The sequence below is a fragment of the Lathamus discolor genome, chromosome 13 (genome assembly GCF_037157495.1).
Source record: "Lathamus discolor isolate bLatDis1 chromosome 13, bLatDis1.hap1, whole genome shotgun sequence".
In the NCBI taxonomy this organism is placed as follows: Eukaryota; Metazoa; Chordata; class Aves; order Psittaciformes; family Psittacidae; genus Lathamus; species Lathamus discolor.
This window is the reverse complement of record NC_088896.1, coordinates 6,319,339-6,563,131: the sequence shown is the minus strand read 5'-3', so window position 1 is coordinate 6,563,131 and position 243,793 is coordinate 6,319,339. Positions and strand designations below refer to the sequence as shown.

General features: G+C 54.2%; 21 protein-coding genes, 1 long non-coding RNA gene and 1 other non-coding gene across 40 annotated transcripts in view; 8 read left to right on the top strand and 15 right to left on the bottom strand.

The window, feature by feature from the left end:
- Positions 1-2,007: 2,007 nt before the first annotated feature.
- SPATA20 (spermatogenesis associated 20) lies at positions 2,008-10,504 on the bottom strand. 2 transcript variants are annotated; one of them, XM_065693888.1, is made up of 16 exons: positions 10,429-10,504; positions 9,435-9,572; positions 9,106-9,170; positions 8,696-8,850; positions 8,297-8,440; positions 7,871-8,072; positions 7,648-7,778; positions 7,464-7,568; positions 6,933-7,007; positions 6,527-6,739; positions 6,238-6,430; positions 5,372-5,540; positions 4,795-5,003; positions 4,472-4,671; positions 4,290-4,370; positions 2,008-2,233 (listed from the first exon to the last, which is right to left on the bottom strand). In XM_065693888.1, the coding sequence occupies exons 1-16, from the start codon at positions 10,458-10,460 to the stop codon at positions 2,063-2,065; spliced, it is 2,283 nt and encodes a 760-aa protein (XP_065549960.1). In that variant the 5' UTR covers positions 10,461-10,504; the 3' UTR covers positions 2,008-2,062. The 2 variants fall into 2 exon arrangements, with proteins under 2 accessions (XP_065549960.1, XP_065549961.1); XM_065693889.1 differs by lacking the exon at positions 2,008-2,233 and adding an exon at positions 3,296-3,407.
- Positions 10,505-10,607: 103 nt separating this feature from the next.
- Positions 10,608-20,102, bottom strand: EPN3 (epsin 3). Of its 3 annotated transcripts, XM_065693890.1 has the most exons (10): positions 19,813-20,102; positions 16,653-17,298; positions 16,199-16,317; positions 14,825-14,905; positions 14,449-14,556; positions 14,247-14,331; positions 13,707-14,015; positions 12,810-12,920; positions 12,311-12,532; positions 10,608-11,497 (listed from the first exon to the last, which is right to left on the bottom strand). In XM_065693890.1, the coding sequence occupies exons 2-10, from the start codon at positions 17,221-17,223 to the stop codon at positions 11,178-11,180; spliced, it is 1,926 nt and encodes a 641-aa protein (XP_065549962.1). In that variant the 5' UTR covers positions 17,224-17,298; positions 19,813-20,102; the 3' UTR covers positions 10,608-11,177. The 3 variants fall into 3 exon arrangements, with proteins under 3 accessions (XP_065549962.1, XP_065549963.1, XP_065549964.1); XM_065693891.1 differs by lacking the exon at positions 12,810-12,920; XM_065693892.1 differs by lacking the exon at positions 13,707-14,015.
- On the top strand, positions 19,065-24,954 carry LOC136021559 (uncharacterized). The gene is made up of 3 exons (XR_010615819.1): positions 19,065-19,322; positions 20,225-20,327; positions 22,652-24,954. It is a non-coding gene; the product is annotated as an uncharacterized LOC136021559 (long non-coding RNA).
- Positions 23,573-34,886, bottom strand: MYCBPAP (MYCBP associated protein). 2 transcript variants are annotated; one of them, XM_065693885.1, is made up of 19 exons: positions 34,787-34,886; positions 33,729-33,853; positions 33,034-33,190; positions 32,831-32,934; positions 32,210-32,381; positions 31,774-31,889; positions 30,947-31,097; positions 30,588-30,703; positions 29,758-29,870; positions 29,020-29,128; positions 28,516-28,705; positions 27,801-27,988; positions 27,291-27,437; positions 26,852-27,118; positions 25,898-26,019; positions 25,110-25,222; positions 24,515-24,627; positions 24,194-24,364; positions 23,573-23,714 (listed from the first exon to the last, which is right to left on the bottom strand). In XM_065693885.1, exons 1-19 carry the CDS (start codon positions 34,884-34,886, stop codon positions 23,610-23,612), a joined length of 2,679 nt encoding a protein of 892 aa, XP_065549957.1. In that variant the 3' UTR covers positions 23,573-23,609. The 2 variants fall into 2 exon arrangements, with proteins under 2 accessions (XP_065549957.1, XP_065549958.1); XM_065693886.1 differs by having other exon boundaries at positions 29,020-29,125.
- A 54-nt stretch (positions 34,887-34,940) lies between these two features.
- On the bottom strand, positions 34,941-37,257 carry RSAD1 (radical S-adenosyl methionine domain containing 1). 2 transcript variants are annotated; one of them, XM_065693894.1, is made up of 9 exons: positions 37,117-37,257; positions 36,596-36,729; positions 36,313-36,517; positions 35,874-36,239; positions 35,719-35,782; positions 35,494-35,641; positions 35,361-35,415; positions 35,176-35,282; positions 34,941-35,088 (listed from the first exon to the last, which is right to left on the bottom strand). In XM_065693894.1, the coding sequence occupies exons 1-9, from the start codon at positions 37,252-37,254 to the stop codon at positions 34,941-34,943; spliced, it is 1,365 nt and encodes a 454-aa protein (XP_065549966.1). In that variant the 5' UTR covers positions 37,255-37,257. The 2 variants fall into 2 exon arrangements, with proteins under 2 accessions (XP_065549966.1, XP_065549965.1); XM_065693893.1 differs by lacking the exon at positions 37,117-37,257 and having other exon boundaries at positions 36,313-36,541; positions 36,596-37,075.
- A 1,927-nt stretch (positions 37,258-39,184) lies between these two features.
- On the top strand, positions 39,185-39,266 carry TRNAS-GCU (transfer RNA serine (anticodon GCU)). Its single transcript has one exon. It is a non-coding gene; the product is annotated as a tRNA-Ser (tRNA).
- A 7,268-nt stretch (positions 39,267-46,534) lies between these two features.
- Positions 46,535-84,346, bottom strand: ACSF2 (acyl-CoA synthetase family member 2). Of its 2 annotated transcripts, none has more exons than XM_065693369.1 (16): positions 83,420-84,346; positions 77,352-77,547; positions 75,957-76,085; positions 74,914-74,967; positions 71,089-71,207; positions 70,712-70,874; positions 70,233-70,328; positions 69,160-69,308; positions 68,738-68,829; positions 67,563-67,639; positions 49,758-49,865; positions 49,474-49,625; positions 48,936-49,077; positions 47,050-47,160; positions 46,835-46,903; positions 46,535-46,743 (listed from the first exon to the last, which is right to left on the bottom strand). In XM_065693369.1, exons 1-16 carry the CDS (start codon positions 83,461-83,463, stop codon positions 46,693-46,695), a joined length of 1,752 nt encoding a protein of 583 aa, XP_065549441.1. In that variant the 5' UTR covers positions 83,464-84,346; the 3' UTR covers positions 46,535-46,692. The 2 variants fall into 2 exon arrangements, with proteins under 2 accessions (XP_065549441.1, XP_065549440.1); XM_065693368.1 differs by lacking the exon at positions 83,420-84,346 and adding an exon at positions 81,973-82,284.
- Positions 58,592-66,355, top strand: CHAD (chondroadherin). 2 transcript variants are annotated; one of them, XM_065693509.1, is made up of 4 exons: positions 58,592-59,440; positions 62,882-63,045; positions 63,213-63,358; positions 65,379-66,355. In XM_065693509.1, the coding sequence occupies exons 1-3, from the start codon at positions 58,667-58,669 to the stop codon at positions 63,352-63,354; spliced, it is 1,080 nt and encodes a 359-aa protein (XP_065549581.1). In that variant the 5' UTR covers positions 58,592-58,666; the 3' UTR covers positions 63,355-63,358; positions 65,379-66,355. The 2 variants fall into 2 exon arrangements, with proteins under 2 accessions (XP_065549581.1, XP_065549582.1); XM_065693510.1 differs by having other exon boundaries at positions 65,376-66,355.
- A 434-nt stretch (positions 84,347-84,780) lies between the features above and the next one.
- Positions 84,781-88,710, top strand: LRRC59 (leucine rich repeat containing 59). The gene is made up of 7 exons (XM_065693371.1): positions 84,781-84,994; positions 85,278-85,337; positions 85,636-85,794; positions 86,114-86,218; positions 86,776-86,848; positions 87,279-87,452; positions 87,913-88,710. The coding sequence occupies exons 1-7, from the start codon at positions 84,890-84,892 to the stop codon at positions 88,155-88,157; spliced, it is 921 nt and encodes a 306-aa protein (XP_065549443.1). The 5' UTR covers positions 84,781-84,889; the 3' UTR covers positions 88,158-88,710.
- A 1,829-nt stretch (positions 88,711-90,539) lies between these two features.
- On the bottom strand, positions 90,540-94,821 carry EME1 (essential meiotic structure-specific endonuclease 1). Its single transcript, XM_065693374.1, has 8 exons — positions 94,209-94,821; positions 93,998-94,125; positions 93,723-93,815; positions 93,239-93,360; positions 92,888-93,014; positions 92,268-92,383; positions 91,259-91,448; positions 90,540-91,001 (listed from the first exon to the last, which is right to left on the bottom strand). Exons 1-8 carry the CDS (start codon positions 94,774-94,776, stop codon positions 90,825-90,827), a joined length of 1,521 nt encoding a protein of 506 aa, XP_065549446.1. The 5' UTR covers positions 94,777-94,821; the 3' UTR covers positions 90,540-90,824.
- Positions 94,822-94,876: 55 nt separating this feature from the next.
- On the top strand, positions 94,877-99,104 carry MRPL27 (mitochondrial ribosomal protein L27). Its single transcript, XM_065693652.1, has 4 exons — positions 94,877-94,954; positions 97,381-97,503; positions 98,161-98,228; positions 98,675-99,104. The coding sequence occupies exons 1-4, from the start codon at positions 94,933-94,935 to the stop codon at positions 98,879-98,881; spliced, it is 420 nt and encodes a 139-aa protein (XP_065549724.1). The 5' UTR covers positions 94,877-94,932; the 3' UTR covers positions 98,882-99,104.
- On the bottom strand, positions 97,367-104,643 carry LOC136021438 (uncharacterized). The gene is made up of 6 exons (XM_065693651.1): positions 104,510-104,643; positions 103,924-104,045; positions 102,535-102,636; positions 101,976-102,140; positions 100,505-100,647; positions 97,367-100,430 (listed from the first exon to the last, which is right to left on the bottom strand). Exons 1-6 carry the CDS (start codon positions 104,595-104,597, stop codon positions 100,385-100,387), a joined length of 666 nt encoding a protein of 221 aa, XP_065549723.1. The 5' UTR covers positions 104,598-104,643; the 3' UTR covers positions 97,367-100,384.
- Positions 104,644-105,194: 551 nt separating this feature from the next.
- XYLT2 (xylosyltransferase 2) lies at positions 105,195-118,453 on the bottom strand. The gene is made up of 11 exons (XM_065693633.1): positions 118,281-118,453; positions 113,151-113,622; positions 112,126-112,301; positions 111,659-111,861; positions 111,200-111,280; positions 110,833-111,049; positions 110,269-110,445; positions 108,913-109,175; positions 108,604-108,799; positions 107,847-108,180; positions 105,195-107,199 (listed from the first exon to the last, which is right to left on the bottom strand). The coding sequence occupies exons 1-11, from the start codon at positions 118,413-118,415 to the stop codon at positions 106,877-106,879; spliced, it is 2,577 nt and encodes an 858-aa protein (XP_065549705.1). The 5' UTR covers positions 118,416-118,453; the 3' UTR covers positions 105,195-106,876.
- A 1,432-nt stretch (positions 118,454-119,885) lies between these two features.
- LOC136021487 (CMRF35-like molecule 2) lies at positions 119,886-124,252 on the bottom strand. The gene is made up of 7 exons (XM_065693769.1): positions 124,133-124,252; positions 123,698-124,036; positions 122,892-123,048; positions 122,010-122,116; positions 121,415-121,467; positions 121,028-121,165; positions 119,886-120,793 (listed from the first exon to the last, which is right to left on the bottom strand). Exons 1-7 carry the CDS (start codon positions 124,170-124,172, stop codon positions 120,659-120,661), a joined length of 969 nt encoding a protein of 322 aa, XP_065549841.1. The 5' UTR covers positions 124,173-124,252; the 3' UTR covers positions 119,886-120,658.
- Positions 124,253-124,337: 85 nt separating this feature from the next.
- Positions 124,338-125,404, bottom strand: LOC136021488 (protein CD300H-like). Its single transcript, XM_065693770.1, has 3 exons — positions 125,256-125,404; positions 124,808-125,146; positions 124,338-124,639 (listed from the first exon to the last, which is right to left on the bottom strand). The coding sequence occupies exons 1-3, from the start codon at positions 125,317-125,319 to the stop codon at positions 124,455-124,457; spliced, it is 588 nt and encodes a 195-aa protein (XP_065549842.1). The 5' UTR covers positions 125,320-125,404; the 3' UTR covers positions 124,338-124,454.
- Positions 125,405-127,217: 1,813 nt separating this feature from the next.
- On the bottom strand, positions 127,218-128,914 carry LOC136021611 (CMRF35-like molecule 7). Its single transcript, XM_065694031.1, has 4 exons — positions 128,801-128,914; positions 127,990-128,414; positions 127,595-127,737; positions 127,218-127,408 (listed from the first exon to the last, which is right to left on the bottom strand). Exons 1-4 carry the CDS (start codon positions 128,832-128,834, stop codon positions 127,276-127,278), a joined length of 735 nt encoding a protein of 244 aa, XP_065550103.1. The 5' UTR covers positions 128,835-128,914; the 3' UTR covers positions 127,218-127,275.
- Positions 128,915-140,114: 11,200 nt separating this feature from the next.
- On the top strand, positions 140,115-146,815 carry RAB37 (RAB37, member RAS oncogene family). Of its 4 annotated transcripts, none has more exons than XM_065693872.1 (9): positions 140,115-140,301; positions 141,683-141,793; positions 143,311-143,352; positions 143,500-143,566; positions 143,653-143,705; positions 144,115-144,180; positions 144,935-144,991; positions 145,239-145,315; positions 145,410-146,815. In XM_065693872.1, the coding sequence occupies exons 1-9, from the start codon at positions 140,185-140,187 to the stop codon at positions 145,513-145,515; spliced, it is 696 nt and encodes a 231-aa protein (XP_065549944.1). In that variant the 5' UTR covers positions 140,115-140,184; the 3' UTR covers positions 145,516-146,815. The 4 variants fall into 4 exon arrangements, with proteins under 4 accessions (XP_065549944.1, XP_065549943.1, XP_065549945.1 ...); XM_065693871.1 differs by having other exon boundaries at positions 143,497-143,566; XM_065693873.1 differs by having other exon boundaries at positions 143,497-143,566; positions 145,396-145,482.
- A 1,964-nt stretch (positions 146,816-148,779) lies between these two features.
- On the top strand, positions 148,780-157,809 carry NHERF1 (NHERF family PDZ scaffold protein 1). The gene is made up of 6 exons (XM_065694142.1): positions 148,780-149,239; positions 154,577-154,738; positions 155,362-155,515; positions 156,002-156,042; positions 156,543-156,641; positions 156,739-157,809. Exons 1-6 carry the CDS (start codon positions 148,847-148,849, stop codon positions 156,901-156,903), a joined length of 1,014 nt encoding a protein of 337 aa, XP_065550214.1. The 5' UTR covers positions 148,780-148,846; the 3' UTR covers positions 156,904-157,809.
- A 1,587-nt stretch (positions 157,810-159,396) lies between these two features.
- NAT9 (N-acetyltransferase 9 (putative)) lies at positions 159,397-164,067 on the bottom strand. Its single transcript, XM_065694143.1, has 7 exons — positions 163,981-164,067; positions 163,359-163,533; positions 162,469-162,578; positions 161,467-161,601; positions 161,187-161,246; positions 160,919-161,013; positions 159,397-160,833 (listed from the first exon to the last, which is right to left on the bottom strand). The coding sequence occupies exons 2-7, from the start codon at positions 163,433-163,435 to the stop codon at positions 160,687-160,689; spliced, it is 624 nt and encodes a 207-aa protein (XP_065550215.1). The 5' UTR covers positions 163,436-163,533; positions 163,981-164,067; the 3' UTR covers positions 159,397-160,686.
- Positions 164,068-164,097: 30 nt separating this feature from the next.
- On the top strand, positions 164,098-208,557 carry TMEM104 (transmembrane protein 104). 3 transcript variants are annotated; one of them, XM_065694141.1, is made up of 10 exons: positions 164,098-164,166; positions 165,385-165,509; positions 167,404-167,525; positions 169,237-169,318; positions 170,016-170,118; positions 170,524-170,604; positions 175,105-175,204; positions 175,952-176,057; positions 192,468-192,561; positions 205,081-208,557. In XM_065694141.1, exons 2-10 carry the CDS (start codon positions 165,465-165,467, stop codon positions 205,839-205,841), a joined length of 1,494 nt encoding a protein of 497 aa, XP_065550213.1. In that variant the 5' UTR covers positions 164,098-164,166; positions 165,385-165,464; the 3' UTR covers positions 205,842-208,557. The 3 variants fall into 3 exon arrangements, with proteins under 3 accessions (XP_065550213.1, XP_065550211.1, XP_065550212.1); XM_065694139.1 differs by having other exon boundaries at positions 175,949-176,057; XM_065694140.1 differs by lacking the exon at positions 164,098-164,166 and adding an exon at positions 164,184-164,344 and having other exon boundaries at positions 175,949-176,057.
- Positions 208,558-212,098: 3,541 nt separating this feature from the next.
- On the bottom strand, positions 212,099-222,021 carry GRIN2C (glutamate ionotropic receptor NMDA type subunit 2C). The gene is made up of 12 exons (XM_065693483.1): positions 221,614-222,021; positions 219,380-219,975; positions 218,853-218,967; positions 217,968-218,179; positions 217,708-217,876; positions 217,219-217,372; positions 215,900-216,025; positions 215,593-215,822; positions 215,256-215,416; positions 214,515-214,702; positions 213,770-214,002; positions 212,099-213,412 (listed from the first exon to the last, which is right to left on the bottom strand). The coding sequence occupies exons 1-12, from the start codon at positions 222,019-222,021 to the stop codon at positions 212,099-212,101; spliced, it is 3,906 nt and encodes a 1,301-aa protein (XP_065549555.1).
- A 10,969-nt stretch (positions 222,022-232,990) lies between these two features.
- Positions 232,991-241,668, bottom strand: FDXR (ferredoxin reductase). 3 transcript variants are annotated; one of them, XM_065693457.1, is made up of 12 exons: positions 241,596-241,668; positions 240,954-241,051; positions 239,848-239,943; positions 239,029-239,151; positions 238,398-238,511; positions 237,813-237,914; positions 236,453-236,560; positions 236,148-236,232; positions 235,316-235,509; positions 234,869-235,040; positions 234,287-234,460; positions 232,991-233,595 (listed from the first exon to the last, which is right to left on the bottom strand). In XM_065693457.1, exons 1-12 carry the CDS (start codon positions 241,642-241,644, stop codon positions 233,465-233,467), a joined length of 1,446 nt encoding a protein of 481 aa, XP_065549529.1. In that variant the 5' UTR covers positions 241,645-241,668; the 3' UTR covers positions 232,991-233,464. The 3 variants fall into 3 exon arrangements, with proteins under 3 accessions (XP_065549529.1, XP_065549531.1, XP_065549530.1); XM_065693459.1 differs by having other exon boundaries at positions 241,632-241,662; XM_065693458.1 differs by lacking the exon at positions 241,596-241,668 and adding an exon at positions 241,140-241,225.
- Positions 241,669-243,584: 1,916 nt separating this feature from the next.
- Positions 243,585-243,793, bottom strand: part of FADS6 (fatty acid desaturase 6) — a 6,601-nt gene continuing 6,392 nt past the window's right edge. For all 4 annotated transcript variants that reach the window (XM_065693455.1, XM_065693453.1, XM_065693454.1 and 1 more), the window contains one exon: positions 243,585-243,793. This exon is cut by the window's right edge and continues 460 nt beyond it. The gene's annotated coding sequence lies outside the window, so the exon portion shown is untranslated.

The window sequence follows — 243,793 nt, the reverse complement described above, 5'->3', positions numbered from 1 at the left end:
GCCTGGCTTCTGCAGCCAGGCCCTCCTTTGGCAGCACCTCCCAAAGAGAAGCATCACCCACGGGTGCCCTGGTGCACAGCCTGGCCGGGGGACACTGAGGGGATCAGTGAGGGGGGTGCTGCAACTGAACTCAAACCACCCATTGCCATGGCCATAAAGCCAAAGGAGCAGCCAGGTGGCTCCAGGGATGGGGCAGAGAACGCGGGGCTGCACTGGATGGGGCCATGGTACCCAGGCAGCAGTGAGGCAGCAGCACCAGGACCGCGGTGCCACCACATCAGTTGTTTATTACAGAGCTCTTCCTTTTCTGTTGTGTTTTTCCTAAGAGGTGAGCCCGATTCATCCTGACATCGGTTCTCAGCACATATTTGCCCAGCGGCTGCTTACAGGGACATGCTGACAAGCAACATGGTGCAGGAGAAAGGCACCCTGTGCCTGTGCCACAAGGGGCTGGCAGGCACCAAAACAAGCTCAGCACATCATTCCCAGCCCCGTGCCACCTCCGGGACGGCTGCTGCACGCGGACCTGGCTGGCCATGGGGTCCAAGGCATCTGGGCTTCCCCATGGGTGCTCAGCACCAGCCCTGCTCTCTGAGGATGCTCTCCCAGTCCCAAGTCAGTCCCAGCGCTCGTGCTGATGGCTGTCAAATCAATCCCTGCAGCACGGATTCCAAGCTAAAGTGATAAACCCAGAGGAGAGCAGCCACCCATCTGCCACAACTGCAACTTTCAGCTGGATCTCCAGAAACACTTCAGCTCTGAAAACCAAGAGAGGAGAGAAAAGAAAACCCCCTCCTCTTCCACAGGCATAGAAAGCATTCACAAGATGAGGTGCAAAATTCCTCTTTGACTTCAAATGCGTTTCTCCTGGCTGGTTACACCAGATCTTGGCACAACCCATCGGAAAGCCAACAGGAGCACAGCTCAGAGCCGCACTGCTTCCAAGTGACAGCATCCCGCTGCCTGGGGTGCAGGATGCTGTGCTGGGGAGCCCTTGGGTGCCAGAGGGATGCTGAAAATGTGGTACTCACCCCTCTGGAAGCAGGGAGGAGGGATGGGGAGGGAGGAAGGGAAGGATAATGCTTATGCTGCAGCAAAGGGAGACTGTGTGGTTGGCAACAGCATCCCGCTTGCAAAAGGGAGGGTTACATCCCTCTGCCAAGATCCCACAGTGCCATCCCCACGGCCAGCATCAGCAGGATGCAGCTAAGCTCCCAGTGTGGCTGGGTGAGACCCTCGGTCCAGCCTAGGTTTTGCTTGGAAAGCTCAGGGCAAACCCTCCCTCCTCAAACACTGTTCAAAAGGTGGTTTTAGGGGTTATTTCTTGTGCTGTTACTGAAACTTTATGCAAGCAAAGGCAGCCCCAAGCACCTCAGCATCAGCACCCCCCCCCCCCCCCCAGAACAGTGCATTCCTCAAACCCCATCCTGGTGCGGACACAGGCACCGGCCTGTTACAAACAAAACAAGACTTAGAAATGTGCTTTCTCAAGCTGAGCTGGGTTTCTGCACCCTTGGCAAAGCCAGGACAAGCTGTTTAGCTCTTTAGAAGTGCTCAGGCTGAGTCGTGTGGCTCGTTTTCATCAGCTGTGGTGACCAGCAGGGGTTCTGCACGCACTATATATTAACTTAACGTACGTTACAATCCACCCTGTAATGGAAAAACACCGTGGCTGCTGTAGCTGGTAACACTTTCAGAAGCACTTGACTCCCAAGTCATCCAGGTGCTTTTGACAGTGTTATCCTGGGTTGCTATGGGAACTCTAATAGTTTTCCCATCTGACTTTTCCATTAACGCTGGGATTTATAGTTAATTTGTTTTCCTTTTCCTTGGTGAGAAGAGGCGAGGAGCAAACGTGTGTGTGCAGGGGGAGGAGATGCTGCTCAGTGGGTACCTTGGCCACCCCAAAGCCAGCACTGGGGAGCAGAGCTGGTTCTGCTGAGATGCTGCCAGAGCCATGGTGCAAGCAGGGCCCAACCATGCTGCCAGGGACCAGCCAGGATGCAGTTGATGCTGAGGGTGGGTTTATTATGGGTGTCTCAGTCCCTCAGGGGCAGAGGGCTCATGGGCAGAGCAACCCACGCAGCTCCTGGGGCGAGGTGACGGGCAGGGAGCAGGCAAAGTTGCTGCAGACATAGGCGGTGGCTTTCCCATCCTTCCTCTCCAGGGATGCAAGGAAAGGCAACTGGCGGTAGAGGAACCCAGCGCTGTCTCCATCTGCCAGCATCAGCACCTGCCCGAGAAGGAGTTGTGAGAGCTGGAAAGCACAGGCAGCACCCCCATGCACTCATCCATTGAAGGGATAGGGACAGGGAGCCGAGGGGACACAGCCAGCGCTCTGCCAGGGTCCCACAGTGGCAACATCCCCATCACACCTGCACTGCAAGGAGTGCATGGTCCATACCATGCCCAGCAGCTTTGCCTCCCTTTTCTGGCAGGGACCAACACCCAGTGTCCCAGAGCCAGCCAGCTCCCTGGGGATGCCCACCCAACCCAGGGGCAGCTCCAATGCCAGTATCAGCATCACCCCATCCCACCCTGCAGCCCTTCAGCTGCTTCCCAAGAAGCTCAGACACAGGCGAGCAATGGGCCGGGGGCTCTCCCAGCTGACAGAGCAGCACCAGCAGGGTGATGACAGGGCTGCTGGGATTAATTAGCTTTTCTGAAAGGGAAAATGTTTGTTAAAGCCTCAGGGCCTGTGGGCTCATCAGGGAAAGGCCAGGAGCCAGCCGGGAGCCTGATGCCCACACAAATGCAAAGGGTGAGCAAAACGCCAGCCATTCCCAAAGTCCAAGGCATAGCGGCAGCATCCCACTGTTGGAGTATATGGCTCTCTCTCATCTGCCCCAGCCCTACCATATGCACCCACTGCGGTGCCCACTGAGCACTGACACACTTGCCACATGCTCATGCTGCTGCCACCAAGGGATGCTGACACTAAGCACTGCCACCCACAGCACACACATCTCCCACCCCGGCATGCAGCATCCTCTGCCGCTGGACCAGGAGCAAACACAAAGCCAGGAAGGACACCCAGCAGGGATGACACCCAGCAGGAACACCGTGCAGCCTCACCCGGGCCTGGCAGGGGCTGCTCCATGGGGTCACCATGTCCCCAAGTCCTTGTCCTGGATAACAGCTGCTGCAGCCCCATCCTGTCCCCCATCACCCCTCATCACTGCTCAGCCCCTGCCTTGACGCAGCGCTGGCTCAGCCTGTCTCCCTGCCTGCCCCTCCTGTTCTTCCTGCAGCCTCCTCCCCGCTCTCCTTTGTCTGGAATTAATTCCAGGAGTGATTAATTACCAATTCATGTCCAATCTGAAATTCATTATTCATTTTTCTCACAAGCTCCCTAAGGTCCTCTTGCAGGGCCAGGATGAAGGCGAGCACAGGCTAGCGCTCTGCAGCTGAGGAGATAATGGGATCCTCCATAATTACCCTAAAGACCATTAACAGGGCAGGCATCTATACCAGGAGCAGGGATCCAATCCTCTCTGCTCCCAGCACCAGGATCCCCAGGGAAGCAACCACTGGCATCACCCTGGAGCATTAACAGCCCCATGGCAGTTGCCTGTGGCAAAGGGCTGCTCCGGTCCCAGGGTCCATTGAAACCCGTGACCTCAATGTCATTTTATCATTACAGCAAGAATCTCAATGTGAGGTTTATAATGAATTAAATACTGGAACGACCTAATTAATTGTGTTCCTGCAGACGAGTTTAGCCCCCAGCGCCCTGCCAACACCGAGGGAGCACTGGTGGCAGGGGACACGGCCGTGATGTTTTCCCGGTGCCTTGGCAAAGTTGATTCCCAAAGCGGCTGTGTCCCTGGAATGGACCCAGGGCTGCCCAGCCTCAGGCAGCTCCTTGGGGTGGTGAAGGAGAGATGAGGGAAGGCTGAAGGTGGGTAGGAAAAGGAGTGGCTGCATCTCCATACGATGCAGCATGGAAAGAGGGATGGCTGTCGGGAAGCGGCAGGATGGGGATGCTGGGCTCAGGCTGAGCTGTGTAAACAGCCAGCAGTGACAGCAGCCACTGCTGCGGCCGCTCCCTGGGCTGTGCTGCCAGTGCTTTGTGGCAGGGAGAGAAGTGCAGGAGCTCAGCCATGGCTCTGCGGGCTGTGCTTATGGGTATGGAAAGGATAGGATGCTTCCCAAAAGGGAGGCAGGACAGAGGAGGATGAGGATGGGTGCTATCGCATTGGGAGAAAGGATGCAGGCAGCAGCAGGGAATGCGATGACAGCCAATGGGAAGTGGCTATGCAGGGAGCAGGGAGGGCTGACACCTCTACCTTGGTTGGGCTGAAGACAGAGTAGACACAGCGCAGCATCTCTTTGGTGTCTTCTCCTTGTGGGTCCCCACAGATAACGACCTGTCCAGGGAGAGCATGGATGGCAGGAGGGAGAAATCAGAGCTGTGACTGCACCCACACCACCCAGGTCACGTAAGGGACACTGAAGCCCCAGCCTGTACCTGTTTGACGGTGTGATGGAAGACAGCGGTGGCCCGGGCCATCTCTGGCAGGATTATTGGGATCTTCTGCAGCCTCTCTGAGTAGGCAGCCAAGATCTGCCTGGCTTTTTCCACCCAGTCTGTCTGGCCAGAGTAACAAGCTGCTCGGAGCAGGTTTGTGACAGTGACAGAGTTGGGAGTGGGCTCTGCTCCATCTTGGTCTGCAGGGGACAATATCTCCTCCATCAGCCCAATGCCTCAGCACCCCATGGCTTAGTCCTCCAGCCAGGCATCACCCCTGCCCCACAGCATAACCCACAGCATGGCCATGTCCCCGAGCTCACCATCCTTCAGGCGCAGGAGCAGGGAGGGATCACCAGCCTCACTGGAGAAATATGCAAAGCCTTTGGGGTCCCAGAAGAGCTTGTCTTGCATGTGCTGGAGCTGCAGGGCCCACTCCAGCCAGCCCTGATCCAGTGAGGCTTCATACAGGTCAAAGAGAGCCTGGATGACGAAGACATAATCCTCCAGGAAGCCCTGGATGGGCACAGCACTGCAATGGCAGGGGAGGAGCATGAGGGTCTCTACACTGGCCAAGTGGGAACTGCTCTCCAACCCAGCGAAGCCCTATATACTGGTCTCTGCTGGCCAAGCACAGCTCAGTCCAAGATAAGTGGTGGCTGTGCCATTACACAGCTGAGCCTGGGGTTTCTATACAGTCAGGGGAAGGTTCGTGCCAAGATGAGGAATGGGAAAGGATTTGACCTTCATTCCTCTGCACCGGGTGAAGGGCACTAATCCATCCCAAACCGCACTGGAGACCAAACCGCCTCCCTCCCTCCACGTTCAGCCCTGCCTGCAGGAGAGGAGGATGTGGCCTTCAGAGGGCAGGGTCTGCAGACACCCTGTACCACCGCTCACCTCTGCTCCACCGCGTGCTCCTTGCCCCGGTAGCAGCTCCGCAGCAGCCTCCCGCTGCTGGGGTCGAAAAGGTGCCTCCGCAGGAAGGCGGCTGCCTGCGCGGCCTGGCTCACGTACTCCTGCCTGCCCAGGGCTGCCCCGGCCTGGGCGAAGCCCGAGATCATCAGCCCTGCACAGGCACAGGGACAGGCTCAGGGTGGGCACAAGGAACCGGTGCGGATGTCACTGTCTCTAAAGGATGCTCAGCGTGAAGCTCACCCTCCCCGATGTTCAAGGCAGGTCAGGGCTCAGCCATCAGCTCTTTCCTCTAAGTCACCTATTGTGCCCTAAGAGCAGGGCAGAGCGCTGCACAGCCAGCAAGAGCTAAACCTTCGCTTGTAGGCAGAAATGGGGCTCAAGAGAGTCTCTGCAGGACACGGTCTAACTCACACCAGCTCCACATTCTTCTATCCGGGCATTCATATCCATGGGAACGCTGCCTGGGGCACTGCATTATTACCTGCTGCAGGACACCCGGACACAGAGGTATGGTCCCCCTGCTAAAGCAGCAGTGAGATGGGCTCTGCGCCCTGCTAGGGTCCTGAATCCCCACCTCCAGATCCCTTTCCCCAGATCCACACCGCGAAGCTGAGCCATGGGAAGAGTTTTGCTGCTCTCTGCTGGCAACAGGGGAAGAAAATAAAGCCAGAGCAGCACCCTGACACTCGGCAGCCCCATGGCTTTCAGGTGAGGATCTGCTTCCCCCCAGCGCTCTCGCACTCCGGATCCCAGCCCATCCATCACCTCCGTGTCCCATGCCCATCAGGACTCGTTGCTACAAGCCCCCAGTAACGTGCTGGCCCCTGCAGCCCGGAGCCACCTCTCACCGTTCCACGCCGCCAGCATCTTGGAGTCCAAGTGCGGCCGCGGGCGCTGTGCCCGGGCAGCAGCCAGCCTCTGCCGGCCCTCCTGCAGCACCGCACCCAGCCGCGGCGGCTGCAGCCCGAACCGGGACGCCGTCAGCTCCGGGGAGCCCCGCACAATGAGGACGTTCTTGCCCTTCAGCTCCTGGTGGGGGTCCTGGAAGGAGAGCCCCGTTCTATAAACACCGCCGGGGTGAGGGGGGTTGGACCCTGCGCGCACTGGGGATGCTTTGCCATCCCCCCGTGCCCTCACCTTCATGGGGTCCACGTTGCCGGACTCTTTCACTCCATAGTGGTGCATGAAGACATCGCCCAGGGTTGTCCCCTCTGTGGCTCCCTCGACAGGGTCAGGAAGGAGAGCCCGGATTTCCTCAGCTGCCCACACACAGAAAGCTCCTTCTCGCTTCTCTCTGGATTCGGTGGTCGGGTGGGAATCTGCATCTTCTGCGCTGTAGAAACCTCCTGACTGGGAAAAGAGTGAGAGAAACCTTTCAGTTACAGCCAGGTCTTCAACACTGCTGGGCTGGCAGCCCACAGCGAGACACAGCAGTGCCCCAGACCGAGCTCAGCTGGGGAGGGAGGCAGGGAAAAGCAGCCCCAAGCCACATCCCAGGGCAAGGAAAGCAGCTCCCTTTGGCCCAGGTCGGGGAACAACTTACCTGGTCACTCAGGTCCCGTGAGACATAGAGCAGAATGTCCTGGGCAACATCAGCGAAGAATTCATCACCAGAGATCTGCAGGGTGGACATCAGTGTTACAAGGACAAGGGGGCAGGCAAGAGACACAGCAAGAGTGGAGATTGAGATTCAAAGGAGAGGAAACACATTTGAAAGTCCAGGGATTTTAAATGTGGGATGGATTCAGAGTAAGATCTCTGATGGGAATCTATGGGCACTGGAGAGCAACCCTGAGTTACACCAAAGAGGCAGCAGCACGTGTCTCCTGACTTGCAGGCCAGCCAGAAGGCTGTTGCCTCCCATCACACTCAAAACCCTGGGGCTGTACTGTCACAGGTTTGAGCTCCATCTCTGGATGAACAGCAGAAGATGAACGGGAGTATGGGCCTGCTCCAAGCCCATGGGATGAGCATCATCTTGGGGAACAGGCTTTGAAGCTGCTCCTCAAACCAAGCCAGCCTTCCCAGGCAGCATTCAAGTGAGATCCACAGCAGAGGGATGCCACGGCCATACCTGAAATGCTCTGCTATACATAGCTGCCAACTGCCCCTGGTCGTACAGCATCTTCTCAAAGTGAGGGACGTGCCAGTGCTGGTCAGTGGAGTAGCGATGAAAGCCCTGCAAAGGCCAAGAGGACACGTCCCATCCCACACCTCCTGGGCATGCCAAGGCTTTACCCCCACGGCTTTCCTCCTACCTGACCGATGTGGTCATGGATGCCCCCATGGGCCATCATCTTGAGAGTATGCAGAGCCATCTGCAGAGCACGGGCACCTTGTGGGGTTGTTCGGTGCAGGGCCCAGTACGTGAAGAGGAAATTCAAATTCACTGAAATACAGGGAGAAAGTGGGAGGCTGTGGGGTGGGCTCTGCCCCACAGCGCTGCCTGCCCCACAGCGGGGCTCAGCACCAGAGACTGACCTGGGGTGGGGAACTTGGGGGATTCAGAAAAGCCGCCGTACTCCTCATCATAGGAGTTGGAGAGCTGCTGGAAACAAGTGGCCATCACCATTTCGGATGGTGGGGGTGACTCCTGGCCCCGCACACGGATCTCAGTAGTGTGTAGCAATGCTTCCAGGATCCTCTGGCTGTTCTGCAACAGGGCATCTTTGTTCTCCTTCCACTAAGATGCAGAGTGAGAAAGTCAGCTCTTCCGTACCTTGTCTGCTTCCTGCCTTGCATCAATCCAAACTGCACCTTCAGTTCAAATCCACCTCTAAGCCAGGCAAAGCTCTGACACGGGCCACTGCTTCTCCTGACTGTATCTCAACAGTCACCCATCAAGCCACAGTTTCCCTGTGGTCCCTTTGGTTGAGCACCGCCTGCTCCACCACTCCTGCTCCATACCTGCTCTGCGATTCGGAGCAGCACAGTCCGAAAGCCAATGCGATGAACTCCATCCTCAGGGGGAAAGTACGTCCCCCCTACGAAGGGCTTGAGGTCCGGAGTCAGCCAGACACTCATCGGCCAGCCACCCCCACCACTGGTTGCCTGAGAGACAAATCACGGGGGCACCAAGGTCATACAAGAGGCACCTTCTGCTCTTTAACATCAAGGTGTCTCACTTGAGGACAGACACGCACTTCTCTCCACCCTTGTGGTCATGCGTGGCTCCATAGAGACCACCCCATATATCAGACCCTTATATCAGACCACCAGAACCATACTGGTTCTTCTTGCCTGAGGAACATGACTATGAACCTCAACTTGAGAGAGCTAGTCCAATCCCTGTCCATGTTTCCACACCTGCACGAAGGTCATGTACACTTTGTCCACATCTGGACGCTCCTCACGATCCACTTTGATGCACACAAAGTTCTTGTTCATAATCTCCCCGATCTCCTCGTTCTTGAAGGACTCCTCCTCCATCACATGGCACCAGTGGCAGGTGGAGTAACCGACTGAAAGCAAGCTCAGGTGAGTGAGGAAAGGCCCTTGGCAGGGAGCAGGACACACGTTATGGGGAGATCTCGCAGCTGTGGGGAGCCCTGCTATGGGCAACATCTGCTGCCCCCCTAGAGAAGAGATGGAGGAGAAGGGCCATGGACACCTGCAGGGCCTCCTAGGCTCTCCATCTCTTGCTCCTACAACCTGGCCAACAACTCTGGTCCTAACAACATGCATGGGAACATGAAATATGCTTCATTTCCAGTTACCTGACAGGAATATCAGCTTGTTTTCCTGCTTTGCTTTATCAAAGGCTTCCTGACCCCAAGGGTACCTGTGGAGGAAAGACAAGAATGGAGCTTCAGGGGTTATGGCTGCCAGGACCTGGGCCCCTCTAAAGCTCCCCAAGAAGCTGCTGCCTGGTGGAGAGCAGTCAGGACAGCCAGAGCACGAATGGCTCAGGAGCACGGACACGGAGCCCATCGGGAGCTGCACAGGAGGCCAGGCTGCTTCGCCTGCCCATCGCTTCCACAGCACTGAGGCCCTCAGCCCCATGGATGCAAGGAGAAGAGGGAGAAAGGCACGAGCCTGCTCTTACCAGTCCACGGGGTTGTGAGCGTGCTGCAGGAGGTACGGGGACTTCTCGTTAATGAGGCGGTTGGTGTGACGAGGGATGCTGGGGGGGGGCGTTGTCCCCCCCGTGGCCATGGTCACGCTCCCCTTTAGAAACGTGAACCTGTGACACCAAATGGGGTCATTCCCTTGCTCGCAGCAAAGCACAGCCCTGCAGAGAGCTGGGATGCCCCAGAGCAGCACCGCCTCCAGTCGGCTCCATGCTATTCACTCCCTGTGCCAGCGGAGCCACTCTCAACCCCAGGTCTGGGTGGCTCTGCTGGGGTTCAGCCCATCTCCAGCACCCTGCAGAGTCTTCCTTACTTATGTGATGCTCAGGTGAGGTTGTTCTCCAGCCCTGGGGCTGCCATCTCTTGGGCTCCCTCCCTTCCAGCCCCCTGCCAGCGCCCTTTGGGGACCACCCTACAGCCATGGGTACAGGCACAGCATCTGCAGGATTTGACCTGTGCGTCCTCAGTGAGGAAAATCCCCTCCCGTGGCTGCAGGGGTAGGGGCAGGGCAGCACCAGCTCCCCGTGGCAAAGGGATCGAGCGACAGGAGGGGACCGGGGAGATTCTCCTGCTGCTGGGCAGGATGCAGGGCTGTGTGCGGGGAGGAAGCAAATGCATGGTCACGCAGGGGACAGGGGATGCAGGGAGGTTTGCTGAGTCCCAGGGAAGATTTCAGGGAATACCGGAGGGGCGCAGGGATGATTTCGGGAGCACGCAGAGGGACGCTGGGAGGATGCTGGGGAACACCGGAGGGGTGCGAGTGCGCGGAAAGGATTTAGGAGGGAGTCCGGAGGGCGCAGCGGGGTTCAGGGGAGCTGCTGGAGGGGCGCGGGGCCGCAGGAGCACTGAGGGGGATGAGGATTTCGGGGGCGGCGCAGACGCGGGGGGGCTCCCGGTGCCCCGCGCCGCCCCCGGGGCCGGCCCCGCAGTTCCTACCGCCCCCTGCCCGCCCCCCCCCCCCCCCGGTACCTGCGGGCCAGGCGCAGCCGCGCCGCGATCATGGCGGCGGGGCGGAGCTGCCGCCGCCACCGTCACCGGCCCGCCCCGGTCCGTCCCCTCCGGTCCCCGCCCACCCCGGGTCCTGCATCCCTCGTCCCGCTCGCCGCATCCCGCACGTCGGATCCCGCACACCGCATCCCGCACACCGCATCGTTCCGAGCGTTTTATTGTCTCACAGGCAGCCCCGAGCCGCCGCTCTCAGTAGCGCCGAGCCACCGGCGCTCCCACAGATCCAGCCCCGTCCCGGAGCAGGGCCCAGCAACGTGCGGGAGGCGGCTGCCCTCCCCGCAGCTCCTTCTGTGGGGGCATCGAGAGGGAAAGGGGCAAGGAGCGGGGATAACGGCCAGGGAGTGCGAACCGGCCGGGGACCGCGGGGAGCGGAGCATGGAGGGGGGCCCGCAGCTCCCTCCGGTCCCCCGCAGGCACCCCCCTCCGAGGGTCCATCCAGCAGCGAGACCCCCATACACCGAGCCCCCATCCTCAGCCGTTTCGGACGCCCCCCCCCCCCCCCCCCCCCGGGCAGCGGAAGGGGGTCCCCTGTCGTCGGTGAAGCGCGGGGCTCATGCTGCTGCTCCCCCGACGGCAGGCAGGGGGCTGGCATGGGTGGCACTGTCCCTTGCAGGGAGCGCACCGCCGGACCTCCGAGGTCTTGGAGGGAGGAAAGGCCGGGGGGGGTTGTAACAGCGGGGAAGGGGCGAGAGTCTGTACGTCCATAGGGTTCAGAGGAAGGGGTTGAGCCCCCCTGGAGCGGGCGGCGCGGCCGGGGCTCCGCTCAGCGGCAGTAACGGCTGCGGCAGGTTGCCGGGGAGTTCGGGGAAGGTGCCAGCCTGCGGGAAGGCACTGGCGGATGCGGGGAGAGCAGCGGAGGTGGTGGGGATGCTGCTGAGGGGCAGCGGGAGGGATGCGCTGTAGGTCATGGAGTTGCTGGGGAGGCCGGCGGGCAGGCTGGGCACCGGGGAGCTGGTCCGCATCTGGTTCAGCGTCGGCTTGGGCTGCTCAGCGAGGCTGAAGGGGTTGGTGGGGGACGGCGTGCTCAGACCTGGCAAAGAGAGGATGGGACACGTCAGGGCGGTCAGAAGCGATCCAGAGCAGCCCGGTGGAGAAGAACTTGGGGGTGGTGGTCAATGGGAAACTGAACATGTGTTCAATGTGCACTCGCAGCCTGGAAACCCCACATCTCTTGGGCTGCATTGAAAGAAGCATGACCAGCAGGTCAAAGGAGGTGATCCTGCCCCTCTGCTCTCGTGGGACCTCACTTGGAGCATTGTGTGCAGTTCTGGTGTCCTCAGCATAAAAAGGACACGGAACTGCTGGAACAAGTCCAGAGGAGGCCACAAGGATGATCAGGGGCTGGAGCACCTCCTGTATGGAGACAGGCTGAGGAAGTTGGGGCTGTTCAGCCTGGAGAAGAGAAGGCTGCGTGGAGACCTAATAGCAGCCTTCCAGTACCTGAAGGGGGCCTATAGGGATGCTGGGGAGGGACTCTTCATCAGGGACTGTAGTGACAGGACAAGGGGTAACGGGTTCAAACTGAAACAGGGGAAGTTCAGGCTGGATCTAAGGAGGAAGTTCTTCACTGTGAGGGTGCTGAGGCACTGGAATGGGTTGCCCAGAGAAGTGGTGAATGCTCCATCCCTTGCAGTGTTCAAGGCCAGGCTGGACAGAGCCTTGGGTGCCCTGGTTTAGTGTGAGGTGTCCCTGCCCGTGGCAGGGGGTTGGAACTGGATGATCTTGAGGTCCTTTCCAACCCAAACCATTCTGTGATCCTGTGCCATCCCCAAACCTCCTCTTCCTCCCCCAAACACCCCTTTTCCCAGCCCAGGGAAGCTCCCACCACAGCACCAGCACCTACCCGAGAGAAAGGGGTTGCGCGTCTTGGAGGCTGGGGTAGGTGCGACCAGGGAGTCCAGGTTGACCAGGGAGGAGGCGGCGGGGCCGAGGAAGGCCTCGGGGGTTTTACAGTCCTTCCGCTCCTTGCCGGCCTCGGGCAGGGAGTCGGCCAGGTTGGCGAGGTCGAAGCTCTTCGCCCCATCCTGCCTGGTGCTGGGGAACAGGTCACCGAAGGGGTCCAGCTCTAGGGCAGGGGGGAGATGAGCCACATGAGACGGCCAGGAGACACCGAGGGCGATGATGTCCCCGCGTCACCGCACCGGGTGGGTAACAGACCTAACCCCTCGGCTATGGGGCAGCCCGAGCCCATGGCACGCAGATGGGAACAAGCTTTGGCCACACCAGCAAGCAGCCACGCGCAGCCCGGCCGGCCCTGGAGCTGCCTCTGTTGCAGTGGGCAGGGGCAGGTCACTGTGCCCAGCCTGCCCCAAGTGAGCCCCTGCTGCTCCCCTGGCTCTTACCAGCGGGGCTGTTGGACTTGGCCGAGGAGGGCGGCTGTGAGGGGTCCTGCTCCGGCGGCTCGGCGGGCTCGGGCGGCTTTGCAAAGAGGTCGAAAGCGTCCCCCCCTGGAGCTGGGGGGAAGAGGTGAGACTCAAGGAGGGGAGCAAGCGGGGAGGTGAGAGGCAGGAGATGGACGGGCACGAGAGAGGCAGGGGCGGCTGCCTGCAAGGAGACAGAGAAGAGGGCGTGCGGTGGGGGGCATGGGGCTGGGGGTCAGGAATGTGCGTTGGTCTGGGGAGGGGGCTAAGATGAACCAGACCATTGGGGTTCATTGCAGACCAAGGCCACAGTGCTCACAGCCACTCCTGCAGCAGCAGGCAGGTCCCCTTCCCAGCCCCAATGAGGTCTGCAGCAATGTGTTAACAACCAGGACTGGCCCCAGACCGGGTTCCATCTCCTCCCCAGCACTGGGGCACACACAAGGAGCTATATGGGGCCAGAGGAAGCACCAAAAGGAAGCACCAAGGAGGAACTGAGAGTGGGTTTGAGCTCTGAAACACAGGCTGGTCCTGCAACCGCTCCCCCATCTGCAGTGCAGCAACCACCCTGTCCCAGTGGGGCACATGGTGCTGCTTTGGGGTGACCAGGTATCACCAGGGGACACACACACACACCACCACCCCACTGCTGCTATCCTCTCCGTTAACTGTGCCATGTTAATTAAAGCAGCCTATTCTGTGCAGAGAGAAAGCCTTGAGGTCTTCAAGGTGGCAAGGGGTGAGCGGGGGTCCTGCTGCAGGGCAGGGAGGCTGTCTGCAAAGCTGGCTATGGGAGCAATGGGAAAGCACCCTGGGATTGCAGGAGGGCAAAGCTGCCCACAGTCCCCAGCAAAGCCAAAAGCCAATCAAGCCTCTTACCAGGGTTAGGAGGTTGCTCGGCCACCGGGGCCCAAGGGTCGGGAGCTGGTGTAGGAGCAGGGCCCTGGGCAGGGGGGGACGCCGTCACCCAGGGGTCTGCAGCAGGGAAGCCAGAAGACAAGGGCGCCTTCCCCCAGGGGTCGGAGGCCGCCGTGGGGCCGGGGGGGAAGTCCCAGGGCCCGGCAGAGGTTTGCTGGGATGAGGCGCTCGCCTGGGACAGGGGCTCCCCACCAGCGGCTGGGACCGGTACCCATGGGTCAGGAGCACCGGCCCAGGCAGAGGCTGCCGGCTCCGCTTTGGGTTTCATATCTGAAAGAAGAAGGGAAGCTGTGGAACAACGCAGGGTACAGAGGGATGCTGAGAGTGGGGATGTGCCTGGGGGACCACGGCTTCCAGCAGCACCACCTGGGCATGAAACAGATGAGGCAGCAGAGAGAGAAGCAGTAAAAGGTCCTTTCTGCTGAGCTCCTGAGGATTGGGAAGGGACAGGGGCAAAGGAGAGGTTTCTGCTGCTGCCCCAAGCCTGCGAGTTGCCCCTACCTGGCATATCCCATGGGTCAGCAGACGTGTGGCTGGAAGGGGCCGGGGCCGGCCCGAATATATCCGCCAGCTCCAGGATAGAGGACTGCAAACAGAAAGGGAATAAAGAGGTGAGGGCAGAGCTGTGGGATCAACCCCCCTCCCCGCCTCCCCCCAGCCCCCAGGCTGGCTGCGTTGCCATCCAAACCCCCCAGTGCTGTACCTGGCTTTTCTTCATCTTATCTTCCTCCTCCTCTTCCTCCCTGCCCTGGGCAGTCTCCTCCGCACCTCTCTGCAGCAGGGAGTTCTCCCCCTGCCAAGCCCTCACCTCCTGTGGGAAACAAGGGACAGGCCCATGAGCTCCAGCCCTGCACCCGGCACCTTCTCCAGGAGACAGACCAGCGCAGGAGCTGCCACCGCATCCCGAAAGGTCCCAGCATCCGAGCAGAGGCTCCTCCGGGAGCGAGCTCAGCAGGCAGCCCACAGCAGCGAAAGCGAAGCAGGCAGCGGAGTGAGGCAGCGTTTTGGGCTCCAGCACCCCAGAGAGAAGCCCAAAGAGCAAGGAGAGAGGAGCGCCCGGGGCTGCGGGGCACAGGTACCTTCTCGTGCTCCTGTTTGCTCAGCGCGAGCGCGAGCTGCAATTGCCTTTCTTCATCTGTGCTGGAAATTGGAAGTGGCTTCTGCCAACAGAGGAAATGGGGTGACATTTCAGCTTGCCCTCAGCGCCGAGGTGCCTGCCCTCACCACTGCCGCTCCTGCCTGCACACCATCTCTGTGCTTGTGAACCAGCTCCTAACCAGGCTCCCCTGCGGCCACTGCCCCATCTCCTTCCCCTACCCCTGCATCTAGGCTGGGATGACCCTAAAGCAGGCAGGGAGGTTTTCATGGACTCAATGCAGGCAGCAGAGAAGGGATTGATGAGGCATCCCCTCACCCTGGCAGCCTGATGGGGAGGAGGGCTTGTGCTGCCTTAACCTGGGAATCCTGCCCAGCCGCAGTCTGCTGGGGAATAAGCACCCAGCCCTGAGGCAGGTTTGGGGAAGGGGCTGTCCCCTTCCTGCCATGGCAGCCCTGATCACTGCGTGTGGTGCTTGTCCAGCATGGGACCGGCTGGGAATGGTGCTCCTGGTGGGGCTGTGCAAGTCTGTGTGAGCGTGCACACGTGTGCGCAGCCCAGATGGACTCCAACAGGCAGAGCTTTCAAGAGCGTGTTCCTACAGTGCTCATCGCAGCAGCATGTGGAAGCTATAAATACTCCGATTCCAGGACAAAAATAGGGATATACGCTCTGCTCCATCTCCAAAAAAGCCTCCATCGGGCAGGGAAGACGGGCAGCAGCAAGAGCTGTCTCCAAAGCATGTCCCCTGCGTGGCAGGACCAGGCTGATGATGTTCAGTGCCAGCCTGGGCTGGGGAGGACACACGCAACAGCTCACTTGGTGCCTGCATCCCTGCTTGGCTTCTCCTGGTGCTGTTTTCTAGGGCTGGTTTGAAAGGACTCAGCCCCATTGAGCTTCCAGCCCACTCCACAGCCATGGGGACTCTGCTGTCCCACCACACAAACAAGGGCAAGACATCACCTAAATCCTCTGTGGGAAGGTGAGAGAAATGGGGGAGCTCAAACCAGAAGCCCTCAGCAGAAGAGGGCAGCCAGGTTTGGGGAGTTTCAGGATGAATCCAGACCCTCAAGCTCACCCTGGGGTATGGGATGATGGACTGGTCTCAGCCTGGTGCTGTCCCAGGCAGCATGAGGACAGGGAGCAGGGACAGCCATTGCTTCCATCTGCCTGCTGGCCATTCTGGACGCCGGGCACAGTGCGAGCAGCCTGGTGCAGTTGCAGGTGCATGCACCGGCCTCGGGCAGCCCCCCAAATCCTCCGTCCTCCCGGGGAATGACCCACGATGCCCACAGACAAGGCAAGGTGCTGGGAAATGCCCATCCTCCGTGTCCCAGGGCAGGCAGAGCCATCCTACCTTCTCTGCCTCCTCCCGGCTCATGGCCAGGGCAAGCTGTAGCTGCAGCTCCTCCTCACCCGTTGTCTGGGGCCTCGCTTGCTCCAGGTCAGAGGCAAACCGTGGGGATGAGGATGATGCTGGAAGATAAAGGGGGAAAAGGGGAAGGAGCGGCATCAGGACTGGGGTGTATCAGGGAGCACATCAGCAGCCTCCTCCTGGGCCCCATCCCAGCACACCAGGGGATGTAGCCCCGCATTAGAGCTCCCTACCATGAACAAGCCATGGGTTTAAGACTCAAGGCACAACCAGCTGCCAACACTGCTGGGTTCACCACTGGCACAGCCAAACCGCTGCCCACAGCACAGGATGGAGATGGGCTTCACCACCACCAACCCAGAAGGTGAAGGGGAGCGATGGGCACCAGGCTGGTGCAACCCAAATGCACTGATACACCCACCCCAGCAACACTCACAGTTAAAGGAGGAGGGTGAGCCCCGTGCCCGGCCATAGTCTTCGCCATAGGGAGATGCACGGCGGCCATAGGTGACCTGGTGGCTGCTGCTGCCCATGCCCTCGAGGGCCATGCGCTCCTTGGTCTGCAGCGCGTGCGCCCGCTCCTGCTTCAGCCGCTCCTCGTCCTTCAGCAGCGCCATCACCTGCTTCACCTTCTCCCGGATGTTGATGCCCTGGTCCTTGCCGTCACGATCCACGTACTGGAAGTCCTTCAGCGTCTGGATGGTGTAGAGGTTCTCCCGGCACTGGTGGGTCACCTTCTCGGAGCCGGTTTTGATGAGGTAGTCCAGGAGCGTGAGGGCTTTGTAGACGTGACGCCAGTTCTTGCCGCTGTCGTTCAGCCGCCGCCAGATCATGCCCATGACCTCGGCGAAGGCCACGGTGTTGAAGGTGAGGTCGGCGATCTCTGACATCAGAGAGCTGGGGGGTCCCCAGGGATCATTGGAGGTGGCCTCCCGCACCTTGATCTCTGCCTCCGAGTAGTTGTGCACGATGTTCTTCACCTGCCGGCGCAGTGCCGAGGTCGTCATGGCTGCGCAGTGCCCGGCGGCGGGCAGGGATGATGGAGAAGGGATAAGCACTCACAGGCACAGCCTCACCGGTGCCTGCAGCAGGGAACAAGGACACACAGACCTCAGCATCACCCCAACCCATCCCTAGAGCCCTTGGCTGGCATCTGGGACACTTCTCAAGGTGGAAGTGCCCACCATCGGGCTATTAGGTGCCACGCAGGATGCAGGATGCTCAAGGGGAAATAAAGCCCTTACAGCAAGCTGATCCCCAGCACCGCAGAGCTGCCAAGAGATTTGGCTCCAGATTCAGCAACATTTGGAGGAGATTTTACCCTGCACTTCTGCTTCTAAAAGTAACCACCTGAAAATGGCAGCTCCCTCCTCCAGATCCCAGCTGCCTCAGCACCACCATCCCAGCAAAGCTGGTTGCAGGCCCCCAGCCCTCGCACCAGCCAAGGGCTCCCCTGATGCTCCATCTGCAGCTCCGTGTGGCCCTGCTCACCCTGGCCATCACCCCAAGGCTCTCAGTGCCACCAAGGATGCATCGTGGTAAACCTAAACCCTGCTGTGAGTCAGAGCCTGCCACGCCTGACCAGCCTGGCAGCTGCTCGAGTGGGTTTTCCCCGCAAACTCAGCGATCCTGCTTCCATGCGAGGCTGCGGGTACAGAAGCATGTGCTGCGGCGGGGTGGTGAATTCAGGGTGCAAACCTCCTGTGCCAGGATGGATAACGCAATCCCCGCTCCCAAAATCCCTGAGCTGCCTCAGGGCCTTCTCTGCACCCAGATCCATGGTCAGGGCAGCAAGCGCTGGTGTAGCCAGGAGCTTTCCTGCTTCCTCCCCAGGAGGCAATGCCTGTCCTTGGGGTGCGCTGCACCCAACCTGATTCAGAATGACATGGGTCAGTCTGCACCCATCTTCCCATGAGCCCACCGCAGCGGTGTCCCCTGTGCTGTGCTAGTCCTAATCCTCACCTTCTCCCTGCACAGTGAGAAGACAGGGCCAAGCAAAGCCGGGAGGCAGAGACTGCCCGGAGCTGCCCTGCCCTCAGCAGGGCCGCACTGCAGGGCCAGGGAGCCAGGCTGCTCCCAGAGCTCCCACTGCATCTGCTACAAAACTCACTGGCAATGTACTCCCCATCCAAGATAACACTTGCAGGCAGAGCGGTATCTCCCCTGTGCAGCAGTGCCTGCGGGCAGAGATAGAGCATCCATCCCACCACCCACCTCGGTGCCGGTACCTCCCTGGACCGCAGCCGCTGTGCCGTGTCCAGCCCTCTCCCGGCTCAGGACACCATAGCGGGGCCGGGACTGTGCTGACGTGCCCACGAGCCACGCACGGCACCCGCCACGCTCCCGCACAACCCGTGCGACCGGTCCAGCACCTCCTGCTGCCGTGGGCCGGCGGCCAGGAGCCCCATGGCTGCGCCGGCAATGTCTCCTGTGAGTCAGAGAGGAGCCTGGCACAGCCACACCGAAGTTTGTCTCCAGACACTTCCCTGCATCGATTCCCTTTCGCAATGCAGCCCGTCACCGTGGCCTTTGGATCCTGCTGGGACAACCCGCGCTGCAGATGGCCACGCTATTGCCAGCCTGGCGCAGGAATGCCTTCAGGACAAGGGCAACAACACAGCAAAGTCCTCCGGGACTTGGCTCCATGCTCTGCTTTCCACCAACACCCAGGTGGGACATAAAGTCATGTTTTCCAAAGGTGCCACTGGCCCAGCAAACACCATCACTCCTCCTGTGGGGCAGGATGATCCCTCCTGCCTCCAACAGGTTTCCTGGCAGGATAAACCCCAGGGCCAGCATGATGGGCTCCAGCACTGCTTGTATTGGCCAGAGACCTGATCCCAGCTGGACTTTGCCCGCCATGAATGATGTGGGCCAGGAAGTCTGAATGGGAAGAGATGGGAAGCAGGAGCGGGGGGGAAAGCAGCGGGGCCCTGGCTGAGTGCTGCCAGTGGCGTTAAGAGCAGCAGGGATTATCAAACACAATATCTCCCCCCCCAACCCGGAATATAAAGGCAGTGAAACAGAAGCCGTGCGGGAGATAAGGCGGCAGCACCCGGCAGCTCATATGGAATTACTGCAGTGACCTTGAGCGAGAGGCTGCCAGGTGGGAGAAGGACACAGGGGTGCGGGGACAGGTCCCCATCGCCCCGCGGCCCGGCCGGGGGACTGCGGACCCGCACCGGGGGGGGGGGGGGGGGGGACGGACAGGAGCAACACGGAGAGGAACAGGAGGGGATGGGGGGGAGGAGAGCGCAGAGGGGGAGACGGGGGGAGCCCGGCGGGGGATTACAGCCTCCTCCATCCCCGGTGAGGTGCGGGGCTGGGAGGAGCAGCGCCCGCCATGCAGGGAGCAGCGGGGGAAGGCTCCCGGCAGAGCCCTCGGCCAGGCTCCCGGGGCCGCATCGCACCCGCATCCCCCGCGGGGCCCCGAGCCCGGCCCGGGGGGCACCGCAACCAGCGGGGCCCAGCATCCCCCGGCCAAACGCAGCCTGCGATGCTCCGGCGTCCAGAACCTTCCTCTTCCTCCTCCTCCTCTTCTTCCCCTCCTCCCCCCGACCCCGCAGCCCGGTGCCGAGGGGCGCAGCCCCGCTTACCTGCGCGGCGCGGAGCGCGGCTCCGCCGAGCCGGTGGCGGAGCCTGTGGCGGAGCCGGTGTGAGCGGGCTGGAGGCGGCCGCAGCCCGCCCGCTGCCTGCTGCGAGCTGCCGGGCTGGCTGGGCAGGTCCCGGCGGCAGGTCCCGGCTTAACCCCTTCGGGGCCGCCCCAGCCCCGGCCCGGCTCCCTCCCGGGCACCGGCAGAGGCGCTCAGCCCGCCCCGGCGCAGCGCGGTGCGGAACCGGCCGCGGGGGATGCGGCGCCGAGCCCCTGCCCCGCCGCATGCGGGAGGCGGGGATGCTGTTAAGTGCTCAGTCACTGCCCCTCGCTGGCAGCCGCCCAGGCGCCGCTCGCTGCTGCTTGCTTTGCTTTATTTTAATGATTTTTGCCCTCCCCATCCCCCTTATTTTTAGACAGAAATCAACGGTCCCGGGCTCGGAAGCGGCTCCGGGGGATGCCGACCCTCCCCGCGGCGCAGCTCCCGCGCTGGTACCCGAGGCCACGGCTGCAATTTGGGTTTGTTGCATTTTTAATTTACACGGGTTTGGGTTTTTTTTTCCCTTTCCTGGGATCTAAATCTGGAGCGGATTCTTCCCCTGCTCTGAGCAGCTCCCGGAGCCCGGCTGGGGGAAGAGAGGGAGGCATCAGATGACATGACAAAGTAAGTCATGTCTCTCAATCGTTTCAATGCCACCCCCTCTCTCCCGGCCTCTGCCTTCCATTTTAATCACTGACAGGCCTTCAAGTATTATGGATATATATAATCTTTTTAATATCACTGACATTTTCCATAATGGAAAGCATCTCCTGAGTGCTGAGACATTCTGGAGGGGGAGCGTGGCTTCCAGCGATGCTCCTGCCACGCAGAGCTGGGACTCGTCTTGCCCTCGGCACTGAAGGTCCTGCCTTGGGCAGCGGCGGGGGGGGGGGGGGCACTGACTCCGAGAGCTGTGTGAATCACATCACAGTGTGCGTGTAGTCCCATTCTCAGCTGCAGCATCCAAACCACCCTCCAGGTCACCCTGGAGCACACTGCAGCTCAGGCAGTGGGAGGCATTCTCAGATCCAGGCATTCCTCCATTCCCAGTACTCCCAGTTCAGCTGTGTCAGGCGCCAAAGCAGCCAGCTTGCCCCTCTTCAAGCATTGATCTTATATGAGCAAAGGGGGATCAACACTCTATGAGCTGCAGTGGAGCTGTACAGACACAGGTTTTGCTTTGATAGACATCCCATGATGCCACCATAGCCACAGAGCCCCATCCAGGCTCTAAAATGATTTCCCTCAGCCCTGGCCCAAGCCAACTGCTCACCCAGACCCCCTTTGCCATAGAGACGCCTCTGCAAATGTGCCACCACCTTCTGCTTGCAACATTTTCCTGCAATCCCCCTTCCCGGCCTGACAGTTATGGTGTCTTCAGGCCCTGCCTCACGTGATGGGGTTGGTATGTTAACTCCCAAGGCCAGGAAGGTTGCTCACCTTGGTTATTTAGCAAACACAACACAAATTATTAACACTAATACAAATAATGCCTACGTTTGGCAGAGGAGAAGGAATACTCTGTGTGCCTGGTTGATAGGAATTGGCATTATTGGGGCTGGAGCATCCATATGTCCTTCGGAGCGTGGGGTCTAACGCTCTAAAGGCTCCTGCTCTAAAGGCAGGACTCAGATCTCACACTAGGCGTTTCTAAAGGTGCTGTGTGGCCGGCAGCTCTAATTCCACTGCAGTTCCCGTCATGTAACTTCACAAATCAATGCAAAAGGAGGGGAAAAAAAGGCTATCTGGCTCAGAGAAAGCCACAGAAGCAGCCAGAGAGCAGCGCAATGCTGACCCTGCATGTCCCTTCCTGTGTGCTGCTTGTCCCTTGAGGACACCCTTGCCAAAGGCTGTAAGAGACACAGGCAATATTTACGACCATAAAATAAGGCTATTCACAGCATTTGGGTTTGTTCTCCTTGCAGAAGTTCTTATGCCACTCACTTGCCCTGTGCCACCAGGCTCCTCCCTTGGAAGGGAAGGGGATACCAGCACATTCTTCCATGGTACGCGACTGACGTGGAACTCCCATCTACCTGATTCCGTATTAACAAATACCCCTGAGGACAGAGGTACACATGGAGCCTGGTTTCTACCGGCTGCACTGGAGGCACGGCTCTTGTGAAGGGGCTTTGCCATCTTTTAAGGCAAAGCTACCACATTAAAGTATTCCTGCCTTTGAGACAATCACGTTGCCTCTGTAACGTGCAGACTCCCTCTTGCCTAGAAACAGATGGCTTGAGCTGCTTGAGCTGGGCATATTCACAAGCTGATAATCATCTCCAGGGAGGCAGGAGCTATTGTCAGAGCCTGTGAGACACACCCCAACTCCAGGCCTTTTCCCTTCTCATGCTCAAGACGTTGCTGAAATTCTCACTACAGGAATGCTGAGCAGAGGCATTCCCGTCGTGGGTCTGTGCCCGCTAAAGCCAGAGGAGGCTCCAGGCTTCCACAGAAGCCAAAGTGCTTCCCTGCTAAAGGAAAGCATCCCAAAGCATGAGGAGCCCCACCTGACCAGCAAAACCAAATAAGCTGTGCTTTGTCAGCAGGAAGAACATCTCCTCTCCCCAGAGACAGCACACGAGCTGAAATGAGAAAGCAAAAGAGAACAGTTCTGCAGAAGGAACAGTTATTTCATGCGTGTCAGGGTAGAGGAGCACGTGCCTGAGGCTCACACGCCGGGTGCAGTGACGTGTGGTTTGTAACAGCGATGCTCAGCACGGATACACATCTGCTGCCTCAGAACCACCAAGGTATCACAAACCTCAATTAATAAACTAACACTGATGTCATCTCTCTGCAGGGCCAAAGCCTTTCCGGGGAATGCTGTCCAGCTGCTTCAGCAGGAAGACGGCACTTTACTGGCATACACCAGGTCGCTCATGATGCCAGGTCAAGAGAGACCCTGCACCCAGTTCATCTGCCTTGGAAACCTGCTCTGAGCCAGGCCCAGCTGCAGTGTGAGTGACAGTCCAACCTGGAATGCCGCTACATAAAGTTCCATTCCAGCTGTGATGCACAAGGAAACCTGGACAGGAAGCAGTGCTAAGCCCAGACACACACACAGACTGATGGAAGCAGGAGGGGTGGCTCTAACTCAAGGCTTTACCATGCTCACACTACCTACACTGTGGGTTTCACCCATTTTAATTCAAGAGGGATTAGTCTTGGAAGGAAGCAAGCAAGAGCTGACTCAGAATGAGGCACGGGTACCATGAACTGGATGGGAAGAGATGGCAAAATCAGCACAAGAAGTAAACTCATGGGTGCCAAACCAGGCAGGGTGGCACACCCCTTGGGATAGTGTGTTTTCCAAGGGATCCAGGATGCCTCAGAGAAGCCTGGACAAGCAGCCAGGAATATGATCCAAAATGGAATGGGTTTTTCTATGCCACTGTCCTGGCACTTGGGCTCATGAACACAAGGGACACCTTCTGCTCACTCACCCACTAACCAAGCGAGACCAAGAAACAAAGCGTAAGACACATCTCATGTTGACTGGCGCTTTTAAAGCCTTCCTCTTTAGCAGAAATGTCAGTATTTGCTAGTCCTAACGGCTTCTGAGCTGTGATATTTCTTGCCTTATCTCTCCCTGGCAAGTGCTCATCTGCAGAAGTAACAGATGATCTAGCAATCGTCTCGCATCACAGCATGTCAGAAAGGAAGCAGCCCACTATCTGTAATCACTGCATCACCTCACAAAGAAGAATCCCCGCTTGATGTGTGTAAATGTGGTTATTTATTGGTTTAAAAGTCTCTTTCTAGTTACGAAGGGCTTCACTCTCCCACTTGAGAGCACCTTGTTTCTTTAGTTCCTCAAAGAAAGAAACCATTTTGCTCACCATTGAATCCAGCAGCCCATAAACCTGCAGCAGAAATTAACAGCAAGTTAATTGCAGTGAAAACACAGGGAGAAAGCCTGGTGATGAGACTGACAGACACAGTGCTCTCTCACTGGAGCACATTAACGTATGGGCACACACCCATAGAAGAGGCAGCCTGCTAACAGAGCTTAGCTCTAGTAATAACTTTTCTGGCTATGAAGTGTGTTTAACATTATCCGAGGTACAATTAATTCTGTTCATCCCTCAAGAGTCCACAAGCATGCTAAAGACATCCCAGATAGAAATCCCGCATGTGGCTATGGGATGGCTGGGTTTACGCTAGCAGGTTCCAGGCTGGAATAAAGGACATCTTACTCCATGTTTCACACTCACCTTGCTCCAGAATTACGGACATATGTTTGGTAGCTTTCCGAGTTGATGCTTACCCCTCCCCCTAAGCTTCAGTGTAAGCTGACAAGCAGAGAACAAAACCAAGACGCAAGCTTTGGACACAGACTTACTTCAATATAAAGTTTTTCCTGGTATATCCCAAACAAAACAGGGTCCAACTGCTCCCGAGGAGGTTCAGCTCCCTCCACGGGCTGTGCTTCCCCTTTCATGTCCAGCAATGAAATGGAAGATTTAATCTTTTTATCATCTTTTCCTCTTAACTTTCTGCTGCTTGGGCGTTCCTATCGAGGAAGAGACACAAAACACCCCAAGTGACACAGGTCAGAACACTTCAGCTTGTTGCAAGGTGCACCTCCTCAGAGCAGCACCTCATCTGCTGGGTTGATCACAGTCCCCAGCACTTAGGTTTCAACAGGCATCCCCACACACACCTCTTTCCCTGTCTTTGTTCTTCTTTTGCCTTCTCTGTCCTTCCCACCAAATAACCTCCTGTCCTCTCTCCTGCTGGTTACTCTGTCTCCTTTCGCAGGTACCTTTATTTCCACTATAAAACAAAGAATTTCAATTACTCAAAACCAACATTTGCACACCCAGAAGCCAAGCCCACAGCATCCATGCAGTGGAATTGTATCACTTTTACAATCTGTTTTCCTCTTTTTATTAATCTGACCTGTGTACAGCACTGAAAAACAACCCTTTCAAGAGTACTTTGTTTAAATAACAACTTGTATTAGACTTGTATCAGAACAAGCCTGTAAGGCAGCCTGGGGGTTTTCTGGGTTAGTCTGTGTGAAAACCATCTACATCTAGCTAAATTAAAAGGCTTTATTTGTGTGGTGGGTTTTTAATGGCACCAAACCACAGATCACAACTGGCATCACACAAATGTCTTTTTTAATGATGGATTTTCTCATAGAAGCTTTGAGGGGAAACTGCTGAAATTGTCATTTCAGTTGAACTTCAGCACGTGTTCTGGATTTGCAACAGTCCACAGACACAGGATGCTGTGCTACAACCACCATTTACCTAGTTCCTCTGGACCTCCTATATAGGTGTCCTTCTCAGGCAAGCCAAGCAGGGATCTCAGCTTCATAGAGGCACCCACCAGAGCATCAATTGCTTCACGCCACAGCTGGAGACTGAGGGAGGTATCAGAATCAGAGACAGCACAGCAATTGCCAGGGGTGAAGGCACCTTCCAGAGCCAGTAAGCCAGTAAAACATCACCCACTGTCTGGAAATCCATCCAGAGGGATGCTCAATTACCTTCTTCATGTTAGAGCCCTCTGAGGCTTGCAAATCAATGGGCTCAAATGGACCCATACGTATTACTGTGAAACTAGATCTGCGCATTCGCTAGGCACATGTAAATCAGCATCAACCTGCTCTGTGTTCACTAAGAGGAACCTGCATCCTTCTCATTTAGAAAGAAACAGAAGCTTGTTGGTATCTTTACAGTCTGAAAGCCTGAGCAAAGAGCAGAGACTCAATATAGTTATCTGAGTAAAAGGGTAAAGAAAATTACCCATAGGTTTTATAAATACAGACTGGAACAACCTTGCCAGAAATAATCCTGTATACTCCCCAAAATTACATGAATTTCATATGCTAAACTTATCTCCAGGGAATAAAAAAAAACCCCATTTGGGTCCTAGACAGCTGCTAAAATTCAGCTATAAAAAACCAGAGTGTAAAGACAACTTCTAGACCTTGTATCATTATCTGCACTCTGAATCACAACGCTTGCAACACAGCTTGCTAAGGCTGTTGATCACACAGTGCATTGACAAGCTTTATCTTGCAAAGGTAACGCACCAGATTTGATGCAAAAGGTCTGACTGAGTTGGCCTCTGTTGAACACACAGGTCCAGTGCTGCCTTATTGAGCTGGGCCAGCGCTGCTTCCCGCTGCTCTTCCATGGGGATTGACTTTATAGCCTAACGTGAAAGAAAACACAGGGTGTGTGGAATGCTTCTCCTCAGCCTTCATTCCCAGCCTGTGGACCATGGGCTCAATACCGTAGCTCTCTTCTTGGACACCAGTCTGAAACCAGGCTGCACTGGGCACTTACGCACCCAGATCTGGCTTCCCCTGTGGCTGGGGTTTGGCCAAGGTGCACACATGACTCTAGACCTGGGGAGCATTCCCAGACCCCCAGTTAGGTTGCAGTAAGTCCCTCTGCAACTTCATAGGTGTGCTGGAGAACAGCGACTGTGGTCAGCCAGAAGACCCTGAAGTAAGGGTTAGTTAGGAAAGCAGCAGAGAGATTTCCAAGCGACCGCTCTACATAAAACCAGTGCTGACGGAACCCAAACCATTCCTGCTTTCATCTAGGGAGGTCTGTACTTTATCCACAGCCTGTTATGAGTGCTCCCTTAGTGCTCTGATGAATAGGAAGGACTCTCCAAGGAGATGAGCCCTTGGGGAAGCCACAGGAGGCTGTAGGATTAGCCTACCCCCCGCATTCAGTCCTGGGATGACAGAAAGCTAATGGCAGAAGAGCTCAAAATATCTATTACATTGTCTGGTTCTCTTTAATTCTTCACACAACAGCCCTCAAAGCCTCTCTTGGGAATGTCTTTACAAGAGCACTGAGGGTGTGGGGAGCAGAGCTGAAGTGCTTTTCTGCGACACACATCGTAAATCACCCCTAACTCAGGGCGCGCTGGAGGCAGAGCTTTGGGTGGGCTCACACTGCAGCGTGCCTGGCTGTAGGGGAATGAAAACACCACCACTGTTCACTGCAATAGAGGGAACAGAGGCCACCACCTGCTTAAAGTCCTCTAAGGAAAGGTTCCATCCTGAATGGGCTGGTTCTTTCTCCTCCACATTCAACGTTTGACTCGGAGCTCCCTGGAGTGAATTCCTCCAACCCAGGATCTCTACGATGCTGCTCTGAGCAGAGGGACCCTCTGCAATACTCTCCTGGTACCGCACGTCCTCCACACTCGTCTGGCCCAAGGGCACTTTCTCCTCAGTCATGTGCTGTCTCCACAGTTCATGCAGCTGCTTTACCACTTCGTGCTGATAATGCAACTGTGATAAAGGGGAAAAGGGTAAATAGTGAAATGAGCTATGCCTTTCCTCTACAAACCTGATTGTTAAAGCCGCCACAGCAGACTGTGCCAGCCTCCAAGGATGCAGCAGCCCCACTGGTCTTCCCTCCCCGCTAGTTCAGTTGTGTATCCCAGCAAACAGCAAACATCACCTCGGGATTCTTCCGGTGGAACAACTCTTCCTCGGTGACATAGGCATCCACAGGAGATGGGGTGCGCTCTGGGGTCCGAATTCGGCCAAGAAGTTCCTTTATGCTCTCTTCTACTATAGCAGCACCTTCTCGAGCAGCCAGGTCACTCTGAGGCACCACAACCAGAACAACACATGAGAGTCCCTGGTATCACAGTGTACAACACACAATCCCATCCCCACTAAGTAACTAACAAACACATTACCAACAGAGCTTTAATTCTTTAAAGGACCAATGTGACCAGTTTGGGAGACACAATCATGTCTTTATTAACAGTATCAGGCTGCAGAGTTCTTCCTTCTTTCCCTTTTCAGCAAACCTGTCCAAGTATGTGCAGGTGCTCTGTAAATCAGCTCATTCTCAGCCCGAATTGCATAGCAATAAAAATACCATGTCATCCACTCCCACCTTTATCTTCTATTTGCATATTAAGTTCAAAGCTCACAGTCACCCAGTTACATGCTTGGTTACCTCCAGTTTCTCTCTGAGGTCAGCCAGTTTATCCTCGGACACAGCAATTCCCCAAAGGGTCACCTGCAGCACTGCTCCTGCTAATAACAGGGGATGTGTCCTGAATTCCCAGGCCTCACTGAAAATGCCTACTCTCTCTGACTTGAAAATAAAGGAGAACTTCCTCGTTTCTCCAGGCAAAATTACACCTGAAAGAAGAGAGAAAAATGCACTGGGCTGCAAGAAGCCATCTGGTTAATTTGACCCTTTTCCAACCCCACCCTGCGTGTCCTTATCTCAGTACGAGACTCTTTCCCCATAGCTTAGCTGGTTATCACATTTCATCCAGCTATTTTTCTCCTTCCAGATTTACTTCCAGTCACCACATTAATGAACTGGTGTTATCTCCACTGCATGCTGCTTGTACAGCGAGCTCATTGCTCTCTCCAGCAGATTATGCCCAGTTTTTCATCAGAAAATGATTTGCTTCTCAGTATTCCACCCATTTACATTCAGAGCAGGGGCAACCTCCTTTCCTTTAAGGGATCCCACGAAAGGGATCTGCCTCACACACCTCTTTAAGTGTGAGTCAGCTCTGACACGCAGGGTGGCTTCCTAAGGAGAATCATCCGACAGGCTTGCTCTGCCATTAGTCAGACTCCACATCTCAGATAACTCCCGCATACGTGCTCTCTGGTCTCTGTACAAAGGTCTCCGAGATCAGCAGCTCCCATACCTGGTCTGGTATCAAAGTAAAAACACTGCATCCTCTTCCCCTTGCGTTCTCTGGAAGGAATCTTGTGGGGAAGCCTCATCCAGTTATACCAGACGGCAGCTGTGCCATTATTGCTCACTGTCAGGGGGCTTTCAGCTTTCTCACCAGCCAAAGTCTCAAAGGTGAGCCGGGCAGCAATGCCAGTTAGATCCTACAACAAAGAGGAAAAGGGCAAAGATAAGTTCTCCTCTTGCCTGAAGTCACACCACAACTAAGGGGGTGAGCCTTGAACTTGTAAGGCAGGCCCAATGAAGTGGCCATTATATAGAGAGAGCCTGAGAATCTGAGCTTCACACCACAGACAGAGCAACCCCTTCTGCTTCTCCAGAGCAAACATAGGGATGCTCTATTCTGCTCAGCATAAATCCCCTATTCTCTGGCCCGGGGGTGACACTCATTGTACAGCTGTGAGTTAGGAACTCGAGCAGGCTTAGCTTGACTAAGCAGTAAGAAGTGCACAATTACCCTGCAAGTGCTCCAGTTGATCCAACGAGCAGGCTGGCCACAGAAAACTAAAGAGGGACCCAGTATGTCTTCTGGAGCTGCAAAGGGGTGGTCACTTAAGGAGTCACTGCTAAAGAAAACAAGAGCCACTGTTTTCATGGGGTGAAATCCACTTTCAGTGAGGGGAGAACCAGGGGTGATTCACAAGACCCCATAGGAAATCATTCCAACCACTGCTTTTCCACATCTCTTTAGGCACAGAGCCCTGCAGATGGGGTAAACTCCAGCTACTTGTCACCATCAAGGAGGATCAGGCAGCCAGTATATTAAAGGATGATACCTGCCTAAGGAAGCCTGAGGGTATCTGACTAAGGAGAGGCCATTGGGTTGTGATAACACATGGAGAGGACAGGGGAAAAAAGGGCAAATTAATGATGGAAGTGGAAAGCTGGAAAAAGACAAGCAGATGGAGGTAATTTAGAACTGAATCCCCACCCTGCCTGATGTAAGCTCTGGAGCCACACAGAGGGAAGGCTGGAGGAAGGGACTAAAAACCCCTTCTGATTCTTGCTCCTTAAGCCCCAAAGCACAAAGAAACAGCTTGATTCCTCAATCTGGTGATTATAATATCAGAATACGTCTTTTATAGTGCCCCAGTAGAGACTCCTCTCCATTTCAGGTAAGAACAGCCAAGGATACCCTCATAGGCTGCTGGTGCCTACCTGGAATTCTCTATTTCTGCCATGAAGGAAAACTTACCTTAGGCTCTCAAATGTCTCAGACTCTTCAGAAGTGATGAGAGATGGAAGAGGCTCTGTTGAGACAGATGTGAAAGGCTGCCCTTTACCGATCACCTCCAGCCCATCCAGATCCTGGACATACAGACAAATGACCAACTCCTGACTTCTCTCTTTATATAGGAAGGAAGTTAAAATACCAGACAAATGTACCATCTGAGCCAAGTAAAGTGAAGAGGAGATATCTTGCTCCTATGATGGTTTTTAGAGCTATCCAACATATGTTCCAAAGACACAGGAAGGAACCAGTTCTGGCTCCCCCAAGAATCCTAGATGACTGCATTCCTCACTACAAATGATGCATGGATGGGAAAGTCTCCTTCACACACATTCCTCATCCCCAGAGCCAGGTTTCAGAAAGGACAAGGTGAGGTTTGCCCAGCTTTTAAGAGGAGGGGCTACCTGCCTGCAGGAGATGATTTCAGATGTGTCTTTCACATGGGTACCTTTCCATGGGTAAAGGTGTCTTCCCTCTGCCCTAAGGCACTAAATCAAACCCCTACATCACTGTTTGGCAGGTTTCTTCATTGCCCAGGTCTTGGCAGCTGCATGCTGCTGGTTCAGGGTCCTATTCTGAGGCTCCTAGACCATTCCATGCAACACTTAGGCAAGGTCAACAACCCCTTCATGGCCCTTTGGAAATGTGGGAACTTCCAAGAAAACTTCTGTGGGGATTATGGTTTAGATTCCTGATGCTGTTTTCAGATCCAGCTCTTGGCAATTTTATGTTACTTTATAGCATCTGAGAAGAGAAGAGAGATGCAAAGAATGTGCTTGCTCCTCCAGTCTTACCGGCTTATAGAAATCTAGCTCCTCTAGGACGGATTTTAGTTCCTGCCGCCGATGCTTCAGGAAAAGACTCTTATCCCAGGTTAGATGGAAGGGGATCCTCTTTAGAGGTTTCAGGCCTGTGGAAACACCCATATAGGAGCTCACTGTCTACATAACCACACGCCTGTTCATTTCCCCTTCTGCCAAACTTTGGTGTCATGGCGTTTTAAAGAGGAGAACCAACAGATGACTGGGAAGCAGCTTGTGCTGCACCTATCAGAAGGGACACCTCCAATGTGAGCCTCGGGACTCCCGTGAGTCACTGTTTCTGCTGATCCCTCCACACTTGTACCCCATTGCTATGAAACCACCTCTCTTACCCGTCTCCATCCGGACAGTGTGGGGTTTCCCCACGTGAGTGACTGGCTCTGGGTACCCACGTTCGCTCTGAGTCAGGGTCATCGTCAGGCCCGTGAGTTCACTTCCAATACGCTCGGGCTGGCTCCAGAACTCGCTTCCTTTTCGGTAGCCCTAGGGAGGAAATCAAGGCTCCCACTGACACTTTGAGCTATTCTCACAGAGACCAGAAGCTAAGAAGGGGTCCAATTCTGCTTATGGGAACACTTAAAGTCTGTAAGTTATCGCTTTCTGCAGAGCAAGCCAAAATTTCTATCAGGCTGCTGTCAAAGACAAAAGCACTTTCTTCTACCCAGGGCTATACGAAGGTTGAATGATATTAAAATAAAGCCTCACACAAATGCAAATTCTTTGATAGTGCTATAAATGTCAAATAAAACATTTTAACACAGGATACTCCCATAATCCTCCTGACTTACCCATACCCCTTTCTCCATGGCAACTCTTTAAAACTCAAGCTTTCTGTGGCTGGAACAGCATTTGTGGCACTTCCCCATTGCTGCTCCCCGTGCACGACAGCCTTTGGTGAGAATCGTGAAATGGCACTTGCCCACATACAGCAGCTGATAAGCAAGGAGCCAAGCACATCACCACTCTCCTCTGACCAGTATGGAGAGCAATGTTCACGGCTTCAGTTTTAAAGTCTCTGCTTGCACACTGGGCTAAAGGACTTGGAGTGGCTTTGATGAAGACCTAATGACAGGTCTTGAGGGATGTTACTCATAACACCGTGTCTCAGCTCTGTCACAAGAGCAGAGCAGTCAGGATGCAGACGAAGCAGGGCTCTCACCTTTCCAGGAAGCAGGGCAGGGAGAGTCCTGTCAATGAGGTCACGCTCTTCCTGGATTTGCCTGTAACCTTCTGAGATGCTCATCAACAATTCATTCTCTGGCCTCTGAAGGACTTCTATAAAGAGGAAATACCAAATCACTGGTGCTGCACTTCTGGTCACAGCCTTTACCACTGCTGTGACTCAAGTGTAACCCCCTTACACTCTCCCCCACCAAATCCACTGTCCTTTTCCCAACTAGAACCACCAGCTCACCTCCCCACAGCACCCATGGCCGCCAGTACTAGCACTGTAGGGAGCCCTGAGAACATGGAATTAGACTGCAATGGCAACAGGATTAAACCCGGTTGGCTATGACCATTACACTTTGCTGTGGTGCCATCAAACTCCTCCATCTGCACACAGTGTCACAGAATGAGGCCTCAGCTTTTCTCACCTCCTATGTATTTCTCCTGCTTCTTCCTGATTGCCATATTATGATACCAGTTTTGGAGAGCTTTGTGTTCTTCTAGTGAGGTCTGATGAACCTTCTTCTTCTCTCCTCCATGTTTCTCTTTTAAAGCTGCTGCAGTAACATCTGGATGAGAAACCTCAATAAGATCTGCTAACTGAAGAGAAGGGAAACACCAAATTAACCTCTGCACGCACACGGGGACACCACAATGAGAATGGGAGAGGCAAGAAGAAAAGAACTCTTCAGATTGACAGTACTTTTACCTTATCACCCTGAGAGGAACAAAACCAGGGCACTGGGAACACACTCAGAAACAATGGAAGGACTTATCTGAGTCATTCAACTCGAGCAATGGTATTGCTGCAATAGCAGAAGCACATACGGAAGAGGAAGCCACCGTAACTCTTCCCTCCATGACCTCCTCCTGCACACAGGGCTTCAAAACCTGCTGGTGCGGTTTGTCTGAAGGCAAAGGCCTCCCTGCAGAGCGTGACAAGGCTGGGAAAACCACACCTCAGGCCTGACCTGTTCCTGAGAGGTGCTGGAGAACATCGGAGGGTACAAGTGCCCCAGAGCAGCACTTCCGTAGCTTTACGAACTAACCCGAGTGTTTCCTCTGACCAAGGCTTCCATCTTGAACTCCTGGAGACTTCCCAAAATGTGATGAGGGAGAATCTTTCCAGAGCCATCACCAAACCGTCCTGCTCCTACAACACACACAAACCCACCAACCCCAGAGCCAGGTCACCAGAGCTGGGCTCAGCAAATCCAACCCCCAAAAGGTAAGATGTGAAGTTTGGCCCTACCAGCAGATGTCCGCGGTGCTGGGGGCACCGCTGGGGAAGCAGGACTCGCCACGAGGAGCTGCGTCTCCTTTGTCTCTTGGGGTCGGTGCTTTCGAACAAAGTATTTCTTCCTGACTGAAGCTTTCCCAGCATCTTGGGGAGGGCGCGGAGCATGAAGCTTCAGGAAAGAAACAGCCACAGTGCAATCAGGTACATGCTACTCACCGCCATTCCTTCTGATCCTTCTAGGATACAGTCATTCCGCGCAGGCTGTTCCTCCCCTGAGAGGCACACTAAACAACTGTGGAGATACCAGCTTAATTATTGGCTCATTCTTATAACTGGGGCAGGGAAGAGAGGCTTAAATCACTTTCCCAATAGTTTTCTGCTGTGTCACCTGGTGTCAAGCGCTTCCACTCACACAGGTTGACCCCAGTTTTGGAAGGGATGCCATGACGGCTACTGAACAACTTCCGTATCTTTTTAGACAGCAAAGTTGGAACCATACTCGTGAAGATGCAAATGACACACAAACCTGTGTAAGGATCAATAATCCTCCACTTTTAGCGACTGAACTGACAAGTCATAAAAAGCAGGACAAATGGAATGAGAACTGAACTCCAAGAGCGAGTTCTGCTTGAAGTAAATGGACTCCTGTTGAACACACAGAATCAGTGTCAGCTAAGGGAGCTCTTTCTACCAGTACCAATACATACTTTCTCCAGGTCCTCCACCTTAATGGCAAGCGCCTGGATGTCATCTCCTTGCAGAACACATGGAACAGGCTCCGGCTCTTCTGCAATTGTTGAGGGGGGCGATTCCTGTGTCTTTTCCTTCTTCTCTGAAAAACAGATGAAGAAACCTCCTCTTCAGCCCCCCGAGGAAACACCACCTTCCTCTCTCAGCCTGGCCGTGCATTGCCGAACTCTGTTTAGTTCAGTATATTTAGGGCTGGGGCTTTTTAGGTTGCACACTATCAAATTTAGCATCGATTCTAACCGGAAAAACCGAACTCTGAGAAGCCACAAGGACCAAAGTGAGCCACCAGGAGTCGAGTGCCTCACGCTTTATTCTACACATTACACACATAGAATCATAGAATCATAGAATAGTTAGGGTTGGAAAGGACCTCAAGATCATCCAGTTCCAACCCCCCTGCCATGGGCAGGGACACCTCACACTAAACCATCCCACACAAGGCTGCATCCAACCTGGCCTTGAACACTGCCAGGGATGGAGCACTCACAGCCTCCCTGGGCATCCCATTCCAGTGCCTCACCACCCTCACAGGAAAGAATTTAGGGCTGGGGTTTTTTAGGTTGCACACTATCAAATTCAGCATCGATTCCAACCGGAAAAACCGAACTCTGAGAAGCCACAAGGACCAAGGTGAGCCACCAGCAGTCGAGTGCCCCACGCTTTATTCCACACATTACACACATACAGCCCGCGCCTGCCGCACGGAGAACAAATTCCTGCCGTTTCCCACCCCAGCTCCGGAGCAGAATTCCAACAGCAACACGCGGGTTTTCACAAGCTCTTAACCAGCAAAACAGCCCTTAAACACCAACTCCGGGCGACCCCAGGCAGATCCCCAGCTGAGACAAGCCCACCGCGGGGTTACCGGCCCCCTTCTCCTCCTCCTGCGTCCGCTGCAGCTGGGGCCGGGGGGAAAAACACGAGGATGAGGAGGCCGGGAGGGGAAGGCGCTGCTGCCGTGGCTCAGCAGCACCGCGGGTGCTGGGCCCGGTGCCTGCCGCGGGTCGTGCCGTACCCTGCGAGGAGCAGGCCCGGCTCTCCCTGCGGGTCAGCCCAGGCCGGGCTCCCCCATGCCCGGCCGCAGCGCCGCGCCTTGCTCCGCGCCCGGCCGCCATGGCAACAGCGCCGCTCCCCGCGGGCGCTGCGCAGGCGCAGGCAGCCACCGCCGGTTACGCTCCTGCCCCTCCGCTTACAGCACCGGGATCCTTCCGCCCGGGTCCCGGTGCGGCCGGGCCCCAGCCCCGCTGCAGCTGGCAGAGCAGGTCGGGCAGCAGCGAGTCCAGCACGGCCAGGCCCCGCTCCGTGCACCGCAGGCCGCTGCGGGGAAGCGTTGGTTGAGCCGCGGTACCGGGACCGCGCCCTCCGTGCCGGTACCCCCCCCCCCCCCCCCGCCCCGGTGCTCACCCGCCGTCCAGCACCATCCATCCCTGCTGCTGCTGCTGCTGCAGCGCCTGCCCCGGCGCCCCGAACACGGCCTCCAGGCTGAGGTCGGGGGAGAAGCGGCCCCAGCGCTGCACGACCCGGAGCAGGCGTTAGCACCGGGGCCGGCGCTGCGGGGAGCCCCCCACCCCGGGCAGCTCCTCACTCACCTCGGGGGGGATGCCCTCGTCTGTCCGCAGCCCCAGGGCGAGCACCTCCTCCAGCCTGCGGGCACATGGGGAGATGCAGAGAGCGCAGCATGAGGGGGGTATGGGGGGGGGGACACCATGGTCCTGTACTCACTGCTCCAGCGGGCTCAGCATCGCCCGCTTCCCGGTGCCGTGCCCCCGGCTCTGCACCGCCCGCATCCAGGCAATGGGCTCCAGCACCTGGACACGGGCCTCCCGGCTGCAGCCACCCTCGCCCCGCGGTACAAACCGCCCGTGCGCCCCTGCAGCGGCAGAGAGGGGGCAGTGGAGCTTGGGGAGGCACACACAGCCATGTACGGCCCCAGTCACCCCTGCTTACCAGGCCCCACACCGATGTACTGCTCAGCCCGCCAGTAGGACAGGTTGTGGGTGCTGAGGGCGCCCTGTGGGGGAGCGTTGTATGGGGTGATGGGGCTGAGCCTGCTGCAGGGGTGGCACGGCACGGGGGCGAGGGCAGCGCGGCGGGCACCCCACCTTCCTCGCAAAGTTGGAGACCTCGTAGTGCCGGAAGCCAGCAGCCACCAGCGCGGTGCGTGCCGCCTGGTACATGTCCGCCAGGAGGTCCGGGGGGGGCACAGGCAGGGCTCCCCCCCACACCTGTGCTGCCAGCGCTGTGCCCCGCTCCAGCGTCAGCTGGTACAGGGAGACGTGGTCATCGCAGAGCCCCAGCGCTGCCTCCAGCCTCTGGGTCCAAGCATCCAGGCTCTGCCGCGGCAGCCCAAAGATCAGGTCGATGGAGGTCCGGCCGGGGAAGAGCCCCCGTGCTGCCTCCACGGCCGCCTGTGCCTCCGCTGCCGTGTGCTCCCGGCCCAGCAGCCGCAGCTCAGCATCGTCCAGTGACTGCAGAGAGAGCACAGTGCAGTGGGGAGCACAGTGGGGCTGCAGGGGATGGGATGGGGAGAGCCGCTCTCACCTGTACGCCGATGGAGAGGCGGTTGACGCCGGCCGCCTTGAAGCCAGCCAGGCGCTGTGTGGTGGTGGAGCTGGGGTTGGCTTCCAGCGTGACCTCGGCACCAGCAGGGAGATGGGCAGCCCCTGCCACAGCCTCCAGCACCGCTGCGATGGTGCCAGGGCTGGCCAGGCTGGGGGTGCCGCCACCGAAGAACACAGAGGTGATGCTGTAGGGCAGATAATGGGGGGGGCTGTGGGTGGGCAATGAGGGGCGCTGTGTCCCCCCATTGTCCCCATGCACCCACCTCTTCACCTGGCTGAGCCGGAGCAGGGTGCGTGCCTCCTGCACCAGGCAGGCGCGCACGGCCGCCTCATCCACCGCCGGCACCACGTACGTGTTGAAGCTGCAGTAGGAGCAGCGCTTGCGGCAGTAGGGCCACTGCGGGCATGGGTGCCGTGGGGTGCCATGGGCAATGGCCGCACTCTCACCCCAGGGCACCCCACTTCGAGCACACAACTCATGGGGGCCACCCCATGGTGCACAGCTCAGGGACCCACACAGCATCGCCACCACTCCATGGCGACGGAGCCCCATGTGTGCACCATGACACCTACAAGGACAGAGCGCCCTCCCACGTGTGCACCCACATACATACAAGCCCCAAGGCCCCACTTTCACCCCCCCAACACGTGCAAGCATTGGAGTCCCATGTGGACCCCCACATGGGCAAGCTCCTGGGTCCCACATGCACCAACCCACAAGTGCCAGCCCCGGGGTCCCCCCCCCGCCCCAACCCCCGTGTGCAGTCCCGGCTCCCCCGCTCACATGCACGTAGACCGAGGCTGCGGCGGGGGCGGCCGCTGCTGGGACCGGTTCCGAGGCAGGACCCGCTCCCGGTGCCCGTCCAGGGCCGGGCCGGGCCGCAGCGACGGCCGCCGCCCGCCGCCAGCCCCGCGCCGCCATGGGCCCCGCAGCCCCGCCCCGGGGCGGGCCCGGCGCTCGGCCGCCCCTCGGTGGGGACGGGAAGGGAACGGGGCAGAGCCGGGGCCGGGGCCGGGGGCGGTCCTTGCCCCGCACGGTGCCAGCGGGGCCCCGGGCGCTGCCCCCGTCCGGCGCTGGCGGAGCGTGTTCCGCCTTTGTGTGCCTCCCCGGAGCCAGCACCGACCGTCCCAGCCGTTATTTGCTCTGTTAATAGCCGTGGAGGAGCGAGAGCTGCCTGCGGCACAAGTCACGGCACCAGTTCCTGTTAACAGGCCACGAGTGGGTAGTTCGGGGTATCCCACGCTTGATGTAACCCTCTCTGCCCGCAAGAGCCCCCGGCTCTTTCTGAGCTGGGAGGAACGGGTACAGGGAAGGGCAGGAGCCCTGGAGCCTGCTGCCAGCCATGGCGATCATCCCTTCCCGTCCTGAGCGTGTTTGCAACCGGGATTGCTTTGTCCTGGTGGGCCGGGGTGGATGAGGGACTTCTCAAGAGGCGGCCTGGCTGGTGGGAGCCGAGCTCCTGCGGCTCTGCCTGCAGGAAGGGGCCCGCGCTGCCCTTCTCTCTCTGCCCAGGAAACCTCTGTCTTCCCTTCCCTTGCTCTGCTTTCCCCTCAGTTGCCACCTCTTACCCGAGCTTTACTCGGCCTCCAAAATGCATTGCTGAAGTTCTCCTCTGTTCCATTTTCCCTTGATTATCTCAACAAAGACATCGGGCATCAGCTCCGCAAAGAGAGTCATCTTTCTTTCCTCCTTCCCTCTCCTCCAATCCCAGCCAGCAGAGTATCCAGAACCGGCCCTCCCTCGGTAAAACTATGGCTTTCCCCATGGTTTCCAGGCTTGAGAGAGCCTCCTCTTTTGCCCTTGACATCCCATGGCAATGGAGATTGCCTTTCCACAAGTGCAACGAGCTGGATGCCTGGGCGCTCCATGGCTGTAGCGAGAACCGTTGTTGCCTGGCAGAGTGCTGCACTCAGAGATCTGGATGGTTGGGAACGCCCCGGCTGTACCCGGAGCACTTCTGGGCTGAGCAGGCATTTCCTGACAACCCGGAACAGCACTTGTGGAGCACACACGCACCCGAGGTCAGGATGGAACTGATGGCTAAAGCCGATCATCTTACGACCCTGTAAGTAACTGTCCCAGGAGAGAGACACTTGGGGCTCTCCTGGATGCAGTGAGCTGCAACCAGGTCGCTCCCTCTGAGTGGGGCACCCCTCGGAGTTCATAAACTCTCAAGGTTACCTTCCACTACACGCACCGCTGGCCAGGTCTGAGACTAAGATAGGAGCCAGGCGCTCCCAGGCTCCGTTAGGAGTTTAGAAAGCAATAGGGGTCTGTTCGGAATGTTGTCACTTAAGGGGAGGGTCCCCCTAACCTTTGTCACCTTCAGTCTCGATACAAATCACTTTAGCTTGGCTCTACCTTGATTTTCCTTTATGCATTCCATTAGACACAAACTGCTGACCAAGTCTGAGACTAAGACAAGATCCAGCCACATCCAGGCTCTGTCAGGAGTTTTGGAGGCAGGGGGGATCTCTTCTGAACCTCACGACTCAGCAGCAGCATCTCCCTTACATCTTTATGCCTTCAGGCCCTACATCAATCCCGTTTAGCTCGGTTTCACCTCAATTTTCCTCTGTACACTTCATCTATGTAACAAGTGGTGGAGTGAGCCTTGCCGTCAAATTCTGTTCTATCATGCCTTATTTATAAACTGCTCTTGCTAATACCTTTGATGGTCATTTTTTGAAGCAGCAGCAGCAGCAGCAGCAGCATCAGTAGCAGCATCATCAGTAGCAGCAGCATCAGGAGCAGCAGCATCAGTAGCAGCAGCATTAGGAGCAGCAGCATTAGGAGCAGCAGTAAGAGCAGCATTAGGGCTCGGAGCAGCAGCAGCAGCAGGACTGACACTGACGAGGTGGCCGAGTGGTGAAGGCGATGGACTGCTAATCCATTGTGCTCTGCACGCGTGGGTTCGAATCCCATCCTCGTCGATGAGCTCAGTGTGTGCCCCAGATAAGACTTTGTTTTGAGATGACAGTGGCCGAAGAGACCTTGCAAGGTTTTCAAGTGGCTCAGCACACACCTCAACCTCTTCAGTTTGCACCTAGGGAAGCAAGGGAAACAAGGGAGATAGATCCATAAACTCACAGATCCCTGTTTCCTTGATCCCTGCAATGATGAGAGAGCAAAACGCTTGGAAGTGTTTTACAAGAACAGGTAGCACAGGAAGGTGCTTGGAATTCGGAAGCATGGGTTTATGAAGGAGAGAAGTCTTCCTTACCAAGCTGGTAGCCTTCTACAGGGAGGTGACCAGCCTGATGGAGAAGGCAAGAGCAGTGGATGTTGTTCACCTTGCCTTCAGGAAAGCTCAACAGGCGATAGGATCGAAAAAGACCATACAAGTAAAGCGCTTTCTGTCACACAACATTTGAAGTAAGATTTTGATGGGAGATATTACTCTTACCTGTTCACAGAGTCTCAGAATCACTGGGGGTGGAAGGGACCTCCAGAGATCCTCCAGTGCCAGCCAACTGCTCCAGCAGGGTCAGCTTGAGCTGCTTGCTTAGCACATAGTCTAGTTGGGGTTTCAGCATCTCTAAGGATGGAGCCTCCACAGCCTCTCAGGGCAACCTGGTCCACTCTTTGGCCCGCCTCACGCTAAGACAGTGCTTTCCTGCCTTGAATTTCACGTGTTTAATTTGTGCCCTTTACCTCTTGCACTGCCGGTTGGTGCTGCTGGGGAGCGTCTGGCCCCCTCTTCATCCTCTCCCATCAGGCATGTGAAGAATCCCAGCTCCCACAGCACTCACAGCCCCCCCTCATACTTGAGACACGCAGAGCCCTAACCAGTTGTGTGACAAAGCAGGGATGTGCAGAGGAGGCCCGTGTGGACGCAGGAGGAGGCAGCAGCCAGCCGTGCTACCAAGGGCTCTGCTGTCCCGGGTGGTCAGGAGCGACTTGGCAGAGGTCCGAGGGCCAGGAATGGTCCAGGGTGGGTCTGAAAGGCTCAGAGGCAGCTGGAGCTTCTTCCTGCCAACACCACCTCCCCTCTCTTACAACACATTGGCACTCCTGCCTCTCTGAGCACCTGCCTCCCTCTCCTAATCCCTGCACATTCCCTCGGGATAGCTCTTACCACAGCCGTGAGTGGGCCTTTTGCTCTGCCCACCCTGCCCCACTCTGGACACACTTCCCAAGAGCTGACACTGCCAAGGATGCCTCGTGGCCATCGGTACCTGTGACCGGCACGCAAAGAAGGTGCATGGAGGAGAAGGGACTGGGGTTTGGCCAAAGGGCTCAGAGTGCTGCTGATCCCCATCCCACACCGCCTCCCCCTGCAGCCTCCCCCAGCTAAATGGGACCACTGCCCCACTGCCCCGGCTCTGAGGGACAGTGCTGGGAGATGAGATGCTTCATCGGCACCTTCGTCTCACTGGCCAGGCTCAGGGAGGAGCAGAAGAGCAGAACTCAGAGACGAGCTGGCTGGTTGGGGAGCCCTGGAAGATCCCTCTCTGCTGGGTGCTCCTGCACCCAGAGCCCAGCAGAGCTCCGGCTGCCCCAGCTCCAGCCTGTCGTGGTTCAAACCCAGCCGGTACCTCAGCACCACGCACCCTGCTCCCAGCCCAGGCTGCATGGGGAGAGTCAAAGGGATGGAAAAGCCACGGGGTGTGATAACAGCGGTTTAGTGACTAAAATAAAGTACGATATTGTAATAATAACAATATTATACTACTAATAAATAACAACAATAACTACTAAAGTACAATTAATTATAACAACAATAAGTATGATACAAATATTATGATAATAAAATACAATTATGATAACAAATATAATAATGATAATCATGATTGTAATAATGGTGACGATGATGATGACAGTAATGAAAATAATAATGATAATAAAAGTAATAGTAAATATGAGGATGATGATGATGATAGTAATGAGACTAATGATAATAAAAGTAATAACAAATATGAGGATGATGATGATAGTAATGAGAATAATAATGATAATAAAAGCAATAATAAATATGAGGATGCTGATAATAATGAGGATTGTCATGGTTTAAGCCCAGCCACAAACCAAGAACCACACAGCCGCTCGCTCATTCCCCCTTCTTCCTCCCCCAGCTCCTGCAGGGATGGGGAGGAGAATGGAAAGACTAACTCCCACGGGCTGAGATAAGAACAGTCCAGTAACTAAGGTATAACACAAACCACTGCTGCTACCAAGGAACCAAGGACCTTGGTCAGCTGAGTTCTGCTCTCAGATACTGGCTTCACCATTCCAGGTCAAATGTGCAGTTTCTAGCACCCCATGTAGTTCTTCACATCAAATCTCCATTGAGTAACATATGTAAAGTGCTTTGAGATAGTGCCATGAAAACACTAAGTTAGAGGAAGGGCAAAATATCTCTTAGCAGCACCTATCTGCTTACTACTACTACATGTTTCTTTTTTCGCCTCAGAGCAGCATCGCTATATTCTCCTTTGCCTTCACACTAAGGGTCTGGTGCCAGCGATGGAGAAGGCACACAGCAAAAGTTGTTGCCGCAGGGCAGTGAAAGGATGCACTGGAAAACATGAGGATGTTTTCAGGAAGGATGAAGGAAGCAGAGCTCCAGAGGAGGACGGGTATCTGCTTCCCAGAAGGATGAGTATTTCCTTCCCAGCTACATCAGGAAAGGAGTGCCCGTGCAGACTGATGTGCACAAAGCGTTGCAGGAGGCCTTAGGGGGCAGAAATATTTGCCATTATTTGCTAATCTTACAAATAAAATCAAAATCAAGACATTGATGCTTTCTGGGGGGGAGGACATAACTGCTGTTTAGAAGCCATGGCCTGAGGGCCGTTAACTACCTAGTAGTGAAATCCTGCTGCCTTTCCAGTTGTCAGCAACTCGTCTCCAGTTAGCAGCTTCACAAAAGCAGTCCTTGTGTGGATAGATGAAGCTTTCCCGGATTTCTAAAAGGTTAATCTTACCATTAGAATTGCACTTTAAAAACAGGCATCGATCCCTATGCACTCTCCCCAAACACCTCCTCGACTTAGGAAAGTGGAAAGAAAGGCTACAGTTATTCATAGAATAGAATCACAGAATGGTTTGGGTTGGAAAGGACCTTAAGATCATCCAGTTCCAACCCCTGCCATGGACAGGGACACCTCACACTAAACCAGGGCACCCAAGGCTTCATCCAACCTGGCCTTGAACACTGCCAGGGATGGAGCACTCACAACCTCCCTGGGCAACCCATTCCAGTGCCTCACCACCCTAACAGGAAAGAATTTCCTCCTTAGATCCAATCAGTGTCCTACAGCTACCAGGGTTTGACAGCTTTGATTTAGGTGCCTGAAGGAAGCACACAGCTTTCAGCTCAGGAAAAAACCCAGCAGGTTTCACAGCTTGGCTTGCATCGGCTTCAGGTGTTTGTGGAAAGAATCATGAGCCTGTAAGAGGAGGCAGTGCTTACAAGCACATCAGGCCTCATCTTTAAAGCATTTTAGCTCTTCTCATCTTGCAGTGGGGTTTTTTACTAAGGAAATCCGAATCAGAGGCGCTCTGGAGGTGTAGGATCAGCCAGCTAACTCCTGTATCTGAGTGTCTGTGTGACACAAAGCACGAGAATATAAAGACCCTCCCCAAGAAAAGAGCCTCCCCCCTACCTTTCTTGTAAGAAAAGCATGCAAGGTATCTCACATCCATACACACCATGGGGCATTTGAATCAAAACCCAAATAGGAGAGGTCTCTTAGGGGGACTGTTGAAGCTCCTAAGCCCCACTGGCTTCAGGAACTCAATAAAATGGAGCGAGTTCTGCTGGGATTCAACTACAGCTGCAGTCTCTGGCAGCCCATCTTAGGATGCTTCACCATTCTTCTGCTGAAGATAACCTCACAAGAGGGGATTTCCACTGAACGTGACCAATCAGCCTGATACCAAGGCAAAGAAACCAACGCAGGCTGAGAAACAACACTCAACAAAGCAAGAACGATTGAAAGCAAGTGGAAAAAACAGAAGGAAGAGCTTGGTTAGTCAGAAACAAAGTTTAAATGACCATCCCCTTTGGAGAATAGGCAGCCCAATAGTTAAGTGTCCTGGTTTCGGCTGGGATAGAGTTCTTGTGCTTCCTAATAACTGAGAGGAAGCAGAGGCAGGACACCTGATCCCAACTAGCCAAAGGGGCATTCCATACCACAGCACGTCATGCCACTATAGAAACTGGGGGGAGTCACCCAGAAGGGACCAATCACTGCTCGGTTCAGGCTGGGTATCTGTTGGTGGGTGCTGAGCAATTGTGTTGTGCAGCACCGCTGGGTTTTGTCTGTTCCCTTTTCAGTTTCAGATTCTCTCCCCTTGTTATATCCATTAGTATCATTATTATTATTAATTATCATTACCATCATTATTGCCATTCGCCTGGGTCATCTGTGGAAGGGCTGAGGCTGAGCACCACAGGTCCCGCAGGGCCACGGAGGGGCTCTGTAACCAGCCAAGCCCCGGCTGGATGCCTTTCTGGACACCTTTCTGGACGAGGGACACAGAAAGAAGGGAACTCAGATCCCCAGAGGTGGTCGGAATTTGAAGGCCGAAGAAGGACCCTTTGTGGGATGGAGAGAAGCACCGTTGTGTGAATGAGGGGGGCACTGGGAGCGTTCCTAGAGGTGGCCTCAATACCAGGATAGAAAGGTTGAAGGGGGAAAGGCCTTGCTGCAGGGCAATGTGTCATTTCTCAATCCCAAAATTCTCATTCCCAAAGTGAGTCGTCAGCCCCAAGGGTGCCAGCTCAAGGTGGCAGAGGAGCAAACCCATGGGCATTTAGCTGTGGGTGCTTTCCCCTTTGGGTGTCCTTGCCCGGCCTGGGAAGGACGTGTCCTTTGGTGCCTGCAGTTCAAAGCAGAAGGCTTCCCGGGGAGCAAGTGTGGGCCTGTGGTGTGCGCTTCCTGGCCTCGGATGCTGAGGCAGGTGGATGCGAGTGCTCCGGAAACACCTCTGAGTGGGAGCATCAGGGCACGTCTGCACTGTCCTCCTGTGGCTGCTGCTTCACCCAGGAGCACAAAAGGGTTGCAAGGAGTCCCCAGGTGTTTGGGGAAGATGCTGGCAGTTACAGAATCACAGAATGGTTTGGGTTGGAAAGGACCTTAAGATCATCCAGTTCCAACCCCTGCCATGGGCAGGGACACCTCGCACTAAACCAGGGCACCCAAGGCTCTGTCCAACCTGGCCTTGAACACTGCCAGGGATGGAGCATTCACAGCTTCCCTGGGCAACCCATTCCAGTGCCTCACCACCCTGACAGTAAAGAATTTCCTCCTTAGATCCAATCTAAACTTCCCCTGTTTCAGTTTGAACCCGTTACCCCTTGTCCTGTCACTACAGTCCCTAATGAAGAGTCCCTCCCCAGCACCCCTGGAGCCCCCCTTCAGATACTGGCACACTGTACAAAAAGCTGCATGTCTGCAGGCATGCGGATGTGAAGCTGCACCTCTGCACACCTGAAGCCATTTGCCCCAGAGCCCCTGATGCCAGGGCATGGGTGATTCACCCCGAGGTGGAGCTGAGGTCTCTCAGGGTGGCTCAGCACTTCCTGGTGACTGCGGCTGCCACCTTGCAATTAAAGGGCCCTGAAGGTGCCCATCTGTCCCTGAGCTGGGCAGAACAAGCTGGACCCTCTGGGTCAAGTGACCTGAACAAGCCACCCTCCAATGATGCAAAGAGGAACGATGTTGCCGAAGCCAACAGGTCCGCTTGGTGATGGCTCACGTGCAGGCATGGGTCAACAGCTTCTTCATCACTCTCCAGGCCATCTTGAGAAGCTGCTTCTACTCAGGAGAGGCGCTGGAAGGGGAAGGGGAAGCTTCCCAAGCTCTGCTGAGACTTAGCCCCATGGACCTATGATGCGAGTAAGGCTCAGGAAGCAGGCATGGGGTGACAGGGGTCTGTACCCATGTGCTGGCTGTGACCAGTGCTTGCTGTGTTTCTCAGCAGTGTGTCTCACCCCACATGCCAGAATCGACTTCACTTCTTGCCAGTAGCTCCCCAGCTGTGGTGAGCACATGGGGCAGCACTGGGGGTGGGTAAAGGGTGGTGTTATCAGACAGGAACCAGAGGAGAAGCTCCTCTCACTGCAGGCCTGGCAGGGGGAAAGCAAAGGAAGGTAAAAATTCCTCCCTAGACACCAGACCTAGAGGTCCACGCGTCCCCAAGGTCCCTGGCTGCAGTAACAGCTCCTCTTTGGGGAAGGATGGTCGACAAGGGTCCGAAAACCAGGGCAGGGAGGAGGCCTGGGTTTTGCTTGTGCACATCCCACTTATTCCAGGGTGGGCAGACGTGAAGTGACGAAACACCGACACCAGCCCCACAAGCAGTTTGGGAATGGTGAAAGAGCTTGCTGCAAAGACAGACAGGAAGGATGCAATGCAAAGCACCCCATCCCCTCTTTGTTCCCTCTTTCAGAAAGCAGATAGGAACAGTGCGCCTGTGTGCCACTGGGTCTGCTTCCATGGGTACAGCTGCCAGTCCAGCTGGATTTGAGCCCTCGCTGCCTCTCCCTGTAGCATCATTTCCCCTGGAGGCAGCTCCAATATGGAAGTGGAGGCCCAGCCGCCAGCCCTGCTTGGGAAGGAAGCAGGAGGGAGACAGCATGGATGTTGGTACCAACGTTATCCGGTTCCCAGCTGGGGTGGGACACTGCTGCAGGCAAGGAGGAGGAGCTCGGCTCTTCCCCTTCTCCCGTAGTGTTTCATGGCTGCGAGGTACCAAATAACTGCCGTAAAACGCCGTCCCGGGGCTGCTCCGCTTCACAGTGCCGCTGGGACAGGAGCTTTGGTATTCCTGCAACACCCTCACTGCCTGCCTTGTCCAAAACACCAAAGGAACTATGCCAAGTCTGCCTTGGAGATGTTTCTTTGGGGGGCAGAAGGCGTGGGGACAGGGTGAGCATCTCCAGGCAGCTTTAGGGAGCCCCTTCCCATCCAAAGTCTCACTTCTAAAGCCCCTGTCCCTCATTTCAAGCTCATCCACTGTGTTACATGACCCGGGAGACTCAGCAGAGAGGGCATCCCCCTCCCTTGGGGAGCCAGGCTTTAAACACCAGTAAACCAGCTCCCAGCATCCATCCAAGTGCTCTGAAACGGCTGCAGCCAAATGTCTCAGAGAGACACGAAGCTTGGAAACCCCTGTAAGGTCTTTCAGTAACCCCAGGAATAAGCATCCCTCCTCACACCACAGTGTTTGATGGCAGAGAAACAAACCCAAGTGGGGACGAAGGCACTCTGTTTTATTCACTAACCCTGCCACCGGCCTGATGGCGGCGGAGAAGGTCTCCACCGCACAGCACAAGGCACAGGGGAAACAGACCCAAAGCTGGTTGAAGTGGGGCTGATTCGTGCCATGCTTTGCTCTGCCTTCCCCAGCTCAGAGCTGAAGGTGCTTCTCCATCTGCTCCCTCAGCTTGTACTTCTGAACCTGGAATGAAGTGCGGAGAGGAGGAGGAAGAGAGGCTCAGGAGATGGAACAGGAAGCCAGGGTACCCACCCTGCCCCAGCCCATCTCTTACCTTGCCCGAGACGGTGAGCGGGTACTGATCCACAAACACGATGTACTGCGGGATCTTGAAATGGGAGATCTGGGAAGAGAAAACAGCTCCGAAGGAACCTGCTGGCACTGCTCAAGCTGGGAATGCCAGGGCTGCATCCCCAGTTCCTCCAAATCCATGGCTCTGCCCAGCGGGGTATACTGGTCTGGTGGGGAACCAAAGACTGTGAGACCCACCTTCCCTTTGCAGAAGGCTTTAATCTCTTCCTTGGTGCATTCCTGCCCAGTCTTCACTCGGATGCAGGCGCAGATCTCTTCTCCCATCCGTGAATCCTTCACACCAACCACCTGGTTGGGACAGATGATCAGTGTGATCCATGGGAACATCCCTTTCCTCCCACAGGGTATGTGTGCTGGCCATGGCACAAGCCCTGACCTGTATAAAGGGATGCTGGAACCATGGCATGGGGTCTGTAAAGGCAGTCTGAACTGCCTGACCACCCCAGCAGTGTGTTCTACACGGCATCGAGCCTCCCTGGAAACGCTTCCCAACCATTTGCCAGAGGAAAGCTGGCAGAGCAGGCTGGGTGCCAGGACACCAACCCCCTCCTTTGGCTTTGCAAAGTCACTGGAGCGAGGGATGGGTCAGACCAGGCAGGCAGCAGCTCACTGTGGGTGCAACAGGGACTGCCATCCCTCTGCGTGCCTCTGCTTCCCTGGAAAAGGGGGCAACGGGTTTCACAACCAATAGGGAGATGGGAATCTCCAGACGGAACAGCAGGAGAGGGATGGAGTGAAGTTAAAGGATTAATGGCCTGGATACCAGAAGATGGACTTCTCACGCCTGATCTCTCTCCAAAGCTTGCTCATGCTATTCCACAAGATTCCTACTGTCATTCCCTGCCTTGAACCAGCGTCTGCAAATCCTAGAGACACGTCGATGCTTTTGAGTCCAGAGCAGTGACATAAAGCCCTAGAAACTACATAAACAGGGCTGATTTGCAACCCATCTGCACTGAGCCTGTTCCAGGGAGAGATGCTAGCCTGGCACAGGCACAACGCTGACTAAATAGCTGGTTTATTTATGGGGAAACTTGTCTGGCACAAAACCTGGAGCAGAACAATCCCAGCAGACTGGGAGCAGCTGCTCCGTGCTGCAAATCAGCGCTGCCTTGTGAAGGGGTGAAACCAACTCTCACTCCTCGTCGCCAGGGACTCGTTGGAGGAGGCTTCTTGGCTTTAGGAGTTTAGTAATGATCCGTAAATTCAGTAAAACCTGTCCTTGCAGGCGGCTTTCCAAGCAGGAATGTCAGAGGGAGCTATGGAAGTGAACAGGCAATTTAAAACCTGAAGAAGGATGACAGTCACTGCTTTGAAGACATGAAGCTGGTGCACAAGAGGAACTGACGTGCTCTGTGCCAGGAGTTCTGCCTGCTTCTTTGTCCCGGTTCCTGCTGGAACGGAGTTAATTTTCTTCCTAGTAGCGGGTGCAGTGCAGTGATTTTGGATTTACTGATAGGATAATGTTGGTAACACACTGATGGCTTAGTTGGTGCTCAGTAGCGCTGACCCTAAGTTAAGGCCTCAGTTTTTCATGCTGTGTCAGCAAGGAGGGGCACAAGAACCCAGGAGAGAGCAGAGCCAAACTGGCCAAAGGGCTATTCCATACCACAGCACATCACACCCAGTATAGAAACTGGGGGGAGTTGACTGGGAGCCACTGATCACTGCTTGGGATTGGCTGGGCATCAGTCAGTGGGTGGTGAGCAATTGTGTTGTGCATCACTTGTGTTTATTGGGGTTTGTTCCCCTCTCTCTCCCCTTTCCATTGCAATTACTGCATTTTGCTTTGTTTCAGTAATTAAACTGTTCTTAACTGATGGGTTTTACCTTTTTCTGATTCTCTTCCCATCCCATCAGTGGGGGGGGGGGCAGTGAGCAAGCATTGCCGTCTGGCACTAAACCACAACACCCCCTCCATGCCGTGAGCCTCTCCCTCTGGCTCGCCAACCAACGTTACACACAAACTGATGCTGAAAACAGGGGAAGACAACCCCAAGCAGCAGTCCCAGCAGCTTTGTATACAGGTTTCCCACCACAGGAACCATCTCCCTCCCGCTCACCTGGGCCTCGTCAACCTTGGGATGGGTGTGCAGAAACTGCTCAAGCTCTGCTGGGTAGATGTTCTCTCCTCCCCGAATAATCATGTCCTTGCATCGGCCTATGATCCTGCAGTAGCCGTGCTCATCCAGGCTCGCAAGGTCCCTGTAACAACACCACACCTAGTCCTGGCCTAACTAGGGTGAAGAATGGCTGATGCTCCCATCCAGCCTGGTCTGGAGGCTGAGATGCCCCCTGAATACATGGAAGGGATCAAAGAGCTCCTGCTATTGCCATCAGCAGTGTCCACACAAAAAGCAGGGCTTAGGGGAAGGCAATTCCTGTCCCTGCTGTGTACCCCACAGCCCCTCCATCGCTCCAGTAGCCAAGTGATGATTCCCTTCTCCACATGCACTTGGCACAGGGGGCTCTGTGCTAAGAGCTGCTCTGAAGTTTCCTGGGCACCGAAATCACAGCCAAGGCACTTCTGTTCACATCCATCCCCCTCCAGCATCACCCTGCAGGACAGACCAGCAGGAGCAGGGCCGTTTCCAGACTCACCCTGTCTTGTACCACTTCTCATCAGTGACCACTTCACTTGTCTTGGCAGGTTCACCCCAGTAGCCCAGCATCACACAGTAGCCACGGATCTGAAGCTCCCCAGGAGTGTTCAGAGGCATGGACTGGCCTGTTTCGGGATCCTCAATTTTTGCCTACAATGGAAGAGAAGGGCTCAGTAGATGTCCAAGCCAAATGCGATAGTGTTCCCCAGCATCAGACAAGGGAGCACACTGAGGTCTGCTGCAGGCAGAGGACCTGCAGCAGGCAGGGAGGGTCACTATCACCTCTGTGTGGGGTAAGATGCATCCCACTGTCTCGGTTTTCCTGGTGATGCTGTCATTGGGGAATCCCATGAAGGTGACAGGGCTGTTTTCCGTTGTCCCATAGGCAACCTGCAAACACAAGAGGAGAAACATGCCAAAGGGGACCACACATCCAGGCACGGGGAGACAAAGCTAGCAATGACCACATAGGAGAGTGGGGTGGGAAGGGGTTGTTCTCACTCCGGTCACAAGCAAGCACTGCTCTCCTGGCCCATGGATGGACACTTTGGCTATCAGGTACTTTTGATGCCCCAGTTAGTTTTCCTGGAGGATCCCAGGGTTCACCATCCTCCTTTTAACCTATGTCTCTCCAAGCTCTGCCCCATTGACTCCTGACCAGACACTGATTTGGCCTTGGTGCCCTTGCAGTCATCTGCTCAGGGTGCAGAGTTCACCTCGCATCTTCTACAGCTCCAGGCACATCAGACATTGCTTTGGATCAGCAGTGGGCTCCTGTTGGACACAGCATGTCCCACAGCACGGCTGCTGGCTCCAGATGCTTCAGCGCAGACCTCAGCTCCTGTAACCCTCACAAAGGCATCACGAGGCTGCACAGCGCTCGGCGCAGCTGCATTTACAGACCGAAAGCCTCACAGCGGGACAAAAGCTGCTTGCTGCTAACCCTCCCTCAGCGCTAATCCCAGCGGCAGGCTCCCAGTCACCTCGGCTCGAGGTCACTTCTCCTCGGAGGAAAATTCCAGCTCTTTACGGCAGCAGGAGCCGGGCAGGAGGAGCTCCGGGCAGCTCTGACCTGCACCCACAGTGGATCTTTGCCACAGGAGAATGGCTGGGACATGGGAAGCGTTTGCTCCTTTCTCCTCCTCATCTTCAGGCTGACGCACGAGCAGCTCTGACCCACTGAATTGCAAACATCTTCCTACAGCTTTGGCACCCACATCTGGGTCCTGCCTTTAGAGCCAGTGCCCAGCTCCACCACTGCACGGTGCTCACCAACCTCCAGGCACCGAGCCCAAAAGTTAACAAGGGGCTTTGCAAAGGAGCGTGATGAGGCCTCCCGGACAGGCACACCTATATCCTGAGCTATGCATCATCCTGGGGCAGCACGTGGTGCTTCCTGCCGCTCGGGGCTGCTGAAGAATCTCACCTGGGACACAGTCTAAGGGCTGATGTCCTTTGCTTGACTGCACTGGGGTCAGCGTGAATCCAAGCTGGAGATCCGCAGGAGCCTGCTCTTAGGAGTCTGGAGGAGATCATCTCCAGGATGCTGCAGGGACCATCTAGTGCAAACTGCTCTGCTAGGAGCCTGGCAACCCACGGGGAGCGACTGTAAATAGGCTTCTCCTACCAGACGCAATGATAGCTTCCCAGCCGGGGTGGAAACCTACAGCGCCTAATGCTCAGACAGGATTTCTCTCCCACCCGCTAATACGAGTCCTGTGGCTGGATCAAATGACTGACGAGACACGGATCCAAGATCCTAAACACTCATTAAGAATCCCAGCGCCTTTGTTGTTCTGTTTCACTCTGCTGGATGAATCGCAGCGCCCAGGATCCCAGCCAAGCCCTGACTCAACCCCTTCTGCCTCCCCGGGCCGCTCCAGCACTTTAATTGGATGCAGGAGCAGGCAGCTCCCTGGCAGGGCGATGCTGTGGTTCACCAGGCTCCTCCAGATGCCTGGCACCGCTCCGGGTACCCCAAGCACTGCCTGTCCGTGCCTTGGCCTGCGGCTTGTCCCCATAAACACCCTCACACCATCAGCAATGGGCTTCCCAGACAGCAACGCGGGTCTGAACCTCCAACCTGCTGCCCGATCGCTGCCTTCCCCTGCCCGCCTGCACCAGCGTCGCTCTCTGCAGCCAAACACCAGGATGTTGCTCCTGACTTTCCCAGTATTTCTCCCTTGGGATAGTGTTTTCCCCAGCTGCATTCCCAAGATCAAGCCAGGGGCTGCAGCAAGCCCTCACACGAATGCCATGTCCTTCCCTGTCCTCATTTGACACGTGGAGCATCCTCCAACAGCTCCATCGTCAGCAGGAGATGAAACAATGCTTCCACAAAACCCCATCTAGCAATTTAAGCTTGGAGATATCCACAAAGATTCCCATCTCTCAAGGCCCAAAGGGACACTTAGCATTATCTATCCACGCAGATTCATAGCTTTCAAGACCCAAAGGGACACTTAGCATCCTCTAGCCTTGTCATCTGGTGTAATTCAGTCCAGAAAACCTCACCCAATCATTTCTGCATCAGCTCCATAATTTCCACTGGAGCTGTATCTGGTGTCAAAGCAAAGCTTTGCAGAGGCAGAGTCCAGCTCAGACCCTCGGCTCTGGGAGAAGCTGCAAGAGTACAGAATATAACTGACTGTAAAGCTTAGTTTATTGCGAGGACCACAAGTGACCCTCAGTGCCCAGCACCCGGATCAATCCTGCCTTTAGCAACAACAGCTCCAAAACAAACTGCTGCCCAGCTCCTACCGACAGGAGAATCATTCTTTGTGCCTCCCGAGCCTCTGTCTAAACCAGGAATAAAAAGAACATCTTAGAAGTGTGTTTTTCAAAGCACATTTCACAAACATTTCCTGCTCGCGCTGTTTAAATATCGGCCACTGCGGAACAGGCAAAACAGCCTGGAGAAGGAAGCATCTAAAAAGGCAAACTAAAGTGCAAACAATGAGACTCCAGTCTCCTCAGTAAGCAGTGGGGAGGCAGATTGAGCTGGTGGGGAGAGAGCGAACTGTGAGGATCCTGGCTTTTCCCCAGCCGTGCCACTTCTTGATTGCATAACTCGGACCGCATCACATCAGCGCTCTGCTCCTCGGTTCTCCCCAGTGCTCAATGGCAATAAAACACCCACCCGTGTTCAACTGCTGCTGAGAGGCTGTGATGAAAAGGCCGGTTTCAGTCCCACCACTGGGGTTATACTGGGTGAGACTGGAGCAGAAGGGCAGAGCTGCAGGAGGTACTTAGAGGAAAACCCCCTGGGCCTGAATGATGCTCAGAGAGGCTCTTTGTGGCCCTTGTCACCACCCTCTGGTTATGCCACGCTGGAGGATGATGGCAGGGCTGGAACCACCAAACTAAACCCTACAGAAACTGGGCTTTGCTGAAGACAATGCTGGCCTTGGAAAAAAGCAGCAAATTGACCGTGAAATAATAGGGATTTTAAGAGTTCAGAGAGGGCATAATGAGCAACAGAAAGCAGACTGGTAACCCAAGAGATGTGCTAAGAGACCTCTAAGAGGCCTTTTGGACATCTCTCAGTGTAACATGCCCGATGGATCTCATTATCCCTAAACCCATGCTCAGCATGTTGTCTATCTTGGGTATCTCCATCAAAGTTAAACCCAGCCTATCCCTTCACAGCCAGCTCTGAATCATCCTCAGCAGAGCATCTTCCCTCACTACCAAGATCACCCTGAACTTCGCTGTCCTCTGAGGACTTGTGTCCCTTTGCTTTGGAGCTCTCCCACTATCCCAAATTGCATTGGAATATTCCAAGTCAACTTGAGCACTGCAAAAAACAACTTCTGACCATGTCCAGCCTATGTCACAGCGAGGTTTAATCTCCTTCCCCAGCAACAGTACCAGCTTTGTGTCAAAAAGGACACAAACAAGCAGGTCTTGTAGGACAAACCAAGCGTGGCCACCCTGCTGGCGTTTCTCCCCACCCAGGCTGATCCCAAACAGTCCCAGTTTGGATGGGGCTTAAAAAGCTGCCATAAATACCAGGTGCCCAAAGCACCGTCTTTGTGCTGTGGCACGCAATGGCTTTGCCGCGGGAGGAGACCACCGCAAAAATGGGCAACCCAGAAGGCTGCTGCTGCTGCAGATTAACCTCCTGTTATGGTACCGTCAGGACAAGCTGCTCCTCGTGGTCTGGAGTTAAAGCTGCCTCTCTTCTATGCAGGCTGAGCTGAAGTCTTAAGGCTTGCAAGTATTTTCCCAGCCCTGCCAGCACTACAGAAGCAAGCAGCAAAAACCATGTGAAGTTACTTACTGGCTTATCCACAGCTTGGTTAAAGGTCCTTGCTGTGTAATTAACTCCATCCTCCCTGGTGCTGGGTGCCAAGGCAATTAGGAAAAGTGGAATTGAAAGGAAAAAGTGAGAGGAGATGTGTCTTGTAAAGGTAGAAAACCACCGGGTTGGGGGTACCTGAATGCTGCTGGGGAAGGAAAGTTGGCAAAACCCAAGGGGCAAAGGTAACATCCTTATGGATTTGGAGAGCTCAGCTCCCACTGAAGACATGGTTAGAAGTCCAGGATCTGTTTGCTTTCGTGCTGCACTGGAAATGTTCTCACAACACATTCCTATCGCTTCTGAAACCACCTCATTGAGAGGTCCTCCCCAGCAATGAGCTGGGATGGGATGGGGAGGCCTCACTTCGGCCAAGGCCAAGACAGTCACCACGTGGAGTCAATTTCCCATCTTGAGAACAGAGGGGACTCATTGCTGGGGAGCATTTGGAAAAGTCCCTGGTCCTGCACGGGTCTGATGTGTTCCACAAGTGAAGAAAGCCCCTTCTTGTTCAGAGCCTGCAAGAGCAATGGGCTGCTGGGGGATGCCCAGTGCCTTGCAAGGGTGGGGAGAGGCAGTAAGGGCAGGAGAGGCCAAGAGCATCATGCAGCAGCTGCTGGGATCAGAAGGGAAGGGTGGACAACAACAAGGAGCCAAACTGGAAGCCTGTCAATGGGTGGAGGCCATGCTACAATGGAAGAAAACCATCTGGTTTGGGAATGGCTGCACCCACCATCACCTCTTCCAGCTCGACAAGCAGCTTGGCCCCCTTACCACAAAGAGCAGCATCCTTCAACATGTCAAATAGAAGCAGTAGCTCAGGTGTGAGCTCAGAGCCCCACGTGCCATTGTCACTGGTGGGGATATTGCACATCACCCAAAGCCAGGGATTTCTCAGGTACTGCCTGGAATAGGAGGAAGGACCCAGAAGACCCTCTGGGGCTCCCCATTTGCCCACCCACTGGGGCTCCTCAGACACTGCAACCCCCCAGGACACTGCAGAGATTGCACCTTCTCCCACCTAGTGCTGGGCATTGTCAGGGGCTCAGCTCCACAAGGGCTGATGCTGTGCAGGCTGCAAGTGGGGGCCGCCTGTGCATCCCAGGCACCCCCAAAGCTGCCTGAGCCCTCACCTCCAGCCAGCAAAAGGAGACCACTTCAAGAAGGTGATTGCCGGTGTGCGCTGTCATGCAAAACCAGACCTGGAGCCCCTTAAAAGCCCCAGGATCAGGCTTAAGCGAGCAACAGAATATTTTAACATGGAGCTATCTTGATAGGCCAGAACTGTTAATACTAACAAAAATACAGATTAAACATGGAAAAGACCATGTCGTATCAAAGACCATGGAAAAGACCATGTCGTATCCCCAGTGTCGTATCAAAACAGCTCTGGCCTGCAGCACCAAAGAAACACCCCACATCTATATTTATAGTGTTTCCAAAGCTGTATTTATTTGCTTATCCCTCTGAGGAGGCGAAGAGGGAGCCCAGCATCTGCAGCTTACCCAGCACCAGGAATGTTTGCACAACCGTTAATCAATTAAGAAGGAGAGGATGGCAGGAGGATAATCCTGCCTCTTCTGCCGTGTCCCAGCAGCGCCGGCCCCAGGGGACCAGTGGGGTAGGGGCTGGACCAGCCCCAGCTCACTGCGGTATCCCACTGGTGCAGAGGGAACGCTGACACTGCTGCCATTGTCACCTCCAGACTGCCAGCCACCCACGAGCGGGACCCGGGAGAGCTTTTGAGGATCACTGGATGTTTGCTGGCCGGTCGAGGGCTGAGGAACCCGGGGTGGGAAGAACAGAAGCAGCCGGGAGCCCAGGGCGAGGAGCCAGCCCAGGCAGATGCCAACCAGGTCCAGGCGCAGGAACGCGTGCACCAGGGCACAGCAGCCAAACAGCATTAGAGGAAAGAACTTCCCTTTATCCAGCATTTGTGCCTGGAGAAATGGAGCTGAGAAGCAGACACCTTTGCCCTGGTAGCACTGCCCTGCTGCATCCCACCGTGGGACTGAACGTAACCCCGCATCCACTGATCTCTGCTGCAGGCACTGGGGAGCCCTTAGGGACAGCTTCCACCTTGCACCAGCATTGTGGCATCTTCACGAGGAAGTTACAGGTTCTATTTGTGTCCATAGCCACAGCACGGGCATCTCTGCAAGGACACAGTGCCCCTGTCCCCCAGAATCTTCAGTCTCAGACAACAAAGAGATAAAGGGTGGGAGAAAGGGAAATTTATCCTCAAAAGAAGAAAGAAGAGAAGGTTGTTTGAGGTTTGGGCCGTTTAACCTCTGAAAAGGGCCTGGTTCCAGAAATACACATGGGTGGGATGCATTTATGGCCCTCACCTTTTCTGCTCCAATCTGACTCTTCCTGCAGAAGCAGCAAGCTGTTAGGCTGGTATTTTTTGTAAGGGGATGGGAAAACCAAGCATCAGCCATCAGCTGCGCACAGGGAAGGGGCATGGATGGATACATGACCTAGCATCAGTGTCCAGCAGAAACAGACTGGGGTTTAAATCTCACCCATCAGTTACTCTCACACAGAGCAACAGCTGGTATGTAACTGCAGGAACTGGGCATCAAATGATTATAAGACTGAAGGTGGTTGGATCTGCTCAAAGAAAAGAAGCAGCTATCAATCAGTGGATAGAAGATGATGCTTTAGAGGTGAATTTTCTCTTTCCCCATCATCCACCCAGCTGAGCTTTAAAAGCAGCACCCACTTATGGGGCATCTCAGTCCTGTTCAACCTGGAGAGGCAAAGGAGGAAAACACAGGGGATTCTTCTGTCTGCCTCCTCTTTCCCTGTCTCAAAGGTCCTGACCAAGACATTCAAAGAGCTACTCCAGAGGTTAAAGCATGCACATGACCATTGTGATGCCCACTGAATCAGGCATAAGCAAAGATACCACTGTTTTGGCCAAAGAGTTTTAAGTTCTACAGAAACTAAGGTCTATCAGGAGGTCCCACTGGCAGGAGCCTGGAGCTCCTATGGTCAGAGCATCCCTCTGGAGATGAGGCAGTAGAACTGCTGAGCATCATAAAGGGAAAGACCTTTAAGATCAAGCCCAGCCTTTACCTCAGCAGTGCCAAGGCCACCACTAACCCATGGCACTAGGGCCTTGTCTACTCGGTGTGTGAACACTTGGGCAGCCTGTTCCAATACCTGAGCACCATCACCGTGGTGCCGAGGCGAGTGGCGAGGCCGCGGCTGCTCCACAGCAGGGCTGGCAAACACTGGGAGCCTGACACGGACCAGTTTGCACTGAGATCCCACATTACATCATCATTCCCTCTGCACCGCAGGCTCACCAGAACCAACAGTCACACCCCAGACACCCTTTTTCTCCCCCAAACTGGTCATGCAATGAAAACAAGGTTCATACTGACAGCTGCTGAGCAGAGGCCGGGCTGGCAGGCAGCTTGCATAGCACCACAGGAGCACGCTCAGCGGTGCTGGCTGATTCCTCACAGCAACAATGGAAAAACCCAGGAATCTCGGTGAATAGCCAGTCTGTGTCCTAAGTCAGCCCTTGGATTTCCTCCCTTTCTTGAGCCTGTCTCGCCTCTGCAAAAGCTCCGCTGGGGCTCTGCAGCCAGGCTCGGGAGCGCAGCTCTCAACAAGCTCACAGTTATGTGCTGGGCCCTCAAGTGTGCGCTGCAGCCAGGACCTGGCTGGAAATCAGTTCAAAATGTTCCAGTTCCAAACCCCACCCCGCAACCCCTGGATCTCTCCCTTCACACTCACAGAAGCAGGCGCTGGGGCTTTTAACCACTTTGCTTTAGCCTGCTCCATTGGGAGAGCAAGGGGCATCCCTTGGGTTAACTCACCTTTGCCATTGCCACCCTGAGAGAGGAGCCAGGGCAAACCCTAGTCCCAGCTCCAGCTGTGATTTCCTTGCTCTGCCACCATCCCTTTACCAATGCTTACACCTTTCCCTGGCCTGGGAGCCACAGGCATTGCCACCCACCCAACCTACACACAGCAGGGCATCACTGTCTAGCATACCATATCCCATACCCCACAGGCGCTTCCACTGCTCCATCCCTTGCTGGAAGGCAACAGCCACTGCCCACAGTGCCACATGCTAAGATAAACCCCCTCACACAGGTCTCCTGACCACGACCATGCATGTGGCACACTCAACTGCTCATAGGAAAAGACGCAGCAGAAATGAAGACCTGTCTTTGTTCTCCCTTTCTTGGCCAGCTCCTAGGCGCAGCCTAGATCTGCAGGTCTCCAACCTTGTGGCTGCAGGAGCAGCTACAGCACTGTTGGCCTCTGGCATGACCCTGTATCGCTCCCATCATTTCCCATCCCTTCTCAGGCAAATTCCTTTGAAAACAACAAGATGAGATCCCCCAAAATCCTTCCTCTGTGGTAACAGGACACGATGCTTCTCCCCAAGCCAGCTGAGGCTAAATACATCCCAGGAGCTTCAGCACGAGGTGTCTGTGGAGCACAGCAGTGCTCCCTGCTATGCTGTTCAACCAAAATAGGTTGTTTCTCCCCCCCAGCTGATAAATCTGGGCCCTGCTCAGCTCAGCAAACCAAAGGGGTTCCCCACAGAGCAGGTCTCTGCTTGTTCTCTCTGTTGCAGAGAGGAAAACTACCTCTGCTCAGTCTCTTCAGCAGCAGGGCCTGGCAGGACCATGGATACTGCTCTGCCTGGTGCCAAGGGGTTAAGCTCACAGTAAGTTCCCAAAGCCAGTTGCTTCCAACTGGCTGCTGCCTGCGGTTTGTGGGAAGGGATTTTGCTTTTTAATAACATTATAAATAGGGCTGTGTTCAGCATGCTGCAAACACAGTTCCTCTCTTCTCTCCCACCCATCTCCCTCCTCCTCCTCCTCCTGCTTCTCTTCCCACCACACCAATTCCACATCTGACCATGTACCGGCCAGGCTTCTTCCTCAGTGTCCTCCTGGCATGTCTCGCCTCCATCGTGCAGGCATGTCCCCCGAGCTGCCACTGCCACGGTGGGGACCTGCAGCACGTCATCTGCGACAACGCGGGGCTGAAGAAGATCCCCAAGGTGCCCGAGCAAACGCGGCTTCTCAACCTGCAGAAGAACAACTTCCCCGTCCTGCCGACCAACGGCTTCCGCGACATGAAGAAGCTGGTGTCCCTGCACCTCCAGAGTTCACGGATCAAGGAGATCTCAACCGGAGCATTCCGGGGGCTCAAGAGCCTGGTCTACCTCTACCTCACTGACAACCAGATCAGTGTCATTAAGCCAGGAGCCTTCGATGACCTCTCTGAGCTCACCTACCTGTACCTGGACCAGAACAAGATCCCAGACCTACCCAAAGGGGTCCTCTCCCCTCTTGTCAACCTCTTCATCCTGCACTTAGGCAGCAATAAGATCCAGGAGCTGAAACCAGGGGTCTTCAGTGGGGCTAAAGACCTGCGCTGGCTCTACCTCTCTGACAACTCCCTCACCAACCTCCTACCTGGGGCCCTGGAGGACGTGGAAAACCTCGCTGTCCTCCACCTGGACAAGAACCAGCTGAGCAGCTACCCTGTGAACGCAATGAGTAAGCTGAGAGTGCTGGAGGAACTGAAGCTTTCTCATAACCCAATTGAGGTCATCCCTGACAATGCCTTCCAGTCCTTCGGGCGATACCTGCAGACGCTCCACCTGGACAACATGAAACTGAAGAAGGTGAGTCCTTTCTCTTCCATTTGCTCCGGATAAGAAACGTGGGGCTTGATTTTCTTCTCCTTCACAAAGCCCTCTGTTTGCTGTCCCTCCCTTGCAGAGGAGAGGGGAGATGCAGGTCTGCAGGCTCTGCAGGCATCAAGGCATCGGCCAGGCAACAGCAGCTCAAGTGAGGGATGAGAGCACTCCACCCTTCTGTTATTTTATGCAAACCCAAATCATCCGGTGTTGTTCAAACTCCCTGGAAAGGCAGCATATTCCCTCCCAAGCTGGAGGTGACACCAGACATTGACAAAGGCATTTGGGATGCTCCAAGACAAATAGCAACCTTCCATCATGCCAGATACAAGGTGTGGGATGAGAGGCGGGTGCCTGCCTCCTACTCAAGGGATTGAGGAGCACTGCCACCTTGCAGAGCTCAACTGCTCTGCCTCCTTCCTTCAGCCTGGGTACCTGTTGTAGGTTGGGAGGGGAGAGGGACTGTGAATAGCAGTGATTTCTCACCCACGCCTTGCAGACAGGTAGGCATAAGGACCTTCACCTCCCCCCATGCCTCCCAACTTTACACGTTACAAAGAAAGGTTTGTTTATTGATGCTGTCTCAAAAGGAACTCACGCTGCATCTTACAAAGGGGCCCTGTTCCCACTGGAAAGGAGGAGGAGGAGGAGGAGGGACATTCAGGTATCCCAAATAGCAAAACAAGCCCCTTCTTTTCCTGTGAGAAAAGGCAGGAGCATCACACTCAGGGAATCACTTGCATTTGGACCTCTGAAATACCAGAACAGAAACAAGCAGCAGCATCCTGATGCCCTAGGTGCACCCCACATAGCTGGAAAGTGAGGGGGCTGCAGGTGAGCAGAACAGTTCTCCCTGGGATGATGCTTTGCCAGGAAGCCCATAGACAAAGGGAATCCAGGTGAGGCAGGTGAGGACTTCACAGCTGAGCAATACCCACCACGTGCAGGAAGATGCAATGAAAAAGAGAATTTCTTAGCAACAAAGAGCAACTTGTAGAGCCTCATAGGGATGAAATCACCTGAAAGCTACCAGGAATAGAGAACACCAGGGTTTTCAAGGGGATATAGCACCCAAAATGCTCAAAAACTGGATTAGAGCTTGTCCAGGTGAAGAACAACACTACCTGTAACAGCTCAGTAGCACTCGGTCAGTATTTAAGCCCTTGTCCACTCTCAGCACTAACATCTCCAGGATGGGAACAAGCAAGCTCAACACTGAAAACAACCCAGCGACCTCTCTAGGCAAGCCCTCAGACATGCTGTCACAGCACTTCTGTAGACTCGGGTTTAATGCAGTTTCATCATGTGCAAGTCACAAATCACAGCTTAAATGATGTACCAGCTGTAGAGACATCAGTGTCCCAGGTTACACATTAGACTAACTCATGATGCTGGGGTGCTGCAGGGAATTAAATGTCCTTGGATTGGCTAGAAAGCAAGGATTAACAGTGCCGGCCAGTAAAGCCCACTTTCTTCTGTTCAGTGATGCCCTGTGGACAGGACCTTTAAAGATTCTTCTGCAGCCAGATGCCTCCTTTTCTCCCCAGCTGCCCAATAGGACACCAGTCCAGGGGATCAGCACTGCAGCTTTAGGGCTCACATTCTTGGTCAGGAACACAGCTCAGAGCTTTCTCTTCAAATCCTCCAAGGCCTCATATCCAAACAGCCCACGCATGAGCTGTGCACTGCTAGGAGACATCTCATCACAGAGGTCTCACGACCTAGGAAATCACCACCAAATACTTCAAGTGCCGCTGGCATCCTGATTGCAGCTCTTCCTCGTACACAAAACCGCTGTCCTCAGCTGTCCCCTGCAGGAGTTTCGAGCTGATTAAGTGCAGAACCCTTCCACTCAAAGCTATCCCAGCCTATATTACATTGAGCAGAACGAGGAGAGCCCTCAGGCTACTCCACAGCTCCAGCATGGAGCTCCCACCAGCATCATGGACCCCCATCGGTCACGGGCCAGGACCCACCACATACATCAACATGAAGCCAGGCAATGGAAGCTTTACATACACCCTTCTCTGTGTATTTATTGCCAAATAACTTAGAGCAGCAATCACTCCTCCATCTAAATAAGGGAAGAAATAACCCATTTCTTCACAAACGTGTGCTCTGGCAGGCAGAGCAGCGACTGTAACCAGCAGATGTGAGCTCTCCTCATGGGGCTGGGAGAGGAATGAGCAGCTGAGACAGTACACCACTGTCCAAAGCAGAACACAGCCAGGCTGCCGCCCCACTGCACGGCGTGCCAGCATCTCTGAGCAGCTCCACTATCAGCACAGTGAAACCTACCGAGGTCAGCGCAGTGCTGGACCACAGGGACCAGCCCCACTGACTGTCCAACAGCTCCGGGAGTCTCTTAGCTAAGCTCTAATCCTATCCAGCATTGCTTAATTTGGAAGATGACACAAGTTCACAGCTTAAAATAGTGGGTTTCCCCTGTCAGGCTTTTTAGCTTAGAGAGCTTGAACGCACCCTGATGGTGCCATCTGAAGTGCAAGGTTCTGGGCAGTAATGGGAGCAGAGGTCCTTGACTAGGGGGGTTTGGCAGACCTAGTGAGCCTCCTCTCCACCCTTTAGAGAAATCTTTCCCCCCCAGCTTTGGGAAGTGGGAGAAATGCTCTGTCATAGCCAGGAGGAGCTTTGTGCTTTGTCAATTACCCCCCTCCAAAGCAACACCACCAGGAAAGTTTGTGTTGAAGGAGTTGCTTTCAAGAAGAAACTTTACAACCTGAGTAACCATGGGGTGAAAAAAGGCAGGATGAGGTCTCAGGGAAGATTGGAGCCAGATCTGCAGCCTCTCTCCTCTCTTTGGCAGCTTTTTTAAGGGAGGCTCTCCCTTAAAGCCTTCCCATTAATCAAGAAAAGATAAATCCTCCAGCATCCCCTGCAAACAACTCATTGGAGATGAGGAAAAACAGAGGAGGTTGAGGTGCTGGAAACCCGCCTCTATTCCTGCACTGCTCAGATGCCAAGTGTAACTTTCCACTCGGAGCCCCCGGGCACTGCCAAAGTCTACAGCCCCTTCAGGCGCCACAAACACTCCCTCCTTCAGCCATTCCAGGCACTGGGAGGGTTTCCAGCCTTGGAAAGGAATACACCCAGAAAATATCTTCATTTAGAATGGAGAAGTATGGCTCAAAAATAGAGAAGGCTGCCAGCCTCCTCTTTATTTAGGGATGTAGCACAAAGTCAATCCCTCATGGGTATGGGACAGAGCTTTCTGCAGGCAGGGAACTCCATCACCCATAAGCCCACTAGCTTGATACCTCTGTTAGGTGTCCAAAGCTTCCAGTGAGCCAGGACACCGTCCCACTGCTTTTTCCATGCTTATACCACTAAGTCTTGAACAGAGACCCTCAGGTTTGAATTCTCCCTTCTCTAACTCAATGTTCCTCATCAGAAACCCCTGTACTTCAGTTTGCAGACAACGCATTCACCGGCGTGACGGTGCTGAAGACGGCTCACGTGGAGAACAACCGGCTCACCCAGCTGCCCCGCAACTTCCCCTTCGACAAACTGGAGACGCTGACGCTGTCCCGCAACGCCTGGCACTGCAACTGCCAGCTCGCACATCTGCGCAAGTACGGCATGACGCATCCCTTCCCTGGCTCTCCCTGGGCATCCTCACAAGAGGGGGATGCTAAAGGATGCATCCGTCCTCAGCAGCTCGCTCCCCATCCTCCCCTTTCCACTTACGGTGGTTTGTGCCTCTCCTAAGCTCCTGGTCTTCTTCCTCCCCATGTCCCAGGTGGCTGAAGGGCAATCGCACCCGCACCGAGGATACCTGCTCTACACCCGCACAGTACCGGGGACAGTCCATCAGAGACACCCCAGCTCTCCGCACCTGCAAGCTCCCCACCAAGAGGTCCAAGAAGGGAAGCCGCCATTAAACACGTAAGATGGTTCACTTTTGGTCAGATCTACCAGGCCTTGGTAGGGTTCTAGCACTGATTTCTGTTTCTGACTATTAAACACTGTTTCTGTTATTAAACACTAGGGTTTGGCTCTGAGCAGCTCATCCATTCACCCATGGATACCTCTGCTCAGGGCTGTTCCATCTCCTGGCAATGTCGGGCTCCATGAGCTCCCCAGGACAAAGAATCTGCCTGGAGCATCAGGGATGGAGTCAGCCCTGCAAAACAAACATGGGGCTAAAGGCAGGCCTGGGGCAGCACGTAAGGGTGAAATGTGTAATTAAGTGTCAAAACAAGCGTGGGTTTAGCCCACTCTTTCTCTGAGCTGGGATCACAGATGCTTTTGTAACTGATTGGAGGTGCTCAGCCTTTTGCCCTAGTAAAGGTCCTCTGGAATCCAGGGCAGGACATTGCTGGGAAATCTGGCCCCAGGCTGTCCAGCCCATGTGAAAATAGATGTCTTCCATAAGGAGCAGCTCTCGGTCCAGCGCCTGCCTTTCAGCAACTACAATTCCCATCCAAGACACTCATGTATTTAAAAACAAGGGCAGATGCCTTCAAATGAGTGTCTCAGAATGAAATTCGAGACAGCAAATACTCTTTGAATGGAGTGTTGAGGGCCAGGAAGTGATTCAGAGACAGGGCTGACTTTCCTTTGAGCAATGAGCTTGCTGACATCCAAACACCAACTGTGAAAACCTATCACACAAACACCTTCCACAACTGGATGCTATCAACAGTATTGAAAACTCAGCACACAGAGTAGCTAAAAAGCCACAACTGTCATCACTCCATCCCAAGTATTTCACTTTTCCCCATCCCAGGAATACATCTGGAGATTGTACAGATTCCAAAGGACTCTGGATGAGCCTGAAAGTTTATAAGCTCTTGGGAAAGGGAGCTTTGCTCACCTGTTAAGTGGAGTGTAGTGACTCGGCACTGCACTGTACAAACAAGGGTTGTCACTGTGCCTTATGGTAACAGAAAGGACAAGGCAGAAGCCTGAAACCCAGTTTGGTCCCCACTTCGCTAAGGATATGCATAACAGGATGGAGAAAGTAAATTTATGACCAAACTGTCAGGGATGATGCCAGCCTTCCCAAAGTGGTTATTTCTCTGGCAGCGCCAGAGGTTTTATGGATTAGACATGGAAATACCAGTCATTCCATATGGGGTGGATAAAGTTCCGCTCTGAGGATGGAAGAACTTCAGTTTTCTAAACCACAATACTCAGATGTATTTTATTTACAGGTCTGCCCCTTCTTAACCTTCTTTCTCCCTGCCTAAACTCAATTCCAGTTCACCCCTCCATGATGAAAGTAAAAAACACAGGGCAATTATACCCGGTTTTTATTATAGCACCTTCTATCCAGCACTCTCAAACTCTCAAACAGGTTTACAGTGTTAATAAAAGGAAACTACTTATTTCAGGCTTGCAGAAGACAAAGCTTGGTACCTTTGGGTGTCAGTGCCAAAATATAGATACAGAAACCCACTCAGTGTGGTGAGCATGATTCTAAAGAATATGAAGTATCTTTGACTTCACCATGCACCTCTTGAGAGCCAGGCAGCTTTCTCAGGTGCCAGCTATGGGGATCTGTATTCATAACTTGTGTCATTGACCGTGTTTCAGATGCAAAGCTGCTTGGCAGTTCCCAAAATCTACCTGCCCTGGATAATCTGAACTGGGGCACCAAAGTAATTCCCTGTTCTTGAAAACCTCACCCTTGGGTTCCTCCCTTTACAAAGGAAGTGCTCATTGACCATCGCTGGTGCTTTGGGTAAGGTACTCAAGAGTCATGTAGTGATTTAGCAGAAGAGGTCAGAGATGGCACTAACCCATCTTCTCTGTAGGAACTCACAATGGCTCCTTGACTCCTAACCCTTCACTTTCAAGTATGGGTTCCACTCACTCACTATAAAAGCAAACAGACAAGTTTACTGATTGCTTGGAAAACCCCTTTAAACATGTGGCTTTCTCTCTTCTTTCCCCCTAGCAGGCCCCAGTACGGCCTGTCCTGGTGACCGGTCACTTCAACCACCAGAAAACTACTGACTTCTGAGTCCTTCCTTTAAGCTTCTCCTACCTATCAGGAAACACTTCTGATATATCCAAACACCTCCAGCCTCCTCCGAATCCCCGCTTCTCTGCTCATCGCAGGATGGAATCCACCTTTTCAATCTCTTCCGACATCTATGTATTTTTAAAGAGGCATTTTTATGCATGACCATACTAAGACAAAGCTAACTTAGATCCTGCCGGTAAAACACAGTCATCTTTCCCAGAGGCAACGTAACCCGCATCCCCAGTCAAACAGTTGGTCGCTGTCTCTCCCTTTCCAGTGCAGTGGAAGCAAGAGGGAAGGTTGGAGCATCCTTCCCCAGCTGCTTGATCAGGAAAATTGGTCTCAACCCATACAAAGCAACTCCTCTGCCTTCCCACGGAGGGGATCCCTGCAGGCCAGGGCTGAGGGGGATAGGTGAAGCAACGACCAAGAACCGATGGCCTTGAGACCGAGCTGCCCTTTTGTGCCAAAGGGCAGACATCTCTTTAGGTTGGCCAGAAATCCTTTAAGCAAAGCAGCACTGGGAAACCCCAAAAGTGGAGCTATCTGAAGACTGGATTCCCTCCCACTCTGTGGGGTCTACCAAGACACATGTACATCCAAGAGGAGAAGGTGTGCACTGCGCAGCCTGGCTTGGGCACCCCTCCTCTTCTCCCTGCCCATACCCCAGAGGATCTAGCAGGACACCAGGATGACTGTGGTTTATTGTCACGGCTATTACAATACCACAGTTGCAACCTAACTGTGTTTTTTAATCTGAAAGAGTTATATAAATATATGTATATTTATTCCTCTGTAATTGAGTGTAAATGACCTTTAAGGGGATGTCCTCCTCTGTCTCCTATGTAGAAATCGAATTGTATATTTTCTTATGTACATCTTCTGTATAAAGCTCTTGCTGCAAAGATGAATTCAACAAGTCTGCCTGTGTCTGTCTGAGGGCCGGAGGATCAGAAGTAACACGAGACCAGTGGTACAAATATAGACTTAATCCTCTTTATCCTATGGGCAGAGCAACTGGTTGGGAGGGTTTTAATATTTCTCTCTCTACAGAACAGGAACATGTGGCACCCAGTGAGTCCCGGGCACTTGCAGTAATGCCTGAAAGTATTTTGTGAGGCTAAATTCAAGGCTATTATAAAAATAGGTGGCTGGCACCTGACAGTCTGACAACAGCACCAGGCCCGTCCTGGTGTTTTCAGCTCAGCATAAAAGCATCCGAGATGGCTCCAAGATAAATGCCCTGAGCTCCCCTAGTCCATGGCAGAGCACACGGGCATCCCTGGAAAACCCGGGTGCTGGTGTGGCCCAGGTCTGCCAACAATAACACACCTAAATCTGACTCAGCCCCATGCGCGTTTACCCATCACAACAGTCTGCTCCCGCAGCATTTGAAAGCAGCACATTACTGCCTTTAAAGTGAAACAAGAAAGTCCTTTTTTGTCTCAGCCATTCACTCACACACGTGCAGATGGCAGAGCCTGCCTATGAAACATAGCACCTGGAGTGGCACTGACCCCCTCCATATGCAGGACCTGCTGATGCTCCTGCACAGGCCAAGGGCGTAGGGACATGTGATGGGGCAGCAGCACATGTGGTCCAGCATGTGCTGTCCTTCTGGCAACGCAATGCCTGGTGTTACATGCGTGGATGGCAACCCTCCCAACAGCCAAACACATAGTATGCAACATGGTTTTCTATCTGCGTGCAGTCCGGCATGGTGTAAGAAACCCAGCAGCTCCACAGCAAGATGAACACATGCACCCACCCACACCAATACAAACCAGCAACGCCTCTTCCATGATCATTCATCCCTGCAGCATGTACAACAGAAGGGTTTATGAAAGCTTTGAAACACACCAGCAGCTTGGTTTATAACTGTCAATGCAGTGTCTCCTCTTACAAAGCTTCCTCCCCAGACACCCCATTGGCAATAAGACAGGACCCCCCTTCTTCTTCCCAGCCTCTCAACACCTTTGCTCCTCAGCCTGGCCTCTCATCCATGGTCCCATCACACCCAGCACCGCTTGGTACCACTGCAGTGCAGAGATGCCCAAGCTCAGGGTCTCGCCAGGACAATCACTACTCGTAGCTCCAATCACAGCAACCACAACTCACCACCATCTCCGGCATGTGCATCTTGGTCATAGCCATCTTCATGACCTCAGGGGGAACAGGAGAACCTGCGATGACTCCTGGAAGAAAGAGGAACAGATGACTGCCTTGGAAACCATCTATTTATTCCCAGGAGTGGTCCCTCAAAGATTCTGCATTCCCAGATTTAAATGCTGGCGAGACGTTTGGGATACATGGGTTCCTGTCAAAATATTTTCTATTTTTATGGATAGAGGTTGTAGTTATTCTAGAAGCAAGGGCTGCAGCAAGGCCAGTTTGTCTGAAGGAATTAAGGGTTGGCAGAGATCACTCATTAGGAAAATAAACTCCACAGCACAAACCTCATCCAAGCTGCAGTTTCTAAAAGGGGAAGATTGAGAGCAGAAAGAGGCACAGATTTTTAGCAGGACAAACAGGCCCATCGATCAGCACCACCACAAAACCAAAACCCTTTCCTCCCGCTTTGCACAAGGCAGCCCTTTGGGGAAAGGGCAGATTTCATCTTCACTTGTTCTGTCGTAGGAAGGCACAGCAAAAGAGTTGGGTAATACATAGGCTTTGCTAGGAAAAAGATGAGACAGGGTGATTTCCCACATAGAGGTGATTGAGTAATCTGCTTAAACGTTTCTGTTCGTTCCAGCACCACCTTCTCTCAGTGCTGTCATTGCATCAAAAGGGCTGATGGCCTCCCCGTTTCGGCTCAGCTATTTCCAAGGCTGCCTGTGACAAGACAGAAAGCTCCAGCACACGTTCACACACCCTCTCCAGTATTTGGGTGAAGGCAGGAAACTTTCGGCCAGAGAAATCAGTGTAGCTCTGCTTTAGGGACTGCGCCAGCCTAAGGCATCTGCTGCCACATGGTGGTGGCTGGTGAGACAGGAGTTGAGCAAACGGGCTGTTCCTGACACTCTCCCTTGCAGATGAAATGGGAAAGCCCTTTCCTCGACTGTCTTAAGATGATAGAAGAGTCCTAAAAATACTTATATTTTGAGGGAAATCCCAAGGAAAGGAAACGCAGCATCAAATCCACAGTGAAGCACAAAGCTCACACAAACTAAACTCTTCCCTTCCAGAAGAGCCAGTTGCTTGCAAAGCTTAATACAGCCTCCCAGCAGGGAACAGCAGGAACAGTAATATCCACTTTCTCAAGATTTTTCCATTTGAGTTCCAAGCCTTACCTCCTCGGAGACTTGACAGGTCATAGGAGTCAAAGTCCGGCTGTGAGAGCATGTCTATGAACATGGTTGGTGTGCCATACAGAAAGGAGCATCTTGAGGAAGGGGAGAGAAATGGTGAAGTTGGAACCAGGACAGTTCCAGCTCAGCATCCATCCCATCCTGTCCCATCCCATCAGAACAGCAGCACAGAGGCAGGCACAGCAGATGCGCTGTTCATCAATGCACATATACATACAGGTACATAACAATAGGTATGAGTGTATTACACATACGCAACGATAGCTCTTCTGTTTTATGAGCTACACATGCAGAACAAGCTGGAAATGCATCTCAGCCGCAGTGAGATGTGAACACGCACCAGCCATAGCAAACCAAGCACCACCACAGGGTGATAAACTCCATAGCAAAACACAAGCTCTCACTTCTCTCGAGACACAGCCTCCAGCGCAGCCTTCCCCTCAAAGCTGGGTGATGAGAAGATGCAGGAGGACCCGTGCAGAGCCATCACCATGCAGCCTCCTACCGACGACAGGCAGTGATAGAGGGGTGCGGGCAGGGCAACGCGGTAGTCCTGGGATTGAGCCAAACACAACAGTGAGGAGGAGATCTCCCACAGCTGGTTCCCAGCCCATCTCCCTGCTGAAGAGCTACGACCTAAACAGAGTATTCCATGATTCATTGAAAACTTGCTGGAAATGCGACACTCATCTGTGTTTCCATGAGTTGGAAACGCGATGCTGATCATTCCTGCCTTCAATAGGAGTCAATTTGGAAGCTTTTAATGTCAAAATTGCAATAGCAATCAAAATGGCAATTTTAATGTCAAAAAACGCAAAGGCATTTTGCAATGCCATGTTGCTGGACTTTGTGGCCTGGTATCATTTACACATGACTTTATGCTATGCCAGAGGAGTGGTAGTGCTATGACAGGTATGAAGTGTGCAGGACTTGGCACATGCTGTTGATTTTGTGTTTAAAAGCACGGAAGGCTCTGAAGATTGATTGAAACAACCCAATATTTTCCTGTATCAAAGCTGCTGTGTTAGGAATAGCTACTTCAAAAGAAAATATTTGCTTTAACAGCATTGAAACTAAACTACAAATAGAAAGGTCACATCCTGATAAGAGTTATGAGACTCTTACAAGTCTCATGTATGCATGACATGAAATGAAGTCATACAAAGCAGATTAAAACCTTATTCAACAGAATTCAAAGCTAACATCCAGAGTGTTGTAATTATCTGAAATGAGCATTCACCAAGATGAAAAGTGGTTAATTTCACATTTTTCCCCCCAAAAAAGGCATCTTTTTCCTGCCCCCAAAAACCCTTTGCATGAAACTGAAAAGAAACATCACTGAAACTCCATTGAAATGATAAATGCTACAGATGAGTATCAATGCCACTCACAACTGTGTGAGCACCAATGCTCTCCACACCCATGGCTTCTCTGTGGCCGAGGAGACAACCCCAAAGTGTGTTTCCGTAAGACCCACCTGCGCTGTGAACCCCAGCCTCAGCCCAATCAGATGGGCGTTATTCACAATGTTCCTGTGAGAGAGGGTGGCTCCTTTGGGGCTTCCCGTGGTCCCCTGAAAGACACAGGGCATTATGCAGTGATGAGCTATGAGTGCTCTGGGGTGATCTCACTCTTCATTCTCCATTCAGACCTGGGAGACTTATTTCCCCCTTTAACAGCATCTGAATCCCAAAACACACATACACACACAAAACAGCCTAACCTCAATTGGACAGACCTCCCATGACACCCTCTCATCTACATCAACCCTTGACAAAGAGCTGAGCAGCAAGAATGGAAGAAGGGTAAATGTTAGAACACTTCCTTCATCCTATAGCAGAAGACGGAACCCTGGCTTGATCTCAGAGAGCAGAAGGAAAAAGGAATGGGGGATGCTCAGTATTCCACATTTCTTTCCCTGCATCCCCCAACCCCAAGGCAGACAGGAGCACCTACTGAAGTGAACTGGATGTTGATGGGCTCATTGCAGGAGAGGGTTTGCTGCACGGCTCTTAACTGCTTCATATGGCTGCTGTCCCCTGCCTGCATCACCTCATCCATGTGGAAAGTGCCAGGCAGCTTGGAGTCCAATGTGATGACAATGTTTAAGTTGGGTAGCCTGGCAGGAAGAAAAATACCATTAACAATAGCAGAGCAAGGAGAAAACAGCATAGATAGGTATACATTGGTCAAGCCAAACCTCCAGGAGGACCTAACTTGTTCTCTTCACATGAGGTCCTTCCTCCATCCAAGCCTGGGTTGTGCAGCTGAGAGGACACAAGGCAGGACCGGCTACGAGGTCAGTGCAAAGACACCAGATGTTCCTGACTCACCTTTTGCTCTTTATTCCCCCCGGGCTGGATGTTTCTATCTCGGGACATGACTGCTTTAAGATATCATAGTACTTCTGTGTTTTAAATTGAGTGGGAAACACCAGTGCCTTACAGCCAACCTGTGAAGGGAGACAGAAACTCATGAGAAGTGACATTGGGTTGATGTTCAAGCCATGATACAGAGCAGTCACTGCTGACACAGGAATGTGCACAGCCCTGTCACCGCACACAGCAATCATTAGCCATTACACCACACTGGGATCTTCTCCATGGCTTGTTGCTGTAAGCACATGGTAGAATCAGCAATCTCCAGGTTAAACCCAGAGGTTTTAATCTCTTCTTAGTAAGATCCACTGCATGCAGTGGCTTAAAGATTCATTGGAAAGCATGACATGGGACTTTGCATAGTGAGGGTGCAGCGGCCATGGTCCCAGGGCTGGGGCCATAGAATCAGAGAATAGTTAGGAGTGAAAAGGACCTTAAGATCATCCAGTTCCAGGCCTCCCACAAGCAGGTTCACTGAGGGCAAATGTACTCATAAAACCCCTCAAGCGCAGGGCAGGGTGCTGTTACTGCACCCCAAGCATCCATGTAGGAGAGCAGAGCTGCAGCACCAGGTTCCCTCTTCTCCCAGGACCAACACTCCTCATTACAAGCACAAGGCAAACAATGTGAGTTGTTGCCTCACATTAGGAGTCCCACCACTAACAAAAAAACCCAGTCCCAAAATATGGAGAGAAATCAATTATTTGAGTTGATCTGAAATGAGGAATTTTGAGGAACTTTGGGAAAACAACAGAACCTAAAGACCAGCTTTCAGGTCAAGGCTCTTGTGAGAGCTCACCTGGAGCATTGTGTGCAGTTCTGGTGTCCTCAACATAAAAAGGACATGGAACTGCTGGAACAAGTCCAGAGGAGGCCACGAGGATGATCAGGGGACTGGAGCACCTCCCGTATGAAGACAGGCTGAGGAAGTTGGGGCTGTTCAGCCTGGAGAAGAGAAGGCTGCGTGGAGACCTCAGAGCAGCTTCCAGTACCTGAAGGGGGCCTATAGGGATGCTGGGGAGGGACTCTTCATCAGGGACTGTAGTGACAGGACAAGGGGTAATGGGTTAAAACTTAAAGAGGGGAAGTTTAGATTGGATATAAGGAGGAAATTCTTTATTGTGAGGGTGGTGAGGCACTGGAATGGGTTGCCCAGGGAGGCTGTGAGTGCTCCATCCCTGGCAGTGTTCAAGGCCAGGTTGGATGAAGCCTTGTGTGGGATGGTTTAGTGTGAGGTGTCCCTGCCCATGGCAGGGGGGTTGGAACTGGATGATCTTGAGGTCCTTTCCAACCCTGACTATTCTATGATTTGGTGTGGATTTTTAAAGATGTTCCATTTCCTAAGATTTTTGCTCTTCATTTTATAGCATTATTCCTTATTTTCTATAATAATTCTATATATATTTCTATATATATATAATTATATATATTTTATATATTTTATATATTATAGCATTATTCCTTATTTTCTATAATAATTCTATATATATTTCTATATATATAAAATTACATATATATAAATATATTTCTATATATATAATTCTATATTATTCTATAATAATCATTATTAATCAGCTATTTTGAAAACTTAAACACTTTCCTTTCAAGCTTCTACATCTACACAACCCCGAAACAAAGCGCCTTCATTACTCCAAGAATTCCTCTCTCTTTTTCAGCAGAGCCTTGCTGAATCTGACCCAGATTTGAAACCCGCTTTCATCTTCCAAATAAATGCATTCTTGTCAAATAAACCCTTCACATCAATTATTTACTCAGCTGGTTTCATTATTTTCCCAAGGTCCATGAAATAAGGAGACCAAGGCTCCGGCAATAAATTATTGGTAAGCACCCTCTAGGGTTTGTCAGAAGGGAAGACAAACATTTGCTCTGTTTCTTGGAAGAGGCTGCCCAGGGGATTGAGGCTGTTCTGGGATGTTTTGGGCCTTTGGAAGTTTTACTATTAGTTCCTTCGAAACTAGTATTCTGGTCAAACTAGCTTTGCGAAAGAGATGTTACATGAGGAGAGGAGCTTGCAGAGCAGATGCTATATGAGATAAGGGTCTCCAGTTGGGTTCCTCCTGCTTGGTGTCAACCTGAATGGCAGCACCCATCTTCAAAGGACCTGTTGTATGAATCCTGTCATCGGTTTGCTTTCACAAACCATGTAAATGCAGCAGGAATAGCTATTCAGGATGCATTTCTGTCGGTACCTAAGGGAGGGTACGTGATGGAGCGAGGGAAGCACTGCACAAGCTGTCAGGATCCAAGAGGCAAAGCCCTAAAGTCTTCAGGGGTTTTGTTGTGCAAATAAACAAATACAAATGATTAGGGGGTGAGGGACACCAGAGATCCCAGTGCCAAAGGTATGTGAAAGAGCTGGGAACATTAGCAAACCTGGGAGGGTGAGACAGGAATAATCCCCAATGGAGCTGAAACACATTTCTACTCTCACCCCATCAAAATCCCATCTTACCCCATCTCCCCCTCAACTGGAGGAGGAAATCAAAGCAGACTCTGACACAGAATGATGGAAAGGAAAACAAAAGCCAAGTCTCCTTGTAGAAAAAGGAAAGCACTGCCATGCCCGTTTCCACCTGGTGAGACACACAGGAGGACATCCACACTGGAAGAGATGTGCTTCACTGCAGCACTGCTTCCAATTCTAATGCACCAAAACAGGAGTGAGACCATCATAAGAGGATTAAATGAAGGAGAAATGGCAACTCAAATTGCAACCCAGCAACCAAATTACAGTTACTGATGCAAAAGTCTCCCTCTGCTGACAGAAACCGTCTACTTTCTAGGTTAAGCAAGAGCTTGGATAGCGCTGGGAAGACCCAGAAGTAATTCCCTCTCTTCCAGTATCAGCCTTTGATTTACAGCTGAACAAACTACAGACGAGCAATTTAGCTTAATTAATCCTGGGATTCGTTTTTAGCCATCAAATGGTTAATAACCCAATTTCCTCATTACTGGAGCTAAGAAGCCAGAGCAGTTTAAACTGATCATTTAAATGATGCTCTGCATGTTGCCAACTGAAACCCAGGCAGGTATACAAGGGTGGCTGAGGCAGCAGGGATCAGGCAGTCAGAAAGATGTGAATACCTAGGACCCAAACCAGGTTAAACCTAAAGCCTAGGACAAATGTGGGAAGGAGAAAGCAAGCTTCTGAGTCAGCTTATGCTTTCTGAACCTTCCTCCTTCCAAGGTTAAAGTCCCAGATGGTGACGTTTGCCCAGAGCAGGAGGCGGGCAGGATGGCACTGAGCCAGGCAGATGTGCATGTGGGAAAGTTGGAACTGATTTAGGACAGATGTTGCCTCCAGAGACTGCAGCCATGCACTGCTACTGCTCAGTCTCTGCTGTCCTGGCTGCCGGCTTCTCGAGCAGTGTCTGGGTCACATACTTGGTCTTGTTTTCCTCATTACCTAGCAAGTGGCTGCTGGCAGGTAGGGCTGTTATTGATGTGATATTGGCAGTAAATGGCTGTTAGAGAGAGAGGTAAGGATGCAGAAGTCTCCCTCAGACAGACAGTGTTGCAGCCATGGGGAACAGCAATAAATGTGGCCACTGAGCTGCAGCTTCCTCCCCTGGGTCACTGCATGGTGTTCCCCCAACAGGGCCACCACAGCCCTGCTCTCCAGCCAGCTCCCTCTGTTATGCTCATGTCTCAGGTAGAAGCTCCTCTATGCTGTGTCCCCACTATCCCCTTTAACAGACAGCTTCTTGGAGGAGTTCTCGCAACGAATCAGTTAGCATTACCAGCAAGTGCCACACAAACCTTACTGACGACAAACTCCAGCTCAAGGGCCTGGTAGGCTGGATTCACAGATACCTGAAGAGGGAGGAAGAAGAAGGGTGATCAGACATACCCTCACCTTGAAAACCATCCCTCCTAACACATATTCCAACAGAGAAGTTTGCCCATGGACCAGCCACACTCAAAGCCTCTCCTCCACAACACATTAAGAGCCCACCAACACAGGGGTTTCACAGTCACCAGAGAAACTGGCTTAATACTGTGCTTGCAGGAAAGAAAATGAAAAGAGAGGCCTATGTGAGGTCACAAAACCAAACCAGCTTCAGGAAGAGAGGCCAAACCGCCTGTCTCACAGGCACACATCCGATCTACTAAGCCGAGGACTCAAAACTCAAGTGCAAGTCAGGTTTCCTGATGGACAACCATGAAAATACCAGCTTTATGTTGTCTGACTCTCCACAGAAGCAGTACTGGACACTGGAATTGAGTTCCTCATCAGGTTCATACTGAGCCACCTTGTTCCTGTGTCTTAGTAGACACTGGGGTGAACTGCAGTGAAGAAACATGGACCAGAAGGGAGGGTGCAGTCCTTATCATTGTGCACTGTCTAAAGTGCATTTTGGTGAACATCCCAGGTCATACTATCAAATGAAAATTGGCTTTTGGAGATATGCAGCTCATACTAGATTTTTAAGTGAGCTTTTGCACCATGAAGCAATACAGGCCCTGTTTAGAAGGGATCTAAATAGCTGATAACTGGTTAGGACAGCATCATGCTACATAAAAATGGTCCTATAGGCAAAAGTATACATCTATCATCAGCTGCTACATGACAGTTCACAGCAGTCCGTTTCTTGCTGCTCCTTCCTCTGCAGTCTGCTTTTCTACACAGTGGAGGGCAAAGATGCACAGATCTTGTTTAAACACTGGATTCAGTTACAGACAACATGATGGGAAGAGCATGGAGAAGAGAGACAACAGACTTTGTTCTCCAGTATCTCCTATTGTGCCTGTGTCTCCATTTTCTCGCCCTGCTGAAAACCAGACACAGCATCACTCCTTACCAGGATGATTCCGGCCTGGGCAGTCGCAAACTGCATGAGAACCCACTCATACTTATTGGGACCCCACATCCCGAGCCGGTCTCCCTTCTTCAGGCCAAGAGCCAGAAGCCCAGCTGCTGCCTGGTCCACCTGCAAAACACAAGGCAAGAGCCCGAGCATCACCCACAGGATGCAGTGAGGGAACGTTCATCTCCAGGCACCACTTTCTGGGGGAAAAGCGTCATGTTTGCAGCTGAAATCAGACAGAATATACCTCTGCTGCACTGTCAGCCTGCTGCATCTTCAGTGCCACAGAACAGCCCCTGCTTGGCAGGTTGATCAAAAGCATAAACCCACGTGTGGAACAACACAGCAAAGCAGAAAGGAAACCAAAATAGGTAATTATGCACCAGTAGTTGCAAATTAATTCTTGCCCAAAGTGTATTTAGTGTCTAGCTCCCCATTGACTCAGCTTAGGACTAAGCTTTACCCATTTACACTGTTGGATCTGCCTCTGCTCCATCACATCACTTACTTCTAGAACTCAGGTGAAGAAAACTGCATCAAGTGATTTTTGGCCAGTTTCTATCTGGGGTTGCTATGCTCATTAACTCCTCATCCAGCCACTATATTAACATGACTACTGCAAGATGGTGTGTTTCAGGCGTGCAGATGTATGTATAAATATCCTGAAGTATTCAGGAAAGTTTTTGGTAGCTTTGGTATGTTCTCAAATGAATTTATGAAGTTAGGAGACATGGATGTGAGGAATAGCTATTCTCTGATTTAGTGCTGAATTAAAGCCCAGGGCTTAAAATTAGGGTGAATGCAGGTAATCTTGTTTATGTGAATGGATGTAACCCGAACACCAGTAAATCTAAATAAACCCAAGCAATTTTTCCTATCCAAGATATCATACATTTAACAGAAACTTCTCAGGCCTTGAAATATTGCCCTTCCATTCAGAATACATATAAACATATATTTGTGGGCACTATGCACACTCATAGATGCATCCACACATGATTCTGTGCATGCTATTGAGACCAAGTGCTTGACTTTCCTCAGCTGCCTTTGTGCTTGGATTAGAAACCCTGACACGCTCAGAACCTCTGATAGTCAGAGCAGACTGACTAATACAAGAGCTGGAGCCTGCTCCACAGGAGAAAAACACCGTGACTCAGCCCATACACATCAGATAGGGCTGATAATTTTTAAGTATGAAAGTTCATTCTGGGATAGTCACTGAGCATTTTACATAAGCTTCTCCCTGCTCTCAGAACCCCAAGGACAAAGGTAGTGCTGGTGTGCGTGCTGGGGAGGTGCTGTTAGAAGCCACTTTCCATGTCTCCATCATGCCTGCTACTGCCGTTATCCACCCACCCAGGCCCTCCAAGGGGTGAACCAGGCACTCACCTCCTCTTTGAACTGAGCAAACGTCTTCCGAACCCCATCCCGGCAGAAGACCAGAGCCTCGCGGTCAGGAAACCGCTCGACGGTCTCATCCAAGCACTGGCCTGTGGTTTTGGTGAGCAGGGGGATATCTGAGGTCCCCTGGATATAGCTGTTGGTCAGCCTTAGGGAGTCAGAGGGCACCCCTGTGTGCAGGGCACTGGGGAAGAAAAGAAGAGTCTGCTTTTAATATAAGCCATTAATATCATCTTCCTAGAAGGATCATCAACCTGCCCACAGCACCAGCAGTACCCAGTGCAGATCCCCACACCAACGGGAACCACAAGCAGCAGCTTCAGCAGGTCAAGAGGGTGCTGAGCACTGGCACAGGGTGCCCAGAGAAGCTGTGGCTGCCCCATCCCTGGCAGTGCTCAAGGCCAGGTTGGACACAGGGGCTTGGAGCAAGCTGCTCTAATGGAAGGTGTCCCTGTCCGTGGCAGGGGTTGGAACTGGATGAACTTTGAGGTCACACATCAGCCTGAACTCAATTTCCCCCCATTCATTATGGGATAGATATTCTGCAAAGACTTGGTGCTATTTACTATGAAAGGTTCTGTTTTCTGCTCACAAGGAACAAAACCGAGCATGAAATCACTTCCCTCGCGGGGTGAGCTCAATCACAAGAGCACAGAGATTTTACCTTTCAGGGGGAGTTTAGCTCGGGGAGCTAAGTAATGCCCTCCTCCTCTTTGCCCCACTGCTTTTGGGCAGATGGAGGGTTGTGCAAGTCCAACAGGCTCTGTTTGGACATCATTCCTCGCAGAGCCCTTGGGTGACTCACATCAAAGCTGCAGGGCTGCCTAAGGAGGAGAACAAGTGCTAAATGACCTTTCACCATGTGAAAGCTCCTGGGCAAAGCACATAGATAAACGAGGAGATGAAAGGAAGCGCTGCAGAAGAAAAACCTTCATAAATAGAGCTTCTATAAAACACAGGTTGTAAAAGCTCTCCTGAACCCAAGGGAAGGACAAGCTGCAAGAGCCACTACAGCCACAGCTACTCGGCTGTTTGAAGTGGTGACTGGAAAAGCCACATCCACTGCCATGGCACGGTCAGAGAAGCAGCTCCAGCCACCAGCCCAGGCAGGTGAGGAAACCACAGGCTGCTTGCAAAGTTGTTTAATGGAGACAACCCCACTCACATCCCTCTAAAGCCAAGTCACCTCCAGCTGCAGCGGAGCCTGTCCTTAAACTCTCTGCTTGTCCCTGCCAGCAGAGGCACAGAGAGGTCCCTGCTTGCTCCTGCAGCCTGAGAAGGGCTGGAACAGGCAGAGAGCAGCTGGTGAGTGGGTTGTGCAAGAGCACATTCCCTGAACATCATCCAGGGAGCATGGGGAGCTGTGCAGGCTGGAGTGGGAACAGGCGAACACAAGCGTTCCATGGACTGCAGTGACTGGTGACAAGCCTGGTCCAAGTGTTATCCTGCCACATCACTGGAAAACAAAACACAAACCCCCCACAACAAGAGACCGGAGAGGGAGGGAAAACTGTTACAGAAGTCAGACTGTGACATGATCCAATCAAAATCCCAAAGGTCCAGCTGCAACAGCCTCCTCCCTTCACAGTCAGCCTTCGGGGCTCACTTGCACAAGCATTGCTAATGAGAAGGGTGATGTTTTACACTGTCATGCCTTGGCAAAGCACTGCGCATGTCAGGCTTTCTGGTCCTGCTCTCAGTTATTTTCCTTGCCTGAGGAACCAAAGGGTTTCACTGACCTCGTAGGAACTTTCACACTACAGGCAAGAAGGTGCAAAGCCAGAGCCAAATGGTGGTTCTGCCTCCAGTCTTCCTCCCTGCCCCAAAACACGGCGATGAAACCATATCAAAGTGCAGCAATAGTTCTCTTTATAAAGCCCTGCACTCCAAAACACTCCCCTCTCAGCCTGGAAACACACAGAGCTTGCTCTCAAGGGTCCCAGGCATCTTCAAATCCCATTCACATCTTCAAATAAGAGCATCAGCAGCTTTGAAATCAGGGCCCAAGATATCTCATGCTCGTAACCCACAGTCACTAACTGCCCTCAAAGCACTTGCTCACATGGGTATTTAAAATACATTAAGCAAAGCACAATTCACAGCTGCCATCTAGTTTGAGCTCCCTGAATTCTGGTCTGATGGTCACACGTGCTTCAGCATCTCTGCATCACTTATCTCCTGGCCATGGCAGAAGTGAAAGGTGTGGGATAAAACACAGCAGTCTTCTGGAGGTCAGGAATGGAAGGAATGAGGCAGATACAAGATTCATTATCAGTAGCATCATGCAGGAAATCACATAGCATTGGTCTCCCTCCGGCCTATAATCAACAGCAAGCGTATATATCTGATGTGAAAGAATGTACCAACAGACCTCCGCAAAGGATATGGAAATCACCTTTTTGTTCATCGTTGTTACAGAAAACAAGTGATTCACCTTCCACCTCTTCCTGTGAAGCATCTGGTACTGCTGGAGATGCACAAGACCAATGGTCTGGTATTACAGCAGCTCTTTTCCCTGCATTAGCTGGAGGAGAGCAAATAAAACTGCTTCCTCCTGGGTCTCAGCATAAACACTGCTCTCAGAGAGCACGTGCCTTCTGTTGGCAGCAGCTCCAGCAGCAAGACAGCCCGCGGTGCCTGCAAAGAGCCAGCCCCAGCACTGGGCAAAACTCCATAACCCTGGAGTCTGATGGTGCAACTGAATGGAGAAACATCAGAGACTCGGGGGAAATGCATCCTTATTGTGTCTGCTGCGAGAGGCGGGTGAGGAGCCGCATCCTGGCAGTCCAAGAGAGCACTGGACCCTGAGGGCAGCGGGATGAAGCAACCCTGGGAGCTCTGGTGTTTACCTCTGATCAGCCCCGACCACTGTTTTATAGCTGTCGATATAAGATAACCAGCTTCGGTTTTAACTCTTCACCACTCTCTATAGACAGTGTTCAACGGGACAAGAGAAGAACACAGGGCAGAAGCATCGCTGTAACCTCCTGTGCCCATGACGAGCACACCGCACGGCTACAGAGGACATTGACCTGAGCCATCCGCCCAGTGCAATGAGGACAGGTCCTGCCCTGACTGCAGAGTTCAGACCCAGAGAGGTTCACAGGCTCCCCTGCCAACTCCTTTGCTCACAGATACCTTTTGCACCAAAGCAAGACCTTCTGGGTCTTTTATGTAACACAACTGCAATAAAAGGGTGGTTAAAGTTAACACTGCTCTGTCCTCACCTCTTCTTTAGTCTTTAAAGCAACCCTGTTGACTAAAAAGTCAATCAGGCTCTCATTAGGGCTTTTGTTTGCTTCAGTTTGAGGAAGGATTAAGTCCCCAGAGCTTTCAGACTCCTAGTACACTGTTTTCTGGTTATGTTTTCCACTGTGCCGCCCTCCCCTCTGCACTCTTCCTGCCAAAAGGACAAACACTCCCTAACTAGGAGCAGAACGGCACAAGCTCCTCTATAACATTACTAGAAAGACTTCACTCCTTCTAAATACGATGCCTTTTTCTTCAAGTGCTTTGTATTCCTGCCTCTCGGTTTCACTTCCGGCCTGGAGTTTAAACTATAGTGAGCTCTCTGTCGTGCTTCACTTCCCATTCTGTTTCCTAAGAATAGATTCCAATGGCAGTCTTGGCCCCAGCCACAAACACACAGGCTTCCGTCACCTTACTCCTAATCCCAACCCACCTGAAAAGGAACACCTGGACCCTCTTTGTGGGAAAATCAAGGGTTGCTGCCCACTGTTGTTGAGAAATTGCTCCCTGCAAGTCTCAGTAGGAGGCTCTGAGGAGCACTTAATCCTTCCAAGCCTTTGCCAAAGCCAGTTGCTTTCCTACTGCTGATCTTTCCCATGAACCTGCTCCAAGAGGCAGCACTGAAGAAAAGCAAAGCAAAGAAGTGGCCTGGCCCCCTCCAAACCCCAGAGCTCCACCATGCTCCCCACCACCCTGCCAAGCCTGGGGTCTGTGTGGCCACCCTAGGACAGCGACACTGGATGGAGCCCACAGGTCAGAGCGCTGAATGAAGGAGGACACAGAAGCTGTTTGATGCACTTCACATTACTACAGTCAGGATGGAGTTGCTGCACAAAGTTCAACCCCAGTCACACATTCACATCGCTTCACACACCACATGAGGCTCATTCCTGCCCCAGATCCCCCCCGCCCCAGGTGGGGGTGGGAAGCAGACCCAAGGGACACAGCCCATCTCCTGCCACTTTAGAGAGACTTTCAGGAGGCTGAAGGACAGCAACACACTCTGAAAGTGAAACCTCCAGCTGAACCCACCCTGCACACAGCCACCCCCTGGCTGGGCGCCCACATTCCTCTGCAGCTGCCCTGTAGCCCCTGTCCCACATCGCACATGGCCTCCATCTCCTAAAGCCCCCAGCCCTGTCCCTACAGCCTCAGTGCCCTATAATTCCTCACCCTCAGCCCCCACAGCCCTCCATCCATTATGGCCTCCCAACCCCTCATTCACATCCCCCTGTCCCCTCTAGCCCTCCATCCCCTATAGCCCCCCACGCCCTCTCACCCATGGTCCCCTGTGCCCTACAGCCTCCCATCCCCTATAGGCCCCCAGCCCTCCATCCCCCTCTCCCGGTCCAGGCCCTACCTAGGCAGGGGGGCTCCCCGCCGCCCTCCCGCCCGGCGCAGGAGGCTCAGCCCGCTCCGGGGCAGCGCTGCCAGCCTCGCCGTGGCCATGCCCGTAGCGCCGGGGGTACGAACCGGGCCGAGAGATGCGGGAGGCGTAGGGGAGGCGGTGCGCGCCACCGCCCGCCCCAGCCCCGGCCCCGGCCCCGGCCCCTCTCCGGTCCCGCCCCGGCGGGCTGAGGTCCCCTTCGGCCCCGGCTGGGAGGAAGCGCCTTGTGGGACCGGAGAACGCGGCCGCCCTGCCCGTGCCGCGGGGCGAGCAGTGAGGGGTCGGGACAGGCGGAGCGGGGACCCCCTACGGCAGCACAGAGCCCCTCCGGGTACCTTCCCCCTGCGCCTCCATCCCTCTGCTAACTCCCCATCACGGCTCTTCCACCCTATCAGCCTTTCTTGCCTCACCCCAGCCCTTGTGCACCCCGAAGCAGCCCCACACCCTTGCTGAGATGGACTTGGGTGCGGGACAATCATCACCACTCGCCCCTGCTTTCCTCCGCCTGCGCTGCTCGGTGCCCGCGCCCCCTGAGTCACTGATTGATCTCCAGCCTCATCTGCTCCAGGGGTTCGCAGTCACCACCTCGCTGCCCTTCAGCGCTCCCTGCCTGCACCCTGCGGGCTGCGGGAGGAAGAGGAACAGCAGAGCTGGCCCGGAGCGGGGCAGGGCGAGATCATAGAACTATAGAATGGTTTGGGGAGGAAGGGACCTTAAGATCATCCAGTTCCAGCGCCCTGCCATGGGTAGGGACACCTCACACTAACCACGTCACCCAAGGCTCTGCCCAGCCTGGCCTTGAACACTGCCAGGGATGGAGCATTTATCACTTCTTTGGGCATCATAGAATGGTTTGGGTTGGAAAGGAGCTTAAAGATCATCTAGTTCCAATCCGCTGCTGCACGGAAGCTGGAGTTCAGGGTGTCTGCAGCACATCAAGCACAACAGCGCTGATGAGAAAGGGCATCGATAACCAGCTTCACAACAGCAAATCTCAGCCACCTAAGTCATAAATGTGCCCATAACACAGCCACATAGTGAAGCACTGACTGCAGCCCTCCGCTGTGAGATACTTGGGTTTCAAAGTTCAGAAGCAGGAAGGCTTCACACCCAGTGTGCGTGTTGCTCACAAGGAGTTTGGTGGGTGGCAGTGGTGATGGTGGTTCGTTTTGGTAGGAGAAGGGAGATTTGTGTCTTTGAAAGGGGAAAAATTGGCCACAGGGGCAAAGGGGACACTGGGTGAGGCAGGAGAGGGCTCTGCAGAGGAGGGTCTGAGAATGGTCTGCAGCATGACCAGCTCCTGCCCCCAGGGCCACAACAAGGACTGTGCCATCAGGATTAGATCCTTCTCCTTGCCGGTGTTCCTGCAGCATTCCTCTAGCAGAGGGTGCAAACGTGCCCCTTGCCGTGGCTTGCCTACCTCATGGAGGTTCCAAGTCTTTCCAGCCACACAGGTGCCTCCATGTACAGGTCAGTCCCACTAAAATCAGTCTCTCCATGAGTTTATGCACTTCCACAGGTGACATAAGGCTGTTTGATGTTCATGGCCAGGAGCTTTCCTGTCACTGCTGCAGCACAGAGCAGTTCTCTTTGTGCTGCAGCCACGTCACAGTGTGCTCAGTGTTGTATAATTACAGGGAGAAAACCCAACCCTGCCTGGGGTCCAACCACAGCACTTTTAATCAACAAAACTAAAGCTGACTTCCAGACCGATCTTCCCACTTTCCAATCATTACCCTGCAGGGTAAATCCTGGTTAGGCATTAAACCAAGAATTATGCAGGACCTGACGAGACCTTGACTTTTGGGTACATTTGTTGGAGATTGTCAAAGGCTGAAGCAGTGACGCTTCCCACGCCATTCAGGATCGTTCCTTTCTGATGGAGGTTTTAAGATCTGCCTTTGAGTTAATCACAAATGAGCAGAGGTTTGTAACTGATCTACACCCTCGGTTTTCTGCGGAGAGCCAATTCTCCTGGACTCGTGTCAGCGCAGAGGTGCAGATTTCAGCCCCAGCAGAAACACACGGACAAACGCCTTTCCCAGAGATGTGGAGGGTCTTGCCCAGGTTCTGAGTTTTAGTGCCTAAAGGAGCTGACAAACAATCTGGAGAGGGACTTTTTATATGGGCCTGTGGGTGGTGATGGCTTTGAACTGCCAGAGGGGGGGTTTAGATTAGACATTAGGAAGAAGCTCTTCCCTGTGAGGGTGCTGGGGCGCTGGCACAGGGTGCCCAGAGAAGCTGTGGCTGCCCCATCCCTGGCAGTGCTCAAGGCCAGGCTGGATACAGGGGCTTGAAACAAGCTGCTCCAGTGGAAGGGGTCCCTGCCCGTGGCAGGGGTTGAAACTGGATGAGCTTTAAGGTCCTTTCCGACCCAATCCATTCCATGGTCTCCTGGATAAAAGCACACTAACCTCAGGCAGGCTGTGTTGCAGTTTCTGTGAGACAAATCCTCGTTTGCCGTTTTGGGGTGCCTTTGCTCAGCCTCCAGGTCACGAGCAGACACGGTTGCTGTGTTTAGACTGAGATTATCACCCACTCGTGGGGCAGTGAGTGGCCGGGGCTAGGGCTGATGTAGCTGACACAGCATCATTGCCTGCGGATCCGGGCTGTGTCCCCTTCCCCTCCCGCACACGCGGAAGGCCCCACAGGCGCAGCAGGACCCCCGACATCCGGGATGCCGCGGGTCCGGGACGGGGGGGGCAAGGCTGGCTGCGCCCCGCGGGTACCCCGAGCCGCCTCCGGTGCCCCGCTCCGGGCCGGCAGGGGGCGCGCCCGGCCCCGCGCGGACGTGGCCGCGGACGTGGCCGCGGAAGTGGGTGGCGGGGCCGACCGGAGCCGAGCCGCGCTGCCGCCCGTTGCCGACGGCTCTCGGAGCAGCCCGGCCGCCATGTCGCGGGGCGGCGGGAAGGGGCAGAGCCTGAAGGATAAACTGGATGGCAACGAGCTGGACCTGAGCCTCTGTGACCTGAACGAGGTGCCGGTCCGGGAGCTGGTGAGCGTCCGGGCCGCGGGGGCCGCTTCTGTCCCTGGGAGGGGGCTGCGCGGGGGAGCCAGATGTGCGCGGGGGAGCCAGATGTGCTGAGGGTGCGTGTGAGCCGTGCTGGAACCGGCAGGGATGAGGGGATGGTGTCCTGCTGGCCCAGCTGCCGCTGCTCGCGTCCATTGAGGGATTCATGCTGCCTTTAGACCCATCTGGACATGGCGCGACCCCGCAGCGGTGTCGGGAGGGTAGGGGTGTACCTCGACGGTGGTCCAGTGCTCTGCTTCTCTTTCAGGCTGCTCTTCCAAAAGCCACTGTGTTGGATTTGTCCTGTAACAACCTCATTTCCTTGCCGGTAAGGTGCTAGAGAGCCTTGGTGGGGGTGAGTCTGCTGGGAAATACTGAGAAAGGGTAACTAGTGCTTCCATAAAGGTTTGCTGGGAGGCTTGGAACCGGCGCTTCCCTCATCCCGGGATGGCTGAATGACTCTCCTGTGGATGACGGGTCCATGTGGGTGGTGGTTGCACTGCATAAAGATTGCGGTGTCTGCCTGCCAGAGGCTCCCCACACGAATCCAGAGCAGCTCCATCAGCCTTGGGGGCTCGGGTTTGGTTCTGGTGCTGACGAGGGTTCTGTTCATGCTTGGGTTTTAGTCAGACTTCTGCAGTTTGATGCATCTGGTGAAACTGGATTTGAGTAAGAACCGGCTCCAGCAGCTGCCCTTGGACTTTGGGCGCCTGGTCAACCTGCAGCACCTAGACCTCCTGAACAACCGTTTGGTCACCCTGCCAGTCAGCTTTGCACAGCTCAAGGTAAAACTGCTTGCTGGGCAGTTACGTAAAGCTTTGGGATGCAGCCCAGGGTCTTGTGATCCTTCTCAAGTTGATTTCTCTGGTAAAGCATCCATCCTGCTGATTACCTGCTCCAAAATCCAGCTGGCTCTGCACAGCACCTCGGTGGTAATTCTCTCACACCTCTTGGAAATGTCTCTGCTCGAGCTCTCTGCTTATCTTCTGTACCTGTTTCATTCATGTGAAAGCTAAATAGTCCTCTGCTTCTGCTTTGGATCTCTTAAATAACTGCAAGACTACCGTGCTCTTACAACCTCTTCTTTATCATTCCTGCCTGCAGAACCTGAAGTGGCTGGATCTGAAGGACAATCCCCTGGATCCTGTCCTGGCTAAAGTAGCAGGAGACTGCCTGGATGAGAAGCAGTGCAAGCAGGCTGCTGTCAAGGTAAGGAATTTGCTTTTGTTCTGTTTTCCCTTACTTGGCTTTGTCAGTGGATGTCCTTCCTCTTTTTGCTTAGTGAGCTGGGCAGCTGCTGCAGCAGTTTGAAATTATCTTCAGCCAGTGAGGGGCAGGTTCACTGCACTCGCTTCACTGCTGCTGTGCCTGTAGAGAGCAAACAAAGGGATGAGTAGGAGTCTCCATTGGTGAAGAGAGGAGTAAATGCTGGTTGCCAAGAAAGTGGAGGCATAATCAGACAAAATAATCCATGTCCAGAGTAAAAAAACCTCTGGAGTTCTGGCAAACTGTAGGCTCATGTAAGCAGAAGTGGTCTGTGAGCCCCTGTATTGGCTACCACCAGGTTGATTTGTAACGGGGAGATCTGTTTCTTAACCACAAAGGTTCAGGCAGGAAGGTGAAACCTCTCTTCAGAGCCATACCCACAGGGGTAAGTGGGGTTGAGTCAGCGCCAGCTGGTGTCCTCAGCCCTGCTGTTCTGCTTTGAACTGGCTGTGCAACGAGCCCTCTGCAGAGCTCTCAGGTTGTTTTCTTGGACCTTGAAGGTGCTGCAGCACATGAAAGCCATCCAGTCGGAGCAGGATCGACAACGGCAGCGGAAGCTCCAAGCAGAGCGAGGTGAGCACAAAGAGCCCTCATGTACTGAGGACTGTTTCTGATGTCTCACACACCTGAACATGCTAATTGCCATCTAAGATGTTTGTAACTGTCAAAATCCTGAGGCTCAGGGAGTAGTAGGATAGAAAGGCTGGAGGGAGAAAGACAGTATGGGGATAACTATGATTTCTTGCCTGAATAGTTAGATCTTGAGATGGAATGTGCTGTAGTTTAACTATAAAAATATGAAAGCAGAGCACAGGATTTAAGTGAAGCCTAATTCTGAGGGAGCCAAATGCAACATATGTAATATCCAACAAAAAAAGATTAAAACAGGATAGTTACCTTATTGGTTTCCTCATTCCAATTGGGAACAGATAAGCAGGTAATAAGGAAGAACGCAATGACAACCCTTTATATAAAAAGGAAAAAACTTCATATTAATCCCCAGAGATGGAGAAGAAGCGTGAAGCAGAACAGCGAGCAAAGGAGGCTCAAGAGAGGGAGCTGAGGAAGCGAGAGAAGGCAGAGGAAAAGGAGCGCAGGAGACGGGAGTACGATGCTCAGAAGGCTGCAAAACAGGAGGTGGAAAAGAAAACTAAAAAGGAAACGGTGCAGACCCGAAGTAAGTAGTACCTGTTTGGGGTGGGATTGCACCAGATTTCACCCTTGTTACACTTTGGGAACCTGTAGGACATGCGTCACTGCTGTGTCCTTTTCCCCTTCATCTGTGTTCCCAATGAACTGCTGAGCTAGAGTATTCAGAAAGTTCTTCATCTGTTCTAGGGAGAACTTGCCTTACTTGTTTTTAAGTGTACTGAACTATATGTGCAAAACCTTGTACAACACAGAGGTGCTTTACACCCTCTCCACTGCTGCCCATGAAACTAAAGCTGAAACTTTTCATCCTAAACATACATCCTAAACACAAATCCTGCACATTTACTTAAGTGATGAATATTCATGACAAAAGACAGCCGCAGTACAGGCTGAAGTATCTTACCCGAACAGCTCATTTCTGAATGAGACTTAAAAGACACTTGACTAATCCCTCACATTCTGTCTTGTAAATGTTCTGGTTACAGAGCCCGCCTCCAGCTCTCGTCCCCCACAGCCGCCCCGGCAAAAGCACTCTTGGTCACGGTCAGTGCTCAGAATCCTGCTCTTTCTGCTGCTGTGTGTCCTCTGTGTTTTGGCCACCTGCAAGCTGACAGAGCTGCAGCGTCAACCTCTGTGTGTCAGCGTGAACACTCTCTACGAGGACGTGGTGGCCGCTCTGCAAAACCACAAAACCCTGCAAAACATGCTACAACAGAACTCGCAGCACTGATTGTCCTGGACGGGCACTTGCTTCGTCAGCATCTCCTTCCACCATCTACGCAGCCAGAATTCCTATGGAATTGTGTTCTGATGAAACTGCTTGTAATCAGTCAGCATTGGTTTGCTGGTCCACTCCACACAAAGCAGAGTTATTGTTCACATCATCTTTGCTGTGCATGTTTCCCAGTTGGCCTGTAACTCCCATTACTTGCCCACCTTAACCTAAAGTCATTAATACTTCTTACCTCCAGGGGCTGATTACCCAGACAGTGAGATACAGAAAGCTGCCAATCTATAGGAGTGGAAAAAAAGAGCCTTTGCATTTTCTAGGTAGCTGTAGCTGTGTCTTGGAGGTGGAAGGTTTTTAATACATATCCATTCCTTGCTCTCATTTCTGTTTGTGCTAAAATTGATGATATGGCTGTATGGGAATAATAATGAAGGCCTACTCCAGGACCAATTACAAGTGTGTAGGATGGCTGTGCAGCCACGTGTTGGAGCGAAGAAGCTGATGTACTAGTAAAAGGAGCTGAAAATTTTCAATACAACAGTTTTCGCAGCAATTTGTCTCAACCGGATGTTTATGTTGCTAATGTGGTTTTAATTTCAATTAGCTCTTTTAGAAACAGCCACACATTATTTCCCAGTACATACAGTAATGATTTCTAACTACATTGAAGCAGCTGGTGCCAACAGAGCAGCTGCAGCATAGGGAAGGCTTGGGGCCAGCCTGGAGGCTGGTTTTGTGTCTGAGACCTAGCATGAGGGTGCTGGCAGTAGCTGTGGGTGCTGAGGCAGGCAGGGAGGCAGAAAAGGGCTTTGCCTCAGGGCTTGCTGGGAGGTTTGGTTTGCACCTAAAGAAAACTCGCCTGTGCAAAGGCCAATGAATTATTCATAGTTTCCCTACAGAGAAAAGCAAACAGATGTTTATCATATCCTTAAGGGCTGTGTGAGCACTGAGATGTACACATAATGTTGTTAAGCACAGATATTCTCTGAAACTCTACAAACTCCACTGAGACTTTCTACATTAGTCACAGAATCACTCCCCTCTCTTCTTCTTTTATGTGCAAAAAAACCCAACAATATTCAAAGCAACATTTCCTCCTGCAGCAGCTGGCAGGAACCTGCGACTTAAGTTCATAGAATCCCAGACAGGTTTGGGTTGGAAGGGACCTTAAAGCTCATCCAGTTCCAAGCCCCTGCCACAGGCAGGGACACCTTCCACTAGAGCAGCTTGCTCCAAGCCCCTGTGTCCAACCTGGCCTTGAACACTGCCAGGGATGGGGCAGCCACAGCTTCTCTGGGCACCCTGTGCCAGCACCTCAGCATCCTCATAGTGAAGAATTTCTTCTTAACATCTAATCTAAATCTACCCTCTTCCAGTTTAAAGCTATTCCCCTTGTCCTGTCCCTACAGGCCCTTGTCCAAAGCCCCTCTCCAGGTTTCTTGTAGCCCCTTTAGGCACTGGGAGCTGCTCTAAGGTCTACCCAGAACCTTCTCTTTTCCAACCTGAAACAGCTCAGCTCTCTCAGCATGTCTCCAGAGCAGAGCTGCTCCAGCCCTTGCAGCATCTCCATGGCTTCCTCTGGACTCACTCCAACAGCTCCACATCGCTTTTGTGTCGAGGTCCCAGAGCTGGACACAGGACTGCAGGGGAAGTCTCACCAGAGCAGAGGACCCCTCCCCTGACCTGCTGGCCATTTCTTTTGATGCCGCCCAGAACACAGTTGGCTTTCTGGGCTGCAAGTTCCCAAATGCCAGACTGATCAGGTATATCAGTTCAAGTCAGAAGTGTGCTGCTGGCCAGGCAAAGGCTTCTAGTGAGCCTCTGAAGCAAGCACGGCAGGTGGGTATTTTTTCATCCAAGACAACACATTTCCAAAGGGTAACTTCCACGTATCAGATGCAGTTTAAAATTCACCCTCAACACTCATCTCAGTAAGTGCTGCTGTCACAAAAGACTTCAAGTGTCCTTGTGTGCTCACAAGTGCTAGGCTTCACAGAGGGGCAAGCGTGCTCCCCAATCTAATTAAAAGAAAGCTTTTTCTGCCAACTGTTCAGTCCTCATAATTCCGGCACATATAATCAGATTTCAAGACCCTCTATAGATTAAGCTGTCTGGAGACTGAATCAGGGCAGTCTAAATTTATATCTGAAAATTAGTCTTACTCATTCCCATCTGCCACAGCAGAAAACTGAGTCTGCTTTGAGAGGTAAAGCTCTTCCACCTCATTAGAGCAGGTGCTGGGGGAGCCGCACCATGTTGCTTTAGCATTAGGATTTTTCACCCTGGAGAAGGAATGCAACTCCTTGCAGTTTAGGAGAGCAGTGGAAAGTCAATAGATGACAGACCTGTCTAGATTCAAGACCGCATATTAAAAAGCAAAAATAATAGTCAAATTATTTATTTACTAAGAAGACAAACTATCATTCCTGTAAGCCGCGTCCATCTCATGCTCTTACGGAAGATGTTTTCCTCATTTCTTGTGTAAACTCCAGCCATTCAGCAATTTAATCCAACCTTCTTCTGCTACAGTGAAGTCCAAGTGCATTTTTAAGTCTTTTAACTGGGATCAATGATTCTGTTATCTAAGCACTTCTCCCCAGAAGGAAGCTGAATACTTAAACAGTAAATACTTAAAGTAGCAAACAGTAATATCCTCATTCCCTGGAGCTACCCGCTGACATCCAAATAGAGATCAGGATCATGGGAAGTCATCTGGAGATAGACTCGCCTGGAGACCTCCGGTCCTATCCTCCGGCAGGTGGCTGTCACACCGTCACCACGGCGCACAGAGATGTTAGCCAGCATGTTCTCCCGCTCCTGCTCCGAGGAGCACTGGATATAGGCCTACAAGCAACACAAAGGAGCAACAGTATAAGCCATTTGCTTCCATTGCTCAAAAGAATCATCAAAGCTTTGCACCCATGGCTGCTCTACTCGTGTTCACAATATACTCTTGTTTTTTACCTGGTCTCTCCATCTCACTAAACAGCTCAATACAGAATTGTTGTGTCATATTTGATGGCAATTAAGATGATGTCTTCCACTTCTTACATTAGCTGGCTGTCTGCACACAGTACTCACTATTTCTTAGGCATCCTCACCTGGTTCAGAAGCTGAGGAGAAGGGTAGGCAGACACAATAGCCTCAGCCATCTCCAGGCTGACCCGGTTAAACTGTTGTAACTGTCTCTTCCAAACTTCCAAGAGACCCTTTCCGGAACGATCCACCTTCACCCCTCTACACCATGCCTTCTCTAAGTAGAAGGAGAACCCCGTGTTCTCCCGCTCTCGCCTGGGGAGAACAAAGAATGGAGGAGCAAATGAGACAATGAGATATGAAGCAAATCCTATCCCTGCACCAGTTGTCACAACCATAGACAGATAGATGTTTCTTACCCTCTGCTGTTAAGAGACGCCACTGGCATCAAAGTAAATGCTAACAATTTGACAACATTTTCTTTACATTTACTTGTTTGAGACCCAGATTTCCTACTCAAAAAGAAACAACCTATGCTTGGAAGCAATGCTGACACAAGGCAACAAACATGCAAAGTGGTAAACAAGAATTCACTTTCCGACTGTCACCCATACTACAACACTTTTACGTGTCATTTTTAATGACATCTCTCTTCTCATGGCTGAGATGTCAAATACAACAGCTGCTGTGATAGGAATGCTAGGATTGTGTGAGACTGCACAAGATGGCTTTCTTAGCTATTGGTGCACAACATGCTGCTGTCATCAGTGGAAACGGCTGAAGGGTTCACTCTCAGTAACATCCCTCTTGGTCACACACTGAAGAAGAAAAGCTGGTGCTCTAAGAGCCCAACCCTACTTGCATTCCCTTCCTGCTCCTAAAAATCAGACTGAGAACAAGAGCTTGATGTCAAGACCTCAACATGAAACCAGGGTCTGTCCTCACCCCTCCCCAGTTTCCACAAGCTAACTCTATGCTGAGGGAGCTGCACTACAGCTGCTCTGTCCCCTGCTCCTTTAAAGGTCATTACACCGTGTTGTAGCGAAGTACAGCCGCGTACTTGCTATTCCCTCCCGGTAAGTGTGCAAGTGCAGCCAATCCAAAGGGGTGACCAAACCTCATCTGCTTACTCACTTGAAGGGTGCTTCAGCCACAGATTTTGTGAACATAGTGGCATATTCTCCAAGCTCGTCCCAGCTCTCAAAAAAGCTGACCTGGATTTGTTTGCACAGCTGCAGGTCCACCAAGGCCTGTAAACATTGTTAGAAATGAATGGCACAATTCATCTTGTCACATCAAATTCCACTCTTGAAAAAGAAAAAAGGTCACAATGTCTTGCTATAGGAGAAGAACATTCCCTCTCTTCCCATTTTGGGAACAGGTAATTTAAGGCACTGAAGTATTTAGGGGCAGCCTGTCTCCTGCCAGTGAGTATCAGTTTGGCACTATTTCAGTTGTGCAGCTCCACAGTGACAACTCTCATTACACACAAGCCACCCAGCCCAGCTTTGCCAGCAGCCCAGCAAGGGTGAGAGATGCTGACCAAGACTGACATCAGAATGAAGGTGAACAAGACAGTCCATGGGAGAGCAGTCCATGAAAGTGCGGAACTGAACCCAAAGAGCTCTGTCCACAGACATGCGGACTAAAGAAGACTGAACGCCTCCCTTCCAAGGTGGTGCAAGTCAAATGTTCAAACAGCATTTTGAATGAACAAGAGATGATGGCTGCATGCCTGCTTTAAAGGTACTCACTTCTTCCACATCCATTCTGGTTATCTCCAGGCCGGAATCCTCAACTGCCCTTTTCTTCCATCTTCCTTGTCGCTCATCTTGGCTTCCATTTGCTGCTGCTTGTCGCTGTCTCTTTTTTGACTGAAGTCTGAGAGACCAAAGAAGAGTGAAGTGAGGCTGGGATCTCATGCTCTTCCCCAGGTATTTTGTGATGACAGGCCTTTACTTCTGTTTCTGTGTGACAAAATAGTGGAGCAGCTCTGAGTGGGAATACCTCTTATGCTCCAGGCTTTGCTAGAAGGAATTAATATAAATACCTATGGCATTTTTCAAGGCCAAACACAGAAACGTTTGGAGGGGAAAAAGTTTAACCTGAAATAATTTTCTACTTCAGCAACTGCCATTGCCAGAATTTTCCCAGGCATTTTCTCCATCACACGAGCTACATAGGTCTGTAGGGTCTCTTGCTGTCCTTCCATACAGCCCTTGGCCTCCTGCAAAGATGAACAGAAAACAGGAGTTAAACCATTCTGAGGCACATACACAAGTGCAGCAGCCTATGGCTCTGATTCTGCAGATGAAAAAGTCTGTTCATGCTGCAAGCAGGCAATATTTGATCTGGCATAAAGCTACGACAGAAAGAAATAGAAAATAACCCCATTTGAGCTGACAATGTTTGTCAGAATGGCAATGTTTGTCACAACTTTGCATTATACAACCCTATTGGCTTTGGTCCATTAACTCATGAAACCATGGTTTCATCCCACATCAAAACCTTCCTGCAGTGAAGAGGATGATGAATATCACCCCCAGAGCACAGCATGTTCGAGAGCACAAAAGTCATAAGCATTCTCACTTGTTTGTAGTTGTGAGCCATGGACAAAAACTCCTCCAAGGGAAGCAGAACCAGGACATTTGGTTCTTCTGTCCATTCATCTCCTTCTCCCATCTGTTCAGACAGGAAAACAAACAGCCAGACCAACAGTCTGTTTATCATTCACGCCAACCAGTGCTCCCACTCAGACCTCTGAAGCAGGAGAGGATTAGAGGGTGTTTACTAAATACAATTACTAAGAAGTGCAAATAACAGAGGAAGAAAAGGGCAAGAGCATGGAGGTTTGGCTTGCACACCTGAGATGGCACAGTCTTTCTCCTCCAGGTGATGCTGCAGGGAACAGCCTGATTCTCAATCACACAGGAGTAATTTGCAGCCTGCAAAGCACTAAGGACCTGTTCACCACCTTCTACCTGCAACAGAACTGAGATCGGTGCACTGGTCAGGCCTCCACACAGAGGAGACAACAGGCAATATAAGGCAGACACAGGCTGTGAGGACAAGTACCTGGATCTAGCACCACTGTTATGTATTTCTGGCACTCCCCTGGCCGCTGAGCTTTCAGCATCTTGGCAAGAGCCCTTTTCCTTTCTTTTTCCTCCTCTTTTTGCCTCCTCAGGGCTTCTCGCTCCTTCCTCCTCTGCCACGATTGGGATGTTGCATCCCTTTCCTTCTGACTATGGCTTCCCTTCTTGGGAAGCAGTGGTATCTCTGGGCTTGCTTCACTTACCAGGGGCATATTAGGCTGGGCTGTGGAGTCAGACTGAGAGGCTGGCAGCGGGCACAAGGAAGGTCTCTCACCACCTTGTATGCTCCTTTGCCTGCCACAAGACACTTCAAAACCCGCATTCCTCGCTTCCATCCTCCTTTTGATCCTCTCAGACAGAGGAACCACCTCCTCGTCCTCATCGCTCCCACTGCTCACTACCACAACCACCTCTTCCGCATTTCCAGCTTTAGGGGCGGGAGATGAGGACCGCCGGCGACGTAAATCGTAAGGCGGTGATGGCGAAGTCTGCAGCAGAGAAGCCAAAGTCGGCAACCGCTCCTCAGAGCTCGCCCTGCTCTCCGCCATGCCGCCTTCTACCTGAAGCACCCTGAGGGGAAGCTCGGCGCTCGCAGCGATTGGCCCGAAGGACGCGCGCGGCCGGCGGCGATTGGTCCAATCGCCGCCGGCCACGGGCGCTTTCCACCCTCCCACCGGAACGGGAAGAAGACGAGGCTAGACAAAATGGCGGCCCTGCGGAGGTTATGTGAGTGAGGGCTTTCCTTCACCTCCATCTTCACCCCCTTCACAGGGTGGGGAAAGCCGGCTGTGGGTGGGAGGTTTTGCTCGGGCAAAGGGTGGGGTGTACCCCGTGGGAGGTTGCTGTCGGTGTCTCAGGGTCGAACTCTTTGCTTTTTACCTCAGGCCGCCCCGGTGCTGTGGTGAAACGGGCGGGTTTCAGGGGTTATCTATGCTGGAAGGGGTTTAAACCACCTCAGGTGGTTTAGAGTACAATGTGCTGAAAGCAGGGTCTGAAATGCTGAGGGCTTTATGACTTATGCACTCAGAAACTTCCAGGGGTGAGGAATGTCTCCGTGCTGTTGCATGAGTGCCTTCAAGGTGGAAAAATCATCTTTAGAAAAGCAGTATTCATGTGTATTGGGTAGAAATCAAACAACGAGGGGTTCTGCTCTCTCTTTGCGGAGTGCCATAGGCAGGAAGCTTTAAAAATACTCTTTTTTAATCTATAAGTGTTAAAGGCCAGAATACCCTAGTGATCCTTTAGTGAGTCATCAGAATTGTGTGACCAAGGACACACTTGGCCACCTCTCAGATTTGTCTGCCTGCAGATCCACCAAGTAATCCATCCATCAAATCCATGTCTCTCTAATTAGAGTCAAGGATGTCACGTGGGACAGTGTCAGATGCCTCGCACAAGTCCAGATAGATGATGGCAGTCGCTGTTCCCTGATCCACCAACACTATTGACCCATCGTAGAAGGCCACTGAATTTGTCAGGCACAATTCGCCTGTAGTGAATTCATGTTGAATGCCCTTAGTGTTCATGTGCCTTAGCAGAGTTTTAAGAGGATCTGCTCCATCGTCTTGCTGGGCACTGAGGTGATCCTGGCCACTCTGTAGTATCCTGGTTCTTCCTTTTTTCCCTTTTTAAAAATAGAGGTTATATTTCCCCTCTTTCAGTCATCAGGAACTTCACCAGATATGATGGATAATGGCTTGGCCACTTCACCCACCAGTCAGGACCCATGGATGCATCTCATCAGGTCCCATGGACTTGTGCACCTTCAGGTTCCTTAGATGGTCTTGAACCTGATCTGCCTCAGGGGATGGTTCTCCGTTCTCCATTCTCCTAGTCCCTGCCATTGCCTTCTGTGACTTGGGTGGTGTGGCTGAAGCTCTTGCTGGTAAAGACCTTGGCCCTTTTCATGGCCCAGGTCTCCCATTTCCTTCTGGAGGGGGCCCACATTTTCCCTTATCTTCCTTTTATCCCCAGTGTACCTATAGAAGCTTTTCTTGTTGCCCAGGTACAAGTCCAGGGCAGTGAGCTTGCTGCATGCCTTCTTCACTGCCCTAAGGATCTTCATCTCCACCATTTCATAGTCACTGCAGCCAAGGCTGCCCTTGAGCTTCACATTCCCCACCAACCCCTCCCTGTTGTCGAGGACAAAGTCCAGTCCAGCACCTCTCCTCGTTGGCTCCCCTGTCACTTTATCACTTGGAAAAGGATGTTATCATCAGTGCATTCCAGGACCATCCTGGATTGCTCCTGCTGTGCTGTGTTGCCTCTGACAGATAACAGAGTGGTTGAAGTCCTTACAAGGACCAGGGCTTGTGAATGTGAGGCTGCTCCCATCTGTATCCAGAGGGCCTCATCCACTTAGTCTTCTCTTGGTTGTCTCCTCATCCATCCCCAAGCAGAGCTCTGTGGCCTCCAGCTGATCACTAACATAGAAGGTGACACCACCTTGCCTCCCCTCCCTGTCCTTCCTGAAGATAAATCCTCCTGAAGAGCCTGTATCCTTCCATTCCAAAACTCCAGCCATAGGAGCCATCCCACCATGTCTCTGTGGTGCTAGTAGGATCATAGCCCTGCAGGCTTCAACTGGGAAGATGGATGGAAAATTCCCTGTGCTCCAGTCCCTTCACACCACTCCCAGGAATCTGTAGTCCTTCCTGATCCTCCTCAGATCACTTCTGGCAGTATCTGTTGTGAATATCTGCTTGTGCATCATCCTGGAGTCTTCTCACTTGTAAGATTGCAAAATATTACTATGTAAGTAAATACCATTGGGTCAAAGGGGAAACTGAAACAGAAATCACAGCTTATCTCTTCTCCAAGCAATGTCAGGCCAATCCACAGCTGCCAGGAACTTCTGTACCTGAATTTGTGCATGTCTTTGAACATCATTGCTGAGATCATTCCTCCCTGGGTTGCAGCAGCAGCACTTGAGATGTAGCCTCTTTGTAGCCTCTTAAATGCCTAAGCATTTAAACTTAGGCCATAGTGGTCAAATTATGCTTTCTCTTGGCAATACATTATTTTTCCCTCCAAACTTTCTTTTACCTTTCATTTTAAACCCTTTCTTGACTGATCTCCTTTAAATCTGAAAGAAAGAAAGTGTGTGTAATAGCTTTTTCCAGCTGATGTTGTTGTTCTTGCTTCAAACCCAGTTCTAACAACTCCTCAGCCAAGCCTGGTTGCCATCAGGTGTGCTTCTAAGAAAAGTGGGGGCAGCTCAAAAAATCTGGGTGGCCGCAGCCCTGGGAAGCGCTACGGGTTCAAGAAAACAGAAGGTAGGTCTGAGTATCTGCTGAGTTGGGTTCCTCACGGCTTCAACCCCCCAGTACTGATTGCAGTAGGACGTGGCCAGGGCATTCTTCCAAGAGAAAGGGAAGGGGAGGTTCAGCGAAACCTCATGATCAGGGATGGCTGGTGGGAGGGCAGGGTGAGCCAGCCAAAATTGCCTACAGAAAATGTACTTATATTCCAACTCTGCCTCTCTGGAGCTCCTGGAAGGAGGGCAGGCAGAGGGACACTTTTGCCCCCAGGCTGCTTTGGAAAGCTGGGTATTTGAGATGTTTACAAAGGGAAGAATTACGAAGCTTAGCAGAAGCCAAAGTACAGATTCATGCAGCTGAGTGCTTATAATTATTACCTTGACTGATGAAAACATACTGATGTTAAAAGGTAATAAAACAAATACCTTCAGCAACCAGAAAATGCTTTGCAGCCCCAAGGAATCTTTTCAAAGACTTAACATTGCTTTTTGCCATTGTGCATCAATTGCCCTTTATTTCCTGCTAACAGCTTTTTTGGTTAGATGCTTTTAGCATTCAAGTTCATTTTTCCTTAGAAAACTCCCACCAAAAGCTGAGGTTTGTAAGTCCTTGAACCACTTGTGTTCTGGAGAGCTCTCTCTTCTCTGCAGCCTGACTCTCACTCTGTTGCAGGTGCCTTTGTGCATGCAGGCAACATTTTGGCTACACAGCGGTTGATACGCTGGCATCCAGGTGCTCATGTAAGTTGTTTTCTAGCTCTTTCTTGGTTCTCAGAGAACAGCAGTCCCATACTTGATGCTTCCTCTCAAGCTCATTCTTAATGCTCTTCCCTATATTCTATATGATTCTGAAATGGGGTTTCATAACATGGTATTTCTTGGTCAGAGAGCCTTCTCTGGGTCACACTCATGCCTGTGTGACTTGAGAAAGGGTCTGAAAGTTGCGGATATCCCCTTTTGCAACCTAACTGGATGCTTGTGCTTCAGCATGGAATCAGGATCTCTTCCCTCATAATGAGCACCATTGCAGACTGATTGCTGGAAGCAACTAGTGTGGTTTTGTTTTAAAATACAAAGCAACAGATGCTGTTGAAACCAGGGTATCAAATGAGGCAGAACAATGATCAGGTCTGCTTTAGTGGCGGACCTCCAGCCTTTCCTTCCTAACACTCCTCATCCCCTTCCAGGTGGGGATGGGCCGTAACAAGACACTTTATGCCCTGGAGGATGGCATTGTGAGATACACCAAAGAGGTCTACGTCCCTCTGCCCCGCAGCAGTGAGAGCAGAGAAGTGATCTGTCGGCTACCCAAAGGAGCAATTCTTTATAAAACCTTTATCAGTGTCATCCCCACCACAGAAGTAGGAGAATTTAAACTGGTCACCATGCTCTGAGCCATCACACAGGGATGGATGGGAAGGAGTGACTGGGACAGACCACTACAGCTGGACCAACATCAGAGGACAAGAATACCCTAACTCTGAAGGTACCAGTTTAGGACTTTGTTTTCTTGCTCCTAAAGCACACATAGGCGGTGCTCAGGCACTGGGATCACCTGCACACATTTCTAAGAGTGTGTAATAAATGCTGTGGGCTGCTGAAGGCCTTGGCTGTTCATGGATGTGTTACTCCATTCATTTACCATCTGGAACTACCTTCCTCTGGGGAACCTGATCCATTGTGCCACTGGATGAGTTCTCTCCATAAGCACTCTTAGGTCACTACTTATCCCACTAATTCCCTCTATTTTTGCTCATTATTAGATATTACTGTTGTATTTGTATCTTAATTCAAAATACTGCAGAAGTGATCCTTTTGCACCTAACTGCATCCCAGGAAGGTAGATTTTTCATTTTAACTCATCCCAATGATTAACTCAAATATCTGGAATATAACTCGGATATCATTTACTAGCCACGAGAGGCAAGTTCACACTTGTAAAGCTAACTCATGACTAATTGTCGAGTGCCTGGGAGGATGCACAGGCCTGGGGTGGTATTTGAAGCTCAGCCGCTGGAGGTGTAGCATAAGGCCATAATCCAGAAGACATCCTTTTTGTCTTCCCCTGAGTCATTCCCTGACATTTTTTGAGCTTCTATTGCTCAAAAGAAAGGAGCCCCAATACCTTGTGGCCAGACTGATCTCATTTTATCTACAGGTTTGTAAACAATTTGAAACATTGGCTCTGCAGTAGAAAACAGGTTATCAAAATCAGTGGTGTAAGGACACAGGTGCGGATGCTATTAGATTGTCTGCTCTGCAGAAGATAACTAAGTTAGGTCAGCCACGCATGTCCACCTTTGCTTTACATTCCCCATGGTTCATAGTTCACCAGCTATTTTGGCTGCATTTTTGTCCTTTCCCAGTCACACAGTTCAACTTCGTGGTTGGTATTTGCATACAGCAGCTAACACAACTCCTGGAGCCTCTCCAAATCTTTATCTGAAGTCCGTACAAAAATCACTGTTGGTCACAGAGGACCATTGCTGCAGGAGCACACAGCAGTGCTCTGATGCTGACCCGTTCCGCTGCACTCAGGTGAAGATTCCCACCTGGTAGCCAATACACTGATAAAGTAAAACATTTCATAAGCTAAGAAACAAGTGAAGTAGCACAACACGGTGATTGAGGTCTGATCCTTGGTACAACTGCCAGTGCTTGCCTCACAGAGGTGCAATATGGCAGCTGCCTGAGGAGCTCTGGCTGAGCACACCTTCACCTTGGCTTTGCCCCTTGTGTAGAAGCAAGCAGCTGGTCTCTCACTTTTGGTAAAAGTGTGTTTGCCAGAGAAGAGCGAGCACACACATCCCTGGTTGCTCTGCCTGGCTGTGGCTCCGTGGTTGTCCTTGTGCTGCAGGAGGGATGTCTCTGCTGGCCAGGTCTGACCTGCCTGTGTCTCAGCTGATGGCAAACCTGGAAAAAGGTCTGATGTTTGGCCATTCCCTGCGGAGGAGAACAATGTCACAGGCACTTCTGTCACTGACACCGTGGGAAGCAGCAGCACACTGAGGCCTTACACAGCTGTGTTTCGCCGAGTTTGGTAGCCAAGAGGGGCCTCGAAGGGGTCTGGCATGCCACGTCTCTCCAAAGTCTCTGAGCTTATCACTGGTCCTGAGAAAGCTGGAGGATGCCTCAGAGCATGCTCATAGGGGGGCGGCATCTATTGAGGAGAGAGGAAGAGTGTTACAGCGGATCAGAAATAACCAGGAGATTATCCCACCTCTTCTCATGGAGCAGATGACAAGGCTCACAACCACCACCAGCCTGAAATCAAACTCCTGCAGTCCTCCAAGCAGCAGGCTGCTAGCCAGGAGAACTGGGAGATGAGGGCTTAGCACCTTCATCTTGCACCTTGCAACATGGTAGTGCACGCTGAAGAGGCACGTTCCCTCTGCTTCCGCCAGCTCTCTGTGCCAGGTTCCAGTTCTTCCCTGCTCCCCTTCGAGGAGTTGTCACTACTTGTTACAAGGCCAGAAAAGACTTAACTTTCATCAAGAGGACTGTCACTCTCCTTTGACCAAAGATCAATTACTGGAATTATACAAGCACCTACAAGCCACGCTTTCTGCCCAGGTTTTGGTAGCAAGTCTCACTACACAGCAGCAGGGGAACTTCCAGGCTATTGTTACATGTATTTTGGCAGAGCTGGACCAGCTTTCTCCTGTGAGGAGCCACAGGAGCAGCACAGGGATGTTGTGGAAGCACTCCTCTTCCAGCTCCTCAGCTAGGGCCTTACTTTCTGCCCTTGGTACTCTGGTTTCAGGGCAGCTCTCATTGGTTACAGCTCCAAATATCAAATAGCAATTGCTGACTAAACCAGACTTAGGTACAGCTTTAAGAGCTCAAAATCCAGGTGAACCTTTAGTTCTCTACCTGGGGTTTCAAATGTTTCTGTTCTGCTTTAGTCAAGGAGGTCTCTTTGTTCAGTGGGAGTCTCTCAGGAGACTACCACAGGACCTACTTGGCAGAGGCACTCACTTTTCTCTGTTCTACTGCAGGAGTGCAGATCTTGAACAGGCAAAGCCTTCTGCTCAGAAATAACACTTGAAGGTAATAGTGAAGGGCCTCCCAAAGGCAGGGAGCAAGAAATCCTGGAAGCCTCACAGATCTAAAAATAACATTCCAGCTTGGACATGTATGGAGCAGATGATTCGAAGGGCTCACCTTCATCAGCAGCTCTGCCCTGCCTCCCACACCCCGAGAGCTCGATCATTAACCCGCACAAATGAACACCACAGATGAACAGGACTCACCTTCATCAGCAACTCTGCCCTGCCTCCCGCACCCTGAGAGCTCGATCATTAACCAGCACAGATGAACACCAAAGGAGCCTCCCGATACCCTTTGTGCCCTTCCCAGAGATAAAGGCTATTGGAGTAAGGCTATCACAGGGAATAGAGTCATGTAGCAAGACCCAGATGCAGACCAGAAGGGGGAACTGTCCCTGGGGCTCTGCCAGCACCCCAGTGCAGGGGAGGGAGAGCTCACCTCCTGGGAAGGCTCTGCCCACAGCCCAAACCTCTCGGCAATCATCTGGTGGATCTCCCGCTGGCGATCTTTCTTCCGTACACTCTCATAGCTGGGCAGGCGCGGCTGCTCCCAGTACGGGACCTGGTATGTGCTGGGGGGCCCGACGCAGAACAGCTCATCCCCCTAGAAATGCCCAGCCAGAGGAGAAAGGTCAGTGTGGTGGTGGTCCTCTTTGCCGGAAGTTCATGGCTTGGTGCCACTTCAAGTTATTTCAGGGTTTGAAGTTGTAGCTGCCCTTCCCTGAACTCCAAGAGAGGAAATCCTTCCTCCTGGGAGATAATCACACCATCTCGTGCTTGCAAGACCCCAAACCCCCAGGGAGCTGTGTGGCACTTAAAATGGTGTCCCTGCTCCCCACATCCCCCTCCACCACAGTTTTTACACACAGGCAGCACTTCTCAAAGCTGTTCTGCTGCCCAGTGCCTTCTCCCTCTGCCCCAGGAGCCCCCAGCTCCCCATAACCATGGCCTTTTCACTACCATTCCCCTCCGGCTCCCATCAGGGACCCAGCCATCACCTGCACACCCGGGTTCTCAGCCGCAGCACTCTCCAAGCGCGAGGCTCTGCACTGGGGACCCACCAGCCGCTGACTGCTGCTGAAGTAGGGCGGGGGGCAGTCCTGTAAGGAGGGGTGAGACGTTAGCAAAGCCAAAAATGCCTCTCATGCTGCCTGGCAATGAACAGAGCTGAGCTGGCTCATGTGGGCCAGCCTGGGAAGTGGGGTTCTGACAGGGGAGAGAACCACCTCTGCCCTTTGGGCTGGTGGGGCTCTCACCACCAACCTCCACCTGCCTCTTTACCAATGCTAACAGCTCAGGCACATGCTCACCAGGCAGCGCAGAGCCTGAGCCCAGGTTTCATTCAGACTCAGCAGAATCACCTCTTGGTTCATCTACTTAGGACAATAAACCAAGCCAGGTATTCCACTAGCATAGCTAAGAGCTCCATCACATGCTGAAGGTTAAAGAATTTGTAAACTCTTATCTACCAAGGTAGTCATTTCAGGATAACAGAGCAAGCAAATATGCACAGCAATGGCTGTTCTGTTCCCGAGTAGTCCTGCTCCAGTTAAACTCAGTTGCTATCAACACGTTGAGCAAGAGTGAGCAGAGATCATCTCTCTGTAGAGAGCCTTCTCCCTGACACATGCCACAGACAGGGGAGCAGCAAGGAGGAAGAGCAGGAAGGAGCAGAGGCAGTGAAGCAGGCAGGGGACACCCACAGCCTGTTCCCACTCTGATTTCTGCTGAGGACTTCCCAGCCTGTGCTGGACTATCAGATTTGCCTTTCATGGTACCAGTCTCCATTCCCTACCAGCTAAGGCTGAACATTCCCTCTTCTACCAGGGGAAAGTGGTACCTGCAGCTCTCAACAGCCATCCTGCGGCTCTGGAGGCTGAGCTGTCCCCAGGCAGCCACCAACCACTACAAAAGCAGCACTGCCTGAACATGCTGCTCTTTTCACCATCACCAGCTCCCCACTCAAAAGCCAGCCCCAGGAAATTAAAGCTGTGAGCAAAAGGGCTTTTGTGTCTCACTGCTCCGTGCTGGGAGCTATGCACACGAGAGCCACTTGCTGGGGATGTGATTGGCTTTGTCTGCCTTTGCCCTCAGTTTCCAGCCCCTTCCCCACTGGGCCCCTTCCCCATAATGCAGAGCCTGACCCCACCACAACTGTGCATCACCCCTCTCCAGGGATCCAGGGCACCTGCCTATGTCAGGCCTTGGAAATGTTACCATCAACAGCACAGCCTGGTTCATTTGGGTGATGGAGCTCTACAGGAGATTGGGAACAAGGAGGAGGCAGAGCCTGGCTCTGCTTGGAGGTCCCATGTCCATCCTGGAGCACAGGGCAATGGAACATGAGCCCGGGAGCCGCGGGGGACTCGGGGCAGGAGGACACTCACATACTGGCTGGGGCTTTGGAATAAGCGGCAGGAGCAGAGGAACTGGCAACACATGGGGTCCCGGTGGTACAGGAGCAGCAGCAGGATGAGGATTGCCACGATGAAGACGGAGGTGGACACAGCTACCAGGGAAGGGAGAAGAGGGGAATAAGCCTTTGGGCCCACGGGCCTCCCCACTGCCTCCTGCCTTCATCCCCGGGGTCTACAGCCAAGAGCAGCTTGAAAAAGCCCCATTCAAGCCCATCTCACCGGCTGACTGTCCCGAGAACGCCAATAACCACGCCAACAGGCCCGGCTCAGCCCTATCCCGCATCGCTGCACCGGGAACCGGGCCCGGCACCCTCCCTCCCGGGGCTCTCAGCTCACACGCGGCCCCGCGGCACGGAGCCGGTTCTCCAGCACCCCGGCTGCCATAGAGCCCACCCGGCACCGCCAGCCCCTCCCGCCGCTCCCCTCGGACCCGAACCCAGGGACCAGCGGTACCCCGGACAAGGACCGTGAGCCGTAACGACCTCATCCCCGGGCCGGCACAGCCCGAGGCAGCCCCCACCCGACCCCGCTCCCCCGGAGCCCGTCCCGCACTCACTCGCGGCGATAACGATGGCCAGGACGTTGCTGTCCATGGCGGCGCCGGCAGCCGCCGTGTGCCCCGCGGCCTCGCTGGGCTGCGCCATCCCTCCGCTGCCACCCGCACCGGCAGCCGCTGCCCGCGCCCCACCGCCCGGCGGGGCGGGACCGGGAGGAGCGGGGCGCACCCCATTGGCCGCCGCGCCGCCCTCCTCCGTCCTCCATTGGCTGCAGGCGGGACGGGCTGCATTGGCCGGCGGTTGCCGTGGCGACGCGGCGGGGCGGGCCCCGACGGGAGGGACCGGCCGCGCTATTGCCCCACTCCCGGGCAGGGAGAGCCTGGGGGAGCTCCGGCCCCGCCGGCACTGGGTGGTGCCCGCTCATTAGATAATTAATTAATTAGCTAATTAATTAATTAGCTAATTACTAAATAAGCACCTACAGGGCTGCCCCTCCCCTGGCACAGGCTATGGAAAACCAACGGCTTGGTGCTGAGCTGCACACTGCCATGGGGAGCAAGCCCAACAAACACTCCCAGCACACCAATACACCCCCCTACACCCCAACAACCACCACCAGCACCCCAATACTCCCCTCGATAATCCATCCCCCCGGGTGCCCAGGATCGGGTACACCCCACCGGGCTGCCATGTGAAGGCAAAGCTCTCCCCACACACACCACACAAACCCACCACACCACACTATAGAGGCAGAGATATATTTGTGGAGATGTTGCATATTTAAGACAACTTTACACAACGCTTCCAACAGAGTTTTGGCGTCTCCCCCCCACCGTGCCCTTCGCTGGCAGGTACCTGCCCTTGCTGTCAAGGTCTCCATCCTGTCTGACAATGCGCCTCACGCAGCACCAGCATCTTTGAACTGGGGAGACAGGGAGTGTGAGCCCCAGCAGGGGGAAGCCGGGCCCTGGCAGAGGGTGGAGGATGGCACCAGATCTTTGGAGATGGCAAAATGCGACTGGCCGAGGCACGGAGCTGCTGGCGCTGCCTGGAGCACAGTGGTTGGGCCCAATGGGCTCCTGCTTGTCCCCATCCCATGCAGTTCCCCTTCCCAGGCTGCAGGCGAGAGGTGATGTGTCTTCCCAGGGTGAAAACCAAGCCTAGGCTTCTCCACACAGTCAGTCTTGGAGAAAGGAATGTCACAGGCAGTCCCTGCGCCTGGAAGGATGGCAGGAAAAGGGGATGCTCCACTGCACCCCTTCCACAAGGAGGCAGAAGCAGAAAGCACAGATGGATTCAGCTGGACCTTGTCTTGCCTCTTCGCTTTTTGGCCAGGGAAGCACAGCAGGTCCTGAGAGCTTCTGGTGATCCAGGAGAAAAGAAGAGGTTGGGCCAAAGGGCCATGGCACAGGTCAGTGCTCCAGGCACAGCAAGCTCTCATCCGCAGGACATCAGCCCAAGGGGTGGCATTTTGGCAGGGGACTGGCCCTTTACTGAAGCAGACGGTGGCAGCAGGGTCCTACAGCAGCGTTTGGGACTGTAACCATGCACTGAGTGCTCCACCACCACAAGACACACACCAGCAGCTCCGGATGTTTGGCACCATGAGGCAGCACCCCACAACCCTGCCCAAGGGGCAGCAGGGTGGGCGTCCCAGCAGCACCCAGCAGGAAATAGGGAAACAGCAAAACAATAACCATCATCATTAATAGTAAAAAAATCATGTAAACGACCCAGCACCCTGTCCTGTAGTGCCAGGACACCCAGGAGAACAAGATATGTTACAGTCTGAGGGGAGGTGGAGACACAAGGACTTCCCGGCCAACGCGGGGTCTCGTCTCTATTGCACTTTGCATCATATATATTTCTCTCTATATATATTTATAAAAATACAAACTAAAGGGCTGGGGTGGAGGGGGTGAGATGCAAGCCCTGGCCCAGCCGCAGCTCCATGCACATGGCACGCTTCATCCCATCTGCTTCTGCCTGTCCCCGCAGCCCTGTGCCAGCCCTGCCTGGAGTAGCACAGAGCTTCATCCTGCAGAGGGTACTGAGCTGGTCCAGAGCCTGCACATCCACCAGCCTTCCCTTGCTCCCCTATCAGCACCTCCCGAGGCTCCAAGGCCTGGAGGGACAGACGCACAGCTCTCCCCAGCCACCTTCTGGCCAGCCCGTCGCGCTCTCCATGCTCTCCCCAGCCAGCAAGAGCCCATTCCTGGGGGAGGTGGACAAGCCTCACCTCACCCCTCTGCCCAAAATCCCCCACAGGAGAAGGTTTTCCCCTACCCAGGGGTTCCCATTCTCTCTTCCCCGAGTGCCTACGGTGCAGATGGCACAGGGCGATGCAGTCCGGGGATGCCCCCCACGCCAGTGACAGTGATGGAGGATGCTCCTCTCTCCCAAGGCCGCCCCCCCGGCTGCTCCTGCTACCTCAGCCGCCCGTCAGGTTTGACGGGCCCCAGTTCTGATTTGGGGTCCGGGGAGAGGGAGCTCCAGGAGGTTTTGCTGCAGGTCTCCAGGGCGGCGCAGGCAGAGGGGCTGCTCACGCAGACGTCTGCCACGGACCAGAAGGCGCTGATGGCACTCTCGGCCCAGTCCTCCAGTGCCTTCCCCGTCAGCTGCGCCTTCCGCGCCGCGTCCTCCTCCGCTGCCTCGGAACGCGGCAGGTTGAGGATCCCCCCCAGGCCCTGGAAGCTCTGCTCCATGTACTCGTTGCGGGGGGGCCCGCCGTGCAGCCAGTTACTGTCATCTGGGCAGGAATGGGAGAGAAGAGAGTGGGATCAGCGGCACAGAATCACAGAATGATTTGGGCTGGAAAGTACCTTGAGATCATCCAGTTCCAGGCCCCTGCCATGGGCAGGGACACCTCACACCAAACCGTGTTGCCCAAGGCTCTGTCCAGCCTGGCCTTGAACACTGTCAGGGATGGAGCATTCACAACCCCCCTGGGCAACCCATTCCAGTGCCTCACCACCCTCCCAGTGACGAACTTCTTCCTTAGATCAAATCTAAACTTCCCCTGTTTAAGTTTTAACCCATTACTCCTTGTCCTATCACTACAGTCCTTAATGAAGAGTCCCTCCCCAGCAACCTTGTAGGCCCCCTTCAGATACTGGAAGCTGCTCTGAGGTCTGAGCATCCTCATGGTCACTCCACCACCTCCTGGTGTGGCTCAGCACCCCATCCCTTTGCAACCCCAGCTCTCCTCCAGCCTGATGAGAGGGGTGCAGCTGCGGGACAGACCTAACTGACCACAGATGGGCCTGCTCTGAGGGCTCTACATGGGCAAAGGGACACCAGAGGACAACAGCTCCTGCAGCGTCACCAGAGAGGCCAGGACAAGGGGGACCCCAGGGAGACCCTCCCATGAAGCCCCAGGCTCCAGCACACCCTCACCTTTCCTGAGAGGCTGCTTGCGGTTGAAGGTCTGTGGCACCACCAGGAACTGGCTCTCGCCCAGGGGCTCCCAGAACTGCAGGAGACGGATGGTCCAGACACCGGGGCGCAGGGGCCGGTTGAGGGGGGGTTTGTACTGGGTGAACTCTGCCTCGGCATCCACCGTGATGTCGTAGGAAGCAGCAATGATGTAGGTGGGATCGATCCACACCACTGTGGCCGTCAGGTTGGGACCCCGAGACCACTTCTGCATGGCCACCGGCTCGTCGAAAGGCCCCATCAAGCCTCCAAAGTTGCGGAAGAGTCTTTCCTTGGGATCCCACTCCGTGCCCACCTGGAGGGACAGGAGGCACAAGCAGTGGGACACTGGGCAGGGAGATGCTACCAGCTCAGGTTTTGCTCCCCAAACCAGGGAAGGCACAAACCTTGGAACCCAAAGCAATGCACACCCCTCTCCATGGCTCTCCTGCCTGCCTGTACCATGCCAGCACTACTCCAGCTGTATGATGCCTCCTGGACACTGAACCCCACAGCCTCAGCTCCCCCCTAAAAAACCCTTCAAGCCTTTTCCCCACCAATCAGCTCCACATCCCACACAGAAACCAAACCCCTGGACAAAGGTTTGTCCTCAGACATGACAGCGGCACTATGTCCCCTTGTCCCCACAGCGTGCAAGTGGAGGAAGAGGAGGAAGGGCAGAGTGGTGTGGGACAGCCTGGGAGGAAAGTGGGCATTATGAAGGGCTTTCCCCAGTTACCTCAAGGTTTTGCAAGCGGTTTGCCTGCCCTCCACGACCCGCCAGCTTCAGAGCTCCTTGGGGCATCATCCACACCTCTAGCGACTCTGCCTGCCCCGTTACCAAATTCTGCACTTCCTGCATCACCAGGTAACCCTGGAAACGGTCATCATAGAAATATAAGTGTACGCTGGATGGGAAGCCACGGGGCTCAAATCTGCAGAGAGAGACAGACGGAGAGAGGTTGCACATCGGAGCATCAGTATCCTCCCAGCACAAGATGCAGGCCACCACTCGCAGCCTGGATCAAGCCCATAGCAAATACCCGACCTGCAGAGCTTGTCAGCCTTTGCTGCCGGTGTGGACGCAGCTTTGTGGAGCCCCAGCCTGGAGAAGGCTGTGTAGAAGGTGAGGGTGACATCGCTGAGGCCACTGAGCCCATCGACACGGTCATAGACGTTCTCCCAGTACGCCTTCAGTGCCGGCGTGTTGGGGGGGTAGCTGCCATAGAGGTGTGTGTCCAGGATCTCCAGCACCTCCTGATTCACCGTTGACTCAAACTTGCGGGCGAAGAAGGTGGGTCTGGAGAGTTGCTGGAGGAGCAGAGGTTCGGATTAGACACTAGGAACATCTTCCCTGTGAGGGTGCTGAGGCGCTGGCACAGGGTGCCCAGAGAAGCTGTGGCTGCCCCATCCCTGGCAGTGCTCAAGGCCAGGTTGGACACAGGGGCTTGGAGCAAGCTGCTCTAGTGGAAGGTGTCCCTGCCCATGGCAGGGGTTGGAGCTGGATGAGCTTTAAGGTCCCTTCCAACCCAAACCATTCTGTGGTTCCTAACAGTGTTGACTGCACCCACCTGAGCAGGACAGCTGGGAGGGAGACATACCAGGAAGAAATATGCTGGGACCCATCCTGCCCTCTTAGAGGGCACAGGCTAAGGAGCAGGAAAGCACAGCCAGCCCCTGTGTGCAATCCTCTATGACAGGATCAGTGGGAGCACACAGTACTGGTAACGCAGATGGGCTCCCATCTCTCCCACTGCCTCCCCCTTTCCATGCTCGGAAGCAGCCATGTGTCATCTTAGCTCCTTCGCTGCAATCTCTACTCAGATGGGCCCCCACCTTGCAGAGCCGCTGCAGAGCCCGGCACGAGGCCTGGCCACGTGGCAGAGCTTCCAGGATCAGAGCCCTGCACTATGGAAGCCCTGGACTGCTGGACAATCCTGCTGACTCCTCATTTCAGGGCTGGATGTATCTCCCCTAAACCTCAGTCTACATCCCCACACACTGAGAGAGAGCACGGGTTTGTCACAGGGCATTTTGTCGTGCCAAAGAAGGCAGCGCTCTGAAGTGGTTTTACTGGAAAGGTATTCATCCCAAGTGATAGTCTGCAAAGATACAGCCGAAAAATGGGAAAGTCTGGGAAGAGGAGGAGCGTTGCAAGCAAAAGCCTGGCTGCCGGGCAAAACAAGCAGTGTAATCCCACTGCCTGGGTGTTCACAGACAGGTCTATGCTGAGCCCCACAGTGGCTGGGAAGCCAATCCTGCCCCTGTCCCTTGTGGGGCTGGGGTGAGGTTCACAGGGACATGCACAGCAGTTGCCATTGCACCCATCCCACAAGGATGCTCACAGAGGAGAGAGACAGGGAGAAGGGGAGAGAGCAGGAGGAGAAAGGAGGATCTTTTTCACCTGTAGCCGGAGGAAGTCCTGGGGTTTGAAGTCATTTGGGGAGCACCCGCACCAGTCGACTATGTGTTTATATTGGCACTTACAGCCCAGCTTCCGGTTCCAGTTGGTCACTCGGAGGTTGTTATCGACCAGGGTCTCGCAGGCGTGACTGTTCTCCAGGACCGTGTGGAAGAAGGACTGTGCACAGAAGAGAAGGGACACGACACCCAGTGGGGATGGAGCAGGGGTGGTTTAGCAGAGACACCCCCCGCCATCACTCACACAGGAATAAGACAGCTCCTGAACAGAAACCTATCCGTGTTCCCAGCATAAGGCAACATGTAAGGGACCTGGCTGTGCACCCACACTGGCCCTTATCTGGCCCAGAAGAGCGTCTGAACTGGATATAAACATGAGCCTTGCCCTGTCTGCTCCTATCTCCCCTCTGTGTTTGGACAAAGGGGAGGCACAAAGCCGAGCAGAACCAACACCCCTGGCAGCCACCCAGGGTGGGGATGAAACGGGACAGAGATGTTAAGTACAGTGAGAGGAAAACCCACCCCGTGGCCTGCAGCCAGCACCCACCTCGGCTGGCAGGAGGGTGTAGGTGTAGAACTGGCGCAGCTGGGACACGAGCTGGTCCTCGGCATAGACCACGTACTCCACGAAGCTGCGCGTCAGCGAGAACCAGTCGGAGCCCCCGTCCACCACGATGCCCTCGGGGATGTGGCGCTCGCCCAACCGCCACATGTGGGAGTCGCACTCGTGGAACAAGCGGTCCAGGCCCTGCTTCTTGATAAACCTGGGCATGGGGGTGAGGATGAGGGGTTGAGTGTCACCGGCTGTGCAGCTGCATCCAGAACGGCCCCCTTTGTCCCAGTTGTTTCAGCTCTGCTCCCAAATCCCTCCTTTTTCTGTTCCTCAGCTCAGCTCTGCCCCTAGCTGGGATTACCTGGCGTTGTCTCGGCCGTGAGACTTGAGGAAGTTTTTATCTCGGTATTTGGACAGGAACATCACCAGCTCCTCGTTGGTCCTGAGGTGCAAATTAGAAAGCATTAATGGCCACTGCAGTAAAGCAGCCCAGTATCATTCACACTGCAAGAGCCATCAGACACAAGGAGCCTAAAGCTGCTTGGTGAGTGTTGACCCAAACCCTTGTCCTGCCACTAGGGAGACACAGAGGTGGCTTCTCTGCTGTCTGGCACCTCACGTGTGCTCCCCTGCTACACCCAGACCACAGGGAAAAACAGCCTCCAAGGCTGGGCTCCTCCGCAGAGATGGGACCAGCCTGGCCCTGAAGCATCATCAGCACATGTGGGTGCAATCCCCAACCCCATCTTCCCCCACCTCCCTGCCCTTCCCAAGGCACCACGCAGCCCAAACGCCTCCATAGCACCAGCAACGCCCTCACCTCGTGGGGTAGTCAGTGGCACTCAGGTTGATGAAGAAGTCCCATGGCCACTCGGGCAGTTCCAGCAGGTCCTTCATGCTCCGCAGGTACATCTTGAGCAGGCTGGCACCTCCCCAGATGGTCACCATGCGCCAGGGTGTCACACGGATGTTGGGATAGTGCCGGGCCAGCTCCACTGCCTCGCGATGCAGGTAGTTGGAGCGCTGTCAGGGAGCACAGCTCATGCTCAGCAGGGCCATCCCAGCCCCGGGTCAGCCCACAGGGAAGGGAACAGCAGGACAAGACTGCTCTGGGCAGCAGGGATAGATCCTGCTTCCCTGGGATTGCAGAAACAGGGGTGGCAGGGTCACAGCTCCACCAGCACTGAGGACAAACCCTACTCAGCCACTTGCCCTGCTCATCACCCTGTCCCAGTGACTGATCCAGGCACTGTTAGCACCCTCCCTGCCCTCATCCCTGCCATGTACCTTGTCGACGTGGATGTAAAAGAAGTGCTGCTGGTGGTACACAGCCTTGATGAGCCGCTTCAGCTGACGAATGGCCCTGCCGTGCACAACCAGCATGTAGGCGATGCGCACAGGCTTGCTGGGGGGCAGCTGCTGCAGCCGGCTCTCGTCCCACTGGATGACAGGGCTGACCTTGCCTGTGTAGGGATGGATTGGGCTTCAGTCACCTCCAGCCTTTGCACCCACTACCCCCAAATCCTGATAAATCAGTGAGACATAAGGTGGGGACAGCACGGAAGAGCTTGGCCTTGGGCAGACCCCACCAGTGCAGCCCAAACTGGCTGCAGTGCTAGGGCACGGTGGCACACGCAGCCCCTTGGCTGCATGGAGACCTCAGAGCAGCCTTCCAATATCTGAAGAGGACTACAAGGATGCTGGAGAGGGGCTCTTCATCAGGGATTGTAGTGATAGGACAGTGAGTGAAGGGTTTAAACTTAAACAGTGGAAGTTTAGATTGGATATAAGGAAGAAGTTCTTTACTGTGAGGGTGGTGAGGAGCTAAAACAGGCTGCCCAAAGAAGTGGTGAATGCTCCATCCCTGGCAATGCTCAAGGCCAGGTTGGACAGAGCCTTGGGTGACATGGTCTAGCGTGAGGTGTCCCTGCCTATGACAGGAGGTTGGAACTGGATGATCTTAAGGTCCTTTCCAACCCAAACCATTGTAATTCTATGATTCATTGATAACTGACAGGGATGCACTGGGAAAGGGCGAGGGGTGTCCCTCTCTGTCCCCTCAAAACAGGATGTAGCTGGGCCTGGCTCTGACCTCTGCAGGCACTGCAGGTTGGGATGAACAGCCCAGCTTAAGGATACTGGCACAGCTTTGATTGGATTAGAGAGGCAGCAGCAATCTGGGAATCAGTGACAGATTGAGGCCGCTGTTTGCCAGGTGGCACAGTGTGGTCACATAAGGAAGGTGGCCCACGCGCCTGGCTGGGATACCCCCGATGCCCAGGGAGACCGGGAGCCCCCCAGCAAGAACTCACCCGAGAGCTGGCAGTGGCGAGGCACAGCCTGGGGCATGAGGCTGCCGGCCCGGTGCAGACACACCACGTTGGCGATCTCCTGTTGGCACTGCTTGCTGCTGGCCCGCGCCAGCGCCGAGAGGGCGTCTTTGCCCGTGATTTCACACTTGGGGGTGAAGCTGTTCTCGGTGGGCTGGGGAGCTCCTTCCACGCTGCCCGTGTCGCCCTGCTGGAACACGGCCAGCTGGGCTTCCCCGCGCAGCTCCGTCAGGTTCCTGCGGCTGGAGGAGTCCGGCGCGCCCGGCAGCCTCCAGCCCAGCCTGTGTCTGGCCGTCACGGCTCTCACCACCTTGGACACCAGCGCGCCAGGGCTGTCCGGCCGGGCCCGCCAGCGCCCGTGCTTCCTGCCGGCGCTGCCCCGGCGCCCTGCGGAGCTGTCCGAGTCCTTGGAGCCGTCGCTGCTCTCGGGAAAGCCGGCTTTCTTCTGCCGCTCCTGTTGTGGGTGGGTGCAGAGGAGACGGCAGAGCGTTAAGTCAAGCCCAGCATCCCTGTTCAATGTGCTCAGTCCCCATGGAGCTCACTGCTGTAACATGGAGCAGCCACAGTGCAGCAAAGGACATAACACTGCCCTTTTGCCACCTAAATCCCCACAGCACCTCCTTGCATGGTCCTATGTTCCCCTAAAGCCAGTAAAGGAAGACCTCGGTTTGCAGACCCCATCATCACAGCACAGAGAGGGGTTTGCTCTCTGCAAGACTAAAAGGCCAAGGTCAGTTACGCCTGCATCAGCCACCCTCCAAGGTCCTGCATGGGCAGGGGAGATGAGCACAGGGCTGTTCTGGCTGGTTACTTTACCAGAAGGTTAATGGATCAGCTCTTCCCTACTGTGACCACACTGTAAGTCAAAGCCCAGCACATCCATGTGGGAGCTGGGGTCTCAGGCAGCTGCGCTCTCTGGGACCAGAAGCACTGAATGAGGCCCTGCCCGTCCTCCCTTCCCTGGGCCCCTGCTCCCCGTGCCGGGCTGGAGCAGGCGCTGCGCTCTCCATCTCCTCCAGGAATCCCTTTCACAAAGTCTCCCGCTGAGCCAAGCGGATGTGCACGGGGAGCGGTTAATTACGCTTCGTTACCTCTGCCAGGCTGGAAGCGAGTCAGCCCTGGGGTGAGCACGGAGTTGGGAAGTTCGGATGCCGGCAAGAGCCACGCTCCCGGGAAAGAACTTACCCAGCGAAGTGGTGCTCGGAGGGACAGGGCTGTGTCCCCCCAGCCAACAGGCAGCAAAGCAGCTTCTGCTCCAGCCAGGCCTCCCAGTACAACCCAGCCTCTGTGCCAGGCACCACAGGAGGCAGTGAGGCACACTGGGGGCTATTCCTGGGCAGCAGCATCTTCTAATGATGGGCAGATGCCTCACAAGGACAGCGGGACTGAATTAGGCCCCTGCACAAGTGCCACTGTGGAAGCTGCTGGGAAGGTCACAGCCAGGAGAAACCATGCCATGCAAAGGCTGTAAAGCATCTGATGAGATCTGCCCGCTCCACAGTCCCTGCACTGCCCATGCTGTGGTGCAGAGCCCACAAACCATGGTGAGGAAGAGGCAAACCATCGCTTAACTCCCAAGGGGCCGGTGTCAGCGAGGATCAGCCGAGCCCCTTGCACCCAGACAGGCATCACAGGCAGCCAAGACCGGCTGAACCGCTCATCAGTCACCACCAGGCCCATCTGTTCGACAGTTATAAACCTGTTTTCTGCACTGAGCATTGCAGGAGTAGGAGGCAACAAGCAAAGAGCAGGTCTCTTCCATAGGCTAAGCCCTGTTCCTGCAGGAAGAGACTCACTGGTCCCGCTTGCACCCTGTGCTTCTCAACACGCCTGGCTCTGGGGACAGCCCCCATGCAGTGCCCATCCTGTTACAGTTCTGCTCATCCCCTTGGAAGAGCCCTGTTCCCGGCTCAGGAGCATGCCTGTTGTTAGAAGCATCGCCAGCCTCTCCCGAGCTGCCAGCTAAAGAACTCAATGGCTTCTAATTACTGCACCACAGCAGCTCCCTCCACCCCAGCCTGGCAGGGAACGGCTCCAGCCACGTTACTCTGCTGTATTTAAGGCTTGTGTGCTGTTCTTTAAGTGAGGCTCCCTGTTACCCTCCTCCTGACAGGCACAGATGACTCCAGGCACCAGGCAAAGGTCACTTCTGCTCTGCCTCTCCCAGTGTGACACTGCCATCCCCACAGAGCTGTGTGTCAGGCATCTACCTGCACCCCAGCCCCAGTGCAGATCTCACTGCACGGACATCTCCAAGCCCTGCCATTGTAAGGAACAGCACTGACAGCATCCGCTGTCCTGCAGGATTTCCCCTCTGGTCAATTGATTCCAGTGTCTGTCACATACAAGCACCCATCAGGCAAAACTGGCACCAAAACGTGCCAAAGTCACTGGAGGAATGTGGACACTTGATTGCTACTTGCAGCAGCAGAGCCTTAAACCTCACAATTAAAAGAGCTGACACAGCCCCCTAAAACCAGGCTTTTTTCAGGGAATAATAAAAATCAAGGAATCTCAGCAAAGCTGAAAGAAAGGATGCTTTGTTGGAAGCTTCTTCAGTGGCCACAGCACGTGGAGGATTAACATTGACATAGGATCACTCTGGTCCCTCCGGTACCCACACTTGTGTGCAGACAGGCTTGTGCTGTCTGCAGCAGGGATGCTGTTAGCAAAGGGCTAGGGAATTTCCTCTCCCATCAGTCGAGCTCATTTGGCTTCCTGGAGGTAGGAAACTCCGTGTTGGCCTGGGTGGACAGAAACTGATGCAGTCTGTGCTGGTCTGCATGCCATAAAGCATCTGCGTGGTGAACAAAGGGAGCCTGCAGGACCCTGCAATGGGGCTTGGAAAGAGCAGTGACACGACCCGAGCAGCACGGCCTTCTCGAGGAGGGCTGGCCTCGTGGCTCTGATGTGGCTGAAGCCTGCTGCTGCTGTGAGATGGGTTCACAACCTGCCTTGGTGAAGGGCAAAGAACCTCACTCAGACTCTGCTCAGCTCACACCAGGGAGCCACCAGGACTGGAGCCTGCCAAGGAGGGGATGCTCTTCCCTCCCCTGTGAAGGGAACAGAAGGAAACCAGACAAGATCCAAGCAGGACAGAGAAAGGGGTTGTCACCAGCAGAGATCAGAGCAGCCCTTTCGGGAGCACCTCCCAGGGCTGCAACACAGCTGGGCTGGAAGGGAAGGTGAGCTCGCCCAACTCCATGGCATTTGCAGGACCCAAGTCTCCCTTTCAATCTCTATAGCAAGTCACAGCCCATTAATAGGAGATCAATGGTAGATCAATGGGATAAGCCAGGTTAGAGCTGTGTCAGTTAGTGGGGAGGAGGCATTTACGCCTTCTCCAGAGACTCTTGCCCATTCCCAAGCCCCGGAGTTAGTGCTGCTGATGGTGAACCATCCCCTCTCGAGGCAATAGGACCCACGGCCAAACCTGTCAGCTGCCCCCTCAGTTCTGGGAAGAGACATGAAGAAACCAGGCAAGGACTGAGGCGGAATGAACCAACCCAGGAGACAGCGCAGGGCAGGAGCAGGGAAAAGCAGAGAAGCAGCTCAGGACAGTGCAGAGGAAGCTGGGGCTGGTGAAGGGATCTGATCAAGGTCACAGGAAAGGGGACGCCGGGCGCTCCTGCAGCCGGATCACTCTGTTCTCATGCTCCCAGTGCCTCCAGATTGCAGGCAACACCGTGACCCCTCTCCTTGATGCATTTAGTCCCTGGTTCTGTTTTCGTGGTGAGCATATGGCAGCATATGAGGGTGCTCACACCATTCCCAATGGCCTGGGGCTGGGAATTTACCTGCGCAGTGAGTGCTCACCTTAGAGGCCTTCCCCCCACAAGGGCTGCTCAGTTCCTCTTCCCACCTCTTTGCTCTCAGGTACAACTTCCTAGTCCTATGAAAAGAGCTGTGGGGTGACCCTCCACACCAGCGAGGCACCCCACAGTGGGGAGGAGAAGCTCTCATCCCTCCAGAGATCCCCACTTCTCACCTCATGGCACTGGCTTTGCTCTGCCACAGCTCACCCCATGCCTGCTCCTTCACAGCTCCAAGCTCACCCCAAACCTGGCTTCACCATCACCTTGTCAGAAGCTCTTTCAGAGTCTCTACAGCCCCTGAAACATGAGGGTCCTGCCCAAGAGGAGGGGATGTGGTGCCACACAGACATTAACAGAGGAAGCCCATACAGGGACCCTCAGCCCTCGGAGAAACCTGCTCCAGCCACTGGTCCATGCAGATGCAGGGGGTCTGGACGTGGTCCAGCAGCTCACAACAAATAAATGCATTCAAATAAGCAACACAGAAGTCAAGAGCTTTGAAGGCTGCAGCAACGTGCTCCACATCCTCCTTAACGCCTGCTCTGTGCCTGACCTTGGGCAAACACCTTCGCCAGCCCATGCCTCAGTTTCCCCACACACAAGAGGTGATGCCTTTTGCCTTAGCAGCATTCTGGTACAAAGACATCAAACGACTGCCAAAGGCCCTCATACCCTCGCACTCCAGAGGGATATTCCTGACCGGACCAGCTGAACAGGAGCTGCCACAAACTTCCCAAGCTGCGCACACACTCTCCCAGCTCTCTGAATTAATGCTTCTGTATTTTCCAGCTTGGATATCACTGACCCCAGCTTCCTGCAGCACCTCCCACCCCATGGACAAGCGCAGGACCCCGCTGAGCCTCCCACTCCGCACCAGACTCCAACCTGGACCACAAGACCCCTTCTCTGGTGCCATGACGACCCCGCACCGCTGCACCCAGAGCCCCTCACAGGCAGCATCTCACTGCCCACCCCCTGCCTGGGGACTGCAGGACCCCCATCCACCCCACCGACCCGGCCTGGGGCAGGACCTTGCCAGCCCCACTGCGACACCCTGGGTGGCACACAACACCCCCTTTGTGTCCCCTCCGTGCTCCACAGCAAGGGGACACGTCGGACCCCTCTTCCCTATGCACTGTGTGCGGCCGCCCCCCCCCAAGGAGCCCCCTCCCAGCACGCACCATCCTGCCCCGAGCCCCCCATCCCCAGTACCCACCCCCGGCCCCTCCATCACCCCGGTACCCTCCTCATCGCAGGCCCCGGGTCCGGCCTCCCCCCGCCCCGCCTCACCGCGCACCTCTCCCGGCCCCTCCTCGTCGAGGCCGGCCGAGGTCCAGAGGACGAGCCCCTGCAGCAGGAGGATGGCGAGAGCCGCGGCCACCGCCAGCCGGTAGCGCCGCGCCAGCTTCCGCGCCCGCCCCGGGGCCACCATGGTCAAGGGCCGCTCCGCCGCGGCTGGGCGGGCACCGGCACCGGCACCCGGCACCGCGCACGCGCGGCCGGGGCGCCGGGGCGGGGCTCGGGGCGGGGAACGGGAGCGCGCGTGTGGGAGCGCGCAACGGGGGTGCGGGAGTGTGAGTGCGTGTGCGGGCATGCGTGCGTGTGCGCGTGCGTGTGCGTGTGTGCGCGTGTGCATGTGTGTGCGCGTGCGTGTGCGTGTGTGTGAGTGCGTGTGCGGGCATGCGTGCGTGCGTGTGCGTGCGTGTGCGTGCGTGTGCGCGTGTGCATGTGCATGTGTGTGCGTGTGCATGTGCGTGCATGTGTGCGCGTGTGTGTGCGTGCGTGTGTGCGTGTGCGCGTGCGAGTGCATGTGTGCATGTGTGCGTGTGTGTGCACGTGTGTGCGCGCGTGTGTGCGTGTGTGTGTCCGTGCATGTGTGCGTGCGTGCACGTGTGTGTGCACGTGTGTGCACGTATGTGTGCATGTGTGCGCGCATGTGTGCATGTGTGCGTGCATGTGTGCGTGCGTGTGTGCGTGTGTCCGTGCACGTGTGTGTGTGTGTGCGCGTGTGTGCGCCTGCGTGTGTGCGTGTGTGCGTGGAGACCCCTGCACAAGGTGCGGGCACAAACCTGTCCTGCGGCCGAGCTTGCTTCAAGGGGAGGTAAAACACCCCTGTCCTGCAATGAAACCTGAGCAGACGCAAACCCCTTCCCGGACACACACCCAAAGGGCTCCAGGCCCATGGGCAGCCCTCTGAGCTCCAGGGCAGCTTCCATGGTCCATGGCCATGAAAGCCAAGAGCTGCAGGGGTGGCCCCTTCTCTGCCTGGATCATCCTGTCTGCTCCATCAATCCTTATGCCCTAACGGGGGATTGCGGGCAGCAGCAATCCCAGCTCTGCCCTGTTGGGAGTTTGTCTTTCTCCCTCTTCTTTTCCTAAAGCGTAAAACCTGCCCTCAGCTATGGCATAATGGGACCCAGGTACCAAAAAAAATCCAGCTGATTCCTCCTCCCAGCTCCTTCAGAGAAGGGGCATTGGTATCTGCAGTAATAAAGGGGGCAGCAGGAGGAGCAATAAGTGGGTTTGCTTTCCCTTTTTTCCCTGCAATGGCTGGAATCTGGCTGGATGCTCATTTCATTACAAGCCACAGCAATGCTGCTTGTCTGTGCCATCGCTGTTTGCTCCCCTGGAGCCCAGCCTCAGGCAGCGTAGGAAGGAGGGATCTCACCTCCTGACCAAACAGAGGAGGAATTTTGCTTATAGAAGAATACAAGCTTACATAGGAATAACCTACAGCAATAATCACAACTGCTGTGCCACAGGCACTTACTTTCAGCAGTAATGAAAGTGGATGCTCCATGTGGCTTCTCAAATAAGATAATTACAACAATACAGAACCAAAGCTTTGCAGCAGCTGAAGTTAACAGATCCTCTCCAAATGAACCCCTCAAATACGCTGGCCTCAGCCTCACAAACAGATGTATTGAGTGGGTGCCATGAAATAAGTTATCAGGAAAGCAGAGAGGAGCAGGGTCACGGTTACAGCTTATCCATGTGCACCCAGCCTGGAGTTCCTTGTGAATGATGGAGCAGAGATAGCAGGAGCAAACCTCAATGGGAATGTGGGACCAGGGGTCAGGGGAGACACTTCCAAGCTGCTGTGCAGGAGGAACAGGAGCTCCTCTCCGTATCTTTTGCACTGAGACCCTACCCTACCCAAGCCCCTGGTATCTGGACATAACAAATGCATTTGGATACAGCACGTCTTGCTATCCTGCTTCCTGCTGCCAGCTCTGCCTGCCATCAACATGAGAAAAGCCAATCTGAGGTGACCAATGGGTTTGGGAGCTTCAGTCCCTGTGAGTAACAGCCAAAGGGGCAAGCAGGATGGGTGCTGGACGCAGGGAGCCAGGCAGAGCCCACCCTCGCCTCCTGCTGCTGGGCTCTTCCACCGCTGCCTGGCCAGTCCATTTATTCCCAGCATCACTGCTGTGCGGGTGAGGTCTCCAAATGCAGAGGGATGATTCCATCCTCATCCCGCCCCGTGCCTCCTGCTCATGCTCAGCCTCCTCGAGGCTGCTCCAAGGAAACATCCGAGCCTACAAGAGCAGCAGCTCCGCTGTCCAGCCGGCTCCCGCATGAACAGAAAGCCAGCCCACTGCCCTCCGTGTGCATCCCACGCAAGTCCCGCTGGTGCTGCCGGCAGCAGGAGCAGCCCATGGACCAGGGGCTGCCTCACTCCCTCTGCACTGTGCTCTGGGGCTCTCCCCTGGGCTGCGGAGCTGACGGCACGTTGGCATAGATCTCCTGCTGCTCCGGCAGGGACCTGCGCACGGTGGCATATGTGGGCTCTTTCTTCTCTTCCAAATGCTGGGAAAGCAGGGAAGAACCAAAACACATCCGTGACGGGGATGCTCCAGGACAATACCCGCTGCTGGGGCCTCTCTCAGCTGCTTTAAGCACCCAGGAGCAGCTTGAGGACCAGAGAGGACACCCCCATTACCCAGTGTCATTTCCACACCAGCTTGGCGCATTCCTTTGCAGCTCCCTCCCTGCCCACCCCACACATCCCATTGCCCACACCATCTCCCATCACTCTCCCACCTTGTCCCTCTGCTTGACCTCCATGTACTCCGTCGTGGTGCCTGCCGAGCAGCGCAGCGCCTCGGTGTTGCCGTACAACCGGCTCTCGGCTGTGCTCGCGCCGTGGTTGATGTCCGCGTAGTTCAAGGCATCTGCTCCCTGACACGTGAAGGAGAAGGATGAGCCCTTCCCCTCCTGCTGCTCCGTGCCTGCAGCCTCGGCTCAATCCGGAATTCCCTTCCCAGGAATATTCCGCACTAAATCCCTGCTTGGGCCTTCCTGTTGGCAAATGGAGCCCAAAGGATCCCTCCCAGCCTAAAGGGCCATGAACGAGGCTGAAAGCAAAGGGCTCTGGCAGCCTGTTTCCCCTCTCCAAGCGAGCTCTGAGCACAATGGGGTTTCTCTTACTGTATGGGACACGCTGCCCGTCCTGTCCATCTCTACAGCTGTTCCAGAGGGGGCTGTTGAAGCACAGATGTGGTCGGACATGAGTGAAACCAGAGGAAATGAAATGTATTAAAACCCCGCACTATGGCATTCACCATAAAGCAGAATCTATTGCCCCATCAACCGTCCAAAGTGGAGCTCTCCAAACAAAACCGTACCCCCTGCCAGCTGGTGACATTCCCTCTTATCCCTCCCTATCCATCACATTGGCATTAAACCCTGCTCCAAGCCTAGAGTAAGCTCTGAGCATGCAGCCGAGCTTCTCCGAGCTGACAGTGCCCAGGCAAACTCAAGTGGGTGCCATACTGAGCAGCACCCATCCCAAGAGCTGCCATTCCCTACTCCCATCAGGATGAGACCTATGGCATGGTCCCACTGCTCCTTCAGGGGAAGGAGACCACATTGGTGGAGGTGTCAGCGATGGACCCCGGAACTGGGTGGATCACAGAGGGAATGGGGGAGAAAAAAGAAATATAGAGGGGAAAAAAACCCCAATATATGAGAAGACGGCCCCTGGTGCAGAAACAGTGTGTGCGGAGGTGACAGCTTCGCTTACCCTTCTTCCTCTTCCTAGTCAGTATTACCAGAACACCAACAGCAGCTGCAAGCAAAAGAAGAACCACGACGATGCCTGGAGTGAGGATGTGCTCAACCACATCCAAGCTGCAACACAAAAGAGAGTTCCTGTTCTCATACTTCCCAGAAGCAGACGGGAGAGGAGCCCATGTGGGGCAGACGCAGGGAGAGGCTGAGGGTGATGGGGCTTGGGGGTCAGCTGAAGGCTGGGCACAGAGCAAAGCACACTGAAACCTGCAGAAGCAAAGAGGAGCTCGGGTCTGAGAGCTGCTGCATCTTCATGTTGTAAGGATCAGCGCCTGCACCTGACTTAGCTCTGGTTTAGCTCCACTGTTTGTTGAACTTATAACGGACAGCGAGGTGAAGTGTGCCAGCAGCCCCTTGAGCATGCGGATGGGAAGCCTCAGCTTTGCCTGCTGCTTGCATCACATCCAAGAGGCAGGAGAGGAGGAACAAAGCTCCGGTCTCACGCTTTCTCAACTCTGATGGGCTGCACGTGACTACAGAGCAAAAAGGGATCCGGCTCAGCACTGGGTTTCCCACAAGCAAACTGCGGTTTGGGGAAGGAAATGGGGTCAGTGCTGCAGCGAGGAACCAGTTCTCACATGGGGATAACCCACGCCTTGCTTAAGCTGCAAGATGGACATGGGACAAGCAGGGCTTTGCCAGGGCCAACCAACCAGGGATGCTGGGATTACTTTCCATGAGGAGTGGCTGGGTGAGAGGATGGAACACTGGTCCCAAAGGCAAAAGGTCTGAATCCTTAAGGGAGGTGCGAAGAGCCTGGAAGGTTGTAGGGCTCCAGCTACACCAGAGACCTCATGGAGGGAGGTGGCCGCAGTGGGCAGGAGCTGGTACTCACTGCGGAAGGCTGGAGCCTTTGTGCTGGGAGAGATTTGATCCTGGTTGCAAAGCTTCCCCCTGGGGATTTGCCTGTGCGGAGACTGATACAGAGCTGGTGAGATCAGGGTGCGCAGTGGTGGAGCCATAGGGCGATGCCGGGGAGGAGGAAGAAGGAGCTGGAACAGAAAGAGGAGAGGGCTGGTCAGCCTCCATGCCTCTGCAGCGGAAAAAGGCTGCGGGGTTTGCGGTGAATCCGAAGTGAGCCACTTACCATCACAGGAGGAGAAGCTGGGTCCCCTCTGCCACATCCAGAGCATGCTCCTTCAGGTGAGAGGACTGTAATCCCCCACCCAGGAGGCTTTTCATGGTCTCAGTCACACACACAAACCCCCCCCCCCAGACATGCATGCAACAGAGTTCACCCTGCAAGAACGGGGTCTGGGCACCCCATTACCGGTACTATAACATCCTTGGCAAGGGGACGGAGAGGGATGTTCCTTAAGCTTAGAGCTCACAGGCACTGGCTGCCCCACAGTGGGTAATGGGGGGACACAAGGGGGTGAGGAGATCTCTTAGTGTTATAAAGTAGGGCAAGTAGAGCACAGACAGGGCCAGCAGGATCTGAAGGTCCAGAGCACCCCAGTGTTGGGGCGGCTGACCCTGGGGTGCCGAGATGAGGCCATGCCAAGACCTAGGTTGCCGAGACTGGGTGACACAGGCTGGGGCTGCCGCAGGCAATGTGGGCACCCCCTGCTCCTGGCTGCCCCCCACTGCAGCCTTCGACCCCAGCACATGGAGTGGGACAAAGCAATGCTGGGGACTCACCTGGGGACACGATCACCCGCACGTTAGCGCTCTTATCCCACTTGAGTCTGCCCGTTCGCACCCCGCAGCGGTAGGTGCCCGCGTCCTCCACAACCAGGTCTTTAATGGTCACCGTGAGCACCCCTTGTGCACGACTGTCCTCGATGGTGACCCGGCCTCGCTGCACCACGGGGCTCAGCTCCGAGGTGAGAACGATGTCAGCACCGCAAGTGAAAACGCTTCCCTGATGGCACCAGAACTTCGGCATCTCCTCATCGCCGGGCTGGTACGCGCAGGTCACCGAGAGGGACCCCCCCACGAACCCCCGCACGGTGCCGGGCCCCGTCACCCCCCAGCAGCCTGCGGAGACACACGGAGCCGAGGGGAGTGCTGCCGCCGCGCCCGCCCGGCCCGTCGGGGCTGCTGCGGGGCTCGGGGGCTCCGGGCCGGCCTTACCTGGTAGCAGCACCCAGGCGAGAAGAGGCAGGAGCCGCATGGCCGCTCCGGGACGGCGCCGCTCAGCTCCCGCAGTACCCGGTTCCTCTCCGTGGGGCCGCGGGGCCCGGCCCGCCCCCGGGACCGCCCTGTCGGGGCGGAGCGTCGGGACCCCCGGGGCTGCCTGACTACGGGAGACGCCGCAGAGAAGAGGCGGAGGCGCGGAGCGGGGTCGGAGAAGCTTTATTGCAGCCGCCGGCGGCTGCAGGAAGGGGCCGGGGGAGCCCGGCGCTGCCCCCTGCCCGCGCCGTCGGGGCCGGGGGGGAGCGGTGCCGGCCGCGGTTCATGCCCAGCGCAGGCTGACCCAGAGCACGGCTCCGCTCATGGCGAGCAGCGCCAGCACCTGCAGCCCGGCCAGCACCGGGAAGTAGCGGAAGGGGCCGGGGTTCTCCGGTGGCGGGTCCGTCCCTGCCGCGGGAGGCCGGGGGGGGCTCGGCGGAACGGTTGGTTTCGGCTCGAGCCACGGGGCTGCAGATTCGAAGAGGGAACAGAGGCAGCGGGTGCTGCCGGGCTCCGAGCAGACCTTGTCCCTCTCCATCCCTCCACCCACAGCATCCCACCTCCTCCCGCAGCCCAGCCCCGGCCCCCAGACGTGATGGTCGCTGTTGCTGAGCAGAGGGATGTGCAGGGACTCACCTGGGGACACGATCACCCGCACGTTAGCGCTCTTATCCCGCTTGAGTTTGCCCGTTCGCACCCCGCAGCGGTAGGAGCCCGCGTCCTCCACAACCAGGTCTTTAATGGTCACCGTGAGCACCCCTTGTGCACGACTGTCCTCGATGGTGACCCGGCCTCGCTGCACCACGGGGCTCAGCTCCGAGGTGAGAACGATGTCAGCACCGCAGGTGAAAACGCTTCCCTGATGGCACCAGAACTTCGGCATCTCCTCATCGCCGGGCTGGTACGCGCAGGTCACCGAGAGGGACCCCCCCACGAAGCCCCGTACAGTGCCGGGCCCCGTCACCCCCCAGCAGCCTGCGGAGACACACGGAGCCGCGGGAGTGCTGCTGCTGCGCCGACACCTCCTGCCCCATCGGGCGGCTCCAAGTGCGGGCTTGAGCCCCAGGGACTCCCTCAGCCCTACCTGGCAGCACCATGCAGGCGGGCAGCAGCAGGAGCCGCATGGCAGACTGGCCTGGGCAGTGCATCAGGGCAGCCCTGCCTGTGCTGCTCCTTCTTCCTTGTGTCTCTGGAGCTTTGCTTCCTCTTCTACCGGGGGTACCACAAGCTCTTAGCTAAAGCGTGGGCTTTCCTTTATCCACTTCTCTCAGCTGGCTTCCTGCCCCGCTGTCACCGAGAGTTCTGCCATGCGCTGTCCCCGCTCTTGTCCATCTTCCTTCCCCTGCCCCAGGGGCTCCCCTTTTAGCCGTCACCGTGGCCCCCACAATGAGGTGCAGTCCTGCCTCTCCCTGCCACTGCCCAGCCTCTCTGGCGAGGCAGGGCCCCCAGTGTGGGATCTACCTCAAGGGGTAGCTCATGGACCCCATGAGCCCCAAACATGCTGCCAGCCTGGGGGCAGTGCTGCATGTGCCTCCTGCCCTGACATGAGCACCCGTCCCCACTGCCCTGGCCAGAGCATCACCCTACGCTGTCGCCCCCAGAACAGATCCTCCATGGCTTGATAGCCCTGTTCCCAAGTCAGGTCTCCCAGTGCTCCCCCTGTGCCCCCATCCCTTATCCCCTGAAAGAACCAGACACCCCCCCCCCCCCCCCCAGTGTCCTCCCTTCCACCCATATGTGACTTGTTGGTCCTGCGCTGCATTGGGCAAACCCTTTGGGAGAAGTTTCTAGGGGTGAGGCTGGGGACAGGCAAAGACAGGAAGGACAGACAGCCCACAGCCAGGAACCAGACCCACACTGGGTGTCACAGGATCTGTCTCATACACGCACTGGCTTTTACCCGCTGCTGGTACAATCACAGCTCTGCCCTTAGCACAAGCAATGAGACATCTTTACCACCAACAGTTGGTTCCAGTTTAGCAGAGCCAAGCATGTTCCTTAGTGGAGGCACAACTGAGCTGCCCCTGTGCCTGCCCTCATGCCTGGCCTCCAGTGGTGGCTCCCTGCCCTGAGCATCACCCAGGCTGGCTCTGGGCTGCCAGGGGTCCCTGTGCAGTTGCTCCCCAGCAGGGAATAAGCCCTGTGGGTCCCCATGGCTCTGCCTTGGAGCTGCCACCTCCATCCCCTCCACACACGCGGTGGCTCTAGGGCAGGACTGTCCCCACTGCCCCCATTTCACAGTGCCCTGGATGGGGGGGTTTCACCCTTCCAACCCACCGGGAGCAGACAATAAACAGGGAGGGACCACAGTGTGTGGAAGCTCAGCCCTGACCCCTGTGGTCCCAGCAGGAAGAGTGGATGCAGGGACCCCAATCTCAATTCCCTTCAATCAGTTTGGCTGAGTCTGCAGAGGAGGTTTTACCATAGGAGATTGGATCAGGCGGTGAGCTCCTGGTCCATGCCTGCTCCTTGCTCCTCATTTTGGTTCCCTAAACAGCTGAAGAGAAGCAGCTCTTCCCTACAGCTTCATGGAGGGACATTGGTGAAGCCGGTTGTGCCATGAAAAGTGGGACATGGCCTAACCCTGAGGAGGATGGAGGTGGCCACGCTGCTCTCCCTGCTGTGGCTGCGGATGTCAGCCACCCCATGGGACACGAGAACACGGGAGGAGCAGGGTTTCTGTGGGATTTCAGCACTATTCAAGTGCCTGCTTTTTGGAGGCACAGAACCTGGAAAACAATGGGAGCGATGAGAAAAGGAGCCCGGTGTGAGCACCATCAGCATCCGCCAGCACCCCGGGCAGTGCTGACAGGCACACAGACAGACAGGTACCTGCAGGACAGCCGGGCTTCATTGCAAACCTTTATTGGCAGCTCCAGCTCAGCAGCCTCAGGCTCTTCGTACCCCAAACCTTCCCCTTTCCAGTGCAGGGACTGCCAGGAGGGGCCAAGGCTTCACAGGGGGAGAAGTCCATGGAGCCGAGCACATCCTGGTGCCGGGTGGCTGTGATGGGCAGCGCAACCCCAGCGCAGTAAAGGGGCAGGAGGGTGTCTCTGTGGCTCTAGGGTGGTTTTGGGCATCCCGGTGCCCTGGTACCGGCAGCCTCAGAGCTGCAGGTTTTCCTGGCCACAGTTCCTGCTTTGGCTCCTTACCCAGACAGCCACACACACCAGGAGCAGCGCCACGGGCACCTTCACGCAGAGGGTGAGCAGCAGATAGGTGATGCTGAGCTGGGACCTGGGTAAGAGAAAGGAGATGGTGCTGGAGCTTGAGTCTGGGCAATGGGGATAGGGACTGGGACACTTGCATGTCTGCCCTGCATCCCCTGGGATGCTCCTTGGAGCTGCTGCAACTGACCCAGGGCTGAGGGAAAGAGGTGTCTTAGGCCAGGGGATGCTACTGGGCGCTTGAGCCCTGACTTACACCACTGGAGGCTCCCCAAAGGCTGTGGTGGCCAGCGGGCTCGCATCATTGCCTTTGGCTGTGGATGAAACAGATGTGAAAGAAAAGAGAGAGCAAAGCGGGGACCCCCCCCACCCCTGCACCCTGGGGTCTCTGCCCTGAGACTGCAGCCACAGAGGTGCAGGAGGTGGAGATGGGGGTCTCCAGGCGATGCACTGGGCACTGAGGAGGAGGAGGATGAGAAAGGAGGGGGGTTACTGGGAGGGACTGGAAAGCCCAAGGGGCTTGTGGAAGCAGAGATGCTGAAGGCAGCAAGGGAGAGGCTCTGCCCTGTGCAGCCTTCTCCATCCCTCATCCAAATCTGCCCTGGGGCAGCCTCCAGCACATCTCGGTGCCTGCAAGGTGCTTGTTCCCACTTTGACAACCCCCATGATCCCCCGCTGGGATCCCCTCTCCCAAGTGATGGCCTCCATCAGACACCCCTGCTTAGCTCCTAGCCTGGCTTTACCTTTGGAGACCATCACCTTGGTGCTGTGCTTCAGGCTGAACCACATCTTCCTTTTCACCCCGCAGGAGTACCAGCCTGCATCCTCCAGCGTGACATGGTCCAGAGTCACTGTGAATGAGTGTGATGTGTGGTTGTCCTTGATGGACACCCTGGCCCGTGTCACTGTCACCTCCGAGCCATCAGTTTGGGTGATGGAGGTGCAAAGCCCGAGGAAGCCCCTCTGGCACCAGAACTTGGGGTAGAGCTCGTAGCCTGGCTCATAGCTGCAGGACACCACCAGGGAGCTGCCCTGGTTCACCATCACCTGCGTAGGACCTGTCACTGCCCAGCCACCTACAGGGGACAAGAAGAGATGATGCAAGCACTTCCCGGCACTGTCTCAGAGGATCAGGAGGGATCTGAGCTCTGGAAGCTCTGGGATCTCCTATCCCAAGGAATGCTGTGTCCATGTGCCCACTATGCCAGGGAGCAATGGTGAGATGAGACGTCCACAGTCGTTAAAGAGCCCCCATCAGACGTGTGTGTTATTAGACAAAAAGCCTTATTACTGGGCTCATCTGACAATATATCTCAAAGATCATCTCCTATAGCCATCCACTGGCCACAAGAAAAGGACAGTATCAGCTGAGCTCTTGTGTCCATGATGGGCTTCCAGGGCTGGCTCAGTCCCAGCCTCTCCATGGGATAGGAAACACCCGACCTGTGCTCCCACATCTCACCTGGGAAAAGGATCCAAAGCAGGAAAATCCACATTTCCCACCTTCTTGCTCCTGTCGCAGATTTCCCCCCGCGGCCGTTCAGAAAGCGCCCTGTGGGATGGAGCCGGTTCACATCCCACGAGTTTCCCAAGCCTCCTTCTCCCGTTGCTTCCGTGGGCAATGTTTACCAGCAGAGCAGACCCTTGTTTAAACGCGGTTGCTTCCTCATCCTCACCCGGGGACCATGACTCACCCTGGGGGTGTCTCATGAGAAAGAATCTCTGCTTTTCCTATGAAACAGGGCTGGCTCCCAGCAAAACTCCCAAAATACAGCAGGTTCCTCTTGGATGATGCCTGTCCCAGTGGTGAAAGCAGCCCCTTCTCCATGCTCAGAGCCCAAACAGCTTTAGGGGTCTTTGCAGGGGGTCCAGGCCAGAACAGGGGCCAGGGGCCAGGACAGAGCATGTGCAAGTCAGCCCATGCAAATGGACCAGTTGGGATGCTCTCCCAGTCGTGGTGGACTGGAATGACCGGCAGGGATGATGGACTGGGATGATGTGCAACCATCCCCGCTGCTCCTCAGCACCTGAGCTGGCCGCCAATGCAAGCTGGGCTGGTTTTGTTTGTTTCTCAAGCAGAAGCATCTCATTCCTCCCCCCAAAATTGCCTTTTTTGGTCACAGCTGTGGGTTTGGGTGACAAAGACTTGCCGAGGGCTTTCTTCCTCTATGCTCCTTGGAAAGGGCAGAGAGCACAACTCCCCAGCCCTGCCAGAGACCAAGGCAGCTCCTTCCCTCCATCCCCTTCACTCCCTGTGCTCTGCCATGCCAAGAGGAAGCTCTGAGGTTTCCTTCTGACTGTGACCTAACCCCTCCACTCCTAGAAAACCAGCTGGGCTGAGTCACTGCAAGAAGCAACAAGTGCTGAAATCAAGAAGTGGTTGGAGGCTGAAACTTGGTTTCTGGTGATGAACCTTCATGGAAAGGTCGGGCTTCGGCTGCTCCCCAGCCACTCTCATCTTCCTTCCTTTGAGTGTCCTATTGCCCCCTCCTAACATAGCCCTGGCAATACAGCGTGCCCCAGGGTCCCCTACAAAAGGAAGAGCAGCAATACCGCAGTTCACCAGAGACCATGCCCCTGCAGAGGAATTTATTGGATTCATCCGAACCCAGAGCAAACAGGCGGTAACTGAATCAGTCAGTGTGTGCAAGATCTGCCCCGGCTCCTATCCCATCACCACAGCTGAGCCTCTCCAAAGTCCTCCTCTGCCTTGGCCTTCAATGGCATTTGCAGCTCCCGGCTGTTATTTAACCCAGGACCTTCGAAAAAATAATCCGGGTGTTTCGGACCCTCTTTCAGGAGCAGATTCGGCAACTTTGGTGAAAGAGGAGATAAGGCTGAATATAATGGTCGCTAACGCAGCTCCTGTGGTGCTGGCTGATTGAGCAGGAGCTGTCTGATCTCTCCCTTCCGCTGCCATCTCAGATAACCAGGATAAACCCAGATCATTCCCGGATCTCCTGATTTATCAAAGTTACGAAAAGAGGGAAACACTTGGAGACTGTGGCGGTGGTGGAGGGTTTAGTCCCGGCTGTGCCTTCGGCTGGATTCCTCGCACAGAAAGGACTGAGACAGGGATTAGTTATTGCAGTGGGACTGAAGCAAAATCCAGCAGACCCAGAGGATTAAATTCTCCCCAGCTCATGGGGAAGGAATGACTTCGATAGGGCTCCGATCTCCCCCAAAGAGTGTAGCATGGGCAGTCCGGAGAGATACTACCGCAGGTTAATGTGTTGGTAGAAGGAGCAGGAGTGAGGAGACAGTAAAGCAGAAACTCCTGAGCTGATTTAAATCTTCCGCTGTTACAGCTGTACTTTGTAAGGCAAACAAACGAGGAGTCAGGCTATCAGAGATACAATCTGCCGGCAAATGGCCGAACAATGGAGCTAATTTACGTGTTCATTTGAAATCACTCCTGCCATGTGCAGGTCATTTCTTTTGGTTTCATTGCTCTGCACCGAGTTCAGCTGCTCAGCGCTTGCTCGGGGCTATAAACCGCTCGCTGGCTCCCAGAAACCTCTGCTGGGGTCTGCGAGGGACTCGGAGAGTGTGTTGCTGTCGGTGGTGGGGAAGGGCATTCACTGGTGTGCGAGGGGAGGAGAGTGATGTGCATTGGCTGCTGGGCTTTGCTAATAGCACTTACCTGCTTCTGGTCAGGCCCCCCAGAGCCATAAAGCGCTAGGAAGCACTTGGAGCAGTCTTTTACCAGCAATCTGCATTATCTCTTTAGGTTGCATTGCACTTGGCGATATCATGACAGATAGGAAAAGTGCCTTCCTCCTGAGTGCGGTTAAACCTGCGGGACTAAATGTGTCTGGTGTAATGCCAGTGCTCGCAGGAGGAAGGGAGAATCGGGCTTTATGAGGCTCTTCTTGCCCAGTTCCTCACTGTACTCCTTCACGACTCAAAAGGGATACAAATATTGCTGGAGCTGAGATGGGCCAGAGGATGCTCTACAAGCCCCAGAGCCTCTCCTGCAGCAGGTATGTGCTGGGAATCCCCCTCTAGAGCTAAGCAGAACTGAAATCTCAGACCTATGGTGCACTGGGGGCTTCATGTCCTCTTCACTGCTGTTAAGTTCATCCTACCCCCCAGAGGAGGTTTGTCTGAGCACCAACACAGCTTGGGTCCCCGGGGCAGTCATACAGTGCCTGCAGCAATCTGGGTCTCGGGTACCAGCAGGCAGCTCAGGTCAGGGCCATACCCTGCTTTGTGCAAGCTCTGGGGCAGGAGAAGGCTGAGAATGTGCTTGAGACACATTAACACGAAGTCCGTATTGTCAGTGGGCCATTACAGCACTGGGAAGCCCATGGTGCTTTTGACAAATGCCTGGTGTACTTAAAAGTGATGAAAGCTGCCCTGACTCTCTGTACCCCCAAGGTTTGCTTCTTTTGTCTTCCTGGCCCTATCTGGTCTGGAGTATGTGCACTATGCTGAACCACAATGCTGAACCATAGTGCTGGCTGGGCTACTTGTAAATTATCCCATCCAGACACTGTGGCTCCCAATATTGCTTATTTTTGTGCTGTTGATTGTCTTCCAGTGCTTGAGACCACCGGGTAGTCTGGCAGGAGGCTTGCCTGAGTTTAGCTTCATGGCCACGGGCAAGCCTGAAACCCCCTTGTCCCTCTAGGCTGTTTTTCATCTTTGCTGGCTGTTGTTGCCCAGACTGATCATCTGACCTGAAAGAACCATCTCTGCCATCAGAGGAAACAACGGGCAGATATAATTAGCCATGTCAGACCCAGGCAGTCAAACAGCAATCGGATGGGTGCAGATGGCTCTCGGAAGCATGGTCTGTTCCTCTGCCTTGGGGCTGTCTGCTGTTCTGGAAGGAGAGAACTGGAGACTGAATCGGGTCTCTTAAATAAACTCCTCAGTAATTTGTTTTGAGTCTAATCGACAACACCAGATTGCTCTAGAGGGAGCTGTAAATAAAGGCTCTCAGTGAGATATTGACTGTCACCTCCAGGTTTAGGCACAGTTTCCTCCCGTTTCTAAATACAATTTGGGGTTCTTTTTCTGCAAGCAGGCTCCTAACTGGGCTCTGTAAATGTGAATTTCCAAAGGGGAGCTGCTGGGGTAGCAGACTCAGGCTAGTACCAGTTTCACGACGAAACTGGAATGGCCTGGCCAGCACAAGCCACTGTCCCCTGCTGGGGTGACATCGCTAACCCTGCTGACCGCACAGGTCTGTGCTTTGCCACTGCCCCCGGGTGCCCAACGGCTGCATGAGCTGATGATGGCTATAGGGGTGTCAGCAGAGGAGCCCCGGTACCGGGCTCTTTGCAGAGCCAGGGGCACCTCTATCACGGCGCATGGAGACCGTGGAGCGCAGAGGGACCCGTGTGGAAACTGCCTGAGTGGAGGGGAGCTCCACGGCCTCCCCGCCCCCGGGCGGGACCGGCCTCGCCATTTCCACCCCTCCACCACTTCGGCAGCGGCAGGAGCCGGGCACCGCTCCACTGTCCTGCGGGGGACCGAGCCGAGCCGTGCTGCGCTGCGCTGAACGGGGCCGAACGCAGCCCTGCTGTGCTCAACCGGGCCGGGCCGACCCTCGGCCCCTGCGGGGCCAGACCGGGACTGACGGAGCCGGGCGGAGCCGAGCGCTGTCCGCGGTGCTGAAGGCGGGGCGGGCGCTGTCCGTGGTGCTGCAGGAGCGGCCCGGCTCGGCCCCCCCCGCCCCGCCGCGGCCGGAGCCGTTCCGTGCACCCCGGCTATGGAGGCCCGCACCGCCGGCTCGGGGGGGCCCGGTTACAACGAGGCCCTGCTGCACAAGGTAGGGCTGGGGCACGGTGGAGCTCGGGGAGGGGGGAACCGGGGAGCGGGCTGCAAAGTGCACGGGGAAGGAGATCACCGCAGCAGGGCGGCTGCTTGGACTTCCTCGGGAAACTCTCCCTCTCCTCTCCTCGCTCCTCTTCCCCCGGTGGCGTCCCTCCGCACCCCCATGCCGGCGGGGGGATGCGGCTGCAGCCATTCCCAGGGCTGGGCAACCCGCAGGGCTCGGCCCCGGTTCCCGGCACATCCCCGCTGACAGCAGGGAGGGGGGCGGCAGGAACGAGAGTGTTTGGAAAGCGAAGCGGGCAGGAGCGCTGGAAAGGGGCCAGCTCCGCGGCACAGCCCGCAGCAGGCACTCAGCCGCTCCCGCTGTCCTGTGCGTGATCCGGGAGGTCGGGGGGGAGCTGCGCCCCGGGGCTCTGTTTGCCAGGGACAGTCTGAAGAGCAGGGACTTCCCTGCCATGAAATAGCGGTGTCCTAAGGGATGTCCATCCCTGCCCTCCTTGCTTTGAAAGCCTTCTCTTCTGCGGGGTCCCTGGGACCATGCTTTGTAACTCCACACTGCATGGAGGGTGTTTGCTGCTGCTGTTGTCCCTACAAGCCCTGGGTGTCTCAGGCTCTGCTCCCTGCAGTCAGACACTGCCCTGCAACTTCAGGAGACATGGAGGAGACTGATCTCTGCCAGATCCACCCATCCCTCCTCCTTGCTGTCCTCACGCTGCTTTGCTGCAGTCCCCAGTGACTGTGCAGGGACAGACACCCCTGGGGAGATGGGGAAAGGCAGTGGAAAGGACCGGAGCTGCGTGGATCCCTCTTCACAAATCCCAGTCTAGTTTATATCCTGCTCTATTCAAGTCAGGGCAATTTGCCCAGCCCTTGATTAGCAGAAAAACATCAATTACCAGCAGCTCTCATTTCTGTTGTACATCGAGTACATAGGACATGCCCCCAGGGATGACTCGAGAAACTTTGACTCTTTGCAAAGCCTTAACTCCCTCTCCTCCAGCAATGAGCTGCTGCTGTTAAGGAATGACATTGGTGGAAATCAGACTCGGGGCAGAAAAGCTGCCCAGGCAAATACCCATCTCGGTCTCATGATCTCTGCTGTTTCCCTTGGTATTTTGCTGCTGCTCCTGGCTGGATTGCTTCTCTTGCAAAACCAAGCCTGCTCTCGCTGCAGGGATGGGAGACAGCAAATACCTCACTAGATCTGGTTTCTGAGCAAGGAATCACATTTCTGATGTGCTGAGAAACCCCGAGAGAGCTTTGCACTCTGGAGGCAAAGGTTAAGTGATTGCTGGTTGGTGGCTAAACCCAGGCCTGGGGAGGAAAGGGGCTGGGAGCAAATCAAAGCAGGAGCAAATCAAAGCAGGAGCAAGCAGAGGTTTGTTCTGGGCCGTTCCAGAAAAGTTTCCTTTGGCACATAATGACAGATTCTGCTTTCGGGTGATTTGATCCATTGCCAAATCGTTCTTCCTCCCGTGGGATGCTTGGATCCGTTCAGCTGGAACAAGCGCCAGAGGGAGAGGGACGTGCCCTTGGGCTGTGGTTGATCCGAGGTGTTAGCTAGGCGTTTACAGGGATCGCCTGCATGACCTGAGCCAGCTTTAGTTTGATGTGCAGCCCTAGAGCTCATGTCTACAGGGCTGAAATACTGCCTCAGCCAGGGCAAGGGCCAGTGGGGCTGGCAGGGAGCTCTGGGCTCAAGGCAACATTAAACAGTGCCTGGGGAGGGTGAGGACAGCACTGAGGTGTCCCTGTGGCATAGGACAGCCTGAGGCAGCGTCCAGCAGCATCCGGGTTGCCCTGGAGCACTGCCTGGAGCAGGGCAGAGGCAGTTCAATTTCGTATATAGAGCAGGTAAAACTGAGTCTCATTAATGCACCCTGAGAGGCAGTGAGGGTGAGGGGGTGAGGGGCCAAGAGCAGCCGCAGCTTCACTCTCAGGCCTCTCCTGTGGCCCATTCTGCACCTCCCTCCTCCCTGCATCCCCCAGGACTGCGGTTTTACCCTGTCAGGCTCCTGGCTGCATTCAGCTCAGGTGCAGCTCTTGCGTGCTAAAGCTTAAAAGTGAACTGGGAAGATAACCCCAACCCACACGTGTTATCCCAGATTTCCTCCTGCCTGACTGGCACTGGAAATGCAGCAATTGCCTCCCTATGCTGCCATGCAAAGCCTCGCTTCCCTAGGCATGTTAGACCAAAACGCCTCCTTTGCTCGCTGCGTGCCAGCACAGGTAGAGGAGATGGGAGTGGGTTGGCTCTCACCACTCCATTGCTTTGCCCTGCAGCCCATGCTGAGCCAGCAGTGTTTCGAAGGGAGGTGATTCGTCTAGGTCTGAATTAGCCCCCAAACTACTAATCTGGGGGGGGGGGGGGCAATATTTGCTCTTTCCCTAAGGTAAAGCTGGCAGACAAGCGGCTCTCCAGGTCTTGGCCAGGTCTCTGTGCCTGTTTGTGTGTGCACCCCAGCAAAGCACTGCTCCATCCTCACACCACCATCCAGAGTGGGGCTGTGGCACCAAAGGGAACCTTGCCACTTTCTACCAGAGTTTTCCAGGCACTAAGAAAGCCCTGGGAAAAGCTGATGGGATGAAGGGGAGGCCGGGCTGTAACTGAGGATGCTGGCAAGAGGTAGGGTGGGTATGGAGCTTTGTCACTGCAAGGCTGCTTGCTATCGTGATTCGAGCATGTCCAGCCTGAGGTTTTGATAGCCCTCCACAGAGGGGCTTTATCCTTCTTCTATGTTCATTTCATAGCCAGGAAGGCCACAGTGATTTCCACTGTGCTGTATCTCCACAGAGCCCATCAGCTTGTCCTGAAGTTGATAGGAAGGACTCTTGGCTGATTCAGGCCAACTTTTACTGTTATTACTAATAGCATTATTACTAGTAGTCATGAAGCAATTCATGAGTTGCCTCCATTATAAAGCCCAATTAAATTGTTACGAGAGCCTGCTTTTTGTACGTGCTCTGTAAATCCTGGGCTCTGGAGGCTTCCTGGTGCTCATTCCAGCCAGCTCTCCTCCCTCCATAATTAATGCTGTTCCCTGCATTAACTGCTCCCAAAGGCAGCACTGCAGGGTGCAGCTGGTTCTGTTGCCCCTCCCAGCACCAGTATTTTACTGGGAAAAGGGTGTAGCACCAAACAATGCAGCACTGGGGTGCAGGAGCCCCATGGTAATGAATTCTTCGGGTGTTTGTTGTCTATGTGGCTGCCTCAGATCCTGCTCTTTACACAGGGTTTGTGCCCGGACCCCAGAGCAAAGCTAAAGGGGGGCTTGGACAAGGAGATTCCCCCCAGGGCAAGGGGTGACCCAGCTCCTCTGGCCTATGCATGAGGGCTTCACTCGGAGGTTTCTGCCTTACAACATCCCCCCAGCTCCTGTGCAAGCTCCCAGGCCATGAGGCTGCTCTGAATGCACAAGTGACCCGCAAACAGCCTCAGGTCTACTGAGGGAGGAGGGAGAAATCTCCGGCCATGGGTTGCTGCCTCTCAGCACCCAGGTCTATGCAGCAGCGTGCATCTGGCAGGGGCGCAGGGCTGCCTCTTGCCAGCAGCTCCACCCGGCAGGTCAGGCTTTTCCCAGGAAAGGTTTGGGATGTTTCTTTCCAAGGGAAAACGCTGATTCACCGGAGCGAGCGTTTCACTGGAGCGTGAGCCAGTGAATCGGGTTAACAGGCTCCAGGCGGGTTGTGGTGCAGCGATTCGTGCAAGGCAGGATGCTGGTCTCCTGCCAGCCCATGTTCCTGTTTATAGTCTTCAAGCTCTTTGGGTTTTGGTTTCTTCCCCCTCCTTTGGGTTCCTGTGGGGTGGCAGGAACCATAGTGCTGGCCATTGTGGCCTGTGGCAATGGCCTCCCGGGGCATGACATCGAGGTTTGATCTGCTGGGGATATTCAGGCACTTGATCAAACGTGTTCCTTCACACTGCACTTCACAAGGGGATGTGTGCAGTGCCTCGAGTGGTGCCAGGCTGGGTTTCACCCTGCCCTGGGTACAGGGAGGTGATGGAGGGATGGGGCTGACCATGCATAGAGGCTCCCCTGTACATCGGGAAGATGCTCCTGCATCTTGAAGGTGAAGAGTGACCCCCACAATGTCACAGAGGGAGGGGATGAATGGCTGAGGTGCCCTGGGATGGAGCAGGGCTGATGGAGCTGCATCAGGCTAAGCATAAATCAAAGGGAGAAACAACAGACACAGAGAAGTGCAGCACAGAGTGGGGAGGTTCAGCCCCAGCACCTCGCTGGCTCAGCCCTGCAGCTACAGGGGTGGCAGGGGACAGGGGGACACTGGGATGTCTCCGTGCTTGCCAGGGCTGCAGCTACGGGAGCACCGTTGTCCTGAAAGACCCCGTGTGTTGCCAAAACAAGAAGCCAGTTATCAGAGTGTTTGTTTTCACTTGTGTCCCTGTGAAAGGGTTGAAAGAGCATCAGTTTCCTGAGAGGATGGGGATGTTTGTGCCGGTGGCTCTGCAAGCAAAACCCAGATACTGGCAGAGAGGGAGGGAGGGGTTTGCGTTTGCACTGTTGGTGTCCCTTAGGCTGGGGACTGGGAGGAACCCTGGCAGGAGCAGAAGGGAGGATGGGCTCCCCAGGGATGCTGGGTGGGTACCAGGGCCATGGGTTGGCAGCCTGGGAGCTGCTCCAGATGTGATGGCAATGTCCCATCTCTGACACCGTGCACAGCTCCTTCTGCTTGGGGACAAGCAAGCTTTGCTCCCTATGGGAGGGCCCATGCAGGGCTGGAGAGGCAGAGGGGCTCCATGACCTCAAACGCAGAGGGAAGCGCTGTGCTAATGCAGCGTGAAAACAGCCCAGTGCCCCAGAGAGGCCGCGTGGCTGTGGCAATGGCTGCGTGCAGCCTCTGTGGGAGATGCTGTCTTTACTAAACCGATTTGGACCTAATCCAGCACTGCCAGAGTCCTCCCAGAGAGGTTTTCCACCAGGGTTGTGCAAGCCAAGGCTGCCTCTGCCTGCACACCATGACTGCCTGCTTGGGCACTGCCTGCTCTCTGTGCTGATGCCTCTTTACCTGGTCCTTGCAGACAATCCTGGTTGGAGACAGCGGCGTGGGGAAGACATCCCTGCTGGTCCAGTTTGACCAGGGCAAGTTCATCCCTGGCTCCTTCTCTGCTACCGTGGGCATTGGGTTTACGGTAAGAGCCCAGTCCCTGGTCCCTGTGCTGTGCGACCTCACTCACCCTTGGGAAAGCTGTTTTATTTGGGTAATCACAACCCATGATGCTTTAAGTAGTGCTAAGCATAAAGATCTGGGGTAATTTGCTTTGGTGCTGCTGGATGAGGGGCTGGTTTGGCTGTCTGCTTGCTGGGGGCTGCTGGCAAGGGTGGGGGATTGATGAGGCTTCACATCCCAATACCCTCTGTGAGGCTGTGCCTGGGTGCGTGTCCTGTCTGCCCATCCCAGGCAGGGAAGAGTCGGGCCGATGGCAGCAGCGCCTGAGAAAGGCAGTCGGCCGCTATCCAGTGCTGTTTGCAGAGCTGCCATGGGGCCGCCGTGTGGCTCTGCTGTGTGTGTCCCCCCTCCTGAGAGCGTGGGGCAAAGACCGCTTGGGACCTCCCTGCACAGCAAGACCAGCATCCCTCCAGCACCCCTATGAGGCTTTTGGCCACAGGATGCCTGTTCCCCGTGAAGAGGCTGTTACCTACATGCGTTTTGTCTCCGGTCGAGGCCGAGGAAGCAGGGAAACGTGGTACCAGCACAGGGGCTGCAGCACAGGGTGCCCGTGCAGTGCCGAGCCCTGGGCAGGCACAGGAGGCTCAGCCAGGCTGCTGAGCTCTGCCAGCTCCCAGCTGTAAATGGGATGTTTCCCCTGCAGCGAATGCCACGTGTGGAGGTGATGCTCAGCCAGGGGCTCTCCCTGCCTACACAGCTCCCTGCGCACCAGCGTGGCTTGCCCTATCCCTCCAGCCTCCCTCCCCAGTGAGCTGCAGGGGAGCTCAGCCACTTCCAGGAACTCCGAGTGCCTCCAGCCTTCAGCTCTGGGCACTCTGCGGCCAAAGAGTGTGTATAAACTATAAATCTGGTCTGGTTCGAGCTACAGGACTGGAAATACAGGTTCCCTTTCCCGAGGGGCAGAGGAAGGCTTGGCTGGAGCAGGAGCTGGCGGCAGGGGTTGGTGCTGCCACAGAGGGCATCTCTGCCATGGCCCTCACCCTGAGAGTGGCGAGAGGCTCTGCACTGGAGCCCCACACACCTGAACCCCATCAGTGTGAGCAGGGATGTGGGGTTGCATTGAGATCAGGCCTGGCGTGGGGGAGATGGGCTGTGTATCCCATGGAGAACAAATCAGAGGGGGCTGAAGGCTCCTGTCTGTAGAGCAGTGGCTGTCAGCCTAGAGACTGACAGAGCATGGACCTGGATGGGGTTTTGTGGAGTGAGTTCTTGGGTAACACATCCCTGGATCTCTCCTGGGACTTCTCCCTCATTCCCACCCTCGGGCTTTTCCCACATGAAGAGCACAGAAGCCGTGCCCCAGCGCCTGGTGCAGGATGCTGGGGGCTCTGAGCAGCTGGGGGAGCAGGAGCCACGGCAGCCATCCCAGCACTGGCTTTCTGCAGTGCTTGGCTTCCGGCTCATGGGTGCTGCTTCACTTCCCTCCTGATTTCGCTGCACCTTGATGCTAACCCGGGGCAAAACCTCACCCTGGGGTGGGCTGGAGGGATCCCCACTGATCTGGTGTGGCAGGGGTGATTCGGGGTCTCCATCCCCAAATGGGGAACAAGGGGCTGTTTACTTGTGGAGCGAGCAGCTCCTCCTCTCCCCATCCATGTACCCAGAGGGATGTACCAGGGCTGTGCCACCGAGCCCCCGGCAAACCCAAGCATCCTGGGGTCCCTGCTGCAGGGGGCAAGTTTCCAGCCTTGAGCCTTCTCTTCCTCATCCCGTAGCCGGGCTGGGCAGGGAGGCGGCCGGAGCGCAGCCTCGGGGGTGGCACTGGCTGAGGAGGAGGAGGAAGAGGAGGAAGAGGAGGAGGAAGGCGGGTGGGGTCTGCGGCTCCCTCTGGCCCCGCCGCGTCGGGACTCGGCTGCTCCCCTCGGGATCACCATGAGCGGCCCCGACGGGGCGGAGGAGACCAGGACCCCCCCGGCAAACGGTGGGGAAGCCCCGGAGGAGAGCGGGACCCCCCCGGCGCTGCCCGCGGGCTATGAGCTGTCCGGCAAGGTGGGAGGCGGCGCGGGGTGCGAGAGGGGCAGGAACGGAGCCCCAGAGCCCTGTGGGGTGGAGGCTGAGGGGTCTGCGGGTGGGAGACCGGGAGGGGTCCCGGGGGCCGCCCGTTTCTCCGCTGCCACGATCGCGCCCAGGAAGCGGCTGCGGACCGGGGATGGGGAAGGGGAAGAAAGCGGCGGTCCCAGCAGAGCCACCCCCAGCCCAGCCCGCCCCTGCCCTTGGGGGGAGCCCAGATGTGGGGATGAGGGCCCCATCTGCCCCCCGGGAGGTGGAGGCCGGGGGTGCCTGCCCGGGGGAGGTCTCTGAAAGCCGGTCCTGTCCTCCGGGCAAGGGGGCTCCTGCCAGCTCGGCAGTGGTGCCCCCATCATACAGGGCAGGGATGCAGGACCCCATCCAGCCCATAGCAGGGTCCCAAGGGCAGTGGGGAGAGGGGCAGTGTGCGTGCCCCGGAACCGAGCCAGCCCCCACACCCACCCTAAACCACTTTTATTCCTTTGCCTTCATCCTCCGTGCCCTGCCTCCTTTCTGTGGAGGGCAATTTTTGTGTCAGAGGGAGGGATTCGATTGCCAGCTTGACCTGGAGTGAGGTGGAGGCAGAACCGAGCGGTGTTCCCAGCTGCCTGGGCTGGGTCAGGGTGTCCCAGGGCAGGATTCGATCAGCAAAGTGAATTGTCAGGAGGCAGAGCTTGTCCAGCTCCCAGCTCTTGCTGTGCTGATCCAGGAGGGTGGCCATGGCTCAGTGTGTTCCATGGGGGCAGTGGAGCTGTGTGGGTTCGCTTGGCAAGCTCCAGTGTCCTCACAGGGTGGGCTTGTGGGGATGGGCCTGCTTGCAGGAGTCCTGCTCACTGCTGGTTTTAGGCAGGGAGTAGGTAAAGTCACTATCAGGTTAATTATTGCTGGGAAGGAAAGGGCTGCTGCCTGCAAGCAGGAAGGAGAGCACGGCATCGGGGCGTTGGATAAGGATGTGGTTATGGAGACCAGCATCGGTCCGGGGTGCTGCCCGCCCAGCTCCGTCAGTGCCGGGGAGCCCAGGCTGAGCCTGTTTGCTTAGCAGGAGGGGAAAAGGTGCTGTGTTTGCTTTGGTGTCTGCACCGACAGGGTGAGAGTCCCGGACACGGCGGGGCTTGCCCAAGCCATGCATCATAGAATCATACAATACAAAAGGACCTTAAAATCCTCCAGTTACAACCCCTTGGCTGCACCGCTGGGGTCCCATCCCACCCCCAGCTCTCATGGGGCTCCCTAAACCCATCGGAGCCAGCCCTGGGGAAGGGAAGAGAGGGACAGAAGGGACCAGGAGGGGGGGTCAGCATCACCCCAGGGATGCTGCTGCGTCCCGGCCCCGCTGACACCTCTCCCTGCACACGTCTTGCAGGTGATGTTACTTGGAGACTCGGGCGTGGGGAAAACCTGCTTCCTGCTCCAGTTCAAAGACGGGGCCTTTCTCTCCGGGATGTTCATAGCCACCGTGGGCATAGATTTCCGGGTGAGACCTGCACAGCTGCCGGCCCCTCGCCTCCCCTCACTTACACCTCAGTCAGGATGGGGCCCAGGGGAGGGGAGATGGAGGGTTTCCGGCCTCTGCACCCCAACCAGCAGCAGGCACCACCTGAAACCCCTCCACCTCTCCCTGGGAGAGCGGTAACAGACACAAGAGCCTGCTGGAAGCATCACATCTTGTCTTTACATCAGCAAACAGCCTTGGTTTAGCCCATCTGGTGGGTGCATGGGCTGGGGTGGGCAGTGGGTGACCCCCACTGGTGGGGGCAAACACTGGTTGGGGTAGTTTTATGCCTTGAAAGGGCTGAAATTGGCTGCTGAGGAGTTGTTATGGGCGCAGGGTCCCTTTCAAACCCTCCCCATTGCTCTCTGCTCACCAGTCCCAGCTGCAGGGGATGCAGGGGCCGGCTGTGTTTGCAGCACGGGGTTTGAGCAGGGTGGAAGCGAAGGGGGTGCCCCCGGGCAGGGCTCTGCTGTGGCTGCAGGCACGTGTCGAGTGCGGTCGAGTGTGGTTGGCGCTTCCTCTGCCTCCGCAGCTGCAGTTGCTCCGGCTCTCTGCTGCCTTTGGGCTGCTCTTGGCTTGCAGGGGGTGAGGAGCAGGGGCTGGGGTTTGCTCTGGGGGGGTCTTGTGGCCTCTTCTACCACCAGTCATGGGAGAAGGAAAATGCCACATCCCGCTGCTGGGGTGCCACCAGCTCAAAGGCGCCTTATGCGAGCATCCCCTGCAGCATCTCCCAGCTTCCTGCTGTAGGTCATTTCCAGTCTCCTAGGGCCCGGTTTTGCTCCGTTCAGCCCATTCGCTCAGGTTTTTTCATCTCCACATGGGCTGAATTTCCATTTCAAACAATTCCAGGCAACCAAATTATTTATAGGGGTCTTCTCTTTCCAGACTCATCCCTCCAACCATGATTCTTCAAGAGCCTTACAATAGCCCTGCAGTAACTCCTGCTTTGCTTTCTTCTGGCCTCTAGAGAGAAGTCCCTGCACCTCCAAGTTGAATACAGTGCCTGCTTAAGCTCTGATAACTGCCTGCCCTGCTCACTTGCAAACGCGTCTTCCTTTCTCAGTACCAGCCCAGCCGCAAACCACCCTAACCGGGAGATTTCCTCCTGCTGTGCTGGATAAAGCCATGTTCTACCTGCACCCCCCCTGCATCCTTAGCCAGCTCCTTAGGAGCCACAGGGGGTGCTGCCTATAGGAGATAAGTGAGGCACCGGATCTAAAACAGGCTGGGATCTTGTCCTGTTTCCATCAGAGCCTGAATCTGCTCTTTTCCACCCCTGCACAAGGGGATGCTGCTCTGGGATGCCCCTGTAGCTGCAGCCCCACAGCAGGACTGTGGTTTGTAGCAATGAGGCTTCAATGTCCAGCTCCATGGGCAGCCTGGCTTCATTCCACCAGCCAGGGACAAGCAGCTGAGGGGATGGGGCATAGATGCTCCACACTGGGGCTGGATGGCATCCGCACCAACACTGATGGATGTGCTCTCCTTCTCTTCTGCAGAACAAAGTGGTGTCTGTGGATGGTGTGAAGGTGAAGTTGCAGGTGAGCTTTGGGAGGGGATGAGCAATTCCCATAAGGATTGCTGGAACACCCTCCCCGGGCTGAGCGCGGTGTCCGCTTGGAGCCATTGGGGCACCCCCATCTCAGGGGGGTCCTCTCCCTGCTCTCACCGGGGTGGCTTCTCAGCAGATCTGGGACACAGCAGGACAGGAGCGCTTCCGCAGCGTCACCCATGCCTACTACAGGGATGCCCAAGGTGGGTTTGGTGTCCAGCAGGGATGGGGGAGACCGGTCGGAGCGCGTCCCTGCAGCAGGGCAATGCCTCTGCCTCTTCCCTTCCAGCCCTGCTCCTGCTCTACGATATCACCAGCAAGATGTCCTTCGACAACATCCGTGTGAGTCCCTTCCGTGGGTCGGGAGCGTGTTTTTCCTGCGGGATCGGGCTCATGGGTGCCCTGTTTGGGTTGCTGGGTGTTTGGGGCAGTTTGAAGCCTGGTTGACGTGTAAAAGCTCTCTGTTGTGGCCAGACCCAGCCAGCCAGGAGCTATTCCCTGGGATGCTTGGCTGGGTGCTGCATGGCTGGGTGCTAGAGGGAGAAAACATGGTTTGGGATGGGATGAACTATGCATAGACTTGGGCTGTAGCCAGGAGATGGGGTGTTCTGGGGACAGTTTAACCGTGACGCTGGAATGGTTCCCATGTTAAAGAAAATGTCACTTTCCCTTATCTCATGGCAGCGGGTGAGGGCTGGGAGGGGAGGGATGGATGCACCGCTCACCCCAACACAGCCCCACTGCCCCACAGGCCTGGCTGACGGAGATCCATGAGTACGCCCAGAAGGACGTGGTCATCATGCTGCTGGGCAACAAGGTGTGCGCAGGGCGTCCTTTCATCCCGTGCTTTGCTGTGCTCCGCTGTGCCAGCCCAGCCCTTGCCGTCCCCTTGGCTACGGAGGGATGGGGCTCGGTGGGTGCATCCTGCCTGCACCCTCTGCTGGGCTCTGGTGCTTTCTGGGCTCATCCAGGCCCAGAGGTGACGCCAGAGATCCGGGGGGTCAGGAGGGTGTGAGGGGACCAGTGCTCCCGGCAGCCAGTGGAGGGCAGCACCAGGCTGAGGCTCCCGGTACGGGATGCTGCTCGGTCCGGGTGCGGCTGGGTATGGGATGCTGCAGGGTATGGGATACACACCCAGGTCCTGGATGCACCCCCAGATCTCAGGTAGCCCCAAGCCCCAGAAGGCCAACCGGGTCCAATGTTCTCTGGAAGTTCCAGTTTTCCAGTGCCCAACTGGGTTAGGGTTTTCCCCTGGGACTGGATTCCCCTTGGTTCCTGGATGATGTTGGGTACTTGATGCCCAGCAGGGTTCCAGAAGGCCCCTGCTGGGTCCAGGTACCAGATGCTGACCTAGGTCCCCAGTGTCCCCATGTCGCAGATTCCCCCCCATATCATAAATGCCCCCAGGTCCCAGATGCTCAACATGTCCTGGATTCCCTGGGCACCAGATGTTCTCCAGTCCCTGATTCCTGCAGTTCCTGGCACCCCCCTCTACACCCCATAATGCTTGCCAGATGCCCCAGGGTGCCGGCCAGCCCTGCTATGTGGTGACACCCCCCTTCCCTTGGCAGGCGGATGTGAGCAGCGAGAGGGCTGTGAGGACAGAGGATGGAGCATCGCTGGCCAGGGTGAGCCACGCTGGGGTCTAACCCGGCTGCAGCCCCCCCAGATGACTGCACATTGTGCAGGGTCCCCACACAGCTGTGCCATCCGCTCTGATGGGTGCCCAGACCTGCCTCTAGCACAGGCAGCATGGCACATAAACCTGGGGCAAGGCAGGGAGGGGATGGAACCTTGTCCCCAAGCATCAGACAGGCGACAAGGGCAGGAGGGCCTTTTGGGTCTCTGGGTGATGGGGCCGTGCTGCCCTTGCAGGAATATGGGGTGCCTTTCATGGAGACAAGCGCCAAGACAGGCATGAACGTGGAGCTGGCATTCCTGGCCATTGCCAAGTGAGTACCGGGGGGGGGCACAGGGCTGGGCATGGGAGGTGTCTCCTGCAGCACCACCGGCTCAGATGGAGTTAATGCAGTCCCATGGCCGCAGGGAGCTGAAGCAGCGCGCGGTGCAGCCGCAGGACGAGCCCCGCTTCCAGATCCACGACTACATCGAGTCGCAGCAGAGGAAATCCAGCTGCTGTGCCTTCGCCTGAGAGCGAAGGGGGAGCCGGGGGGAGGCAGGCGGGGGGCACAGGGGGGCCCGATCCTGCCCTCGAGATCCTGCAGGAACCAGCCTCTGTCCAGCCAAGAGTGGACAGGACAATACAGCAGAGTGAAGAGAAACATCATCCCAGCATCAGGATCCAGGGGCCAGATCCTGCTGCGCTGTGGGACAATGCTTGGGAATAACCATAGTGCGATGGCTGCCAGCCCAGCAGGGAGCCACGGTGATGCCTCCATCAGCCAAGCAGGATGCAGGATGTGGCTCCACACCTCACTAAAGGCCCCTTGGAGTGCCTGGAGGGGTTGGATGTGTGCCATGCACAAGCCCTCATGCAGCCCATGGCCCTCTCCTCCTCTGAAGCCATCCCTGCTCTTGGCACTGCTCTTGTCCAGCTGGAAGGGCCTGATCCAGCCCCTGCATCCCAGTGCTGCCAGTGACCATGCTCAACCAGGGCTCCTCACTGCCACGGCTGCTGCTTTATCCTCCTGCCACCATGAGGGCAGAGATGTCCCTGTTGTGTCCCAGTCTTGTTGGAGGGAGGGACTGGGATGAGGAAGCATCCAGCCAAGCCTGTTCCTTGCCCATGAAGCTGACATGAGAAATGAGACTCCCTTGGGAGCACCCCAATGCACTTGGGGCATTCCTAGTGCACACAGCAATATGGAGAAACCTTTATTTCCGCTCTCGTGCAGTCACAGGAATTAAGAGACTTTATTTTTATTAACGAGAGAAGCCTTTTTCTTTCCAATCTCTCCAGACAAAACCACCTCTGGCCTCGCGCTGGAGCTGGTGGGGTGGAGGTGCCAGGTTGGCCTGGGGCTGCTGTTCCTGCTGGCTCCCATCGCTGCACATGGAATACAACCCTTTTCTTCCTGCTGCTGGCAAACAGCAGCTGAAACCCACTCTCTGAAGAGAAGATGCCTGAGATGCTTCAGCCAGCAAACGCTGCTACACTGGGCACCGGGGTGCAAGGCAAGGCCCTGCACCACTGCGCATCCCCAGCGCCGCATCAACCCCTCCATCACGCTGCTGGTCCCCCCAGCACTACCCAGGGCAGTGGGTATTTGGTATTTAGCTGAAGACCTGAAGCGGAGGACGGCGGCAGTGGGCACGGCACAGCCACACGCAGGAGTCGGGCACTGCCCAGCACATCAGTCCCCACCAGTGGTTCCCCTCTCTCTGCCCCCCCCCGCTGCCCATCTCTTTACTTGCCCTGGTGCCTCCTTTGCTGCTTCCCCGCTCCCGGGTTTCTCTTTGCAAGTGTTCACATTAAAGCCGGGTATTTCCAAGCTTCGCCTCCTCCTGGGTGTTTTATGGCGTGAGAAATCCCTGCCCCGGCTCTGCGCCGTGGGAGGCTGCTGCAGCCGAGCCCTGCACAGCAATGGGGCTGCGAGGCCCCCCAGAGCAGCCGTGGGGCGGGAGATGCACCCGCGGCCCCTTCCTCCCCACTGAGGCTTTTGTTGTATGCTTCAGACAGTCCAAAGGTGAGAGGGGAAGAGCAAACATGGCCTGTTAAATTAAAACCAACCTCCTCCCCTGCTGTTCTCATGGTGCGGAGTCCAGCATTCCCCAAATAACTCCGTCTTCCCACCAATGGCATCGCTGCGGCCGCTTGGCTGATGTCTGCAAAAAATGCTGGGTGGCTTCAACACAAACAGACGTTGGCTCTTTTCTGCTTTCCCCCCTCCGGCCCGAGCTCCCTTAACGTCACAGGGAGCCACAAAGGCCCTGGTAGGAGGAGGCAGCGCCGGCGCTGCCCATGCCCTGCCATTCCATGGGCGCTCTGGAGTACCATGGACCCAAAAGCAGCTCCGGCTGTTTCCTGTGCTGCCGCTTTTCTCTCTTATCGTGGTCCCATGCTCAAAACAGCCCTCTTGGGGCTGAGCTTGGTTTCCTGACTTACAGCAGCATCCCCAAAGGGCATCCCACTCTGCCTTACCCCTGAACACGCATGGGTGCGGAGCTGTGCCACACACACCCCCCTTGCAAGGGGAGGGCTGTGCAGTGGAGCCCCTGTCCTGGAGCTGCACTGTGACACTCTTGCCCCGGTTTTCCTCTCCACAGGCATCTGCAGCCGCTGCCGTGGGATTCCTCCCCGCTGCCTTTCTCAGGGCTGGGCGAATGCTCAGCCAAGTGGAGGAAACAAATGAGCCCACCCTCTGCTCCCAGCCCGGCCCCATGGAGCTGGAGCACGGCCACCCCCAGCACACGGGGGGTGTCTCAGCCACTGCGGTCCCTGCAGCCGGGCCTTGGTGCAGAGCCGTGGAGGGACGTGTCCTGCGCTGCTGTCACCTCCTTGCTCACCCGCCTGCAGCATGGTTAAACGTGATCCTGGGTGTCCTGAGGACCTTTGGCCAGCCTGAACTTCAGCCAGGCCTGAAGCCCTGCAGTGAGACACACCAATGGTACCCCCACCCCGCCACCCTCCACAGGACAATGCTGGGAGACCGGGGCCAGTTTGAGCCCAGGCTCGCTGCTGCCTTGCTCTACCCTGGCTCACCGGAGACCCCAGGATCTCACTCCTACAACCTCCCCTTGCAGCTACTTCTGTTTCCCAAGCTGCCACAGAGCACATGGGTCCAGGGCAGGGGCAGAGCAATTCCCACCCAGGGTGTCCTTCACCACCCTTCCTCGGGACCCCCAGGTCCAGGGTGCCGAGTGGGACCCGGTGCTGCTGCGGGGACTGGGGGTTGCTCTCCTATTTCCGCCGCACAGCGGGTTACCGGTGAGCGCGGCCTCCGGCGCTGCTTTCCACGCAGTTCCGCTTTGGGGTTTTTACTTTACTTTTGAAGCACCGAGCACCCTCCAGCCCTCCCCGTCGAACCGGCCTTGGAGGACCGGGCAAGGGGACAGGAGGGACGGGCCCCGAGAGGCTGGTGTGCGCCACCTCTCCTAGCCGTGCCCCGCCGGGGCTGTTTGCGGTGATCCCGGGGGGAGGAAGAGCCAGCCCACGGCCAGGGAGCGTAAGGGGGTCAGCGGTGAGAGGAGGCTGGCCCGCCTGGCTACCGGGACCCGGCGGAGGTGGCCCCGCGGACCGGCGAAGACGCCGCTGTCGGCGCTAGGACCCTGCGGTCAGGACAAGGGACCATATTTACATCCCCCACCCCAATCTAATTTGCATAACCACGCCCTTAAAGATGTTTAACCTCTCCTATCGTTTCCTTGTGTGCCGGCTCTCGCCCCGCCCCGCTCTCCCATTGGTGGCCGATCAGCCCTCGCCCCGCCCCTCGGTATAAGAGCTGCGGACGGGAGGGGCGGCCGCGCAGAGCGCTCGACGGGACGGGGCGGGTGGTGGCGGCGGCGGGAGGCTCGGACCCGCCATGAGCAGCAGCGCGGTCCCCGCGGCGCGGCTCTGCCGCCTGGAGCGGGGGCCGGACGGGTACGGCTTCCACCTGCACGGCGAGAAGGGCAAGCCGGGCCAGTTCATCCGGCTGGTGGAGCCGGGCTCGCCGGCAGAGCGCTCGGGGCTGCGCGCCGGGGACCGGCTGCTGGAGGTGGATGGCGAGAACGTGGAACGGGAGAGCCATCAGCAGGTGGTGGAGCGCATCCGCGCCGCCGCCGGGGCCGTCAGCCTGCTCGTCGTGGACTCGGCGGCCGACGAGCAGCAGCTGCAGAAGCACGGCGGGGTGGTCACCGAGCCCCCCGCGAGCGGCGGGCAGGCGGCCCCGGAGCCGGCCGAGCCCGAGGCGCAGGAGCCCAGCGGCGGGCAGCGGGTAAACGGGGGGTCGGGGGCAGAGCGCTGGGGAGTTTGCGGGAGATGGGGGGGATGTGAGGGGGAGGGTCGGGACCGGCCCCGGTTGTCGCCTCGCAGCTGAACGGGCAGGCTTGGCAGCCGCCGTGTCGGCGCCGGCCTCCCCCGGGCGCCCAGCGTGGTTTCGCTCTCGGTTCTTTCTTTTTCGCTTTGCTCGAAGCGCGGCTCCCCGGGAGCGCCCCGCCCCGCTCCGGCTCCTTCGGTTTATTGATGCAGTCCCTACGTTAATGCTCCTTTCCTGGGTGGCGAGCGGGGGCAGGCCCGTAACCGAGCCGTCCGTCGTGTCCCGGAGCTCTCGGGCCCGTCCTTGTGCTGCAGGGCCGGTAAAACCGGGTGGGAAAAGCAACAGGGAGCCAGGGCAGTGGCGGGTGAGCCCCAGCCCAGCGCTGGGTTAGGGGTGTCCGGCTTTAACCCGCTCCAAAATACAACAGCAGAGGCTGTAGAGGGTATCTGGGGGGCTGTGGGTATTGATGGCATCACTCATGCCCTGAGTGCAACCAGTATCTGCTATGGAGTAGAGATGGCAGAGCCTTTTCCAAGTCGGAAGGGGCTGATCCTGTCGTTGGTCCCCATATACAGACACCTATTAATGTAGGAATGTTGGCTGTAAGGGGTACGTGGGAGTAGCAGTGGCACAAATAAAGTGATGCAGAAAGGTGAGGAATTGAGAAATAGCTGACCTTTCCTGCCCGGAGCCGTTCCTAAGAGACGCTCCGGGCTGCTGCAGACAACACTGCTTTCTGTTTACCCAGCAAAAACATAACGTTTGTTGTTACAACAGAGCCATGGATGGGCTTCCCAGGAAGCAGGTTCCTGCTGTCCCTGGAGCGTGAGGGACGTTATGGGGAGCTCCTGTGATGTGTTATCAAGCACAGTCTGTGAAGGGTTGGTGCTGTAGAGCCTTTCCAGTGCCGATGCTGAGCTCCAGGCAGACTTTGGTGCCTCCTGAGCTGGTATCACGCAGGGTTTTGCTGAGAATCAGGTGATTTTTATTAGTTGTCTCCTGTTAGACTTTAGCCTCTTGCCAGCTGCCCATTGCCCCTGATTGAGCTGATCCACTGCAGGGCACCGGTCTCACCCCTGCCTGGCTAAAGCATTGCCCCAGCATCATCTTGAGGGCCTTGTTAAAGTGGGAACAACCAGATTCTGTCCCTGTCACTGCCCTGCTTGCTCCCTGTCCCCCTGGTCCCTCAGGTCTGGCTCCATACAGGGCTCTGCAGTGTTGCCCCACGCAGCAGGAAGGTGCCTGCTGTCCTGTATCACAGTGCCAGCGCTCCCTCGGGGCTGGTGACACCGTCTGTGCTGTGCTTTCTGCTCGCAGAGCTCTCCATGGGCTGGGAGAAGTAAAAGGGATGCAGTTAATGCAGCTTGGGCTTGGGGGGCTGGGAATGTTCAGTCCCCAGGGGAGACGGAGCCCTGACATGCGGCACGGTGGCTGCCTGCTTGCAGAGGCTGTGCCGGAGCGGTGCCAAGGGCATGGGAAGCCCTTTGAGGGGGGAGCCCGAGCTGTGGATGCCCCACAAGCTCAGGGGACAGGCTTAGGGCAGTTACTGCAGCGGTTTCCCTTTGCTTGGGAGCAGGAAGTGGGTGCCGTGGGGTGACATTGCCACACAGCCCCGGATGGTGTCTTAACAGGTATCAGGAAATCTTGTGGCCAGGGCAGGGGTGTGAAAGCGAGCAGGTCTGGAGACATCGCCCCGGCTGGGTGCCCACCAGGCAGGGTGGGAAGATGCCAGGTGGGATGGGGAGCCAAGCCGGAGCGGGCAGAAAGGGATTTCTCTGTGGTGAGCAGGGAACACACTGGTGTGCCTGTTCTGCTGCTGGCAGGCACCCGGTGCCTGCAGCCCCCATCAGCCCTGTCCCAGCCCACTGAGTTAGTGGGATTCCCCCGGGATCGCTGTGGCGGGGAGCGGGAGTTCTGCCTGTGTCAGAGCTCTGTTTGCTTTATTGGGCTGGACTTGCCTTTATTTACTCAAGGAACTTGGAGACACCGGGTGCTGGGAGAGCAGCGTTAGCACCCGCACCCAGGGCTGTGCGAGGGGTGAACATATCCCACCTCCAGGCAGGATCCATCCGCTCTGCAACCCCTCCTGGGTCCTGCATAGTTGGATAACCCTGGTGCCAGGGGCCTCGGAGAGCCCCATGTGTCCCATTGCTGAGCATGAGCCGAGGAGGTTTTGGGGCGTCCCTCCTCATTCCTATGGGTGTGCAGATCTGCCGGTGCCGGGGTGGAGGTTGTTGAGCCCCCCGTGCACCCCTCCTGCAGCACTGAGCCGCCCAGGTGACACTTCCACAGCCCCAAGGCCAGCCCTGCAGCACAGGGACTGTCCCCAGTGCCCTGTGACGGCTCCTCCTCCCCCTGCCTGCGCTTCCGGAGGCTTCAACTGCTCACGAGTGTCTTGAGACAGCTTCATGCAAACCACAGGGTGTTATCGGAGCACCGGCTGGGGCTGCGCTTACCGGGGCAAGGCTTTAGCTACCAGCCCCAGGCTTCCCTATAGCAAATCCAGTGCTAAACCAGAGCCCTCTCTTCCAGCAATGCTCATCCCTCCTTGTAAAACCCTCCAAGGGTTGGGTTTTGGAGTATAACAAGGAGCAGATTCCCCCCCCCCCCCCCCAACACTTCCATTTGGGAGCATTGCACTGGGAATAGCCGGTGTCTAATTAGGAAATGAATTAAATTTCCTCTCGAGGCAGCTGCATGAAAAGCAGCTCCAGTCGAACGGGACGTGACGAGGATGCTGCGAGGAGGCTGCTTTGCATCCCCTTTGTATGAAGCCCGAATGTGCGCGCCAGATTTCTGGACCCGTGTGAATTTGCTGGCCCAGGCATCCTTGGAGCTGTTGTGTTTCTCTTCGGGAATGCTGCTGCCCACGGGCTTGTTGCTGCTTGTAGGGCTGCAGGGAGTTTCCTGCCGCTTGGGCTTTCGAAAGCTGCCCTGAACTTGCTGTTGTGGGTCCTGGCACAAAGGTGCTGGGGAGGGATGGTCTGACATGCTCCTGGAGGGAGAAGTGCCCAAGTCCTGTTCTAGGGCAGGATGTGAGGCTGCTGAGTTCCCTATTCCACATGGGCATCTCCATGGGCAGATGTCCCTCTGCCACCCGTGGTGCACACGAAGGGGTGGCACAGGATGTCCATGCTGGGGGCTGAGCCCGGCGCCCCCCCTGCCCTCCTCACCGGAGGTTGTAATTACTTGTAACAGGCTCTGCTGGCTAATCCATGCCCCAGCACCACGCGCTGCTGGTGATGGAGGAGAGGATGCAAAAGCTTATAGAAATTAGGGGCATTTCCGTTTCCCTGCTGTTCAGCTCGCAGCCCCACAGCTTTTTCCATGTCCTTTGGGACCCCCCCCCCGGCCAGGGAGACCTTGGGGCTGAAGGGATGCGGATGCCCTACCGCGGGGTGTTTTTCCCATGGAAGATTGGATGCATTTATAGTTTTCCATCAGGAATGGTGTCTGCCACGGGGTTTCTGCTGGCACAAGGGGTTTGGGAAGGGTGAGGGCAGCCTGGCACGCTGCGCTGGAGGAGCTGCCAGCCTCTGGCAAGGGGATGCTGTGGGGGCCGGGTCATGGCTCGGCTGGGCTCCCCTGGCACCGGGTGCTCCTGCCTTCACCAGTGGCCTTTGAGGGCTTGATCTTCCCTCTCTGCCGTGACCGCCTGTCCATCCATCCTGCAGGGATCCCCCCCACATCCATGGCTCCAGTGCCGCAGGGAGCCCGGGCTGCCAGGGCTTTGTTGCTGTGGATGGGAGCAAAGTCCTCCCTCCTCCTCCTCTCCCGGGAGCGCTGCCAGCGCTGCTTGCCGGGTGCTCCCTCCGTCTTTGTCCCGAGCTATCGGCATGGAGCAACCCCGTGGTGCTGCCAAGGGCACCGGGAGCAGGGGTGCTCACAGAGCCTGAGCCCCCTTCCCAGGCCCTTCTTCCAGGCTCCTGCTTTTTGGCCTTGATTTGGGTTTTCCCTGTCCCTCACTCTAGGGATCACTGCCTGGGTGGATGGAGGGTGCAGTCGTAGCAGCCTGGATGGGGTTTTGTCATGGCATTGGGCTTAGTGATTGCAAATGCATCACCCTGGACCATGTGGGAGCCTGTGCAACCATAGTGCTGCCAGATGTGGGGTGCCAGCACCGCAAGAACCACACTTTCCATCAGGGAGTGAAAGCGATTTCATGGCAAGAAGTGAGATTGCTGTACAGCGAGTGAAGAGCAGCACAGCATGGGTATGGCAGGGGGAATTCATGCAGTGCGTGTCCCCAGCAATGCTATGGGTACCAAAGGAGAAAAAACATCTCAGAAGAAAAAGTACTCACCATCTCTCCATGGTGAGGAGCATTTCAGGCTTGGCTGCTGGGAGAGCCCTAACAAAGCCCTGGAGGTGGTGGCCAAGGCAGGATCAAACCATATTGTACCTAGTTAGGGAGAAGTGGTGCTTGGGTGCTGGTATTTGTGTTGCCTGGGTCCTCTGATGCTTCCTTGCATCCTGCTCCCGGATGGGTGAAGGCAGCCTCTGGGGATGCTCCTGTTTCTCCTCTCTACACAGTGTGGAGAACTGTGCTCATGGGGAGCTGGTGCAGGGCTGTGGCTGCCCCAGTTGGGTTCCCTGGCTCCGGGTGCTGGTGGATCCACAGATCAGGGTGAAACCCGGGTGCAGATGAGCTGGGTGTTGTCTGCTGGAGAGGTGATTGTCCTGTCCTGATCGCCCAGATTGTCCCAGGTGATTGCTGCCCCGGTTGAGCTGGTTTCTCTGTTTTGCAATCCCAAAGGGTCCTGCTGGGACATTGAGGTGCATCAGCATCAGGGCTGCTCTGCCTGCATCCCAGGTGCCTGTCCAAGCCCCATGTGCCCCTTCCCATGGCTGCAGGGTGCTCTGGGGTGGTCCCATGGTTGGGTTTGCATCTTGCCAACGGGGCTATGGGGGGACCTGCACTGGTGGCTGAGACTTCTCCTATAGCAAAAGCTTTCCAGGTAGGGTGGGTGGAGGATGCTCCCCAGCAGCCTGGCCTGTGTTTCCTCTTCCTCCTTCATGCGGTGATTGCAATCCTGATCCCAAAAGGAGGAGTGTGGTCTGGGAGCACTCATAATAACATATTTGTTTAACGTTTCACTGCAATTACTGTGCCCTGCACGTAATTAAATAAGTAGAGCTTGGGTTCATAGGGTGTTTTGGCACCCTGTGTCCCATCTTGAGGTGTCTGTGGGTGCAGGTAGCCACAAGGATGCCACCCAAGCAGATACCTGATGGCCCTTGGCTGTTGGGGGGGGGTTCTGGGAGCAGCTTTCCCACAGACTCATCCCATTGCAGGAGGAGCTGCGGCCCCGGCTGTGCCGCATGAAGAAGGGTCCCAATGGCTACGGCTTCAACCTGCACAGCGACAAGACGCGCCCGGGGCAGTACGTCCGCGCTGTGGACCCCGACTCGCCAGCCGAGGCGGCAGGGCTGGCCCCCCAGGACCGCATCATCGAGGTGCAGTGGTGTAGGGGGGGTGCTCCCTGGCATCTCGGTGCCGGGACGTGACCCCGGTGACTCATGGTGCAGCCGGTCCCCACCCAGGGGTGCAGCGCTGCAGAGGGCTGGGGCTGAGCGCTCATTATCCAGCCTGCCCGGAGTGTGAGCACCCCATGGGTGTCCTTGGGGTGGGGCAGGCTGAGGACAAGGTATACGATGGCCCCGAGCGCTGCCACTGGCCATGGATGGGGTGGGGATGGGACCACAAGGGCAAGAACCAGCCCTGCTGCTCACCAGGGTGTGGGGCTGCTGCTGCCTCTCTTGGCACAAAGCTTTAGGGTCACTGGGGCCTGTGCACAAGGGGTTTGTGCCTTGCCCGTGCTGCCCATCTCCTGTGCCAGCGCCGGGTCCGTGCCCTGCCAGGCTGCTCCCTGCCTGTGTGATCCCGTGCTAATCACTCGGAGGAAAATCTGCTTTTAATGAGGTTTTGCTGCCTTCACCGCTAATCCCTGTGAGGCTGCGGGTACCTGTGGGGGCTATGGGGTGGCTGGGGGGGGTTGTGACTGGTACCATGACCGGTACCCGTTCCGGAGGGATGGATGTCCTGGGGCTCCAGCAGTGATGTGGTGCTGTGCCCACAGGTGAATGGGGTGTGCATGGAGGGCAAGCAGCATGCTGACGTGGTGGCAGCCATCAAGGCGAGTGGCGATGAGACCAGGCTGCTGGTGGTGGATGTCCTCACCGATGAGTTCTTCAAGAAGTGCAAGGTGGTGCCCTCGGAGGAGCATCTCACAGGTAGGTGGGGGGGGGTTGTGCCACCTCTTTGGGCTCTTTGTCACCAAACCTGAGGGTGCTGAGCCCTGGGAGGTGGAGATCCCATCACTCCGGGGACAAGCAGGGTCATGCAGCTCTGGGGAAGGCGGGTTTATGGCCCTGGGTTGCACTTTGGCAGGGTTTATGGCCTGGGGAGCAAAGAGGCAGCAGCCGCCCTTCGCTCTCCTCCATAGCCTTTGTCCCCTCCCTGTTGTCACAGTGGTACCTGGGAGGACAGCGGGGTCTCGCTGGGCTCCGTGTCAGAGCTGTCATCATGGGGATGTGCCTGGTGCCCACCAGCATCCCCATGTGCTGGGGGCTGCCTGTGATCGTGGGTTAAAAACTCTGCGACCTGGGCAGTGCTGGGTGAGCTTTGGCCACCTGAAGCCTTTGCCATACTCTGCAGTCCCTGTTGTGAGGGGCAGAGCAAGCTCACCCTCACCCTGCACCCGTGTCCTTGTCCTGCAGGTCCCTTGCCAGAGCCAGTTGTCAATGGCGATGTAGGGAAGGTAAGAACCTCACCTTGCTTTTCATCCCGTCTGTGCCAGTCCCCAGACAAGGGACCCTGCCTGGTTAGGTCCCCCCTGCCCGTGGGTGGGTGATGCCACCATAGACCACAGTGCTCCTGGGCTGCCACCGGGAAAGGAGTCGGTGCCCTCCAGAGAGGGGATCGCTTGTGGTGCTGAGCGCCATGGAGGGTTCTGCCTTCCTCCTCCATCCTTATGGCACTGCAGGGCTGGGAGCCCTTGTGCTGCTCCAGGGAAGTAGCATCCAGGCTGTGCTGCCCTCCTCCTCCTCCTGCTAAAGCCAGGGCAATGAGGCCAGGGTTTAATCCTTCCCCGCCCCGGACGGGCAGCACTGGAGGCATTACTGAGCCTGGAGCTCGCCGGGGATTATGTATGGGGAGGGCGGATTTCCCAGCCCCTGTTGGAACTCACCGCTCCAGGGGCCATTCCCAAAGCCCAGGGCTGGAGCTGCCCAGCTCACGCTTGCCCCCTGCTCCCCCCAGGAAAACGGCGCAGAGCCGCGGTCCAGCTCCGTGTCCGAGAGCCCGTCCAGCCCCGGGCCATTGGCCACGTCCCCCAACTCCAGCGATACCCACAGCAAGGTAGGGCTGGGGATGCTGGGGGAGGCTGTGGCTGGGAAGTGGGGTCCAGGCTGTTGTAGGGGGCACAGTGGGGCTGACGCAGCCTCTCGCCCCCCAGTCTGACGCACAGGAGGGTGACAAGCGCCATTCAGCATCCGGCTCCCTCCTGGACCTCGACATCCCGCTGGCGGTGGCCAAGGAGCGGGCACACCAGAAGCGCACCAGCAAGCGGGCTCCCCAGATGGACTGGAGCAAGAAAAATGAACTGTTCAGCAACCTGTGAAGGCCCCGGGGCGGGGGTGAGGGTCCTATGGCCCCCCCTGGCCTCGCACCCACCTCTCCTGCATCCCTTCTCCGTGCTCCACGGGGTACAGGGCTGCTTCCCACCACCCTGCCTGGAGCGATGGGGCTCAGTGGCCAATGGGCATCCCAGCAGTGGGGTCCTGATGGGGCTTTTGGGCTAGAGAGAGCCAGGGGGTGCTGGGGGTGCCCCCTCCTGTGAGCCTATCCCTAGGGTGCTTCTCCAGCCCTGGTAGGCACAAGTGGGGATCTGGGGTGGGGGGGGAATCAAGGATTTGGGGTGACCTGATACCAAACACTTCTGCTGTTCCCTGGTTCTTCCTCCATCCCAAACAAAGCCCATCCCCATTTGAGTCCTCCCCCTGCGTTTGCCCTTTAGCTGCAAAACCTGAGGCTTTGAGTGACTTTTAGCATCCCCAACCTGCCTGGCCACTGACCACAGCGGCTCGGCCCCTGCCTTGGTGAGCTCCGTCCATGATAACCATGTCCCTTTGTCCCTCTGGCTGCAGGGAGGGACACGAGTGCCCAGCATGGTGGGGACCCCCCAGCACCCTGCCCTGGGGCTGTTTTGGGAGAGGAGAGGGTGTCCAGAGCCAGCCCAGCAAGCAATAATCACCTCCCTTGCTCCCGCTCACTCCTGGAGACAGAGCTGATCAGGGTTTGAATCCAACACTGTGTAATTTAAAGGCTTCTCAATAGACTCTTGTTTTTTTTCTCTCTAAAACAAGAGTTTTTCAATCACACTGTTTATTCCTTTTTTTTTTTTTTTAATGTATTTTGTGGAAATTCTTCCTGTGGATGTTTTGTTTCCATGTGTTGCGATCGGGCGTTGTTGTACTGTCAAGCTAAAGAGAAATCCTGGTTACTGGAATAAACCTTCCTGACTTCACGTGTCTGGTTTAGGGCTAAATCCCTGTGCAGCCCCAGGCTGTATGGGGCTCATTGCTGTGCCGCAGGGGCTGGGGAAGAGGCAGGTAATGCTCCCAGGGGTGGGGGACACTGAGGCTGGTTTGGGTGCCCCATAGCACCCGGTGTGGGGGTCAGACAAGGACTGGCTGGTTGCAGTGTGGGTTAATGCCTTGGGGTGATTAAAGGCTCTAATCCCCCACCCTGGAGTGTTGGGGGGGGGGGGGGTGATGCAAGGCTCTAATCTGTGTCTGCTTGCCTGGCAGTAATGCTGGGGGCAACCAAATCAGCCCCCAGGTGCTCCCGGTGGGGGGGTGGGATGAGCTTGAGCCCCCCAGCATTGCACCCTGGCTTGAGGAAGGCAGCTGGGATCAGTGGGGAAGAGGGTGTTTGTCCCAGGTTGATGGTTCTACCTCCTGTTTGGGGAGGGGAGCAGACAAAAGCAGGGTAGAGCACTGCTCCAGCAGGGATGTGGTGATGATCCTGTCGCTGGAATGGGCTGGGGGCACCGTGGCTGATGCAGGACGAGGCAGTGCTGTGTTCTGAGCAGTGACTGTGGTGTGCTGTGGACCCCCAACATCTTTGCCTTCTCTCCTCTGTCCCTCTTGTTCTGTGCTTCAAACTCTCAGGAGAGCTCCTTTACCTGAGCAGGCAAGTGGTGGCAGAGATCTGCAGCTCGAATGACAACCAAGTGACAAAGTGCCACCGCATCTGTGAGTGATGTGCACGCCGTCACTCCCTGGCAGCCAGGGAAGCCCATTTCAACCTGCCTCATCCTCCAAAGTCATGTGCTCTGTGGCAGTGCTGCTGAGTGGAGGTGAGCCCCTGTTCCCCTCCCTGCCCACCCTCATTCCCTTGGGGACAAGCACAGTGTCCTGCCTGGGATGGGGTGCAATGTCATGGGCAGCAGCTGCCTGTGTAGGGCAAGACTGGGGGCACCCAGCAAATCCCAGGAGCATCTTTTACCTCTTCTCCCACTAGAAGCAGCCTGGGGATGCGGTTGAGCCCCACCAGGACACCCCCCCCCCCCCGTCTGTGTTGGGGACAGACCCAACTTTGTTTGGGGTTGCCAGGAGAAGGCTTTCCCAGAGGCCCGCAGAGGCGCCGGTGTTGCTGGGGGACCGGGGATGCCAAGCAGGGCACTCACTGGCTCCAGAGCAACGGGCAGGGCACCAGGAGCCACGGCAGGGCCAGGGAGGGCAGCAGAGCTCCACTGTGCCCCCTTCACCCTGCAGCAGAGGTGGAATGAAATCATTTCCCCATCTTGGTCACTTTTTAGGGGAGTAAATCCCACCCCAGCTCCTATCTCCTGCCAGTCCAACCCTGCTCCTTTGGCAGAGGGATGGAACAGAAGGAGCACAGAGGCAGCAGCTCATCAGGCAGGTTCTGCAAAGCTTGTTGTGGGCACACAATGCTTTCCTGCCTGCTGCAGGTGACAACAGCACAAGGATTAGTAGCCCTTGTCATGGTAATCCTATCTGGAAGGAGAGCTGCTCTTCACTTCGTTACACTACAAAGCTTTTGCAACAACTAAATCCATGCTGAATACTTGCTGTTTAAAAGACCATGATACACTGCTCCCACGCTTGGTTTTAATATTAGTCACAGGAAAGATGTGTTTAACTAAAATTGGAGAACTAAATCCCCCAGGCCCTAAAAATACAGGCACAGCAACGCTAAAAATTCCACAGTCTGATAAAAACATCCCTGGGCAAATCTGGAAGCTATTACCTGATACTGTGTAGTTGGAAAACATAATTTCGGGCCTAGAATTAGCCATTATGGCTGCTGTTCCAGAGGGAAAACACACAGGAGCGTCAGTTATCCTTTCCTTCTGTCCTCTTGCTCTCAGCAAGCTTCCCCGCTGTGGAGAACATGCTGTGCAGGGCAGGATCAGGCTAAATAACTGCATTAAAAGCTCTGTCCAGGAGGAGTCAGGCAAGTGCCTCCTCTTCAGCCACGGACCTCAGCTATACCACAGAGGAGGCTGGCGAGCTCCTGCTTGAAACAGATCTGCACCCAGCAAGTGATATTTTCCCCCCCATTCATCTTACTGGAGAGCAGGAAACGGAGACTTCAGGCTCAGCAGAGCAAGTCCTGAGGTCCTTGAAGAAGGGGATCCCTATTCCATCTCCTTTCAGGTGTGTTCTCCTCCTCTCTGCTCTCATAAAAGCAGCCCGGTCAAACAGTGCAGTATCTCTTCACTGGTGGCCTCCTGCTCCCAGGTCCTGTAGCTGCCAGTGCCCCTGTTTGCAGGGATTGATCCTGCCAGGGCTCTGCTCTAGTCTCAGTTGGCTGGTATCAATAGCTTTCATCACATACAAGACGTGGGCTTCTCACTTCCAGGACCCCACAGTGCCCCCCTGCACCCCAGAAAATAGGGTTCAAAGAGTCTCTGCTGCCTTTTACAGCAGCCAAAGCAAGCAGCTCAGCCCCACTGCCTCTCAGATCTTTGTCATCTCTTTAATTCAAGAGAAAACTGACTGAGCCTGCCTGTGTCTAACCAGTGAATCCTGCTCCAAGGGCAGTGGAAAAGGAACAGCAGGTGCTGCTTGCCCACAAACTGGTGGCACCAGAAATCAATTGACTGCTGGTGATTTGAGGCTCTGCTGGAACAGTATGTTGAGGTTAGAGTCATTCCTAGTCAAGCCTGTGAATTAGTGGCTGTTCTCCAGGTCCTGATCTCAGGCAGTAATCCCAGCTGGTTCAGCAAGGTGCAAAGTTGACAAGATGACAAAGTAACCAAAGAGACGTGAAAACAGTCAAGCTCAGCACTGGCTCACTGGTGTCCTCCCCACCCAGAGCTCACAACAGCATCCAGCTCCTCCCTGGAAACAAGGCCAGGGTCTGGATGTGTCCATCAGGTCTCCAGCACCTCAGCTGGCAGCTTCAGTTCAACGTAGCTCCTCTCTTCCACATGGCTTGTCTGTTCCAGGAGCCATCGTCTTTCCTGGTCACTGACATTGAGCCTCAGTGTCACCTCCTGGAAAACGCTGTTCACAGCAACCTGTATCACACAGAGGGAAAGCAGCTCAATCCCAGCCTCAGAGCTAACTCTGCTCATCTTCTCTGGGTAGAAGAGGGGCTCTTACCTCTTTAAAATGAAGCTTTTTGAACATGCAGATGCTGGCTTCGTTCTCCTGGCCAATCTTAGCCTCAAATGTGGTGATCCCCAGGTTTCTCACACCTGCAAGAGAAATCAGACAAGTATTTCTGTTACCTGCTTGGCTGCAACATCTATGAAAGCGCCCAACTCCAATTCCTGGGGCAGAGGCAGAGGCAGCCTGTGTCACTGGGAATGTGTGCTTCTAGATCACATCCCAACTATACTCCCATTGCCATGCACTGAGCCACCCTTACCATAGGACATCATCATCAGAGTTGCCTCCTTGCCAAATCCTCTGCCTCGGTAGCTGGGCTCTGAAAGAGACAGCCACAGAAGTCAGCATCCACTTGGGTGCGACAAATCAACCATGCCACACTGCAGAAGAGACTGTGACCTGGGACCAGCAAAGGGTGCTGCTCAGGATTGAACAGCCACAGTAACGCAATGAGGCTAAAAAGCCTCTGTACACTACATCTGTCTGCAGCTGGCTTCAACCACAGCAACAAAGGTCCAAGCTATGAAGCACAACTTGACCTGCAATCATAATTTCAATCTCAGCCAAAGTTGGATCTTCAGGGTCAGTGAGGAAGAGATTCACGTCCCCCACCATGCAGTCCTCATCCGCCTGCCCGGGCCACCGCTCTGTGTCCAGCACAATGAAGGTACATTCTGGGGAAAACAAAACCATAGCAGAGTTTGCAGGGCACAAATTAGCGCAGGATGAAATTAAAGGCATGCAATGGACAGAAGAACAACAGATTTCCATGTGTTAACAGTGAGGAAGAGCTTATAATTGAGCTTCCCATACCAGTGTGCCTGCTCCCATCCATCGAGATGTACAAAACTTTTTGAAGACCCCTTGTGAGGGTGGTGCAGGCACCAAGACTAGAAACAGACTATTTAAAGAGCATGGAAACTTCCAGCCTGAGGTTTCCCTGCCTTGTCTCACTCAGCTGCAAGTTCAGGCAAAGAACTGTTTGGTGCACAAGAGGCTGAGACCTAGTGATTCATCTAGTCTGTATTATTGCTGCTTTAAGTATGGCTTCTAATGCCAGCTAAGACAAATGCTCCACACTGTGGTCTTTGTCAGCCTCACTATTTTCTGGCTCGCTATATTTTTACCAGGCTTTTATGGGCAGTGATTCATTACTTGTAGGAGAGCCAGGGAAGCAATTCCAGCACACCTCAACTGGGTAATTCTAGAGCAGTTCAATTTCTCAAGGAAAAGTACAACTCCTTTCTACCTTTTTAGGATGATTGGACCTGAGGAGCTTTGACTGTGGAGGAGCAGCTCAGCACATAAAGATGGGGGAAATAAATCACTGTAATCTTTAAAAAACTGCATAAAAAGGACATCAGCAGCCCCAGACATTCTCTACTTCCCTGAGCAGAGACCAGCTATAAACAGAAAAGCAGTTCAAAGCAGGTAGAGCCACTCACCAGGTGCTCTCAGCCCACTGTGGGTCCTTCATAGGACAGAAGGGACCTGATCCCCACTCCCACTCCCCCCCCTTCAGAAGTGTTTAAGGTCCTCACTGTCTGTGTCGTCCCTCCAGCTGCACTGCATCTCATACTCCTGCTCCAGGCTGAGGGGTTCAGAGGCTGTCAGGCGCTGCAGCTCCTCTGACTGCATCCACTCGTGGTACCTGGCAATGGGACCCAAAACCAACATCATTGCCTGAGCTACTGCATCACTGTCTGATTTCCATGAGCACTGAGGATTAGACTGTCATAAGGTGGTTCTGGAAACACAAGCCTGGCATTCATGGCAACTTAAAAAGAATCCACAAGCCTTTCTCCCTTATTTAACATAGGAATTGGTGTTCTTTGTGGAAATGCAGCAAGTTTGGCCATCCTTTGGCTTTGTCTGAAGAGTGACTGATGTCTTTAAAAGTACTGAGCACTGAGTTCTGGCGCATTTCATCCCGACTGAGACTGATAGAGCATCTCCTGGACACTGACAAAAAGACTGATACTGGCACCTTTGTGCTGAGGCTGCAGCTGCCTGGGTCAGCACTGTACAAATTGCCTTCATGCCTGATCCTAATTTATCGAACATCCATCTGGCTTTACACATTGAAGGTTTGCTCTTCCACTGTCATTAGGGAAAGACATCAACGAGCAAGAGAACTGTTGTGGCTCACTCACAGCCAGGTTCTTCCCTGTCCATGAGCACACACATGAAGTCCTCTTTGTCAGCAGACCTGGCAAAGAGCACAGACCTGGCAGGGATGCTGCTGCCAGGCATGAAGGGCAGAACTGATTGCTTTCCTGAGTACTCTTTCTGCTGTGTGTTTCCCAGAGGGAAGAGGGCCCTGCAGCAGCCAAAGCCAAGCCACAACCTCTTCTGACCACCACATGCCCTTTAAAAAGAGAAGTGAGATCAGACCGTGCAAGAGCATCAGAGGAGGACACGAGCCACGTACCGGGGCACATGCGCAGACGTGTATGGCACCAGGGTTGCCCTCTTTCCTTGCAGCACCGTGTTCTGGTTAATCTTCATGGCCTCTGCAGTCAGCACCCACTCCGTGTCTCCAGCAAGGTCGAAGGGTGGCTCAGGAGTCCCCGGAGCCCTTCAGGAGCCAGCAGCGGTCACTCTGCCTGTGTGGAAGCCTGCAGCTCACACCAATGCCCTCGCACAGCGACCAACAGCATCCCCCTGCTCCCCCCACCCAGGGCAGGGCTCTATCGGTGCCCTCGGAGGCACCACGGTGGCAGGGGTCTGCCCTGACAGGGACCACTTAATGCTTCGTGTTTAACACAGCACTTCAGCAGGGGGCTGGGGGGAGATGGGGCTGAGGGGGATCGGGGCTGAGGGGACATTGGGGCTGAGAGGGATGGGGGCTAAGGGGACACTGGGGCTGATAGGACATTGGGGCTGAGAGGGATGGGGGCTAAGGGGACACTGGGGCTGATAGGACATTGGGGCTGAGAGGGATGGGGGCTAAGGGGACATTGGGGCTGATAGGACATTAGGGCTGAGAGGGATCGGGGCTGAGGGGAAGCAGAGCCCGACGCTGAGGCCCCGGCCGCGGAGGCCATGTCTACCTTGCCCCGGCTCCCTTCCGCAAGCGCAGAACCCGAGCGGAGCCGTCATCATGGCCCCGCCCCGCAGCCGGTCACGTGTGCGGAAGGTTCCCTCTCCACACACCCTACACCCCCCCCCCCCAAGCCCGTACTGGGCGCATGCTCCGTGCGCTCCCCGCGATGTGGAGCCGGGGGTCGCGGTGTGAGGTGAGGGCCGTGCCGGGCAGCGCCTGAGGCAGGGACGGGGCTCGGCGGGGTCTGCGGGCGTGGGTCCCGGTCCCGGTCCCGGTCCCGGTCCCGGTCCCGGTCCCGGTCCCGGTCCCGGTCCCGGTCCCGGTCCCGGTGGGGGCCGGAGTGATGGGAGGCGTCTCGGTGTTGTGCGAGGGTCTGTGAGAGCTTCCCCGGGGAGGGGGAGCGGCACTGCCGGGTGGGGGGGAAGCGGCGGGGCTGGGGGCTGTGGAGGCCTTGGCAGGGCCCCTCCGTGCTCCCGGTAGGAGCACGCTCCCCCGGAGGTGGGTGCTGGCGTGGCCGTGGGCTCGCTGCCTTGTCGCGGGTTGCTGAGCTCCGCTTCGGTGACTTGAGCGCGGGTTTGGGGTAGATGAAGGTATTTGGCCTCTCCCCCTGAGGGCCGGGCGAGTTGTGACCGCTGCGAGCAGTGGTGCTGATGGACTGCTGTCATCTGGGGGTGTGTTTCTACATGGGCCCATGTTTATGCAGTTCCCGGGCTGTTTGGTCCCTTTAGCTTGCGAAGCTGTGCTGATGATCTGCCCCAGTTGACATGACAGGGTAGAAACATGTGTAGAAGTATAAGGAGTTTGATAAAGCTCTGAAACAATTCAACTATGGCTAATTATTGACCCTGAAACCTTTCAGAAGGCCTGGGGCCTCACTTCCCCTTGTAGTTCTATTGACACAAAGTGAAGTTCCCCAAGTACTTCTGCTTTGGAAACCTTGGTGTGTGTAACAAAGCATCTTGGGGTGTTTTTCATAGGTCTATTTATTTTTCTCCTTGAGATTATAAAGGAGACTGTGGGCTGGTTTTCCTGCTTTGATTTCCAGGAGACACCTGCTATTAAGAGTAGTAGCTGCATGAGAAGCAGCGGCGTGAGCTCATCCTCAAGGCAGGCATTCTTCCTCTTGAGGTTTTAGTGTCTGAAACGGCCCCTCTGGCTGTTTGGGGAAGGAAAAGTTTGGTCATCACATGCTGTGGAAGGGCAGGGCTTTTTGGTTCCTTTTAAACTAGTTTAACAGGTAGGAGAGCTTTCTCGTGCTGACCCAAGTGGTGCTGGTTGAGTGGGCTGTATCCAGAGCACAAAGTCCTGCTGAAACCCTTTTTTGTTCAAATATCACAAGACTGATGGGCAAAAGCTGATTTGCGGGTTCTTCCTGTGACAAACTTAATGCAACTTCATGATGTTTCCTAAGGTTAAAGGCAAGAGAAGTTGAAAGCACCCTCCTGAAAACACCCTCCTCACTCTGCTCCAAGCCTCCCCACCGCATTCAGCATGGCTGGCGGCATCACGGATACAGGAGAGCTTTACTCTCCCTATGTAAGTATGGCTCATTGTGGGTTTGCTCACAAGTGTTTTCCATATCCTCTTCTCTCAACACTGTGTTTTCATTTCTACCTCCCCATGGACATAACCTCAGTGTTTCAAGAGATGGTGGAAGCTAAAGGGTAATTAAAAATGCTTACAGGTCACCCTTTATATAAGGGAATAATGTCTGCTTAAGGTATAGTTATAAAAATCTTTAAAAAGCTTCATATCCCATACTAGCTCTTGCATCCTTCTACTCACTTCGATTATGTTTTCCCTAGCCCAAATTGTGCCATGAAGCCAGCATAAACATGGGGGTGTGTGAGGCACTGAAACTGTCCCACTTTGCTGCTGCTTTTTTTTTGCTTTAAGAAACTCAGGGGAAAACATTATATAAAGTTTACTTATTTTTAGCTGTTGTACTAATTGCTTTTAAACCACTTCACTTGAAATGAGTAATCGGGATGTTTCTTCCTTGTAATGCGGTGTCCTCTGAAATTGCAGGGCCAATTAGTGCTTTCCTATGTTACTGGAAATACTGGTTTTCATAGCCACAAGTATTCATATAGTGTCAGCTCTTAAAAACAGTGCTTGGCAAACTCTTTGTTTTTCTTTCTAAAGTGAATTAACTAAATATAGAACCAGTCCTGAAACCTGTGTGTTGGTTTTCAAATGCTTTAAAACTTTCATCCCTATGTTAATGATTGAATTTAGCAGAACTGGATATTAGGCTGCAGAAATAGGTCACAACTGAGAAGATGGAGAACAAGACAATAACTGGGGCATCCAGACCCTAAAGGATTAGTGCTCTTATGTTGTTATGTTAGTGCTGCATGAATTTCCTAGTGCCTCATCTCAAAGGCTATGACTCTCATCTTTCCCTGAAGGTGTTTAGCCACGTTGAACACAGGCACCACTCTCATCTCTATCAACTTGACCAAAGTTAAGGAGAATCGCCTGAGGTGCTTTTGCAGGAGTCCTTCACTGCAGAGTGTATCATAGCCCTGAGCACTTGAGGAATGACAGCTCTGCCGGCTGAATGGAAAGAGCTTTCCTGCAAGTTCCAATAGCTGACTCTTGTCATTCTGGGGGACTGGTCAGAAGATGAATTTGCTGTGTTTATGTTGGGGAATGAAGGGCAGGAGTGCTCACAGGGGAATTGTTCTCCTGATATTACTTGTTCCACAGCTAGAAATGTGTACTCTGACACAGTTCTTTACTGGCTGGCCCCTGGAGAGGCTCTGACCTATATATGTATGTATGAAAACCAAACAAACCAACTTTGAGACAATTTTTGACCCTGAGTTCAACTGAATTTATAGTCCGGAGGGTCCTGTCTAAGTGCACGGTTATCTTTTGCCCTTAGGGAGAAAAAAGCTCATTGGCAGAGAGGATAAAATCCTTTCCCTTCAGAAGTAAAATCTCTGAAAAAGAGTGTGTTAAAATAGCGAGCAGGCTTTGAGTTAGAGTTTTGTTTGGATGTTTCCTGCTTGACTAAATAAAAAGGAACAAGAGATTCTGAAAGGTAACTTATGTATGAACCTAACTACTTAGGTTTAGCTCAGAAAATAAGGACAGACCTCAGCCCGTAGTGTAGACCTTTCTGATAGAAGGCAGTGGATTTAAAAACAAAGAAACAGTTCACATCCTTCTAACTTTAAAAGCTAGAAAGAAAAACATTAAAAATAATTGGAAAGATGGAGATGAATATCAGTTTCTCCAGAAACATGCTGACATTCACTTTGGTTATCAGTCCCCTCTTACCTATATTTGTAGCATGGGCTTGCTCCCACCCTGCTTGCTCAAAGATTGCTCTCTCCATTTAAACCAGTACGTATGTAAGGTGTCTGGGATGATCTCTGGCATGGCTGCCAGATCTCATGTTGGATTATGTGATTGATTTCAGGTTGGTCTTGTTTACATGTTCAACCTCATCGTTGGAACAGGAGCCCTGACCATGCCGAAGGCCTTTGCGACAGCAGGGTGGCTCGTCAGCCTTGTCCTCCTCATGTTCCTGGGATTTATGAGGTGGGACATGAGTGTGTTGCCTTGAAGGTTTGGGAAGTTCAAGTTGGTGGAGTTGTAAGGGCAGTGCTAAGGCTTCTGGTGCTTTGCTAAGTGAGCCTGTACCTCTGGTGCTTGAGCATTGCAATTGGCAGCTGTGTTGCCTGTGAACCTTGTTTGGAAGGATGCTGCAATATGGTGGTGCTACATCCCACTTCCTGACTGATGGAAAAAGCTTTTCTTCCAGTCCAGAGTCTCCTTTCTCCCAGTTTCCCTTTTTGACACTGTCATCACTCTGGATACATCCCACTCTTGCCTCTGTCCTGGATCAGTTCCCCAGGCACTGACCAGGTCACAGATGACACAGGGTCACTGCTGTGCTTTGTGACTTGCAGGTATGGTGCAGTTGTGTTAGATTTCTCTTGGCTTCTGGCAATGCTCTGGGCAACTGCAAGAGTGTCAGGGAAACAAATTACTCTATAGCTGGGCCTGTCTTATCCCCCTCCAGACCTTTCCTGCTTGAGACCTTGGAGCTATTCTCATGATTTCCATGCTGGCTTGCCATGAGGTTCTTCCCAGATGTCTCCCTGCTGGATCAGCAGGTGGAGCTGGAGGCTGTTGATAACAGCACGAATGTCTAAGTAGTTATTAATAGAATTCCTATATTCTAATGGGCTATGAATCCCTGCTTGGTTTTAAAGTAAAATAAACCAAAATCCCCTCCTGGTGTTTGTACAGATGGAATTTAGAAGTTCCTTTCTTGTCAGTAACCAGCTTTGATTTGGAGGCAGTTCTTTTTGGATCTGATGGGTGCTGCTATATAGAGGTACTCTATGGTCAGTATTGATTGTAGTAATGCTTGTAACTTCCCCACCTCAAAGCTGAATGCTCCAAAGACTTAATAAAATATAAACTGTGGGAGTACAAGTAATTGGGACCTTTGGAAGCAATTCCTCTTAGGTGCATTAGTTTAACAGTGTAAATGCAGTGTATGACACTCAGCACCAGCTGACAGTCCTTCAGGGTCAGCAGAAGAGCACAAACCTCTGAACCTGCATGCCAAAAATGGTCTGGATTAAACTGAGAAGACACAGCTTGAAGCTGTGTGCCCTGGGAGCTGTGCTGCCCTGTTGCTTTTGTTCTGGTGCTTGTGACTTCCTCGTGCCTGCTGGGGACCCTTCAAGTGCCAGAAGAGCCTAAGCAGAAATTGGGCTTCAGGACGGGGCCTCCAGCAAAGTGTATTTTCATACATGTGTGATCTGTTACTTGCTCTTGGATTGCTGCTTTGCTTCTGATGCCATTTGTAAGATTCTTTACTGGACTGTAGTACCTTTGCCACAGGCCCTAACAGATAAGCTTCAGCATAGTACTATGTTTGTCCTTGACCCTAATAAGAGGAAGGAAGCTTGCTTTCTAACAAATGGGGAAGTCCTCTTGCATTTCTCAACCCCTCAGAAACACTAGGAAGGTGCCTTACAGATACTTAAAGTGTCTTCTTATATCTGAAGGCATGTTGTATTGTACTGCATTCTTTTGTCTGCTTGACACCTTCATCTGAAGAACAGGAGGGAGCAGCAAACAGAGATGAAACACTGTACCAGCAGTGCAGTGTGTGTGTGGAGCAGGTGAAAGGGTTGTCTTGGTTTGTTTGCTCTTACAGATGGGAATAATTGTTCATCTCCCTTTTGTGACAGTTCTGGATTATTATTGATACCAATTGAGTTTCTCTCTCCAGCTATATGACTACAACCTTTGTGGTGGAAGCCATGGCTGCTGCAAATGCTCAGCTGCGATGGAAGAGAATGGAGAAACGCAAGGTTTGTGTGGGCTTTCTCTTGTTCTTCTATCATGTAGGACTTGCCTGAGATTCCTCTGCATCTTTGCCTCATTAGTAACTCTAAAGGAGTAAATTTCTGCTGTACTTAACTTTGCCATATGAAATAGGGCTGTTAGTTCCCTGCGGAGTTGCTCATTAAAGACAGGATTTTCTGCTCCTGCTTTGAAAAATCTCTTGTGCTGTTCCCATTTATTAACTGATTGTGCTCTCCTTGCCCAGAAGCGCTGCTCAGTGAATGTGGAGAGGTGGCAGCCAATATATTGGTGCCATTTGGAGTATGCTGAGGTCTATAAATCCTTACTGATCTTGGGTCATTTAACTGGTACAGGCTGGCACATCCTTGCTGTCACTTGGGCTGTATTCCAGGGAATGGATAGTCCTGAAGTATGCTCTTGCTGTAAAACTTACCTGTGGCTTTTCTGGATCAGCGTGAGGCATTGTTTGCATTCATTTGGATCCCTGCCTGTATGTTATTGGGTTGGAGTTGGGAGACAGAGCTCACTTCTGCTCCCTGCAGCATCCGAACCCTGGGCCAAGGCTTCCTGCTTTTGTGTTTGCTTGCATGTCCTGCCCATCCCTGTTTGGGACCTTCTTTTGAGTTTCTGGAAGTGAGACCGTGACAGCCAGTAATGTGGGTAACAGACATCTCAGCAGAGGGGTCTGGGCTTCTCTTCCAGGAGGATGATGAGGATGAGGATTCTTCCTCTGGTGTATCTGACACCGATGTTCTCCTCCAAGACGGCTACGAGCGAGCAGAGACACGACCTATCCTGTCAGTTCGTAAGTACCCACTTCATGCTTTCACTGCGTCTGAGGTCTCTTGCTGCAGACTGTGTCCCAGTGGGCTCCAGCAAGTGGAACTGGAAGGACTCTTCTGTCCATTTCACCCTTAATTCCACATGCTTACCTCCCACAGTCCTTAGCACTTGCAAGATAAGACTCATTGAGAATTCAGTTTGCCTTTTGCAGTCTGATAAAGATCTCTTCTTTGTAGGTCACTAAGATGAGAACATCTTATTTTTGAAACACTTTTAAACTAGCTTCAGCAGAGTAATTGAACCAGTGACTCTGCAGGTGTGAGTCGTACACACTGTCCTTCAAACTGTTGCTAGAGCTTCCTGAGTGTCTTCAGTCTGGCCTCGGGGTTTACTGAAGGGTTGAAACACTTCTTGTTTTAACTTGCAGAGAGACGTGGCTCCCCCAATATCTTTGAAATTACTGAGAGGGTGGAAATGGGCCAGATGGCTTCCATGTTCTTCAACAAAGGTAAGTAACTCCTGTTTTTAGCAGTCCCTTCAGGTCCTCTGGCACCTGTGTGTATGGCTTCTCCCTACTTTGCGTGCTTTGCAGTGTGGGTTTGCATCCTGAGTTTGTGATGATTCCACCCTAAAATATCATTTCTTCTCTCTGTGGACTGCCTTCATCCCCCTGTGTGTTGTTTCCACAAAGTAGATGATTTATAGGCCATGTGGCCTGAACCTGCATGAAGGGGAGGGCATTGTGGTGTAGTGGAACTAGCCAAAATACTGCAGGTTATGGGTCCGGTTCCTTGAGACAGATACGTGTAAGTCAATGGTTTTCTGACTGCTCTTAACCTAACTCTGAAGTGCATCTGTCCTCTGTGATCTCCACCATCTAAAGCAGTAGAGCCCAGCTGTAGAGTTCACTAGTTCCATCTTGGCTGTAGCATTTGAGAACAAGGTGTTTGGGCTGCCCTGGACCCTGCGTCAGTCTGAGGGAGAGACACTTCTGGGGAGAGCTTTTGAGAATTGCTTGTGTCTGGGGAGTCACCAAGAGAGCTGCTGGGATGTGAGGGACTGAAAGGTGTGCATTTGATAGGTAGCTGTCTTGTCTTACTGCTTTTAAATGCCTCTTGTATGCCAGGGAACAAACTTGTAACTGTACTGCAATAAAGCCATATCCACCTCCGCATGCGATAGAAATGCAAACTGCAACGTTGGGTATCCTGAAACTTGTAAACCAATTTGAAATGCTGTGTAGAGCCAGGAAACCATCAGAAACACAATGGCTGTGCAGTTTTGAGCCTGTCAGGCCCCATTTCTTGTGGAAAGTGACATTTTTCTCTTGTTCACTGGCCACTTCACAAAGACACGATGGGCTGGGTTTTTCCACTGCGTTACATCAGCTTTATGCCTGTGCAAGTCCATTGCCTTTGAAGGACAGCTGGGCTTAAAGCGAGGAGTCTTTGAACTAGATTATTTCTGATTTTAAAGTCCAATTGAAAAAAAAAAAAAACCTTTCTAATTTCCCTGCACGCCTCTTCTGGGCCTTTGTAGATTTAATTCACTTGGGACTGTCAAAATAATCCACCTGGGATCAGGCTGCCACTTTTCTGGTCAGAGGAGAGGTGACGTGGCCTGAGTGTGGGTTGGAGACCGGGGTTGGTCCAAAACAGGACTAGGAATGTCTTGTTGCCTTGAGTACTGGGTTGCTCTGACTTTAGGCAAGCTTTCTTGCTTGTGTGCATTGCCACTGTGAACGCTTCTCTGTCTATTGTTCATCCTCTGGGGAGTGATATTTGGGAAGTGCTTTGAGAGTAAGCACCATGTAACAGGTCTTGGCTGTATTGCTGAGGATTCAGCTGTAGGAGCCTTTTAAGCTGCAGGAGAGCTGGGGGATCACAGGAAGCAGAGTGCTCCCACTGACAAGCTCCAGAAGGCCCCTGCTTTGTATGTGCTTCACAGGGGAGGTGGTTACGACTCCCCAAAGCCAGCCAGGGGTTGTCTTCTAGTCCTTGCTGCTGGCAGCTGCTCAGCCTGTAGAGGGTGCTGGAAACACACGTCCTCTCTGCCAGGCACTGGTGTACGCTTTAGCTGAGTGATATAAACTACTTAGGACTCTAATTCTTAATCCTTTGTCTTAATGTTGCTTTAGCCAGAGTTATCTGATTTATGTGTTGGGGATCCTCCCCAGGGAAAAAGGATGAATCCTTTTGCAGGAAGGCAGCTGGAACAGCAGACTATGGCTTGAAACCATCATCAAGTCCAGGTTGAATAAGGCTTGGAGCAAGCTGCTCTAGTGGAAGGTGTCCCTGCCCCTGACAGGGGGTTGGAGCTGGATGAGCTTTAAGGTCCATTCCAACCCAAACCAGTCTGTGATACTGTTGATTCTATGAAACAACTTGTGGCTTCCAAATGAGATGAGGTGCACCCAGCAAAGGGTCTAAGGCATCTGTAACTGATCTGCTGCTTTCCCGTCCTCTGTGCTCAGCAATGAGGCTCCATCCCTAGTCTGTTGCTGTTCAGAGACACCCTCTGGTCTGCTGAACAGTGGTTGCAAGGAGACAAGTGAAGTACCTGCCTCTGCAGATCCTTGCTGAGGTGATGGTTGCACAGAAAGGCCTTCAGTAAGGGCAGTTTGTCAGTGACCAGTCCTGCTTAGTGCCAAGAAACCAGGCTGCACTGGAGAAGTCCTGGCTCCAGGCACCAACCTCTGCAGTTTCACAGCTAGCCAATGTCTGGGTGGGTTTTTGCTCACGATATACAAAGCAAAAATCCAAACCTGCAGTGTTTGAGGGCTTTACAGCCTTCAGGGGGGGAATAGCTGGTGAAAAGCTTTGCAGGAGACCTCAGAGCCTCTGAGTTCCAGTGAGTTCTCTGCTGCTTTCTCCTGACTGATTTTTATTTTCAAGAACTTGACAGCAGTTGAATCTGCAGTCCTGGGAGGTAAGCTGGGGATAAATCTCAATTTCAAACTGTCTGTTCTCTTAAAGGGAGCTGACTTAGGTTTAGGCTGTGATGGTTTGTGCGCTCTTTCAAAGAGCTGGCTCCGAAGAACTGCTTGCTTTTATAAGGTGCAGTGTTGGGTGCTTTCTTCTGGGACCAAGCAGTGATTTATTGCGGTGATGGATTCTAGGCACATTTATCATGCTGTTTCCCCACAGGAAGTCATTGATTTTCTTTTATTCCTCCCCATTTTGTGTCCAGTAATGAAAGTATTGATCAGAGAGGGTCAGAGGCAGTTTATAAAAGAACTGATGCTAGAGTCTTCCTGTATTTGAGAGGAGGAGATCGGGAGAGGAATGTCACCTGGATTTTCCACAGAGAAGCCTGCACTGGAGTGGGGACACAGTATGTGCTGGTGGGTATGTGATGGTGCTGGTAGGGCTTAGCTGGTCATGTTAGCCTTTTTTGGGGGGGCGTACCTGAGATGAGTAGCAGATCCCAAAGCAGACTCTGTATCTGCGTGTGTATACCCCTGTGCTTCAGGGTGTCTTGCAGCTTCTTTTCTATGCTATATGTTATATTTGTTATAACCTTCAACCCTTTTCAGTGGGAAATTGTAGAGAACTACTGGTAGGTCATATGTTGCCACATTCAGAACAACACAGAGACTCCTTAACTCTGAAACCATCTTAAATCTCTTACAGAGGAGGAGAACAAGGGGGGAACAGCATGAAATGATCTGACAATTTCTGTAACATCTCCATTTGTCTGTTCAAACGAGGAACAACTCTAAAATCCTGGCTTAGTGTGTGGCTCTGCAGAAGCAGGGAAGTTTTATTGCTGCTTTCCCAATAGAACCCTTTTTTAGTAATGTGTTATGCTAAATAGGCTCAGCATATTGAGTGATTTATTTAAACAAGAAGAATGGCTATTAATGCTTTCTGACATGCAGGGATCCAGGGGCAGTGTGATGGTAAAACTTCAGGGCATCCAAGCACTGTAGAGAGATTTCTCTGCATTCCTGCAGCACTGCTGCCCTTGTTTGATAGTTGTCACATGCAAGGCTGGAGGAGGTGAATTGATCTGCTCAAGCTGCATTAGGATTAAGCATCAGGTGGCATCGCAACTTCAAAGTGTGGACAGGTTCCTTGAGCTATTTTCCATCAATGTCAATTTCCTAAATGAAACAAATCTGAGGCTTTTCTCTTCTGTATTTTTGTAACTCACTTGTCTCTGAACTAAAATATGTTCCAGTTTGTTCTTTCTTGGTGAGATTTATACTGAGTTGCTTGGAAGAAAGGAATCCAAGGGACTCATCAAGTGTTTCTCTATCCCTGCAGCTTTTCGCCCTCCACGGCACTGTCTTGGTTTGCCCCACGAAGGCTGTTCTATGCACACAGTTCACTTGTTTAAGACTTTTTCTGATCTCACAGGTGAACACAAAGCAAGGTTTTAAAGCAATAAAGAAAACAGTCAGGGGCAGGAACAGTGAACACTGTGGCAATAGGATAAGAGGGCTTTGCAGGTTTGAACCTTGGCTTAAGCAGTTGATGCTAAGGCATCTCCCAGAGCAGCTCCATTTCAACCCTGTGGAACTTCAGCTCTGCCGAGCCAAGTCTCTACCGTGAAGGTCCTGCAGGTTGGCAGACAGAGGGTTTGAAATCAGCAGGCACTAAAGGCTCTTCTCTCCATTTCACTGTTTGTCAAGCTGTGCTGACACCAGGCCTGTGAGCATCAGCTATAGATGTTTGCCTGCAGCTCTTCCATGTTGACAGCTTCATCTGGCAGATGACTTGAGATCTGCTGGTCTTGACCAGTGACTGGAACAGGGGCTTGAACCAGAGAGTTTAGTGTCAGGGCTAAGAAGTGTTGAAGGAGGCAGAGTTGAGCTTTGAGGCACCTTGTGTCCTGTCAGTTCCTGTGTTGTGGCTAAGTTCCCTGAGCTGCTGATGTGACCCTTGGGTGCAGTTTGTTGCAGAAAAAAAGTAAACTATGGAGGCCAATGGTGATGTATTTTCAAAGACTTAGTTTGCTGTATTTAAAGTGCTCTGCTGCCTGTACAATATTTCCTTTTCTGCAGTGGGTGTCAACCTCTTCTATTTCTGCATAATCATCTACCTCTATGGAGACCTGGCAATCTACGCAGCAGCTGTACCAGTCTCTCTCATGCAAGTGACCTGGTAAGTGTACTTACTGCTGTGGGGTTGTGGCTAACACAGGAAAGAGCAGACTTTTGGATTTGATGGGGTGACTGGGATCAACTCTGCTTTCTCAAGAATGGAGTGGAGACAGCTCAGCATCACCTGTGGGTGGGAAGGTGATGTTGGTTTATGTTCGCCATCTGAGTGCCTGCTGCCTGCCTGAGAAGTAGCTGACCTGATTTCAGATGAGTCCTCAGGTGTGAAATACTTGCAGCTTCAACACCTGCAGATATGGGACTTGTTGCTCAATAGTTAGATCACAATATTCTGTGCAGGATTTTAGCTTCTCTGTCTCTTTGAGTAAGAGATGAGAGGTGTGATGCTTACCAAGACTGTGACCAGTGAGTGGTGGCATTACATGGACTTAGCTCTGGACTGAGCCCAGTTCCTTTCTCAACAAAACAGACCATGAAAGTGATTGGTTTGATCAAATCTGGGCTGGATTTGAACTCATGACTTGGGAATGGAAAACCTCAGTGACCTTAACTTCCTAGTTTGATGACCAAATGACCAAGCTTGTAAGTGACTAAAGGCAATTCAGGACTTTGTCTTTCAATGTATGGTACTCAGGGACTTGCTCTGTTAGCCTAGAAAATAAAAGAACAGGGGAGAGGAGGAATGGACACTTCAGGCTTCTGATCATTCTTCTGTCCTGAATGCAGGAGAGGGGAAGGCATCTACTAGGAGTTAATGACTGTCTTTTGTTTCTCCCTCCTTTCCCAGCAGTACCACTGGCAACCATTCTTGCAGTGTTGGAGATGACACAAAGTACAATGATACAGACAAGTGCTGGGGGCCAATTCGACGAATCGATGCTTACAGACTGTATCTGGTGAGTTTCTGAAACTGGGATCACCATTATTCCCATTGAAACTTTGCTTCTAGTGGAAAGGGATTTTTTTCCTATAGAGATAGTATGGCTCAAGTGAACGACAGAGGTGTGAAACTCTTAGTTCAGTCTGACCTATTTGGCCACAGACCCCTTCTTCATTCTTGGTGACGTGGCTGTGTTTTAATTTGGTGGCCATCAGAATGATTCTGAGTTTAAGTAGAGTTCTGTCTTACTGTTGTATAGTTTTATATTGCTTGTTGCTTGGAGGTAATTGTTGTTAATAGACTGGAGTATATTAAACTCTCTTGAGTGCATTCTTTTTGTGAATCAAACTGTTTATGCTGCAAGAGAATCTGCTTCATGAGAGATGGTGAAACAACCAACTTAAACATCACCCAGTGCTGTATGCTGCTCTAGCAATAGCTTTGTCTAGTTTAGCATTATCTATTGCTGTGGTTCGGTTGTGAAACCAAGGTTTTTGCCAAAGGATGATAAACTGCTTCTCTTGAGCTTGGGGACAGTTGAGTGTTCATACCTGAAGGCAGATTTTAGTAGGGCGAAAGAAGAGGGAAGTGTGCAGGTGCTGCATGGTGTGGCTTCTGTTAAGGGTATCAGTGAGAATTCTAGGGAAAAAGAATGACTGTGGCCATGTGTGTGCAGAGAAATCAAGGGGTAAGGGGTATCCGAAGCAATTTTGCAATTAGTCCATTTTAGACATTCAGGGGATCATATCCTTGAGTGCACTTGTCCCAACATTATTGCAAAAGGAAGAGCTGGGCCTCAGGAATATTAGTGAATGTCAAAGCCTAGTTAATTATTGAAGAGAAATATTATTGCTTTATTAAATTGTGTCTTAGTCTGTTTCTTTAAAACTTCCAGGAGATGGAAGATTTCCTTCCTGCATTTCAATAACTCTCTCTGACCCAGCAGAAGGAGCTAGTCAGAAAAGGCAGACAGACATTAATTACTGCCTGCATCTCTCGGATATTATGTCTATAATTCATGAAGATAATTGTTGTTAGGACTTGGAAAAAAAATAAATGAAGGCTGTGTAAGCGTTAGACTTGCTGCCTGTGTACATAGCTCTCAGAGGAGCTTTTCCCTCTGCTTGTCTGCTTGTATGGCTTTGGAGAATAAATATCTGCAAAGGCTTTGGTAGTGGTTAATCCTTCGCTGCTCAGGAGTTGAGTGGTTTGGTGCTTTTCTCCTGCCCCTCTTAAACGTAGACAGGGATTGTTCTGGGGAGAACACAGAATCGTAGAATGGTTTGGGTTGGAAAGGACCTTAAGATCATCCAGTTCCAAGCCCCTGCCATGGGCAGGGACACCTCGCACTAAACCATGTCACCCAAGACTCTGTCCAACCTGGCCTTGAACACTGCCAGGGATGGAGCATTCACCACTTCTTTGGGCACCCTGTGCCAGTGCCTCACCACCCTCACAATAAAGAGCTTATTCCTTTTATCTAACCTGAACTTCCCCTGTTTAAGTTTAAACCCATCACCTCTTGTCCTGTCACTGCAATCCCTGATGAAGAGCCCCTCTCTGGTATCCTTGTAGGCCCTCTTCAGATACTGGAACGTACCAGTCTGTGGTGGGTTACTTGCAGGGGGGTGATTCCCACATTCACTATTTTCAGGACCTTGCTGGGTATTGGCATTACCTCCAAGTTGTGCTCTTCTGCTAAAGTCTCTAATGCTTCTTCCTGGATGAGTATGGGAGTAAACTGGGATTTGTTCTAATTCTAGCTCTGTTGGTCCCACTCCCTGTTTGACTTGTGTGGTTTTCTAAACGATGATGATGGCTCGCCTTGAGAGGGATATAAAGCATTCAGAGCATAGTACTGATGCTGTCTTCAAGTCTGGGCTGCCTCTGCAGTGACTGTGCTGATTAATATGTTCCTTGTCCTGTTAGCAATGTGAGCAGTACTTTGAGCTCTTACACTTTGAGAGAAACATGAGGGTGAGAGGATGGGGGTAGGAAGTTGATTGACTTCAAGCGAAAGATTTAATAGCAAAGCACTGTAATTATCTCTAAAAATTTTGTCCAAGCTTCTTCTTTATAGAAGTGGAGTTTTTAATATGCAAGAAAAGCTGAAACCTGCCTGTCTGAGGGGGAAAAGGCAACATGAAAATGAGGAGGGGTGAGATGCATGAGGAGCGTAGCTGTTCTCTTGATCCCAGGAGATCATACCCATGGAGAACTTGATCTGTTTTCTTGACTCTTTTACTTTTTGAATACTTGCTTGTTGGAATAATTCAGGTTCCATGTTCCAGTGGACAAACAAGGTCTCTTTTTGCAGGCTATGTTCCCCTCTGGCAAGGGGACAGATGGACACTGTGATCCCAAAAGAAAGCAGCTGAGTTTTTGGATCAGTCCTTTTGTCCTAGATGCCCGCCTCTAGTTTTCTCACCTCATCTTAGTGATGTATTTAGGTCTAAGTGACTTTTAGGAGCAAGATGGGGGGCATGTAACTAGAACCTCTTGCCCGTTACAGTGAAGCGCATCTCCGGATGTAGTGCTACATTTCTTACTCTGTGCATGACCCCACAGAAAGCCTTTTTTTAGACTTCTAGGGAGAAATAATCTATTTGAGGTTTTGTGGGAAAATGGTGCCAATGGGAGCTCTCTTGTGCCAAGTGCCACCAGTCTGCCAAAGGTCTGTGCTGCTTTCCTCCTGTCGACTCTTTCTCTCCCAGCGCTGCTCTTTTCGACAAAACCCGTTTCAAACACTGACTCTTTGAGCTGGGGGTGGAAAGGGGCATAATGACTGATGTAAAAATCCTATTTCACGCTTTATTGTCCAAAAAGGCCTCTGGAAGCTGTGTCTGCTCTGAGCACTGTGAATGGAAGCTGAAAACTCTGTACATAATGAGAATATTTAGACAGATTAAATTCTTCTCTTGAGACTTGCTTGTCTGAGCAGCATCTTTATTGCTACTCCAAAATCTCACACCTAAGCGTGACTGCAGAGTCTTCAGAGACCACTAGGCCCCTATTAACCTTTGTCTGAACAAATAGTTGTCTTGCTGCTTGTTTGTAAATTGCCTTGTAAAATAAAGGCATGCAAAACAAATAAGTGAAGGCAAGTGCAGGAAATACTGAAATAGGCTTTCACTCCTGTCCCATCATTTGCTGCTAATATTTGCCTCTTCTTTGGGACTGTAGGAGTAAAATCCTATAGGTTGAGATCAGAACAGTCCAATAACTGAAGTACAATATAAAACTATTATGAATAATAGTAATAAGGGATATAAAAAGGGGAAATAATATAAAACTAAAAGGGGAAGGGAAAAACAATAAACACAAGTGATGCACAATGCAATTGTTCACCACTCACTGACGAGCACTCAGCCTAACCTGAGCAATGACCCAGCCCTACTGGATGACTCCCCCCAGTTTATATCCTGGGCATGATGTGATGTGGTATGGAATACCCGTTTGGCTGTCCTGGCTGTGCTCTCTCCCTTCTTCTTGTGCCCCTTCTCACTGTCAGCGCATGAGAGACTGAAAGGTCCTTGTCGAGAGTAAGCAGCATTGAGCAACAGCTGAACCATCAGTGTTATCCTCAGACTAAATCCAAAACACAGCACTGCCCCAGCTACTAGGAAGGACAAGAATCACTGTTACAGCTGAACCCAGACACTGAGCTGTTCCATGCCTTTGAGGGCAAGACCATGCAGGGCAAATTGGCTGGAAGAAAAGCATATGTTAGATGGCCCTGCGACCTTGTTGAAGGCAAGCACTGATTACTGTTAAAGCAGATCGATGGCTTTCTATCTTTGCTTCAGATCTCTCACCATGCTGTCATGTCCTCAACAGCTGAAGTGACTCCCAAGTGCCTTGGCTGTCTCAATGGCAATGCTAAGGACAGGGTCAAGTTTTCTGCATGCCGAATTCATGCTTCAATGCAAGTTGTTTTATCAGCTTGCTGTAATGTTGGTTTGGCATCTTCTGTATAGGCTATGGGGAAGGGGCAGCGGATTGAAGTTTCAGATCTTTCATCATAACACTTTCTTGTCTCGGTTCCAGTGATGCAGGAATGTGACATGATAGTCCCTGTTTCTAGAAAGCAGCTATGAGATAAATATGAGATTAAATCCTGGGGATCAACAGCCATTCGGAGTGTCTGATCCAAAATGCATTCATGACCTGGCACACAGTGCTTCTCTTCTGCACCAGGGCAGCCAATGTAGCTAAAATCTCAGCCCTCCTCTTCTGGCAGTTTGGGGCATGGTGCCTTCCCACGATGGAAAGGAAATGGCTTTAAACTATCAGGGCGAGCCGTACGCCTTTCAGAAGAGGCACTGGCACAGGTACTCCTGGTAGCCTGGCTCTGTACTGTGTCAAAGCTACCAGGTGCATCTGTTCTGTCTGAGTCTCTGCTGGGTTTTAGCTGATTGGGAAAGGGACGCGGCATCCGCTTTTGCCGGTTCACAGATGCTGCAGCATCGCAGGCAGCCCAGCGGGTGCGGGCCGAGCGAAGATGGGAGCGCAGATGGTTTAATGGAGATTATCCCAGTTGGAAACGTGCTTGTGCAGTGAATAAAACAACCGGGCTTGCAGGCACTTACCATTCCTCTTCAGGAGGGGACAATGTCACCCTGGCCCAACGCTCTGATCGCAATACCCAGTGACCAGAGCAGGGCCGGGCTGTGGCTGCAGGAGGCTGTGCAAGGGAGGTAGTCTGAGGACACACATGCAATTGCTCAGTGCCAGCAAATGCAAAGGCTGAACTGATAAGTGTTGATGTAGATCCCGACTGCCTCGGTGCGGTGCTGCTTTCCCGGCCCTCGTTGGCTGTAGGGCTGTGCTCTGTGCTGCTGGTGTACGTGCTCTGCTTCCCTCCTCAGCATTTGTCCTTCCTGACTGTGCTGCGTGTTGTGTGCACCCCCTGCTCTGGGTAAAGGTACCTGTGGTATTTGCTATCAAGATGCATCTTTCCAAATACATTTGCCTGCTCTAGGGGAGTTTGATGGGCTTGTTCAGTGCATGAGACTCAACCTCTCTGTGGTTGCCTTTTGGTCTCTGTGGGCTTTTTTTGTGGGTGTTTTTTTGTGTTTTATTTATTAACCTTCCACCGGTGATATGATGGGAGCCCCCATGGCAGTGTTTGAACATCCATGCTACATCTAAGCTGTCTCTTGCTAACTGGGAGTTGAAGAGAAAGAGCTGGAGCAGTGCTGCCAGCAGAGCGCTTCTTCCAAGGACACCCAGGTTCGCTCCTCTTGTTCCCTCTGCAGCAAGTGCTTTTCCTCTGCCCTGCCTTCCTCAGCTGTGCCCTGCAGCAGCATCCGGTAATAAATGGGTCACAGCTGCTGTCTCCTGGATATTTATTCTTACAGGTCTCAGTGTCTAGGGGCCTTGAGAACCAATGGTGGGAAGGTACCTGCTTCAGGAGCAGGGAGGGCTCATTTCACACTCATCAATCAGAAAGGTTTGGGGTGCTTGTCCTGGGCTTCCAGAGTGAGCCAGAGAAGCTGATAGGACCTTCACATCTCCTGGTGTGAAGCCATCATCTTGCTTAAATAAATTGCATAAACTGTAGCATTGTTATGTTCCAGGTTCCCCCAGCTTTGCAGTAAGGATGCAGCAGGACTGGGGCACTATTAGCATGCCACCCTGCATATCCTGTAAGAAGTTATTCCTGGTAAGACTTCCTTGCCAAAGATATTGCGTTATCTTCCTTAACACAAATGCTCTGATGTGTTTTATTATGATGCTCATATAGAAATAGAAACAAATGCAGCAGAAAAAGGCAGCTGCTGCTTCTAAAAGCCTTCAAAAGAGGGGAAAAGCCTCTCAAAGCTCCAGAATATTATACCATTTCTGTATGTACAGGCACCTGAGTTTTGGGCCACTGCTGTGGCAAGAGAGGAATTAGTACTGCATTAAACATAAATATCAGTAGCCCTAACTGTTTGTTACAGGTGCCTCTGAAATACAGCTTTGCTTGGCTAAAAGCCCAGTCTCAGGGGCTCATTGGAGTCTTCTCATACCTCTTATCTAAGTCAGCTCCCAAAAAGTAAGGTGTATTAATTGCTGCTTTGCTCTGAAGTGGCTGAAGAAGGACAGGAGCCGAGCTCATGTCAAATAAACGGTGTCTGGGACGGGAAGGCAATTCGCAGCTTGCTTTATTGTGAAACTAATAAGGTAGCAATTGGCACACAGCCTTGTTAATATGGCATAAATCCTGCCTTGTTCATCCCAGTTCATTCTTCTCCTGTGGGCTTGTCAATAAATTCTTTCGATTGCTCACTTGTCATATGCCTGTGACAGATTAAACCAGCTCTTTAGGAGCTTCCCACACCCCTTGTGTTTCTCAGTGCAAAAGGAACTTCACATAATAACTATCCTTGGGAGTAAGAGGGTTTTTCTGGCTAAAGGAGAGGCAGACAAGTGCAGTGTTGCAAAAGTAGGATATAAACTTGTAGTAGTGACCTAAGAGCAGGAGCTCAGCTTCTGGCGTGTGATTTTTACCTTGTTTTCCTTGTAACTGATGGAATTTTGAGTCAAAGAAAGATCAGCCAGAAGGCAAGGCTCCCTGCTGCTAGGGCTAGGTAGAAATCAGCCTCTGGCGCAATAGTGAAGCTGCTTCAATCCGTGGTCTCACAGTTGCTAACTTTAAAGGATTAGCTTGTCTCTTCACTGGAAAATCAATAGTGCAGGGGACTGGAATATGTTTTCTGCAGAGCTGAGAAGAGCTTTTTTTCCTTAAGCAAAGCTTGGGTTACTCTGTCACTTGAATGCTGAGCTTTTCCAAAGGGCAGGTGCTTCCCCTCTGACACCTCCAGTTGTTGGCAAGGGCTGTATAGAAAGGAAAGGTGCTGTTGGTTGTGTGCCTGGCCAGATGTGCTGGAGGCGTCAGCCCTTAACTGAAGCAAGGTGGATGATGTGATAAGCCATTGGTGAGTTAAGGTGCACTTGACTTCCCCATAGAAGAATGTCCTGCACACTTCAGTGCTTGGTTTTTATGTGGTGATGGATGGTGGGCACAAAGCAAGGCAGCTATGTGAATTGGGCAGAGAAGTGGCTCTAGGTATATCTCTGCTTTTGTGCACTTCCTACAGGTATGAACTCACAAGTAGTGTTTATTGGGCTCCAGCTACAGCCCCTGCTGCTCAGCAAGGCTGAGAGGCTGTGCTGCTGCTTTGCCTAAGTAAAGCTGTCCTCTGGAGTAAGCTCACTTGGGCAGCAAGGCACCAAAGCTGACACTGTTCTCTTGCTATTGGAAACCCATCTCTCCCAAGCTGGGCAGGTGTCAGAACAGATATCTCTTTGTGATCACCCACTCACCACTCTAAGCTGTACAGGTTTAAAAAGAACCTTCCCAAATCCCTTTCTTTGACTCAACTGTTCCAGCAGGCTCGCAGACCTTTCATTTCATAAGTAATAAATGCATTTCCCTCTGTGCAGTGTTATTCTGGGCAGTGGTAGTGACAGCATCCTGGAAACCACAGCTGGAGAAGACCTGTTAACTCAGCTGAGCACTCCCCTGGGAGATGCAATACAAGCCTTTATCTCAACAGCATATTTTCTAGTACTTAGTTCAGTGCTTTACCACCAATTTTGGTTTTAAACAGAGGTCTGACCTTGCTGCCTGCCTCATCAGCGTTTTCCTTTACTAGCACAGCACTCTTGATCTCTCCTCCCCTGAAATCATCATTAGTTCCCTAATATATAGGTAGGAAGCACCAGGGCTGCAGAGCTGTGCAGTCAGTGCCCATCTGAACATTACCAGAGGCTGTGGAGGAAAGAGCTCTGGACAAACTCCTAAATAAGTCTGCAACTTCTTAACATCCTCCTAAATTGTGCTTTCTGTCTGGGTGAGATCACTGACACTCTTGTCCAAAAATGTGTATTTTTGGACTACATCAGCAAATCCCACATGTGGCTCATGCTTCTGTAAGCAGGACTATAAATACAAATAATGCAGCTGGGATTTATCTTGTAAGTTGAAGTCGATATAATGCTCTCAGGCAGAGCTGATCTCTGAAGCCTGTTGCACCACTTTGGTGTGTGTTGTACTGGGGAGTCAAAGAAAGGAGACTGGGAGCAACCAGGCACCCTGCTAACCCCCGGCTATGAGGCTTGATCTCTTGCTTTTGTGCTGCTGCAAGGTACTTACAAAGTGTGGGCCATTTCCTTTGCTTCAAGGCAACTCCTGCCTGTGGCATAGTGAATGGAATAACGCTGTCCTGAAGCTGTATCCTCCAGGAATTGTGTGAAACTCAACTGAGATGTTTGTGTGGGGAAAATTAAACGGGAAACAACTACTTAGTAGTGGATGTGCTATGTGTGATGGCAGATGAGGGGTTAGTGGCCTTCAGGAGCAGTCATCCTTGCTGAACCCAAGTACTTCCTAACCCTGGCAGTTTGCAGCTTGGTGTGTTTGCAGGGCCCTCAGTGCATCTGTGTCATGCTGGTCCATGTCTCCCTCACTCTGTGCTGTCTCTCCCAGAGACTTCTGTAGTCCATGTCAGTGCCATTGTAGTTGCCAAGAGAGGCTATGAATATGCAGGAATCGTGGTCAGTGCCTGTGTATAATGATGATACCCTCACACTTTGGAGGGAACCCATTAATCTCTCATACCATGCTAATAAACTGGGGAGGTGAGGAACAACTCTGGGCTACCCAGTGTCAGGCTCCTCTTCCATAGCCTCTGGGGAGGTCAAAGCAAGCTGGTGGCAGTGGGTACAGCCAGCCCTGGCTCTGCAGCTCCTCTGCTGTCCTTCCAAGTATCACGAAGCAGCCATTCAGCTCTCCTGCATCTCTATCCACTTTGCTGCTTCCCTCCTGCTTGTTCGGATGCAATTAGGAGATGCAGGATAAGGGGGAGCCAGGGGTCAAGGAGGCAGCAAAGTGATTACAAGATGCTGCAAATGGCTGTGCCATAAACACTCCAATGATGAAAAATTAGATACCACTCACCTCGGGGTTATTGCTGGCCTCCATCTTTCTCTTGTTGTGAAAAATGATAATGGAAGTGTATTTACCCCAGAGAGTGCAAGCTTGCTGCTGGCTGTGATCCTGCACTCCCCAGGTGTGCCAGGGCCTGCAATCCATGCTCTGAATGACTTTCTGAAATCACTTCTGCCTGGATTTCTTTGCTTTAACAGGAAGAACCACTAGTTTTGCAGGGTGTTCTTTCCCAAGTGGAAAGTTCTGGTGCTCTGAGATGGGTCAGCTCCACAACAGGCTGCAGGCCTGAGTCAGGGTGGGGAGAGGAGAGCAGCACCCTCCTGTACTGCCTTGGCTTTCCAGGGCTTCACATGGAGGTTCTGGGTATATTGAATGCCCAGCAAGATCATAGCTTGCAAGGACATCCACTGGGACAAGTACACTTGTTTAGCTGGTGGGCAGTCAAAATCCAAAGCTGGTGCTGGATTAGAGCCTTTGGAAATCTCTAGGTCCAGTTAAAGTCAGTAGCTTTGGGGCTACAGCATTGGTGGGTAAGGAAAGAGCAGCTGATGTTATCTACCTTGACATTTGATGCCGTTCCACATGACTTCCTTGTCTTTAAACTGGAGAGACATGGATTTGACAAGTGGACTACTCTGTGGATCAGGAATTAGTTGGATGGTTGTACTCAAAGTGTTGAAGTCAACAGCTCGATGTCCAAGTGGAGACTGGTGACAAGTGGTGTTCCTAAGGGGTCAGTATTGGGACCAGTGCTGTTCAGCATCTTTGATACATGGGCAGTGGGATTGATGCAAGTTTGCTGATGAGAGCAAGCTGTATGGTGCGATTGACACCGTGGAGTTCTTAGTTCTTGGAGGCTGTCTCCTCCCTGCCTGAAGGCACTGGGGAGAGAGATGGGTGAGGGCTCCTTGGTGCCAGCAATGTGCTTTGTGTGAGTTATGACTCTAAACCTCTGCCAGGTGTCCTGAGAGCAGCATGTTAATTACTGGAGCTGCTGTGGTAGCAGATGCCTGCTGTAGTCAAAGTGGAACTGCCCTTGTTTCTTTATCTATAAATACTCCTTGTGGGATGTCTGGCGGTTGCCTCCTCCCTTCGTTGTGACTTCTTGACTCTACAGGGGACCTAGAGGTTAAATTCCCTCTTGCCTTCAACTTCTATTGAGCAATCCTTGTTCTGTGGCTGGTTTATCTCTTTCCAACCACTCTAAGAGCTTCATAATAGCTTGTTTGCTGATAACTTGCTGCCTATCAGCACGGCCTCTGCAGCAGCCCTGCCTCCAGCCTTAAGACGCTGTGGGTCTTCAGCTTTACTTGTTTTTTTTCAGCTCTCCAAAATGTTCCTTCCTGAACAATCCGACTCCTCTCATGGATTTATATTTGTACTGCCCACTGCAAGGGGTAAAGCTTTACCAGCGAAAGCTTGGATCGCCGCCTTCACTCGTGTGCCATCTGGCTCTCTAGCTTGAGATATGAGCTCATGCAGGAGAGAAGTGTGGCCTTGTCACCCAAGTGAAGGGGAGGAGAGATGGCAGAGAGGGCACCACATTGCACTTGAGACCCTTCTCTCTGGCTGTGTTTTAGCTGAAAAGCACTGAAGCCCTGGCACGAGCAACTGGAGGCTGTTGCTGGTAGCACAGCACTTGCCACCAATTGAAGTGGGTGCAGAGACGCTATCAGAGGCTGCAGGTAGCTCTGAAATGTTATAAAGCTCTGCTTTCTCTAACTATGAATCCCAAATGGGAGTGGGGAAAGCACCTTGTGTTTAATATTTCTCTCCAAAGTCACCCTAAAAATCCTCAAGGATGTGAATAGGAACACAAAGAGCAGTTAATAAGAAATTACTCTACCGAAGATGATGTCTGGTTCAAGCTTCCAGCCAGGAATAAAGCCTCTGACCTGTGTCAGTGCTGGTAAATCAAGTTTTGCTTTTTCCTTCCTGGCCGTCTCTTTAGATACACTCTAGAGGAGAGCAGCTGAGGTGGGAACAGAGCAGCCAGTCCCTGCTTCTCCTGACATCTTGTTTGCTCTGTGTCCATGCACAGGCAGGTTTTGTTGGATGGTTTTGTCTTTCCCTCCTGGTGCTCATCTGGGTTGTGAAATAGCTCTGAGCTCAGGGACCTCCTGCAGAAGCAGAACGGGTGTCAGCATTGCCACTCCTGACAGCATGTATGAAATGTCTGCTTCATCCTACCCTGCTCAAGGAGACTTTACTTGTGTCTGAGCACTGAATCAAGCAAAGCTTCCTCTGGGAGGTGCTTGTTCAGTCAAGCTCCTGTCTTCTTGTCGGTATCCTGCTTTGCTGTGGGAATGCTGCATAGCCCTGTATAAAACACTCAACCCTCAACTTTCCAGCCAAAGCCTACTAAAGAGAGAGATCCATTTTGTTGAATCAGTAACTTTCTCTTTAAATGTCAGCTTGCTTCCCATTAGAGGAGGGTTATTTGCTGTACTCTGCCCCATGGGAGAGGGGTACTACTGCTCGACAGTGGTGAACATCAGTATCAGCAGAAGTAGAGTTGATGCTATCCTAAAATGAAATTGATCTGAGATATTGGTATTTCTTCTATCAAGGGGAAGCAAGAGCCTCCAAGGAAGGATTTAGTTTGGGGTGAGTTCTGGTTGTGAATGAGGATGAGGAAGGCTGGGAGGAGGAGGAGAGGAAAAGGAAGGGTGGCTGGGGCCTCAGTCCAAAGGGAGATATTTAAGGAGTGACAAGACCACTTTACCATCTTTGCATTAAAACATACCCATGTCCTAATGTCTGATATTTATTAGCTTTGCATTGCTATGATAGCCCTGTGCCACATAAATACATGTATTAAACTCTCAAACTCTTTTTTGCTCTCCTCCCGGTGTATTTTATGCATTTAACGGGTTTATCCTCGTGGTCTCACTTTGCTCAGGTAACTACTCTGCTTCTCCTCAGCCTGTCTGAAAATTCCCAGGCTCTGAATCAACAAGAAGCAGTAGCTCCTGTTTTTAATTCACTACTCAGCAAGTGCCAAAGATGGATGCAATTCTTACCGATGAGTCTGTGGAGCATGAAAATAACCAAGTTCCGATGACAGTTATGAATGAAGCTGCTTCTCAGATGGTCCTCTTGCAAATGTATGCAGGCACCAGCCATAATGCTGTAACTGCTGCATCTAATACGTGAATCAGCTCTGTTTGGGATGCTAATTGTGCTTCCTGAGCCGTATTGGCATTTTTCTGTGGAAGCAGCATGCTGGGAAGCAGATGAAAGCTATTGAACTGTACTGGTTCAGAGTGATAGATAGACCCTTCAAGCCAATAAAGAACCTGTTCGGTCAATACACCCCTCTGACTGGCTTAAAGCATGTTTGTGTGGCCTGAGAGGCTCTTGGCATTAGCTGGCCGTCACTTAGTGGTTGAGAGCTCTCTTGGTGGTCCTCTTGGCTGAAGCTAAGCTGATAAACCCAGCCAGATGTCCTATTAACACGTGGTTGTACTTTTGCTTTTTTAAGATAAGCCAATACATAACCTTACGTAACCAAGTTTTAACATAAGAGCTTTAATAGAATACACTTTTAGATAAATATATATATAAATATATTCCAGGCAATGGTTTGCTTGTTTCCCCCTGTGGCAAAAAGACTTGACCAGCCTGCTTTATGCTTTGAAATACCAAGAGCTGTTGGGTGCAGAGGCTGGGGAACTGGTGTCACCCGAGTTGCCAACCCAGAGTAGATCCCAAACCTTGGTGCCTGTGCTGCTGTGGCTTGGCTTGGTGAGAGGAATGGATCTGAAGACCCTGCCAGAGGTTGAGCAAGCTGGTGCGATGCTCGTGACTCCTACTGGCCTGCAGAGAAGAGTGTGATTCAGGGTGACAAGCTGCTGTTCTTTCCTCTGTGCGTGCTGGCTTCTATTTTTCTGACTGGAAATGTTATTAAAACTGAGAAAAACCCTGGGTTTTTCGGTCACTGTATGCTGGATCTTTATGCTGGTTTACAGCATGAGAAAGGGAGATAAAAATAAAGTGGTTTGTGTCTGTTCCATTGATTTTATGTGTGTGGGTTCCGCATACCCTCTGTAGCAAGGCTGGCACTTTGTCTGACTTCTGTTTATAATGGAGAGGCTTGCACTGAAATTAGGAAACTCTGCTTAATAGCAAAAACACAGTAAAGGTTTCTCTGTGTCATCCTCTGAACATAAACATTGAGTTGATCTGATCCTCCTTAGCTGAAGGGAGGATTCCCTTACCTGAACTTTAGCAGTGAATCAGCCATGTATGCCTGCTTGTTTCTAATAGGAAACCACTTCCCTAATAGAAAAACCTCTAATCAAATCAGACTTTGCTCATTCTGCCTCTTCTCTTAGGAAGGGAATGATAAACTCCTGGAGAACATCTCAGCTGGCTTTTAGATGTGCTGGAGCTCTACGTGTTTGATTTCTGGCAGGGCTGACTGGTGCAGTTTTCTATGTAGGTTTTAGAGTGTTTGAATTAAGTGTGTAATGAAGCACTTTAAATTGTATCCCTCTAGGGAAGATGAGCTTGGAAAACATCAGGTGGAGAGTTCAGTGTGTGTCTGAGGATCTTATTTGGGCTTACTTTTTCCTTGGGGAGAAGTTAGGAAACTAATGAACTTAATGGGTCAGAAGAGCATTTAGATGTCTGGCACAGCAAGGAAGAGAAAGTAGGCATCCTCCTTCTAAGCATCGTGGTCTGTTCTCATCCTTTTGGGGATGTGTTTTTAAATAGGTTTCCTGGCCTTGGGACTCTTCTGAGGGTTGACAGTGAGATTAGCTCCAATTCAGGGACTGAGTTCTTGTGCCTCGTGTCCTGGCTGTTGGTGAGGAACTGACCCCTCTTCCCTGACCTGTGCTCAATCCTGTACATCTGTGCACCATTTCATATCAAAGTGATGTTCATCTGCTGTTCGCTGTCCTTTTCTGCCTTGCCTTTCTCCTCTCAAGCAGTCCAGTGTGTGTGCTGTGGCTTCCCTTCTTTATTGTGGTTGGCACAAATCCCTGCAAAGTAGGGCAAGTCATCTCGTTGCAGGCCTTAGCATTGTTTGTATTGATCCATGGATATCCGTCTTGGACCACTAATGGGCATCAAGTGCAAAAGGTAATAAATTTCAATTGCACTTGAATTCATCTCTCACTTGGTTCCTTTGGACCTGCTCCAGGATCTTGTTAAGAACACAAGACACTGATCACCTTAAAGGATGGGAAGGTATCTCTTCCCCATGAGCTGAGCAGTAAAGCCCACAGAAGAGGAAGAGAGTTGAAAGAGGTGCTGAATGGATTTAGTTGTTTAAGCTACTTTCAATACTGGAGAATAACTGCAGAAAACAGAGTGTAACATCCAGAGGTGTTCTTTCAGTTTCATTAGCAGATGTTGGGCAGCGTGTAGGAGACCCATGTTCTTCTACCACCTAAGAATGCTTTTGATGCTTTTCAGCATCTGAGCCCCAAATCCACTTTAACATAGCTCTTTCGTCGCTGCTTAAGACAAATCCTTGTTTCAGACCCAGCTGCTTTGGTGCTCAGTGATCTTGTGTCAATCCTCGCCATGATTTGAGATGCTGTTTTGCCAGTTGGTTCTGGTGCATTCTCATTTGCAGAAGACACCTGTCCCTTAATCATCACCGTCCTTCGTCTGTCTCTTTCTGTTTCAGCTCTTTCTGACGCATGAGCTATTAACGTGATTTGAAGGGAAGCTGTGTTGAGCAGAGTGTGTGTGTTGGGAGAGGATGTTGAGAGAGATTAGTCACAAACTCAAGCATAATTTCCAGTAAGAGAGTAGGCATCTCCTTTGGTTTGCTCTGGGTCCTTGACCTACATCCCTCTTTAGTCCTTTGAGGTTTGTGCACTATCCGAGGATGGCGTAGCAGTCTTGGAGGGATGGAGAGCATAGCAGGAGAGTGGAGTTAAGCTCCAGAAGAAAGGAGCAAGAGAAAGAGTAAAAAGCTGGTTTGCTTCTGTGTAACTCTGGAAGTGTTTTATTTGTTAAGCTCTTACTGTTGCCAGTTGTGCCTGTGATGTATTCTTTTTGATTTCAGCATTTCCTCCAGGGACCCTCAGTTCTTCACAGATCTGAATTCTGTGCATGCTGTCTGTCCCTCTTTCCCCTGTCCTCCCCACCTCCACGCCAAAAAGCCAACACTTGGTGTAAATGATGGCCTCAGATCAGAATACGTCTTCACTGAGCGACGTGTGAAACCAAGGGTTCTCTCCTCTGGCCCCCTTCTGGGTTTACTTGGGTTGTCTGAGAATACTTGTGATGCGAGGCATTGCCGATTTGCCTTGCAGATATCCTGAAACTGTCTCAAAAAAGGTTTCTTGGGGTTGTACTAGGCTTAAAATAGCTTGGATTCTGTTCTGTGGCTGACTCTGTTGGGGTCGACAGAGACCTTGAGGCTCTGCTGCCTGCCCCTTTGAGTCCCAGTTCTTCCCTTCTGGTGACACCTTTTCTTGAACTGCTTGAAGAAGTCATGGAAAAGAGCAATGTGTAAATATTAATGTTGAATATTTGTCTTTAAAAATCCCTTCGAGATGCTCAACAAATCTATACTGTGTGTGTTGTGACTTTCTCAATACTGCTTGCTTACAGCTTTTGGATCTGTTAGTATATTGCTAGCTCCTGGCATCCCACCGATGACAGGCAGGGCTCTCTTCTCTAACACCCATTTTGTCTCCCTGTCACAAGTAGCTTCTCTCAGGTCACGTTCAGACCTCAGTCAAGGTCTGTTACCTTCCTGCAGTAAGGCCTTTTGCCATCTGACTGAAGCAGGTAGGGCTCGAGTGCTCGGTGCTTGGGCAGAGATGAACTTGCTAAGAAATGCTGCTCTCTTCATATACATCTAAGAGGGCAGTGAATAAAGATTTGCCTCCATTGACAGGAGCTTTAATTTCCACGCTGAATGAAGTTTGTTCTTATGAGTATCTTTATTTTTCCCCTCACTTTGCACAGGTTTTCAGCTTCCAAGTCAACAGCTTAACTGTTAACGCTGCAGCTTCCTGCTGTAAAACAAGCAACTTAGTGTGGGGAAGTCAATATCTTCCAGGCAGACCTGGCCCTCTTGCTGTTGAGCTTGGGACAAGCTGCTCAGTCAATGTTAATGTGAGCCGTCTGGTCATGGCTGTTGCTATTCCGACCTAAACTGAGCATGTACCCGGACAAAGAGGCCTCAGTTTAATATTTAATGTTCCATAAGGCTGCACTGAGAGCTTTTACTGAAATGTGTCAGTAAAGGAGTACTGGAGCAGTGATAGCAAGAGGCTGAGAGCCAAGAGGATCCTGTGCTCTACTCATGCCCAAGGCATGTTCTCTGATACCAAGCAGCTTGCTTGACCTGCTGTGTCTCAGCCAACTTAGCTGTAAAATTAAGCAGCAAAGCAAGGTCCATGACAAAGAGACGTGTCTGGAGGTGAACTTGGAAGGCAGGCTTTGTTTTAGTGGTAAATTCATCTTGCAAACAGAATTTCAGGGGGTTAACCTGTGTGTTTTCTGTTGTGCTTCCAGGCAGCATTCACTCTCCTCCTTGGTCCTTTCACCTTCTTCAATGTGCAGAAGACCAAGTACCTTCAGATCATGACATCCCTCATGAGATGGATAGGTGAGTCTTGGCCACCTCTTTACCATAGATGGAACCTGAGGCACAATAACAATGCAGGATATTCTTGTTTGGAAGCAAGCTCTTGTTAAAACAACCTCTTTGAGGATTGTCCTGATAAATCTTTGAGGAAAAAGGTTTTTGTTCTAGGATGAAATTTGTGATTAAAACAAACCCAATCCAAATGTTCTCAATCGGATGTGAGCTAGTAGATGAAGTTTTAATCTGCTTTGTGTGAGAGGCAGAAGGGATTTGGAAGAGTCTCCATGATACCCACCGGTTGCTGTTCAGCAGCAAGTTTCTCATTCAGTATGTGTGCAACAGCCTTTGAAGAATCTTTGGTTTGATCTGAGGACGAAAAGCACTTCTGTCAGACTTTCCACCCTTAGTTATATCATCTGATTGCATGGTTTATTCCTGGGCCTTGCTTTAGCATAGGATATCCTGCATTGGAATCCCCCAAACCAATGTGTGTTGTCCTTGGGAACCTCCACTCTTGTAAGTTCTCTTCAGAATCATCCTGCCAAGAGCTTCTGGGAAGACAGATAATTCCCATCATGAAATAAGGCATCATGACTTTTCTTGTTTCCCCAGTGCTTTTGCCATCCTGAGGTGCAGCTGCCCCACATCTGGCTTGTATGTGTACATACCCTTAAAGGCTGAGAGTGCTGTGTGTGTTACGGAGGCCTGTGTTGAGGTTTCTCTTGTCTTGTGTAAGATGGACAGAGTAAGTGATGTTCAGGGATAACAAGGAGCAGCATTTCTGCAGGTTAACAGTCTCCTGGTTTGTGAGTCCAGATGGTTCAAGCACAGAATCAGCTCTCTTTATGTGTATCACTGACCTGGAATAGGAAGAAAAGCTGCTTCTAAGCCCAATTCCCACCACACACATACACTTGACCTGACTTCAGTTGGGTTTCATCCCTTTTCTGTGAGTTTAGAGGCCTGTGACCCTGTTTGGAAGTGGCTGGTATTCACTGCAGAGGAAAAGATCTGTTCTGGACAACATTTGAGATGGGGTTAAGCAGTTATTACCCAGGAAAATGAGGCTGGATTTTAAGCCCTCAAGTCTCAGATGCTGAACAGCTTGAGTTAACAAATCCTGACCTCAGATGGTGTGAAAAGCCTGAATGTCTGTTTATTCCTTTTGTTGTCTGAGCATAGGAAAGGTCAGAAAGCCCCAATGTTCTTCAGAGACAGAGGTTAGCTCATTGAGGGCTATTAAAAGAGGGGGTTTGGCTTTGTTTTTTAACAAGGAGTAATCTCAGCTCAGCTCCCTGGCCTGTTTCCAGTCACCCTGCCCTCTCTTTCCTGGTAAAGACATCAGTCAGACCTCATCCTGTCTCTGTGACAACCTGATTTCTGCCTGATCTGCCGTTGCTTTCCCTTTAGCCGGCTCCTTCCAGTATGAGGACTGCTAAACCTTGGCGTAAAGGCAGAACTGTTTCTCTTTTTCATCTCTTGATGGAGAGAGACAAAGGCAGTGTTTGGAGAAGTGTAGGGGAAATTCATGTTTTAGCCTGATTGATTCCTGCGTCAGCACACTGGGGAACAGCTGCCCCAGATAATGATATTTAATGACCCTGACAGCACCTCAGTGGCTACTTAGAGCGGCGGATTCCATATGTGTACAATGAGGGATAGATTTATTAGGGAAGACAATTTATCAAACAGCCACATGATGAAGGGAACAGGAACAAAGATCTTGCTGCACATTCCAGGCTAAGGATGGATCCCATGCTGCAGGGATTTAGCAAGCTGGCTTCTCCCATGTCCTCACATCCCTGATGTTCCCTCCTCCAAAAGCAGGGCTGTGAGTTAAACATGGATTGGTCTTTTCTTGGTGTTTAGAGAGCTTAGATGCTAAAAGAACAGTCTTAGATGGTGTTTTGTGGGCTCCTTTTCGTGCCTGAAAGCCAGTGGCAAGATGTGGACTCTGTCTTACTGTGGGGTTTAATTCATCTTCCTTTAGTTAGTTTTAGTGCTGAAGGTGGAGCTTCCTCAAAGCTCTCTGAGCAGCAGAGCTGAGCACTGGAGCTGCCAGCCTACGTGCTTGCTGTGCTGGGTAACAACTGCCCACACCAGCAGTGGCTTATCCAGCTTACCTGTGCCCACTGGCCTGGTGTGGATGGGAGGCTGCCACACATTTTACGTCATGATTTGAAAGAATCCAGCCTGCTTGAGCTGGGAGGTCAGTGCAGGCTTTGCAATGTGCCTACTGCAGGACCCACCATACATGCTTTTCCTCAGCCTGATGAAAGAAAAGCCCCTGGATTTCAGAGCAGCAGTGGCTGATGTAAAGCTGCACTGCCCCTGGTATAGCAGTGATTCAGATGACAGTGGCTGAGAGGATGGTTCTTGGCAGCAGGGAGAGCTAGCTGTGTGTGAAGGTCATTTCTGCTGGAGTTTGTAACAGTGTCAGCCTTGCCTTTGAAAGTTGCTTTCCCTCTTTCTCCTGATCTAAGTGATAATCAAATGTCACTAGCCTTGTCCAGAGCCTCGTGCTCATCGCAAGCAGCACACCAGCTAACAAAGCCTACGGTCTCTTTCCACACCTCACGGACATGAAAAATGTCATTCTGCCTGTGAAAAATAACAGTCTTAAACGTTGGGGTCTGAACTGGGAAATAAAACCAGGCCAGCTCAAAGAACGTGGAGATGCAGTCCTTCATCTGTCTGTGGGCTTCCTCCCAGGTTAAGGGACTAACAAGGACAGGCTGAAGTCTCTAAAGGGAGGAAGGTGAAGGAGGAGTTTGCAAGCCCAAGTGCCACACTGGTGCAGATCCCAGACAGATGGGCTGTTGTACATAGAAAGCTCATCTGGAAACAAGGCTGGCATGGCGAGGCTCTTCCCTGTCAGGACTCATAGGAGCACAGAGGGTGGATCTGTGTCTCCAGGTGGAGTGGGACTGATGGCAGACAGAGGGCTTCCAGAGGCATCGAGCTGTTGGCAGTCTTGTGAAGAGCAGCAGCTTACACACTTGGCTGCAGAACTGATTGCCACCTCGCATGGGTGAGTGCCAGTGGTTAAATTCGGTGCAGCAGTCCCTGCTTAACTGCTAGCCTCATCCATGCTTAGAGATCTCTGTTCTCTCTGTGTAACGGTTTGCCTACACAAGCTCTCATCCCCTTCCCAACTGCGAACTGCAACTCAGGCTGCTTTGAAAGCCCTCTTCTGTGTGGGCTGCCTTGGGAGACTGAGCACAGCACCCTGACGGGTGTGACAGGGAGCCTGTCTGCTGTGCTTCCCTGGAGAAAGAGCTAAGCTGGGAAGAACCACTTGGTTTAAACCCTGGTAATGGTGAAGCCTTGATTTAAGTTAGGGATAAAATGTTGTTGGCTCCCCCAGCTCTTGAGCAATGCTATTAAGAGCAGAGACAGGGTCCAGACTGATTGACCAGGTAAGTATGAGTTAGGGGTAAGGAGGGTGTATTTCATTCCTTCCTTCCTTTCCTTCCTTTCCCAGTCCTTTTTTACTAATTTTGGAGCCTGTTTCTAGGTCTCTTACAAGGTTCTTGGAATGGGGCATCTCCTGCAGAACACTAAACCAGCTAAGCCTTCTATAAATTAGAGCTGTTGGTATGTTCAATTTTGCTGTTTGGACTTCAGGCTCATTTTTTCCTGGAGGATTTAAACCTGTGGTGGCGATGGATTGCTCCCTAAAGAGACTTGAATGTCTAGCTGGGGTTTTATCCCTCCTTTCCCCAATCCTGATCCAAGTGGGTGGTGTTAGGGGTGAGCTGCTGGAGGCAGAGCACAGCAAAAGGGACTGAGTCTGATGCACTTCTCAAAGCAGAGAGGACACAGCCCCACCTCTTTATTATTGGATAATATGGGATAACAACTGACTAGCAGCCTCATGGGAAAGGATATGGATTAGGAAAGATAACAAAAGGACAGGGCTTGGTGGAGCTCAGCAGCAAACATTGGGCTATTGTGTATTAAGCAGCTAACCCGATTAATTGCAGCCTGTTACAGCCCGAGATGTCCAGCTCTATAGGTGAGGACTGTTGGCTTTAAAGACATTGGTAGCATGATTATCACTGCTGTTATTGTACAGCCTCTGGCAAATGTTCCCAGACAGCTCCCATGTGGGCCATAAGCAATGTGTGCTGCTCTTGATGCTGTATTGTAGTTATTAGAAAGTATTGTATTTTAATAAAGAGACATTTTACTGAGGGAACTTCTGGGTTTGGTTGCTGGAAGCTCCGTTCTCTGTGTAATACAATCAGATCATACCACAGCTATTCAAGTAACTGCAGCCCTCGAGACAGAGCATTCCCAGCCCTCTGATCTCACAATTATATGCCCAGAAATAAAACCTCTCCCCTTGCTCTTTCCCATGGTCAGTAGAATGGAGGAGAAAAGGAAAAGAATAGCCAGGAAGCTTTGTGTTAAGCTCTTTTTGTCTCCTTCCCGTCCTCTTCCAGGATACTTGGTAGAAGGTTTCTAGGGAAGAAACTAGGAAAGGGCTCTCCAAGCACACTGCTGGGGCTGACTTTCCTCGTCTACTGATTTCTCTGTGATAGTTCTGCTTTCTCCACCAGAATCCTGCTTTTTACAGGCTCCCCAACATCTCCGCAGAGAGCTGATCTTGGACCATCTCCCTTTGTGAGCAGGTTTCAGCTACTGTAGTAACTATTGCTGCCATCCTTAGGCTTCATCAGCCATGCTGGAGTTGATTCAGTTCAGAAACCTGGATCGCTCAGCTTCATCCTTTCAGCTGCAGAGACTGAGAATTAGAGAGGAGACTGATACAGGAGGGGGTGACCATTACCTGAAGTCCTGGGTATCCAGGCTTCTGCAGAGAGGTTTGTCTGCAGTGTCCACAGTCCTCAAGGTGGCCTCTTTCCTGCATCAGAAATGAAGCAAACCCCTTAGGGAGGTCTCTGCCCCTTCCCTTTCACAGAGCGGGGCACATGGGAGAGGCAAGGACAATGGAATTGGACTGTAAATCAGGACACTGTTGCATGTTCATTCCAGCGAGCTTCTTCAACAAAGTTAACTTCGTGTTCTCGCATCCCTTTCGGAGCAGAGAAGGCTGCTGCTTGAGCCCAGGGTAAATAATTCACTACGAGAAGTGAATATATTTATGAAGAGTTGGATAAAAGGCTGTGCTTCTGTCATGCCAGCTTTCAGACTTAAAGGCTGAGGAGCTCATCCCAGTGCTGTTTGTGGGGGGCAGTGGGATGAAGCAGTGCCTGTGTGAGTGAAAGAGCCTTTAGTAGCTTCAGGTGCAGGTGGTGAGTGATGCACAGTGCTGGACTGAGATCCTGCCTTGAGAAGCTGGTGTTCCTGAAAAAGAGTATTTTATCCAGGCAGTAGGAGACAAACTAATGGGTCTGAGAGCTGGAGAAGGGGAGCTGAAAATGTAAGGACACATTCAGCCCTGCAGAGGGGTCCTGGTGATGGTGCTCGCACTGATTTTCAGAGTGGGTCTGTGGCATGGAAGAGTGTGTGTTGTTTGAACAAGGTGATGATAACTTTGCTGGGTAGGTCCCAAAGCAGGATAAGGAAGGGTAGTAGATTTGATGGGACATGGATGCTTTGCACCCAGTGCTTTCCCAAGCATGATGTGACATCACAGTGTGTGTGATTCCCTTCATGCAGAAGGGTAAATTCTCACATGGACGGAGAAGTGACTGTCAAAGCTAATAGACCAAGTCAGCAGCAGAGCTCGGAGCCGAGTCCCCATTGCAGAGGCTTTCTGGTGCTTCTGCCAAAGGTGACTGGAGGAGAGAGGACAGTAAACTACACGGGTAATTTTCCACCAGAAGCAAACGCTCCTCGCTGGCTGCTCTTCCCTTCCCATATGTTGAGATAAAGCACCCGTGATAAACACCAGAGCAGAGCCGTTTATCTCCCTGTGAGCTGTTGCTGTGTGCAGATGTCCGTGGAGACCAGCTGATGTGGGTCAGACGGGCAACTCCACTGGTTCCACAGCAGGACTTGTCACCACAGTAGGGGAAGCTACTTGGTGGTGGGGTAGCAAACCCTGCTCCAACAATGAAGAAAAGCGGAAGAGTGATGCCTTTACAGCAGAGAAGCCCTTCTGAACTGCTTCTGACAGCCAAAACGTCCTGGTGGTACTTAATAAAAGCTTCCTTTCGTGAAGGAAATGGGCCCTGCCTGGCCTGAGGCCATTGCAGCAATAGCGTCTGAGAGGGCTGCAGCAGGAGCAAGGCAAACCTGGCAAAGGGACTGGAGGCTTTTTCTTGCCTTCCTGGTAAAGTGCATCACACTCCTGTGATCTTAACGTGTCCAACATGTGGCTCTGCTTCCTCTGTATGAGAAACAGTCCTGTGCCATCTAGACCCTGCTTTGGGGCAGGGAGGGTAACACTGTGCCTGCAAGTCCCTGCTCTCCATTAGAGGAAGCAGTCACACTGATGTCCCACTCATACCTTTATTCTGGGAAGTAAGTTCCCTCCTCTTTCTGACTTCTCTCTCCAGGGAATTGCTGTCTTCTAAGAACATATCCATCTTGCTTCCCCGCAGTCTGCGCGCTCATAAATCCTTCATCTTCCTCGAGACTGTGTTTTAGGCCTTGTCGTTGCCAAATCTCCAGCTCCTGCATCTGATGGAGCAATCCTGGTTTTCATTTTACTTCTTTTCCTGCTGTTTCATGTAGAAACCTCCTCTGAAGGTTGCAGAAATTCATCAGCTGCTACTCTGGAGTTTACAGAGAGCTGGAGGTCATGAAGAAGTGACAGGATTTAGCTTATGCAGGAGGAACTGGGCAAATGAGCTTTAAATTTAAGAATCAATGTCTTCATTTCCTCTACCTTGCTTTGCCAGCATTGTGAAACCCAGCTGTGCTCTAGTATTTCTAATGCCACAGCATCCATAATGCCTGGCAGCTCCAGAATTGGAAGGGGATCTTAAACTTGCCTGAAACACTGATGGAAGTGTTGGATAGAGATGCAGAACGTAGGACTGTCTTGATGTGATGTTGTGCTGAAGCGTGTACAGAGCAGATGCCCTCCTTTCATGCCTCCTCTCCTGAAAGAACTGCTGTCATGGTTTAAACCGATCCACACAGCTCGTCCACTCACTCCCCCCCCCTTCTTTCCCTCCCTCTACCTCTGGAGGGACAGAGAGGAGAATCGAAAAGAATGCAACTCCCACGGGTTGAGATAAGAACAGTTTAGTAACTAAGGTATAGCACCAACTGCTACCACCAATAATAATAATGCTAAAGGAAATAACAAGGGGAAAGAATACAGCACCTCAACACCAGCCAGCTGATAACTCACCCCACCCCACCTGCCCAAGCACCAACCTGTACCTCGTCCAACCCTGCAGTCCCAGCCCTTCTGGGTAACTCCCAGTTACATCCTGGGCATGATGTGCTGTGGTATGGAATACCTCTTTGGCCAGTTTGGGTCAGGTGTTCTGTCTCTGCTTCCTCCCAGCTTCCCCTCCTTCCTGGCAGAGCATGAGACTCACAAAGTCCTTGGTTAGACTAAAACATTTGTGTTATCAGCTCTGTTCCCAGGCCTAAAGTCAAAACACAGCACTGCACCAGCTACTAAGAAGCAGAAAAATAACTGCTACTGCTGAACCTAGGACAGCTGCCTAACATTAAAGTAGATGAGATCTGTTCCTCTGGTTAAGAGTATTTTGGCTTGATGGGAGAATCGGGATCAAGATTAAGGTAGGGGGAGATCTTCCTCTTTCCAAAGAGAATGGGCTTAGGAAGCTCATGAAAACCTCCTCGCCAGGATCCATCATGCCTCCTAATGTATGAAGCGGGAAGCAACTGGCATGTGTTGTGAAGGGGTGATTCATTATCATTATTTCCTGGCATGCTGATGCTCTGCTTCAACAAGGAATCTCTGTCACAGCATCAGGCATGGTGACGGATGGCCCTGCCACGGCCGTGTCAGCAGCACAGCCCACTGCTTAAACAAATGCCTGTGGATGGGGGTAGGGAGCAGCCAGGCCTGGGCTGCTCTGCTGATACAGCATGGTGTGGTGTTCACCACTGCCTCTCCAGCCCTGGGGATGTTCTTACCAGTTGTGCCTTGTGGAAGGAAGAATGAGAATAGGGACCGAGTTGGAGAAGATGTGACTCGAGGTTTGGTGCAATTCCTCTGTCTTTACCTTCCTGTCTCTTAACATACAAGGTGCTTGTCACATAACCTTTGTTGTTTTCTTCCATAAGTATTTTACTCATCCCTAGTTCATGTCTCCCACGATGCTTTCTAGAGCCATTAAAACCATCCTTGTTTTAACTGGGAGCAATGCTTTGAAGGTTGAAGTTCACAGATGAATCTGGGAGGCAACATCTGGCTTTGCTTAATAGAGACGTTATCTAGTGCCACAGTCCTGCAGAACCTCAATTCTGAGCTTGCTTCCCCCTTGCCAAGCCACCTCTTTCCAAGTTTCTCCCTATTTCCTACTGTGGCTCAGTGCAGGATCTTCTCTGTTATTTTCCACATGCCAACAGAGAGACTGAAGTGGGGCACCAAGTCAAGCACCTCAAAACTATAGTGCCTTGCCAGGGATGCAAGGGAGGGTTAAGCCAGGAATTCACTCTGAGCATTAGTTCTTCCAGTAACCTATCATGATTGGGGAAAGTAATGTGTTCTGGCCTTGGGCTTCTCTCTTTCCTTGCAATAGCCTTTCTGCAGAGAGATGAAGTTCAGGTATAGACCAGCATTTTCTCATTTACAAAAGTGTTTGCTCTGACTCTGCAAAACAATAGTTAATCTTAGAATGGCTAAATGATCTCCAGTGCTCTTCTGTGGCTTTATTATGCTTCTATCAAAGTTCACCAAAATGTATTCTTTAATATCCCCAGGCTCCCATATTTCCCAAGGTGTTCTTATTAGGATGTGTGCTCATCCATATTCATCCTTTTTCCACCTGCAAGAGCCAGAGCAGAGCTGCCTTATCTCTGAATCAACATCTCCTGAGTCAAGCAGGACAGGCAGCAGTAGCTGCCTGCAAGGGTTTGCACTGTCAGTGAGAAGAGCCAGTGTTTGCTCCTTAAAGAGTGACAGGAGAGGTCTGTAGGTGATGAGATTCATCACAGCGTTTCCTTTATGACATACCCCTCTCTATTTTCTTTCCAGTCTCACTTACATCCTTCAGTAAAAATGATGCTCAAACATCTAGAGGAGAGATGATGGGACCAGCAGTGTCCCCTGTGCCTCACTGACTGCTAAGCCCATGTGTGGTGTGTGGGTTTGGAGTGGGTCTGACACTGGTGAAAAATCAGGACCAGCAAACCCCTCAGCTGTTTTTCAGCACTTGTATAAAGGTTTAAAGGTATAAATAAAGGTTTTAAACCTTTAAAAGGTTTTTCTTGTAACTTACTAACAATCCATGGTTGCATTGTTGTCCACCTCGCTTTGTACCTATTGGTCATGGTATCTGAAGGTGTTTCATCCATGGAGCATCTTATATCATGCCATGTGTGTAGAGGAGCAGATCAAGGCTTATTTTATGAACCCATGTCTGACTTCACCAGGGTCCTTGTGGTGCAGGAACGCTGTGGGCCAGCCATTGTGGCAACTGGAAGCGACTTGAAATAGCATGGTGTAACTCTGCCTTCAGCCTGCTGGCCCAGGTAGAGGAGGATGCGAGCAGGAGCTTTGCGTGTGCCTGAGGATCCTGTGCTGCCTCTTGTCTGCCCAAAGCTGCCTGTCAGTCAGCATCTGTCATCTTCTTTTCATCTTGATTTATCACTTGGCATAACCAGGTTTCTGAGTTTCACTTTGGGGCTTGTCTCCTCCCAGGGACAGGCAGATAAATCTGGCATGCAAATGTCTCCGCTCTCTGGTTCCCTGTTGCAGGGAGTGAGAGAAAACACAACTAGTGCGGCAGGGCTCCTGTTGTCTTCTCTGAGGCTGGAATTGAGCAGGGGAGGATTCCAGTTTACCCAGCACCACGCATCTCATGCAGAGGCTCATGCAGAGCACCAGGGCAGGGGGAGCACAGCCTTGTTGGAAACAGTGCTAGTTTCGATCTTAGTATTCATAGAATCAAAACGGTTGGGGTTGGAAGGGACCTTAAAGCTCATCCAGTTCCACCCCCTGCCATAGGCAGGGGCACTTGCCGCTAGATTGGATCCTCGCACATTGTAACTTTAATACATTTAATTTCTGAAAGAAACATTTAAGGAAAAGGTTGTGAATTCCAGCTGCTTAAGCAAAAAATCCATAGGAATTCTGTTCTCACAGTGCTCTCTCTCAGAGAGAGCAGAGGAGAGCCTGTGTGTCTCTAACCGAGGAGATGCTCAGAGGATGGGGCGCCAGCCTGCACATTCTCCTGCACTGGTCCTGTTAGTGCAGCTGTGGAAAGCAGAGCTTTGAGCCAGTGGTGAGTCTGGGAAATGGAAATAGGTGACTCCTCACTCTGCTGAGCAGAGGAGGTGGAGATTTACTGTGTGCAGGGGAAGAGGTGCAAGACTTGTGCACTTACACCTCGTTCAGGTACAGGCCCAGCTCAGGAATGGACTGCAGAGGATGGCCACATCTCCCAAGCAGGAAGAAAAGGAATGGTCTCATTATTTCATCTCGTATTTCCAAAGCTGGCTTTCTGATTGCTCTGGGCACTTTCTCCTCTTCCTTGTAGCCTGTGCAGCCCCAGGGAGTGCAGCCAATGTCACATCACCTGGAGCACAGTTCTTCCCAGCTCTTTTGCTGTAACACATACGCTGGCAAGCATCTCCCCTCCAGGGAGCAATAGAGGAGGCACAACAACTGTACCTGTGCTCACAGTGCCCGTCACTTGCTGACTTGAGTGAAGGTGAGGGGAACTGCACAGCCCCAGAGCAATCAGCTGATGTTTTTCTGTAGCCCTCTGTGATTGCTCTTGAGGAAGTAAATAGAGCCCAGCACTCCCAAAGTGGCTTCGCCCTTGTGGTGCCACAAAGGAATGGATGTATTGCCATCAGCCCAGCGCTAGTGGAGAGCTGTTAGACTTGTCCTGTCGTTGGGGACAGTTGGAAGTGAGAGGTTTCCTGAGGCAGCATGAGATGAAATGCAGAGTGTGGCTCAGCACAGAGCTGGTGCTTGCTATGGGATGGAAAGGATTGCTGAGAATTGAGAAACAGGGTTTTGTAGAGTGCTGGGAGGCGATGTTCAGTTTGGGTTAATCTGGTCTCACTGGGGACAGAAGAAACCGCATTTGTACACTGGTCTGGAATTATCTTCCCTACTCCTGTCCCTGGCAGGGTCTCCCGTCTCCATCCAGCTGTGTCAGGCAGAGCAGCGCTTGGCACAGAGCAAGCCAGTGTCCTGGTCACCCCATGGCCAGGCTTGCAGCACCGGTGGCCACCCTCCTGTAGGCTCTGTGCTGCTCTGTTTAATTCCTCTGTATTGATATTTATGACATTAAAGTTGCCCATAGAAGGAGTCATCTCAGCATTTTGCTGTTCTTTTTGTTACCTGATAATTCACAGCTCTGCTCTGATGCCTCAAACCAGCGCAGGAGACAGCTCTGTGCAAGCCGCAGTGGCCCATCCATTGCCAGCACCAGGCTGTAAATCTTGATGCTTGCTGGCCTGCCAGGTAGGGTTTGTTCCCCTGTTCCTTGTTAACTCCAGCAGCTGATGATCATCTTTCCCAGGTTGATGTGATTTCTGTGACACCGGAATTAGTTTGCTGCTGGTTTTATGTGCCATGCTAGGAATAACAGGCAAGCAGTAACTGCTGCTGGCTCAAATTGCCACCAGCAGAGTAAATAAGGGCGTTAGACCAATCTCCTCAATTCCTTTTTGTCCACAGCACATTGCTTTTCTGTGATAAGCTTTGTAAAACGTCGTTAGGCTTTTCCCTGACATAAGTGAGGAGCAGACTTGGTGCCTTAGAAGTGATGAATTTTAATCACAGTCTTTCAGTGCTGCTTTAGTCCCTTCCAGACTGGCTTCTGCACCCTGGGATTAACTACAGACAGCCTGTTCCTCCTGCCTGGGAAACGGCTGGCTGGTTCTTGCTCTATCAAGCCTGACACATCACAGGGACAGGCAAAGCTTGGTGGTAGCTGCTGCTCCTCTACATTGGCCTCTGTACATAGGTGAGGGCTTGGAAGCATTAGTCCAGTTGCAGATGTTAAAGAGTATTACTGGGGTTGACTGCAGCCAGCTTTAATCTTTTCTTCCTTTAGAGGTCAAAGCTCAGACATCTCTAAGCCATTTTCAAATGGTGATATTTAGCCACAGTGTGTTGGCAGAAGCATCCATGGGCCAAGACCCATGGGTGATGGACTTGTTAGCGTCCCACTTCCAAAGGGCCCAGAGCAACTGTTTGCTATCCAGGTGGGAGGGTGAGTCCCTGTGGGAAGAAGGATGGAGGGAGATGCCTGCCAAAGGCCCATTTCCCTATCTGCTGACTAGCACTGAAAGCAAGTGGTGATTAAATCCCATGTACCTTGGCTTTGATGTACAACCTTCCCCTGAGATAAGGAGATGCCCTTATGGAGCGGGAGACAGAGCTGGTGCCAGTGCTGGTGGGAGGAGGGTCATGGGGAGTGCAGACCTGGGCTTGACCTCAAACCTTCTCTCTCCCTCCAGCTTTCATCCTTATGATTATTCTGGCTCTCATCCGCATCAGCAGAGGCCAAGCTGAAGGTCACCCATCCATGGCCCAGCTCTCAGGCATCCGCAATCTCTTTGGGGTGTGCGTCTACTCCTTCATGTGCCAGCACTCTCTGCCATCCCTCATCACACCCATCTCCAAGAAGAAGCATGTCAACAAGCTCGTGCTGCTCGATTACATCCTGATCCTGGCTTTCTACAGCCTCCTATCGTTCACTGCCATTTACTGCTTCCGCAACGACACCCTCATGGACATGTACACGCTCAACTTCACCAACTGTGAGATCATCAACGTTGCCTTCATTCGCTACTTCCTGGGCCTCTTCCCAGTCTTCACCATCAGCACCAATTTCCCCATCATCGCAGTGACCCTGCGCAACAACTGGAAGACTCTTTTCCACAGGGAAGGGGGGACCTACCCATGGGTGGTGGATAGGTTTGTCTTTCCTGCCATCACGCTCATTCCCCCAGTGCTGGTGGCTTTCTGCACCCACGATCTGGAGTCCTTGGTGGGGATCACAGGAGCTTATGCTGGGAATGGGATCCAGTACCTCATTCCGGCTTTCCTCGCATACTGCAGTCGCAAGGACACGCAGCTGGTCTTTGGCAGTGGGACAGTTAACAAACACCTCTCCCCTTTCCGACACACCTTCTGGATTGTGTTTGTGCTCATATGGGGCTTCTCTTGCTTTGTGTTTGTGACTGCAAACATTGTCCTGAGCGAGTCCAAACTCTGATGTGGGGATAGCAGCACGCTCCCTCCCCGGCTCCAGGGACATTTCAGCTCCCCCTCTGCAGCTGTGGAATGGGGGAGAGGCATCATGAAGGGAAGTTTCCAGGCTGTGGGCTTGGTGACGAGGGTTAGCCCCGAACACAGACTCTGTCCACTCCATTTGGAGTGTGGATAAGTGGACTCAGCCTTGTTACAATCCTGGTTCTCACACCCTGCTGTTCAGTGCCGTGGGGCTGAGCCCTTGGCAGCCTGCACCATTAACCAGTGTCCAGCCAGTTCTGCCTTCAGCTCTGTTGGAGCATCACTGTTGGAGCTCTCTGTGTGCTGCAGGTCTCGGCACACGAGAGAGCAGACAGCCTTGGCTGCTCACTGCACCGATCGGCTCAATGTCCCTTCTCCCAAAGGCATGGATGTGCTGGGCAGAATCCGGCAGGAGTCTGGGAGAACCAAGTCTCTTCTTTCAAACCAAACTCCTGTGCCAGTTGAGGGGAGAAGTGAGGGTGGGAGGAGATCTAATTCAGAAGGAAGTAATTGTGCTTTCTGTTACATTTTCTTTTCCTAGAGGCATTAACCTGTTTGTGCACCATGGATTGCTGGGGTCTGGGATCTCTTGCTGGTTACCCAAGCCCAGGAGTTTACATTCACACTTCTCACCCTGTTCTCTGCTGTAGCAACCCCAGTTGGACCCCAAAGCAATGCCCCTACATGCAGGGATACAGCTTTTTCTCCCTGGAGAGGAAACTGCAGCCTTGCTTCCCTCAGCTCCTGCATGCAGACCCCTTGCACGGAGCTGGTAAGGACCAGCCAGCCCCTGCCTCCAGTGGTCAGGATTCCTGTGGGCTGGAATCCCTGTGGCTAATTACCCAGTCTGGACACGTGTGAGGCCTGCAGGGGCTCTGGCTGTGCACACTGATGCGTTTCCAGCCTCCTGTGCTGGGTAATTAGCCTTGAAACAAGGTGGGTGTTAACTCAAGGGAATGGGCTGGTGCCAGGAGGCAGTGGCAGTGCCTCTAGCCTGCAGGAGCACAGATCCCAGATGCTGAAACCCTGCTGGAACTGAGCTTGAATCCCTTTTCTTCTCCTTCAGCACAGGGCTATGGTGGGCTTTGGGCTGGTCCTGCTCAGCTTCTCTGAGAACTGAGCTGCCTGTTACCTATGGCAGCCAGTGCTTTAGGTAAAGCTCTGCTTTTAAGTCACTCTAACAGCACACAGTGACACAGCCCTGGGTGCTGTGCTCTGAGGCCCTTGGGCAAAGACCTTTGGGCTTTCCTAACAAAAGGAAGAACTTCAAAAGAAGTTTCCACCTGAAATACTTTAAGTCCCCCCCCTTATTAAAGCAAGTTCAAAGCCAGGTGCGTGTCACTTACGTTAGATCCTCTTGCCCTCTGCACTTGCTGCAGTATTAAGTGTCTCCGCTCGCTAAAGCAAGCTTTGAACTGCAGCTCTTTTTAATCAAGCTCTGTTTTCAAGTAGGACTTTCTGGTTTCCATATGACCTGAAGTGCTCCTCCTGAGGGAATATGCAAGTACCTGGAGCTGTATAAAAACACTTCATGGCTTTTAAAGCAAAACCCTGCACCTCTTGAGCCTGAGCACCGCCACTGTGTCCTTGCTGAGCTGCTTGGAGAGGATCCGGGGGGACTGTTTGCCTCCTCTCCAGCTTGATCCTAAGCATTGGCAGCGACTTTAAACATCCCCAAGTGCTCCGGGGAAGCTGCTGGGGCATCTTCAGTGCCAAGTGAACAAGTTATTTCCAGGTAGCTGGTGGTGGTGTCTCAGGAAGAAGGAGGCTGGAAGGCAGATCCATGGGGCAGCATTGCTGGGAGCCACCTGCCAGGCAGCTGAGAGGAACTTAGTGCTGATGAAATGAGCCTTTGGAGAGCTGGCGAGGCTGCAGGAGGGCACAGATGTGGGTGATTGGGGGGGGGCTGAGGCTTTGCACTTGTCTCTGCCTTCATCCCTGCAAGCGCCCATTGCAATCTCTTCCCTCCACATTTCACTGCCAGCCAGGGAATGGGGCTGTGCTGTTATTTCATCTCTCATCCTCCCTTCCCCTTGGTCTCCCTCCCTTCCTGTCCCTCTATTATCAGGCTGCATTGCCTGGGGTAGGAGGAGGGAGACAGCAAATCCATCCTCTCTCCTGCATCTCTTCATGTTAAAGATGTGCCTTCGCTTCCTGGCCTGGGTGACCCCTCTCCTCCTCAGCATGGTGGTGGCAGGGATTTCTAAGGGGCCTTACCTCTAAGAACTGCTTGGATCCAGGTTTTGGATGCAGTGGCATGGCGAAGGCTCGCATCCTGCTCCCAGCCCTTGCCGTGGTACCTTAGTGAGGACTCTGGTCTCATGAGCACCAATGCTTTCTTAAACAAATAACCTGCTGTCCTTGCACAAATATATCCAAGGAATTGGGGTGATTAAGGGAAAGAAGCTCTATGGCAGAGAGAACATTCTTCATATCAGATGTGACATAGCAATGCCTTAAAAATTACTGAAGAAAGAGGGAAGGGGATGGCTCAGCAGAGCCAGCGCTGTCCAGGGGGACTCTGAGTGACCTCGGCGCAGGGCAGGAGCTCCCCCTTCTCTCCTATCATGAAAGTGTGGTTTTATTTGGCTGTTAGCAACACTATCACTTGATTATCACTGAGTCTCACGTGATGCTTGTCCTGACTGTAATTAGTTCTCCAAAAATGGGATTAAACCCAATAAAACGTGCATTATACATCTGGTTTTGTCTGGGTGCTTTTCCCACCCCTTTCCTTCTCTGGTGCATGCACTGAGCAGCTATTCCCAGAGGGAACAGCCGTGACGGATGGTGCTGCAGGCCAAGGGGAAATGACAAGCAGAGAGGCTAATGGAGACCCTCACCTCTTCTCTATTAGCCTCCTGCAACTCTGGGTGGTAGCTGCAAACTCAATTAAAACATGTGTACTTTCCCCTTCTCAATTACGGCTCCTTACACTTAAACCCTAACAAATTGAATCGCTCCGCTGCCTCAGGCTGCAAAAGGCAGTTTTCTGCCAACAAATTTATTATCACCATAAAGCGCAGCATGATTTATGGTAAAATATTAAACCAGGGCTTTATGGTGGAAATAAACACTTTCTGCTGTGATTCTCTCGAAGGACCTCACAAGCAGCGGAGGATTGCAGGGCTTGGGCTGTAAATCTGAGACCAAACTGGTATCGGGGATGGATTCAGGCTTTGGAAGAGCAATGGCCAGGGAAGGAAAATGTAACCATGGAATCTGAAAGGCAGGGTTGGACAAGGGCTGAGCATCACCAAGGGACTGTGTGTCAATTGGGGGGAGGGTTCGCTGTTTATGAGTTTATAGGATGATGCTCCCCACCTTTCACAACATGGGTTTGGGCAGCCAGGTCCTGAGCCCAGGAGCTATCAGCATCTGCTGGCCCCTTATTGCACTTCCCTGGCCCTGTATCTCTTCTGCTTTGTGATTTAACCACCTCTACATGCCCTTGCCCAAGCCACCATCTCCCCTTAGGATTCCTTGCCACTGGAATCCTCTTCCCCATGGCTGATCACGCTGAGCTGCCTTGTCCCCCCTTTTCCTCAGCAGATGGATGTTGTGATGTGGCTCTGGGCCCCTCGTCTAGTTGAAGATGTCCCTGCTCACTGGGACCAGATGAGCTTTGAAGGTCCCTTCCAACCTAAACCATTCTATGATGATTCTATGATGCTGAACAAAGAGGACAGTGAAAACAATCCATGCCATGGGGGTGCTGAAGCTGCAGAGGCTGTTGGCAGATGGGAGGACATTGCCTGTGTCCCCGGGCAGGGCTGAGCCCCCCAGCAGTGACCAGCATTGGGCTGACTGTATTTCTCTATGCACATAATCAGCAGCATCCCAGGGCAGCCCCAGTGCTGGAGCTGCTGGATTAAAAAGTGATTGATTAGACAATTTCACCCAAAAGAAATATCCCTCAGCGCCTGTTAAGCACTAAACTACCCAACCCCTGCTTTGGAAAGCTTGGTCAGAGGGTGTTTCCAGGCTGCTGCTTCCCTGCAGATTCATCCCTGGGGTGAGGGGATGCTGCAGGAGCAGCTCAGCCCTTCCTTGGTCCATAGAGGGGTGATGCAGCTCCCACCCGCTCTGGGATGCTCATTCCCCTGTGCCCCATTCAGCTCCATTCCCAACAGTGATTATCACTCGGGAATGTGAGAAAACTGCTGTATTCCATCCCCTTTATCATGTAGAGATGATTATGGAGATGCCACCCTGGCAGCAGGGGACAGGGACACCCAGGACAGCCCTGGCCTTACAGGGGGTGCTGACACCCATCCCCATGGAGCATCCCCGGCACCCCCGTGTCCCCTGTCGCTCGCCGCCCTCAGCCTCCCGCAGCAAAGCCCTTCAATAAAACATGAGGCAAAAGCCATTTGGCCTCTGCTGAGTCACTGGGGACATCACTAATTAATTTAAAGTGTGGGTTGGGAATTATATATATATACATACATATATATATATTTCTTCCCTCCCTTTTCAGCTCTCTTTTGTTCTCCCAGCCCCAGCGCTGGCTCAGGCTTGACCCCAAAGGGGCAGCTGTATGCGCTGGTGTCCTTGGGCCAGAAAGCCTTAGGTTTTGAGGGGTAAAAGCTCCCTAGGCCACATTAAAGCCTCCTGGGGACCAGCCTGTCACCCCCTGGGGGCATCCAGGCACCCAGATAGGCAGATCTGCCCCAGGTAAATGGGTGCCGTCCCCTGGGGCAGCCCTGCAAGGATCCATTCCCTTGCTTTCAGCCAGGGTTACTTGTTTCTTTCCTTTATTTATACACCAGCACCTCTCTCCTCGCCACAAGGCTGCAGAGGGGCTGCCAAAGCAATTAAGAGACAATTTCAATGATAAATAAAGGAATTAAAGTGCCAGCACCCGCGTGTGATGGAGCCAGGCTGGGGGATGGGGAGGGAATGGGCTGGATTTAACCCCAGACAGATGGGTGGATGGATTGACGGACAGATGGATGGACACACACACGGTGCCAAAGCTTTCGCATGTGGCCAGGCCCTTCCTGACCTCCCTGGGGCTTTGCAGCCATCCCTGGGGCAGGCATGGGTGTCCTGGAGCACATCCTGCCATGGTCCCCTTGTTGTCACCAGCCCCAGCTGCTTGGTGGCTGCTGCAGCCCCATGAGCTGCTTCGAAATAGGGGAAACAAAATGATGGAGCTTTGGAGCAGCTTCTTGGGGGGATGTTCATCCAGGTGGGTGATGCTGAAGCAGCCTCGAGAGGATGAGGGTTGGCATCTCCATGGGCTGCTTTGCATCATCCCAGCATGGCCCTGGGATGGGGCTGGTACCACTGGGCAAAGCCAAGGCTGCTGCTTCCCCAAACCCTCTGCCCTGCTCTGACAGCTTCCCCCCAGCCCAGCAGGGAAAGGGCTGTTGCAGACATGTACATCAAGAGAAGAATTAACCCCAGCTCATCCCCTGTGCCTGATTTACAGCCCCATCAGCCCTGGGAATGTGGGAGGAATTGTTTTCCCTTCCTCATTCCCAGCCACACATCTGGGCTGCTGGTTTGCGGCCATGGGAGCATCACTCTTTGACCTGAGCTCACAGCCATCTGTGCCCAGCGCCCCAATAGCTGAGCAGGGTGCAGTGACTCCGGCTTCAGTGCTTGGCTTCAGTCACAGCACTGACTGATGCGCCCTCTGCGCAGTTGCCACCAGTGTGATGAGCCTGTGCCAGGGCTCAGCAGTAAAGCTGAGCAAGGAAGAGGTGCACAGGACCACAAGCATCCCACTGACAGAGGGTACAGCCAAGGGCAGCCCTGGGGACAGAACCTTGGGCGGCACGGTCTAGTGTGAGGTGTCCCTGCCCATGGCAGCGGGTTGGAACTGGATGATCTTAAGGTCCTTTCCAACCCAAACCGTTCTGTGATTCTGTGATCGCTGGAGGATGGACAAAGGGTCCTCAGCCGGCTGAAAATGTCTCTTTAATGACCTGCAAATGGTGTTTCAAGTCCTTTGAATGAACCCAAATGACGGCAACACGGTGGCAATGAGTTCAGTGTCCCCGATGCCATTCCTGCCTGCGGGAAGCGCCCAATCCAGCGTGTGCCAGCGCCTGCCAGGCTCCTCTCACCCCCCTCGAAGCGCACGGGACCCGCCGAGCCGCTTGGAGCATCCCGCTGCCGGCGCTGCAGGATCCCGGGAGGCTGGAGCCCGGCCGGGAGCCGCTGGCTGGCCCATGGGGACACCGGGGCCCGGGGCAGGCAGAGGGGTGCGCACACCCCCCTGTCCCCCCATCACACCTCCGACTCCAGGCTGGAGACCCGCCGCCAGGACCCGCCGGCGCAGGGACTCATCACACCGCGGCACAACGGGTCCCTCCGCTCGGTCCCCGCTGCCCGCAGCAAGGCCGGCTCCCCCCCGCGCCTCCCGCAGTCTCTGCACCCTCCGTCCCAGCGCCCAGAGCCCCGTGCGCAGCCCACCGGCACCCTGGGGTGCTCGCGGGGTGGGGGGGACCCCCGCGAGCGGTGCCCCGGCTGCAGGCCGGGGTAGGAGTTCATGGTGGTGCGGGGGGGCTGGCGGCAGGCTTCCCGGTAGGACGGCAGCCGGGCGGCGGGGGAGCGCGGTGCCAGCCAGCGGGAGCCGCAGTTGGAGCCGGGCTCGGCTTCGGGGAAGAGGTCGGGGACGTCGGTGCATGGGGAGGGGTGAGCAGCAGCGCAGCGCCGCGGAGCCCCCGGACACCGCTTCCCAGCCCGCTCCCCGCCCGCGAGCCGGTTCGGCTTCTCCCGCTCCATCGCTGCAGCATCCGGCTCGCCCCTGGCTCTGCGAGTCCTGGCGGCTTTGGGGAAGGCTCCGTGAGGGCAGGAAGGCGGCAGGAAGGGGCTGCCCAGCTCCTGCCTCTTCTCCGCGGCTGAGAGCAGCCAGGGCAGCGTCCCCGAGCCCCCGTGGCCCCCGTCCCCCTGGAGCCGGGGCGGGTTCTGCAGCCCCGATGGCCGCTTGTGCTCCCTGTAGATGTCCGGTGGTGGCAGGTCCCTGGGGGATGTGGGGGGCGGGAGGGGAGCCCCGATATGGTTCCCCACCAACATCTGCTCCCCAAAATCCTCCCTTGGGGGCGTCTTAACCGGGACATGGGGGACACCCGGGAGGGCTCCATCCCCTGCGCAGCCCCCCCGAAACTTCAGGGGGTGCAGGAGGCGGGGGACGTGCTTGTTCGTCCCTCTCCACTGCTCCTCCCTGGGCAGCCGGGAGTCCACGGGGATGGGCTGCGGCAGCGGCAGCCCCAGGGGAGCACCCATGGGTGCGTAGGCTCTCTCCAACCTCTCCGGGGCAGAGGAGGGGGCCCGGTGAGTGCTGGTGCTGTTCTGCACCACGAGCTGGGGTGTCCTCAGGGAGAAGGTGGTCTGCAGGCGCTCGCTGCGGCTGCTCCAGTCCTCGATGGTGCGGGTGGCGTGCTCCAGCGAGCTGCCCACGCTGGCCGTCGACACCATCTCCTTGGCCGCCTGCAGCATCTTCAGCACGTTGGCCTGGGCCGAGCTGGCGGTGACATCGGGTGTGGGTGCCCGCCCGGGGCTCACCAGGGACTGCACCCCATTGAAGCAGCTGTAGATGCCCTGTGGAGAGAAGAAGGGACACCCCGACATCAGCAGGGTCATGCACCCACCCTGCCGAGCTAGGATGATGGTGCTGAGATGTCCTGATAGCACCAATGTCCCCTCCTCAGCATCCCCAGCGCTGCCAGGGAGGTGACATCATCCTCCAGCACTCCTTTCCCCCTGGATGCTGATATGGATGCGGGGTCATTCCCAGGGCTAAGCCCTTTCCACAAACCCTGCCTTTTCTCCCCAACCAAGAGCTCACATCAGCACAAACATCCCCAGTCCCTCCCCTATGGGTCAAAGGGATGACGCTTATCCCCATGATACCATGGGAGGACATTTGGGCCCCTCAAGATCATCAGCATCACTCACCCTGCTGATGGCCAAGAGGAAGTCGAGCTTGTGGGACTTGGGGACAGAGTGACGCAGCTTCCAGTAGACGAGGTGCTCCCAGGCGAAGACCAGCAAGCTCAGCCCCATGGCCACCAGCAGCATGTAGAATACCCCGGCCATGTTGTCAATGTCCAGCTTGCTGCTCATCACCTCGTTCTTCTCATTCTGGCAAATCCCAGACAACCAAACTGTCTCCAGCTTCTGGGTCTCACCTGGGACCGAACATGAACAGCGGTGGGAGAGGTGAAAATACCCATCCCTGGGCATCATCTCCCCAAGCACAGCCCCTGCCCATTCTCACCCCACTGTGGCTGGAGAAGGAGAAAGCCATTCCCAAGTCCCTGGAGGTGTTATCACCTTGTCCTTGCTGCTGCCCTCGGCCTGAGCATCCCACCAGTCACTCATCCTCCTCCGGCCTCTGTCCCATGCCAGCCAGCCATGCTCACTGTGCCCTCCCCAGGCCTCTCCTGACCCTCTGCTTTAGTACATGGCCATCTCCAGGATGAGGAGGGACTCGAGAGGGGATGTCCCCCCCCAGCACCCAGCTGGGGAGATGCTGCTGGGTTTAATATCCCCTGAAAGTAGCTGGTGGAGAACCCCTTGGCAGCATCCTCCAAGGAGCTGTGGAGGCTGCACAGGGTCTGGGCACCAAAGCCCTGGTCCCTGTGTTAATTTGGGGTGATGATGGGGATGGGGCTAAAGAGCATCAATCCCGGGTACCCACCGTCTCCCAGGAACTGGAGCAGGGCCAGGTCAATGGCCCGCTTCCAACGTGAGTCCTTCTGCAGGGCAATGCCATAGCCCGTGGTGGCAAACACCTTCCCGCTGCCGATGGTCACCAGCTTGCAGCCCTCGTCCTTGCCTGCCATGTAGTTGAGCACCGCCGCATCATAGATGAAGGCATCCAGTTTCCTGCACCACCAATGGGAGGAAGAGTGAGGGGGGGGGAAGGCTGGAAGACCTTTTTGGGGGCTGTGCCTCTTTTGGGGGGAGCTCTACCCCATTGGGATTGCTGTGGCCCATCTGGAAGGGTTGTGTCCTCTTTGGGGGCCTCTGCCCCATCTTGGAGAGCTCTAGGTCTACTTGGGGGGGGGGGGAAGTACCCAACCTGGGCAGCTGTATCCCATGTGGGGGGAGCTGTATGAAGCTGTACCCATCTGCAGGGGGTTGTACCCTGTTTGGGGGGGCCTATACCTCGTGTAGGGAAGCTACACAGAGCTATACCCCATCTGGGAGAGCTGTACCCATCCTGGGGAGCCCATATCTCACTTATGGGGGGCTGTATCCCAGTTGAGAAAGCCCTAGCCCATCTGGGAGTACCATACCCCATCCCGAGGAGCCCTGGTTCATTTGGGGGTCCTGTATTCCATGTGAAGGAGCTGTATTCCAGCTCCGGGAGCCATACCCCGTTTGGAGGAGCCATACCCCGTTTGGAGGAGCCATACCCCATTTGGAGGAGCCATACCCCATTTTGAGGCTGGTGAGGGCATCCTCCACGGAGCGCTGGTTGTACTTCACCATGTGGGTGTGCATGTCGGGGTAGTTGCTGCGGATGTTCCTCTCGGTGCTGCCATTGGGGACGGTGCCGAAGCGGAACGGGGGGTACTGCTCCTGCGGCTTCTGAAACTGCAATGGGGAGCCCCAAAGAGCAGCATCACACAGTGTCCGTGTCCCTGCCCTGTCTCCCTTCCCCACAGCCATCCACAAACCCATGCCCAGCAGTGATGTGCACACCCCCCAAGTTCATTCCACCCCAAAAAACGCATTATTTTGCAGCGATTCCACCCCAGTTCCATCCCCACCTTCCTGTCGCTCAGCCCCGACACCGTGTCGATGTACTGCTCCTGGATCATGAAGGCAGCCAGGTTGGCGGTGTAGCTGGCGAGGAAGATGACGGCGAAGAAGGCCCAGATGAGCACCATGATCTTGCTGGTGGTGCCCTTGGGGTTCTCGATGGGCACGGAGTTGTTGAAGACCAGAGCCCACAGCAGCCACACTGACTTGCCGATGGTGAAGGTGGGACCTCCAGGCCCTGCAAGGACAAAGGGACCGCAGTCATCCTGGTTGGGAATGAGCCCCCCTGCCCATCTCCCACCTCTCCCAACTCACTTTTGCCACTGGTGAGGTTCTGGTTGTAGCCAACGGGGCTGAAATACTCAAACACGAAGACGGTGACGGCCACCACAGTGAGGCACATCACGAACATCATGACCCACACGGCCGGGCTGTACGGCTCTGCAAGGCAAGCAGGACTCCATCAACCCGCCAGGACACCCCACAGCCCCTTGGGGACCCCCAGAGCCTGCCCTGATGAATGGGACTCCTGAATATTGCCCCTCCTCAAAGAAGGCAGCATCGTGGCCGAGCAGATCCATAGGGAATCAGGAGGGAAGGGGGATGCTGTGAGAAGCAGGGATGCAGCCATGCTTCCCCGCCTAAGGAAAAGCAGGCTTTCATCAGTGGGGAAACGCTAATGAGAAGCTGCCCATCTCCAGGTTCATCAACAAGAGGGTTTCCCATGGGATCATGGGTTTCATCCATATGGGCCCAGCCCCGCCGGAGCTGAGGGTGGGCAGCAGGTCCCTGCCTGCCTGGGATGAGCTGGGACGGTGCAGCAGGAGCGCCGGGGCTGCAGCAGAGCCCTCCACATGCAGCCACCGAGGTCCATTTGTCAGCGTGTCCTTCGCTGTCAGGGAGGAGAGGCCTCCCCTGATGGGGATGCAGCTCATTAGCACAGAGGCAGAGAACCACGGGCCCCAGCCCTGCCGACCCGGGGCAGGATGCTCCATGTGTCCCCTCCGTGAAGGTGACCCCTGCTCCAAGGGGAAGGGCGGCATGGGGAGGGACAGGAAGGGGAAGATGTGCCCCATGCCCTATAGCATCCCTGGCACGCACATCCTCCCTATGCAGAAGCCTGGCTCTGGCTAAGCTGCCACCACCGTGCCCTTGCCGAGAGCCTCAGGCCCTGCTCGAGCACTGAGGCTGAGTTTTGTGGTGACCTTGGCCGGTCTCCTCCTTCCCAGGCTGCAGCTTTGCTCTTTGAAAGCTCATTTAATAGAGCTTTGAGCTCTGGTTTCCTACCCCTGCCTTAACCGCAAGCTCCAGTGATGGTGGCACAAAAGGGGTCCCCAGAGCAGAGCTCAGAGGTGGCAAATCCCCTCCTTGCCTCCCCTACGTCCCCATCCTCCCTCCAGCACACAAGTAACGAAGGGGAGGAAACCACCGATGCCAGCCTCTGTAATAAAGGGATTATTGAGGCAAGGGGAGGAGGAAGCCCCAAAGGCAGCAGCATAATCCCCTTCCCTCCTGACTTAGGCTTTTTATACTTAAAAGTTATTAAAACCAAGCGATATTTCCAATTTGCATGTGTCAGAAGCATGGGATGAACCTGCAGACAGAGGCACAGACAGGGGGGCCATGGGGCTCACCCAGGAAGGCAGAGGGGGAGACGGTGCCGTTACTCCGGGCCACCATGACGCTGATGCCGGTCTCCACAAAGGGCACGGAGAAGTCCACGATCTCGGAGCGCTCCTCATTGATGGTGAGGGAGCCAATGGCCATGTCCGCACGCTTGTAGTACACCTGGAGAAGGGGCAGAGGGTCTTGGGGCAGGCAGAGGGATCCAGGCCACCTCCTACCAGGCATTGCCTCATCTCCAGCATTGCCAGCCGTAACCTTTGTCCTTTAAAACAATGCATTAGGTTCTGAACTCCCAGTGACACAAACACAGTGTCAGTGTTCAGCTGGCTCCATCCCCATGTCCTCCATGAAGCCTTGCCCATAAGCTCATCCAGAGCCCCACCGCAGACACCCTGACCCCATCTCCATCAGGAAAACCCAAGATTAGGGCAAAACCCCAAGTGAGTGTTGCCCCCCATAGAAGCCAAAGGTGGGTTCCAAGCTATTCCCAGCCCTACCTCACCAATCATGCCGTTCCAGACCCCGCGGACGATCTTGCCGTGTTTGCCGTTGGTCACTAGATAGAGGTCGTAGGAGAACTTCACCGTCTTAGCCAGCTTCTTCAGGATGTCGATACAGAAGCCCTTGCAGCACAGCTTGGTGTAGGGATCCACAAGGCCATCACCACTGAAACCACACCAGGAGAAACGGATCGGACCAACCAAAGAAGCTCAGTGCCCCCATGGCCGCGACGGGGAGCTCCGTCCTCACTGCTCACCTCTGCGAGGAGTTGGTCTGCTTGCGGCAGGGCACGGTGTTGCGCACGCAGACCCCGGTGCTGGGGTCCGTGTTCTCCACTATGACAAAGGGTCTCTCCTCCAGCGTGGCCACCGTGAGGTGGCGGTTATCAACCACGGGCTGCAGGAAGGAGCCGTAGCGGGGCCACACCGGGTACTTCATGTGGATGATGCCTTTCTCCCACTTGCCCACCTGGGAGAGTGCACATCACCCTGGTGAGGGGCTATGGGGGTCATACAGGGTTCCACGTCCATCCTCCCCATGCTTTTGAGGCTCACTTCTCCTAGAGCACCATTAGGCTCAGCCATAGAATCAACCAAGTTGGAAAAGACCTTTAAGATCATCAAGCCCAACCACTCCCCCATCGCTGCCAAGGCCAGCACTAACCCACGTCACTAAGGGCCTCATCTACGTGGTTTTTGAACACCATGGTGAGACCCAGCTCAGCATCCCTCTCCCCACACAATCACTGACCGTGGGGAGAGCTGTTTCTCCTTGGCCCCCAAGAGCCAGGCTTGGATGAGCACAAACCTGGTCAATCCTCACCCAAAATACTTTCAAACTAGGAATCAACCCCTCTCTGCACAGCTTGTTTCAGGTCGAGGTGTTTGGCTGCTGCTCTCCAGAGGTGGGCAGCTCCATTTTTGCCTCTTCTGGAACTTTCCAGCCAAATTGCAGGCAAAATCCCCAGTTCTTGATGGAGCTTTGGTGTCACAAACCCCCACCATGCCACCATGGGTACCAGCCATGGGTTTTGCATTGGATAACCTGTCCCATATTGGGATCCCAGCCTGCACATGGCCCCAGCTTCATCCTGCCCCGCCACCCCAAATGATGTGCCTATGATGGGGGGCCGGGGTCCTACCATCTCCCAGAGGCGATGCTGGTTGAGCGAGATCACCACCATGGTGGGCCTGACCAGGTAGCCGCCTTCATTGAAGGAGAAGTCCCTGTGCTCCCACGTCACGTTGAGGAGGTGCCTGGTGAGACACAGAGCCCATAAGATCCTGATTGCCCTGGGTCCCACCTAGAGACATGGGGCTGAGAGCTGGGAACCGGGTTTAGCCCCTATGAAAGAGGCAGCGGGGAGCTGGAGAAAGCCCTGCCAGCAAGGAGGCACCGAGGATGGATGACTGTAGGGTTGAGGTTGGACAGATTAGCCCTGAGGTGCCACATCTGCACTGCAGAGGGAACCCCCCTCAGATCCCCATAGCTCCTGGAGGACAGAAGAGCAGGGGAGAAGGCAAGGGAAAATCAGCCAAGGGGTGTGAAGCACCAGCTCGCAGTGAGCATCATCATCCCCCTGCCCACCAGCTCCATCCTCCTCCCCTTCTCCTTCCATTTCCCCATTCCCCCCATTTCCCACTCATCCCAGTGTGTCCCAAGCCTTACTGGTAGAAGCTGTTGTTGGTGGCGGTGGTCCCGGCAGGAGCCCGGCAGTCCCGTCCCACAACCGGGAGGTAGCCATGGGCCCGGAAGAAGCTGGCAGCCCCCATGGCAATGATGGCCACCCCATCCCGCACCTTCTGCCGCAGGCTCAGCTTCCAGCTCTCCGTCACCACGCTGATGAGGCCAACGGGGAAGGATGCGGGTGGCACCTCCATGTTGCCCACCGCCAGGCTGGGCACAATCCAGACATAGCCTGGCCCCACGAGCCCGGCTTGCTTCGCCATGGTGAAGAGGTACTCGGCCTCCTCTCGCGAGCAGTAGACGATGAGGACCTGGGCATCGACCTGGCGCAGGAGCCGCTGCGTCCTGGAGTTGCTCCGCTCCTGGCTCATCTCGAAGGTGAGCACCTCCTGCAGCTCCCAGCCGAAGTAGCTGGCGTCCGTGAAGGAGCGGATGACTTCCAGGAAGATGTTGTAGCCTGGGTAGAGGCTGGTGATGACGGCAAAGGAGCCCCAGTCGTATTCCTCCAGCACCTTGAAGATCACCTGGATCTGCTGCTCGATGGAGACACCCAACTGCAGGAATGCCGAGCCGGGCTCCTGCAGGACGAGAAGGGGTCAAGCGCTGCTCCATGGTTCAGGTCCATGGACCATGGTCCAGGCCCATTTGCTCCATTGAAACCGTGGTCCAGGTCTCTTGCACCTATGCAAGCTACCTTGAATTTGCCATCATGAAGGGTTTGAGGGAGCCATGAACTGGCATGGTCCATGGGCTGGTGACACCCAAAATGGGATTGATCCAAGGAACTGCATCCCATGCAAAGGGTGAAGCCCTGTGACCTCTCCTCCATCTCTGTTTATCAACCAGAACCTCATCCATCCTCCAAAGGAGACCAACATTTTCTCCTTAAACCAGTGGAGGGAGGGGGGCAAAGCCTCCGCCAGGAGTGTAAACCCCATCTCACTACTTGCTACCGGAGCCTACGAGGCTCCTTCCCTCCCACCCCACCATCTGGCCTCTCATTAGCAAGTCTTAATTGATCTGATTCTGTCTTAAACGGTTCAGTGAGCGGCGTTTGCAGAAGGTCGCGTGCAGGCAGCGGGGTTCCACTGCTCAGACCCCCCCGCCCCCAGAGAAGGATTCCCGATGGGGACGGTGGTTCCGCCACGTGGGAATGGGAGATGCTGGAGACCTCAGATCCATGGGAAGAGGAGGAGGAGGCTGAGCCTTCAGGCAGGTCCCTCCACTGACCCCAAAATACCCAACCCCTGGAGAAAGCTGCAGGAAAGCACCCAGACCTCAGCAAAGCCATGGCAATTTTTCAGTTGCTTGGGGCTTCACTCGGGTCCACTGCACCCACCTCAATCCATCGCATCCACCCAAGCCTACTGCACCTACCAGGGTCCATTGCATCCACCTTAGTCCCCTGCACCCAGCTGCCACCCAGCCGCAGTGAGCAGCACCTCAGGCTGGTCCAGGAGCACCAGGCAGTGGAGGAAGGGGGTTTAGACCCCAAAACCTCTGCGCTATCAGAGCATAAACCGAGTGCCCCAAGGAGAAGCAGAATCTCCAGTCCAGGGGCTGCTGCCATGGAAGGAACCAGCACCAGGACCCCTCCAGTGCCCAAGGTAAGAGGAGCATCCAAGAGGATATAACCCAAATCTCCTCCCCAGGAGAGCTGTGCCACAGCCCATCACTGCCTGCCCAGCACCCTCCAGCTCTCCCTGCCACCAGTGCCTCCCAGCAGGCAGGTGACAGTGACAGTGACAGCGTCTGATGCCAGCAGGGAGCAGAGAAGCCAAAGATCCTGCTTGGGCCCATGGGGTGCCTGAGATGGGCACCGGAGCTAAGAGAGGTTTTGCCATGCCGCCAGCCCAGCCACTGCAGGGCTGGATCCAGCCCCAGCGATGTGGGGGAGGAGGAGGACAGGGATGCGCCAACCCTGCCGCTGCCCTGGCAGCCCCAGTGCCACAACCATGGTGTGCACAGCAGGAGGGGATGGGAAGCAGGACACCAGGGAAGGTCCCTCCACAGCGCACTCTCCCATGTCCCATCAATTGGGCCCCTATTTGATGTCTCCCCCATGTCCCACCACGCTGCAGCAGCCACTGCCTGTTCCTGCCTGTGAGCCCTCACGATGCAGCCCAGCAGCTCCTCTGCCTCCAGCATCACACATCCCACATCCACCCCTCTCTAATCACCCATTCCTCTCACCCCACCCGCAGCAGATGCCTCACCTTCGGGGTCAGGACCACAGCAGACCCCCCGCTGATGCTGATGACGGGGACCTGGGTCTGGGAGGAGATGAAGTCCAGGATCTGGGCCACAGCCTCCGTGCCGACGTTGTCCTCGAAGACGATGCCGTGGATCTTGTGTCTGGCGAGGATGTCGCAGATCTGGGTGAGGAGGCTGCTGGGGTTGGTGTTGTTGACGATGACGGTGATGGGGTGGATCTCCAGGGGCATGTCCAGGAAGCTCTGGGGACTCAGGCGGGAGCGAATGTGCAGGGGGTAGGAGGTGCCCCCAAACACCACGGCCACGTTGACCACCGGCTCCTCGAATCCCGGCAGCAGGAGGTCCGAGAAGGCAGCCGAGCAGCCCAGCACCATGGACAGTAGCAGAGCGTGCGCCGGCGCTCTGCCCATGTCCACCACCGCGTCCCTGCCAGGATGGGACACAGCCCCTTACATCCGGATGCCCACCAGCACCCTGCTCACCCCAGCCCTCCCCAGCACCCGTGGTGGAAGCAGGGCAAAAGGAGGACCCTCATCCTTTGGAGGCTGGATGCGGTGGAGGAATGACCACAGGGTTGTACCCACCGCCCATCATATACCCCACTACCACCAAGTACCAGCCCTTCCCTGCTGGTCCTCTCTACCCACCACCTCCTCCCCATCCCACCACCACCGTCCCCCTCCCAGTGCCATCACCCTCTCCAAGAGCCACCACTTGCTACGATGCTCCTTATCGCCCCTCCAGCCAGGGATGGAGACAGCAGCGAGAGGTGACAGGAAGAGCTGGCAGCTCCCTGTGCCTCTCTGCACAGCTCACAGCCCCTTTCAATATTTAAAGGCTTTGCCCTTGAGATGTTTCAGTTCTGCAACCCCCATGTTGGGGTTTTGCAAACCACAGTCAGCGAGGCAGCCGGTCCTCTGCCTGTCCCCTGCCCATCACCCTGCTCCAGTCCCAAATCCCAACCTAATTGCCCACCTGGCCCCTTATCTCCCAAGTTTCCCCCTTTAGACACTATCCTGCTGCTTTTCCCTCTTCTTGACTGTATTCCCCCTGGTGCCCGCCCAGCTGGGACACCAACCGCACTGCGTCTGTGCTGGCGGCACCCCAAAGCCAGGCTCTGGGGGGGTGTTTGGGCATGTCCCCCCCTACCAGGTCCCTAATTCCTCACCGACTGTGGCTGCCAGCTGCAGGTGGGTGATAGTCACAGCGGTGGGTGACACATCCCTGCTCACAGCAATGCATCCCTGTGCTGGAGCTCATCCCTTGTCAGAGCCCAACAGCAAAACCAACCCACAGTGAGACCTGCAGCCAGGAGCATCCAAGCCCCTCTGAGCCCCATTGTCCCCCAAAGCCAGCACCCCAGTGCCATGCTGAGCAGGGGGGACAGGGACAAGCAGCCCTCTGCGGTGGCACCAGCAACATCCATGCAGCAAGATGCCAGCTGGTGCTCAGAAACGTCACTTGCAATAAGAAGCTGCTGTTGCTTAACACATCCTCGGCACGGCCAGAGGAGCCCCTCACCAAGTCCCGGATGGTTTGGGGCTCTGGGGTGCGCCGGGGACCTGCACCCCAGCACTGCTCCATGCCGCAGTGATGGACAGCCCCTTGGCACACTGTGCCAGCACGTTGGACTGGAAATGCAGGAAATAAACCCAAGGACTGGGCACCCTGCAAGAGAGATCTGCAAGGTGCAGATCTGAGCACCAGGGCTGTCCCTCTGCAAAGACAGGGGACACAAGCCCCAAGTCCCCCTTTTGGATCCAATGGGTACCACAAGGGCTCAGGCACCCAACCGGGCACCAGCGCTCACCGGGCAGCACCTCATTCAACCACATGGGCTTCAGCAGGGGCTCATCCACCCCCAGCACCCATCAGCACCCAGGGGGTTCGCCCTGCCTGGCTGCATCCCCCTCGCTGCCCTATACCGCAGCTGGCCGAGCCGCAGGAGCCACGATGCCACAGCGATGGCCACAGCTCTCTCCCTTGGCCGGAGCGGGTGGCGGGTGAGTCATGCCATGCTGGCAGCATCCCACGCTCCGGCACGGCCAGCTCAGTGGCACGGCGGCCCGCGCCGCCTGCTCCTCGTTGCGAATTCCCAAGTATTTTTAGTCCCGTGATAAATAATTCATCGGGAATCCGGCATCAGCCATACCCGAGCAGAGAGGAAGGGGAGCAACGAGCCACCCAAAACAAACAGAGCTGCTCTCCCGGCAGCTCTGCCCGTCTGAGCCCTCCTCAAGGACGTTTAAATATACTCCGGGCCCTGATCGGGTTTGCTCGTGCCAGCCATGGCACCTCACCCATCCCATGCCTTCGTCCTCCTCTTCCTCAACTGGGGAGCCTCTTCTAGCACCAAGTAACCCAAGCACAGGCCAACAACCCCTCCTGAGGGGCCGACCACCGCCACCAAAGGGGCTGCTCTGCTCCTGGCTGCAACTGGCGACAGGGTTGAGCAAACTGGTTTCCCACTGGACCAAGCCGCAGGTGGAAAGCATCCCCATCCCTCACAGTGGAAGAGGGATGGCAGAAGGGAGGAGGGCATGGGCATATCCCATCATTCAGGGATCCCATTGTTGGGGCAACCGGGGGAATGCATTTCCATCTTCCCCAGGAATCCGATGCCACCGGCCGGAGCTGAGCTGCTTGCTGCAGCCGGAGGAGGATAGAGGGGTTTGGGGCCAGTGAGCCCGCAGCTGGCAGGGGTCAGAGCCAGGGCTGCTCCAAAATGGCTGGATTCGGGATGCGAAGAGCAGACGGCTCCTCCAGCCCAGCCAACTCTACTCTTCCAGCATGGATTTTTCCCAGAACAAGCTAGAGGGGTTCAGGGAAACAGGGGGGTGAGGGCACGGAAGGCAAATTGCAGGTAAGTGGTGAAGGCAAAGGAGGAACCGAGCCCATCCCTGCGCTACTGCCAGAGCTCCTGGGCTCAGCACAAGGCAGCGAAGCCCCCATGGACCTTAAACGAAATCCAACCCCTTGCAGCAAGCACTGCGGAATCTGGGAAAAGGCCTTCCCAAAAGGGAGGGTTTCCAGCCAGGGCAAGGGACAGCGGACAGGCTGGAGGAGGAGGAAGGAAGGTGGCCCTGGGCAATGCCGCCTCCCAACAGCCTCCCCAGGCACCAGAGGATACCCCCAGAGCTGCTCCATCACTTTGGCACTTGGGTTTTGTTGCATGAAGGCAGTTTCGAGCAGCTTAACCCCTTTCCTAGGCACAGCTTCACCTGATGGACCACTCACAGAAACCTTCTTAAAGCACTGATCCAGCCCTTACCTCCTAGCACTCTCTGAAATGACATTTTAATGCAACAGGGAAAGTTTGCTCTTAATGTTAAACCTCCTTTTTCCACCCATCCATCCATCCATCCATCCATCCATCCATCCATCCACTCACCAAACAACCCATCCCTCCCTCCCCTGCTCTGAGAGGGGGAGAGCTCATGCAGATATTTTGACCTCAGGAAAGGAAGTAAAAGCATCCCAAAATGCAAAATACCGTTCCAGAAAGAGAAACCTTATCCCCCAAAACAGCCTCTGAGCCTGAAGCCACGGGGAAGGCGCAGCCTGCGCCAGGGGAGGGGGAGCTGCTGCCGATGGATGGAGCAAACCCAAATGTGATGGGAACCGTGTGAGGAGGACAGGGAGCACCAGGAGGGACACAGGGCTGTGCCAGGGCTTGTCATTGACCCGATGGGGACACCCCTGTGGAGCAAGGACACCTCGATGGAGCTCCCAGAAAGGAGGAAAAGCAGCAACAGCCCCCCCACCCCTCCAAAGCCAACTCGTCGCCATCCCTGTCCCCACGCAGGGGGGATGACTCGGGAGGGGGAAGCACTCGCAGCCCCCGGCGCACACCGTCTCTTTTCAACCTTCATCTGCCACCACCCAGCATCTTCCTCCTCTTCCTCGCCCGCGCCTCCGACAGCAACAGTTGCGGGCTGGGGGCTGCGGGCTGGGGCGAGGGCCCCGCACACGCACGCACCAAAACGCAGCTTAAAAAGGTCGAATATGGATTAACCGAAAATAAACGCCAAGTGTCCTGCCTGCCGCTGGGTTACGCAAGGTGGCGGGGGGGACACAGGGCTGGTGGCACCCAGGGGGGTCTCCCCTCTTTTTCCTGCCTCCCACCCCCCCAAAAAAAGCCCCAGTTCAGCGCCCAGAATTCAGGCTCATTCCCATCCCCTGCCCGGACGGGGAGCGGGAGCTCGCGGGGATGGGGATGCAGGAGGATGCTGGGGGAGAGGGAAGCAGCCAGGAGACCCCCCCAGAGCCCCCTACCCCGCAGCCTAAAAGTTACTGGCGGTGATGCCGGGGCGGCGGCAGAGCCCGTCGGGGGCCCGGTACTTACGGGACCGCCGCTGCTCGGTGCCTACATCCCCCGCGGCTCCGGCGGGGCTGCGCGTCCCACCGCGGGCTCGGCTCTTCCCAGTGCGCTCCTCCTCCGGGGCAGCCCCCGGGAGCAGGGTCGGGCCCCGCCGCGGCTGCCGGGGGGGTCCAGCGGCCGCCGTCGGTCCCGGCTCGTCCTTGGCGGCGGCGGCGGCGGCGGCGGCTCTGCAGCGGCGGCTGGAGGCAGGGACGGGAGCGAGGGAAGGAGGGAGCGGAGCGGGTGCGCACGGGGGGGGGCCCGGTGGCAGCAGGTGTCTCGGCGGCCGCTGGGCCCCGGCAGCCATGTCCGTCCCCCCCAGCCCCGCTACCGGCACCGGCGGGGCTGGCTGCGGGCCGGGGGAAGGACAGGACGCGCGTCCTCCCGCTCCGCCGCAACTTCGGGGCTGGCCGCCAGCCCCGGGGAGGGGACGGCGGGGGAACGACAGGGGGACGGGCAGAGCCTCCCTGCCCGCCTCCCCCGGCACCCACCCCTTCCTTCGCCCTCCTGCTCGAAACCCACCGCACGGCCGCACAGCCCCCCCAGCCCAACGAAGAGCTGGAGGAGCGCGAGTGGCTGCGGTTGGACTCCCCCCCCCCCCTCCCCGCCCTGGGTATATTCCAGCCCTTTGCTAACTGAGCCGGTGGGGACTGGCCGGTCTCGGTGCCCCCCCTTCAGTGTAGGGCAGCCCCAGGGTCCCCATCGGTAACAGCGAGAAGGGGGGTGACACGGAGCAAAGCCCCCGCAGACAGCAGCATCCTCCAGCTGTCGCCAGGGCCAGTATTAAAGCATCAGCTGATCCCGCAGCACTGGTTTAGAGCAAGCCAGACTGGGGGGGGGAGAAGGGAGAGATCCAGAAAGGCAGGGGGGGAAGCGGGCAGGGGCCTTTCTGGGGTCCCCTTGCCCCCAGCTGGGTGCCCAGCCCAGCCCAAAACCAGCCCATGCTCTGCAGCAGCCGCGCTGTGGGCAGGGGGACCACAGCTCCTCTCAAGGGCTAAAGCCCAATTCAGGCCCTACCAGGGGGCAGCTGCTCCAAAACCTCCTTGTGCCTGGCTCAGAGCCACCCAGACATTGGGCATCACCCCTGAATGCATCTGCTGGTCTCTGTCGTGCTGGGTGCCCGCAGCACCCAAGCCCAGGCACTGCCCTCCTGCCTTCCCCAGGTGCTCGGGGACACCGGCACCCAAACCCAAGCTATTTAGGGCTGTCGGGTGGCTGCCACCCAGCCTGGCACTGCAGCCACCTGCAACAGCAGCCCTGCGGTGGCCGGGGCCTGGAAAGGTTGTTTCCAGAAAGGCTTCCAGCTGCCTCCAAACCTGCTCCCTGCAGTTAAGCAGGAGCTGCCTGATGCAGGACATCCCCTGTCCCTGAGGCAGCCTGGCCACCTCTGCCTGGGGGCTGTGGGTACCCTCGGGGCTTCAAGAGGTGCCATAGAAAGAACAAAGGAAGGGGGAAAATGCACCTTGGGTTCCATTTTAATCCCTCTAAAAGCTCCCCTGCAGGAGAGCTCAGCCAAATCCCTGCTGCTGCGCAGGGACTCAGGGGGATGTGGGACCTTGCACCACTCTTGGCTCCCTGCTGGCCACATCCTGCTCTCCCTCAGTGCTGCCTGATGCTGCCTCTCTTTTCCCCAAGTAGAGAAGATTTAAGGGTTAGCAACAGGTCCCTGCCTCAAGTCCTTTATCTGGGACAATGAAAAGGGGGCTCTCGGGTTTAACATTTAACCCCTTCATGGTCAGGGAACAGGTCCCTTGGGGCTGGCACAGGAACCCTGTGCTGCTCCTGTGCCCGTGGTGCACCCACGGCAGCTCAGAGGCCTCCTTTACCCCTGTGGGGCTGGATTCCTGGCTCACTCCTGTTTCAGCCTCAGTAATGTTTCATGGGAAAGATGTTTCCCAGCATCCAGGAGGAATGATGGAGACAACAGCGGCCTTCTCCTGGGGCAGTACCTGGCTCGTCCATCATGACCCTCCAGCATCTCCATCCCATGGGACATTTAACCCCATCACAGCCCAAACCCCACACATGGGACAAAGACAAACCCAGGTCTGGTTCACAGCTGGGCACAGCTGGAGGGTGTCTGCAGTAGGGACAAGCAGTACAGGGCAAGGACTGGAGGAGATGCATACATCAGGGCCCCCTCCAGCCTTGTCCCTTGGGAGTTAAACCCAGGTAAAGCCCCTGGCCAGCACTTGCATTTGAGGCTGCAGAGCGAGCGGCTGCGCTCAGAGCTTGCCTCCAAGTGTTCAGTTTTCCTGGCAAAGTGCTTCCAAAGCAAAATCCCCATTTCTCTGGCCAAAACTGCAGCGATTCCCCAGCCTGCAGCTGGGTTTGGGCCTGCAACCATCAAGATCACTTACCCGTGCGTTTCAATAACAAAAGTCCTTTCAATGTTCCAGACAAGTGCCCTGATGGCTACTAAGGTCCCTGTTGAAACAGAAGCACCAGCAGCACCTCAGGAGGAAGCCCACAACCCCAGAGGCACAGATGGACCTTTCCTCATGGTCAGACTTCCCCAGCCCCCCAGTACCACTCTCTCCTGCGATGCTCTGCCCTCTTTGCCCACCTTTCTGGGCTGCGTGGGGATAACACGGGCATGAAGCTGCCTTCCATCTCCTTTAACCTCCTTAACACCTCCGGAGTGGTACTCTGGCATGGGACCCTCAGCATCCCCGTGGGTCCCTCACCCACGGAACAGCACCAGCAAGTGGGAGCTCACCTCAGCTTCTCCATCCATTCCTTGGTATCTTTTCTTGCAGGAGGCTCTGAAAGCAGAGTTGATGAATGCGAAGGCACCGCGTTCCAACAGCTCCTGGTGTGCAGCCACCTCCTGCAGGGAAGAGCGCACTCCACGCAGGCTCCTTGCATCCCATTGCAGCCCCACATTGGCATTCCACATCGCAAGTTGGGGTAAAGCCCCGAAGAGTGCATCCTGCCCCAGCCCCCTCCCCATCCTGGTTTCCCAGCCCTGCAGAGTCAATGAGAGCCCATCACCTCCCAGCATAAACCTGCACCCATGCCCCTACCCAAAGCATCCACCCGCAAGGTGCATCCACAGCCAAGACAGCTTCAGCCAGTGTCTTTAACATCTCCAGCTCTGCAGGGCAAACCCCTACCATCAGCCTCCTTTTTGTAGGAGAAACTCAGCCAAAGGTTTTTAACCTGAGTGCATCCTAAATCAGGACTTAGGGAAGGGGGGCATCCAGGTCTGTGCACTGCCAGCACAAAGCCAGAGCAGTCCCTGGAAGGGCAGGGTGACAGGGCTTAGGCTGTCCCCATGGGCACTGCATCCCACTAACAGCATCCAGCATCGGACACAGCACACAGGTCCCTCTGCCAGGGCTTAGTGCTGCAGGTGACACTCCTGACACCAGAGATTTAGCCCTGGATCTGCCATCCTCAGGCACCATCCCCACCTCCCCTCTCTACTCCATCCCATAAGGGTACTCAGGTGTTTACGCACGCAGAGCCGGCTGCTGCCTTGGACCCCAGCAGCCACAAAAGCAACCGAAGCTGAAAACAGAGCAAGGAGAAAGTCGGGAGAGAGCCCACGGGGATCGTGCTGTGAATGATGCACGCACGGTGCGGAGCCGGCGCAGCTCCGCTCCGCTGCCCCCCTGTCCCACCCTCACGGTAATGAAGGGAGCTAAAATAAACAGGGATGCTTTCATCCCAGGGGGAAAATTCCTCCTCCCGGGGCCGGCGGGGCTGCCCCGGACCGGAGATGGGGGATCAGGCAGCCAGAGCCAGCGGGCTGGAAATGGAAACCTCCCAGGAAGGGAGGAAATGGCTTCTTTCTGGGGCGTAACCAGCCCTCACCCTCCAACAACTTCATTTACGCTGTCGCATCCCTAAATAGCTCCTCGAAGCAGCTGCTGGGAGCTCACATCTCCTTCACCTCTGCTCCCTTCCTGGCCTGGGGAATGGGTTCATGCAGCTCCAAAAGCAGTGACTTCACAAAGTGATTCAGAGGCAGAAACTCCAGCCCTGCACAACCCTCTGATCATAGGCAAGACTTCAGGAAGCCTCAAGAGGTTGGAGCTCTAAGGCTGGGATTGGAAACCATGAGCCTCCAGTGGGTCTGGAGGCAGGGATGTGCTTGGGGTCCTTTCAGAGAAGGAGTGGAGTTGTGCCAGGAGGGATGGTACCAGGCACAGTGGGGCTGGTTACCCGCTCCAGTGACCCAGAACTTGGTACCCAGCCTGTTCACATCCCATCCCCAGGGATGGGGATGAACGTGGAGAGAACACGCAAGGTATGACAAGATGTGCCCGGGAGGGGCGGGCGCACACAGGGGCTGGTGCCTGTGCTCAGCCAAAGCGCTGAGGTCAGCACTCCCCGGAGCCATCTGTTCCCAAGCAAAGCCCCAGCACACACGGACTGACCTGGGCTTCCGATGCCGCAATTCCGTGGATCATGCGGTGAGGGGCCGGTGTAAAGCCGGACACTGCTTCTGTGGCCACTTAGGATGGGGAATCGTGTTAGCCATGCTATGGAAAAGCTTCTCCAACCATTTTCTTGGTGGCATAAATGGCTTTTAAACAGCTTTTCACTGCCAGAGTCCCGGCTGGAGCTGGGTTTTCCCTTGTTTCAGAGCACCGGCTCTAAATGCTCGTTTGAAAAGGCCAAGTTCATCAGGAAGCTCATTAGCAAAGCCAGCGAGAGCCTCCGTGCTTGTCTCCTGGGTGTAACAAGTGCAGCATCAACAGGAGCCTGTGGGGTGTCTCAGACCTGCTTCTTCCCTGGCTTACTCCAAGCTGCCCGGCAGGAGCAAGGCAGAGCCCCGGGGTAACAGAGGAATTACCCTGCACAGCTCTGCAGACCGGGGAAACCGAGGCACAGCTGCACAAAGCAGCGGCAGGAGGTTGCAGAGACCCAACCGACCAGCACTGACTGGGCAACCACCCCACACCACGGCGAGCTCCCTCTGCTCCGTACCCATCCCTCTCAGAGCAGAGGGAACCGCTCAGCCTTGCTTGGCTGGTCTCGAGGCCAGCCCTCACCAGATGCTGATCTCCACCAGCTCTGTGCAGTCTCATTAAGGCTAAGCTGAGCCATAACTCATTGGAGCAGGGAAGTCCACATTAAGAGCCAGCAGTGATGACTTTCAGCTCTTCCAGCCTCCTTCCAGCAGCAAGCGGGGGTCACTCACAGCGTCGCCTTCCTGGGGTGGGAAATGGCTTTGGAGATGCCCCTTTGGTTGCTCGGGAAGCGGAGGGTGCAGGGGTGGCTGCCCCCTCATCCCTTGGACCACTACAATGGGGACATAACCTGGAGCAAACACAAGGTTATTCACACCTAAAAGTAGAACCTGAGTGCGAAAAGGTCTCACGAGGGCCCAGGCAGGCAGAGCTGGGTCACCCCCCAGCCCTGGGGCTACCAGGTCCCCCCTCCGTCCCCACTCAGCCCCTCTTTGCTCCCCATTACCGGCCTCCCAGCGCCACCTAACGACACAGCAACCGGGATAAGGCTCTTCCTGAGGAAGCCGGATGCATCCCAATCCCCAGAGAACAGGATGGAGAGCATCCATGGTGATGGGGACACCTGGCTGGGGCCTGAGGATGCAGGCAGCAGAGGAAGAGGGAGCTGTAGGTATTGAATAAGGATCCACATAATCACAGTGATCATTCCTCTGCCTATGAAGTGCAGACCCTGCCCTTCACTGACCTTGATCATCTCATGGCTTCCCCACAGCCCAGCACAGACCCCAGGGCCTTGGCTGGGTTCTGTGCTGAGCAAGGACACTGGGATCAGCAAAGCCAGACACTCCCCTTCATCTGTTTCCACAGCCCCAAAACTACCCCGAAGCATCACCAGTTTGGTAAGAGCCATTTGCCATGTGCAGCACAAGCACCGTGACTGTATGACGGCTGCAAAAGCACCCAACATCAACATTCAAGGTGATGTGGAAGAAAACCCTACAGAAGAGCTGGCTCATCCCTTCCTGATACCTATGGATTTGATTCAGCCACAACTACCCCTTCACCATCACGATTCTGGCTGGGCCATCTACCAAAAGAGCTGCTCCCTGCCCTGAAATCCACCTGAGCCCCCTTCCCAAAGAGCTTCTTCACCTCCGAACCCAGCACTGATGCAATCTCCCTAATGCTCACGAGTTCGGCGTTACGGCTGCACCAGCCCTGAGACGTATCGAGAGCCCCATCACACAAGCAGCTGTTCCACAAAAGCTTTATTGCTCGTTTGTGTATGAGTTCCCAGGATCGCATTTCCTGAGTTCCTTAATGAGCTTGGAAATGAGACTGGAACAGGAAAGGAAAGGGGGGGAAAAGGAGATGAGGTTGGACCAGAGATAGGGTGGGAGTAAAGCGCCCAGTGACAAAGCCCTCTACCATAGGAGAGCACTTAGAGATGGAGGTTGAGTGTGGACTCGAGACAAACCCCACCAGCTTTGATTTCCCCTCTGCCTCCATCACAGAAGCACCAGTAACAACCATTTACACAGGTCAGAGAGGAGCGGCTGCGGCCCTGCAGTGCTCCCATGGGGAGTGCAGGCTGGTGAGGGGGGCCAGAGGAGGAGGCCACACTGACACAGCCCCTGTGCTGTGGATAAAGAGGAGATTATGGCTCAAGGCTTGTAATCTGGTTTAAAACCTGACACCGTCACCGCAGTCAATTTGGGCTGAGAGAAGCATTTAATAAGCTTCAAAACCACACGGGCCAAAAAGCAGAACCACACCAGTGAGGGAAGTAAAGCTCAAGGCTGGGCTTGCATCAGCCAGCGCTGGCCGGTACCAGCGAACACAGAACCCCTTATGATCCAGAACAAGGCAATTACACGCATGTTATCCCAATCCACCCCATGATCCAGAACCCAGGCTCTGCTGGGGCTTAACTGCGGGAGGCAGGAAGCAAATTAATGCTCTTGCCTGTTTAGAGCTCACAAGCAGAGAGCAAACGGTCCCCCCCTGCACAAGAGGAGCTGCTGGCCTTGAGATGCGGTGCTTGGCTGCTCCGAGAGGAAGGCATCACAGACAAAGAAGCCAGACTCAAGCAGCGGCTCCGATTTGGCTTTCCTGGAAGGGTTTATTTAGAAACCAACTATTACCCAAAGCAGCCTGCTCAGGCACCAGTGGCAAGGCAATGAAGCCATTTGGCTTGAGGCTTAAAGGGGAGGCAGTGAGACACAAAGAGGTTTCTCCATCCATTTGCCATGGGGAAAGCGCCTGGCCAGGCCTCCTGCCAGGGACACGGCTCCCCTCACCTGCACGAGCCAATTCATTAACGCTTGAAGGACACAAGTGACAATCATCACCCCCAGGAGTGCTGGCTGCAGAGGTGCAGGGCCGGGCAGCAGCCTCGGATGCTTTGAGACATTCACTTTGGGAGCGCAGGGGTCATCATTACTAGAGAAGTTCGAGTGTCCCGTCTCCAGCACAGCCACAAGCCCCGTGCTCTAGGCCATGCTGTAACCCACTGGATTTGCCCCAGGACAGCACCAGCTGGACCAGCACCACATTCCCATCACTGGTGCTTCAGTGACCGATGATCCGCAGCATCTCCTGAAGATCCACGATCTTCTCTCGGGGTTTGCCAGCAGCTTTGCCTCGTGCCACTTCAGCAGCATCTATCTTCTCCCAGTCCGAGAAGGAAACAGGACGGACCCCTGGGGTGACAGCAAGAGATGGGAGAGAGAACTTCACCAACAAGTTCAGCCTCACCTCCCCATCAGCAGGGACCCGATGTGCCGGGGAAGCCTGCCCTTTCCTGACACGGCGCCAGACTTCAGCCTCACGAAGGAGCAATGATTTCTAACACCACAAGCAGAGGGATGGCAGGTTCCAGTCAACTTGGATCAGTCAGAGCTTCGTGAGCTGTTAACAACTGCGAGCACGGCACCACCCCAGGGGACAAGTTCACTGTTAAGCCTCCGACAGTTAAGAGGCAAGACACACACACACACACACACACTTTAATTGAATGCCTTTAAACACAGCAACAGCAAATTACTCTCTTGGGCATTTTAATCTTTCCCCCAACTTGCTTAGAAGGGTTACCAGGAAAACCACTCAAGAGCAATAGCTCGCTGCCTAGGCAGCTAACAGTGACATTTTACTCTAGGTCCGTGCTGTTTTTAATGGCCCTTCCCAGAAAGTGGTCATTAACCTTATCAATGACACAGAGTTTGATGGAATTCAATTCCCCCTTTCCCTAAGCTTTGGAGCAATGAAACGGCAGCACATTTCCATGGCTCAGACTCTGCTCCCAGAAGTGGCCTGCAGGACTCCAGGAGGAATTTGGCTGTATAACACCTTCATGCTGGCTGCTACAGGAGCTCAGAGCCCCCCACCACTGACCTCGGCTGCGCAGGATGCTCTCCATAGCCCCAAAGCCTTCTCTGGAGGTGGACACATCCAGCACACCCCCCTGGAGATCCTCCAGCACAGACTGGGCAGTGTCAAAGCTGTCATTCATGGTGGTGATGATCACACCCGTGGGTCCTCTCTTCACCCACCCGCTGCAGTACAGACCTGCATGGACACACAGAGCAGCCAGGCTCGGTTCAGCACAGGGCTATGGACCCTCCCTGTCCATGGGCATCACATCAAGCTGTGGAAGAAGAAGCCACCCCTGTGGTGGGAAGAGTGCACCCTTTGTCAATGCTGTCACAGGAGTTTGTGTACCTGCAGATGTACAAAGCAGCTCTATGGGCTGTGTTGCTTTAGCAACAGACTCCAAGGCCCAGTAAAGTCCCGTTGTACAAAACCAGACCCCCTGAACACAGCTGAGGACAAGCCAGGTCTTAACACTGACAGAGGCAGCTCACACTCTCCTACTGAGGTGTGCAACCACCTTGTGTCCGTGCCCTTGGTGAACTGAGCTTCCCATTCCACCAGCTGCACTTGACGTGTCCCCCCCACATCCCTGTGGATACAGACCTGGGACACCCTCCACTCTGCCCGAGCTGTTGGGAATAATGCCACGCTGGGTGTCGAAGGGCACTGCCGGGTCCAGCGGCAGGCTCCGGTAGCCGATGCTGCTGACCACCAGTCCACACTCCAGCTCCTCCATGTCTCCAGTAGGGATGGCTTTGGCAGAGTCACCTGAGCCCTGAGAGAGGAAGAAAGAGGCTGCTGACCATCAGTCACCAGATGCAGAACAGCCTCCTCCAGGCCCCTTTGGCATCCCTGATCCCAAAGGTCTTTCCCCGAAGGTCTTTCTGCAACAGCACCATGAAAACAGCTCCCCTTAGAGGGGGAAAGGCTCTTGGTGGTACTGGCTTCCCCAAGAGCCAACCCAACCAGCCAGCGACAGTGTCCTCTGAATGATTCCCAAGGGCTGGAAGGATGCAGCAGCGTCCCACTCAGGCCATACCAAGCCCGTACCTCCAGGCGGGTCAGGGCCAAGCGGACGCCCCTTGCCCGCCTCCCATCAGCAGTGGGCAGCACCTCCTGGGGACTGCGCTGGAACTTCAGCCCCCATTCCCGGGGGGACACGGTCTCCAGAGGCTTCTCCAGAGGCTTCTCCAGAGCCGTTTTGATCATCAGCTCAGTCAGGCGCTTCCTAGGCCTGGGGGCATCTAGGAGGAAAGAAAGAGAGTTCAGGATGAGAACTACAGCAAAAGGCCCATGGGACAGAGCACAGAGCCATGCCAAGGCAGTGTCAGTGGTATGTGAGTGTCCAGTTGGAGTTTGCCATGCTGATGGGCATCCGACACCTTTGAGATGACAAACTGCAACTCAAAGTGACCAGGAGAGCTCCTGAGGCTTGAGGCCAGTGGGACACATGCATCAAAGCCTGCGATTCTCCCCATCTTGCTGGTGCTCAGAGGCAGCAGCCTGTGAAGAAGAGCAAGTCTCTGGGCACCCTTGAACTCAATGCTTTCCTTTTAGCTCTGCAGAAAGCTCTTAAATCAAGAGCCTTGGAATCTCTCCTGCCAGGTTCCCCCAGCCCTCCTGAACCTCCTGTCCTCATTACTCAGAGCATAAGCATGACTCCCAAGCAGCAAAGTGGCTGCACAGAGAAATAGGCCTTGTCTTCATGGCCAAGTAGCACTCTGAGGATGACCCACACCACGGTCACCCTGCTTAACGCACCATGCATTAAGCACAAGGCAAGAGTTTCTCTGATGCACGTTGTGAGCATCTCCAGATCACTCCTGGCTTTCGCCTGTCAGGGTGAGTCACTGTCAGGAGGACCACAGCACACTTCCCTCACCTTTAACAGCATCCTCGAGGCCTGTGAAGTCAGCAGGGTTCAGCACAGGCCTGGTACCAGGCAGATTTATCATCTCCCGCAGCTCCTGGGGATTGCAGGCAGGAAGATGTTACCCCCAGCACCGAGAGGTCACCCAACAGCCCAGGCCCCCTTCCCCAGTAGGTGAGGATAGGAGCCAGCAGATGGCTGCAGGAAGGATGCCTGGGCTCCTCACCCACCCCTGGACCACCTCTCCCCACCAGGGATGGGCAGCCTGGGGCTCAATGCTAGGAAACACAGCTGCCCTCCAGCACCCCCAGCCTTACCTTGATAGTGAAAGCAACTTGGAGAGGTCCCCTCCTCCCGACCAGCCAGACACGCTTCACCTTGCTGCAGGCAAGAGCTGCCAAGGAGCCATCAGTGATGTCTGTCTTCTGCAGAACGAGACAGGAGAGTGGGATGAGGGCAAACCCGAAGGGAGCTGGCGGGGGCAGGCACAGCCTCTGAAGGTGAACAATCAGCAGAAAAGCAGGCTGTGCACGCAGAGATGGGCAAGGACTGAAAACAACCCATCTCCCATTGCACAGAGCTATTTGCACAGCTGGTCCCCCGTCACTGAATGTGCTTTCCGAGGCCATAATGCACTAGAGGCAACGAGGCGGCACCCTGCGAGCTTGCCTCGGGGGATCCACCCCAGCAGGTTAACCTTGGGGCTAATGGAGTGAAGCCTTCCACTGAGCTCCATTGCAGGATGCCTGCAGATGCCGCTGGGTGATTTCCCAGCTCAGAATATACAGGCATTTGGGTGAAACCCACTGCGAACCACAGCTCAGTCAGTGCCTGCCCACCCCAGCCAGCTCTGAGCACACACACAGGCATTGCATGGGCTCAGTGGTTGGCATCTTGCAGCAACCCTGTGCTCCATCTCAGTTGCGGGCATGTATCTAGATCACAGGAAGATCTTTTCCAGAGAAAACACAATGGGAGGGACACCAGGAAACCAAGAAAAACCATTCCAGACCAATATTCCTAAATTGCCTGCACCCCATGGCACTCGATTCCAGCACCAAGTCCTTCCCAGCACCGCTTCCCAAGCTGGCTTTAGCCACAGGCTGGAAGTGCCTCCAAGTTGTTGTTGGGTCTTTTTAATTTAGTTTTAATTTAATGTAGGTATTAATACGGGAAGTCATTGGAAGTAGGAAGAGCCTTTGCTGCCAACATCTGGGGCAGCAGCTGGCTCACACCAGCTCCCAGCCATAAAGGAGCATGGCAGCAGAAGGAGAGGTCCACCAGTTTGGATCAGTCACCGTTGTGCCCAGTGCTAGCAGCACAAACCGGGCTGCTGCCCTCAGCTACAGCAGAAAAAGACCCATCCCAATGGGAGAAGCTTCTGCTCTGGTGGTGGAATAGGGCAAGCAGCTCCTCCTTTGTTTCTCGTAACGGATAAAACTCAAATGCCAACTTTTTAGATACCAGCAGATCAACCCAGAGAACTCCAGTGTTACCCAAGGCACGGCTGGAGCCTTGGATCACTCCTATGGCCTGTGAATCCATGGGGAGCAGCCTTCCCTAAGGAAAGATCCCAAAGACAGGAGAGCCTGAGGTCCTGCTGAGATGGGTGGGAAGCAGCACCCATCCAACAGGGAGTGCATGTGGGCCCTGGGCTGCCTTTGCCCCGGGACTCACCCTGAGGAGCTGCAGTGGGGACAGGAGGATCCGGGCAATATCCAGAGCCACATTGCCATGACCCAGAATCAGCGCTGTCTCACAGCTCAGGTCAGGATTCAGCTGCCAAGACAGACCCAGCTGTGAGCACGATGGCCTCAGACCCGCTCCCACCACCCAAATCCCCTTCCATCCCTCTTTTCCCCCCGAAAGAATAGGGAAACTCCTCACCAGCCTCCTCCCCAAGCAGACACAGCAAAACAGCAGCCCCAGGTACCCCAACCAACCCCTCTCCCCTTCTTCCTATGATGACATCTCTGGGAGAAGGAGCTGTTCTCAGCCAAGAAAACCTCCCCAGGTCAAAGCACAGCATCACACCCCCAGGTTCCCATCTGGCCCAGCCAAAATGCGCTGCCAACCTCCAGAGCCAGCTAATCCGCTCTCACTGATGTGCAAAGTGTTCACATTTCTACCATCTAAGAAGGATTTAACATGGTGCCTGCTAATCTTTTCTAATTGCAGGCCTTTCAGGACTTAATCTGGAGCTGAATGCGTGCATTTGGATGCAGGATGAGGAGGAAGGGCAGGGATGTTGGCTGTACTCACATCCTGGTTCTCCGGCAGCCCGTTGTACCAGCCCACAAATGCTCGGGCTGGATATACACCAGAGAGGCTCTCCCCTGGGATGCCCAGGACCCGGTTATCTTCAGCACCATAACTCTGAGGAAGGAACGGACATGGTCAGAGATGCCAGCGGGTGCAGGGGTTGATACCAAACCACAAACCTCCCCTTCCAGCTGCTGCCAGGGACACTGCATCACTGCAAACCCCTCCCAGGGGCTGGGATACTCAAGTGGAGGGGCTAAACACAGCCCAAGCACAGGCGCTTCATCCACCCCATCTCCATGGGCTCCAGAGCCAAACTTGACCTCCTTGGGCCACGGCAGAGCACAACAAAGACTAAACAGGAAGGACAAATCCATATCGGGCTGAAATAGGTATTGGCCATCACAGGGAAGAGGTTCCTCAATCCCTGCCTCACACAGCAGGGTCTCAGAGACCTGTATTTGACGCCACGCTCTAACACATGCTCCCAGCCTGAGCTGTCCCAGGCATGGGGACCGTCCACCACGGTGATAAAGCACCCAGAAACACCTCACCCAAAGCCTCATCCCAAGACCCCAGTGTGGAATAACCCCACAGAACCTTGCCCACGAGCACAGGCCGTGGTACCCACCAGCACCACGGCGTGGTACGCCTGCCGCAGCTCTGCCACCGTCACGTCCCTGCCCACGCTGACGTTGCCATGGTAGGCGCAGCGCCCCGAGCGCGCCGTCTGCGTGAAGGTGTTGATCACGTTCTGCACACACCAAACAAGCACCAGGGAGTTACGTGCAAGGCCCAGGGGCCAAGGCCTGCTCCTGTCCCCCCAGCCTTGAGATGCGTCACCCCCTCGCCCAGGCAGTTATTCTGAGGCTCTTATCTAACACCAGCCGCAGACAACTCATGGGCAGATAAGCACAGGCTGGGGCTTGGCGCTCGCTTTTTCCATCACCCTGTGTGGAATGGAAAATCCATCTTCTGCAGGAGGACAGGGCCCCTCCAATGCCTTTGGCACCTCTGAGTAAGCTCACTGTAGGAGAAAACTGCTTCTCCAAGGTGGTGCTTGCAAGGGAGTCCAACCAAACCACCCCTTCCATTGAGGGTGCTGCCTGCCAGACCTCCTCTTTCAGCCCCTCTCATCTCAGCCCTTCCCAAACCCCACTTCAGTGAGAGGGCACAGGGCAGGATGGTGCCCAAACCCTTTTCTTCTGAGCAATCAGGGCTACAGAGCAAAACCACTCCTTCCCCTGCAGCTCCCACTGGGCACAGCCTGGTTAACAGGATGGATACCAGCACACTGCAGGCACTGCCCCAAACCCACACCTTTATGTCCACTCCTCCTACAGCCCAACTCCATCACCCCCAACAGCAGATCTCTGTTCCCAAATGCCTTGCCTTCACCCACCACCATCATGTTGAACCGCATTGGCAAGGGGAGGAAGCCAGCACCAACCTTGACTTCAGGGTGATCTGGGGCCACCCCAAACCGGACGAGCCCAAAGGGAACAGGCAGCTTCTCATAGATGTCCACTTGTGCCCCACCATGGTGCTGCAGGAGAAGGAAGTCACGGTTAAGGGATGAGGGCAGAAAGGCCACATGAGCCCAGCAGCTCCGGAGGGACACACAAGGCTTTGCTGCTGGGGAAGATACAACAGGAGGAAGATCCAGCACCAAGATCCACAGCCAGCAATTGCTATTCTGGACCCTTCCATGCACAGGATGATGCTGTACCTGGTGCTGCCAGCTCAGATCACTAGGTGTAGTAAAGCGTGACCTTAGCCACCATCAAGCACATCTCATGAGGGGCTCCATCCTCCTGCCCACCCCACAGCTCCTCTTCCGCACTAACCCAGCAGCTACGCAGTACCAGGGGGGCTGACAGGAAGCCCCCACACTGGGTGCGAAGCAGCCAGCACTGGGTGCTGGTGGACCCCAGGCTGTCTGCCAGCCCTCGGCAGAGGTCAGAGCTGCAGAGATGCTCTGCTGCAAGGCTTTTGTTATCTTGTATTTTGAGTCTGACTCAGAGATTAAGCAGCCCTGAAATGTGTCCCTGAGGCTCAGTAACAGCTCTTTTCCAACACAACCGGAGACAACGCAGCAGTTTAATGACGGGCTTCAGCTGCTGCATCTCTGCTCGGTGCCAACAGTTTTGCGCTCAGGTCTCATTTCCCAACAGAAACCTGAGTGCTCAAAGCACTAAAAACCTTCACAGATGCCAGGGAAAGGGTCACCTGCGTGCCTTAACTCAGGTGGGGACGAGGAGGCAGGTTCTGCACGCTAACACGTGGTTAATGTCATCCCTATTGGGTGACAACAGCCATGAGCAGACAGATCTCCGCTTCTATAGAAACCACTTGGGCTGAACTCACAGCATCATGGCCCTGGGGCAGGGATGGAAACAGCAACACCTAAAAGGGGCTCAGGAGGACTCTGTGGGGTCTGGACTGCCCCAAGCACCCCCCCAACCCCACAGACCTGCCTCCCCACCCCGCTTCAAGCCCAGCAGCCTGCAGACCCCCCTCATATCCTCACCCACCACCAAACCCCTACCCTGGTACCTTCAGGATGTGCTGAGCCGTGTAGAAGCCCGCGGGCCCGCTGCCCACCACGCAGACACGGGGAGCCGCGGCAGCCGAGCACAGCCACCGCCGGAGGCCTGGAGGGGGAAAGGACGGAGAGGATGTGAGGAGCGTGAGGTGCGGACCCCAGCCCAGCATCGCCCTCCCCTGGCGCCCAGCACGGACCCAGCGGGGCGCGTCCCCCCGCCGCAGCCATGGTGCGCAGCCGGGGCCGGCGGCCGCCCACGGTTTAAGTACCCCCGGTGCGAGGCGGAAACGCTTCGGGGAGGGGGGGGGGGGTCAAGGCTGCGGCCCCCGCGCTCGGCCAAGCCCGTGGCCTTGGTGCTGACGGAGGAGCCGCGCCCGGTGGGGACGGGGGTGGCGGCTGGCGCCGGGAGGCGCCGCAACAGGGGCTCCGTGCACCGGGGGATTCCGGGCCCGCATCCCTCCCCCTCTTCCAGGGCTGGAGCACGGGGCTGCCGCTCCCGCAGCCGCTCGGCCGCACAGCCCCGGTTCACCCGGTCCCTGTTCCCGCAGCCCCGGTGGTACCGGTAACCCCGGTGGTACCGGTAGCCCCGGTCCCGGCCGTGCCGGTGTCCCCCGGACCCCGCGGTCCCGGGACACGCTCGCCCCGCCCCTCACCGCCCGGGACGCCGCCGCCGCGCCTCCAGCACGCACCGCCCGGTCCCATCCCTGCCGCCGCTGTCCCCGCCCCTCCTCCCAGCAGGCCAATCACGAGCCGAGATCACGGCTTGATTAGCATAACCCCACCCCTACCCCCCCGCGTGGCCACGCCCCCACTCACGCTCAGCCAATGGCAGCGTGCTGTTGCCGCTACGGCTGTTCGGAAATGGGAAATACCATAGAGATAGAGAAGGAGAGGCCGTCTAGCGGCCGTCCTCGCCACCGCTCTCTATGGCGAAGCCTCCGCGGTAGTCTTCCTGCTGCCCGGGGTATCAGCATCCCTCCGGCTGCTAATTGCGAGCGCCCTTTAATTGCCAAGGGTGATTAACTGCGGAGGTCTCCAGGGGGAAGACAGCAGCTCAGTCTGATTAATCCTACCCCTGTGCAGCCGTCAGCCTCTCGCACAGAGAAACCCACAGCACCCCCTCGATAAAGGATAAAGCATTAGTGCCAGAGCCCCTGCCCCAGCCTCCCCACTGTCCCTGGTTTATTTCCTCCTTAATCCCATCAGCTGGCTCATTCCAAATAGAACTACTCACCATTCCCATGCAGAAGGACCCAGACCTTCTTCGGCCCCTGTGCGATACACCAGGCAGGAAAAGCATCTTAGTGGGACCAGGAGATGTTGAAGGGTTGTAGAGATGCCAAAACACGCAGGCGAGCATTAATGGAGCTTTTTAAAAGCAATTAAGATCAAGAGGAGTGTAAAGCTAGAAGCTGGTTTTAATGAGGGTCATAAACCCCACATGCTTTACGTATGGATTTGAGAATTAGTTCATGGATTTCTGCGTGCTGAGAACAGCAGCTGGGCACGTACCCCATCTGCACCCACTCCTTGGGGGGGGTTGCAGGGAGGACCAGGATTTCCAACAGCTTTAAAGCCTGTTTCCCAAGCCCCCAGCCTCAGCTCAACACAGCAATCACCAACCCCTGCCCAGAGAGGCGAGGCTGGAGGCTCCATTCCAAATATCATCACTGATTTCATCCACAAGAAGAGCCGAGTTTGAATTTGAGGCATCTTTTGAGGCAGGACTTTGGAAGGTTCTGAGCACAGGTTCCCCATTAACCCCCTCTGTATCTGCCACTTCTGACAGGGCATAATCCCCGTATCTCCCAAATCACAAATCATCTCCCCGGCTGGCTGAAGGACCTGCGAACATTTGCCTTTAGATGGCACTGCGTTAAACAGCCATGAAATCCAGCCCTGGAAAGGGCTGTTGCCCCCTCCAGCGCTCAGAAACAGTTCAGGACCAGCTTCTGTGCAACAGGGGAGGAGAAAGAGCGTTTTGTACCCACAAAACACATGGGGCTGAGATTATCCCAACTGAAAGCACCTCTAATGCACCCCCATCTTTGCTGGGGCACTCTTAATTCCATTCAGGTGCTTAATTAACAAGCTAAACATGAGGGCTCTGGGGGGTGTGGGGGTGTCTCTGCCATACCTGAGCCCTGGGTGATCCCCTCAAGCACTTGGGCCATGTGGTCCAGCCCCCCCGTTTCTCCCCAGCCTACACACCCAGTATAACCCATGCTCAAAGGGCAAAGATTCGCCCTTTGGATGTTTCACAACATCCTGGATCAATAAACCCTGCATGGCGCCAGTTAGGGCTGACACAGCAATGCCACCAGCCCAGGGCATCAGCATCCCCTGGGTCTCAGCCCAGGATAAATCAGTAACTCCCTATTGCTGATGCCAAAAGGGTCACACTGGGCAGATCCAAGGCCAGCTTTCCCTGCCCCCAAGTCTGGATCTGCTATGCAGGGACGTACCACAGCCATCCCAGCTCCAGCCCTGTGTCACAGCATCCACGTGAGGACCCTTCTCCATTGGGTCTGAAGATGCCCCTGCACAGGGTGAGGGTCTTTCCCCCACCTTTGAGCACCACTGGATACCAGTAGACTTGCTCCAGCAACAAACCCCAATAACAAAGAAGCTCCATCTCAATGTGCTAAGGCTGAATTTGCCAAATCATTGTTCCTAGAAGAGACTGATTCACCCAAGAGCCAGGCAAAGCACAGGCAGCAGTGACACAACCCCCTCCCCATCATCCAGCCCCTTCCCTGAGCCTCCAACCACACATTTGCAGCTCCATCCTACAGATCCTGGTGGAACAAGCTCTGGATGCACTGGACACGGTGCCGCATCTCCCATGGTC

Excerpts from the sequence above, each read along its gene's own strand:
- SPATA20 (XM_065693888.1), bottom strand. The coding sequence starts at position 10,460 with ATGATCGCGGCGCGGCTGCGCCTGGCCCGCAG. Across the intron at positions 8,441-8,695 it reads TGTACATGACCTTCGTGCAG|GCAACCAGTGGTGGGGGTGG; the intron begins GTGTGGAAACAT and ends TTTGTCTCTCAG. Across the intron at positions 4,672-4,794 it reads GCTCCTGCGCCTGAAGGATG|ACCAAGATGGAGCAGAGCCC; the intron begins GTGAGCTCGGGG and ends TGTCCCCTGCAG.
- LOC136021438 (XM_065693651.1), bottom strand. The coding sequence starts at position 104,597 with ATGGCGCAGCCCAGCGAGGCCGCGGGGCACACGGCGGCTGCCGGCGCC. Across the intron at positions 104,046-104,509 it reads GGCCATCGTTATCGCCGCGA|CTGTGTCCACCTCCGTCTTC; the intron begins GTGAGTGCGGGA and ends CTTCCCTGGTAG. Across the intron at positions 100,431-100,504 it reads ACTCGGCGAAACACAGCTGT|GGAATGGCCAAACATCAGAC; the intron begins GTAAGGCCTCAG and ends TCTCCTCCGCAG.
- NHERF1 (XM_065694142.1), top strand. The coding sequence starts at position 148,847 with ATGAGCAGCAGCGCGGTCCCCGCGGCGCGGCTCTGCCGCCTGGAGCGG. Across the intron at positions 149,240-154,576 it reads AGCCCAGCGGCGGGCAGCGG|GAGGAGCTGCGGCCCCGGCT; the intron begins GTAAACGGGGGG and ends ATCCCATTGCAG. Across the intron at positions 155,516-156,001 it reads CTCGGAGGAGCATCTCACAG|GTCCCTTGCCAGAGCCAGTT; the intron begins GTAGGTGGGGGG and ends CTTGTCCTGCAG.
- NAT9 (XM_065694143.1), bottom strand. The coding sequence starts at position 163,435 with ATGAAGATTAACCAGAACACGGTGCTGCAAGGAAAGAGGGCAACCCTG. Across the intron at positions 162,579-163,358 it reads ACGTCTGCGCATGTGCCCCG|GTACCACGAGTGGATGCAGT; the intron begins GTACGTGGCTCG and ends TCCCATTGCCAG. Across the intron at positions 160,834-160,918 it reads AAAAGCTTCATTTTAAAGAG|GTTGCTGTGAACAGCGTTTT; the intron begins GTAAGAGCCCCT and ends TGTGTGATACAG.
- RSAD1 (XM_065693893.1), bottom strand. The coding sequence starts at position 37,038 with ATGTGGGACCCAGGAGCTTGCCCATGTGGGGGTCCACATGGGACTCCA. Across the intron at positions 35,416-35,493 it reads ATGCTGAGCCCGCTGGAGCA|GCTGGAGGAGGTGCTCGCCC; the intron begins GTGAGTACAGGA and ends ATGTGCCCGCAG. Across the intron at positions 35,283-35,360 it reads ACGAGGGCATCCCCCCCGAG|CGCTGGGGCCGCTTCTCCCC; the intron begins GTGAGTGAGGAG and ends CGGGTCGTGCAG.
- MYCBPAP (XM_065693885.1), bottom strand. The coding sequence starts at position 34,886 with ATGGCGGCCGGGCGCGGAGCAAGGCGCGGCGCTGCGGCCGGGCATGGG. Across the intron at positions 33,854-34,786 it reads CCGGGCCTGCTCCTCGCAGG|AGAAGAAGGAAAAGACACAG; the intron begins GTACGGCACGAC and ends TCTGTTTTTCAG. Across the intron at positions 29,129-29,757 it reads GAGACATTTGAGAGCCTAAG|CAGTGACTCCTTAAGTGACC; the intron begins GTAAGTTTTCCT and ends TGTTTTCTTTAG.
- GRIN2C (XM_065693483.1), bottom strand. The coding sequence starts at position 222,021 with ATGGGCAGAGCGCCGGCGCACGCTCTGCTACTGTCCATGGTGCTGGGC. Across the intron at positions 217,877-217,967 it reads CAGACCAACTCCTCGCAGAG|TGGTGATGGCCTTGTGGATC; the intron begins GTGAGCAGTGAG and ends GTGTGGTTTCAG. Across the intron at positions 215,823-215,899 it reads GAACCTCACCAGTGGCAAAA|GGCCTGGAGGTCCCACCTTC; the intron begins GTGAGTTGGGAG and ends TTGTCCTTGCAG.
- XYLT2 (XM_065693633.1), bottom strand. The coding sequence starts at position 118,415 with ATGGTGGCCCCGGGGCGGGCGCGGAAGCTGGCGCGGCGCTACCGGCTG. Across the intron at positions 111,862-112,125 it reads TTTACATCCACGTCGACAAG|CGCTCCAACTACCTGCATCG; the intron begins GTACATGGCAGG and ends GCTCCCTGACAG. Across the intron at positions 110,446-110,832 it reads ACACCCTCCTGCCAGCCGAG|TCCTTCTTCCACACGGTCCT; the intron begins GTGGGTGCTGGC and ends TTCTGTGCACAG.
- LOC136021487 (XM_065693769.1), bottom strand. The coding sequence starts at position 124,172 with ATGCGGCTCCTGCCTCTTCTCGCCTGGGTGCTGCTACCAG. Across the intron at positions 124,037-124,132 it reads CGCCTGGGTGCTGCTACCAG|GCTGCTGGGGGGTGACGGGG; the intron begins GTAAGGCCGGCC and ends GTGTCTCCGCAG. Across the intron at positions 122,117-122,891 it reads AAAGGCTCCAGCCTTCCGCA|CTTGGATGTGGTTGAGCACA; the intron begins GTGAGTACCAGC and ends TTTGTGTTGCAG.
- LOC136021611 (XM_065694031.1), bottom strand. The coding sequence starts at position 128,834 with ATGTGGATTTTCCTGCTTTGGATCCTTTTCCCAG. Across the intron at positions 128,415-128,800 it reads GCTTTGGATCCTTTTCCCAG|GTGGCTGGGCAGTGACAGGT; the intron begins GTGAGATGTGGG and ends TGTCCCCTGTAG. Across the intron at positions 127,409-127,594 it reads TTTGGGGAGCCTCCAGTGGT|GTCCCAGCTCAGCATCACCT; the intron begins GTAAGTCAGGGC and ends TCTCTTACCCAG.
- CHAD (XM_065693509.1), top strand. The coding sequence starts at position 58,667 with ATGTACCGGCCAGGCTTCTTCCTCAGTGTCCTCCTGGCATGTCTCGCC. Across the intron at positions 59,441-62,881 it reads ACAACATGAAACTGAAGAAG|TTTGCAGACAACGCATTCAC; the intron begins GTGAGTCCTTTC and ends CCTGTACTTCAG. Across the intron at positions 63,046-63,212 it reads CAGCTCGCACATCTGCGCAA|GTGGCTGAAGGGCAATCGCA; the intron begins GTACGGCATGAC and ends CCCATGTCCCAG.
- EME1 (XM_065693374.1), bottom strand. The coding sequence starts at position 94,776 with ATGGCGGAGAGCAGGGCGAGCTCTGAGGAGCGGTTGCCGACTTTGGCT. Across the intron at positions 93,816-93,997 it reads GAAAGACTGTGCCATCTCAG|ATGGGAGAAGGAGATGAATG; the intron begins GTGTGCAAGCCA and ends CTGTCTGAACAG. Across the intron at positions 93,361-93,722 it reads TGGCTCACAACTACAAACAA|GAGGCCAAGGGCTGTATGGA; the intron begins GTGAGAATGCTT and ends TCATCTTTGCAG.
- LOC136021488 (XM_065693770.1), bottom strand. The coding sequence starts at position 125,319 with ATGCACTGCCCAGGCCAGTCTGCCATGCGGCTCCTGCTGCTGCCCGCC. Across the intron at positions 125,147-125,255 it reads CGCCTGCATGGTGCTGCCAG|GCTGCTGGGGGGTGACGGGG; the intron begins GTAGGGCTGAGG and ends GTGTCTCCGCAG. Across the intron at positions 124,640-124,807 it reads GCGGGTGATCGTGTCCCCAG|CCCCGTGGCTCGAGCCGAAA; the intron begins GTGAGTCCCTGC and ends TCGAATCTGCAG.
- LRRC59 (XM_065693371.1), top strand. The coding sequence starts at position 84,890 with ATGTCGCGGGGCGGCGGGAAGGGGCAGAGCCTGAAGGATAAACTGGAT. Across the intron at positions 85,338-85,635 it reads ACAACCTCATTTCCTTGCCG|TCAGACTTCTGCAGTTTGAT; the intron begins GTAAGGTGCTAG and ends CTTGGGTTTTAG. Across the intron at positions 87,453-87,912 it reads GGAAACGGTGCAGACCCGAA|AGCCCGCCTCCAGCTCTCGT; the intron begins GTAAGTAGTACC and ends TTCTGGTTACAG.
- RAB37 (XM_065693871.1), top strand. The coding sequence starts at position 140,185 with ATGAGCGGCCCCGACGGGGCGGAGGAGACCAGGACCCCCCCGGCAAAC. Across the intron at positions 143,567-143,652 it reads CTACTACAGGGATGCCCAAG|CCCTGCTCCTGCTCTACGAT; the intron begins GTGGGTTTGGTG and ends CTTCCCTTCCAG. Across the intron at positions 143,706-144,114 it reads TGTCCTTCGACAACATCCGT|GCCTGGCTGACGGAGATCCA; the intron begins GTGAGTCCCTTC and ends ACTGCCCCACAG.
- FDXR (XM_065693457.1), bottom strand. The coding sequence starts at position 241,644 with ATGGGACCGGGCGGTGCGTGCTGGAGGCGCGGCGGCGGCGTCCCGGGC. Across the intron at positions 239,152-239,847 it reads CAGATCACCCTGAAGTCAAG|AACGTGATCAACACCTTCAC; the intron begins GTTGGTGCTGGC and ends TGGTGTGTGCAG. Across the intron at positions 236,561-237,812 it reads CCCCACTGCAGCTCCTCAGG|AAGACAGACATCACTGATGG; the intron begins GTGAGTCCCGGG and ends CTCGTTCTGCAG.
- ACSF2 (XM_065693368.1), bottom strand. The coding sequence starts at position 82,061 with ATGGCCACGGCGAGGCTGGCAGCGCTGCCCCGGAGCGGGCTGAGCCTC. Across the intron at positions 71,208-74,913 it reads TGGAGTTTGTCGTCAGTAAG|GTTGGCTGTAAGGCACTGGT; the intron begins GTTTGTGTGGCA and ends CTCCCTTCACAG. Across the intron at positions 47,161-48,935 it reads CCAAGGTTGACGAGGCCCAG|GTGGTTGGTGTGAAGGATTC; the intron begins GTGAGCGGGAGG and ends TGTCCCAACCAG.
- EPN3 (XM_065693890.1), bottom strand. The coding sequence starts at position 17,223 with ATGACGACCTCGGCACTGCGCCGGCAGGTGAAGAACATCGTGCACAAC. Across the intron at positions 16,318-16,652 it reads CTCACCCTCCTCCTTTAACT|CATCATCCTCATCCCCACGG; the intron begins GTGAGTGTTGCT and ends TTTATCTTCCAG. Across the intron at positions 12,921-13,706 it reads CGAGCAACCTCCTAACCCTG|CTCCAGGGGGGGACGCTTTC; the intron begins GTAAGAGGCTTG and ends TCTTCCCCCCAG.
- TMEM104 (XM_065694139.1), top strand. The coding sequence starts at position 165,465 with ATGGCTGGCGGCATCACGGATACAGGAGAGCTTTACTCTCCCTAT. Across the intron at positions 165,510-167,403 it reads GAGAGCTTTACTCTCCCTAT|GTTGGTCTTGTTTACATGTT; the intron begins GTAAGTATGGCT and ends GATTGATTTCAG. Across the intron at positions 176,058-192,467 it reads ATGCTTACAGACTGTATCTG|GCAGCATTCACTCTCCTCCT; the intron begins GTGAGTTTCTGA and ends TTGTGCTTCCAG.
- MRPL27 (XM_065693652.1), top strand. The coding sequence starts at position 94,933 with ATGGCGGCCCTGCGGAGGTTAT. Across the intron at positions 94,955-97,380 it reads GGCGGCCCTGCGGAGGTTAT|TTCTAACAACTCCTCAGCCA; the intron begins GTGAGTGAGGGC and ends CTTCAAACCCAG. Across the intron at positions 97,504-98,160 it reads CGGGTTCAAGAAAACAGAAG|GTGCCTTTGTGCATGCAGGC; the intron begins GTAGGTCTGAGT and ends ACTCTGTTGCAG.